At 30.2% G+C, this 264,756-nt stretch overlaps 38 protein-coding genes across 48 annotated transcripts; 10 read left to right on the forward strand and 28 right to left on the reverse strand.

Annotated features, from left to right (window-relative positions):
- Positions 1 to 2,686: 2,686 nt before the first annotated feature.
- LOC123263515 lies at positions 2,687 to 6,181 on the reverse strand. 3 transcript variants are annotated; one of them, XM_044726356.1, is made up of 4 exons: positions 6,019 to 6,181; positions 4,080 to 5,925; positions 2,911 to 3,051; positions 2,687 to 2,718 (listed from the first exon to the last, which is right to left on the reverse strand). In XM_044726356.1, exons 1-4 carry the CDS (start codon positions 6,117 to 6,119, stop codon positions 2,716 to 2,718), a joined length of 2,091 nt encoding a protein of 696 aa, XP_044582291.1. In that variant the 5' UTR covers positions 6,120 to 6,181; the 3' UTR covers positions 2,687 to 2,715. The 3 variants fall into 3 exon arrangements, with proteins under 3 accessions (XP_044582291.1, XP_044582292.1, XP_044582293.1); XM_044726357.1 differs by having other exon boundaries at positions 2,687 to 2,715; positions 2,909 to 3,051; XM_044726358.1 differs by lacking the exon at positions 2,687 to 2,718 and having other exon boundaries at positions 2,908 to 3,051; positions 4,080 to 5,151; positions 5,347 to 5,925.
- A 1,159-nt stretch (positions 6,182 to 7,340) lies between these two features.
- On the reverse strand, positions 7,341 to 8,437 carry LOC123263594. Of its 2 annotated transcripts, none has more exons than XM_044726489.1 (2): positions 7,712 to 8,437; positions 7,341 to 7,515 (listed from the first exon to the last, which is right to left on the reverse strand). In XM_044726489.1, the coding sequence occupies exons 1-2, from the start codon at positions 8,299 to 8,301 to the stop codon at positions 7,356 to 7,358; spliced, it is 750 nt and encodes a 249-aa protein (XP_044582424.1). In that variant the 5' UTR covers positions 8,302 to 8,437; the 3' UTR covers positions 7,341 to 7,355. The 2 variants fall into 2 exon arrangements, with proteins under 2 accessions (XP_044582424.1, XP_044582423.1); XM_044726488.1 differs by having other exon boundaries at positions 7,341 to 7,507; positions 7,704 to 8,437.
- Positions 8,438 to 13,100: 4,663 nt separating this feature from the next.
- Positions 13,101 to 15,049, reverse strand: LOC123263098 (PRKR-interacting protein 1 homolog). Its single transcript, XM_044725635.1, has 4 exons — positions 14,999 to 15,049; positions 14,661 to 14,750; positions 13,491 to 13,670; positions 13,101 to 13,402 (listed from the first exon to the last, which is right to left on the reverse strand). Exons 1-4 carry the CDS (start codon positions 15,047 to 15,049, stop codon positions 13,169 to 13,171), a joined length of 555 nt encoding a protein of 184 aa, XP_044581570.1. The 3' UTR covers positions 13,101 to 13,168.
- Positions 15,050 to 17,429: 2,380 nt separating this feature from the next.
- On the forward strand, positions 17,430 to 27,041 carry LOC123263506 (squamous cell carcinoma antigen recognized by T-cells 3-like). 2 transcript variants are annotated; one of them, XM_044726341.1, is made up of 6 exons: positions 17,430 to 17,617; positions 18,759 to 19,682; positions 21,560 to 22,252; positions 23,587 to 23,898; positions 23,978 to 24,125; positions 26,567 to 27,041. In XM_044726341.1, exons 2-6 carry the CDS (start codon positions 18,771 to 18,773, stop codon positions 26,995 to 26,997), a joined length of 2,496 nt encoding a protein of 831 aa, XP_044582276.1. In that variant the 5' UTR covers positions 17,430 to 17,617; positions 18,759 to 18,770; the 3' UTR covers positions 26,998 to 27,041. The 2 variants fall into 2 exon arrangements, with proteins under 2 accessions (XP_044582276.1, XP_044582275.1); XM_044726340.1 differs by having other exon boundaries at positions 17,431 to 17,624; positions 18,761 to 19,682.
- Positions 27,042 to 28,158: 1,117 nt separating this feature from the next.
- LOC123263577 lies at positions 28,159 to 34,048 on the reverse strand. The gene is made up of 3 exons (XM_044726465.1): positions 33,568 to 34,048; positions 30,790 to 31,135; positions 28,159 to 28,569 (listed from the first exon to the last, which is right to left on the reverse strand). The coding sequence occupies exons 1-3, from the start codon at positions 33,778 to 33,780 to the stop codon at positions 28,220 to 28,222; spliced, it is 909 nt and encodes a 302-aa protein (XP_044582400.1). The 5' UTR covers positions 33,781 to 34,048; the 3' UTR covers positions 28,159 to 28,219.
- A 7,857-nt stretch (positions 34,049 to 41,905) lies between these two features.
- On the reverse strand, positions 41,906 to 45,556 carry LOC123263626. The gene is made up of 3 exons (XM_044726533.1): positions 45,312 to 45,556; positions 45,136 to 45,219; positions 41,906 to 42,290 (listed from the first exon to the last, which is right to left on the reverse strand). Exons 1-3 carry the CDS (start codon positions 45,342 to 45,344, stop codon positions 42,081 to 42,083), a joined length of 327 nt encoding a protein of 108 aa, XP_044582468.1. The 5' UTR covers positions 45,345 to 45,556; the 3' UTR covers positions 41,906 to 42,080.
- On the forward strand, positions 45,168 to 54,674 carry LOC123263584 (zinc metalloproteinase nas-13-like). Its single transcript, XM_044726477.1, has 5 exons — positions 45,168 to 45,184; positions 50,043 to 50,342; positions 52,876 to 53,181; positions 54,239 to 54,372; positions 54,464 to 54,674. Exons 2-5 carry the CDS (start codon positions 50,138 to 50,140, stop codon positions 54,650 to 54,652), a joined length of 834 nt encoding a protein of 277 aa, XP_044582412.1. The 5' UTR covers positions 45,168 to 45,184; positions 50,043 to 50,137; the 3' UTR covers positions 54,653 to 54,674.
- On the reverse strand, positions 54,431 to 58,486 carry LOC123263623. 2 transcript variants are annotated; one of them, XM_044726528.1, is made up of 6 exons: positions 58,352 to 58,486; positions 56,478 to 56,609; positions 56,375 to 56,410; positions 56,197 to 56,305; positions 54,799 to 54,860; positions 54,431 to 54,735 (listed from the first exon to the last, which is right to left on the reverse strand). In XM_044726528.1, exons 1-6 carry the CDS (start codon positions 58,409 to 58,411, stop codon positions 54,682 to 54,684), a joined length of 453 nt encoding a protein of 150 aa, XP_044582463.1. In that variant the 5' UTR covers positions 58,412 to 58,486; the 3' UTR covers positions 54,431 to 54,681. The 2 variants fall into 2 exon arrangements, with proteins under 2 accessions (XP_044582463.1, XP_044582465.1); XM_044726530.1 differs by having other exon boundaries at positions 56,478 to 56,640; positions 58,352 to 58,429.
- Positions 58,487 to 58,610: 124 nt separating this feature from the next.
- On the reverse strand, positions 58,611 to 65,720 carry LOC123263529 (glucose dehydrogenase [FAD, quinone]). The gene is made up of 7 exons (XM_044726381.1): positions 65,514 to 65,720; positions 64,365 to 64,534; positions 63,938 to 64,178; positions 62,831 to 63,089; positions 62,474 to 62,734; positions 60,930 to 61,160; positions 58,611 to 59,257 (listed from the first exon to the last, which is right to left on the reverse strand). The coding sequence occupies exons 2-7, from the start codon at positions 64,532 to 64,534 to the stop codon at positions 58,617 to 58,619; spliced, it is 1,803 nt and encodes a 600-aa protein (XP_044582316.1). The 5' UTR covers positions 65,514 to 65,720; the 3' UTR covers positions 58,611 to 58,616.
- A 3,743-nt stretch (positions 65,721 to 69,463) lies between these two features.
- On the reverse strand, positions 69,464 to 70,090 carry LOC123263618. Its single transcript, XM_044726523.1, has 2 exons — positions 69,723 to 70,090; positions 69,464 to 69,667 (listed from the first exon to the last, which is right to left on the reverse strand). The coding sequence occupies exons 1-2, from the start codon at positions 70,081 to 70,083 to the stop codon at positions 69,534 to 69,536; spliced, it is 495 nt and encodes a 164-aa protein (XP_044582458.1). The 5' UTR covers positions 70,084 to 70,090; the 3' UTR covers positions 69,464 to 69,533.
- Positions 70,091 to 72,626: 2,536 nt separating this feature from the next.
- LOC123263099 lies at positions 72,627 to 74,337 on the reverse strand. Its single transcript, XM_044725636.1, has one exon. The coding sequence runs from the start codon at positions 74,335 to 74,337 to the stop codon at positions 72,655 to 72,657; it is 1,683 nt and encodes a 560-aa protein (XP_044581571.1). The 3' UTR covers positions 72,627 to 72,654.
- Positions 74,338 to 74,774: 437 nt separating this feature from the next.
- LOC123263528 lies at positions 74,775 to 76,769 on the reverse strand. 2 transcript variants are annotated; one of them, XM_044726380.1, is made up of 2 exons: positions 76,108 to 76,769; positions 74,775 to 76,017 (listed from the first exon to the last, which is right to left on the reverse strand). In XM_044726380.1, exons 1-2 carry the CDS (start codon positions 76,733 to 76,735, stop codon positions 74,930 to 74,932), a joined length of 1,716 nt encoding a protein of 571 aa, XP_044582315.1. In that variant the 5' UTR covers positions 76,736 to 76,769; the 3' UTR covers positions 74,775 to 74,929. The 2 variants fall into 2 exon arrangements, with proteins under 2 accessions (XP_044582315.1, XP_044582314.1); XM_044726379.1 differs by having other exon boundaries at positions 74,775 to 76,769.
- A 1,595-nt stretch (positions 76,770 to 78,364) lies between these two features.
- LOC123263100 lies at positions 78,365 to 81,306 on the reverse strand. The gene is made up of 2 exons (XM_044725637.1): positions 79,871 to 81,306; positions 78,365 to 79,018 (listed from the first exon to the last, which is right to left on the reverse strand). The coding sequence occupies exons 1-2, from the start codon at positions 81,260 to 81,262 to the stop codon at positions 78,365 to 78,367; spliced, it is 2,046 nt and encodes a 681-aa protein (XP_044581572.1). The 5' UTR covers positions 81,263 to 81,306.
- A 4-nt stretch (positions 81,307 to 81,310) lies between these two features.
- On the reverse strand, positions 81,311 to 82,961 carry LOC123263540. 2 transcript variants are annotated; one of them, XM_044726397.1, is made up of 2 exons: positions 81,661 to 82,961; positions 81,311 to 81,429 (listed from the first exon to the last, which is right to left on the reverse strand). In XM_044726397.1, the coding sequence occupies exons 1-2, from the start codon at positions 82,910 to 82,912 to the stop codon at positions 81,326 to 81,328; spliced, it is 1,356 nt and encodes a 451-aa protein (XP_044582332.1). In that variant the 5' UTR covers positions 82,913 to 82,961; the 3' UTR covers positions 81,311 to 81,325. The 2 variants fall into 2 exon arrangements, with proteins under 2 accessions (XP_044582332.1, XP_044582330.1); XM_044726395.1 differs by having other exon boundaries at positions 81,511 to 82,961.
- Positions 82,962 to 84,217: 1,256 nt separating this feature from the next.
- LOC123263573 (alpha-tocopherol transfer protein-like) lies at positions 84,218 to 90,366 on the reverse strand. The gene is made up of 4 exons (XM_044726461.1): positions 90,241 to 90,366; positions 87,623 to 87,761; positions 87,374 to 87,533; positions 84,218 to 84,899 (listed from the first exon to the last, which is right to left on the reverse strand). The coding sequence occupies exons 1-4, from the start codon at positions 90,256 to 90,258 to the stop codon at positions 84,278 to 84,280; spliced, it is 939 nt and encodes a 312-aa protein (XP_044582396.1). The 5' UTR covers positions 90,259 to 90,366; the 3' UTR covers positions 84,218 to 84,277.
- Positions 90,367 to 90,520: 154 nt separating this feature from the next.
- LOC123263582 lies at positions 90,521 to 96,301 on the reverse strand. Of its 2 annotated transcripts, XM_044726474.1 has the most exons (7): positions 96,210 to 96,301; positions 95,941 to 96,145; positions 95,522 to 95,756; positions 95,024 to 95,280; positions 91,919 to 92,140; positions 91,813 to 91,854; positions 90,521 to 90,706 (listed from the first exon to the last, which is right to left on the reverse strand). In XM_044726474.1, the coding sequence occupies exons 3-7, from the start codon at positions 95,754 to 95,756 to the stop codon at positions 90,578 to 90,580; spliced, it is 885 nt and encodes a 294-aa protein (XP_044582409.1). In that variant the 5' UTR covers positions 95,941 to 96,145; positions 96,210 to 96,301; the 3' UTR covers positions 90,521 to 90,577. The 2 variants fall into 2 exon arrangements, with proteins under 2 accessions (XP_044582409.1, XP_044582410.1); XM_044726475.1 differs by having other exon boundaries at positions 95,941 to 96,294.
- A 152-nt stretch (positions 96,302 to 96,453) lies between these two features.
- On the forward strand, positions 96,454 to 101,293 carry LOC123263543 (odorant receptor coreceptor). Its single transcript, XM_044726402.1, has 8 exons — positions 96,454 to 96,597; positions 96,781 to 97,296; positions 97,593 to 97,847; positions 97,915 to 98,165; positions 98,678 to 98,777; positions 98,843 to 98,947; positions 100,534 to 100,689; positions 100,774 to 101,293. Exons 2-8 carry the CDS (start codon positions 96,781 to 96,783, stop codon positions 100,822 to 100,824), a joined length of 1,434 nt encoding a protein of 477 aa, XP_044582337.1. The 5' UTR covers positions 96,454 to 96,597; the 3' UTR covers positions 100,825 to 101,293.
- A 2,106-nt stretch (positions 101,294 to 103,399) lies between these two features.
- LOC123263520 (apoptosis-inducing factor 3-like) lies at positions 103,400 to 109,539 on the forward strand. The gene is made up of 4 exons (XM_044726363.1): positions 103,400 to 103,595; positions 105,305 to 106,791; positions 108,908 to 109,172; positions 109,241 to 109,539. Exons 2-4 carry the CDS (start codon positions 105,315 to 105,317, stop codon positions 109,395 to 109,397), a joined length of 1,899 nt encoding a protein of 632 aa, XP_044582298.1. The 5' UTR covers positions 103,400 to 103,595; positions 105,305 to 105,314; the 3' UTR covers positions 109,398 to 109,539.
- A 1,003-nt stretch (positions 109,540 to 110,542) lies between these two features.
- Positions 110,543 to 118,086, reverse strand: LOC123263535 (CXXC-type zinc finger protein 1-like). The gene is made up of 5 exons (XM_044726389.1): positions 117,948 to 118,086; positions 117,756 to 117,877; positions 115,823 to 115,913; positions 113,953 to 114,798; positions 110,543 to 111,088 (listed from the first exon to the last, which is right to left on the reverse strand). The coding sequence occupies exons 1-5, from the start codon at positions 117,972 to 117,974 to the stop codon at positions 110,579 to 110,581; spliced, it is 1,596 nt and encodes a 531-aa protein (XP_044582324.1). The 5' UTR covers positions 117,975 to 118,086; the 3' UTR covers positions 110,543 to 110,578.
- Positions 118,087 to 119,492: 1,406 nt separating this feature from the next.
- Positions 119,493 to 134,400, reverse strand: LOC123263513 (neurotactin). The gene is made up of 6 exons (XM_044726348.1): positions 134,280 to 134,400; positions 130,954 to 131,172; positions 126,050 to 126,217; positions 122,598 to 122,799; positions 121,516 to 122,525; positions 119,493 to 120,396 (listed from the first exon to the last, which is right to left on the reverse strand). The coding sequence occupies exons 2-6, from the start codon at positions 131,161 to 131,163 to the stop codon at positions 119,824 to 119,826; spliced, it is 2,163 nt and encodes a 720-aa protein (XP_044582283.1). The 5' UTR covers positions 131,164 to 131,172; positions 134,280 to 134,400; the 3' UTR covers positions 119,493 to 119,823.
- A 1,689-nt stretch (positions 134,401 to 136,089) lies between these two features.
- On the reverse strand, positions 136,090 to 139,128 carry LOC123263622 (ADP-ribosylation factor-like protein 6-interacting protein 4). Of its 2 annotated transcripts, XM_044726526.1 has the most exons (4): positions 139,036 to 139,128; positions 138,911 to 138,953; positions 136,777 to 137,117; positions 136,090 to 136,253 (listed from the first exon to the last, which is right to left on the reverse strand). In XM_044726526.1, the coding sequence occupies exons 3-4, from the start codon at positions 137,115 to 137,117 to the stop codon at positions 136,133 to 136,135; spliced, it is 462 nt and encodes a 153-aa protein (XP_044582461.1). In that variant the 5' UTR covers positions 138,911 to 138,953; positions 139,036 to 139,128; the 3' UTR covers positions 136,090 to 136,132. The 2 variants fall into 2 exon arrangements, with proteins under 2 accessions (XP_044582461.1, XP_044582462.1); XM_044726527.1 differs by lacking the exon at positions 139,036 to 139,128 and having other exon boundaries at positions 138,911 to 138,955.
- A 294-nt stretch (positions 139,129 to 139,422) lies between these two features.
- On the forward strand, positions 139,423 to 153,226 carry LOC123263499 (poly [ADP-ribose] polymerase tankyrase). The gene is made up of 6 exons (XM_044726314.1): positions 139,423 to 139,746; positions 140,935 to 141,137; positions 143,084 to 144,735; positions 145,195 to 145,933; positions 150,969 to 151,576; positions 152,858 to 153,226. Exons 1-6 carry the CDS (start codon positions 139,479 to 139,481, stop codon positions 153,111 to 153,113), a joined length of 3,726 nt encoding a protein of 1,241 aa, XP_044582249.1. The 5' UTR covers positions 139,423 to 139,478; the 3' UTR covers positions 153,114 to 153,226.
- A 6,995-nt stretch (positions 153,227 to 160,221) lies between these two features.
- LOC123263571 (protein phosphatase 1 regulatory subunit 3C) lies at positions 160,222 to 170,348 on the forward strand. The gene is made up of 5 exons (XM_044726456.1): positions 160,222 to 160,378; positions 164,979 to 165,258; positions 166,769 to 167,269; positions 168,242 to 168,609; positions 170,296 to 170,348. Exons 2-4 carry the CDS (start codon positions 164,983 to 164,985, stop codon positions 168,431 to 168,433), a joined length of 969 nt encoding a protein of 322 aa, XP_044582391.1. The 5' UTR covers positions 160,222 to 160,378; positions 164,979 to 164,982; the 3' UTR covers positions 168,434 to 168,609; positions 170,296 to 170,348.
- Positions 170,349 to 170,506: 158 nt separating this feature from the next.
- LOC123263575 (serine protease snake-like) lies at positions 170,507 to 172,628 on the reverse strand. Its single transcript, XM_044726463.1, has 6 exons — positions 172,448 to 172,628; positions 172,210 to 172,364; positions 171,694 to 171,800; positions 171,362 to 171,615; positions 171,134 to 171,303; positions 170,507 to 170,750 (listed from the first exon to the last, which is right to left on the reverse strand). Exons 1-6 carry the CDS (start codon positions 172,518 to 172,520, stop codon positions 170,583 to 170,585), a joined length of 927 nt encoding a protein of 308 aa, XP_044582398.1. The 5' UTR covers positions 172,521 to 172,628; the 3' UTR covers positions 170,507 to 170,582.
- Positions 172,629 to 172,735: 107 nt separating this feature from the next.
- Positions 172,736 to 177,568, reverse strand: LOC123263524. Its single transcript, XM_044726370.1, has 2 exons — positions 176,793 to 177,568; positions 172,736 to 174,165 (listed from the first exon to the last, which is right to left on the reverse strand). The coding sequence occupies exons 1-2, from the start codon at positions 177,301 to 177,303 to the stop codon at positions 172,832 to 172,834; spliced, it is 1,845 nt and encodes a 614-aa protein (XP_044582305.1). The 5' UTR covers positions 177,304 to 177,568; the 3' UTR covers positions 172,736 to 172,831.
- A 2,758-nt stretch (positions 177,569 to 180,326) lies between these two features.
- LOC123263579 lies at positions 180,327 to 181,611 on the reverse strand. Its single transcript, XM_044726470.1, has 2 exons — positions 181,474 to 181,611; positions 180,327 to 181,387 (listed from the first exon to the last, which is right to left on the reverse strand). The coding sequence occupies exon 2, from the start codon at positions 181,379 to 181,381 to the stop codon at positions 180,473 to 180,475; it is 909 nt and encodes a 302-aa protein (XP_044582405.1). The 5' UTR covers positions 181,382 to 181,387; positions 181,474 to 181,611; the 3' UTR covers positions 180,327 to 180,472.
- Positions 181,612 to 182,656: 1,045 nt separating this feature from the next.
- Positions 182,657 to 185,377, reverse strand: LOC123263598. The gene is made up of 4 exons (XM_044726495.1): positions 184,923 to 185,377; positions 184,532 to 184,854; positions 183,010 to 183,228; positions 182,657 to 182,890 (listed from the first exon to the last, which is right to left on the reverse strand). Exons 1-4 carry the CDS (start codon positions 184,975 to 184,977, stop codon positions 182,759 to 182,761), a joined length of 729 nt encoding a protein of 242 aa, XP_044582430.1. The 5' UTR covers positions 184,978 to 185,377; the 3' UTR covers positions 182,657 to 182,758.
- A 1,540-nt stretch (positions 185,378 to 186,917) lies between these two features.
- Positions 186,918 to 195,570, forward strand: LOC123263508 (TBC domain-containing protein kinase-like protein). Its single transcript, XM_044726343.1, has 6 exons — positions 186,918 to 187,335; positions 190,436 to 191,123; positions 191,946 to 192,687; positions 193,706 to 194,093; positions 194,165 to 194,333; positions 195,334 to 195,570. The coding sequence occupies exons 1-6, from the start codon at positions 186,983 to 186,985 to the stop codon at positions 195,454 to 195,456; spliced, it is 2,463 nt and encodes an 820-aa protein (XP_044582278.1). The 5' UTR covers positions 186,918 to 186,982; the 3' UTR covers positions 195,457 to 195,570.
- A 90-nt stretch (positions 195,571 to 195,660) lies between these two features.
- LOC123263590 lies at positions 195,661 to 198,285 on the forward strand. The gene is made up of 4 exons (XM_044726484.1): positions 195,661 to 195,816; positions 195,888 to 196,228; positions 196,853 to 197,095; positions 198,096 to 198,285. Exons 1-4 carry the CDS (start codon positions 195,759 to 195,761, stop codon positions 198,231 to 198,233), a joined length of 780 nt encoding a protein of 259 aa, XP_044582419.1. The 5' UTR covers positions 195,661 to 195,758; the 3' UTR covers positions 198,234 to 198,285.
- A 1,341-nt stretch (positions 198,286 to 199,626) lies between these two features.
- Positions 199,627 to 201,357, reverse strand: LOC123263101. The gene is made up of 4 exons (XM_044725638.1): positions 201,186 to 201,357; positions 200,317 to 200,503; positions 199,922 to 200,059; positions 199,627 to 199,829 (listed from the first exon to the last, which is right to left on the reverse strand). The coding sequence occupies exons 1-4, from the start codon at positions 201,327 to 201,329 to the stop codon at positions 199,627 to 199,629; spliced, it is 672 nt and encodes a 223-aa protein (XP_044581573.1). The 5' UTR covers positions 201,330 to 201,357.
- Positions 201,358 to 206,906: 5,549 nt separating this feature from the next.
- LOC123263102 lies at positions 206,907 to 210,329 on the reverse strand. Its single transcript, XM_044725639.1, has 4 exons — positions 210,014 to 210,329; positions 209,776 to 209,946; positions 207,168 to 207,315; positions 206,907 to 207,096 (listed from the first exon to the last, which is right to left on the reverse strand). Exons 1-4 carry the CDS (start codon positions 210,327 to 210,329, stop codon positions 206,907 to 206,909), a joined length of 825 nt encoding a protein of 274 aa, XP_044581574.1.
- Positions 210,330 to 211,551: 1,222 nt separating this feature from the next.
- Positions 211,552 to 218,963, forward strand: LOC123263502 (protein O-GlcNAcase). Of its 2 annotated transcripts, XM_044726319.1 has the most exons (11): positions 211,552 to 211,710; positions 213,068 to 213,119; positions 213,188 to 213,829; positions 214,248 to 215,343; positions 216,066 to 216,240; positions 216,403 to 216,456; positions 216,693 to 216,778; positions 217,330 to 217,499; positions 217,567 to 217,762; positions 218,398 to 218,557; positions 218,632 to 218,963. In XM_044726319.1, the coding sequence occupies exons 1-11, from the start codon at positions 211,641 to 211,643 to the stop codon at positions 218,766 to 218,768; spliced, it is 2,838 nt and encodes a 945-aa protein (XP_044582254.1). In that variant the 5' UTR covers positions 211,552 to 211,640; the 3' UTR covers positions 218,769 to 218,963. The 2 variants fall into 2 exon arrangements, with proteins under 2 accessions (XP_044582254.1, XP_044582255.1); XM_044726320.1 differs by lacking the exon at positions 216,403 to 216,456.
- A 276-nt stretch (positions 218,964 to 219,239) lies between these two features.
- Positions 219,240 to 223,998, reverse strand: LOC123263108. Its single transcript, XM_044725644.1, has 4 exons — positions 223,828 to 223,998; positions 222,795 to 223,025; positions 221,508 to 221,793; positions 219,240 to 220,905 (listed from the first exon to the last, which is right to left on the reverse strand). Exons 1-4 carry the CDS (start codon positions 223,996 to 223,998, stop codon positions 220,289 to 220,291), a joined length of 1,305 nt encoding a protein of 434 aa, XP_044581579.1. The 3' UTR covers positions 219,240 to 220,288.
- Positions 223,999 to 224,401: 403 nt separating this feature from the next.
- Positions 224,402 to 229,383, reverse strand: LOC123263568 (corticotropin-releasing factor-binding protein). The gene is made up of 5 exons (XM_044726452.1): positions 229,026 to 229,383; positions 226,630 to 226,705; positions 225,886 to 226,046; positions 225,494 to 225,701; positions 224,402 to 224,932 (listed from the first exon to the last, which is right to left on the reverse strand). Exons 1-5 carry the CDS (start codon positions 229,125 to 229,127, stop codon positions 224,496 to 224,498), a joined length of 984 nt encoding a protein of 327 aa, XP_044582387.1. The 5' UTR covers positions 229,128 to 229,383; the 3' UTR covers positions 224,402 to 224,495.
- Positions 229,384 to 232,664: 3,281 nt separating this feature from the next.
- Positions 232,665 to 235,517, reverse strand: LOC123263588. The gene is made up of 4 exons (XM_044726482.1): positions 235,383 to 235,517; positions 234,308 to 234,630; positions 233,091 to 233,248; positions 232,665 to 233,032 (listed from the first exon to the last, which is right to left on the reverse strand). Exons 2-4 carry the CDS (start codon positions 234,628 to 234,630, stop codon positions 232,719 to 232,721), a joined length of 795 nt encoding a protein of 264 aa, XP_044582417.1. The 5' UTR covers positions 235,383 to 235,517; the 3' UTR covers positions 232,665 to 232,718.
- A 2,930-nt stretch (positions 235,518 to 238,447) lies between these two features.
- On the reverse strand, positions 238,448 to 244,902 carry LOC123263501 (adenomatous polyposis coli protein). Its single transcript, XM_044726318.1, has 5 exons — positions 244,866 to 244,902; positions 244,359 to 244,779; positions 241,543 to 242,740; positions 239,923 to 241,312; positions 238,448 to 238,705 (listed from the first exon to the last, which is right to left on the reverse strand). Exons 2-5 carry the CDS (start codon positions 244,765 to 244,767, stop codon positions 238,499 to 238,501), a joined length of 3,204 nt encoding a protein of 1,067 aa, XP_044582253.1. The 5' UTR covers positions 244,768 to 244,779; positions 244,866 to 244,902; the 3' UTR covers positions 238,448 to 238,498.
- Positions 244,903 to 246,561: 1,659 nt separating this feature from the next.
- On the forward strand, positions 246,562 to 250,975 carry LOC123263608 (ras-like protein 2). The gene is made up of 5 exons (XM_044726506.1): positions 246,562 to 246,580; positions 246,660 to 246,790; positions 248,542 to 248,629; positions 248,713 to 248,924; positions 250,751 to 250,975. The coding sequence occupies exons 2-5, from the start codon at positions 246,689 to 246,691 to the stop codon at positions 250,943 to 250,945; spliced, it is 597 nt and encodes a 198-aa protein (XP_044582441.1). The 5' UTR covers positions 246,562 to 246,580; positions 246,660 to 246,688; the 3' UTR covers positions 250,946 to 250,975.
- A 642-nt stretch (positions 250,976 to 251,617) lies between these two features.
- Positions 251,618 to 253,626, reverse strand: LOC123263556 (golgin IMH1-like). Its single transcript, XM_044726420.1, has 2 exons — positions 252,992 to 253,626; positions 251,618 to 252,367 (listed from the first exon to the last, which is right to left on the reverse strand). The coding sequence occupies exons 1-2, from the start codon at positions 253,601 to 253,603 to the stop codon at positions 251,843 to 251,845; spliced, it is 1,137 nt and encodes a 378-aa protein (XP_044582355.1). The 5' UTR covers positions 253,604 to 253,626; the 3' UTR covers positions 251,618 to 251,842.
- Between the last annotated feature and the right edge of the window lie 11,130 nt (positions 253,627 to 264,756).

The following is a 264,756-nucleotide window of genomic DNA, read 5'->3' on the forward strand; positions in this document are numbered from 1 at the left end:
TTATATATGATTATATATGACCTCATATACAATTCCATATATAATCATGTATGATTATATGTAACTATATATAATTATATATGGAACTATATATAATCTTGCTTGGCTGTATATTGCTCCATATATAGTCATATATTATTATATATGACCTCATATACAATTCCATATATAATCATGCATGGTTATATATAATTACTAGCTGATACCCACCCGCTTCGCTGGGCATACAATAAAATTTTATGTTGTAACCTAGATGAAAAATATAAACAAAATGATTAATTTCAAAAAGATAATTAATATAAATTTTGAATTAGAGAAAAGTGATTGTTTATGATAACCGGTGTTAGCGAGTATTAAATATATGAGAAAAGTATTTTATTATTAATAATCAATCAATCAATGGGTCAGTTAGTCAGTAAATCTGTCATTAGACAGATTTCCGCATCACCCATGACGTACTGTGTAGTGAGATGCGTTCCCATTATAATAATGTTATCCTAAACATTTAGTCTAGACCGGATAGGTCAAATGGTAGAGTAGCCGACATGTCACCGGAAGGTTCTGGGTTCGAATCCCTGTCCGAGCTATCTGAATTTTTTCTCGCATATTCTGTAAACTCTTATTAAGAAGGTCCTTCCTATTTCTTTCTCAATCTCTTCCTCCTCCAATTATTCTGTTACGTGAATGTTGGAACGATTCACGTAATAATTATCCGTAACTCCTATTCTTTTCCGCTTCATAGTATTATTTAATTTTAAAAATGTCAATAATTTTTAATTTTAAAAATGTTAATAATAAAATACTTTTCTCATATATTTAATACTCGCTAACACCGGTCATCACAAACAATCACTTTTCTCTAATTCAAAATTTATATTCATTATCTTTTTGAAATTAACCATTTTGTTTATATTTTTCATCTAGGTTACACCATAAAAATTTATTGTATTCCTATCGAAGCGGGCGGGTATCAGCTAGTTATTAATAAATTCATAACAAATTAAGTGGTATTAAAAATATATTTATTATTACTCATTTTATTAGAAATTATCTTAAATCGACCGTTTTTTATAATAATTTAACGATATCGTTGTAAAATTTTAGAGAAGACGCATCAGACACTAATTTACCATTTTAATTTTAATCATTAAAATCAGTATAATCATTTAACAATATCAACTTGATAATATTTATGTTTAATTTATCTGTGTTATGATATAATCGAGTTCATCCTTCATGATTATTCCAATACATATAAGTTATTTCAGTTATTAATGATTTAGCTATTCTTTCTTAAAAACGTATGATTATGAATTCCTACTGTCCCAACAGTCAATCGATAAAATTTAAAATCAATCATTTTGACAGTTATTATAGCAACGGTAACCATGATAACGGTAACCATGGTAACGGCAACCATGGTAACGGTAACCATGGCAACTGTAAATCACGGCAACGGTAACCATGGCAACGATAACCATGACAATGGTAACCATGGCAAAGGTTGATTAGCGTGGGTGGTTGTAGGGGGTTGAGTTCGATAATTTACGGGTGCCACTGATGGTTTCTTAGATTAGAGGGTCAAAATGATATTTCGCTCCCAAAAAAAGAGAGAGATATAGGGAAGGGGAAAGATTATAGGGCACGGGAGGGGAGGAGAAGAATGAGAGGGAGGGGAGGGGAGGGCATATGTGATGGTAGACGAAAAATTCATTTTGGCTAGGAATTGCGTAAAATCCGTTCTTAGTGAGCGTCTACATCACGAATGGAGTAACTATGCTAAATTTCAAGTCAATCGGGCGAATAGTTTCGGAGATCTCGTGATGAGTGAGTGGTATTTCGCTTATATATATATAGATATATGGAACTATATAATCTTGCTTGGTTTTATATTGCTCCATATATAGCCATACATAATTATATACAATTCGGTATATAATCATGTATGATTATATATAATTATATATACTTATATATAATTGTATATGGAACTATATATAATCCTGCATGGCTGTATACTGCTCCATATATAGTCATATATAATTATATATAATCTTATATACAATTCCATATATAATCATGTATGATTATATATAATTATATATGATTTAATGTAACTATATATTATTATACATAATTGTATATAATTATATATTATTATATATAATTGTATATAATTATATATGATTATATATAATTGTATATAATTATATATGTGATTCCATATATAATCATATATAGTCATGTATGATTATATACAATTATATATGATTATATAGAAACATTTTTCTCGGGAAACTTTTGAAGAATAACCGATTAGACCGGAAATTAAACGTTATTTCAAAAAAACCACCATAGGCGCCATAAAAATAGTCATAACTCCTAAAATATTGATTTTAGGAAAAAATCATAGGAATTAAAAATTGTAGTTAAAATTTCTTATTAGAAACGTTTTGAAATCTAAATTTAGAGTTAACTCTAAATTTATTTCATAGATTTATATGTTTGAACATATTAAAAATCATTTCCTACTTTTTAAATTATTTTTTTTTATTAAAGCGCATTTTTTACTTCTACTAGAATTCAAATTTGCGCGCGCAAGCGCGCGCCTTGACTATAAAGTTTGCATATATTTTCATGCATACGATATATTTGACCAATCACATCACGAATAGATTGTTTTCACATACATTTCATCTCAATTTTATTTTTTTTTTATTTTTATTAAAGCGCATTTTTTACTTGTATTTTAAAGATATAGGGTAGTTAAAAAAATTAATTTAGTTTTTTAATTAATAATTTCTTTAAATGGCTCAAACAATTATTACTTCAAATTTACGTTAAAATGATGCAATATTTATAGAGATCCACTTTTTTCCAATAATTAATAATAGAGAAAATAATTTATTAAATTGCCGGTACATAATCCAAATGACGAATATTTAATTCCCTCATTTCTTGCAATAAAAGTTTTTTTCCTGGACAATTGATGCGATGGAAATTCAAGTCGTAGCACACTCTGATTTCTTTCAAGTAACATTCATTAGTTTTCTAAAAAAAAAAAACAAAATTATTATAAGCGACATTACTTCAGACTATAATACTCTGAACTAGCAAAATCTACTAAATTCACCTATTTTTCTCTCAGTCCCTCACGGTTTTGGAAATGCCGTAAAGATTCGGTATTTATACGAAATGAATGCTGTATTTTTACCGTAATACTTCAGTTATTTTAGCCAGTTTTTTTGTCGAATTATTACGAAATAAATTCAGAATATTTACGGCAATACAATAATAGAAAAATTACGGTATATAAACAGCATTTAAACCGTAAATGTACCGCATATTTACTGTATATCTGCGGCACTATTGCAGCAAAAAACCGGAAAAGAAGATCCCTACTTTCTTATTACCGGCAAAATACCAAAAATATGCTGCTTTACTATTATTTTTTAATAGCTTAAAATTTTTTTTTATAATATTATAAATTATCACGAATAATTTTTAAGAGGTTGATAAATTAATTTCTCTAATATTATTATTATTATCATTTTTTTTAGTCCAGACCGGGATTCGAACCCGGATCATTTAGTTACGCGCCGAAGGCTCTACCAGTTGAGCTATCAGAGACACTATCCGTATCTATTTACTCATTCACCTAATAAGACTCACCGAGTAATAAACACAACCGTCCATCTTACGGTACAAAGCATTATATCTTTAATTATATCAGTATAAACGCGGCGAAATTGCAGTATATCTTTGGTATTTTTACCGTAGAAATACCATTTTATTATTGTAAAATTATAGTAATATTATAGTTAATACATAGATTTTTTACGGTAAAAGTTCTAGAGTTTTACGGTAATTTTATTGTATTATTTCAGAACTTTGCAGCAAAAATACGGTAGAAAGGCTGTATAACTATAGTAACAAAAACTGGCCAATATAACCACAGAAATACCGTATTATTTCAGAATTATAACGGTAAATTTATGGTAAACGCATTAATACCGAAAATTTATGGTATTTCAAAAACCGCGAGTGGTGTAATTGATAAAAAACAAAAAAAAAGTTACCCTATTTTTAACAATCTCAACTCGAACAGTCGTTCCGATTTTATCGCTGATTTTATCCACAAGGTCACCGTAGGTCATGATTTTCCCAGGATTCAGACCTAAATTTGATAGCAGATGGTCCATGTCGAGACTAGTCGACAAACTGACCGCCATTTTGAAGTAACCAATATCAGAACCAATCAACGGCGATCTTGCAGCGCAAGCGCCATGGGTCGTGAATTCGCGGTCCCAAAATCTAACCAAAGAACATTCTTTCTGTTTATAAGGACAAATATTGATCCACTTGTTCTCTAAGCTGGCTCTTAGTCCTTTTTCACGCTCTAATCGATACTGGTTGAAGGTAACAGAAGTCCGCTTGTGGCAGTTTTCTGGCGTCATGCCGCCATAAGAAGAAGGCCACAATCCATGAACTGACCATCTGGCAATATTGACGTTGTCATTGATTGCTTTGTTATTGGACTTGTACTCGTATCCCAAAGCCGGGGGCCAGAAGAGGCTGAAAGTGAAGTAATTGAAGCACTGTTCTGCTGGAGAGGTGTCGTCTTTGCAGGTTTTATCACTGACGGCAACTGAGAACTGTGGTACCAAAGAAGCATCGCTGAATTTTCTACCTCTGCCCAATCCCGGGCTGTTTCGACCAACGCTTAGTGAGCTGAATGATCCACTAGACGTGCTGTGATAACTAGCTCCAAGACCTGAAGTGCTCGCCAATGAAGACGATGAGCTTCCGAAGAAGTTTTTGTTCTTTTGCAATGGACTATTCATCGAACCATCGAATTGGCTGGAAAAGCGCAAATCTTTGGTAGAGTCAACACTGCTACCACGCACAAATGCTGGGTGATGAGCGGAAGATTGAGAGTTTAGGATTAAACTGTTTGATCGCTCGACTGGATACAAACTAGACTTCAGGTAGCGTGGAGCACCCAAGGCGGGATATTCTTCCAAAGATGTCTTCTTTTCGGGATTAGGTGATTGATTTCCTGCTGGAGGGTTCTTGGGGATACGAAGACTACTACTGCTACCGCGCAAAGCAGGGAACTGATCAAGGGACAATTTTTTCTGAGAATTCGCCCATGATTCCAAGCTAGGGCGACTGCTAGGATTTGTGGAATGACTTGAGCCAGGCAAAGCGGGATATTCTTGAAGAGAAAGCTTTCTATGTGCTTCAGATGATCCCAAAGTCTTTTTACTCAAGGCTTCGCCATGATTGCTGCTTCCAGGTAAGGTAGGAATTTGATTAAGGGACGATTTTCCCTGAGAATTCGCCAACGATTCCAAGCTAGGGCGACTGCTAGGATTCTTGGAATGACTGGAGCCAGGCAAAGCGGGATAATCTTGAAGAGGAAACTTCCTTTGAGCTTCAGGTGATCTCAAAGACTTTTTATTGAAAGCTTCGGCATGACTGCTACTTCCAGGCAATGCGGGATTCCGATTAGCGTTGAGACGCTCGTCACTGCCGCCTAACGGAGGAAACTCTTCAGGTTGTTTAGGTTGGTTCACATGGTCGCTTGATTTCCGTGCGCCTGGGAGTCGTGCGAAAGGATTTTTTGATAAAATTAACTCGGTTTGAGGTGGAAGCGGTGACTTTCGTTGAGGAGGCGGTGAAAGTCTAGCATGTTGATCAACCTTTCTAGCGTGATTCCCGTCTAACGCTGGGAAGTCATCGTGTTTGCGATGTTCAACTGATTTGTGAGTTTCAGAAGTTCCGGGTAAACGAAAGGACTTTTTTAGGGTAACCAATCTCGCTTCAGTGACTCCTGAGGATCCTGGATTGGGATTAGTAGGTGAAGGCGGTCGGCTTGTAGTTGATTGCGGGACTGAATTAATAGGTGATGCTGATGAATATCTGGACGGAGAATCAGAAGTAAATCGGTTAATGCGTTACCGGACGATTTGATGGAGTTAAGCTTTAAAATTACTGGTAAACAATGCAACTTACACTTTTTTGAACAGATTCTTCTTTTTTCCAGCATCGGATGGGGGCAGCAAGATGACGATGACAATTGCTGCAAACAATGGGAGACACTTATTGAGCTTCATTCTCGAAAGATTTTTGCCTTGTCTCCGAGAAGACACGTGAAACAATAATTAAAATCTTGATGATAGACTATTTATATTCAATTGCGATGACATACAGAGGTTTAATGTTACTAACTCCTCATTGGTTAATAAGTATTATATATATTCTGACGCACTTAATTTTTTTTGATGACTTCTTATCGTATACTACTTTTGAGTGGTTTAATTAACAACTTGATTCAGTTTTTTAATTGGATTTATCATCGTAATTTATCGTAAGCATTGATTAGCTGAAAAATTTCAAGCTACTAATGATGATACGTGGCATTAAATCATTGGCTGGGGTGATTAAATGTTGGAAAAAAATTTATTTTTATTTAAAAATATCTTTTTTTTATTGATTTATTGCTTTTTAAGCGTAATTACAAAGATCAAAAAAAGAAATCGGTTGATGAATTAAGTGAGTTTTAGTTTATAATTAGATTGAAAAAATTTATTGAAGTGTAGGTATGTGATCTAAGTAAGTAATTTGTTTGGACCTCGCATCTGTTGATATAGGTCCAGTTCCTGGACAATTGATGCGACGGAATTGCAAATCGTAGCAAACTCTAATTTCTTTGAGATAATTCTTATTGTTAATCTAAAAAAGAAGAAAATTCATGAATCAATGTCTTCGACGCTACCCATATAGCAATCTTTAAGGCTTAAGGAAGTCTGGTCTCAATTTCGATAGTTGTTAGTGTCTTTTTCTACCTATGGGTCTTGCTCCAGATACTTGTAGCAAATTCAATTGACAAGTCTTGAATAAGCCTTATACAAGAACTTTCGGCCAGATTATAGCTCAACAATTGTGTAAGAAAATTGAGAAAATCTGAAGATGCTTATCGATAAACTAACTATATCAATTCTTGAGAAAGACACACCAGAAGCATGCTGAATATATTTGTGCAAGACTTGCTCAAGATCAAATGTTTTCAAATGACCGTTCTATATTTACTATAGGATCAGTGGATCTCATTCAGCTTTACCTTTTAGAGTATAGGCCTACTGTTTTATCGATCAAGACAAAATTATTTTAAAATGAGCACCACTGAATCAATACATCTTCAAGTAGTGGAGGGGAAAAAGTGCTATAAAATATATAATGTATGATGCATCTTGAGCAAGTCACGCTTCAACATTTGCTGTTAATTTTTGGTTGATAAATGCTTTAAAAATGAACAAATTACTGAGAATTACGGATCTCTAGAGATCCTCTTAGAGACCTCTTGAAGCGCCCAATGCAGGAAACTCGTCCAAGGACATTTTCCGGAGTGAATTAGCTGATGGATCTAACCTGTCTGGAGAGTTTTTTGGGATATGGAAACTACTACCGCGATCGCGCAAGGGAGGGAACTGATCAAGGGACAATTTGTTCCGAGAATTCGCTAATGTTTCCAAGCTAGGGCGACTGCTACGATTCTTGGAATGACTGGAGTCAGGCAAAGCGGGATAAATCTTGAAGAGAAAACTTTCTATGTGCTTCAAGTGATTCTAAAGACTTTTTACTCAAGGCTTCGCAATGATTGCTACTTCCAGGAAAGGTAGGAATTTGATTAAGGGATGATTTGCCCTGAGAATTCGCCAATGATTCCAAGCTAGGGCGACTGCTGGGATTCTTGGAATGACTGGAGCCAGGCAAAGCGGGATAATCTTGAAGAGGAAACTTCCTTTGTGCTTCAGGTGATCTCAAAGACTTTTTATTGAAAGCTTCGGCATAACTGCTGCTTCCAGGCAATGCGGGATTCCGATTAGCGTTGAGACGCTCGTCACTGCCGCCTAACAGAGGAAACTCTTCAGGTTGTTTAGGTTGGTTCACATGGTCGCTTGATTTCCGTGCGCCTGGGAGTCGTGCGAAAGGATTTTTTGATAAAATTGACTCGGTTTGAGGTGGAAGAGGTGACTTTCGTTGAGGAGGCGGTGAAAGTCTGGCATATTGATCAACATTTCTAGCGTGATTCCCGTCTAACGCTGGGAAGTCATCGGGTTTGCGATGTTCAACTGATTTGTGAGTTCCAGAAGTTCCTGGTAAACGAAAGGACTCTTTTGAGGTAACCAATCTCGCTTCAGTGACTCCTGAGGATCCTGGATTGGGATTAGTAGGTGAAGGCGGTCGGCTTATAGTTGGTTGCGGGACTGAATTAATAGGTAATTGCGATGACATACAATGATTCAACTTTCCCAGCTGGCCATTCGTTGATAAGAGCTATATTTTATATAATTTGATATACTGGGTTTTTTTTTGCGATGAAGCGAGAATTAACAGCAGAAGATTCAGTTTATCGTTTGTTCAACAATACGTTTAATGTTTTATTAATTTTGTTAAATTGATCAATATAAGAAATTAAGATAATTAGTACCTAAGAATTAAAGCTTGGTTTATATTGAGTCATTTAGTATATTATTTAATATTGTTAATACTCTGTCTATATCTTCAACTATGTATCATTTAAGTAACCCTGTCATTGGCCCTATGGGCTGTTGGGTTTTAATAAAGGAAATAAATAAATAAATAAATAAATAAATTAATAACGACTAATTTTTATCGCTGGATTGTCATTGGAAAGACTAATGTCAGATATTATTCACAATTTTGTAAACTTGAGCTTCAAGCGTTAGAACTTAGATAAGATCGGCTATTAGGAACAATAGAATTTATACTTTATTTTTTAATCGAATTAACGACTTCTTACAACAGAAGCACGAGCTACAGTGATTCTATTTAAATATTCACTATGTGTGAAGTTATAGTAGGGAGAACCGAATTAAGTACACTAGTGTACGCAGAAAGTAATTTAGATATTACAGTGCGGTGTTTTTAATTTTTACGAATTAGGAAAATACTCGTTACAAAACTAAAATCTCATAAATTTTTTTTTCTTGGGTTAATCTTACTGCAATCACGCTCGAAGCGAAGTTCGCCGACTATAGATACGGCTATTAACGATTGACGTCAATTCTATTCTCAACTACGCAGTTTTTTTACGAGCAACTCATCATTTCGATGACATATTAAAAAAAATAATTAAGAAATTGATTCTCAAAAATTCTAACGATATTGCTCAAGCAATTTGTTATGTTCGTTATTCAACAATTTTAAATTTTCCCGACGATTCTCAATCTTATTTATAATTTCATTTTTCTTTCCAGCCTGTTCAAATTCAGCCGCTTCAAGTTTATCCACAAAGATTAAGTACTCTTCATAATTGATCTTTTCAAAAGATTCACACAATTTTTTCCGTATTTCAGATTTAGTATCAGCAGTCATATTATCTGCATATTTGAAAAGTTTTCGAATCTGCTTTAACATCCTTCCGTTAATATTTTCCGCTATAAATTCTTCCATTGCAACCGCTTCTGTGAATCCATGAACCCGTTTGAAGTAACCTCTATAATGCCTCAAGAATTCATCACTCAAATTTCTATCAAGCATATTTTTAATCCATAATCCGCGTTTGTAAATAACAAAGTAGTACTGCAATCTCAAAATAACTCCTTTATTTTCATAGTACAACAATACTTCATTACCTTCCGGAGTAGTAAAGTCAAAAAGATCATTTACAGTAATTTTTTCAATTGCAAAATCATCAGGGCTGGTTTTCAAGCATTCAATAGCTTTTTCCTCCAATTTCCGTGTTTCTTCAATTAGACCAAAAGGTCCGTTGTGTAATCTCAAATTTGGCAGTAAAAACGGATGTAGCTTCAACATTTCTTGCAATTCCGTCCAAAGATTTAAATTTGGCGGCAAAGATATTAATTCGCAATCCATAAAAACTTTTAGCGCAGTATCTTTAATTTCACTATCAAACGCATCTACGTTTCTTCCAAAATCTATTAAAGTTTTTGATTTAGTTATTAATTTTGCTTTTTGCATTATCTTTTCTTCAGCTTTAACCATTTTCAAATTCTCATCGTAGTTCTGGCTTTCAAATTTGGCGTCATCTGTTGGAGACGGCGGGAACCAACTTTGTGGGTTAGCAGTCCAATTTCCACCCAGAAGATTAATAGGAGTCAAATTCACGCTACCTATCACATTATTGTAATTTTTTAAGAAATCTGAAGCGACATTAGCGCTCATTAAACCCATAGCAGTAAAGCTTTCGTCAACCAGTCGAGTAAACTCGCTTAGCTTGTCGCTTATAGACAGGGTCATTAATTTCCGTTTTTTTGAATGTTCGTAAACTAGAGTTTGACTCTTGAGGTTATCTAACAGAGCATTAAAGCGGTGAATTCGCCCGTTGTACAAAATAGCGAGCTTGTTGTGGCGCTCTGTAATGGCGGTTAACCTTTTAGACCGTTGGTACAATTCATTGGGGCCCATTCCGTCGATTACTGACCTGGGGAATCTATTGTTAAAAGAGTTAAACTCTACAGCTAGGGAATTTATTTCGACGGCAAGTGATAGAGTTTCGGAATATTCTTTGCTGAAGTCGTTCATATAATTGTTTAGGAATTTCATTATTTTTTCGTACAACTTTTGGATCTTCCGGAGTGATCCGTAGTTTTTTTTACGCCCAGAGGCATTTAGTTTTGTGAATTGTAATAAGTAGGCGTCGTAAACGAATTTGAATGATGCACGGAAGATGTTTATGGATTCTTTTAATTTACGGATGAATTCGATGAAGGAGTTTATACTTTCGGTGATAGTTATTGATTGTGATTCGGGCATTTTTTGTTTTTTTTTTTCTTATCTAATAAATAAGATTAAAAAAAAAAATTGTTTTTTTTTTCGTACCATTAGTCACATCGCATGTATGATATGATAGTAATGGCTTTGTAAATAGTCAAAATAAAGATAATTTTAAAAAACCGGGTTCGAATCCCGGGAGCGTCGGAAAAAGAAAAAAAAAATTTTTAATTTTTTTAAATTCGTTTTTTATTTTTGCGATTTGAGGTCAATGAGGTAAAAGCACCAATTATTGACACTATATACAAGGATTTCAATTTTTTTTTTTAATTTTAAATTAAGATATGTGAAATATTGAAATTTTTAAAGATATAAGCTCATCGCGATGTTACACTCATCGAGACCTTTCATTTGAATACCCACATCAATTTTTCATATATTTTATATATTTATATATATTATATATTTGTATACATGAAAAATATATAAAAATGCATGTGGGTACTCAAATGAAAGCTCTTGATGAGTGTAACATCGAGATGAGCTTATATTTTCAAAATATATGTTATATATATATTTCATAATTAATAAATGCCCTTGTATCTTGTGAACTATTGACATTTTTAAAGATATAAGCTCACCCTGACATAACACTCATCGAGACCTTTCATTTGAGTACTCACATCAATTTTTCATATATTTTATACATTTATATATATATATATATATATATATATATATATATTTTATATATTTATATATATGTATATATGAAAAATATCTCTAAATTGCATGTGGGTACTCAAATGAAAGCTCTTGATGAGTATAATACCGGGATGAGCTTATATCTTTGAAATATGTATTATATATATTGCATAATTAAGAAATGACCTTGTATCTTGAGAACTATTGACATTTTTAAAGATATAAGCTCACCCTGACATAACACTCATCGAGACTTTTCATTTGAGTACCCACATCAATTTTTCATATATTTATATATATTATACAGAGTGTCCCAAAACGGACGCCATTGTAGCATTTGATAAAAAATAATTTGAGTTTAGCCATTTTTTAATCAGACGCATAGATAATTAATTATTAATTAAAATAATGTCCTTTTATGCGTTAGAAAGAGAGCACCAGTGTCCAGTCAAGTGTGTTCCAAACGAAGACACTTGCACGTGTGAATGTGTGTGACTACGTTAGCTATCTAGTTAGTCATACAGTTAGTTGTGTCTTTGTTTGTCACATACTTTACTGGACACTGACGTTCTCTCTCTAACACATAAAGCGACGTTACTTTAATTAATAATTAATTATCTATGCGTCCAATTAAAAAATGGCTAAGGACTTTTCGTCTCAGAATTATTTTTTTCATCAGATGGTACAATGGCGTCCGTTGCTTCTGGGACACCCTGTATATATATCTATATGTATATATGAAAAATATATCAAAAATGCATGTAGGTACTCAAATGAAAGCTCTTGATGAATGTAACATCAAAATGAGCTTATATCTTTAAAAACGTTAATAGTTAAGAAAGTACAGTGCAATTTAACAAAAGTTAGGATTTCATTTTTTTAAACATATTTTAAATTAATATTGTCCAATTTTTTGTTTTACATTATATTAATTAATCTTTTGAGAAACAAAATTAATGCTTTTTAATAATATTTTCTCAAGTTTAATAATTAATTTCAATCGACAAAGTCAATCATCCAGATACACCAATTATTGACAGGCTGATAAATCGATTGATCCAACTAGTGACATACCATTGGACCAATTATTGACACCCTTAATGCTTACTTGTCACCATTAATCTGATCTAAATACAATAAGTAAAGTCTGATTGGAGAGGTTACAGCTTGGTATAAACTCACCTGTCAATATCAGATCCATACATTTTGTGTACCAATTATTGACACCAATTATTTTATAATTAATAACCATTCAGTTGAATGTAAATATCCGATATTGTTAATTTTTAATAATTTATTTATTAAAAAAAAATGTTTAAATCGATTAGTTTAAAAAATAATTAAAAATCTGGAAATTTTAGTGCTTACTTCTAGTTTATTTTACGAGTTTAAGAATACTGAACTTTATTATTTTAATTAATGAATCTTTCTCATTAATTTTTTTTAATTCTTGTATAAAAAAATTGTTATTAATATTGTAGATAAATAAGATTTAAAATAAAATAGGTGTCAATAATTGTATCCCTGTCACTAATTGGTACCTTTACCTTAAAAAATTTTTTTAATACAAAAAAATGTATTTGTATATTTTTCAAAATATCACTTATTGTCTCTGCGTATTTTCTTTTTACTAAATATTCAACAGTAAACATTTAACCTAAGAAAATATATCTTCTAATATTAAAAATTAAATTATGATCTAATCAGTCTCTTTATCTTTTTCTTCCGCTTCATTATCACTACCCCCACCACTCGCATCATCACTATCATCATTGTCCTTTTTTTGTTCCTCCTCGACATGAAACTTCTTTGATTTTGTATCCTTGGCTTTCTTTTTTCGCTTCAATCTTTTCTCCCTTTTTTTTGCAGTCGCTTCTTCCGCTTTTAATTTATTTTCTTCAAGCTTCTGTTGGTATTTCAAATCAAGGAGCTCCTGTTAATAAATTATTAAATATTAAATATTAATATTGTAATTGATTTAAATAATTTTGAAAGAAAATATAAAATTTTCTAGAACATACCTGACCACTTTTTTCTTGAATAAATTTTTGTCGAGCATATTCTTTTCTTCTAAGGTGTCTGTAAACATGAAATTCACCACTGCCAGCTCCTGCGCTACTTCCCATTACATTACGCACAAATTCTGGGACCGTTGGGACATTTTTGGACTTTGGTTTTTCTGGTAATTGAATTTCTTTATCCTGTAATAAATTAATCTATTAATTTATTTTAATATTAAAAATTATCTAAAAGAAAAAAAAATTTTTTTTTTAAATTTTAAAAATACAATTTTTAAAAATTGTAATATTAAAATTAAAATATCTAATAATTTTTATAATTTTTTATATACAATAAATTATAGAAAAAAAATTTTTTTTAATTTAAAAAATACAATTTTTAAAAATTATAATTCTAAAATTAAGACATTTAATAATTTTTACAATTTTTTAATTAAATAAATTAAAAAAAAAAAAATTTATTTTCAATTTAAAATACAATTTTTTAACAAAATAATTATGAAAAAAAAAATTTTTTTTAATTTAAAAATACAATTTTTAAAAATTATGATACTAGAATTAAAATATCTAATAATTTTTAGAAGTTTTTAATAAAATAAATTATAGAAAAAAATTTTTTTTTTAATTTAAAAAATACAAGACTTAAACATTATAATTGACTAGAATTGAGACATTTAATCATTTTTACAATTTTTTAATTAAATAAATTATAGAAAAAAATTTTTTTTAATTTAAAAATTATAATACTAGAATTTTTATATTTATTTTTTTATACAAATAAATTAAGGCAAAAAAAACTAAAAAAAAAAAAAATTGACATTGAGAAATTTAAAAAAATAAAATTTTTTTCAATGAAAATTAAATTAGCCGACATCTGAAAACTTTTAGAATTGTTTTTTATTGAAAAAATTATTACAAAAAAAATTTCATTCGTAAAAAAATTGAAAAACTATAAATGCAATTTTTAAAAAGTATTTTTTTGTTTCAATTTGATTAATGAAAAAAAATTAAAAACGTCGGCTTACTTTAGTATTAAATATATTATTTTTTAACAAATATTATTAAATTAAATTATTATTATTTTTTTCTAACAAATGTTTATCTAAAAAATAAAAAAATTTTTAATATGTTATAAAAAATAATAAAATAAATTATAATTAATAATTAACTTACCGGATTACTCATTAATTTATTTAATTTTAATCTTTGAAGATCTAAAGCACTTTTAACAATAATTGGTTGTTGTTCATTTTGTTTTTTGTCCTCGTTTTTTTTAGTTTTTAACATTTTTATAGGTTAATTTTTTTACAAATGTATTTTTAGTTAAAAAATTTTTTTTAATATTTTTTAAAGTAATAATTATTATTTATTAAATTTTCAATCACTTAACTTTAAATTTATTAATTAAAAGTTTATAATTTGTTAGTTTTTTTTTAGAAAATAACAAAAAAAGGTTTGTTTACAAGTGATACTTAACTAGTCTCTGTTTACGTTGGGACGGCCTCTTTTACCCAGATTCCGATTACACAGATGGCGCTATTACCCAGATCCCTTTGACACATATCCCGATTACGCAGATTGTGATTAAACAGATTTTCTATTACACAGATTACTTATTACTCAGATAACCGATTACATAGAAAATCTTTAACGCAGATCCCGATGACGCAGATAATTTAAATTTTTAAATGATAAATGCCATAATAAAGCCAAGCACTAAAAGTGCCTGAAATTTTTAAATTGCCGCCATCAAAACATGCCGGATGAGCATGTAATCTAGCTATTGGTTGAATTTAAGGTTCAAGGTGTGCACGGAGCGCTTTATTGAAGTATCTACAGTGTATATGTGTAAAATCCCGCATTGGTTGAATTTTTTATTAGATACTTGATATAATGAATCAACAAATGAATCAACAAAATTACAGGTTAAAGATTAGAGCTATATAGGTAAGTAAACATATTTATTATTTACATTAAAAGTTCGGGTTTGAAGTTTAAATATAATTAGTTCAATTACCCCCAAGCGGGGATGAATCGAACCATTTGACGCGTTTGCATAAATTAATCATTTAAGAATCAATGTTGTTTATTGACTAATTTATGGATCGATAATTAGAGAAGACATAATAAATTACCATTCCAAGAAAAAAAAAAAATTAGACAAACGGTTGACCCTGAAGGCCATCCCTGCAACTTCCCGCCACTTACATACCTAGGCGCTTAAAATTGCACTAATAATTGCTCTTCGAGCTCAAAAAAAACAACTTATGTCTTATTTTGAGCTCTCCAAGCTCAAAGAGATAGTCTTTCTATACTTTTGACATAGAATTTAATTTCACATAACTTCACACTAATAGATTTGTTTATAGTTGAAAAGATTTGTTAATATTTAACAAATCATTTATTAGAAGCCATTTGTTAGGCCTTAACAAATATTTCTTAGTATTTAAAAAGATTTATTAATACTTAATAAATGAATATCAGATTTATTGAATACAAACAAATCATTTTGAATACTAAGAAATATTTATTTAACATTAAAAAATGGTCTCTAATAAATGATTTGTTAACTATTAACAAATATTATTTAATACAAATAAATCCTTCTATCAGTGCAGTCAATTCGTTCAAGAGATATCATTAACGAAAGAAAACCGAAAAGTGTTTTCTGCACATAATTTCACATAATTTCACATAATTTCACATAATTTCAGTCGATTCGTTCAAGAGAAATCATGAACGAAAGAAAACCGAAAAGTGTTTCCTGCACATAATTTCACATAATTTCACATAATTTCACATAATTTCAGCCAGTTCGTTCAAGTGTTTTTTCCACATAACTTTACATAATTTTGCATAAGTTCACATAACATTTCTTTTCGGATCGTTTTTGATGAGATAGTATAATTTTTAGACTTTTGAGCTCGAAGAAGCATAAAAAATATAAACCTTATTAAATCTTATATAAACTTTTTAGCACTGGTGAACCTAGTTTCCTCAGAAACTTGTTCATCGATGAACCATCTGACATTAGACGTTCTGAGCGTTTGGCGGCTAAACATAATAATGTTGCATTTATAATCCCGAATTTTTCAACTGTCTCCTATGAGCATTCATTTTTAATCTCATCAATTCGTCTTTGGCAAGAATTACCAACTGATGTCATCAATGCACTTAGCATTGATACTTTCAAGATAAAAGCATATGAATTTTTCCGTGGTCTTGAGCTAAAGGAGAACTGGATACCTGGCATAACTGAAGATGATTCAAATCACTAAACTAGTGCTATTGGCTGTGTTTTAAATTCTAACTTTAAATCCCAAATTTTAAATTCAAATCCAAGTCCGAGATTTATCATTTATCATTTATCGTTCATCAACTATTATCCAAATTAAAAATTTTTATTCTCCTTTATTTACTTCACTCTTATTTATTTTTAAGCGATATTAGTTGATTTCATTATTCTTATCTTCAAATTGTATGTTATGTTTAAATAGTTATAATTCTAAACTTGTCAATTTATTTATATAGATCTGTTTATATTGCTACATGTACTTTTTATCTGCTATTTTTGTACCATTTGCCATTCGGCTAGTGCCTTGGCATTTAAATTAAATAAATAAATAAATAAATAAAAAGCTATCTCTCCAAGCTCGGAGAGCTCAAAATAATACATAAATCGATCCAAAAAAAATTAGGAAAACGGTTGACCCTGAAGGCCATCCCTGCAACTTCCCGCTAATTTCATACTTAGGCGCTTAAAATTGCACCAATGATAAGTAATCTGTGTAATAAAAAATCTGTTTAATCACAATCTGCGTAATCGGGATATGTGTCAAAGGGATCTGGGTAATAGCGCCATCTGTGTAATCGGAATCTGGGTAAAAGAGGCCGTCCCATTATTATCATGATTATATTTGATGATTATTACAAAAATTTACCCACAGTTCCATATTAGTGAATACCTCCTGTACCTCCTAGCTTTTTATGTTCTCCTGATACAATTTAAGATTTTCTGGCTCGAAATATGGCCGTACGGCGCAAGTTTCTCATTGAATCTCATAGAATCCAATAGAAAACAACTCTCAGTAAGTGTAACCTAACTTTTATGTAAACTGAAAAGTGTCAACAATCCAGGTATGTATGTATTTATTTATTTATTTATTTATTTATTTATATATGACCAAATTAATCTATTTTAATATTTTAAATATTGAAAATTAGTAAAATATAAGAGCTAACTTAACAGACATTTGATAATTTTAATAATTTTTGTAACAAATAAATTATGGCAAAAAAAATGACATGTAAATTAAAAAAAACATTAAAAATGCAATTTTTTTAAAATAATTTTTGGAATAAATTTGCTTATTAAAAAATTGTTAAGTGATTGCCAAATTTAATGTCATTTATTAATAAAAATTAATTTAGCAGATATTTATTAAATTTTAAGAATTTTTATGACAAATTGTGTCCAAAAAAAATGAGATAAAAATTAACATGAAAATTAAGTTAGCCGATATCTAAAAATTTTTTTTTTATCAAAAATATTATTACAAAAAAAATAAAAAAATTTTCACTCGTAAAAAAACTTGAAAAACTATAAATGCAATTTTTAAAAAATATTTTTTAGCTCTAATTTAATAAATGAACAAAAATTAAAAATGTCGGCTAACTTTAGTATTATAAAATTAACATGTAAACTGAGATAGAAAATTTCTTTTTAAAAAAATAAACATTTTCATGGCAAAAAATCAATTTGTTCAAAATTTTTAATAAATTTTTCTTTTGATAAAAAATTTTTTTAGATTTCCCGTGTAAAAAAAATGTTTAATTTATTCATTTTGGGATAAGTCAATCAGCTGTACAAAAATAAATGATATTTTTTTAAATTGTTTTGAAAACGTTCCAAAATATTTTCTCGAATTTTTGAAAAAAATCTTAAGATTATTCAAAAAATATTCCACATAAGAATTTTAAGGACGAAATTTTAATTAAATTGTTTAAAATAAAATTCGTTCATTTTTAAATTGTCTAAAAAGTATTCCAAAAATGTTAAAAAAATATTTAAAATTCACAAAAAAAGGCGCGAAAGATTTAAAAATAATTGTATATTATTTTAATCAATTATATTATAAAAAAGTGAGATTATGAGGCGTGCACTTTTAGATTTTCCAAACTTTTTAAATTATTTCTAAATAACTAATGTTAAGATGATGTATAGTGCCGATTGGTGCTATAAATAATTAAATAGATTAAAAAATAATCTCTAGATAAAAAAAAATGGAGGAAACAGAAAACATGGACGTAGACTTGAAAGATTCCATGGAGGTAGACTCAAAAGATTCCGATTCTGAATCATCAGCTTCGTCGGACGACGAAGAGTCAAAAACAGAGTTACAAAATTTAAAATCCAAGCTGGCAGAGAACCCTTATGATTACTCTAGCCATATATCCCTGATAGGAAAGCTTCAAAGCTTAGGAGAGCTAGATGAGCTGAGAAAAGCAAGAGAAGAGATGAGCAAGATCTATCCCTTGTCTCCAGACTTGTGGCTATCTTGGTTAAGAGATGAAATGAGGATAGCTATCAGCGCTGAGGAAAAGAAAGCAGTGAAGGAATTATTCGAGCGCGCTGTTGAAGACTACCTCTCTCCAGAAGTCTGGCTAGAGTATGTCCAGTTCGCGATTGGAGTTTCCAGCTCTGAAGAAGTCAGAGAGTTATTTGAAAGAGCGTTGACCGCCACTGGACTCCACGTGACCTTTGGAGCCGTCATTTGGGAGGCTTTTCGGGAATACGAAAGAATCCTGGGCTCCTCGATGGAAGGAGCTGCTAAGGAAGAGCAGGTTAATAGGGTTGGAGCTCTCTTTCGAAGACAGCTGGCCTGTCCGCTGCAAGACATGGACAAGACTTTTGAGGAATATCAGCAATGGCGCCTAGGTGAAGGCAAGGAGGCTAATGTCAGTGATGAGGTCGTTAAAGGAGGGTATCAAAGGGCGGTTAAGGATCTGGAGGATCGCAGGGGATATGAGGATAAGCTTCTTTGCTGCCAGGCTGATGATGAGCGGTTTGATACTTATAAGATGTACTTGGAGTATGAAAAGCTTCATGGAGATCCTGGGAGGGTTTCCGTGCTTTTTGAGAGGGCTATTACTGAGCTTAGTCTTGAAGCTAGGCTTTGGGAGGATTATATTAAGGTAAAATAAATGTTAAGGTAAAGGCACTAATTAGTGACAGATCCAATTATTGACACCCTAAAAAAATTCACATGAGTTTATATAGGAATCTACATAGGAAAGTATGGATTCGTATAAGAAGTGTGGATTCCTAACGGAATCCACACGGGAACCTGTCAATACATGGATTCCTATATGGAAAATCCACATAGGAAATATGAATTTCTATAGGAATCCACATAGGAACCTGTGGGTTCATGAATTCCTGTATGGGAAATCCACATCAGAAGTATGGATTCCTATAGTGAATTTATATAAGTGGAATAAACATAGATCTTATAAGAACGTGAGTTAGGCCAGTGAGTAGCGTAGAAGACTGTCACCCATGAGGTACCGGGTTCAAGTCCATCAGACGCCAGCACTTTTTTCATTAGATAAAATTACAAAATCCCGTTTTCAGAATTTATTTCAATTAATAATTAATTAATAGCAATTACTTCATAATTATTTTTAATTTTTTAAATAAATTTTTTTTTCACCTGATTAATATGAGAATCTATGTAGGATCCTACCCTGGATTCCTATATAGGAAACCATATGGGAATCTATCCGAAAACGCCATGTAAAAATCCAGGCTGGTTTCCCATATGGATTTTTTGGATAGGGAAGTCACTTGCGGTTTTGGAAATCCCGCAGATTCGATATTTATACGATATTAATGCTTTATGTTTACCTACTTCAGTTATTTTAGCCAGATTTTGCGGAATTATTACAGAAAAATTACGAAATAAATTCAGAATATTCACGGCAATACAATAGGAATATTACAGAATATTAACAGCATTCAGTAAATGTACCGCATATTTACTGTATACTTATTTACTCATCTTTGAACTTTGAAAACGCCATATAAGAATCCAGGCTGGTTTCCCATATGGATTTTTTTGACAGGGAAATCTTATTTATCTACAATATTCATAACAATTTTTTTATACACTTTAAGAATTAAAAAAAAATTAATGAGAAAGATTCATTGATTAAAATAATGAAGTTTAGTATTCTGAAACTTGTAAAATAAACTATTTTGAAGTAAGCAGTAAAATTTCCAGATTTTTAATTATTTTTTAAACTAATCAAATTAAGCATTTTTTTTAAATAAATAAATTAAGTATTAAAAATTAACAATATCGGATATTTACATTCAACTGAATGGTTATTAATTATAAAATAATTGGTGTCAATAATTGGTACACAAAATATATGGATCTGATATTGACAAGTGAGTTTATACCAAGCTTATTGTATTTAGATCAGATTAATGGTGACAAGTAAGCATTAAGGGTGTCAATAATTGGTCCAACGGTATGTCACTAGTTGGATCAATCGATTTATCAGCCTGTCAATAATTGGTGTATCCGGATGATTGACTTTGTCGATTGAAATTAATTATTAAACTTGAGAAAATATTATTAAAAAGCATTCATTTTGTTTTTCAAAAGGTTATTTAATATAATGTAAAACAAAAAATTGGACAATCTTAATTTAAAATATGTTTAAAAAAATGAAATCCTTTTGTTAAATTGCACTGTACTTTCTTAATTATTGACGTTTTCAAAGATATAAGCTCATCCCGATGTTACACTCATCAAGAGCTTTCAATTGAGTACCCACTTGCATTTTTAATATATTTTTCATATATACATATAGCTAATATATATATATATATAAATATATAATATATATGAAATATTGATGTGGGTACTCAAATGAAAGGTCTCAATCAGTGTAATGTCAGGGTGAGCTTTTACCTTTGAAAATATCTCTTATAGTGTCAATAATTGGTGCTTTTACCTAAGTAAAGAAGTTTAAATTGCCAACTAATTAATCAATACTTCCAGTATTCAGTCTCAACAATAAAAATAGAACCCATCATAGAACGCATTTACCACCGAGCAACGCGAAACGTGCCTTGGTGCGCGAACATCTGGCGCCAATGGATGAGATCTTTAGAAAAATGGAACAAGCCTTTAATGGAGATCCAAACAAAGTTAGAGCAAGCTCTAACCGCTGGATTTTCAACAGCAGAGGACTACAGGTCGCTCTGGATGACTTTCCTGGAATATTTACGTCGCCGCCTTGACACAGACAACAGAGCCGAAGAGGAAAAAGCGCTGGAGACCATCAGAGCTGCGTTCAATCGTGCAGCAGAGCACCTCGCTAAATTATTCGGACTTGCTGGAGACCCCCAGTGCACGATTCTCCAGTTCTGGGCCCGTACTGAGGCCATTCATGGCAAAAAGATGGACACAGCCAGACAACTCTGGGCTGATATTATGTCCCAAGGACACTCTGAGACCGCTGGAATGTGGCTGGAGTACGTAGCTCTGGAGAAATGCTGTGGCGACACTAAACCTCTTAGGAAATTATTCACAAAAGCTCTTGCCGCGGTTAAAGATTGGCCGGAGACGATTTGTAATGCCTGGCTTGATTTTGAACGGGATGAAGGTACTTTAGAGCAAGTTGAATTCTGCGAGGCTAAAATTAAGGAAAAAATGGAGAAAGTTTTGGAACAAAGGGCCAAAATTACTGAGGTTAGTTATTAAAATAAAAATACTTTTTTTCCTCTTAAATTTAATATTTAAAACACTTATTTTAATTAAATTAAACATTCAAGTCTTCCCGGGTTAAGAACGTTTCTTGAATTTTCTGTAAGATGGCGTTGCGCACCGGATCCAGAACTACGTCACTCTCCCGCCAAAATTCAAATTTAAAAAATAATTTTTAATTCAAAACTTACTTGGATAAATTATTATTAAAGTCAAGACCTTTTTTATTATACTAAATTTAATTTATCCTAAATACGTTGCAAAATTTTTCTTATTTTCTTAAGGAGATCCACGCGAAATCAAATTTTTAATCCTGAAAATTTGTAAATTCAATCTACGTAGCCTAATAATTAAAAAAATTAAAAAACAGTTTCCGGGGTTTAATCAAATAATTAGCTTTGAAAATTGTAATTTATAGATGGAGATTCCACCAGCCAATTTGGTTAAGAATTTAATGCAATTAACGATTTTAAAAAAATTTTATTTACATTAAATTTGATTGAAAAAATAATAAGCTAAAGATAAAAACAATAAAAAAAGTAGCTTTCCGAACGTATTACGGAGATATTTTAGATTTTTCATGAAAAATCACTCGGAACTTGCGTTCTTTAAAGTCTTGTATTTGACTTGGCAACACCGCTTGCGCAATTACTCAAAGCATAAGTAACCAAGGTTTTTTAAATGCTAGAAGATCTTAGTCATTTTAGTTAAACAGTAAACATAAATAAATTTTAAGGTTAGGGAACTCGAGCGGTGTTGTCAAGTGTATACCGGTAATTCAGAGTGCTATATTTTTTATTAGTCAATTAAATGTTGTTAATTATTTAATGAGTAAATTTATCGGAAATTTCCTCAAAAATGTTATTAATTTTTAAAAATGAATTTTAAGATAACAAAAGTATTTCTACGTATTATTTTTTTGTAGACATTCTTTATACTAGGAGGCTACTTACATCTCCTTAAAGAATTTTTTTGATATTTTTAATGAAATGAAGAGAAAAATATACATATAATTTTTATTTTTAATAAATAGAGACCTTATTTTTCATTTTTTATTTATTTTTACACTTATTTACTCATTTTTAGAAAAATTTAATAATTTTAGTTTTCCCGCGCTCTGTAAGATGGCGCTGCGCGGCGGATAAGGAACTACGTCACTCTCCCGCCAAAATTCAAATTTAAAAAATAATTTTTAATTTAAAACTTACCTGGACGAATTATTAATAATGTTTTTTTCTCTTTTTTATTAATAATTTCTATTAAATTTTAAAAAAATGTTATTAAGAAATAAAAAAAGTATATTTAATTTACTTTTAAAGAAGGTTGAAGAAGAAAAAAATCCAAAGATTCAAAAGCCGGTAAAAAGGAAGCTACCAGAAGGAAAATGGAAGAACCTAGATGCCAAAATCGCTAAAATAGAAGAAAAATCTGACAAAACTTCTTCCGAAAAACAAGACAAAGAAGATGTTGATCCTCAGATCACAGTCTTTGTCAGCAATCTAGACTACGAGTCAACTGAGCAGGATATTCGCGACGCTCTAGTTTCTGTTGGGACTATCACCAAACTCAAATTAGTGAAAGACTTTCGCGGAAGGAATAAAGGATTCGCTTATGTCCAGCTCAGTGATACGGTAAGTTGTTTTTTTTATTTTACTTTAGATCAGGTTAATTTAAGTAGAATGATTGATTTTATCGTTAGTTTTTTTGCAGAAAGCAGTTAGCGATGCGTTGAAACTAGACCGTACGCCTATCAAAGGTCGACCTATGTTTATTTCTAGATGCGATCCGGATAAAACTACTCGTGGTACTGCGTTTAAGTATCAGTGTGCTTTGGAAAAAAATAAATTGTTTGTTAAAGGTAATTTAGTCATAATAAGTAACTGCCCATGTAACATGTGCTTGAGCACGATTTGGGTGCCAGTGTCTTAAGCAAAAATCCTAATTGCTAGTGTCTTTTTTTACATATGGTTCTTGCTCAATTTCATGTAGAAAGAACTAGTTCAAGATTTATATATAACTAGCTCAAGACATCTTGTGCAAGAATATGAGACAAGTCTAATGCAAGGTGCATTGAAAAACTTTCTGACGGATTTTTTGAATCAGAAACTCACAACAGACACTTACCCATTACTTGCTCAACATTTGCTCAAGATCCGTAATTCTCAGTAATTTGTTCATTTTCAAAGCATTTGTCAACCAAAAACTAACAGTAAATGTTGAAGCGTGACTTGCTCAAGATTTGCTCAAGATGCATCATGCATTATATATTTTATAGCACTCTTTCCCCTCCACTACTTGAAGATGTATTGATTCAGTAGTGCTCATTTTAAAATAATTTTGTCTTGATCGATAAAACAGTAGGTCTATACTCTAAAAAGTTAAGCTGAATGAGATCCACTGATCCTATAGTAAATGAAGAAGGGGTAGAATGATAAGAACGGTCATTCGAAAACATTTGATCTTGAGCAGATCTTGAACAAGTCTTGCACAAGTACATTCAACATGCTTCTGGTGTCAGTCTTTCTCAAGAATTGATATAGTAAGTTTATCGATAAGCATCTTCAGATTTTCTCAATTTTCTTACACAATTGTTGAGCTATAATCTGGCCGAAAGTTCTTGCACAAGGCTTGTTCAAGACTTGTCAATTGAATTTGTTACAAGTATCTGGAGCAAATCCCTGAATGCTAGTGTCTTTTTCTACATATGAGTCTTGCTCAATTTCATGTAGAAAGAACTAGTTCAAGATTTATATATAACTAGCTCAAGACATCTTGTGCAAGAATATGAGACAAGTCTAGTGCAAGGTGCATTGAAAAACTTTCTGACGGATTTTTTGAATCAGAAACTCACAACAGACACTTACCCATTACTTGCTCAACATTTGCTCAAGATCTGTAATTCTCAGTAATTTGTTCATTTTCAAAGCATTTGTCAACCAAAAACTAACAGCAAATGTTGAAGCGTGACTTGCTCAAGATTTGCTCAAGATGCATCATGCATTATATATTTTATAGCACTCTTTCCCCTCCACTACTTGAAGATGTATTGATTCAGTGGTGCTCATTTTAAAATAATTTTGTCTTGATCGATAAAACAGTAGGTCTATACTCTAAGAAGTTAAGCTGAATGAGATCCACTGATCCTATAGTAAATATAGGAGGGGTAGAATGATGCGAAGGGTCATTCGAAAACATTTGATCTTGAGCAAGTCTTGCACAAGTATATTGAGCATGCTTCTGGTGTCAGTCTTTCTCAAGAATTGGTATAGTAAGTTTATCGATAAGCATCTTCAGATTTTCTCAATTTTCTTACACAATTGTTGAGCTATAATCTGGCCGAAAGTTCTTGTACAAGGCTTGTTCAAGACTTGTCAATTGAATTTGCTACAAGTATCTGGAGCAAGACCCATAGGTAGAAAAAGACACTAACAACTATCGAAATTGAGACCAGATTTGCTCAAATCTTGAAAAAGATTGCTATATGGGTGGATCTTCTAAAACATTGAATATAGGCTTATAGTATAAGAAAATTTTTTATAGTAAATTTCCTAAGCTACAATTTTAGTCTCATAATATTCTCCTAAAATCAATATTGCACGCCTCATAGCGCGAAGCGCGTGAGGTTTTACTTTATACTCGACTCGTCAAGGTCTAGCAATTTTGTGATCTTTAAATGCCTCTGTCACAACCATATTACACTTATACAATAATATAAGTAGATGTACACCGAGAAAACACTTAAATTAAACCATCTTTTACTTTCTAAAATCATTTTATGTTGCTATTTTGAAAAAAAAAAAAAACGTTTTGAAAAAAATTTTACGTGGACGTCCTGATGTCACTCCATTTTGGATGTAACAACGATTACTCCCGAACAAATTGATATTTCAAGACCGGACCTTTTTTATTAGTTTAAGAATTCGATTAACTGGGTCCGTATTTAATATCAGTAGCCTAGTTTACGTATTTTTTTTTTTTTAATTGAATTTTTATTAAAATTCACTACGATACAACCGTACAAAGACAAACGAACTTTCCTTATTTGTCACGTGAAAACTATGGCACCACTTGATCAAGCTAGATTTTTTTAGACTGCGTGCGCATATGACAAGAGAAAAGGGCGCCGATATTTAAAAAAAAAATTAAAAATATGTAAGAAATTACTTAATTATGTTTTTTTTTTTAATCAATAACACAATTTATTTTTTTCTTAAAAATGAATGAGCGTTATGAGGCGTGCACTTTTGGATTTTCCAAACTTTTTTTGAAATTATAGTCACTTTTAATAAAAAATTTCAGGATTGCCCTTAACAACAACAAAAGAAGACTTGGAAAAAATTTTCCAAGCCTACGGTTCCCTAAAAGAAGTTCGCCTAGTAACTTACCGTAACGGTCACTCAAAAGGACTAGCATACGTAGACTACCAGGACGAAGGAAGCGCTTCAAAAGCGCTGCTAGCTACAGACGGAATGAAGATAGAGGACAAGGAAATTTCCGTGGCTTACAGCCAGCCTCCGGAGCGCAAGAAGCCGGAGTCAAGTTCCGACATTCCTAGTCTCCTTGGCCAGATAAAATCCCTAGGAGGTTCCAGCGTCGCTCGAAGTAACCCCGGCCGGCAGAAGACCATGCTCTCGATGGTCCCCCGCAGTGTTGTCGCTCCGAGCAACGGTGTTAAGGATAATAAGCCGAAAAGCAACGCTGAATTTAGAAACATGTTTTTGAATAAATAAAAATTATTATTATTAATTATATAAAAAATTATTAAATTAAGTAACAAGTGTGTTTTATTAATCAACCCTTGGAGTACACTTTGGTTATTTTGACCCTAGAATTTTTTTTCCTAAAATATTTATCGTTTTTAATCAATTTTTTTTCAATATTAAAAACTATTTAAGGATTCTGAGAAAAGAAATCCTACCTTCTGTTGAATTGCACTGTACTTTTTTAAATATTGACATTTTTAAAGATATAAGCTCATCTTGATGTTATACTCGTCAAGAGCTTTCATTTGAGTACCCACATACATTTTTGATATATTTCTCATATATACATATATATAATATATATTTTAAAGATATAAACTCATCTTGATGTTATACTCATCAAGAGCTTTCATTTGAGTACCCACATGAATTTTATATATATATATATATATATATATATATATATATATATATATATATATATATATATATATATACATATATATAATATATATAAATATATGAAAAATTGATGTGGGTACTCAAATTAAAGGTCTCGATGAGTGTAACATCGGGATGAGCTTATATCTTTAAAAATGTCAATAGTTCACAAGATACAAGGTCGTTTCTTAATTATTGACATTTTTAAAGATACAAGCTAATCTCGATGTTACTCTCATCAAGAGCTTTCATTTGAGTACCCACATGCATTTTTGATATATTTTTCATATATACATATATACAATATATATAAATATATAAAATATATGAAATATATGAAAAATTGATGTGGGTACTCAAGTGAAAGGTCTTAATGAGTGTAACATCAAGATGTGCTTATATCTTCAAAAATATCATAAATTGACAAAATACAATATAATTTCTTAATTATTGACATTTTTAAAGATATAAACTCATCCCGATGTTACACTCATCGAGACTTTTCATTTAAGTACCTACATGCATTTTTAATATATTTTTCATATATATATATATATATATATATATATATATATATATATATATATATATATATATATATATATATATATATGAAAAACTGATGTGGGTACTCAAATTAAAGGTCTCGATGAGTGTAACATCGGGAGGAGCTTATATCTTTAAAAATGTCAATAGTTCACATTTTATAATTAAAAATATGAAATTTTTTTTTATAGTCTCAATAATTGGTGCTTTTACCTTAGTACAGAATAATAATTATTGTGTACTCCGAGGGTTAATATACAAATTATAAATGAAGCGCTGATGATCGTTTCTGCCTCGGAGGCGCTACTGGAGCCGGCTCTGGAGCGCACCGCGACCTCAGCCATTTTTTCGCATGCCCAAAGTGGTAGTAGTACAAGTAGATCAGTCCCAAGGCCGCCAGGACTATCAGGAGAGTCGTTCCGACTATTATGAAGTTCAAGTACCAGTATGGAAGGATTTCTGTGAATTCTGGAGTCTCTGGAGACTCTGTGGAGCTTGAAGGCGTCTTCGTGGACTCTGGAGTCTCCGGTAGGGATAGTGGCGGGTAGTTGTCTCCGATTGTCACATCAGCGCAGCCACGGAACTCTTCCTGCGGGCCGCAACCCACTGCACCTGTAACACGTTCAGTTACTTTCTCCCTTACGACAGACGACGCTTCTGCTTTCTAAATTAGACGCTTGTTGAATGCTAATTATTGATATTTAGTTTTTAAAAAATTTAGAAATTGGAGAAATGATTACATCTTGAGAAATATCAAATTTAAAGAGTTCCCTATCAAAAAAATCCATATGGGAAACCAGCCGGGATTCCCACATGGCGTTTTCGGATAGATTCCCATATGGTTTCTTATATAGAAATCCAGAGTAGGATCCTACATAGATTCCCATATTAATCAGGCGAAAAAAAATGTATTTAAAAAATTAAAAATAATTATGAAATAATTGCTATTAATTAATTATTACATGAAATAAATTCTGAAAAAGGGATTTTGTAATTTTATCTAATGAAAAAACTGCTGGCGTCTGATGGACTTGAACCCGGTACCTCATGGGTGACAGTCTTCTACGCTACTCACTGGCCTAAGTCACGTACTTACAAGGTCTATGTTTATTCCACTTACATAAATTCACTATAGGAATCCATACTTCTGATGTGGATTTCCCATACAGGAATCCATCAACCCACAGGTTCCTATGTGGATTCCTATAGAAATTCATATTTCCTATGTGGATTTTCCATATAGGAATCCATGGATCCACAGGTTCCCGTGTGGATTCCTTTAGGAATCTACACTTCCTATATGAATTCCTATTGGTTCCTATACGAATCCATACTTTCCTATGTGGATTTCCATATAAACTCATGTGGATTCTTTGATAGGATTCCCTACTAAAAAAATCCATATGGGAAATCAGCCTGTGTTTCCACATGGCGTTTTCGGATAGATTCCCATATGGTTTCCTATATAGGAATCCAGGGTAGGATCCTACATAGATTCCCATATTAATCAGGCGAAAAAAAATGTATTTAAAAAATTAAAAATAATTATGAAGTAATTGCTATTAATTAATTATTAATTGAAATAAATTCTGAAAAAGGGATTTTGTAATTTTATCTAATGAAAAAACTGCTGGCGTCTGATGGACTTGAACCCGGTACCTGATGGGTGACAGTCTTCTACGCTACTCACTGGCCTAAGTCACGTTCTTACAAGGTCTATGTTTATTCCACTTATATAAATTCACTATAGGAATCCATACTTCTGATGTGGATTTCCCATACAGGAATCCATCAACCCACAGGTTCCTATGTGGATTCCTATAGAACTTCATATTTCCTATGTGGATTTTCCATATAGGAATCCATGGATCCACAGGTTCCCGTATGGATTCCTTTAGGAATCTACACTTCCCTTATGAATTCCTATTGGTTCCTATACGAATCCATACTTTCCTATGTGGATTTCCATATAAACTCATGTGGATTCTTTGATAGGATTCCCTACTAAAAAAATCCATATGGGAAATCAGCCTGTGTTTCCACATGGCGTTTTCGGATAGATTCCCATATGGTTTCCTATATAGGAATCCAGGGTAGGATCCTACATAGATTCCCATATTAATCAGGCGAAAAAAAATGTATTTAAAAAATTAAAAATAATTATGAAGTAATTGCTATTAATTAATTATTAATTGAAATAAATTCTGAAAAAGGGATTTTGTAATTTTATCTAATGAAAAAACTGCTGGCATCTGATGGACTTGAACCCGGTACCTCATGGGTGACAGTCTTCTACGCTACTCACTGGCCTAAGTCACGTACTTACAAGGTCTATGTTTATTCCACTTACATAAATTCACTATAGGAATCCATACTTCTGATGTGGATTTCCCATACAGGAATCCATCAACCCACAGGTTCCTATGTGGATTCCTATAGAACTTCATATTTCCTATGTGGATTTTCCATATAGGAATCCATGGATCCACAGGTTCCCGTGTGGATTCCTTTAGGAATCCACACTTCCTATGTGAACTCCTATGGGTTCCTATGTTTCCTACATGGATTCCCATATAAACTCATGTGGATTTTTTTGATAGGAAATTTCAAAAAATTTTTTATTAAGGTAAATATTAATGTTCTATATCTTGAAAAATATCAAAGTTAAAGGTTCGGGTCAAAGGACTTTTTTATCAATGATCATATGATAGGATTGATAATTCCAAAGATATAAAGCGTTTTTGTTAATAAAAAGAAGTTTAAAAATATTATACAAAATTAATAATAGGAAGAAAAGAAGAGTAACCTAATAATTATAATTATATTTGTTACCTGTTCCGTTACCACAGTCGCCCCAATTGTTACCGGCGACGTAACGCCACTGTAGGACGCACTGGCCACACGTCATGTCCTCGGGTAATTTGTAGTATGCCTCGAAGATTTTATTACCGGGTCCCGGGTAGTATCGCGCGGTTCCGTTCTTCATTTTGAGGATGTTTTTTGATAGGCATTCTTGAGTGACCTCCCGGCCTCGGGTGGTCATTGGACACACCCCGAACTCAAAGTATCCTCGGTGGTTCGCTGTTATTTGGATTTTTATGGGTATCAATTGGTTCGTTTTGTATTTACGAACTATTATACTGTTTCCATATTTTCCGCCTGTTTCATGAGCTCTAGGCTAGAATTTTTGAAATTATAACTACTTAATTTGAATTAAGGTGACATTAATTAATGATAATTTTTATAAATAGTGATTGAAACACTGGCAAAAAAATTGCATTGATTTTGAGCGTCAACGCAGCCTGAAAACGTTATTAATTCCTTAAAAACTTACTTAATATGAAATTTGAGGTGATATTAATAATTAATATCACTGTTAATAATTGAAATATTGATTTAAGATTATTTTGCGTTGATTTTGAGCATTAATGCAGTGTAAAATTGTCATTATTCCCACAAAGTAATAATCAATTTGAATTTTAACGTGATGTTTATAATAAATATTACTATTAGTAACCATTACATTGACTCAATTTTTTTTTGCATTGATTTTAAGCGTTAATCCAGTCTAAAACATAACAAACATTCTAAAAAATCTCTCAAAATTGAATTTGAAAGCGATATTAATAGCATATATCACTATTTTCCTTCAAAAAACATTGACTAAAATAATTTTACATTGATTTTGAGCGTTAATGCAGCCTAAAACTATAAATAATTCTTCAAAAGCACACTTAGTATGACTTTCAGGTCAATATTAATGACAAATATCACTATTACTCATCAATACTATCAAATTTAATGATTCTGCATTGATTTGGAGCGACAATGCAGTCCTAAAACATTCTTCATCTTATAAAGAGCTAGTTAAATTAAATTTTAAGGTGATATTAATAACAAATATTACTTTTAGCACTTAAAAAATTGACTCAAAATTATTTTACATTAATTTCGAGCGTAAATACAGTCTAAAAACATTCGTGAGCGTATCGAAAGCTACTAAAATTCAATTTTAAGGCGATATTAATGACATATATTACTTTTAGCACTTAAAAAATTGACTCAAAATCATTTTACATTGATTTTGAGAGTCAATGCAGTGTTAAATTGTCATTATTCCCACAAAGTAATAATTAATTTAAATATTAACGTGATATTTTTCATTAATATTATTATTAGTAACTATTACATTGACTCAAGATTATTTTGCATCGATTTTGAGCATTAATGCATTCTAAAAATATCCTTAAGCTCATAAAGAGTCGCTTGAAATTAATTTTAAGGCGATATTAATAATTAATATCACTGTTAATACTCAAAAAATGGACTTAAAATTATTTTACATTGATTTTGAGGGTCAATACAGTTAAAAAAATTATTAGGCGCATTAAGGACTACTTAAATTCAATTTGAAAGTGACATTAATGACAAATATTATTGTAAGTAATTAAAGTATCGACTTAAAATTATTTGACATTGGTTTTGAGCGTCAATGCAGTCTAAAAAGCAGTCTTAAGCCTATAAAAAGCTACTTAAATTCAATTTTAAGGTGATATTAATGACATATATTACTTTTAGCTCTCAAAAAATTGACTTAAAATCATTTTACATTGATTTTGAGCGTCAATGTATTCCAAAAAAATTATCACATGCTTAAAAAGCTACTAAAATTCAATTTTAAAGCGATATTAATGACATATATTACTTTTAGCGCTCAAAAAAATGACTCAAAATTTTCTTACATTGATTTTGAGCGTCAATGTAATCCAAAAAAATTATTGGCCGTATAAAGAGTTGCTTAAATTCAATTTTAAGGTGATATTAATGACATATATTACTTTTAGCGCTCAAAAAATGACTCAAAATTTTCTTACATTGATTTTGTGCGTCAATGTAATCCAAAAAAATATTGACCGTATAAAGAGCTGCTTAATTCAATTAATAAAATTCAATTTTAAGGTGATATTAATGACATATATTACTTTTAGCGCTCAAAAAAATGACTCAAAATTTTCTTACATTGATTTTGAGTGTCAATGTAATCCAAAAAAATATTGACCGTATAAAGAGCTGCTTAAATTCAATTTTAAGGTGATATTAATGACATATATTACTTTTAGCGCTCAAAAAAATGACTCAAAATTTTCTTACATTGATTTTGAGCGTCAATGTAATCCAAAAAAATTATTGGCCGTATAAAGAGCTTCTTAAATTCAATTTTAAGGTGATATTAATGACATATATTACTTTTAGCGCTCAAAAAAATGACTCAAAATTTTCTTACATTGATTTTGAGCGTCAATGTAATCCAAAAAAATTATTGGCCGTATAAAGAGCTGCTTAAATTCAATTTTAAGGTGATATTAATGATAAATATTATTTTTAGTACTAAAAATTATTTTGCATTGATTGTGAGCTTCAATGCAGTGAAAAAATTTTTTTTTCATTCAAAGATTCACTTAATATACATTAACTACAATAAATTTCCGATTTAAGATTGGATAAATTATTTATAAATTCCAAAAAAATTTCCATAAAATATTCCATGAACCACAAACATGAGCCACCTATAAAAGGTGACTAATAATAACAAAAAAAAAAATAATTTACCGGTTTAATATCCCAAGCGTCGCCACAGATTCCACAGTTTCCTTTATTCCGTTGCCATTGTCGCGTGAAACCGCCGCAATAGCACTCATTATCATTGTAATCATGAGGCGAATCAAATCCGTACCTCCACATAGAAGCCCTGGAAGGAGGCTCGATAAGTCTTCCATGTCCTTTAACACTCGCCGCAAAAATTAATACCACCCAGAGCTTCATCCTGGAGCTCTGCTTTAAAACTAACTTAATAGCAAAATATTTCTTTATATATTAATTACAACACACATATTAATTAATTCTATTTAAACAATACAATTTTAAATATTCCAGTCACAAATTTATCTAGGAATTTCTATTGTATTAATTGATTATTGAATTGACATATTAATTATATTAATTCTCCTTGAAGAATAAGAATAATTGTGAGAGGAGCGTTTGAACCGGTTGTTAAAGCCGAACTGAACTTTGTTGCCGACTTTGAGGTAAACTCCGCTGTTGAGAAACTGTACAGTTGGATAAAGTATGCATTGGGATTGGGGAAAGGAACACAGCGGAAATTCAATGCATTACCGTACTACGTCCACTTACACCATATCGCTCATCAGTAGGTCACTATTATACACTCGAATATCGCTTCTATATCGCCTAGAACAACTAACCGGCGGTGACCCTCTTTTATTGTCAATTTTTTTTTGTTTCGGAGCTTGAATATTGCTTATAGGTCAAGAAATCTTAGAATAAAGACATGTTAGGCGACAATTGGTAATAAAGCATTAAAATGGTGATTTAAAAGGCTTTTACGGGATTTTTTAACGTTTTAGACTGCATTGACGCTCAAAATCAATGTAAAATTATTTTAGTTAATGTTCGTAAGGAAAAATAGTGATATTTGCTATTAATATCGATTTAAAATGCAAATTCGGATGATTTTCAAGAGCGTTACTATGCTTTGAGGTTGCATTGACGCTCAAAATCAATGTAAAATCATTCTGGTCAATGTGTTTGACAAAAAATCGTGATTTCGTTATTAATATCGTCCTAAAATTCAAATTCGGGAGATTTTAAGATGTTTTTAAATAGCATTGACGCTCAAAATCAATGTAAAATTATTTAGTTGATGTTTTTCCAAGAAAAATAGCGATATTTGTTATTAATATCACCTTTAAATTCAAATTTGAGAGATTTACGGGGTTTGTGATGTTTTGAGACTGCATTGATGCTCGAAATTAACGTAAAATCATTCAAGTCAATGTTTTTAATAGAAAATCGTGATTTTGTTGTTAATATCGCCTTAAAATTCAAATTTCAATGATTTTGAGGAGCTTTGCAATCTATTGAGACTGCATTGACGCTCAAAACCAGTGCAGAATTATGAATATTAATAATATTGATGAGTAATAATGATATTTGTCTTTACTATCGCCTTGAAATTCAAATTTAGGAGATTTTTAATAAATTTATGATGTTGGTAGACTGTATTGACACTCAAAATCAACGCAGAATTATTAAAATTGATGGTCTTGATAAGTAATTGTGATATTTGTCATTAATATCACCTTGAAATTCAAGTTTGGAAGGTTTTCATGGATTTTTTATGGTTGAAAACTGCATTGGTGCTCGAAATCAATGTAAAATAATTTCAGTCAATGTTGATTAAGAAAAAATAGTGATATTTGTCATTAATATCGCCTTAAAATGCAAATTTGGGAGATTTATGATGTTTTGACACTGTATTAACGCTCAAAATCAATGCAGAATTATTAATATTAATGGTATTAATGAGCAATAGTGGTATTTGTCATTAATATCAAATAAAAATTCAAATTTAAAAAGTTTTTATGGGATTCTTGATCGTTTAAGGCTACATTGACGCTCAAAATCAATGTAAATTTATTTAGTCGATGTTTTTGAGAGAAAAATAGAGAAATTTGTTATTAATATCACTGTAAGATTCAAATTTGGGAGGTTTTTAAGAGGTTTGTAATATTTTGAGATTGCATTGAGGCTCAAAATCAATGCAGAATTATTAAAATTATTAGTTTTGATGAGTAATAGTGATATTTGTCATTAATATTGAATCAAAACTCAAATTTAAAAGGTTTTTATGAAATTTTTGATGATTCAAAACTCCATTCACGCTCAAAGTCAATGCAGAATTATTAAATTTGAGGGTATTCATGAGTAATATTGATATTTGTCATTAATATCAATTTGATAGTCAACTTAAGTGTGCTTTTGATGAATTCTTTAAGCTTTTGGACTGCATTGATAATTAAAATCAATGTCAAATCATATTAGTCAGCGTTTTTAAAAAAAAAAACAGTGATATTTGTTATTAATATCGCCTAAGAATTCAAATTTGAGAGATTTGTAGGAGGTTTATGATATTTTGAGACGCCCTGACGCTCAAAATCAATGTAAAAGCATTTGTTAATATTTTTGATGGAAAATCGTGATTTTGTGATTAATATCGCGCTAAAATTCAAATTTTGGAGATTTTTCAAATGTTTTCTATGCTTTTAGACTGCATTGGCGCTCAAAATCAATGCAGAATCGTTTAAGTTAATTGTGTTTATAAGTAATAGCGATATATGTCAGTAATACCGCTTTATAATTCAAATTTGGGAGATTTTTCAGGGATTTTTGACTGCAATGACGCTCAAAATCTATTCTAATTTCCAAATTCTAAATTTATAAAAAAAATAATAAACTAATAAACTTTTTGGTTAAAAAACTTTGTAAAGGATGTGAAAACAATTAAATTGGTATATCTAATCTATGTATATTATAAAAATTTATGGTATTATTATTTTTTTCTATCATCGTAGAAAATTTTTTGTGCACCTTACCAATAAATTTTTTAATAATAATTAACAGTTAAAAAAAAATTAAGTAAAAGAGAAATGTCATTTAATTTAGTCCCACAATTATAAAATTAAAAAGCCAATTAGAAAATTTCAGAAATCTAAAACAATTTAAAAACACTTTTTTTTTTTTAAATTACTAAATTAAAAAATAATTTTTTTCACACTTTTCTACAAAATTAAATATAATTTTATATAATTTTTTAATAAATAAATAAAAATTTTCTCCAAATTTACTTAGGGTCTTTATTTTTAAAAAATTCTTCTAAATTATCAGGATTTTATCCTTAATACAAATATGCATAGTAATTTAATAATTACCGATAGATTTTTGTGATTTTAAGAACCAATTTCTTAATTTAATAAATTTAAGCTATTATTTCAAAATACTTAACACGCACGCAATATTAAATATTATATTATCAAACATGTAATAAGGTAAAATATTTGTGAATATAGATATACAAATACATGGAGTGATCATATACTGGTACGTGATCATCTATTGGGGCTTTTACCTTATAGTTATCACGATGACTCAGAATATTAGTCAGAGTTAGGTGTAAAAAAATAATATAATAAAATATTGAATAATAATATTAAAAGTATCCAAGGATAAAAGTTAGAAACTACAATTATAAAAATAAAACAAGTGAAACTTATTTATAAATGAAATAGTCCGTGGGGAAAAGAGTGAACTTTTGAAATTAATAGTATAAAAAAGAAGACCGGTCTCTGTCTGGAACTCTGGAGTCGCTATTCATTCTATATAATACAAGAATCAAGGCTAATGTGTGAGGTTTTCGACCTCTCACTCCCACGATCTCACCTTTCGCGGTCTGGATACAATTTTGCCGGAAATAATATTTTTTTATTTGTCTTCTATGACTAATTCTTTTCCTTGAGACACAATCATCTTTTCTGATAAAATTATATTAGATTCTTTAGTATTAAATATTTTATTGTTGCGTGAATAATCAATAGCTTTTGAATTAATGAGACGGTAAGTAATTTATTATTATTAAGTACTAGTTTTAGGTATTTAGAGCGTGAAATTATTCTAATTTTTGTTGAAAAAATTTTTAATAAAATTTTGCTTTATTAAATAACGACTTTTGTTAAATTGCACTGTACTTTCTTAAATATTGACGTTTTTAAAGATATAAGCTCATCCCGATGTTACACTCATCAAGAGCTTTCATTTGAGTACCCACATGCATTTTTGATATATTTTTCATATTTACATATATATATATATATATATATATATATATATATATATATATATATATATATATATATATATATCAAAAATATAAGCTCATCCTGATGTTACACTCAACAAAAGCTTTCATTTGAGTACCCACATGCATTTTTGATATATTTTTCATATATACATATATATAATATATATAAATATATGAAAAATTTATGTGGGTACTCAAATGAAAGGTCTCGATGAGTCTAACATCAAGATGAGCTTATTTCTTTAAAAATGTCAATAGTTCACAAGATATTTGTTAAATTGCACTGTATTTTCTTAAATATTGACGTTTTTAAAGATATAAGCTCATCCCGATGTTACACTCATCAAGAGCTTTCATTTGAGTACCCACATGCATTTTTGATATATTTTTCATATTTACATATATATATCAAAAATATAAGCTCATCCTGATGTTACACTCAACAAAAGCTTTCATTTGAGTACCCACATGCATTTTTGATATATTTTTCATATATACATATATATAATATATATAAATATATGAAAAATTTATGTGGGTACTCAAATGAAAGGTCTCGATGAGTCTAACATCAAGATGAGCTTATATCTTTAAAAATGTCAATAGTTCACAAGATATTTGTTAAATTGCACTGTACTTTCTTAAATATTGACGTTTTTAAAGATATAAGCTCATCCCGATGTTACACTCATCAAGAGCTTTCGTTTGAGTACCCACATGCATTTTTGATATATTTTTCATATATACATATACATAAATATATAAAATATATGAAAAATTGATGTGGGTACTCAAATGAAAGGTCTCGATGAGTCTAACATCGGGATGAGATTATATCTGTGAAAATGTCAATAGTTCACAAGATACAAGGTCATTTCTTAATTATGTATCTAGAGATAGATTATTTTCAAATGCAGCCTAAATACTTATTATAATAAATTATGACTATGGGTGAAAATGATATGAAATCTTAAAAAGCCACAAATTTAAATCAAGACCTTTGCAATTATACTAAATTTTACTTAAAAAACCGATTTTATCATATGACTATCCTGGACACAAAATTTTTCTTATTCTCTTAATAATATAGATAATTATTTACATTTTCAAATAAATTCAATAAATTTAAAGTATCTTTAACGGGTGAATAATAATTTCGATAAAATAGTAAAAATTTGAAATTTTTCTAAAATGAAATTAATGTTTAAAACAGCCACAACTCGTAAACTACCCGACGGATTTAGCTCATATTTAAACTGTATCTCGGTATTGATTTGTAGAATAAGTCTACTGAGTTTCATAAAGATCGGTCAAGAACTTTAGGCGCAATCCTGCTTACATGCCGCGTTCTCTTCCGTAGATGTAAACTTTTCGGCTGATTAAACATATCCAAAAATTTTCTTTAAATTGCGACGTCCCGGCTACAATATCTACATTTCTAAAGAAATCTTCCTAAAAAATGTTTTAATTATTATATCTCGACAACAAAACGATAATGTGCTACTTTTTATGTAGATTTCTTTATAAATCTGTTGCAAAGGTAGTCTTGTAGGAATTAACATAAAATTTTGCTATAATATGTTTTATTTTGTTGAGTTAAACCGAAAAATAGCTCAAAAGTTTATATATGTAATAGAACCGGGGTGTAAGCACGATTACGGTCGGAATTCTTTACGGATCTCGATCAAACTCAATACATTTATTCTATCAACGAAAATCTTGGTCAAGTTTGAAAAAGGGGCAAATCGGTCCATTAGTTCCAAAGTTGTGGGTAAGAGAAAAATTTTTTCATTTTCATTAAAATATTAATTTAACGAGATTTTCCCAAATAAATTAAAAAGCATAATTGATAACTAAATTCTGGCAATTGTTATTTTAAAGTTCATGTAATTAGCTTCAATTTACCTTATTATAATTTCTTTTTAAATAATTTTAAATATTTTTTCTCCAGCTTATACAATCAGCAATATGAAAAATAATTATTTTTATGTGATTATCCTCGACATAACTGCATAACTAATTGTATAAAAATTCCTAGTGCAAGTTATAGCTCATTAAATAAGTAACAATTTTAATTATTAAATGTATAATTTCCCTTAAATTTATAAATTTTACAAACGTTCTAAATGTAGCATCAAATATTGTAACTATTACTATGTGTTCAAATAAACTTTTAGGTCAATGCTATTTTTCAACATAAAACATACCCAAGATTTTCTTTAATTGCGACATAAGATAAGAAAATTTCTTAAATTTGAACAAATATTTACATAATAACATAGTTATTAACTTTGTTAATAACATAATTAAGAATTAAAGTCATATTAGCTTGAAAAATATTCTGTGAAAGTCATTACATTAGTCTTTAAATTATCAGTGTTGTAATTTTATTTAAATAGTAAATTTTAGTTTAATTTTTTATGAAATCATTTTTTTAATTTTTTTAATCTATAATTTATTAATAAAAAAAAAAACTTTTGAAGTTTGTAAATTATTTAATAAACAAATAAATCATTGAATTTTTAAATAATTTTATTATTTAACAAGTAAATATTATTTATAAAGATACACAGAGTAAGTTTTGATTACAAGTTATAAATTGAGCATTTAATATTTATGTTGAGAATGAGTAACAGACCATTATTCTCTCAGTGCATTGTTACTTAAATTAATTTAAATTACCTATAAACAGTTGTGCGTTGAATAATTAAATACTTTTTTTTTTTTTTTTTTTTTTTTTTTTTTTTTAGTCTAGTAAATAGAAGATCTAATTGGTCGGTTTTTTAGGTACTAGCGCCGAATAACTCGCAAGTAATAACTCCGAAAGAAATAACTCCTGTTAATGTAATATTTAATTTTTGTGGCACTAAAATCTGCAGATATCTGACAATTTTAAATTTTTATAAATAAAATTAATTATTTAATAAATATTTTTAGACTACATTGACGCTCAAAATCAATGCAGATTCATTTTTGTTAATATCTCAGGATCTACTCGTCCGATTTTTATGAAATTTTGATATGATCTCAAGAATGACGCGTAATAATAATAATAATAATAATAATAATAATAACTAACAACCTTGTAGTAACTATGTATCTGCCGTAGCTTGTAAATTATAAATAAATAAAATTTTGCTTTATTAAATAATGACTTTTGTTAAATTGCACTGTACTTTCTTAAGTATTGATGATTTTAAAGATATAAGCTCATCCTGATGTTACACTCATGAAGAGCTTTCATTTGAGTACCCACATGCCTTTTTTGATATATCTTTCATATATAGATATATATGATATATATAAATATATAAAATATATGAAAAATTGATGTGGGTACTCAAATGAAAAGTCATGATGAGTGTAATGTCAAGATGAGCTTATATCTATAAAAATGTCAATAGTTTACAAAATACAATGTCATTTCTTAATTATTTACGTTTTTAAAGATGTAAGCTCATCCCGATGATACACTCATCAAGAGCTTTCATTTGAGTACCCACATGCATTTTTGATAAATTTTTCATATATACATATATATATAATATATAAATATATAAAATATATGAAAAATTGATGTGGGTACTCAAATGAAAGGTCTCGATGAGTGTAATGTCAGGATGAGCTTATATCTTTAAAAATGTTAATAGTTCAAAAGATACTAGGTCATTTCTTAATTAATGAAAATTAATTTAGCATTCATTTGATAATTTTAAAAAATTTAGAACAAATCAATGGCAAAAAATATTTTCAAAACTAAGAAATGCAATTTTTTAAAAATAATTTTTTTTTAAATCTAAAAACATATTCAATTTTGATATATTTTTCATATATACATATATATAATAGATAACTTGAAAATATAAGCTCATCTTGATGTTACACTCATCCAGAGCTTTCATTTGAGTACCAACAAGCATTTTTGATATATTTTTCATATATACATATATATAAAATATATAAATATATGAAAAATTGATGTGGGTACTCAAATGAAAGGTCTCGATGAGTATAATGTCAGGATGAGCTTATATCTTTAAAAATGTCAATAGTTCACAAGATACAGGGTCATTTCTTAATTATGTATCTAGAGACAGAGCTTTTTTAAATGCAGTCTAAATACTTATCATCAAAATACACTGGCCACAAAATTTTGCTTATTCTTTTAATAAGATAAATGATAATAATAATAATAATCAAATATCCATTAAAATCAGTCCCATTTTTTTTCTCATAAATTATCAAAATAACATACCAAAAAAGCTAATCTTATCAGAGTTATTAAGGGTATCGGTGAATTAACACTAAATAACAATAAAATAACTTAACTACCTAAAGATCTAAGATCAAATAGAATATTTGGCACATCGAAGTCAGTCCTATTATAACGTACATGTCTTTAAAAGGATTACTTTTGTTCCTTGGAGTCCTTGTACGCTTGAGACTGGATCACCCTCTCTTTTAGCATCATGTACTGCTTTTGAACATGAGACACTTTTGATTTTAAAGAATCAGTCAATTCTTTTTGAATTTGCTGGACTTCCTGCATTTCTTTTCGGAGGTTTAGGTAGTCTTCTGTTATTTCTGATACTGTTTGGATTAATTCCATTACCGAATCCTGTAATAATAATAATAATAATAATAATAATAATAATAATAATAAGTATAATTGAGATTTAATAACTTAGATAGACCTATAATATAAATTATAATATTCACTATAAGATAAATAAGGACCTTAACTATTAGAAAAAAATTAAATTTACTCATAATCTAATATTTTTTATTTTACATTGGCGGCGAAAGGACCTCCTTAAGAAAAAAAATTTTTATTTCTTTACAAAAAGATATAAAATAAAAAATTAAAAAATCCAAGTAACCGATATGGTTGTATATGATTTTTGGACATTAAAAAAAATTTTGTTGTAAATTTAAAAATTAAAAGAAACAATTTTGGAACGTACTTGGTGTTTGTCATTGTGTACTTCAATTTTTTTTAAAAGTCCTAGTAGATAGATTTTAGGAATTTCATAAAAAGTGAAATATTTCGTAACCACGCACACTAAATACGTTCCAAAATTGTTTCTTTTAATTTTTAAATTTACGACAAAATTTTTTAATGCCCAAAAATCATATACAACCATATCGGTTACTTGGATTTTTAATTTTTATTTTATATCTTTTGTAAAGAAATAAAAATTTTTTTCTTAATAGTCTTATGAACGTGGACTTGGCGTGATTTTTTTACAGTGAAACTGTTTTTGTTAGGATTTCAGTATTTTTTGTAATTATAATTAAAATTGACAATTTTAATTTAATACATTTCCGGTGGCAAACTATCCCCTTTAAGCTATCGTTCATGTAAAAGTTATTCTTGCGCCGCCTGGCGTGTGTGATTGCAAGCTGTCAAATATCTTTTTTTCACTGTAGTTTCCCATTTATTATAAGATTAGCATGCATCCTTATATTATTTAGTCTCTGGCCGTCCGCTCTTTACATAAGAAAAAAGTTAAAATCTAAAAATCTGGGTCACTATAGTTTGTGCTGATTATTTTTAATAATTTTAAATAGAAATTATAAAGATAATTGATAATAATCAAGTAATACGCGTAATAAAAAGCATGAACTACTATTATAAAATATCATATAAAAAAAAAATCAAAATAAATTTGAAAAAAAATTTGTAACCTCAAAAAACCGTTCTGCTTACGGTATATACACACTCGGTAGTCTGGCTTGAGAACGGAACTTGGCGCCAGACTCTATCGAGTCTGTTGATTAGTGAAAATTTACTTGAATAAGTTAATATTCACTATTTCCAAGTGCCAATCATACCACTGATTCGAACCAGTGGTACGATTGGCACTTGGAAATAGTGAATATTCACTTATTCAAGTGAATTTTCACTAATTCATGTTTAGAGAGTGTGTACTTCAATTTTTTTTAAAAGTCCTAGTAGATAGATTTTAGGAATTTCATAAAAAGTGAAATATTTCGTAACCACGCACACTAAATACGTTCCAAAATTCTTTCTTTTAATTTTTAAATTTACGACAAAATTTTTTTAAGGGGGGAAATACGTGTACAGGCTTAAAACGATTCAATTTTTTTTTTTTTTATAAATCGCTTGTTAAACTATTCAAAAATATAGATTGAAAATTTAAAGTCAAAATTTCCATTCGTTCAAAAGTTATAAGCGATTTATTAATTACTTTAATACTATTTTACATTAACTTTTTCTGTCACTTTTTTTTCAAACGCGTTTTTCTCGAAACGAGTTTTTTCAAAACTGTGTGCAGTCTAGCTCAAAGAGTTTTAAACCAATCATCTTGCGATATGGCTTATAATTTTCTTTATACAATTACCTTGAATATGAACCTCAATCGAAAGCGATATTTTTATTTAAACTATTTTTTAATAGACAATGTATGAAAAAGTGATAAAAATCACGACTTAATTTTACAGCCCTGTAAAAATGGAAATTTTTACTTTTTTTGTGGAATTGAGGTTCATATGGAAGATACACATATAAATGAAGTAATTTTTCTGTGCCATTGATTTCAAATAAAAATTGTGGCTTCCATACTGCACACAGATTGCTAAATCGGATGACAACCTACGATGTGTATCAGCTGATATCTCCGCTATTTGTTAACTTATATTATTGTTTAATACGAAAAAATACTCATAAATATATGTATAAAATAACCTGATAGTTTCAATAAATAATATTAATTTCTTATACCTTAAAAAAATTAATGAAAATCAGCATGAAAACGGCCTTCTACACGTATTTCCCCCCTTAATGTCCAAAAATCATATACAACCATATCGGTTACTTGGATTTTTTAATTTTTTATTTTATATCTTTTTGTAAAGAAATAAAAATTTTTGCCCTCCGGGCGGAAAGTGGCAACTTTCGTCCCGCTGCGCTAAACAAAGTTGCCGCTTTCCGCCTTCGTCGGACAAAAATAGTATACACTCCACGGGAAGTAAATAAGAAAGCCTCAGATCACATGTCTGTTGACCTCGGCTTCGCCTCGGACAACAATTACATGTGATCTGAGACATTTCTTACTTTACTTCCCTAGGTGTGTAATATACTTTTTCTTAATAGTCTTATGAACGTGGACTTGGCGCGATTTTTTTTACAGTGAAACTGTTTTTGTTCGGATTACAATTTACTTCCTAAGGAAATGAAAATGTTAAATTGCTCTTTGTCAACTCTACGTAAAAAACTTAGGGCCTGGTTAGAATCTAATAATGTTTAGGCATATAAATAATTGGAAAAGCTAAATTATTGAAATTGTTAAAATTTGGTATAATAATGTACTTATTACTTTGTGCTTAAATAATTTATTATTATATACAATAAATAAATAACTTATTATTATTAAAATAAAATTTTAATATTAAAAGGTTATTAAAAAAGAGAAAAACAAATAAATAATTAAAAATAATACCTGATTTTCTCCAGAAGGAAATTCTTTTTCAAAAGACTCCAGTCTCCAAGTAATTGATTCAATTTTATCATCTGTGTTTTTTAACTAAAATATACAAATTAATTATTATAAATAATAAATATAAATATCAATAATATTGGAAATAAAAGGTTTGAAGGTTAGAAAAGAATACTTACACTTTCTTCGAGGTTTGAAAATGCCTTTTCCATTTTTATTAATTTTTTATAAGAATTCTCTGGACAGTAATTTAATAAATCACCAAAAATAATAAGAAATAACAATAAATGTTAAATTTTTTAGTGATTAATTTAAAAAGTTTGTGCTGGTAAATTTATAATTCCCGATGGGTGGTTGACTAAAGACCACAGGGATTCCTGCGTGTTGTTGTGAGCGTTTGCGCATGCGCAAGTAAAGCGCGCGTGGGTTTTAAACAAGCGGGAAAATTTAAATAGTTTTAATAATTATTTTTATTTGAATTTAGTAAGTTACAAATCTAATTTTCGAATTAAATAATAAAATAGATAAGAATGTAATTGTAAAATTCTAAATAGTTAATAAAGAAAAGCCATATATAAAAAGATCTGGTCAGATCTGCCTTAGCAGATCTAGCCAGATCTTTAAATTGTCTCTATCTAACGAGATCTGGCCAGATATAATCAAATCTGACCAGATATAACTCAAAAAAGTGCCATTCGGCAGCCGAAATGGAAGTAGATTTCATTTTTTACTTATTAATTGAAATTACAATTAGATTTTAACGTACGATTTTTTTTTGTAATCATTAGACTCAAAGTTTACACAGTTATTATATAAAATTTATTATAATTTATTATAACTTTATTTTAGACTCAGATAGTTTTTTTCTACTATCAAATTTGCTTTCAGAATGTTTTTATCTCTCAGATTTTACTGTTAAATAAAAAAAAAAGGTAAAAAATTATTGTACTTCAATACTTTTCAATCAGTTTTATATAGATAAAACGACTGCAAGAGTAAAATTTCTTAAAAATGATCATAAGATGGATGTTTTTTGTTTTAAAAAAAAATGAATGCACATTAATCGAAGCTTAATTTCTCAGCTTTCAGATGCATTTTACAGAAATCGAATATCTCGACGCATTCAAAAGTTATTTGAAGAAAAAGTAGTGAAAGTATCAAATTTTCAAAATTTCAGAATTTTGAAATGCTGTAATTTCTAAACTATTTAACCGATTAAGCTCATATTTGAACTTGACCTTCCTAATAGTCTATAGAATAATTATGTTGAGTTTAGTTCAGATCCCTTGAGAATTCTCCACGCTATCGTCGTGACAAGCCGCGTTATATCGTATATACATATATAAACTTTTGAACTACATGTATTTTCTGACTCAGATTATCGAGTTAGGTCGAAATATAGTAAAATTTACGGAAAATTACGTCATAAGGACAAATACAATAGTTAGATTTTTATGAAATCTACTAAAAATAATCTGATTAGATCTGACCAGATTTGGTCAGGTCTTTAAATTGTTTCTATCTGGCAAGACATGGCCAGATATAACTAGATCTGACGAGATATACTAAAAAATTGTTTACATTAAATATCACAAGATCTGAACAGATGTATTGAGATCTGATCAGATATAAAAAATAATAGCTAAATAATCACATCAACAAAAATTACAATTTCATGGAACAATATCTAGTGAATACTATTTTTTTTTCACACTTTGCGTATCTGTCTTGATTAATTACTAAACAAAAAAATTTATTTAATAAAAGCTAGTTCAAGATCCCTACATGTATCAACTAATCTTTAACAAATATGTGATGAATATATTTCTCAATAAATAAATGGTAAGAATTAAAGACCCATTGTTATTAATTCTTTATGATTTACTAAAATATATGTATAACTACATAACCAGATCTGATCGAATCTGATGCTGTTGACAGCTCTGATATAGTTATATCTGGCCAGATATGATAACATCTTTTCATGTCTAATGTATTTTTCAACCCAGATATAGTTATATCTGTTTAGATCTGATCAGATATAACTAGATCTGATCATGTCTGATGTATTTTTCAACTCAGATATAGTTACATCTGTTTAAATCTGATCAGATATCACTAGATCTGATTATGTCTTAAATCCCATATCTGGTTACACTGATAGAATGATTTAGTTCTATTTAATAAGATATTTAGTAACAAACCTTTCATTACCAAATATTTAGTAGTTGGTACTAAATCATTTATTAAAGCCCATTGCCACCAAATAAATATTTAGTATTAACAAACGATTTATTGCTACGCAATAAATCGTTCATTGCTATCAAACAAATTAATTTTTGAACTAATTTTAACGTGTAACCTAACTTTTTAACTTGAAACAAATAAAAATAATTAAAATAAATAATTTTAAGTAAAAATATAAAGTATTATAATGAAAAGAATCTCATTAAATTATATTTTTTTGTTTGAGACATTTATAAAATTTAAAATTAAACAAGTTTTTAACATATTAATAATAGACTAATTGAAAAATGTTAACTAAACTCCACTGAGAAAAGACATAAATAGAAGCAATTTATTGGGAGGATTCCAGGAACAATAGTTCTAGGAAAAGAAATTCTAGGAACAATCGTTCTAAGATCGGCAATTCCAGGGACAATGGTTCTAAGAACAGCAGTTCCAGGAACAATCGTTCTAAGAACAGCAGTTCCAGGAACAATTGTTCTAAGAAGAGCGGTTCCAGGAACAATGATTCTAAGAACAGCAGTTCCAGAAACAATTGTTTTAAGAACAGCAGTTCCAAGAACAGAAATTCTTGGAACAGTCGTTCTACACTGATAGAAGGATTTAATTCTATTTAATAAGATTTAGTAACAGATACTAAATGATAAAGTAACAAACCTTTCATTACCAAATATTTAGTAATAGGTACTAAATCATTTATTAAAGCCCATATAGTTCCACCAAATAAATATTTGGTAGTTCTCAACAAATGATTTATTGGTACTCAATAAATCGTTTATTCGTATCAAAGAAATTAATTTCTTAACTAATTTTAGCGTGTAACCTAACTTTTTAACTTAAAATAAATGAAAATAATTAAAATAAATAATTTTAAGTAAAAATATAAAGTATTATAAAGAAAAGAATCTCATTAAATTATATTTTTTTGTTTGAGACATTTATAAAATTTAAAATTAAACAAGTTTTTAACATATTAATAATAGACTAATTGAAAAATGTTAACTAAACTCCACTGAGAAAAGACATAAATAGAAGCAATTTATTGGGAGGATTCCAGGAACAATAGTTCTAGGAAAAGAAATTCTAGGAACAATCGTTCTAAGATCGGCAATTCCAGGGACAATGGTTCTAAGAACAGCAGTTCCAGGAACAATCGTTCTAAGAACAGCAGTTCCAGGAACAATCGTTCTAAGAAGAGCGGTTCCAGGAACAATGATTCTAAGAACAGCAGTTCCAGAAACAATTGTTTTAAGAACAGCAGTTCCAAGAACAGAAATTCTTGGAACAGTCGTTCTACACTGATAGAAGGATTTAATTCTATTTAATAAGATTTAGTAACAGATACTAAATGATAAAGTAACAAACCTTTCATTACCAAATATTTAGTAATAGGTACTAAATCATTTATTAAAGCCCATTTAGTTCCACTAAATAAATATTTAGTAGTACTCAACAAATGATTTATTGGTACTCAATACATCGTTTATTCGTATCAAAGAAAGTGATTTCTTAACTAATTTTAGCGTGTAACCTAACTTTTTAACTTAAAATAAATGAAAATAATTAAAATAAATAATTTTAAGTAAAAATATAAAGTATTATAAAGAAAAGAATCTCATTAAATTATATTTTTTTGTTTGAGACATTTATAAAATTTAAAATTAAACAAGTTTTTAACATATCAATAATAGACTAATTGAAAAATTTCATCTAAACTCCACTGAGAAAAGACATAAATAGAAGCCATTTATTGGGAGTATGTGTGTTTTCAAAGGGAAGATAAATCTTCCAAAATCGAGCTTAATAAAATAATCTGAGTCAGTGAGTAGATTATGTATCACATAAACATTGGAATTAAAGCACAGCCATCTACCGACAATACTTGTCAAAGAAATATTTAGTACCTGTTACTAAATATTATTTGGTGGAAATAAATATTTATTTCCATGTAATAAGGCTTTGTTCATATAAAAAAATTATTTATTAAACTGTAACAAATAATATTGATACACAAAATATTTGTTTCTCTTAAATAAATTGATAAAAATTTTGTTACTAAATTAATTTAGTACTCCGTACTAAATCCTTCTATCAGTGCAGATATAAATATAGATCTGACTAGATATAATTATATCTGGTTAGATTTAAACTTATTTTCCTGGGATATCTAAAAATTTTCCGGTCAAATTTAATGAAATTTAATATTTGCATTATTTTATATCTAAATAATTTCCTAAAAACTTTACTATCTAAAATAAATTAGCATCTTCTATAAAAACAACTTCCAAGGTCTCGAATTGATCGAGAATGTCAAAGACCCCTGGTAATGATAATAAAAAAAACCCGAAAAAAATTCGCCTCTTGTAATAGAGTGACAAAGTCTATTACACATTACACAACCACTTAATAATCTTTTTAAAACTAAAGAAACAAAGCTAATCAGCCTTTCAATGTCAAGCGCTTCTATTCAGCTAATAAATTCCGAGACTTCCTGCGGCATATGCTTCTAAATTATCACCATGTCCCACATAGACAACATATAAAAGCGGCAAAATAAAAACTTTCATCAGTCAAGCACCCAGAGACCTGGTGGTGCCTCTACCCAATATTCGTGACAATATCCGCCATGTTGTCGTCAATTTTGATCTTTATTATTTTCGCAGTTTCTGCGCCAATTTCTGCCTATTCAATCAACAAACGCGAGTCCAATGATCTTGAGGACCTTGAGGGTGTCATCAGCCTGTCTCACCTGGGGAACATGATGTTTGGAACTCCGAGCAACAGTACCGGCAGCAGAGTCGCGGAATGGAACCAGGAAGCTGGAGTCAATCCAGAGGAACTTGGAGAATACGCTGAAGGCGATATTCTTATTCCTAGGACAGCTTCTGGAAGAAGTGGACTGGCAAACAGCGCCGCCAGGTGGCCAGATGCGACAGTTCCCTACATGATCAGCCCTTGGTTCAGTAAGTTTTTAATTATTAAATTTGAATTAATTGCATAGCGTCACTTCTATTTAATTAAACTTTCTGAAAATTTGTAAATTCATGCTACGTACACTGTTAAAAATTTCTATTGTAATTTTACAAGAAATGTATTGGAAGCTAATAGGCAAAACATTTATTAACTTCCCGCTAAGAAAATTGAAAATTTTCAAAAATCGGGAAGTTATTGTTTTTACCCCATTTTTCGAAAATCGAGTTTTCATCAGATCTTGACGTTTTGAGGTCCCAGGAAGCTTCCCTGACTATTCCCGCGATGGTGTCCGTGCGGCTGTATATATGTATGTATATGTGTGTGTGTGTGTGTGTGTGTGTGTGTGTGTGTGTGTGTGTGTAAACCTCTTATAACTTTTGAACGGCTCGGCCGATCAAATCGAAATAGGTGGTGATCCAAAGATTATCATTGCCATTAAATTTCGTGAAAATTTGAATCGATTCGGTTCGCTAAATTTTGAGAAATCTCAAAAATAAAATTTTCAAAAAATCGTTTTCTTGGAATAACTTCTAAACGGTTTTACCGATCGATTCCAAAAACTAATCAGATCTTAAGCTCAAAAAAGCACGTCGATTGCAACTAGTCCCATCAAAATCGATTGATTCGTTCGAGAGTTATCGAAAACGAAAAATTTCGAAAAAAGTGTTTTTTTCACATAACTTCGAGATTTTTTATTGGATCATTTTTGACGAAATGGAATAATTATTAGAGCCCAAAAAATCACGTCGATCGTCACCAAGAACGTGAAAATTGGTTGATTGGTTCGTGAGTTATCGTTGTCGAAAAAATTCGGAAAAAGTGAATTTTTCAAATTGCTCTAAGATTTTCGGTTCGATCAGTTTGTGTTCAAAAGTATATCATAGATTCTGAAAAAGTGCGTGGAATACTGCCAACCGTGTGAAAATCGATTCATTCATTTAGAAATTATTGCATTTTGAAAATTCAAAAAATACGGTTTTATTAAACTCCTATCAGCCTTTTGAGCTCGAAGAGCTCAAAAACATACAAAAGCTATTTCTTTGAGCTCGGAGAGCTCAAAATAACACAAAAATTGTATTTTTGAGCTCGAAGAGCTCAGAAATGTCATAAGTGCAGTTTCAAGCGTTTAGGTATGGAATTGGCGGGAAGTTGCAGGGATGGCCTTTAGGGTCAACCGTTTTCCAGATTTTAAAAAATTACAATCGGGTATAGTAATATTACAAAACACATATAGATGTGAGGTTACTAATTTTACAAGGTTTTGTAATTTTACAAATATTTTTAGATTAGCTAAGTTTGTAAAATTACAATACTTTCCTTGAATTTTACTTGAATTGAAATAATAAAAAAGAAAGATTTGATTTAATATTTGTTGTCATTTTATTTTTATGAAGCCCTGACTAGATTTTGCATCTCACGTAGACCTAATTTTTACAAATCTGATGATATAAAGTGAAAATAATATTTACCCTAACTAAGAATCGAACGCGAGCCGCGCGCTTGCTAGACTGATACCTAACGCCCTACGCCGTACGACCGATAGGCGATTTAACATCTTATTATTTTTATAAGCTAATGTGGTTATAATCCTATGTGGTGATTGAGCTTTACGGCTTATTATTTATTATTTACATTATTTGTATTTGATGCTGTTTATTGATGGAAAATAACTAACTTTTACATTATTTATAATTCATTGGATATTATAAAAATTAAAGTCTAACATATACTCATTAAAATATATTGATTTCGAAATGATCATTTAAGCGTAATATTAAAATTTATAAAAGATAAATGATGCCTCGAATTTATTATTACAAATAAACAACCATAGACTAAAAATTAGTAAAAATAAATATGAAGGACATTGTTGTTTTTTGATACATCAGTCTCATTTTTGTAAAACTTAAAAGAATTGTTTTTAAAATTGGAAAACAGTGGAGTAGAATTACAATTCGTGTAATATAATTAAAATTGTCTGGTAAGATTACATTGCACTGGATAATTTTACAATGAAAATTGTAAAAATAAAAAAAAAACTTTTTAAATTTTTTATGAGATTATTGTAATATAAATTACAATATTTTTTTGTGATTTTACATACAATTATGCCGAATCAGATGACAAATAATGTTTCCAAAATTAGTTACTTAAACTATTTTTAGTTAAATATGGGCTTAATAGTAATCTTTATTAACTTTAACTGAGAAAACAGAAAAAATAATTGTTACAGCCCGGATCGGGAATCGAACCCGGATCTTTTGGTCAAGCACCAACGGCTTGGACAGTTAAGCTATCTGAGCCATCGTCCGTAACAACCTTTCAGTCACCTAATTATGTTTTGTTTAACACGATAGAAAAATATTTATTTAAATACAGTCCATATAACTATTTATCAATAGTTACTTAAACTAATGCATACTTCGAGTAACTATGAAAAAAAATATTAGAAATATTTTAATAACGTTATAATTCAGCTATCCACTTTTCTCTCAATGTATACATAATTTTTTGGAATTTTAGAGCCGGAGCAGTTGGAAACTATCATGGAGGCAATGGATGACTTCCGAAAGTACACTTGTATGCAATTTGTGCCCTACAATGGCGAAACGGATGATTATATAAGAATCACTGCTGGAAATACCGGCTGTTGGTCCAGTGTAGGTCGTCTTGGAGGCCGTCAGGATGTTAATCTTCAGGTTCCAGGGTGTGTAGTGAAAAAAGGGACTGTTATTCATGAACTGATGCATGCTATTGGGTTTATTCACGAGCAGAGTCGCTATGATCGCGATGAATTTGTCGAAATTCAGTGGCACAATATAAAACCAGGTATTTTTTAGATTAATTTCTTTATAAATCTGTTGCAGAGGTACTTTTGTAGGAATTAACATAAAATTTTGCTATAATATGTTTTATTTTGTTGAGTTATACTAAAAAATAGTTCAAAAGTTTATAAATGTGATAGAACCGGGGTGTAAGCACGATTACGGCGGCAATTCTATACGGATCTCGATCAAACTCAATACATTTATTCTATCAACGAAAATCTCGGTCAAGTTTGAAAAAGGGGCAAATCGGTCCATTAGTTCCAAAGTTGTGGGCAAGAGAAAAATTTTTTCATTTTCATTAAAATATTAATTTAACGAGATTTTCCCAAATAAATTAAAAATCATAATTGATAACCAAATTCTGGCAATTGTTATTTTAAAGTTCATGTAATTAGCTTCAATTTACCTTATTATAATTTCTTTTTAAATAATTTTAAATATTTTTTCTCCAGCTTATAAAATCAGCAATATGAAAAATAATTATTTTTATGTGATTATCCTCGACATAACTGCATAACTAATTGTATAAAAATTCCTAGTGCAAGTTATATCTCATTAAATAAGTAACAATTTTAATTATTAAATGTATAATTTCCCTTAAATTTATAAATTTTACAAACATTCTAAAGGTAGTATCAAATATTTAAATTATTATGTGCTGAAATTGATAAATCTATCTTTCTATATTAAGTGTGGCTTTTTTAAAATTAATTTTTCAATAAAATTAGTCACTTATTTTTTAACATTATAAATTTTGGCTCAATGAAATATTTAAAAATAAAATAATTCCAAGATTGATTAAATGTTCCAATAATAAAATATTTAATAAATAATTATGATAAAATAAATGAAAGATTTAAAATGACAGCATATCAATGGTATTTATTTTTACCAAAGAATAATTAACATTCTGCCCGATTTAACTCCGCATAGTATTTCAATCCCGCGTTAATCAAAAATTTATTTCAAAAAATGTAAATATCATTATTTACTAAACAAATACTCTAGTTTTTAATTACGCACAATACTCAATATTTTTTTTTTTTTTTTTTTTATAGCGAGCACAGTTAATTTTCTGAAAGTGGGAAAAGATACTACCGATCACTTCGGAGTTAAGTACGACTACGGCAGTGTGATGCATTATTCCAAGAATGCTTTCTCCGCTAATGGACAAGCGACAATTATTCTTAAAGTAAGAATCTAACCATACTAATATTAATTTTATGATTAAAATTGAATAAATAGAAGAATTTATAGAACTTAATGAATTTATTGGACCTTAGGAAACAAACGGTGGATTCTTCGGAGCATTCGACGGTTTATTCGGTGAAACAAAGCCTTCGCTTGGTCAGCGAGAGGGCTTTAGTAAACAAGACATCAGAAAAATACGGAGAATGTACAACTGCGACGGGCCAAGAAGGCGGAATGCAAGATCTCGCCCCCAGGTTAGTCTTTTCGATTTCTTCTGGTAGTCAAATGAGGGATCCAACCAAACAGGGAGCTAGTGGACGTCTTTCTTGTGCATGATCGAGTGTAACGATGGCTGCTGGTCGTCCTGTGGAACAGAAAAATTATTATTAATTTATTATTGTTAAGTAATTGCCAAAGCAAGAATTACCTGATGGCTGGTCCAAAAACACTCTGTGAAATGTTGCGCGCGCTCACATGGGTTTGTCAGATCTGAAAAAAATTATTTTAAGGTAAAGGAACCAATTAGTGACAGGGACCCAATTATTGACACCTATTTTATTTTAAATCTTATTTACCTACAATATTAATAACAATTTTTTTATACAAGAATTAAAAAAAATTAATGAGAAAGATTCATTAATTAAAATAATAAAGTTTAGTATTCTTAAACTGGTAAAATAAACTAGAAGTAAGCACTAAAAATTCCAGATTTTTAATTATTTTTTAAACTAATCAAATTGAACATTTTTTTTAAATAAATAAATTAAGTATTAAAAATTAACAATATCGGATATTTACATTCAACTGAATGGTTATTAATTATAAAATAATTGGTGCCAATAATTGGTACACAAAATATATGGATCTGATATTGACAGGTGAGTTTATACCAAGCTGTAACCTCCCCAATCAGACTTTACTTATTGTATTTAGATCAGATTAATGGTGACAAGTAAGCATTAAGGGTGTCAATAATTGGTCCAACGGTATGTCACTAGTTGGATCAATCGATTTATCAGACTGTCAATAATTGGTGTATCCGGATGATTGACTTTGTCGATTGAAATTAATTATTAAACTTGAGAAAATATTATTAAAATGCATTCATTTTGTTTCTCAAAAGATTAATTAATATAATGTAAAACAAAAAATTGGACAATCTTAATTTAAAATATGTTTAAAAAAATGAAATCCTCTTTTGTTAAATTCCACTGTACTTTCTTAACTATTGAAGTTTTTAAAGATATGAGCTCATCCCAATGTTATACTCATCAAGAGCTTTTATTTGAGTACCCACATGCATTTTTGATATATTTTTCATATATACATATATATAATATAAATAAATATATAAAATATATGAAAAATTGATGTGGGTACTCAAATAAAAGGTCTCGATGAGTGTAATGTCAAGATGAGCTTATATGTATGAAAATGTCAATAGTTTACTTATCTCAATTTAAAATTAAAAAAAAATGAAATCCTTGTCTCTTATAGTGTCAATAATTGGTGCTTTTACCTTAAATATGTTTTGTGATTTTTTCCTTTTAAATTTAGTAAAAATAATAAGAAAAATAAAGAAAAAATATTTATATAATTAATTTAATTGATCTTTATATAAAAAATTATTTTTAAATTTGAATTTTGCCGCCAGTGATGACGTAGTTCTGTATCCGGTGCGCAACGCCATCTTACAGAAATTAAAGGAACTAAATTTATTTTTTCTTGTAGAAAACAGTTCATTTGTTTTTTTACATGAAAATTCCACTTATTATAATTAATTTAATTAAAATTAATCAAAAAAAATAATTAAAAATATTCTTACCTAAGTCAATGCACTTTCTCAATAAAATATCGGTGTCATTTTCCGATAATTGAGCTTGGAGCATCCAGGCCTTGATGTTGTGAACTTTGAAGCCTCCATGACGATCCATCTATTAATTCATACTTTTTTTAGCTACATTACACAATTTATTTACTTATATTTGATATTTAATAATTACCCAATCAAATTCACTGTAGACGCACAGTAGAAAGCACTGCAATTCATTTTTCATTAATATTTTTATTGATAATCATAATGAATTATTTTGATTAATTACTCACCGCCAATGGATGGTGAAATTTTACATGCAGCCGGTTAAGATTGTGGTTCATTAAATAATCATTGAGTACTCGTAAATCAACTGGGTCTGTTGTATTACAAACTCTAACTATCGCCATGTCTTGTCTTATTGCCTACAATATTCTATATTTTTAAATTCCTTATCTACAATTTTTAACAAATATAATTTCAAAAAAGAATTATTTTTTTTTTTAATATAATAAAAATATAATCATATCATTCATTAAAAATATTTCTTCATTTATAAATTATATGACCGTTTTTTTACTGATATTGTAAAAAAAATATTAATTCAATTAATTAATTAAATTTATTTTTGTATTAACTGAGTAGATATGTACCTTAGGAATACTCGTGAGTTAGCGCACACTTCCTGATCGTTGAGCTAAGCTCTATTATTATTTTTTAAATAGCAACAGTTATCGTAGCAACGCTCCGCCTTTTTATCACAACGCCCTGCCCCTTTGTAGCAACGCGCTATATTAACATAGTAACAATCCGCCTTTTTATAATAAAGCACCACCCTTTTATAACTTCGCTCTGCCCTTTTGTGACAAAGCTCCGCCCTTCATAGCAACGCATTCTCTACCATGGCAACGCGCCACCTATCCACAATAACAATTACCGTAGCAACGCCCCGCCCATTTACAACAACGCCCCGCCCCTTTGTAGCAACAATCTATATCAACACAGCAACACTCCGCCTTTTTATAACAACGGCCCGCCCTTTTAAATTTACTCCGCCCCTTTATACCAACACAATCTATCACCATGGTAACGCTCCGCCTTTCCATAGCAACAGTTTCATAGCAACGCTCCGCCCTTTTATAATAACGCTTCGCCCCTTTGTAACAATACGCTATATTACCATAGCAACGCTCCCTTTTTTTTGGATTTTAAAAAGGTTATTTATTTTCGAAATATTCTTATTTTACATGGTTAAGTAACAAATACCTTATAAAAATTTTATATTTAAGTTTGTTTATAAATATTCAAGTGGACTCCTTATTAAAGTATCTCTCCTGATAATTATTTATTTAAAAATAGAAAGTGTAAATTAAATTATGATTATCAAGTAACGATCTTTTAAATAAATAATGATGGTAAAAAAAATAAAATTTTAAATATAAAAAAACAATCTCGCAATTTTTTTTTACTATAAGGCTACAACGCCCCGCCTATTTATAGAAACGCCCCGCCTTTCCCTAGCATTGCGCTTTATTACTATAGCAACGATCCACCCCTTTATAACAATACTTCGCTCCTTCATAGCAAAACAGCCTACTACTGTGGAAACGCTCCGCCCTTCGTAGCAAAGCTCCACCCATTATAGCAAAGCTCGGCCCAATCGTATCAACGCACTAAATTACTATAGCAACGCCCCGCCCTTTCCTTAGCAACGCTCTTTATTACCATGGCAACGCCCCGCCCTTTCTTAGAAACTCCTTCCACTTCTAAAATTTCTTTAAAATTTATCTAATTTATCCGTTATAAAATATAGTTCCACATTAAATAGTTAATATTATTAAATATCACATAAATTTTGTATAAAATTTCACTAATTTGCATTTAATTTTAAAAAGATATAGATGGCGCCTTTTCTACTTAAATCTATTAAATAGATGGCGCTGCATTTTTAAATAATTTTTTTCTTTAAATTTGTAATAGTATATAAAATATATATTTAATACTTATTTTATTGTTGTGAATATTTTTTACAATTCAATTCTAATAAAAATTACGATTATATTTTTTATTAAACACTGCATAATATAAATTTTTTTACATTCAATATTTATAAAAGAATTTTATTTGCTTACAATAATTTTTTTTAGTATTAAAAAAAAATACTTACACTAGAATACACAACAGTAAAAACAGTAGACAAAATTGCAAAATAAAAAACAAAACTCATTTTGTTTACAAAATTCCAAGTGTTTACTGATTCGCGTATCAAACACAACTGGCATGTCGGGTATTAGATTACCACTGTTACAATATAATTCCTCAGATAGTGTGAGTAAATAGTTCGTGTCAATGAGTGAATTGATAAGCTGACCCTCTGTTAAATTACAGATAAATACTTTATTACAAAAAAAAAAACATCACAAAGAAATAAATCATCGGATCCAAGTTTTCTTAATAAAATCAGCGGCTTTTTCGCCGATCATTATCGCGGGGGCATTAGTGTTCCCGGAGGTCACTGCAGGCATGACGCTGGTATCAGCAACTCGAACACCACGAACTCCTCTGACCCGAAGCTGGTTGTCGACCACCGCAAGAGGGTCATCGTCAGGTCCCATTTTGCAGGAGCCGGCCTGGTGGTTCTCCGGAGCGGTATCGCGCTTTATCGCGCATTCCCAGTAGGCGTCGCATCCGAACCTCAGATTCTCGCAGCCTTTGACTGGAGTTCTGTCCAATTCGAACCCGTAGCGGGATAACACGCGAGTTTCCGCCAATCTTACGCAGAACTTTATCCCCTCCACCAGCCGCTTGACGTCCTCCGGCTCGGTTAGATACCTAGGGTAGATCATAGGCTTCGACAGAGGGTCGTTATCCTTTAGTTTTAGCTCCCCGCGGGATTTTGGGTGCAACAGCGTTGGAATCATTAAAATACTTCGGCGGTTTCCTTTTTTTTCTCCCACGGTCCCAGTTTCTGCGCAGTCTGCTAAATAGCCGCCGAAAATCAGCTGGATGTCTGGGTGGTCATCTTCCGGGTTTGCGTATTTTGTGTTTATCATTGCAGTTACTTCGGAAATACCTAAAATATTCAAAAATGTGAAATTATTAATGAATAACAAGTTAGTAAGGAAGTTTTTTAAGTTTGTGGGCTAGGATTGGTAAGCAATGGTTGCTAGGGGGCGGTACTTAGCGATGGTTGCTAGGCAACTGTTTCTAAGGGGCGTTACTAAGTTATGGTTGCTATGAAACTGCTTCTAAGGGGAGTTACTAAATAATAGTTGATAAGAAAGTGTTGCTAAGGGGCGGTACTAGGCATAGTTGCTAAAAAAACTGTTGCTAAGGGGCGTGTCTAGGGGGGAGGGGAGAAGTGAATATTAATTAAGGGGAGTTACTAAATCATAATTGTTCAGGAAAACGTTTATATGGGGTGTTACTAAGTTATGGTTGCTATAGAACTGTTTCCAAGAGGCGTGGCTAGGCGATAATTGCTATAAAACTGCTTCTAAGGGGCGTTACTAAATAATAGTTGATAAGGAAGTGTTGCTAAGGGGTGTAACTAGGTTTAGTTGCTAATAAACTGTTGCTAAGAGGCGTGTCTGAGAAAGGAGGGGTGAATTTTTATCCAGGGGCATTACTAAATGGCGTTACTAAGTTACGGTTGCTAAGAAACGGTTGTTTAGGGGCCTTACTAAGTTAAATAACCAAGCAATTTTTGTTAAGGGGCGTTAATAAATCATAATTGCTGAGAAAATGTTCATGAGGGGCGTTACTAAGTTATGGTTACTCTGAAACTGTTGCTAAGGGGCGTGGCTAGGTCATAATTGCTAAGCAACTGTTTCTAAGGGGCGTTACTAGTTTATGTAGTATAAAAACTGATGTTAAGAGGCATTACTAAATCATAATTGCTAAATAACTGTTTCTAAGGGGCGTAACTAAATTATGGTTACTATAAAACTGTTGCTAAGGAGCGTGGCTGGGTAATAATCGCTAGGCAACTTCTTCTGAGGGGCGTTACTAGGTGCGGTTGCTAAGAAACTGTTGCTAAAGGGTGTTACTAAGTTACATACCCAGGTAACTGTTGTCAAGGGACGTTACTAAGTTTTGGTTGCTATCAAAATGTTGTAAAGGGGTGTGGCTTGGGATAAATTCCCAGGCAATTATTGCTAAGGGGCCTTACTATGAATGGTTGCTAAAAAACTGTTGCTAAGGGGCGTGTTTAGAGGGAGGAGTAAATATTAAGTATAATTAAAGCTTAATAATTCCAAAATAAACACCCACTAAATTATCTCTTATCCTTTGAAATATAATTTATAATATAAAAAAAAATGATCTGATAATGTTAATAAATAAAATAATGTTAGGCTTAGAAACATATAATTTAAAAAAACTACTCCCGATAAATAGACCGTAAACTCTTATAATTTTTTTTTTTGCTTTTTATCAATGATTATTGAGTAGTCTCAGTAAGTAGTTATTAAAACTAAAAAAAAAAAGAGTAAATAATATATTTAAATTAACAAAAAAAATGAGAGGTCTTGTTTGATGGTTAAATGGTAAATAGATCAGTTGCATCACGAATAGAGTAGTCACGAAATGAGATCGTATATATTGTGCAACGGACTTTCTCTAGTTCTCCCACGGTAGTAAATGAGAAGAAGAGTGCTCTATAGAATGAGAATTAAAGTAACCATCCGCTTTTTTTATATCCATAAAAGTATAAAATTGTTAATTGTAAATTCTGTATATTTTACCTGTGCCTGACATGAGCCCGTCGCGGAATAACAAGTACTCCATAGCTGTTGCCCAATTAAGTGGCGTAGTGTCTGTATCATTTATCTTGAATACCAACGCGTACGCTACGTGATTGTGGAGATTCTTTCCTACACCTGGCAAGTGGTGGATTATCGGGACTCCTACCGAGGAAAGTTCTTCTCGCGGGCCGATTCCGGAGTTTAGTAAAATTTGCGGTGAATTAACAGCTCCTATAAAACAATTATACACTGTTAAAAATTTTTGTAAAATTACAATCATATTACAAAACAAATAATAAGTAAAATTACAAGTCAGTGTATAGCAATGCGAAATAAAATAAATTTCATGTAATTTTCCAACACCTGTCAGTAAATCTACTAAGATATATTGTAATTTTACAAACTTCATGTATAAACCTAACATACATTGTAATATTACAGAACCGTTGGTCAGTTTTTAAGAAAAAGCTTTTTAATTTTGCAAACATTATTTGTCATCTGATTCGGCATAATTGTATGTAAAATCACAAAAAAATATTTTAATTTATATTACAATAATCTCATAAAAAATTTAAAAAGCTTTTTTTTTATTTTTACAATTTTCATTGTAAAATTACCCAGTGCAATGTAATGTTACCAGACAATTTTAATTATATTACACGAATTGTAATTCTACTTCACTGTTGTCCAATTTTAAAAACAATACTTTTAAGTTTTACAAAAATGAGACTGATGTATCAAAAAATAACAATGTCCTTGATATTTATTTTTACTAATTTTTAGTCTATGGTTGTTTATTTGTACTAATAAATTCGAGGTATCATTTATCTTTTATAAATTTTAATATTACGCTCAAACGATCATTTCGAAATCAATATATTTTAATGAGTATATGTTAGACTTTAATTTTTATAATATTCAATGAATTATAAATAATGCAAAAGTTAGTTATTTTCCATCAATAAACAGCATAAAATAACACAAATAATGTAAATAATAAATAATAAGTCGTAAAGCTCAATCATCACATAGGATAATCTTATAAAAATAATAAGATGTTAAATCACTTATCGGTCGTACGGCGTAGGGCGTTAGGTATCAGTCTGGCAAGCGCGCGGCTCGCGTTCGATTCTTAGTTAGGGTAAATATTATTTTCACTTTATATCGTCAGAGTTGTAAAAATTAGGTCTACGTGAGATGCAAAATTTAGTCAGCGTTTCATAAAATAAAATGACAACAAATAATCAATCAAATTTTTCTTTTTTATTATTTCAATTAAAGTAAAATTCAAGGAAAGTATTGTAAATTTGCAAACTTAGCTAATCTAAAAATATTTGTAAAATTACAAAACGGTTTTGTAAAATTAGTTACTTCACAGAGCTATGTATGTTTTGTGATATTACTATACCCGATTGTAATTTTAAATAAATGTTTTGCCTATTAGCTTCCAATACATTTCTTGTAAAATTACAATAGAAATTTTTAACGGTGTATAATTAGCCAAAAAAATTGTAATTAATTTGAATTAATTTGAATTAACTTACCTCCGCTGACAATAACTTCTTTGCGCACGCTAACGCGTCTTAATTGCTGGTCCTTAGAGTACTCGACCCCAATAGCCTGACGGTTGTTATTAAAAATAATCCGTGTTACTGTCGCGTTTAAGAGGATATGCAAATTGGACCTGTTCTTCACAGGACGTATGAATGCACGTGCTGTTGACAATCGTGATCCGTTGCGTGATGTCGTTTGCGCTATTGCAAAACCGGTGTGTGTTCTACCGTTCAAATCGACGTTGTCGTAACCTAAATGTTAATAGTAATGCAAACATCATTAATTAATCACTTATAAGTCAAGTATATTATAATTATTCTTAAGTACTATACTACACTTATACGAACCTAATTCCTTGCCAGCTTCGATCAGAGCCCGGCTCAATGGCGGGTGGTACGGAAACTGGGTCACTGTTAATGGTCCGCCGGAACCGTGGTACCCGTAATCCATTTGATTTATCTGTTGATTATCTTCACTGTAGATAAAGTAAGGCAGTACTTCCTGGTAACTCCAACCAGAGTTTCCTAGACGCGCCCAGTTGTCGTAATCTTTCTTTGAACCTCTCATATAGGTCATTCCGTTCATTACACTTGTTCCGCCTAATACCTAAAAAATTATTAATAGTATTTTTATTTAATTTTTAATGAATTAGTTACAAATATATTTATTTTTCAGCTTTTTATCAAAGCCCCGCCCCTTTATAGCAACACTCTGCCCCTTCATAGCAACGTGACCTATTTCCATAGCAACGCTCCTCCCCTTATTATCAAAACCCCTGCCCATCCATATCAAAATATTTATTTTCCAGTCTTTTCAGCAACATTTACTTACGTCCCTCTCTTTTCTTAGCAACGCCCCGCCCCTTCATAGCAACACTCCGCCTTCTCATAGCAACGCAGTCTGTTTCCATGGCAACGCCCCGCCTGTTCATAACAACGCTCCTCCCTTTATTAGAAATTCTGCCTTTTATAGCAACATAGTATATTTTTATAGCAACGCAATTTTGTCTTAGCAACGCCCCGCCCTCTTACAATAACACTCCTCCCTTTATTGAAAAACCCCGCCCTTTCATAGCAACACAATATGTTGCCATAGTAATATTCCGCCCCTATTAGCATTGTCCATTATCTGTTCTTAACCCCGCCCCTTTTTAAAATTTACAGAAAAAATGTCACTAACTTTTTTATAGTAAATTGCTATGTTAACGTTCTGCCTTCTTCCAGCATTGCTCTGCCCCTTTCTTAGCAACGCTCCTCCTTCTATAGCAACGCGGTCTATTACCATGGCAACGCCCCGCCCTCTCATAGCAACGTTCTCCCCTTATTAGTAAAACCCCGCCTCTTCATAGCAACACAGTAGATTCTAGTGCTAAGGCCCCGCCTTTACATAGCAACGCCTCGCCCCTTTCTTAGCCCCTCCCCTTTTAAGATTTCCCAGAAAAAAATGTCACTAACCTTTCCACGAGGCCAATAACATCTCCCTTCTTTATTCAAACAAGCTTCAGGCTCAGGTTCAGTGGAATACTGCCAGTCAATACTACTCCCAAGAAAATTAAAGAAAAAAGAAGGAATTTGCGTGGTTGTAGGCTCGTCCAATCCGGCTTCAATCAGTAAAACCGAAAATTTGTCATTCTCGGCAAGCCGACCAGCAACCGTAGCGCCAGCACTTCCTCCTCCGATCACGATAAAATCATAACTGCAATTAGCAAATAAAAAAAGACATTAGACATGACATTAATGACAGTAATTACCATTTATCATTTGTGACGGGATGACAATGGAAATCCTTCAAGGGTCTCGAATAAAAAGTGAAAGTAACTATTGATTAAATAACTATTTTATTTATTCTATAATTTATTTGTAATTTTAGAGTAAAATTTACCTTGAATTTATTTGCTCACGTGACTTGGGCCGGTTGCAAGGATCTTCGAGGTCGCATTGGCTGCGTAAAAAAACCTCCAGGAGGCCCATAAACAGCATAAATGATGGCCCCCCGCATGCCGATGCTAATGATGGGCCTGTTGGAGCTCCCAGTGGGCAATCGCAACTCATCTGATTATAAATTTATTTATTTCAGTGTTTTACATTTATTGTGACCTTGAATTTATAAAGCTATATATATTTTACGCCGTTACGTTCACTGACCGCGAACTTTTGGTATTTAAATTAAATGCAATTTACTTCTGCATTATAATAATCTAAACACGGAAGAAATCTAAGAGAATATCTTTTAATCTCTTAAATTTTCTCCGATAATTTAAAATTGATTTTTTTTTTTTATTAATACTAGCAAAATTTCGCTTTATTGAATAAAGACTTTTGTTCAATTGCACTGTATTTTTTTAACTATTGACATTTTTAAAAATATAAGCTCATCCCGATGTTACACTCGTCAAGAGCTTTCATTTGAGTACCCACATGCATTTTTGATATATTTTTCATATATACATATATATAATATATATAAATATATAAAATATATGAAAAATTGATGTGGGTATTCAAATGAAAGGTCTTGATGAGTGTAATGTCAGGATGAGCTTATATCTTTAAAAATGTCAATATTTTACGAGATGCAAGGTCATTTGTTAATAGATGAAAATTAGTATATATTTAATAAATTTATAATAAATAAATTATGGCAAAAAAAATTTTTAATAATGAAAAAATGCAATTTTTTAAAAATAATATTTTTTAATTTAAAAACATCAAATTTTGATATATTTTTCATAAATACATATATAAAATACCTATTTTAAAGATATAAGCTCATCCCGATGTTACACTCATCAAGAGCTTTCATTTGAGTAACCACATGCATTTTTGATATATTTTTCATATATACGTATATATAATATATATAAATATATAAAATATATGAAAAATTGATGTGGGTACTCAAATGAAAGGTCTTAATGAGTGTAACATCGGGATGAGCTTATATCTTCAAAAATGTCAATAGTTCACGAGATACCGGGTCATTTCTTAATTTTGTAGAGATAGAGCATTTTTAAATGGAAAAAAAACTTACCGTAAGAGAGTATCAAGTCCGTAGTTGATTGCCGAGCGTCCAGAAAGCGACTAGATCCTCGAAGGCATCACATTCTCCATCGGAAGTCCCACCGGCGAAATTCCACCTCCTATATGGATAGTATTCATCCTCTTTATACTACTTACTATTACTTACCATTACCTGTAACCCGTAACTTGCCACACTCTTACAATAGACCAAACTTTCATTCTCTAATAATTATCTCAAAGCAGCCTAATTAATTTTTACAACTCATAAGCTTTATTTAGTCGTTAATTATATTGCCCATTTTTTTTTTTTTAAATTAAGTAATAATTTATTATTCATTTTTTTTACGTCATTAGTCATTTATCTAATTAGTAAACTTTATAAAAAATCAGGTATAGAATTGATTAATTATTTTATGTGACCCTGGAGCTTCTTCAGGACCATCAGCAATGCATATAATTAATCATCTAGTAAATTAGTAATGATTAGTATTATAAATAGTAATCATAGTCACATTGCAAGAAAGAATAAAAGCAAGCATTACGGAGCTCTTCGAAATTATCAATTACTCGTGACCTCGGTCAGGTATGAATGCCATGAGCTAGAAATTATTTTCCATATATAGTGTAATTAGATCTTGGTAAAAATTATAGTTTTGATCCAAATTTTCGATAATTTAGCCGAATTTTAGTAAAAAAATAACCAATTTCAAAAAAAAATGGATAGCTGAATTATAAACGTTTTTTTTTAGTTATCACTGATAGAAGGATTTAATTCTATTTAATAAGATTTAGTAACAGATACTAAATGATTTAATAACAAACCTTTCATTACCAAATATTTAGTAATAGGTACTAAATCATTTATTAAAGCCCATTGCCACCAAATAAATATTTTGTATTAACGAATGATTTATTGCTACGCAATAAATCGTTTATTGGTATCAAAGAAATTAATTTTTGAACTAATTTTAGCGTGTTACCCAACTTTTTAACTTAAAATAAATAAAAATAATTAAAATAAATAATTTTAAGTAAAAATATAAGGTATTATAAAGAAAAGAATCTTATTAAATTATATTTTTTTGTTTGAGACATTTATAAAATTTAAAATTAAACAAGTTTTTAACATATCAATAATAGACTAATTGAAAAATGTTAACTAAACTCCACTGAAAAAAGACATAAATAGAAGCCATTTATTGGGAGTATGTGTATTTTAAAAAGGGAAGATAAATTAGAATTAAAGCATAGCCATATTAAAGCAAATTTTAAGGGAGTTGGGAAAGAACGGATAGGGGAAAGGGGGGGACCTACTCAGTGGGAATTTTTCCGTAATTGAAAAAATAATCAGACAGCCCAGACTGGGAATCGAACCCAGATCTCTCGGTTACGCGCCAAGGGCTCTACCAGTTAAGCTATCCGAGACAAGTACTGACTACTTTATTCAGTCACGTATATAAGACCCACCGAGCAAACAACGCCACCGTCCATCTTACGGTAAAGAGCCATATTAAAGCAAATTTTAAGGGAGTTGGGAAAGAACGGATAGGGGAAAGGGGGGGACCTACTCAATTTATAGTAATTAGTTTGATTAGCCATCTATCGATAATACTTACCAAAGAAATATTTTTCATATAACCTGCATTGAAAATGTGAGTTTCAATGCCTGTTGAGCCAACCGAAACTAGACAATTTCAGACCAATGCGACTGTGCCGGGCAGGTATCAATTATTTCTTCCCGGCGGACAGAAAATGACGATTTTCTGTCCGCGAGGTGAAGTTGCAGCTTTATTTTCAATCCTATCAATTGTTTGTTTATTTTATACCTTTATAATTGTCATTCTAACCGTTAACTGTACTGACATATTATAATTCTGTTATTAAGCATAAATAAGAATGATAAAAGAAAACTTGTCAACTTACGAATAATGTTTAGTAAAAAATAAACTATTACTTTCTATTTTATTATAAGTTTCATAATAAAATGGTATTTTTGCTGTTCGTCTGAAACTATCTAGTTCTGGTTGGCTCCAGACATTGAAACTAGCATTTTTAATGCAACTTATATGAAATAGTATATTATACACCTAGGGGAGTAAAGTAAGAAATGTCTCAGATCACATGTAATTGTTGGCCGAGGCGAAGCCGAGGTCAACAAACATGTGATCTGAGGCTTTCTTATTTACTTCCCGAGGAGTGTATACTAATTTTTTGTCCGACGAAGGCGGAAAGCGGCAACTTAGTTTAGCGCAGCGGGACGAAAGTTGCCACTTTCCGCCCGGAGGGCAAAAAAAAATATAATGTGTGACGCGGGATGAAACACGATTTCAGACCGAGTGATGCCAGCCCTCGCTTCGCTCGGGCAGGCAACTTCACTGGTCTGAAATCGTTTTGTTTCATCCCTAGTCACACAATATACTATAGTCCCTGTTACTAAATATTATTTGGTGGAAATAAATATTTACTTCCATGTAATAAGACTTTGTTCATATAAAGAAATTATTTATTAAACTAGAACAAATAATATCGATGGGTACAAAATATTTGTTTCTCCCAAATAAATGAATAAAAATTTTGTTACTAAATCAATTTAGTACTCCGTACTAAATCCTTCTATCAGTGTACTCGAACTATGCATTAGTTTAAGTAACTATTGACAAACAGTTATATGGACTGTATTTAAATAAATATTTGTTCTATCGTGTTGAACAAAAAATAATTAGGCAACTGAAAGGTTGTTACGGACGATGGCTCAGATAGCTTAACTGTCCGAGCCCTTGGTGCGTAACCAAAAGATCCGGGTTCGATTACCGGTCCGGGCTGTAACAATTATTTTTTCTGTTTTCTCGGTTAAAATTGATAAAGATTACTATTAAGCCGATATTTAACTAAAAATAGTTTAAGTAACTATCTATTGGTGTTCAATATAATTTATTATTTTAGGTATAAGAACTTCTATTAAATAGTAGTGATGCTATTTAACTAGATTTAGCTAGTTCAGAGAACCAGATTTTTCTCTCAGTGTAGCCTAAAAATCAAGATTCCAATGATTAGTTACATTAAATCGTTAGTTTTGATATCACAAGTTTTAAATGATCTGGCAATTTTATAATTTTAACAAATTTATAAAAACTCGGTGGAATTTTTTTTTTAAGGTTGTTGAAAATAATCCTAAAATTTAGTTGGTGATTTTTAAAAGTAATTATAAGAAAACTATAAATGCATTAAAAATAATTCCATGACTTAAAGCTTTCCATTTATAAATTAAGATTTTAATTGTCACATTAAGGAGATCCAAAGTACCCTCCTAGTGTAAAGAATGTCTATAAAAAACTAATACGTAGAAATACTTTTGTTATGCATCTTAAAATTAATTTTTAAATTAATTAATAACATTTTTGAGGAAATTTCCGATAAATTTACTCATTAAATAATTATTAACATTTAATTGACTAATAAAAAATGTAGCACTCTGAATTACCGGTATACACTTGACAACACCGCTCGAGTTCCCTGACCTCAAAATTTATTTATATTTACTGTCTAACTAAACTGACTAAGATCTTCTAGCGATTAAAAAACCTTGGTTACTTATGCTTTGAGTAACTGCGCAAGCGGTGTTGCCAAGTCAAATACAAGACTTTAAAGAACGCAAGTTCCGAGTGATTTTTCATAAAAAATATAAAATATCTCCGTAAGCCGTTCGGAAAGCTACTTTTTTATTGTTTTAATCTTTAGCTTATTATTTTTTCAATAAAATTCAATGAAAATAAAATTTTTTTTAAATCGTTAATTGCATTAAATTCTTAACAAAATATCCAGCTGGTAGAATCTTTATGCAAAAATTACAATTTCCAAACCTAATTATTTAATTAAACCCCGGAAACTGTTTTTTAATTTTATTATTCATTATTAGGCTACGTAAATTGAATTTACAAATTTCAATTACGAGCTTATTAGTTAAAAATCAAGATTCCGTCACATTAAATCGTATTATAGGTACAAGAATTTATTCATATATTTACAAGATTCAGACCGAATTCGTTTTATTTCTACCCCGATTCGCCGTATCATAAACACCATCCTCAGTGTAATAATCATCCTTGAGTTTCAAAAACCCTGAAGAATTTCCAGATCCATAGTCAACCTTGACCGTCCCAATTCCTGCAAAAAAAACCTTATTGAGCACCCAAAAATCCCCAAATTATTCAAAACTTACTTGGCTTGGGTTCAAGATTGTTTTCAATCCTCACCACAATTCTCGGTACAGATTGGTTGACCTTGATGTCCGAAATAGGCTCTCCGTAATCCACCAAAAAGAATTCCGTTTCATTATCAGGATAATCTGCAGGCACGGCAATAATTTCCACGGTCGAATTATCAGACCCCGAAAATTGTCTCCTGGAGCTGATATTCTCCGCCAATTTATCAATCAATTCATCAATTAGCACGGAAGGAACAGCTGGCTGAGCTTTTCCGATCAACTCTCTTGTTTTGTTGATTATATTAACGTAACTTTGCCGTTCGTCTCTTAACCTCTGCAAAACAGTGATCACGGAAATTTTTTTCCGGTCGTCCATAACCGCAGACTCGTTAACTAGCTGCTGTATCACGCTCTGTTGATTGTACTCTATTACCGGCGCAATTGCTTCCAGGAGTTTCTCGATTAGTTTCATTACTGACAAGTAGTAGTCATTTGAAGCCGTCTTGATATCCGAATTCGAAACCTTATCATCAAGCTTCCTTCTAAAGGACTCTTCCTTTGGGTAAAACAGCGTCAGGTTCTTGTCAGGATTCTTCAAGGCACTGGAATTGCCAGAATCAACAGTGGTGTTCAAAAAACTGCGCATGTGGAATTCAGGATTGATTAAGTTTTCAGTTTTGTAAGAAAGTCCTTGAGTTTGATGAGATGAATTCCAAAACCCGCCTTTGGAATCCTCCGTTGGAAGCCACCGATGAAATTGTTCCTCAGTGCTGTTTCTAATTTGCGACAGCCAAATACTAAAAGCGTCATCACCTAGAAGGAATCTTACCGTTTGCAACCACTGTTTGAATTCTGAAAAGTTTTTGTCCAGTCGAGATTGTTCCACCCAGAAGTTTATTACGTCCGATTTGTTGTTTAAGTTTTCTAATAATGCAAATAGCAAACTGCTTTTTGGTTTTTCTGGTGGAAGTTCTTGAGAGTCATTTTTAAAACTTGCTCCGCAAGTTTTAAAAGATCCTTGAAGGTGACATTTTTGACCTCGAGGGCAGATCCATCCTCTGCATTGCTCGTAGGACTCTAAGCCGGACTCTGAAAGCAAGTGCCAGTGTCTTGAGCAAATCCCCTAGTTGCTAGTGTCTTTTTCTACATGTCTTGCTCAAGTTCATATAGAATAACTGGTTCAAGATTTATATAACTAGCTCAAGACATCTAGTGAAAGAATATGAGACAAGTCTAATGCAAGGTGCATTTAAAAACTTTCTGACGGATTTTTTGAATCAGAAACTCACAACAAACACTTAAATGACTTGCTCAAGATTCGCTCAAGATCCGTAATTCTCAGTAATTAGTTCATTTCTTAAGCAATTGTCAACCAAAAACTGACAGAAAATGTGGAAGCGTGACTTGCTCAAGATTTGCTCAAGATGCATCATGCATTATATATTTTATAGCACTTTTCCCCGTCCACTACTTGAAGATGTATTGATTCAGTGGTGCTTATTTTAAAATAATTTTGTCTTGATCGATAAAACAGTAGGTCTATGCACTAAAAGGTTAAGCTGAATGAGATCCACTGATCCTATAGTAAATATAGGAGGGGTAGAATGATGCGAACGGTCATTCGAAAACATTTGATCTTGAGCAGATCTTGAGCAAGTCTTGCACAAGTATATTCAGCATGCTTCTGGTGTTAGTCTTTCTCAAGAATTGATATAATTAGTTTATCGATAAGCATCTTCAGATTTTCGCAATTTTCTTACACGATTCTTGAGCTATAATCTGGCCGAAAGTTCTTGTACAAGGCTTGTTCAAGATTTGACAATTGAATTTGCTACATGTATCTGGAGCAAGACCCATAGGTAGAAAAAGACACTAACAACTATTGAAATTAAGACCAGATTCACTCAAATCTTGAAACAGATTGCTGTATGGGTATAAATAATACACTTACTTAATAAAATTAATTTTTTTATTAATTATAATTTTTTAAAATTTGAATTTTGGCGGGAGTGTGACGTAGTACTATATCCGGTGCGCAACGCCATCTTACAGAAAATTTATGAACTAAATTTCCAAATTTTGTCTTTTTAAGAGTTTATCGACTATATTATCAATATATTTTATATTTTTCATTGTTAATAAGTTAATGAAATATTGTTTTAGAACACTTACCTGTTTGAGCCAAACAATCTGGCGAGTGACTGCATTTTGAAAAACCGCAAAGTTTTTCCGGTTTTCGGAGAAAACATTCGTGAGGTGACAAACAGCCAATTGATTTGCATTTCTCAAGCCAAGTTTTGATCTCTAAAAACAAAAAATATCAGTACTTTCTTATATTTTCGGTCTAATTCCAATTCTGTAATCACCTCTTTTGTGAAAGCAAGCCTTGAATAGTTTGCACGGCGGGTTGCTGCAAATTGACTCTCTGAGAATGCATTCCTCGCCCAAGGGACACTTGTACCCAGTACAAGAAGCCGGTCCGTCGTGGAACTCCATTTCCGTAATACATCTCGCGACCTTTTCTCTGCAACCTGACAGAATAAATAAAATAAATATCTATCATAAATCAACTTAGAATCACTTACTTTCCCAGTTGCATTGCCGAAGTCTCACGGTGCAGATGAATCCATTGCTGCACTTGACACTATCGCAAGAAGTTGGTCCTTCTAGAGACTCTTTGCGATTTTTAGCACAATAACGCATTTGCGGGCAAGAAGGTGTCTCACATGAAAATTTCCTGCTAACACATCTTTCATTGCTTTTGCACTTGGGCAAACACACTTTATCGCAGGAAACTTTGGCCACTAATACTAATAATATCACAGACGCTAAGACTACCTTCATGTCGTTTCTGTTTGACACTATATGTAGAACTGAAATCGATAAGCGTAATTGGACGCCGTCGATATCCGGACGATGAAAAAAAATATCATTGTTAATTCTTCAATTATTCTCTGATGTAAACAACAGCTTCAGGAGCGATAACATTAAATGCAAAACATTCAGTCACTTTTTCTTTCAAATCGTCGTACAATTCCCAGTCACCGTTAATTCGCCGAACGTAGGCTTTGAAATGTTCGGAATCTCCCTCTATGACTCCCGCGAGTCTGAATTTTGTTTTCAAGAAGTTCAATTTTTCGGGGAACATGTTCAACTTGCACTTGTATTTTTCATTTCCCACAGAAATGGTTAAAGCTATGAACAAATAATTCTGCAGTTCAAAGTACGTTTTAGAGATATTTTTGCACAAACGACACCGTAATTTATCGTTTGTGAATCTATTGAGTTCTTCTTCGATCGAAATCTTTCTAGTCGGACCAAGTTTCACTATTTCAAATGCTGATTTTTTCGTGCGGTTTTCCGGATGACAGGTGAAGTGTCTGTAAGCGCTGGGCAGTTCGTCAAAGTACTTCCCCCAGACTCCGAAAATCGACCCGAAAAGGTCGATAGTAAGCGAGGGAGCGATCCCGCCTAATTTTGCAAGAGCTATGTTCTTCGACACTAGATAATCATCCCGAAGAGAAGCTGCCTTTGAGCAAGGACTCGCGCGAAGTATCAGGATCAAATCTATGATTTGTGAGTTTTGTTGCGACGCGTTTTCAAAATTCGGATAGTCAGTAACGTTCGCTAGGAGGATCTGGGCTATTGAATCGAATCCGCAGGAGTTTTTAAGTATGAACATCTTTCCTTCCGAGGGATAAGTTGGATTTTTGTTCGCGTTGGGCAGAAGACAGCATTCTTGCAATGGTGGTTTTGATAGATGTTGTGCAAATTGTTTATCAATTAATTTGTCTATATGCTTCAATTCTGACCGTGAGTCCTTAAAAGTAGGATTAGTTTCCATTTTATTAGCTGAAGGGTATCTTAAATCAGATTTGTGAGTATCCGACTGTGATAAGTCTGATTCTTGGGTTTCCAAGGGTAGTTTTGCAAAATGTGGAAAATTTTCATTTATAGCTTCGTATATATGCTGCGATTTTGACAATGAGTCTTTAAAAGTAGGATTTGTTTCCATTTTATTGGAAGAGTCATCAAGATCATATTCTGAATTCGTTCTTGTTGAATAGTTAGAATAGCCGTAAAAGTCAGATCCCCAATCGTTTTCTATATAATCAGGTTCAAATATCTGCGATTTTTTTATTTGAATCTCCGGTATTCCATCATTCCGGCAAACATATTCAAAATTCCTTCTCTTTTTTCGATTTTTCAATAGAATACTATTTGGTTCAGCTGAATCAAACGCCGACCAATTAATAACCTTCATCTCACCTATTGACTCAGATTTCTTGCCAACAATCTTTGTAACCAGCAGCAAAGACGCGTTTTTTGCAACCATCTTCAATTTACTCGTTGTAGAATTCAAAGCTTCGGATAAACGATTACTTTCGCCACTTACTAAACCCAGCATTGCTTTAAATTCTCTATTAAACACATCAATCACCAGAGTCTTATCATCCGAAGTAATCAATTCACCATTCTCTAACTTGTTCCTTATCAAATCGAATCTAACGATCGAATTGTTGTAAGCTTCGACTTGTTCATTGTAAGTTTTTTCGGAGAGATTATTGTATAGGTCACTTTCTTCGATTTGACTTGTGTCGAACAACTTTATTATCAAACCGGTCTTCATTGTGCTCGCATATTTTTCCGTTAGTTCCAATAAAAAGACATTTAAAAACTTAGTAACCTTTTCGAAGGTCGAAAGTACTTTTTCAACATCCTTTGTATTCAAATTAGATAGATATATCTCGATAACTCTCAATAGTCGGCGATAATCTATAATTTTAGATTTTAATCCATTGACAAAAGTCTTTAATAATAATACGCTTGCGTTTATTTCACTCATTTTTTAAATTTCTTTACTAATAAATAGCATAAAAAACAAAATTATATTTAATAGAAAAGTTACATGTTTTTTTTAATTAACCGGTGCGCAGCGCCATCTTACAGAAAAATTAAGAACTAAAATTTCCAATTTTGTCTCATAATTCTCTTATTTTTATAAAAATTCTTTAGAATAAAAAATTAATACTAGTTCCTTATTAAAAATAGTTTTTTTTTAATTTTAATTTTGGCGGGAAAGTGACGTATCATCATATCCGGTGCGCAGCGCCATCTTACAGAAAAATTAAGAACTAATTTTTCAAATTTTACCTTTTTAACGCTTTATCGACTAAATTATTAATTTGTTTAATTTTTTGCAATCGTAAAATTGTTGATAATCATTCTCTGACATATATCGCAGTTTCGGGACGGATTTTAAAGTCAATATTGACTAGTTTGGCTACCGTTTTTTTCATATCATCATAAATTTGCCAACTTCCGTCAATTCGTCTGACATAAGCTATAAAATGCTTTGGCTTATGATCAATAACACCCGCAAGCCTGAAATTTTTTTCCAAGAAATTAAGACTACTTTGAAAGAATTTAAGAGTGCAATTTGAATTCAAGCTAATAATTTCAATGTACAATTGATCTTCCAACTCCAGTCCGTAATTTTTTGACCGACAATTTGGACATGTAGTTTTATCAGTCCGCATCAATTCGTTCAATTGATCACTTATAAAATTATTAATTTTTCTTTGTCTTATTTCTGGATCCGTTTCGTTAATACCTTTGTCAACAATTGAAAAGAAATGTTTAGGTTTTGTTTTCATCGGGACACAAGAACAATTGAAGTGATAGTGACCGACTTGCATCGAATCGTAGTAAGTATCCCAAATTCTGGATAAAGCTCCGAATAAGTTCAATTCCCAAACTCCTAATTCATTTTTCTTTAAATTTGAATCTTCTTTATGAACCAAGTAGAAATCGCGATATTGGACAGCTTCTGTTAGATCAGTTTTTTTTTGTAAATTCAGTAAGAATTGGGCTACATTATTTTTAGATAGTTTCAGTATGGCCTCATAGCAAGGATCATCAGTTATAGCAGCCAGGAAAATTTGGGCTATCGAATCAAACCCACAGGTGTTGCTTATCTTAACTAAGTCATTGCCCACCCAATAAAGTGTACTATTGAAGCCGTTTGGTAGCAGAAAAATACTTTTTAGTGAAACAGATCGGGCTCGTTTAAATCGGCAGCTTTCTTCAATTTGTGGCGACAAAGTTTTCCGTCTTCTTGAAGACGGACCTGGTTCTCTTGAATCTTCATTCTCAAATATACGTGAAATAATTTCATCGAAAGACACAGTTGGAGTTAGAATTTGCATTTGTTCAACAGCTTCAGTCCGAATTGGTCTATTTTGTACGCTTTGAAATAATAATTGTTCATTAGATTGGTTACTTTCTACAGAACTTCCATTTTCCGAACGCGAATCCCGTTCAGCAGATTCAGTTTGAATTGAACTAGTTTGTACGCTTTGAAATAATAATTGTTCACTTTCTGCAGAAATTTCTGAACGCAAATCCCGTTCAGCAGATTCAGTCTGAATTGAACTAGTTTGTTCGCTTCGAGCCAATAATTGTTCACTTGATGAGTCACTTCCTGCAGAACTTTGACTTTCCGAACTCGAATCACTTTTCGAATTTTCATCATAAATCTGCAAATCATCAATAAATGAATCCAACCTATTTTTCCCCTGGTCATCCGTTTTAAACGACTTTTCCAAACTACTTTTTATATTATTAAGCTTCCTAACATAATTATCATACTTAGCAACTTTTTTATGGAAATTCTTGATGTATTTTTTTAAGCCTTTCTTTCCATAATTTTTATTCGCTGCTATCTTTTCAAATGTCTTTATCATAAATTTTATTTCCACAGCAGCTGCTACTGCCTTTTCGTACCACAAATTTGCGTATTTCCGAAAATTGTTAATATCTTTATCAAAATCTTCATACTTGGCTTTTACTAGTTGATATTCAGGATGCGAAGAAATAGGTAAATTAAAATTTCTTGTCAAGCTTAACTGATAATTATCTAAAGAAGTATCTAATTGATTTCGATGGTAATTTAATCTTTCGACAATTTCAAACTTTAAATTTCTCAATGATGACAAATCAAAATCTCGACACTCATTAGACGACATTTTTGATAGTTTCAAAATTCTCTTACTATAAAAAGCATAAATAAAAAAAAATAATTTTAAAACAATTTAATTATTCTTTGATATAAATCACAGCTACCGGACTGATTTGCAAGCTACGATCAGCTAGTATATACATTGTTCCTTCTGAATCATCATAAATTTGCCAATCGCCGTTAATTCGCCTTACGTAAGCCAAGAAATGTTTTGACGTTTCTTGAACGTTTTCGATCACCCCAGCAAGCCGGAATTTTTGGTTTCCAAAATTCAATTCAGTTTCAAAGTAATCTATAGTGAAACGCAGTGTCTCGTTGTATGCAATGTCAATAAACAATTGGTCTTCTAATTGTAAATATTTAACGCAATTTTCATCGCAATTTTCAGATATCACAAAATTATCCTTAAACTCCATTAATTTACCAGCAATATTACTGGTTGAATTATTCAATACTTGATCGTAACCGACGACAAATGTTTTTTTAAATTCTCCGTTTTGATTATGCGGACACTTAAGAGTCCCGGAATTTATCGATGGGTAGTAAGTATTCCATATTAAGACTATGTCTGTCATCAAATCTAGGGTATTTTCAGTCAGTTTAAATCCTGGAGTATCAACCAAGTATCTCTTGACCAATCCAACAGAGTTTTTTGGATTACCTTTCAATTTGAACAGTAATTTAACTTCTCTACTCTGATTCTTCACAAGTTTGAATTCATAGCAGGAATCATCGATGATACTGGCTAGCAAAATATGCGTGATAGAACCGAACCCACATGAATTCTTCACATAAATAGTTTTTCCGTCTTTTTCTAAGCCAATGTTATCTCGATTTGCATTTGGTATAAAAGGACATTCTTCAAGTCGTATTTCTTCATTTAATACCCTAGGACATGGGTTAGTTATTTTTTCACATTTTTCCAAAGGGAAGTCCACATAACTTCTAAACATTTCAATGATACTATTCAAATATCTCATCAAAATATTGCTATTGTCTCTACTCCCCATTTTACTCGGCCCGACTAAACTTTTAAAATATTTTATATACGCAAGTATATTCAACGTAAATTCAATATTATTAAATTTATAAACTAAAGGTTTATTTTCCATGCTCAATAAATCATTTTTTAAATTTACAAACTCCTTGATTTGATGGTTTAAATAATCAATTGTTTCATTGTATCTTTCAAGAGGTGAATTCAAAGTTATCATTTCGATTGCTTTCGATACTTCATTAGATTTCTGATCTAATAAACCAAGAAAGCTATTGATGAACTTGGTTAATTTCTTGCACACTAAATCGAGTCTGCTGAATTCGATGTAGAGATCAAAACGCTTTTCTTCGCTACTGCCCATTAGAATTGAAAGGTAATTTTTGAAGAAAACATCTACATGGTCACCAAATTCTATAAAATCCTTGCCAAATTTTGATATTAACTTCAAAAATTGGTCTAGTTTCTGGACATTGCTTGCATGCGTATTAACTATCGACATGATAGGTTTTTATATTTTCAGCATAGTATGCTACTATATAAAGCGTTGTAAAAAAAAATAATAAATTTTTAATTGTTCAATAGTTTTCTCAATTATAGTGATTATTTTCGGACATTCCTAGGCTGTTGAGAACCGGAAGCTTAATCAGAATCACTACTTTTTGAATCATAATCACCACTCGCTGAATCAAAATCACTACTTTCTGAATCAGAAGCAGAAACGTCTGATTTGAGTCTTCTTCTTGAAACCAACTTTTTTTTAGAAATTGGTGCGAAATTTTCCAGCACATCATAATCTGGATCATCGTTTTTCTCCCGATGTCTTTTTTGAGCAAGTCTTCCTGAATCATTAGTTAAATCAGAACTTCCATCAGAATCACTGCTTCCTTTATCATCAGATTGCAATCCTTGTAACTCAGAAGCAGTAACGTCTGACTCGAGTCTTTTTTCTGGTGCTCTCTTCTTATTGTCAGGCTCAGAATTATCCGAAGAACTGGAGTTTTCACTAAGGCTATCATTAACTACATCACTATCTGATTCTTTACGAAATTCTTCTTCAACCCCTCTACGTTTTATGACTAAGTTTTGTGATTTATCCTTTGAATTCTTCTTTCGTTCTTCTCGAATATTTTCTCGAATATCCTCATGAGTCTTCGATCTATTACCTTTGTATTTATTTTTCGTAGATCTCTCTGAACTAGATCCATCATTAGGGTCCATATGAGTAGTTAATCCTCTACTTCTCAGGTGTTCGACTGGACCATCAATTTTTCGCGCGGCATGACTATCATCTATCCCTTTTCCATCAGTTTCTGGATTTTTCGTGTTCTGCTGTGAGTTGATCATTCCTGTTTCACCTATTTCTTCAGATTCTGACGCTGAGCTTGCTGATTCTGATTCTGAACCATCCTCTGAATCAGAATTACTACTTTCTGAATCAGAAGCAACAATATCAGACTTGAGTTTACTTATTGGTGCTATCTTGCTTTCAGAAATTGATGCGGAATTTTTCTCTTGATGTCTCTCTCGATCAAGTTTCACTGGGTCCTTAGTTACAGAACCAGAACTTATGAGTTCCTTTTTAATTTTTTTCTGACGTTCTAATTCTAATAACCTATCAAATATCGTTGGTTTATAAACTGTTAAACCTTTATTAACCATATCATCAACTTGTGGTCTTGAAATTTGTGGATATTCAGGGTTAATTTTTCTTTTCTTCCTTAAATTTTTCCTCATCTCATCAATTTTACTTTGCAATCTATCTTTATCGTCTAAATCTTTCTTTTTCAAATCAAATTTAACCTTTGTTCTTTTAGACGGTTCAAATTTATCGTCAGATTCAGAATTATCCGAAGAACTGGAGTTTTTATTTTGGCTATCAATAACTGCATCACTATCTGATTCTTCACCAAATTCTTCTTCAACCCCTCGACGTTTTATGACTAAGTCTTGTAATTTATCTTTTGAATTCTTCTTTCGTTCTTCTCGAATATCTTTATGAGTCTTCGATCTATTACCTTTGTATCTATTTTCCGTAAAACTCTTCGGACTAGATTCATCATTAGGGTCCAAGTCAGTAGTTAATTCTTCATTTCTTAAGTGTTCAAGTGTACTATCATTTTCTAACTTATCATCACTTTCATCTATTTCTTCTTCATCAGTTTCTGGATAGTCCATGATCTGCTGCGAGTTTATTATTCCTGTTTCTCCAATATTTTCAAATTCTGACGCTAAACTTGCTGGTTCCGATTCTGAACTACCCTCTAAATAAGAATAACTACTTTCTGAATTAGAAGCAGTAACGTCTGATTTGAGGCTACTTGTTGGTGCTATATTCTGATTACCAGGCTCAGAATTTTCCGAAGAACTAGAGTTTTCATTTTGGTTATAATTAACTGCATCACTATCTGTTTCTTCACCAAGGTCCTGGGGAACCCCTCGACGTGACATAACTAAGTTTTGTGATTTACTTTTTAATCTGTTACTTTGTTCTTTTCTTTTATCTTCTCGAATATCCTCGGCAGTTTTTGATTTAGTCGACCTGTATATACTTTTCGTAAGTGTCTCTGGTCTAGATCTATCATTAGGATCCAATTTTGATGCTAAACTTGCTGAACCTGATCCTAAACCGTCTGAATGTTTCATTTTCTCTTGAGAAGCATTTGATGATCTTTGGACGTTTGGTTGATCATTATATTGATTTCCAGCACTTGATCTCGGAATTTGAGTTCCATTCGACGAAGGCTTATCACTTCTTGCTGCCTTACTTTTTTTCGCTTCATCTGATTCAGAACCTTCACTTTTCCGCTTACGTTCATCCTTAGCGTTATGATCAAAATTAACATCTTCCAATTTAGAAATCCTAATTAACGGCGATCCATCTCCATTTCCACTCATCCTCTTCAACATGTCGTTCAAATGATCAGAAATAATCTCACCTTTCTTTTTAGTAGTCTCATCACTTTTAATACTTCTAAACTCTGCGATATAATCTTTCACCGGGATTACAAACTTACGGCCATAATTCGTCGTGTAAATAATCAACTGTTTTTCCAAATGCTTATGAAAAGTATCCAACTTGTCAATCTGAGTGTTATAAACCACAGCAAGCTTGTCGTGTTTTTTGATAATCCTCTCGATCTTTCTCGCCAAATTCGTCGCTTTTTTAACAAACTTCTTATCCTCTAATTCAAATCTATCGTATTCTTTCATAGCAGATCCGTGTTCTACTCTTAAATTGTACAATTCTAACGCCACTGTCAGTATGTCTAAATAATCTTGAGTAAAAGCCTTTGAAAACCTCTTCAATTGCGTTCGGAACTTATCGCACAACTGTTCAATCCTTGTATAGTCATCATGAAAAACGCTTGATGTCTTTTTCTGCAGTTCCGACTTACAATCATTATATTCATCTTCCAATATTTTACGATACTTATCAGCGTCGTTTAGTACATCACACATAAATGTTATTAGTGCTTCTATACTTTCGTCTACGCTTACATTGGTTGCTAAATTTCCAACTTTTTTATTGAAATTCATCGTGTTAAGAAAGTTTTTCTTTACTATAATAATCACTAAAAAAAAAAAAAATTTTTTTTTAAATCAATTGTATAACTTCTCAATTTTTTCTAAATCACAATTTTCATCTATTTTTACAGTTTCCAAATTTTCATCAATTTTTTGTTCCAAATCATCACAATTTGCATGTTGATGCACCAATTCACATATTTCGGCTTTTACTTCAATTTCAGGTTCTTTTTTAGGTTCCAAATCATCAATATTAGCATTTTGATGCACCAATTCACAAATTTCAGCTTTTACTTCAATTTCAGGTTCTTTTTTAGGTTCCAAATCATCAATATTATCATTTTGGTGCCCCAATTCACAAATTTCAGCTTTAACTTTAATTTCAGGTTCCAAATCATCAAAATTTTCATTTTGGTGCACCAATTCACAATTTTCACTTTTTACTTCAATTTCATCTTCTTTTTCAAGTTCCAAATCATCAATATTAGCATTTTGGCGCACCAATTCACTCGCATCTTCAATTTTCCTACGTTTTCTAACAACTTCATCATCATCATCACCCGAACAAACCTCTTCATTATCTTCTTTAGCTTCTTCACCTTTCTCTTCACCAATTTCAATCTTACCAACCTTATCATCATTAATCCCCTCCATCTTCAAACATTCCAAATTTCCTTCTTCATTTTCCAACGCATAACCCTCCAATCTTCCACCATCATCTTCATTCAACTCCTCAATAGTCAAAGGATCTCTGCCATCATCAGACTCCCTTCCTCCCGAAAGTCGCACATTAACCCCGACAAATTGAAGCCGTCTGAAGTTATCATTATTGCAGAAACTGTAACTATACATCATATTCCCTTCAACAGAATCTAGATCCAAATTTCCGTTCTGGATTTTGACGCTCTTATCACATTCTTGCGGAAATTGGCTCACACCCTTGTCACCAACCGAAACCTCTGAAGAGGAAGAATACGTCGAAGCTGAAGAGCGTGTGTACGTCGAGACGGTTTGCAAAGAGCTGATATTAGTCGAAGAATCATCATCAGCATCATAATCATTCAAAACGGTAATTGGCAAGACACTTGAATTGTCGTAAAAGCCTCTGGGTAGGAATTTCGTCAAATCGGTTTTGTACCGCGTTAATATTTCCCTGCCGTAGGTATTGCACTCGTCGGCTTGGATCAGTACGTTCAATTGTTCAATCAATTTGTCTATCGACACAGTGTGCTTAACGTTGCTCTTAGAAACGTAAACTATCGAATTGGTAGATTCGTTAACAAAGTCGTTTAATTTCTTCACATATTCGTTGTAAACAGTCGCCATGTCGTTGTAATGAACCGGAGTGTGCTTTAGCTTAGGATTTAAATTAGTAAGCGATTTGACGTTTCTGCCGATAACATACGCGTTGAAGCAATCGTTTTCGACGACTGTTGATAACTTTTTGACGTTATCATAATTGGTCTTGCGCTCACCGTTGAACCTTTGGAACAGCGAGGTTATCACTAAATCCGGATTTTTCTTTACAAGGTACACTGATACGCTATCATTATCATAGTCCAGGTGCTTCTGGAACAGTCCGCGCCATAATATGAACTTACCGACGAAATTTTCGAGGGTGTTTAAGCTTTGGTTGATATTAGAGCCCGCTAAGTTGACCATTTTTTAGTTAATCAGTTGTATGATTTGCTTCTTGTCTACCTTATTTGTTAGAAGGTGATAAGGCTTTGTGTTATCGCTGGTACGTGATTTGTTTTGGCTTTTGATAAGTCAGTGATAAGATTGATCGATTGATGAGGTTTTTATGGACGAAGGAATTGAGACATTAGGAAGGAAATGTTTTAGTAAAATAAGATTGTATTAAAGAAGACTTTTATTTAAATTTTTATTACGAAGAAAATATTGAGTTTAGGGAAGTTGTAAAAAACTTAAATTGTAGCTTAGGAAATTTCCTATAAAAACGTTTGTTGTATATAGGTCTATTTTCAATATTCTAGGAGATATAGCCACTTAGTGTTAATATAGTTAAAAATGAAAATTCATAATCTGGTTATTATAAAAGTAATTGTAACTCCTAAAATAGTGATTTTAGGAAAAAATTATGAGATTAAAATTGTAGCTTAGGAAATTTCCTATGGAAAATGTTTTTATATTATGTCTATTTTCAATATTTTAGGAGATATGGTAACTTAAATAGTATTAAGAAAGTAAAAAGTGAAAAGTCATTATCTAGTTGTTGAAAAAATGACCATAACTCCTAAAATATTGATTTTAGGAAAAGTTTATGAGACTAAAATTGTAGCTTAGGAAATTTTATATAAAAAATGTTTTTTTACTATAGGGATATTTTCAATATTTTAGGAGATATAGGAACTTTAGGAGTTACTAGGAAGTGGAAAATTTGAAATTATTTATTAGGAACTTTATAAGTGGCTATAACTTTATTTTTTCCTAAAATTAATACTTTAGAAAAAAATCAAAAGACACCAAAATTGTAGCTTAGGAAATCTCCTATTAATAACGTATTCATACTATAGGTCTATCTTCAATATTTTAGGAGATATAGGAACTTTAATTGTATTTTCATAGTGAAAAATGAACTGTTTAATCTAGTTAATAGAAAAGTGGCTATAACTCCTAAAATATTGATTTTAGAAAAAAATCATAAGAGACCAAAATTGTAGCTTATAAAATTTCCTATAAAAAACATCCCTATACTATATGTCTATTTTCAATATTTTAGGAGATATAGGAACTTTAGGAGTGTATAAATAATTAGGAATAAAAAATTACGATCTAGTTACTATAAAAGTGGTGATAACTCCTAAAATAATGATTTTAGGAAAAATTTACAAGAGACAAAAATTGTAGCTTATAAAATTTCCTATAAAAAATATTTTTATTATATAGGTCTATTTTTAATATTTTAGGAGATAAAATGACATTAAATAATAAAATAAATAAATAACCCACGAAAGAATATATTTTACTTAAAAACAATCTTACAAAAATAAAGCCTTAAAATAACTAATCAAAAGATAATTGCCGGAATGACCCATCAATCCCAAAAAGTTCATCAGAAGTTTTAGGTCTTCCAATTCGGTACGCCTCGTTGGATTTAACAGCCTCCTGTTCCTTGAACCAGGGCCCATAATCTTCTAGCTTCTTGATCCAGGTGTCGTTGATGGCCTTTATGGGCCCAGCTTTGCCGCCATATTCTTCCGGAAGGATTTCTCTGGGGATAAACTCGTAGAGCGTCTCCATATTGCTGTGCATGTGAATGCGGTTACGTATTTTCTCCTTGAGGAACGGCTTAACGAATTGCACTATTTTGTCGACGAGGGCGCTGACGTTCACCACGTGGATCTCCTTGAGCTTAACCGGGTAGGCTTCTTGGACGCAGGTTAGGAATTTTTTTACCAAGTCGGGCGTGAATTTAGAAAAGTGAGCCGGTGAGACGACTGACGCGTCGAGGATGTAAACGTCGCCAGCGACACCTACTAGCTCTTCTAATAATCTTACGTCGCCGATCATCATCACTAGTTTCATTGCTTCTGCGACATTTGGCGTTGGAATGTCTTTGTTTGTTCCGCGCATTATTATCACGCGGCGGCCATTTTTTGTCAGGCCTGGCAGTGGCGGGATTTGCCTGCAATTTTAAATAATTTTATTATTGTTGTTATTTTTATTATTGTTAATTACGTAATGTGGGATTATTAAGAACGTATTTAAATTTCATCAAAATCGGACTAGAAGATCCTGAGATATTAACTAAAATGTAATTATATTGATTTTGAGCGTCAATGCAGTAAAAAAATGTCATTTGTTGAATTAAAAACCCGCTTAATTTAAATTTTGAAGGGATATTGATGATAATGTTACTAAAAATAAGTCAATTATTTAGAAGTAATTGAAATATTGGATGAAAATTATTTTTTGCATTGATTTTGATCATCAATGCAGTCGAAAAATGTCATTTCTTATATAAAAACCCGCTTAATTTGAAGTTTAAAGTGGTAATGATTATAAATATCACTATTGTAGTTAAAATATTGGACAAAAGTAATTATGCATTAATTTTGAGCGTCAATGCAGATAAAAATGTCATATTTATAGAAAGATCTATTTTATTTAAATTTTGAAGGGATTATGATGATCAATATTACTAAATAGAATTTAATTTTATATGTTAATAATTATGCATTGATTTTGACCGTCAATGCAGCCGAAAAATGTCATTTATAATACAATGACCTGCTTAATTTAAATCCTAAAGTGATAATGATAACAAATATGACTACAGTAGTTAAAATATTGGATGAAATAATTGTACATTGATTTTGAGCATCAATGCAGTCTAAAAATATTATTTGCCGTATAAAAGACTTTCTAACATTCTATTTCAGAGTGATAATTATAATAAATATTGAATTTATCATTGAAAATTGATGAAAATAATTATGCATCGATTTAGAGTGTCAATGTAGTTCAAAAATATTATTTATTGCATAAAGACATTTTTAATTTGAATTTTGACGTAAAATTGATAGCAAATGTCGATAGTAGTAATTAAAATATTGGATAAAAATATAATTGCATTAATTTCAAGCGTCAATACAGTCTTAGAAACATCATAATATCTATAAAATCTTATTTAATTTCAATTTTACGTGATATTGATGATAAATGCTGCTTTTGAAAATGAATCGCGTGACTAATGCAAAAAGGGCGCATAGCTACAGGTTAGTAGGGATCCATGCTAAAAGGGCGCATTAAAAAAATTTTTTTTGTCATTCTTCTTGAAATCACTCGAAACACAAAGATTTGTAAAAAAAAAAAATTCGAGTATACTGAAGCTAAAAGGGCGTAACTCAAGACATGCGCCCTTTTAGCTTTTAGAAAATTAGTGCCTAAAGCTAAAAGGGCACATAAAAAAAATTTAAGTTTTCACAAAAAATTTTGATAAATAGCTTCACAAGACATAAAATAAAAAAGTTTTATGAATAAAAAAAAAATTTCTTAACAGCCGGTCCCTACACGGAAAGAAAAAGATGACACTGGGTATCATCCCAGATTATACTCAGTATTATCTGTGGTGAAAAAAAATTTCAAATAGTAGCTAGAAAAATCTAGATTATACTGCGTGATATCTGGATTATAATCATTGTAATCTGGATTATACTAACTACTATCTGAAATTTTTTTTTACTCAGTATAATCCGGGATGATATCCAGTGTCATCTTGTTCTTTTTGCGTACGATTGCAGCTTTATATTTCTCTTCTAGACAAAGAAGAATTTTGAAAAAAACGCTCTGCTACGTAATAGATTTTTTAATTATCTATTTCGTATAGCAGGGTGTTTTTTTCAAAATTCTCATTTGTTTAAAAGAAAAACATAAAATTTCAATAGCTTTATAATCATGAATGCACCGAGGATAGTACCGTTTCTTGCAATGAGTGCGACGCGAGAAAAAGAGGGGATCGGCTGTTTTTAAGTACTTAAACAATATTGAAAAAATAATAATTTTTAACTATTTTTATACAAGCAATGGATAGTTAAATTAATCGAAAACTAATGAGATTGAAATAATTTTCAAATAAAAAATAAATTAATACAATCACGCATATTTTGCAATTTTTTAAAAATATTTTTAATTGTAATTGTAAAAGAATGTATGTTGAGTTAGAATACGCCTCTTTCGTGTGAATCTACCCCTTTTTTTTTTTTTTTAATTTTTAGGCTAAAAATGAGCATTTTAATGAATTATTTAGAAAAAAAATTTATAAGCCTTTTTAGCTTTAGGTCATAAAATTTTCAAATTCCTAAAGCTAAAAGGGCGCATAATTAGAGACATACGCCCTTTTAGCTTTAGGAAATCAATGCTTGATTTTTTGACAAAGAATATGTCAACTAGTCGATTGGTGATAAAAAAAAAAATTATGCGCCCTTTTAGCTTTGCAAAGCTAAAAGGGCGCATACTTTGCCATGCGCCCTTTTTGCATTAGTCACGCGAAATGTTACTATTAATTTAAAAAAATTATTCTAAATTGATTTTGAGTGTCAACGCAATCTAAAAATTTTTAAAAAATTTCAAAAAATAATTAAAACAATAAATACTCACACATGCTTTAATGTTTCTTGCATTTCAGGTCTCGTTACGTCACGGTTTGCAAAAAATTCCGGAGCAGCTCCTCGCATTGTAAAGTACATATCGAGTTTTGTTTTACATTTTTCTAATGAAAATTTACTGCCTCGTAAAAAAGTCATCAATCGTTGATCATCTGTGAAATAAAAATAAATAATTATTATTAAGTCGTAAAAATAATATTACTCGCCGTACAATATTTCTAAAGATAGTATATTAACTTACCGAAAGTGTCAGGTAAATGAGACTGTTTTTTCAACCACTCTTTGATGTGCTCCAAATCCTGGTCTCGAGTTGCGACATTCTCGTTCAGCTCAGCTCGAATGAGCTTCGACATCTCTTCGGTTGGTTGTATAAGCAACATCTGTGAAAGATTTTATAAAAAACATTAGTAAATAGAAAGTAATTTTATCTAAGTACTATAAAAGTGGTTATAACTCCTAAAATATTGAGTTTAGGAAAAAATTGTAAGAAACTAAAATTGTAGCTCATAAAATTTCCTACAAAAAACACTTATGTTATATAGGTCTATAATCAATGTTTTAGGAGATATAGCAATTTAATTAGCATTAACATAATTAAAAATTAAAATTAATGATCTAGTCATTATAAAAATGACCATAACTCCTAAAATATTGATTTTAGGGAAAAATCATATAAGACCTAAATTGTAGCTTAGGAAATTTCCTACAAAAAATGTTTATGTTATGTAGGTCTATTTTTAATATTCTAAGAAATATACTAACTTAAATATTATTTATAATCGAGAGAATGAAAAATCATGATCTAGTCATAAAAAAATGACCATAACTCCTAAAATATTGATTTTAGGAAAAAATCATAAGAGACCTAAATTTTAGCTTATGAAATTTCTTATGAAAAACGTTCTTATACTATAGGTCTATCTTCAATATCTTAGGAGATATTGGAACTTTAATCGTATTTTCATAGTGAAAAATCAGCTACTATAATAAAAGTAATAAAAAACTGGCCATAACTCCTAAAATATTGATTTTAGGAGAAATTTATAGGAGACAAGAATTGTAGCTTAGGAAATTTTCTATGAATAATGTTTTGTGTTATAGGGTTATTTTTAATATTTTAGGAGATATAGAAATTTCAGGAAGTTAAAAATTAAAAATTATTGTTTAGAAACTTTAAAAGTGGCAATAACTCCTAAAATATTGATTTTAGGGAAAAATCATAAGAGACCTAAATTGTAGCTCATAAAATTTTCTACAAAAAACATCTGTGTTATATAGGTCCATAATCAATATTTTAGGAGATATAGCCACTTAATTGGTGTTAACACAGTAAAAAATTAAAATTAATGATCTAGTCATTATAAAAATGACCATAACTCCTAAAATATTGATTTTAGGAAAAAATTATGAGAGACCTAAATTGTAACTTAGAAAATTTCCTACAAAAAATGGTGTTATTATATAAGCCTATTTTCAATATTTTAGGAGATATAGGAACTTTAGAAGTAACTAGGAAGTAAAAAACTAAAAGTTATTGTTTAGGAATTTTATGAGTGGCTATAACTCCTAAAATATTGAGTTTAGGAAAAAATCATAAGAATCCAAAATTGTAGCTTAAGTGATTTCCTATCTAAAATATATTTATACTATAGGTCTATCTCCAATATTTTAGGAGATACAGGAACTTTAATTGTATTTTCCTAGTAAAAAATCAACTTTTACAATCTAGCTAATAAAAAAGTGGCTATAACTCCTAAAATATTCATTTTAGGAAAGAATCATAAGAAATCTAAATTGTAGTTTAAGAAATTTCCTATCAAAAATTTCTACACTATAAACCTATCTTCAATATTTTAGGAGATATAGGAACTTTAATTGTATTTTCCTAGTAAAAAATCAACTTTTACAATCTAGGTAATAAAGAAGTGGTCATAACTCCTAAAATATTTATTTTAAGAAAAAATCATAAGAAACTAAAAATGTAGCTTAGAAAATTTTCTACGAAAAACGTTAATATTATATAGGCCTATCTTCAATATTTTAAGAAGTATAGTAACTTAAATAGGTCCTATATAATTAAATTTGACAAATTAATTCCTAATAATCATTTAGGTTATAAAAAGGACTATAACTCCTAAAATATTGATTTTAGGAGAAATTTATAAGAGACCTAAATAGTAGCTCAGAAAATTTCCTATCAAGAACACTCCCATACTTAAGGTCTATCTTCAATATTTTAGGAGATAAAGAAACTTTAGGAGCAACTAAACAATAAATATTATATTCTCATGAATTATTCACTGAAAAAATGGCCATAACTCCTAAAATATTGATTTTAGGGAAAAATTATAGGAGACTCAAATTGTAGCTAATAAAATTTCCTACCAGAAACGTTTATGTTATATAAGCCTATTTTCAATATTTTAGGAGATATAGCCACTTAATTAGTATTAGCACAGTTAAAAATAAAAATTCATGATCTAGTCATTATAAAAATGACCATAACTCCTAAAATATTTATTTTAGGAAAAAATTATAAGAGACCTAAATTGTAGCTTAGAAAATTTTCTACAAAAAACGTTCCTATACTATAGGCCTATTTTCTTTATTTCAGTCACTACACTCCTATTAAACAATTCCTTTATTAAAAAGTTTAAAAAATTCACTAAAAAATAAAAAAATCCTTCAGATCCTGAACCTTGAACTCAACTGATTGCGCAATATCATTAAAATTACCTGCGGTTGAGCACAAATTAAGAAATCGCGATTAACGTGTCCGTACACGATTGCTTAACCATCGCTTTCTCTTCTTATTCGTCGAGTAAAAGTTATTTAATATTTTCTATTCAATGTACGTACCTTGGTCATTATTGTCATTTTAAAATAATAATAATCCCACTTGGAAAAATTAATAATAATAAAAATAACCACCAACAAATCTTAAGCCGCGAATTCGAAAGACTGAACGCGAATTCTGGGACCGGTTCTTATATATATTAGCAGAGTCCCCTCCAGAGTTTCAATTCTTGCTTAATTTTGTTGCCCAAACGGTTTAAATTATTAGTTAAAAAGTAGAAGGCTGCAAAAAAAAATGTTCGCTCATCCGTAGAACAATTTTCTTAAAAACAGTAAACAATAATTAATGTGTAATAGTCCAGCATTAAAGCCGAACAATTTTTTATTTCAATTTTAAAGTTTAAATGACCGCAAGAGTTATTGACAAAATAAACTCGATTATTATGATCAAATTTTTCGTCATATTCGATGACGAATTTCGAGGCTCACGATTTTCCTCTTCAGGGCCTTCTTCAGGGACTTCTTCGGGCTGGAAGAGAATTAAAGGACAGTTAATATATATTTTAAAGATATAAGCTCATCCTGATGTTATACTCATCAAGAGCTTTCATTTGAGTACCCACATCAATTTTTGATATATTTTTTATATATTCATATATATAATATATATATCAAAGATATAAGCTCATTTTGATGTTATACTCATCAAGAGCTTTCATTTGAGTACCCACATGCATTTTTGATATATTTTTCATATATACATATATATGATATATATATAAATATATGAAATATATGAAAAATTGATGTGGGTACTCAAATGAAAGGTTTTAATGAGTGTAATGTCAGGGTGAGCTTATATTTTTAAAAATGTCAATATTTCCCAAGATACAAGGTCATTTTGCTTTATTGAATAATGAATTTTGTTAAATTGAACTGTACTTTTATAACTTTCGACGTTTTTAAAGATATAAGCTCATCCAGATGTTAGACTCATCAAAAGCTTTCATTTGAATACCCACATGCATTTTTCATATATTTTTCATATATACATATATATGATATATATAAATATATGAAATATATGAAAAATTGATGTGGGTACTCAAATGAAAGGTCTTAATGACTGTAATGTCGGAGTGAGCTTATATCATTAAAAATGTCAATAGTTCACGAGATACAAGGTAATTTCTTAATTATTGACATTTTTAAAAATTTAAGCTCATCTTGATGTTACACTCATCGAGACCTTTCATTTGAATACCCACATGCATTTTTGATATATTTTTCATATATACACATATATGATATATATATATATATATATATATATATATATATATATATATATATATATATATATATATATATATATATAGATATATATGAAATATATGATAGATTGATGTGGGTACTCAAATGAAAGGTCTCGATGAGTGTAACATTAGGATGATCTTATATCATTAAAAATGTCAATAATTCTCAAGATACAAGGTCATTTTTTAATTATCTAGAGATATTTTCTAATGCAGCCTGTTAACTTTTAACAATTATTTATTAACTACTAATAAAGCTTATTAAATATAAGAAAATCTTTTTATCAATGAAATTAATTTAATTTCAATTAATACTTACTTGCACTTCAGGTTCTTCATCGAGTTTATCGTATTGTATAATCTGAAATAAAATAAAAAATCTAATAATTCAAAATCTAATAATAAAAATTATTGCGGGAAATTACCTCGTCGTCATTAGAGCGTATGACGCGTTTTTTAACTCTTGAGAGTGTATTATTACAAAGTCCGGTACAATTATCTAAAATTGATCTAACCACATGAGGAATTTCGTAAATGAACTTTATACTTTCGAATAACTTTTGATTTTCTGTTGAGAAATACGGGCTCTTTGTTTTGCATGCTCCGGTTATTATTATTGTTTCGTCCTTCACTTGTTCCAGTAATTTCTAGGAAAAAATTATTTTATTGTTAATTTTAGAAGTGAGATTTGTTGGAGAGGATGACCTTAACAACATATTTTAATTTCAAGGAAATCGGATGAATAGATCCTGAGATAATGACTAAATTATTCTGCATTGACTTTGAATGACAATGCAGCGTTGAAAATTTATTTAGCTTGTAAAAATTTAACTAATTTAATAATTAATTTAATATTGATGACATAAATCACTATAAAAAATTAACAGATTAATTTTCAAAAAATTCGGCATTAATTTTGAGTGTAAATGCAGCATCAAAAATTATTCAACTAATTTAATGATTAATTTAATTTTAATAATTATAATAAATATCAATGCTTAAAAAATTAATTCGAAATAATTCAGCATTGATTTTGAGTGTCAATGCAGTTTTAAAAGTTGTTAAAAGAATAAAAATTTAGATAATTTTGGTATCTAAAAAAATATTCACGATAAATAGTGAGATTAGTGTTTTAATATTAATTAAAAACCACTTTGCATTGATTTTAAGCGTCAATGCAGTGTCAAAAAATGTTTACCATATAGATTTTTATATATTTTAACGTGATATTAATAATATTATTGCAATTAATATTCAAAAAATTATTATCAATAATGACAAAATAAATTTACATTGATTTTGAGCGTCAATGTAGTGTTATAAATTATTTAATAAATAAAAAATCTACCTAATTTTTGGTTTTTAAAAATATTACTGAAGGTAACTTATGCATTAGTAATTTATTATTGATTAAAAAAAGTTTTTGCATTGATTTTAAGCATCAACCCGTGAAAAAATATTCTGATCAGGCTTGATATGAGCTGATAAGGCCATATAAAATTTTTTGATATGTTCATATCTGGCCTGATATGATCTGATATGTCCATATTTAATTTTTGATATGTCCTGATATGGCCTGATATGAAAATTGGCCATATCAGGCCTGATCAAGCCTTATCAATTTGATATGTCTATATCAGACTTGATATAGCTTGATATGCTCATATCTAATTTTACATTATTTTTTTAATAGGTCCTGATATGCCCTGATATAACCTTATAAAGTTATATATACTTTGATAACCTTGAAAAAAAAATCCCTGATCAGGGTTGATATAACTTGATATGGATTCATATGGTCTGATATACTCATACCCTTACCAGCACATAAGCAGTCTTATGTACTCATATAAAGGCATACCCGAATAAAAAAAACTATTTATCATTATATATGATTCATATCTAATTATATAGAAGCATATGTAATTCATTTATAATTATATAGATGTATATATAATTCATATAAAATTATATATGAATCATATAGAATTCTATATAATTTTTTTACCCAGTGAGTATTTTGTGATTACCATAAAACATTCTCTTTTTCTATCTAAGAGTCTGTTACTCCAATGATTAATAATCTTTTAATATATAGTATTTTTCGGATGAAATCATAGGAATTAAAAAAAAATTTAATTTCACAAAAATTATTAGTTTTGTCAAGTTCAAAAATTGTTAGCCAGGCCCTCCAGCAATATATAGTTCCATATACTAAACAAATAATTCCATTAAAATTTAAGCTTTCAATTCTCATTTTACCTCGATTATTTTTTTAATTTCAAAGAAATTATAAATTTTAAAGCAACGAAGTACCTGAACAATATATCGTAGAATCATTTTTGCGATTTCATGTATACATAGATAATTTTATAAATCTACATATAGATACCATTATTATTTATAAATATTGACAGTTAATAATTAATAAATTAGATAAAAAATTTTGTTCACTACGAATCATGTATACGATTCGCATTACTTGTAGTTATAATAAACTCTGTTCTCCAAGTAAGTCTCTTAGGTAAACGGGTAGTGAATTAATCTTTCAAGCGGTAGGTCCCCGGTTCGATTCCCACTCGCGCCGATTTTTTTTTTCCTATGGAAATAATTATATATAATTATACCTAATTATACATAATTATATAGGGCCATTTTTCATTTATAGTTATGTAATATAATGATATATAATTTTTTTTACCGGGGCGGGTACATAGTCAGATATACTTATATCAAGGCATATATAGTCTGATATGGCCAATTTCCATATCAGGCCTGATATGGACGATTTATATCAGGCCTGATATAGTCTGATCAGAAAATTTTTTCACGGGAATGTAGTTTAAAAAGAAGCTATCTAAATAATACAGATTTATTTCAATTGAATTCTGCGTAATATCAATAATAATGATTGAAAAATAGACCAAAAATCATCATGCATTGATTTTGAGCGTCAATGCAGTCAAAAATCGCTATTAATCCTGAAAAATCTATTGATTTTGAATTTTAACATGATATTTATAATAATTATTACTCTAAATAATGAAAAAATAATTTTGCATTAATTTTGAGCGTCAATGCAGTTTAAAAAATGTTTTTCATATAAATTCCTGTTTATTTCAAATTTTAATGCAATATTAATCATTACTAAAAATATTCAAAATATTGCCTAAATATGACTACATTAATATAGTCTAAAAATACTATTAATCCTAAAAAAATCTAATAATTTTAAATTTTAACATGATATTAATAATAATTATTATTAAGAATAATACCAAAATAATTTTTCATTGATTTTGATCGTCAATGCAGTCAAAAAACTGCCATTAATCCTAAAAAATCTATTAATTTTGAATATTCACACGATATTAATAATAATTATTACTATAAATAATACCAAAATAATTTTACATCGATTTTGAGCGTTAATATAGTCAAAAAAAATAATTAAGCTTATTAAATCGCGATATTATCAATTTCCTTTAAAAAAAGCTCCAAATAATAATTAAAATAAACAAAAACCTTACATTCAACTCGGTTAAATCCGTCATAACAGCAATCATTAAAAATCTTCGGTTTAGTGCCTCTAAATCACGTAAAGTCTTAATAAAAATATCCTTCTTTCCTCTGACATCATCACCAGAGTTCACTCTATCAAAGGAAAGAAATTTCTTCATAAAAAAGTCAATCATATCCCAAAGTCCGTTCTCGAGTTCATCGCCTCTGATAATCCTACTGTTACTTTTAATTCCCGCTTGCTGAAAGTATCCTTTCGACACCGTGCCTGTAAATTATCCAATAACCAATTCCTCTAAATTAATTCCAATTTCTGTAAATTAATTCCAATTTCTCTAAATTAATCCCAATTTCTCTAAATTAATCCCAATTTCTCTAAATTAATTCCAATTTCTCTAAATTAATTCCAATTTCTCTAAATTAATCCTAATTTCTCTAAATTAATCCCAATTTCTCTAAATTAATCCCAATTTCTCTAAATTAATCCCAATTTAAATTAAATTAATTACCAATATTAATCTTCTTAAGTTCCGCCCAATTAAGCAAATCATTGACATTGTCCCTGAAAAATTTATCGCAGGTGCAATTTTCGCAATTTTCATAAAATCCTTTAACAGAAAACGACTCATTATCAAATTTGTCAATTTCATCAGAATCAAGGACGACCCATAAGACATTTTTAGTTAAATTTTGGGCTTGAACGGAAAATACAAGCAAGCAGACAACCCCAAGGGTAATTTCCATCTAAAAAAGATAAATAAGGTTAGAAGCTAATAATTGGGTCAAAAATATTAGCAAAGTTTATGAAAATAAATAATTCAAAAATGACAAATCAATATATTTATGTTAACTACCGCCTGAGTAGTATAATGCTCGTAATAAATAAATTATTTTGACATTGAAACATGATTTTAGTGTACATTTGTACCTTTGTAAATAATAAATAATAAAAACGTCAAAGCCAATGTCTTTCACTATATGATCAGCTAATTTCCAAATCGATCCACCGCTCCACTTATTATTTCATCCACCTGTTATTATTTAACAGTTTAAACTACTCCTCCTATTTGTCCCTTTTAATGTTTAATAGTTGTCAATGCTCAAGGCTCTAACCAAAATCCGTTCCCTAGCGACTGAAAAAACAAAAGCGCATCAAATGTAAAATAAAACAGCATTAAAATTCCAAATTTGAATTACCTAAGCATATTAACCATCTCTAAACATTACAACATAATAATGATAATAATAATAATAATAACAATGATATTGTCGATAGTATTGACGGTGAATAATAAATTAAGCTTATAGTCTCAATGGTTCCCCTTGATAAGTATAGCACGCATGCGCGGTACTTGTTTCTCCGCTGATTCGTCCACGTTGGGACGATTTAAAGTAGTGGGGAGCCCTCGGCAGTACTCGTCCAAGTTTCGTCGAAGGAATCGGCTTAAGGGGTAGCCTAGAGTAAGAAAATTGACGAGCATTAACGAAGAGAAACTCATGGTGAAGACATCGCAAAGTGGTCGAGCTAACTCGCTCGGTTTTTATTAATCTTACCTGTTTCTGAAGAATATACAAACCTTTCAAGGTAAGTTCCAATGGTTCCTGGCCCTAGAACTGAATTCTGTTCCTAGAACTGGTTCCTGTTCCTAGAACTGGTTCCTGTTCTTAGAACTGTGATCCTGTTCCTAGAACTGGATCCTGTTCCTGGAACTGGTTTTTTGATCCTAAAACTGGATAATTAATTTATAATTAATTCCTTATATTGCAGATGATGAAAACAAAGCACCAAGGGCTGGTTGCGGACCTGCTGCCCAACATCAGGTTGATGCAAATCAGCGGGCACTTTATGTTCAATTACTACAGCGAGGGCAAAAAGCTGATGCACAAAGTCTACTGCAGTGTCCACTTGTTCCTAATACTGCTCCAGTTTGCGTTTGTTGCGATTAATTTAGTCGCGGAAAAAGAAGACGTGGACGATCTTACCGCGAACACGATAACAATATTATTCTTTCTTCACACGGTGATTAAAGTTATTTACTTTGCCGCGAGGAGCAAATTGTTCTATCGCACTCTTGCGATCTGGAACAATCCGAACAGCCATCCGTTGTTTGCTGAGAGCAATGCAAGGTACCATGCAATTGCGATTACCAAGATGAGGAGGCTGCTGTTTTGTGTTGGAGCTGCTACTATCCTTACAGTCGTCAGCTGGACCACTCTTACGTTCTTTGAAGATCCTCATGTTGAACGGCTGGATAAAGAGACCAATGAAACTTATACTGTTGAGGTTAGTTTGGGTTTTTATTTTGTTTTTATTACCATTTTCTGGATGTGGTTGGAATTGTGCGAATTATTGATTCGAGCTTATAGTGCATGTTCTGTGGGAATGGACGAGCTAATATTGATGTTTATAGTCCAACAGTGTTTTTTTATACCATTTTTTGAGAATTCAAGGATTAATTGTGCGGGATTTTTTAATTATCATTGGAAATGTTTAATTAATTTTGGTTTTACGATTTTTTCCCTAAAACCAATATTTTACAAGTTATCGCCATTTTTCCAACAATAATCCTAATTTTCCAGATTCCAAGATTACTGGTGCGATCTTGGTACCCATTCGACGCGCGTCATGGAGTAGCGCACATCGGAATGCTAATTTACCAAATCTACTGGCTGCTGGTGTGCACAGTAGACGCAAATTCAATCGACGTGCTCTTCTGCTCATGGCTATTGTTTGCTTGTGAGCAGCTTCAACATCTCAAGGCAATAATGAAGCCACTTATGGAATTAAGTGCGACCTTAGATACCGTGGTGCCTAACAGCGGCGAGTTATTCAAGGTAAGACCAAAAATTATCTAATAATACTAACTTATACTTTTTAATATCCACAAAATAATTAATTTAGGCGGGAAGCGCTGATCATCTTCGAGATAATGATGGTGTACCAGTAGAACCAGCGATGAACGGCGACAACATGCTGGATATGGATCTTCGGGGGATTTACAGCAATCGGCAAGATTTCACAGCTACTTTCAGGGGTACTGGTGGTACCCAATACACCGGTGGGGTTGGTCCTAATCAACTTACTAAGAAGCAAGAGATGCTAGTTCGCAGCGCCATTAAATATTGGGTGGAACGTCATAAGCACATTGTTAGGTAATATTTTCTTCAGTACCTTAAAATAAAAAATAATTATTTTTTTTTAATAAAAGTAACATATCGCATAGCAACTGTTTATATTCACACGGTTATAAAAAATAGATTTGCTAGAGCGCGATATTGACCGTAACGGGGGACGTGCCCTCCGACCAGAACAATTCTCTGGGTTGTACAATATACAATTACTATCACTATCATAAACAATGTATAGACACCTGCATATACACGCGATATAGTTTGTAACATAACAGTGGTTGTGAAGCTATAGACTCTAGAAGCTATATAACACACTGGTCTCGGGTCAGGGGTTGATTGCAACCACCTGCTCTCGAGTTTTCTCTACTTAAATATTTAACAGCAACATTCAACATTTAACATGGAACTTTTTTAAAAAACTAAATTATTTTCGTGAACAATTTAAAAAGTTTTCAAGTTTCTTGTCAAGGCTAATAAAATATTTCAAGTAGAATCCTTGATTTATTATTAATATTTTTTATTTTTTTTTTCAGACTTGTTACTGCGATTGGAGACGCTTATGGTGTGGCTTTGCTGTTCCACATGTTGATTACCACCATCACCCTTACGCTGCTCGCTTATCAGGCCACTAAGGTAAGTAATTTTTTTAGTATTTATTATAAAGCTTTCTTTATTAATGCTGGCTTTTTTTCTTGCAGGTCAATGGTATCAATGTTTATGCCGCGTCGACTATTGGGTACTTACTGTACTCTCTTGGTCAAGTATTCTTGTTCTGTATATTTGGGAATCGATTAATTGAAGAAGTAAGCTTAGAAATTATTTTTTTTAGTAATCATGCCCAGAAAAATTATTGAAATGACAAACTTTGTAAGACACATAATTAATTTTTTGATTAGAAATTATGATTTATCAGGTAAATTCTAAAAAATGACAAACTTTGTAAGACACATAAATTAATTTCTTGATTAGAAATTATAATTTATCAGGTAAATTCTAAAAAATGACAAACTTTATAAGACACATAATTAATTTCTTGATTAGAAATTATAATTTATCGGGTAAATTCTAAAAAATGACAAATTTTGTAAGACACATAATTAATTTCTTGATTACAAATTATAATTTATCAGGTAAATTCTAAAAAATGACAAACTTTGTAAGACACATAAATTAATTTCTTGATTACAAATTATAATTTATCAGGTAAATTCTAAAAAATGACAAGCTTTATAAGACACATAATTAATTTCTTAATTAGAAATTATAATTTATCAGGTAAATTCTAAAAAATGACAAACTTCGTAAGACACAATTAATTTCTTAATAAGAAATTAAAATTTATCATCAGATAAATTTAAAAAATGACAAACTTTGTAAGATACATAATTAATTCCTTGATTAGGAATTATAATTAATCAGAAGATAAATTCTAAGAAATGACAAACTTTGTAAGACACATAATTAATTCCTTGATTAGGAATTATAATTTATCATCAGATACCTAGGTAACATATGCTTGAGCAAGATTTAGGTAGTGTCTTGAGCAAAACCCCTAATTGCTAGTGTCTTTTTCTACATATCTTGCTCAAGTTCATGGAGAAGAACTGGTTCAAGATTTATATATAACTAGCTCAAGACATCTTGTGCAAGAATATGTGACCAGTCTAATGCAAGGTGCATTGAAAAACTTTCTGACGGATTTTTTGAATCAGAAACTCACAACAGACACTTACCCATCACTTGCTCAACATTTGCTCAAGATCCGTAATTCTCAGTAATTTGTTCATTTCTAAAGCATTTGTCAACCAAAAACTAACAGCAAATGTTGAAGCGTGACTTGCTCAAGATTTGCTCAAGATGCATCATGCATTATATATTTTATAGCACTTTTTCCCCTCCATTACTTGAAGATGTATTGATTCAGTGGTGCTCATTTTAAAATAATTTTGTCTTGATCGATAAAACAGCAGGTCTATACTCTAAAAGGTTAAGCTGAATGAGATCCACTGATCCTATAGTAAATATAGGAGGGGTAGAATGATAAGAACGGTCATTCGAAAACATTTGATCTTGAGCAGATCTTGAGCAAGTCTTGCACAAGTATATTTAGCATACTTCTGGTGTCAGTCTTTCTCAAGAATTGATATAGTTAGTTTATCGATAAGCATCTTCAGATTTTCTCAATTTTCTTACACAATTTTTGAGCTATAATTTGGCCCAAAGTTCTTGTGCAAGGCTTATTCAAGACTTGTCAATTTAATTTGCTACAAGTATCTGAAGCAAGACCCATAGGTAGAAAAAGACACTAACAACTATCGAAATTGCGACTCTAACTTCTGAATCAAGAATTTTGCCCCAATTTTATGGATAAAAACTATTCTTTTTTTAGAGCTCATCTGTGATGGAAGCTGCATATTCATGTCATTGGTACGACGGTTCAGAGGAAGCTAAAACGTTTGTACAAATAGTGTGTCAGCAATGTCAAAAAGCTATGTCTATATCAGGAGCTAAGTTCTTCACCGTGTCGCTGGATCTATTCGCTTCGGTAATAAATTAAAAATTAAAAATTTTAAATAATTAATAAAGAACCTAAAAAATTAACTAACTAATTAAATATTTATAATTACAGGTACTCGGAGCGGTAGTGACGTACTTCATGGTGTTAGTACAGCTTAAATAAACAAAAAGTTATAAAATTTATTTTAAAATTAATTTGTATAATTTTACATATTATTTTATATTATTTAAGATTAATTGTTTATTTACCGTTTTTTTTACGTTGACTGTTAAATTATCGAAAAAAAAAAACAAAGAAGAAAATAAGAAAAAAAAAAATTGGAGGTGTTTTAGTGTTTAATAATTTAAGAATAATAATATTTATTGTATCTGCACGGTCATCTAGTTAGGGGAAATTTATACGCTAATTGTGATTAAGCATTAATTTAATTTAAAATTAAAATTAAAATAATTTTGTTTTAATATATATATATATAAATATAAATTTAGATTTTTGTTAATGTAAATATTGATAAGTTAAATCAACCACATTTGTTTTTCTTGTTACTATTGTAATTAATCAATCCACTCTTTTATTCTTATTTTAAAATAATATTTTATGGAATAATAAAAATTTTTTATACAAAAATTAATTATATTGTGTTTTATTTATTGCCTAAAAATCAAGATTCCAAGATCAGAAAGAAAAATGATTGTTTAATTTATTAAAATTTTTTTGATATTTTAACATAAAAAATTGCGTTTAATATCTTATATTGTTGATTTATCAAGTCCTTATGGAGGGGCAAACACGATAACTTTATTAAAATATATATTTTTAAACTGAATCTATTTTTAATCTCCTAATTTATCTTGTAGGAAGTGACGGATTAAAAAATGTAGCTTAGTATTGTTTTGTTTAGTTATAATTAATTTTTTTTCGGCGGGTAGTTCAATAAATTTTCAGTCTTTTGACCAGCCGTATGTAATTTATTTATAAATAGAATTTTAAGACAGGTAATACTATACTGAATAGTTAGGTGGCTTGTCGACCGCCGGTAATACAGTTACAGAGTTCTCTACTGCAAATTTAAATGATTTACTTGAAACTTAAAAGAGTGTTTAATTTGTATAAAGATAAATACTACACCGATAAAATTTTTAACGAATTTTTAAATAGAATTATACAATTAATTTCTTATAATTTATTCTTCTGTTCCTAGAACATTGGTTCCTGGAACTTCTGCTCTTAGAACTCCTGTTACTAAAAACATTGTTCCTGGAACTGCTATTCTTGCAACTATTAAGAAAGTTTAATTCGTATAAGAATAAATATGACTTGGAAAAAATGTATACGAACTTTTAAATAGAAATATAAGATTAATTTTTTATAATTTATTCTTTTGTTCCTAGAACATCAGTTCCTGGAACTTCTGTTCCTAAAATTAATGTTCCTGGAACTTCTGTTCCTAGAACTGCCGTTCTTAGAACTATTGGGAGAGTTTAATTCGTATAAAACTAAATATTACTCCGATAAAATGTATACGAACTTTTAAATAGAAACATAAAGTTAATTTTTTATAGTTTATTTTTTTGTTCCCAGAACATCGGTTCCTGGAACTTCTATTTCTAGAACTATTGAGAAGGTTCAATTTGTATAAAACTAAATATTACTCCTAAAAAATTTATGCGAACTTTTAAATATAAATATAAAATTAATTTCTTATAATTTATTCTTTTGTTCTAAGAACATCGGTTCCTGGAACTTCTGTTCCTAGAACTATTGTTCCCGGAACTCTTGTTCCTAGAACTATTGAGAGAATTTAATTCGTATAAAAATAAATATTACTCCAAAAAAATTCGTACGAATTTTAGAATAAAATTACAAAATTAATTTCTTACAATTTATCATTCTATTCCTAGAACTATTGTTCCTGGAACTGCTGTTCTTAGAATTATTGTTCCTGAAACTGCTGTTCCTAGAACTATAGAGAAAATTAAATTCGCATAAAAAAAAAATATTACTCCAAAAAAATTCATCCGAACTTTTTAAATAAAAATTTAAAAATTAATTTCTTAAAATTCATTTTTAGTCACTTCATAATTATATTTTTTAAATTAATTCATAATGTCTAGTGAACTATTTTTATTTCTACTAACAAAAAATTATTAAAAAATTGAAAGTATACTAGTTCATTTAAAATTTCTTAATTTAAAATTTTAATCCAAATCTCCTGTCACTATTTCTTAATCTCCTTACTTCAGTTATCTCTAAAATATTGAAATGATGACGCATTCCTACTTAAAGCTACAGTTTACTTGTTATGTCTACTAACGCACATAGCATATGCTCAGTCCTCAGTATTATGGTACAATGTATAAAATCTACAACTCAACAATTATAAATAACATTCATAATTCTAATAATTCCCAGATACAGCTAACAATATATATATATATATATATATATATATATATATATATATATATATATATATATATATATATATATATATATATATATATATATATATATATATATATATATATATATATATATATATATATATATATATATATATATATATATATATATATATATAATATATATATATATATATATATATATATATATATATATATATATATATATATATATATATATATAATATATATATATATATATATATATATATATATATATATATATATATATAATATATATATATATATATATATATATATAATATATATATATATAACTATATAAGTGAGTGAACGTATAATATACTTATATATATATTATGACTTATTGCACAAGGCTGAATACTTGAGCTAAATACTTTCACTTGGTAAATAGTAAATATTGTAGACGCCTGCAACTAGTCTAACCTAACTACGCTCAAGGTGCATATACTATAAAGTACATTTTTGTTTTTAACAATTGCATTTAAGGTGAGTTTCTTTTTAATTATTGGTTTAATTATTAAAAAATAATATTTACTATTATTAAATATTAAATATTAATTTTATTAGTATGAAATATAAAATAAATGTAATTCCTAATATTGATTTTTTTAATTAAGAGAAAAATTGTAAAAAAGCAAAATTTAAGATTAAAAAGGTTAGAATAAAAATTGGGTTTATACTATAGAGATATTTTTGGTTTTTTAAGAGGTATAGTTAGTTTAAATTGTGAAAAATAAAAAATTTTTTTTGAGTTATTAGAAAAATTGCGATAACTCCTAAAATATTAATTTTAGGAAAAATTTATAAAACTTAAATTGTATGTTAGGAAATTTCCTATGAAAAATATTTTTATACTATAAGGCTATTTTTGATATTTTAGGAGATATAGTAATTTAAATAGTTCCTATATAATTAAAAATAAAAATTCCTAATAATTATTTAGGTATAAAAGCGACTATAACTCCTAAAATATTGATTTTTAGGAAAAATTATTAGAAGAAAATTGTAGTTTAGGAAATTTCCTATTAAAAATGTTTTTATATGACAGGTCTATTTTCAATATTTTAGGAGATATAATAATTTAAATAGTTCCTATATAATTAAATATGAAAAATTAATTTCTAAAAATTATTTAGGTTATAACTCCTAAAATATTGATTTTTAGGAAAAATTATTAGAAGAAAATTGTAGTTTAGGAAATTTCCTATTAAAAATGTTTTTATATGACAGGTCTATTTTCAATATTTTAGGAGATATAGGAACTTTAGGAGTAACTAAGAAGTGGAAAATTAAAAATCATGATCTTGTCACTAGAAAACTGATCATAACTCCTAAAATAATGATTTTAGGAAAAAATTATAAGACCGAAATTGTAGCTTAGGGATGTTCCTACAAAAAACGTTTTTATGCTCTATGTCAATAATTAATATTTTAGGAGATATAGTAACTTAAATAGTTCCTATATAATTATATGAAAAAATAGTTCCTAATAATTATTTAGGTTATAAAAGCGGCTATAACTACTAAAATAATGATTTTAGGAGAAAATTATAAGAAACAAAATTGTAACTTATAAAATTTCCTATCAATAACATTTTCATACTATAGGTCTATCTGCAATATTTTAGAAGATATAGGACTTTTAGAAGTGACTAGATAATTACAAATAAAAAATTATGATCTTGTTACTAGAAAATTGATCATGACTCCTAAAATAATAATTTTAGGAAAAAATCATAAGAATCTAAAATTGTAGCTTAGTAAATTTCCTACAAAAAATATTTCTATACTATATACTATACTATCTTCAATACTATCTTTATACTATCTTCAATACTATCTTTATACTATCTTCAATATTTAAAAAGAAACAGTGACCTAAATATTATCTAGATAACAGTAATTAAAAATTCATAATAATCTAAGATAAAATACCCAGTTATTGACACTGGCCTAGTTATTTGACACTTGCAATTTTATTCTAATTAAAAAAATTAAATGATTTTAAAAAACCAATTTTCTTAAAATTTATAATTCAAAAATTATATTTATTAATTTATAGTTTGTTTTTTTTTTTTTTTTTTAATTAATAGTTAAGTGTCAATAACTAGGCCAGTGTCAGTAACTGGGTCTTTTACCTTAACTCTTAACCAATAAATTCTTATTCATCACTAATAAGTAAACTTACCTTTCAGATCCTCCAAAATGGGCGGCAAAAGCTGCAAATCCTACTCCATAACCCGTAGATCCGCCTCGCAGAAGTTGCCATCTACCGGCGGTTCCCCAGACCAAGACTACATAACCAGCGTCGTATGCCAGGAATCGGAAATTTCCGAGAACCAGATGAAGTTACTCGAGTTAAAAGACGGAACGGAAACGGAAGTAGGAAAAATACTGTTGATAAAGCAGAAAGGTCAGTTGCACGCAATAGGAACAAAGTGCACGCACTATGGCGCCCTCTTGCACACGGGAGCTCTTGGCGACGGAAGAATTCGCTGTCCTTGGCACGGAGCTTGCTTTAATATCAAAACCGGCGATATAGAAGACTATCCAGGGTTAGATTCGCTTCCTTGCTACAAGGTGACCTTGGAACAAGGTCAAGTGATCGTCCAAGCTCGCCGAAAGGACCTTGACGCGAACAGAAGACTCAGAACTACCAATATCAACAGCTGTTCCGCGTCAAGGTCAGTTGTGATCATCGGAGGGGGTCCAGCTGGCGCCACCTGTGCTGATACTCTTCGCCAGGAAGGATTCGCTGGGCGAATCCTGATGATTTGTAAGGAACCAGTGCTTCCTTATGATAGAATTAAGGTCTCCAAGATGATGGACTTTGATGTGTCCAAATCGCTGCTGAGGAACCAGAATTATTACGACGAACATAATATTGAAACAAAGCTAGATGTTGAAGCCGTGGAACTGGACACTGATAACAAAACAGTGACCTTAAGTTCCGGAGAACGAATTAGTTACAGTTCCGTGTTCCTGGCAACTGGCAGCAAGCCCAGAATGCCGTCTGTTCCAGGAACCGAATTGAGCAACGTGTTCCTGGTTAGAACTCAAGCAGACGCTGCTAGGATCAACAGCCAGTTATCTCAGGACAAACATGTCATCGTTCTGGGCCAGAGCTTCATTGGAATGGAAGCTGCGGCTTATTGCCAGAACAAGGTGGCTTCTGTGACGGTGGTTGGTAGAGACACTGTTCCACTTCGTGCTGTCTTTGGTGAGGAGATTGGAACCAGGATACTCAAGGAACATCAAGCCAAGGGGGTTAAGTTTGTGTTTAATAACAATATTGCCAAGTTTTTGCCGAAGGAACAAAGCAATGACCTTGGAACAGTGGAACTTACAGATGGAACCAAGTTACAAGCTGATGTTGCTATTGTGGGCATTGGTTCCAGTCCGTATACTGATTGGCTGAAAGGTTCCAAGGTTCTGATGCAAGATGGCGCTGTGGTTGTTGATGAGTTCTTGAAGAGCAGTGTTGATGATGTCTATGCTGGAGGCGACATTGCTTATGCACCTGTTTTTGTTTCGGGAGGTGCTATGGCTGCTATTGGGCATTATCCGCTTGCCCATTATCATGGAAGAATTGCTGCTTTGAATATTTGCCAGAAGGTGACGCCTCTGAAGGCTGTTCCGTACTTCTGGACTAATTTGTTTGGAAAGAATTATCGATATGCAGGTTAGTTTTTTTTTTGGTCAAAATTTTATATTTTAATAGATAGAGAACTTGTTTTTCATTTTTTACACTTATTTCTTCATTTTGCAGAAAATTAAAAAAATTTAGTTTTCCCGCGCTCTGTAAGATGGCGTTGCACGCCGAATTAGGAACTACGTCACACGCCCGCGAAAATTTAAATTCAAAAAATAATTTACTACCTAAAAATCACTCTGACAAATAAATTAAATAATTTTTTTTTATTTTCTTGACAATTTCAATTAAATCCAAAAGAGAAATATGCAATTTATTAATAAATTTTGTAAATAAGGTAAAAGCCCCAATTATTGACACTAAGAGACAAAGTAATTTGATTTTTTTCAAGCAATCAAATATCAATATTGAATTTTATTTATGGTAATGTCTCAAATAATGTTTTAACTAATTTCTTTTTTTTAAATGATAATCACTGATATTTACTAATTAATTTTAAATAATTAAATAGAGTATTCGGATACACCGATTGACAGGTTAAAAAACTGATTGATCTAATTATTGACATACCTTAGCCCCAATTATTGACACCTATACTAAGCATGCCTACAATTATCAGCTTATTTTTATTTATCCAAAATTATTATTAAGTAATCAATATTATTAAAGTTTATTAATAATAATTTCCATAAATGGTTAATTACTATTATAAATATAAAAATTAATTTAAAAATAATTTATTGAATCAAGAGTTCAGACTCTTACAAATAATTTTTTAGGTTAAAGTAAAAAAAATGGCGTGATAGCGCTGTCGACTGGCTGTCAATATGAGATTCAACTTAAAAATTATCAACTATTTATTGACACCCATTATTTAAATATTATAAAGCATACAATCAATTTCGATTATTCAATTTTATAAATTTTTCATATATTGTTAATTAATTAAAAAAAAAAGATAATATAATTAGATGAAGAAATTAATTTAAACTCGGCATTTAAAAAGATTGCTTTTCTAACCAAAGTTGTTAACAAAGACGCTCGTAAGCTGGTTTGATCAACTGGTGCTCTTTTTTTTAATAATTAACATTTAATATTTTGAACTGAGTAATTTTTTTCAATTTTTTAATTAATTAGAATTTAATAAAAATTTATATGATAGTTATTTTTATTGCAGATAATTAAATATATTTAAAAATAATTTAGGGTGTCAATATTTAGACCCCTGTCCATGATTGGCGCTTTTACCTTATTTTATTTTAAATTTTATTTATCTACAATATTAATAACAATTTTTTTATTCAAGAATTAAAAAAAATTAATGAGAAAGATTTATTAATTAAAATAATAAAGTTTAGTATTTTTAAACTCGTAAAATAAACTAGAAGTAAGCACTAAAATTTCCAGATTTTTAATTATTTTTTAAACTAATCAAATTAAACATTTTTTTTTAATAAATAAATTAAGTATTAAAAATTAACAATATCGGATATTTACATTCAACTAAATGGTTATTAATTATAAAATAATCGGTGCCAATAATTGGTACACAAAATATATGGATCTGATATTGACAGGTGAGTTCATACCAAGCTGTAACCTCTCCAATCAGACTTTACTTATTGTATTTGGATCAGATTAATGGTGACAAGTAAGCATTAAGGGTGTCAATAATTGGTCCAACGGTATGTCATTAGTTGGATCAATCGATTTATAAGCCTGTAAATAATTGGTGTATCCGGATGATTGACTTTGTCGATTGAAATTAATTATTAAACTTGAGAAAATATTATTAAAAAGCATCAATTTTGTTTCTCAAAAGATTAATTAATATAATGTAAAACGAAAAATTGGACAATCTTAATTCAAAATATGTTTAAAAAAATAAAATCTTTGTCTAATATAGTGTCAATAACAAGTGCTTTTACTTTATTAAAAAAAAAAAAATTTTTTTAATTTAAATTTTCGCGGGTTAATGACGTAGTTCCTAATCCGGCGTGCAACGCCATCTTACAGAAAATTTAGAAACTAAATTTTTAAATTTTGTCTTTTTAAGCCTTTACTAACTAACTTTTCAATTTATTTGAGATTTTAAATTAATTTAATGATATTTTAGAGTCATTAATAATTTTTAATTAATTTTCAGGTCACGGACGTGCTTCAAGCGTCAAAATTTTCGGATCTCTGGAAGACTTTAAATTCTTTGCTTACTATTTAAACGACGGAAAAGTAATAGCAATGAGCAGCGCCGGAAGTGACCCGATTGTTTCCGACTTTGCTGAATATATCTACGAAGGGAATGTACTTACCGAGCAGCAGATCGAGGATAACCCTATCGGGTGGATGCGAAACAAGCCTGTTGAACTTTTGCGAAATATATTTAAAGATAAATTTGATTCGCTGAACAAGTCGTAAGATGTCAGAAATAATTTTGTGTGCTTAAAACAGTATTATTTGGGATTAAATATTGATATTTTAGGTTTTGTAAGGGTATTGGGTTACAAAAGGAGCCAATGCAGAAAATATTTAAAAAAGAGTTCCATACGTTAACCCATAAGCACATTAACAGTCACAAAAGTTGTACAATGAAATTTCTACACAAGTTTATTAAATTGAGACTTTTCCGTCCTATTTAATTTTTCTATTTTATTATAGTTATATATAAATATATTTGTTATAATTTACAAGATTAATAAAAATTTACAATCTTGCAGTCATTGTGTGACTGCAGTGAATTGTGAAATATATAAATAAATAAAATTTTGGTTTATTTTTCAATGAATTTTGTTAAATTGCACCCTACTGTCTTAAATATTGACGTTTTTAAAGATATAAGCTTATCTTGATGTTACACTCGTCAAGAGCTTTCATTTGAGTACCCACATGCATTTTTGATATATTTGTCATATTTACATATATATAATATATATATCGAAGATATAAGCTCATCCTGATGTTATATTTATTAAGAGCTTTCATTTGAGTATCCACATGCATTTTTGATATATTTTTCATGCATACATATATATAATATACATAAATATATAAAATATATGAAAAATTGATGTGGGTACTCAAATTAAAGGTCTCGATGAGTGTAATGTCGGGAAGAGCTTATATTTTAAAAAATGTCAATAGTTTCTGAGATACAAGGTCATTTCTTAATTTTATATGTAGAAATAGAGTATTTTAAAATGCCGCCTAAATACATCATAATAAATTGATTATCAGGGAGAATGATATGAAACCTTGAAAAGGCACAAATTCTAGTGAAGATCTTTGCAACGGCACTAAATTTCGCTAAAAAAATCGATTTTATCATATGACTATCCTGGACACAAAGTTTTTCTCATTCTCTTAATATAAAAATTATTTAAGACAAAATTGTAACATTTATTGTAGCAAAGCTCCGCTTCTTAGCAACGCTCCGCCCATTTATAGCACCGCTTTCTAATATCTTGACAACGCCCCGCCCATTTGTAGTAAAGCTCTGTCTTTTCATAGCAACGTTTTCGATTACTATAACAACGCCCCGCCCTTTCCTTAGCAACGTGTTTTTATTACCTTTACAACGCCCCGCCTCTTAATATAAAAGCTCCTCCCCTTAGCAACGCTCCGCCTATTTATAGCAACGCACTCTATTACCATGGCAACGCCCCTCCCTTTCTTAGCAACGCCTCCCACTACTAAAAAAACCATTCAAAAATTATTAAAAAAAACTATTATTTATCATACGAAAGGTTATACAAGGTAATGCAATTATTATTAATATTAAAATAAATATTTTTATAAATAATATATTTATTAACCATCTATTTCAATTAACTTTCCGTTGATTAAATTGACTGTATCTCCTCTCAAGTTCCTCCTCCATGGCTTGTAACTGTTCCCGGTTCTGTTCTTGAGTCATTTGTTCCATCAACTCGTGATTATACGTCGAGTGGAGCATCAGCGCGAGAACCCCTGCTCTAGTCGCCATATTGGAACGAATCTGGCGTTCCTGTTCCACCAGTTCGTCGATCTTCAACCATTGTCTGACGCGTTCCATGTCTATTTCCGCCCTACGCAGCTTTTCCCACACGTAGTGCTTAACGCAGCTCTTCTTTGGCGCTCGGCAGAATTCTCCGGTAGTGTCGAAGACGTTCGTCACCAGAGGGCAACCGCAGACCTCCGTGTCGCTCACTTTTGGGTCCTTGCAGTGCTCGGGACAGAGGACGCGCAGGCGCTTGCAGTATGTTCGGTTTATCGGGTTGAAGAAGTCGCAGAACATCACTTGACCTTCAATTCGGGTTTTGAAGATTGAACCGAATGATGCTTGAGATTCGTACTGTAATTAATAATGAATAATAATAATGATAATTATTATAATAATAATAATTAATTATTAATTACTGACCGTCTGTCTGTTTGTCTGTATGTTTATATGTTAAGGTCAGAAAGTTGGCGTTTTTTCTTTGTTCAAATTTGAGGTTAAACATATGAATGCTTATTTAAACAACTGCGAAAGTTCTGGTCAAATATATCAGAAGTTATGATATATTATTTGACCAATTACATTACGAATAAATTGGCTTAAAATATACCATGATAGCTACGCTTTTTTTAAAAGTAGTTGAATTTCAGCAGTTACAGTTAATGTAAGGTTGTTCGGAGACTAATGCACTTTTTAAGATCAAAAGCTAATTTTTTTATGTTAACCATATAGCAATCTTTTTCAAAGCTTGAGCAAGTTTGGTCTCAATTTCGATAGTTGTTAGTGTCTTTTTCTACCTATGGGTCTTGCTCTAGATACTTGTAGCTTGTAGCAAATTCAATTGACAAGTCTTGAACAAGCCTTGTACAAGAACTTTCGGCCAGATTAAAGCTCAAAGATTGTGTGAGAAAATTAAGAAAATCTGAAGATGCTTATCGATAAACTAACTATATCAATTCTTGAAAAAAACTGACACCAGAAGCATGCTGAATATACTTGTGCAAGACTTGCTCAAGATCTGCTCAAGATCAAATGTTTTTGAATGACCGTTCTTATCATTCTACCCCTCCTATATTTACTATAGGATCAGTGGATCTCATTCAGCTTAACCTTTTAGAGTATAGACCTACTGTTTTATCGATCAAGACAAAATCATTTTAAAATGAGCACCACTGAATCAATACATCTTCAAGTAGTGGAGGGGAAAAAGTGCTATAAAATATATAATGCATGATGCATCTTGAGCAAATCTTGAGCGAGTCACGCTTCAACATTTGCTGTTAGTTTTTGGTTGACAAATGCTTTAGAAATGAACAAATTACTGAGAATTACGGATCTTGAGCAAATGTTGAGCAAGTCATGGGTAAGTGTCTGTTGTGAGTTTCTGATTTAAAAAATCCGTCAGAAAGTTTTTCAATGCACCTTGCATTAGACTTGTCTCATATTCTTGCACACGATGTCTTGGGCTAGTTATGTATAAATCCTGAAGCAGTTCTTTCTACATGGACTTGAGCAAGACCTATATGTAGAGAAAGACACTAGCAACTAGAGATTTTGCTCCAGATATTTGTAGCAAATTCAATTGACAAGTCTTGAACAACCCTTGTACAAGAACTTTCGGCCAGATTATAGCTCAAGGATTGTGTGAGAAAATTAAGAAAATCTGAAGATGCTTAACGATAAACTAACTATATCAATTATTGAGAAAGACTGACACCAGAAGCATGCTCAATCTACTTGTGCAAGACTTGCTCAAGATCAAATGTTTTCGAATGACCGTTCGCATCATTCTACTCCTCCTATATTTACTATAGGATCAGTGGATCTCATTCAGCTTAACCTTTTAGAATATAAGGTAAAAGCCCCAATAGATGATCATGTACCAGTATATGATCACTCCATGTATTTGTATACCTATATTTGTGAATATAGATATGCAAATACATGGAGTGATCATATACTGGCACGTGATCATCTATTGGGGCTTTTACCTTAGACCTACTGTTTTATCGATTAAGACAAAATTATTTTAAAATGAGCACCACTGAATCAATACATCTTCAAGTAGTGGAGGGGAAAAAGTGCTATAAAATATATAATGCATGATGCATCTTGAGCAAATCTTGAGCAAGTCACGCTTCCACATTTGCTGTTAGTTTTTGGTTGACAAATGCTTTAGAAATGAACAAATTACTGAGAATTACGGATCTTGAGCAAATGCTGAGCAAGTCATTTAAGTGTCTGTTGTGAGTTTCTGATTTAAAAAATCCGTCAGAAAGTTTTTCAATGCACCTTGCATTAGACTTGTCTCATATTCTAGCACAAGATGTCTTGGGCTAGTTATGTATAAATCCTAAAGCAGTTCTTTCTACATGGACTTGAGCAAGACCTATATGTAAAGAAAGACACTAGCAACTAGGGATTTTGCTCCAGATATTTGTAGCAAATTCAATTGACAAGTCTTGAACAACCCTTGTACAAGAACTTTCGGCCAGATTATAGCTCAAGGATTGTGTGAGAAACTTAAGAAAATCTGAAGATGCTTAACGATAAACTAACTATATCAATTATTGAGAAAGACTGACACCAGAAGCATGCTCAATCTACTTGTGCAAGACTTGGTCAAGATCAAATGTTTTCGAATGACCGTTCGCATCATTCTACTCCTCCTATATTTACTATAGGATCAGTGGATCTCATTCAGCTTAACCTTTTAGAGTATAGACCTACTGTTTTATCGATCAAGACAAAATCATTTTAAAATGAGCACCACTGAATCAATACATCTTCAAGTAGTGGAGGGGAAAAAGTGCTATAAAATATATAATGCATGATGCATCTTGAGCAAATCTTGAGCAAGTCACGCTTCCACATTTGCTGTTAGTTTTTGGTTGACAAATGCTTTAGAAATGAACAAATTACTGAGAATTACGGATCTTGAGCAAATATTGAGCAAGTCATGGGTAAGTGTCTGTTGTGAGTTTCTGATTCAAAAAATCCGTCAGAAAGTTTTTCAATGCACTTTGCATTAGACTTGTCTCATATTCTTGCACAAGATGTCTTGGGCTAGTTATGTATAAATCTTGAAGCAGTTCTTTCTACATAAACTTGAGCAAGACCCATATGTAGAAAAAGACACTAGCACCTAAATCTTGCTCAAGCACATATTACCCGGGTATGTAGTTAAAAAATGTATTTATTAAAAAAAAATCAATTACCTTATTAAAACACTTCTCCATATGTTTAATAGCAGTCCTGGAATGAATCTCATGCCCACAAGTGATACAATACATGCTCATCTCCGTGTCATCATTATCATCAATCTCAAAATTGGGATCAATTGTAGCATTTTTAGCCCTCTCTACAATCCTATCCAATTCTGCATGTCTCTTATCCAACTCCTGAAGAATAACCCTAACATCCTGCTGCTGCTTCCTAATGGACTCAAGAGAGTGCTGATTGTTCTGTTCAGCGACGCAAGATGTCAGCGACCACTCCTGGATCCTCTGTGGCAGCACCTGATAAATCCTATTGGTGGCTAATTTAATCCCACACTCATCCGAGCAGTATTTGCTCCCCACTCTAGATTGTCTAGTGCAAGCTGGGCCGTAGCATTGCCTAGGAGTTTCGTACAAATTATAAAGCTGCTCTCTTTCGTTACTAGAATCGCGCTTGCGCTTCTTGCTAGGTTTTTCCGAGCGGTTCAGGCTTTTAGAAGGTTTTAGCGGGATCGCGCCAATGGAACGGCAAGTTCGCTGGATGCAGCGGAGCTTAAGCCGAACTGAGAGCCCGAATTTTTTTAAATGCCGGCAGGGGTCGCACTTGCCGCAGTTCTCGGTTCTTAAGCAACCGCTGCACTCCCCGCAGCGCTTTGATTGAGGTTTTTTTACTATCAGAGCTTCTTCTGCCCACGGCTCGTCGTACTCGTACCCCCGACCGGTTCCGGTTCCGGTTCCGGGGGTTCTGCCGTCTTTGTGGCGGTACTTTTTGAACCTTCGGTCTTCTTGTTCGGTTTTACGAGGCTTGTAGCGGGTTATTAATGTCGAGTCTTCTTCTCTGCACCGCTTTTTTTTTAAGAATTTTTATTAATTTTTTGTAGGCTGATTTTTTTTTATTTTAGTTTTTTTTCTTAAGAAAATTTCAAAGGAAAGTTTTGAACCATTATTTTAAATTTTAGTGCAAAAAATACGTCTTAAAATTTAACAAAAAAATATCTTAGTTTTTTTTTTCTGAAGAAAATTTCAGTTTTAAAAAAAAATTTAGGCCTTTTTTTGGATTATTTTCAAAATTTTAGTGCAAAAAATACGTCTCAAATTTTAACAAAAAAATATAAAAAATTGAATTTTGATAAATTAATATGCTTTTTAACAATTTATTATTTTCTTTCAAGAAAAGTTTTGAAAAAATTTTTGAACCATTTTTGAGAATTTTAGTGCGAAAAATACATCTCAAAATTTAACAATAAAATCTAAAAAATTGAATCTTGATATATTAACATGCTTTTTTACATTTTATTTTTTTTTTTCTTAAGAAAATTTCAAAGGAAAGTTTTGAAAAAAATTTTTGGTCTTTTTTTGGACTGTTTTGAAAATTTTAGTGCGAATAATACGTCTCAAAATTTAACAAAAAAATAAAAAAATTGGATTTTGATCAATTAACATTTAAGTTGCTAGCTCAAATAAATTTTTTACATTTCATTTTTTTCTTTTAAGAAAATTTGAAAAGTTTAAAATTTAATTTGGGCCTTTATTTGGACTATTTTTTAAATTTTAATGCAAAAAATACGGTTGAAAATTATTTTTCTTCAATAAATTGTTAAAAAAAAAATTCTTTTCGGTAAAAGAAAATAAAAAATGTCAATTTTAATGTAATTAAAAAATGACAAAAATTAGCAGGCTCTAAAATTTTATTTATTAAATAAATTAAAACTAAAAAATTATTTTTTGAATTTTTTAAGTAAAATTCTGATTTTAATTTAATAATTTTATAAAAATTGACAATTTTTAATTTGTATTTTTCCTAATTAAAAAAATTTAAAAAAAAAAAAAAAATCAAAAATATAAATATTAATAAAAATTTAATACATACCACACAGAAAAATTGTTTAATATATTTAGCATCTTTTTCAGTAATATTAATGCAATCTCCATGGTACCATTCTTCACAAGCATCGCACCCGCTGAAAATAAATTACATTATTAATTTTTAGAATTTTTATAATTAATTAATTATAATAAAAAATATTTCTTTAAAATTTCATTAATTATTTTTTTTATTTTCTAAATAAAAAATTTTTTTGCTAAATTTTTAGTAGATTTCATAGAAATCTAACTATTGCATTGGTCCTCATGACGGAACTTTTGAAAAATTTTGCTATATTTCGACTCAGCTCGTCAAGCGAATTCAGAAAATGCATATGATTCAAAAGTTTATATATGTATGTATTTATATATATATATATATATATATATATATATATATATATATATATAGCATATATATATATATATATATATATATATATATATATATATATATATATGTATGTATGTATATATATATATATATATATATATATATATATATATATATATATATATATATATATATATATATATATATATATATATAAATATTTATATATATATGGGATATAACGCGGCTTGTCAGGACGATAGCGTCGCCAATTTACAACGGATCTCTACCAAACTCAACATACTTATTCTACAAATAAATACCAAAGTCCAGTTCGAAGATGAGTTTAATCGGTCAAGTAATTTAGAAATACGAGGATTTCAAAATTTTGAAAATCATAAAAATTCATATTTCTTCACTTTCTTACTCGAATAACTTTCGAATGGGATAACTTATTGAAATTCTGTAAAATGCATCCGAAAGCTTTTTAAATAAGCTTTAATTTTAGTACCATATCATATGTGTAGTCGTGAAATTTCTTAGAAATACCAGAATTTAGAAATTTTTAAAATTATAAAAATTCATATTTTTTCACTTTTTAACCCGAATAACTTCGGAATAGGATAACTTATTGAATCTCTGTAAATTGCATTTGAAAGCTCTTTAAATAAGCTGCAATTTTAGTACCATATCATATGTGTAGTCGTGAAATTTCTTAGAAATACCAGGATTTAGAAATTTTTAAAATTATAAAAATTCATATTTTTTCACTTTTTAACCCGAATAACTTCGGAATAGGATAACTTATTGAATCTCTGTAAATTTCATTTGAAAGCTCTTTAAATAAGCTGCAATTTTAGTACCATATCATATGTGTAGTCGTGAAATTTCTTAGAAATACCAGAATTTAGAAATTTTTAAAATTATAAAAATTCATATTTTTTCACTTTTTAACCCGAATAACTTCGGAATAGGATAACTTATTGAATCTCTGTAAATTTCATTTGAAAGCTCTTTAAATAAGCTTCAATTTGAGTACCAAATCATATATGTTTTCTCAAAATTATGTCCTATTCTGCTATGCCAATTATGAAATTTGCTATTGCACTGGTTAATTAGTAGATTTCATAGAAATCAGTTCATCAAACTGATTTAGAAAATCTATATGGTTCAAAAGTTTATTTATATATATATATATATATATATATATATATATATATATATATATATATATATATATATATATATATATATATATATATATATATATATATATATATATATATATGGGATATACCTCATGGGTGATGCGGAAATCTGTGTAATGATAGATTTTTTTTTTTTTTGTATATCCTAGTAGTTTTTTTTTTTATTGTTATAAAATCTACTTCCACTTCGGCTGCCGAATGGCCTTTTTTTCATTACAATTATTAGTTTTAAAAATGTTTTTAATTGTTGGTCTGTTATTATTATTATTATTATTATTATTATTATTATTATTATTATTATTAACCTAAAAAAAATTATACTGAAAAAAAATGACATTTTATAAATGTTAAAAAAATTTTAATACTAATAAATAAATAAAAAATAAATAAATACTCACATCATAAAACGAGAACTGTCAGAACTGCGACAAATACAATAAGCTTGCCCATCTTGTTTTAATAAAGTTGCTATTTTACTTTTTCTCTCTGGCAGCATAAACTGCTTAGCAATTTCCTCTTTCTAAAAAAACAAATCACTTTATTAATTAAATTATTTAATATAATTTACAATATTTAAAATTTAAACTTACTGATAATCCATGTCTTTTTTTACTCATAATTATTTATTGTCTTGCAAATAATAAATAAAAAATTTTCATCAGTGTAAAGTATGACTCAATACTCTCAATGTTTACTTTATTTACTTTTGCTTGTCATTCGCCATCTTGAAAAATTTCCTGATGGTAAAATCTATTTATTATTATTATTCTTACCATCACAGTTTATAGTTCAAAATTATCCAACAGATGGCGCCACAATAATATTTTAATTTTAAGCGGGTTTATTTAAAATGTTTTTAATTTTTTAATTTATTAAATTAGAACTAAAAAATATTTTTTTTAAAAAAAATTGAAAAAAAATTTTTTCATTTTTAGATCTAATTTAATTTTCATTAAAAAATTGTTTTAAAATAAATTAAAAATGATGAAAAAATAATTAAATTACTTTAAAAATTTAAAACTTCCCAGATTTAGTAAAATTTTTTTAATTCTGAACCTAAAAAAAATTATAATCAATAAAAAAAAACTAATTTTATAAATTATAAATAATAAAAAATATAATTTATTGAATTGTTATAATTTTTATTATTTATGATGAAAAATATAAAATAAATTAATAATTATTTTATTTAAATTAATAATTAATTTTATTTAGTAATTTTCATTATTTATAATGAAAAATATTGTTAATATAGTCATTAAAGCCTCAAAAAGACAAAATTAAAAAATTTACTTCTTAAATTTTCTATAAGATGGCGTTGCGGACCGGAAAAAGAACTACGTCACGCTCCCGCCAAAATTCAAATTCCAAAAAAAATTTTTTTAATTTAAAACTTACCTGTATAAAATTATTAAGGTCTGGTTCATGTTTATAGTAAATTAAATATTAAAATGTCTTTATTAATTAAAATTCTAGTACAACACAATAAGGTTACAAAGTGTTTATTCACTATTCACACCAATTTGCAATAAAAAAAATAAAAAGTACAGAATAAATGCACTCTTTGGTTCCGACATTTACATCAGTAAAATATTAACTAATAATAATAATAATAAAATAATATTACTTTACAATTAAATTAAATGAGTTTCCGAAATCCTCAACAATAAAAAATTACAATTACAACACTTATAGCTTTTATAATTATAATTCTCATATTTATTTATCGGGACATACATTATCTATATGCACCTACGATATGATATATTTAGACAACATATATATGTAGATATATATTATCAATATAAACTAATTGGTAATTATAATTATTAATAATTAATAATGATAAATACATCCTAAAGTATCACATCAGTGAATAAATTGTAGTAATAAATTAATAATCATTTTCGTTTAATTGTTAAGTAATGCGATAAGTATGCAGATGGCGTTTAACGGATCGAGAAAATTCGTACAAAATTTCCGTATAAATTTATAAAAATTACTAGTATCAGTCTTTGAATACTATTGAGTTGTAAAAATTTCGATACAAAAGTGAGCGTTGAAAAATATTCTCCATTTTTTTATAGAGATTTTAAGCCTTGCCTTGAAACTACACAAAAAAATGTTAACTTGGACCTTAAAAAAAAAAAAATTTACCCAAGACCGGACTCGAACCCTGTCCAGCTTAGTCTGTTAAAACAGAGTGATACTACTTCGCCAATTTAAAATTTTCAACTACGAGCAAACGTAATTTTTTAACGAAATTTATTAACTACTCAATTAAATAAAACAAATTTCTTGGTAGTATATTAAAATTTATTCCAAGATAACTTTTTTCTGCGCATGCCGAATAATTTCTCCCTTAAGATCCGCATCGATTATCAATATACAATTATACACAAACACACGTAAATCGTGCATCAGCTTCAAATGCGTGTAGCGGTGAACAAGCACAAACAAAGCTTATTAATCCAGCCTCGCGTACCGCGGAACAATGTTCTTTTTAATCCAGAACTCGCAATTGTCCAAATTATTCTGAGGCAAGATATCTTGGCCGACAACAATTACAGTGCGTGAGCGCGGAACATTAGCTGCTTCGATCATTTTTTCGTTCCAAACAAACTGGTTGAACAATTGCTGAATTGCCGAGACGTGGCGCTTCTGTTCCGGCGTTCTGGCGGTGTAGGAACCCAAGATGGAGGCCACGTCGCTGTCTACGTCAGCAAGATGGCCGCGAGGTTGCGTAGAGAGGTAGAAGGGGACATCGCGGTCCTCGTTGCTTAAAGAACGGGTCAAGTTCCAGAGAGGGCAGACCACGCGGATGTCAGAAATCATGCTCACGAATCCTTTTAAAGATGTGTTGTAACGCGAAATGGCTTCCTCTGCGATTCCTGTGGTTCCTAGAAGAGATTCACGGACTATTCCGGTGACTTGGGATGATTCTATCGTCGCGTTAGGGTTACGGAATCTTTGAGGCGTTGCAGAGTGCGCTGTTGTTCCGAACATTGTTGGAACTGGTGGGCCATCTCGTTGCAGAACCTGGAATTAATGTAAGTTTTAATAAATATTTAATTTTTTAATTTTTTATACTAAATTAATGTTTAGAATCAATGGAAAATTTTTTATGTTAAAATTTATTATACTGCATTGACTCTAAAAATCAATGTAATATTATTTTTGATTTATAAATAACTTTAAAAAATTACTAAAAAACTTTTTAATAAATAATAATAAAAATTTTTAATAAAAAATAATAATAAAAACAGAGAAAAAATATTGTTTAAGTTAGTTTCAAATTAAAAAGTATTTTTTTAAAATTGAATTTTGGCGGGAGTGTGACGTAGTACCTTTTCCGGTGAACCACGCCATCTTACAGAAATTTAAGGAACTAAATTTTTTAAATTTGTTTATTTAAGGCTTTATCAACCATATGGTTAATTTATCTGAGATTCTACCTCTAGTTGAGCAAAACCTCTAGTTGCTAGTGTCTTTTTCTACATGTCTTGCTCAAGTTCATGTAGAAGAACTGGTTCAAGATTTTTATATAACTAGCTCAAGACATTTTGTGCAAGAATATGAGACAAGTCTAATGCAAGGTGCATTGAAAAACTTTCTCACGGATTTTTTGAATCAGAAACTCACAATAGACACTTAAATGACTTGCTCAAAATCCGTAATTCTCAGTAATTTGTTCATTTCTAAAGCATTTGCCAACCAAAAACTAACAGCAAATGTTGAAGCGTGACTTGCTCAAGATTTGCTCAAGATGCATCATTCATTATATATTTTATAGCACTTTTTCCCCTCTACTACTTGAAGATGTATTGATTCAGTGGTGCTCATTTTAAAATAATTTTGTCTTGATCGATAAAACAGTAGGTCTGTACTCTAAAAGGTTAAGCTGAATGAGATCCACTGATCCTATAGTAAATATAGGAGGGGTAGAATGATGCGAACGGTCATTCGAAAACATTTGCAGATCTTGAGCAAGTCTTGCACAAGTAGATTGAGCATGCTTCTGGTGTCAGTCTTTCTCAATAATTGATATAGTTAGTTTATCGTTAAGCATCTTCAGATTTTCTTAATTTTCGATTTTCGTCTTTTTAAGGTCTATCGACTATATTATATATTTTACATAGCAATATTGCAAAATCTTACCTGCAAAATATCTTCCTGAACAATAACCCCATCATTAACAATCCATTCGTGCCTCCACTCAGCAGAAGAAGCTTCCCTAGGTTCAGGCAGTCCAATATCATGTTGGTACCAATTCTGGGGCACCGCTTCAATAATACTCTCCGCAGTCTTAGTCCTCAGACAAGAGATATCCCTGCACTGGATATTATTCAAAAAGGACTCGGCCATCCTCTCTGAAGCATTAAGGGGCTTAGTGGGGAACATGACACTCCCTGAGGAGATCCAAGCCCTGGAGAACAATTTCTTCTCCTTATCCGTCTCCTTTCCAGGCCTGGAGGCTAATAAAGCAGCGACTAAGGTTCCTCCAGCTCTATGGCCCCAAACTGTGACTTTATCCTTGTCTCCTCCAAAGTGCTGGATGTTAAGCTGGACCCATTTGAGCACCGCGATGATATCCGACAGTCCGTAGTTCCCAGAAGTTTGGGGGTAGCTGGAGCGAGTCAGCGGTTCCGCAGCCAGGAACCCGAAGATACCTAGCCTGAAGTTTGGACGTACGAAGACCATATCACGGACTCGGGCGAGTTTTGCCGAAGGCTGCATCACTCCTGGGGAGCCTCCGGACAAAGAGTCGGCGCCGATCATCACCACGACTGGAAGGGGATTGTAGTACCTTACTTGCGGCGTGAAGATGTCTAAATAGAGGCAATCTTCAGAGCCTGAGACTTTTCCCGAAGGGTCGCGCTGCCAACAGAATTCTGAAGAATTGTGCGCCAAGTAAGTTCCGTTCCAGCAAGACTCTATCTTGTGGATTGACTCCGCGGGCTTCCAGCGGCTGGCGTTAACTGGCGGCAGCGCGTAAGGGATTCCCCGGAACGCGAACCCGCCATCTTCTAACACTCCTTGGACCGGACCGCAAGATGTTGACGCTTCCACTTTCCCGTCCTTCACAGGCGCCTTGATCAGCTGTTGAGGACCCGCACAGGCTACGCTTATTATTATTATCGTGATCAGCAGGATTAGAATCACCGCAGCTGTAAGTATTATTTATTATTTACTGTCATATTTTATTAATTGGTTATATTGAATATGAGTTATGATGTTACCAGTGACGAGGCGGTTTCGCCGAGCGACGGCGATCCAGATGGCCAATGGGGAGCTCTTAGACGGCGGCTCGTCGGTGGCATCCCCACCACCGTCTAACCTCACCGTCTCCATCCCATCCTCCGGGTCGGGTTTCTCCCCACCTTCGCCTAGGGTTTCCACGCTCGCCAACCCCGCGGTTGCTCCTAACTCCGCGTCGGTTTCCTGGAATTGGTTGCAGGTGAGGTGAGTTTTTAAATTGAATATTTTGTTATTGATTTCAAGGTTTTGGTATTAAAAATAGACCCATAGTATAAAAACGTTTTTTATAGGAAATTTTCTAAGCTATAATTTTAGACTCTGAGTTTTTCCGTAAAATTAATATTTTAGGAGTTAGAGCTGTTTATTAGTTCCTAAATAATAGATTTTCATTTTTTAGTATCTAGTCACTCCTAAAGTAGCTATATCTTCTAAAATATTGAAAATAGAGATAAATAACAAAAAAGTTTTTGATAGGAAATTTTCTAAGCTACAATTTTGGTCTTATAATTTTCTCCTAAACACATTATTTTAGGAGTTATGAATACTTTTTTAATAAATGAATCATAATCTTTTATTTTTATTATGTAGTTACTATTGAAGTTGCTATAACTCCTAAAATATTGAAAATAGACCTATATTATAGGAACATTCTCTATAGGAAATTTTTTTAGTTACAATTTTTTCCTAAAATTATTATTTTAGGAGTTATGACCACTAGGGTGGCGCAAAAAAACCGACTATTTTTTTTTTTAGTCTCGAGTGAAAAAATGTTAGTTTTTGATGTTTCAAGACCTCTCTCTAAAGGACAGCTTAAAAAAAAATTTTTAAAATGTCGCTCCAAATTTTTTTAAAATTCAAAAATCGAATTTTTTTTTTTATATTTTTTTTCTCGTTACGGTATAATTTTATAGACTAAAAAAAAAAAAGTTTCTGAAAATTTCAGTTCAAAATTTGAATTTTGAAAGGTGGCTCATGATTTTTTTCAATTTATTAGTGCATTAGTTTAGATTTTTTCGAGCGACCTTTTACTATTAAAATTAAAATTCCATGCATTTTTTTTCTTTTTTTAGTAAGTACAATAATCGATAAAAATACATCACGAGATGAACTAAAAATCAAGCACAACATAGAAAATATAATTTTTTTTTAATTTAATAATTTTATTCAATCAACTGCCAGGCGTGGGTTCGAATCCCAAGCTGGTCTTAGAAACCAGCTTGGTTGAGATTTGACCTTGCCGCGTAGGTTAAGATTTTTTCAAACCAAAAAGACCCTAACGTACCACTCCCAACACTTAAAGTCGGCGATATGACTAATTAAAGAAAAAAAAAAAAATTATGAGCGACCTTTCAAAATTTAAATTTTGAACTGAAACTTTCAGAAACTTATTTTTTTTTTGGTCTATAAAATTATACTGTAACGAGAAAAAAAATTTTTTTGCGCCACCCTAATGACCACTGTTATACTAACTAAATCATGATTTTTTATTTTTATTTATCTAGTCACTCCTAAAGTTCCTATATCTTCTAAAATATTGAAAAGAGGCCTATAAAATATGAAGGTTTTTTTTAGAAAATTTCCTAAGCTACTGTTTGTTTCTTACAATTTTCTCCTAAACTCATTATTTTAGGAGTTACAGCCAATTTTATAGTTCCTAAATAACAATTTTTAATTTTCCACTTCCTCAAGTTCTTATATCTCCTAAAATATTAAAAATAGGCCTATAGTATAGAAAAATATTCCATAATGAATTTCCTAAGCTACAATTTTGTTCTTACAATTTTTTCCTAAAATCATTATTTTAGGAGTTACAGCCACTTTTATAGTTCCTAAATCATAATTTTTCACTTTCCATCATATAGTCACTTCCTAAAATTCCTATATCTCCTAAAATATTAAAAGTAGACCTATAGTATAAAAACATTTTCCATAGGAAATCTCCTAAGCTACAATATTGTTCTTACAATTTTCTCCTAAATTCAATATCTTAGGAGTTATATCCACTTTTATAATTCCTAAAAAAAAAATTTAATTTTTCACTTCCTCAAGTTCCTATATCTCCTAAAATATCAAAAATAGACCCCGTATACAAAAACATATTTTATACCAAATTTCGTAAGCTAAAATTTAAGTACAATTTTCTCCTAAAATAAATATTTTAGGAGTTATAGCCACTTTTATAGTTCTTAAAAAATAATTTTAAATTTCCCACTTCCTAAAATTCCTATATCTCCTAAAATATCAAAAATAGACCCCTGACACAAGAACATTTTTAATATAAAATTTTCTAAATTGCAATTTTCTCCTAAAATCATTATTTTAGGAGTTACAGCTACTTTTATAGTTCCTAAACAATGATTTTTAATTTTTCACTTCCTAAAATTCCTATATCTCCTAAAACATCAAAAATAACCCTATAGAATAACATTTTCCATAGGAAATTAAGCTCCAATTATCTAAGCTACAATTTTGAATTCCTACAAATTTTTCCTAAAATTAATATTTTTAGGAGGTGTAGCTACTGATGTTCTTTTATCCTTTTCTCCTAAAATCATTATTTTAGGAGTTATAGCCACTTTTCTTGTTCCTAAATAATAATTTAAAATTTTCCACTTCCTAAAGTTCCTATATCTCCTAAAATATTAAAAATAGACCCATAATATAAAAACATTTTTAATAGGAAATTTTTTAAGCTACAATTTTGGTTTCTTATGATTTTCTCCTAAGATCAATATTTTAGGACTTATGATTAGTTTTTTAATAAATTAATCATAATTTTTGATTTTTAATTAGTAAGTCACTCCTAAAGTTCCTATATTTCCTAAAATATTGAAGATAGATCTGAATATTTTTGATAGGAAATTTCCTAAACTCCAATTTTTGTCTTCTAAGATCAATATTTTAGGAGTTACGACTACTTTTTTAATAAATAAATTATAATCTTTAATTTTTAATTAGATAGTCACTCCAAAAGTTCCTATATCTCCTTAAATATTAAAAATAACCCCACAATACAAATAAATTTTTCATAGAAAATTTTCTAAGCTAAAATTTTCTCCTAAAATCAATATTTTAGTAGTTAAATCCACTTTTCTCTAGACCATAAATTTCTCTAAAAAATTTTCTCTTTTAACTACCAATTATAAACAAAAAAATCTAATTTCTTCCATATCATAATCTCTCTAATTACTTCCTCTGCCCCTCCCCCACCCACTCAGTAGACCTATCATTAAAAAATTCCTCAAAATTTTCCCTGAACTCAACCGGAAGCTAAAAATACCCTTCACATCAAAGTACAAGTCATGTCCGTTGGATCAATACCTCAGAAGTTCTCAATCCTTCTTTCTTCCCTCGATCCGTACCAACCCACTCTTTAGGTCTTCGAACTCTAACTCAAGATGAAGATAAATAGTTAAAAAAAAAGCCGACTCACCTTTTTTTTCTTCGGAAAAACCGAAACGAGGGGCAACCTGATAGCGTTTAAAATTCCCCTGCGCTCCTTTTCTTTCTCTTTAGCGGGCGTTGTCTTCTCCGGGGGGTTATCTTCTTTAGCTCCGTCTGCTCCGGCTTCTTCAGGAGCTCCCTCTGGCTTTCCTTCCTCCTGTTAATTATATAATTTCATTGTACTTTACAACTCTGTCTAGCATTCCGTCCATTATTTAAAACAATCGTAACCCCTCATTATCATCCCGAGGTTGTCATTCCGGAAACATTCCCGACAGTGATGTAGGAAAAAGGTTATTTTCCGCTCCGGTGAGCTCACACAAAAAAATTTTCAAATTTTAACAAATTTATTATTATAGCTTCTGGTCAATATTTTATCGTTTATTGTCAAAACGCAGGACTAATTTTGCTAAATGGTCACAATGACTATAAAGGTGTTTAGTGTGTAGTTGACGTTCAATAAGCTCCCGCTGGGTCTTTCATAACACTCTTTTGTAGAAAATAGACCCCTACTTTCATGAAATATGATGACTTTCTTTGCCATATGGTTCAATTATTTTTTTTAGAGAAATTCTGCTATTTTCTGACAAATGACCTTGTATCTTGTAAACTAATGATATTTTTAAAGATATAAGCTCATCTTGAGATTACACTCATCGAGACCTTTCATTTGAGTACCCACTTGCAATTTTGATATATTTTTCATATATACATATATATATAATATATCTAAATATATAAAATATATTAAAAATTGATGTGAGTACTCAAATGAAAGATCTTGATGAGTGTAACATCAGTATGAGCTTATATCTTTAAAAATGTCAATAGATCATTAGATACAAGGTCATTTCTTAATTATTGACATTTTTAAAGATATAAGCTCATCCTGATGTTACGCTCATCGAGACCTTTCATTTGAATACCCACTTGCAATTTTGATATATTTTTCATACATACATATATATAATATATATAAATATATAAAATATGTGAAAAATTTATGTGGGTACTCAAATGAAAGGTCTCGATGAGTGTAACATCAGGATGAGCTTATATTTTTAAAATATATATTATAGAAGTATGTATAAAAAATATGTCAAAATTTAATTAAATATAACATTAATGTTATTAAATTTAAAAAAAAAAATTATTTTCAAAAATTGCATTTTTTAGTTTTAATTATTTTTTTTCCATCATTTTTTTGGGATAAATTTTTTAAAATTATTAAATATATGCTAAATTAATTTTCATTTGATGAAATTTAACTTTTGCATTAATTTTTTTATTTTATTAATGCAATTTTATTTAAATAAGAAGTCTTCTTTCAATTTGCTTACCAAATTTTACAATAATTAAAATATTCAATTAACAGCTTAAAATACTTTTTTTAAATTCAAATTTTATTCGCGCGCTTTTCTGCCATTTTGCAAACTCCCGCCATTTTGTCGTGCAATTAGCCCCAACATGTTTTTTGCTTTTTTAAATCTCTTTTTACATTAAATCGAAATTTTTTTTTACAAAAATAATTTAATATAAAATAGTAATATATTTTTTTACTAAAAAAAAAAAAAAAAAAAAAAAAAAAAAAAAATTTTTTTCGTTCAAGTAATTTTTTTTTCAAGTTCAAGTACCCTAAAAAATTATTTATATTAAAAACGATGACTCAGTAATTTCAAAATAACGGAATTTTTTTCAAGTGAACCCCCCTTGAATATTTTTATATTTTCACAGAAAACAACTTAGGTATTATTTATTATTATTATTATTATTATTATTATTATAATGATTTATTATTGATAAAAAATTGTAAAATATGATTCTTATACGGTGTTTAATTTATAAACAAAATAAGGTACAAGTAAAACAAGTCCTTCCTGTTACAAGTATCCAAGCAATGTGATACTGCAAACGGACGCAACCCGATATTTTTATAAAGTAAAGAGTAAACCGAAGAATATTAAATAAAACCCTGCTACATACTAACTAGTCTTACTGCATGTAGGATGCTTTGTATGCTACAAGAATAGCCATATATTTTTATTGTGGTTGTTTTTATAGTGACTAAATCATAAATTTTCGTTTTTTAATAACTACCCGGGAAAAAAGGATTAGATCTGGCCATTCATAAATAGATCTGGTCAGATCTGCCTTAGCAGATCTAGCCAGATTTTTAAATTGTCTCTATCTGACGAGATCTGGCCAGATATAATCAGATCTGACCAGATATAACTCAAAAAATAATCTGATTAGATCTGACCAGATTTGGTAAGATCTTTAAATTGTCTCTATCTGGCAAGAAATGGCCAGATATAACTAGATCTGACGAGATATACTAAAAAATTGTTTACATTAAATATCACAAGATCTGAATAGATGTATTGAGATCTGATCAGATATAAAAAATAATAGCTAAATAATCACATCATCAAAAATTACAATTTCATGGAACAATATCCAGTGAATACTATTTTCTTTTCACACTTTGCGTATCTGTCTTTATTAATTACTAAAAAAAAATTTTATTTAATAAAAGCTAGTTGAAAATACCTACATATATCAATTAATCTTTAACAAATATGTGATGAATATATTTCTCAATAAATAAATGGTAAGAATTAAAGACCTATTGTTAATAATTATTTATGATTTACTACAATATATGTATAACTACATAATCAGATCTGATTGAATCTGATGCTGTTGACAGCTGATATAATTATATCTGGCCAGATATGATAACATCTTTTCATGTCTAATGTATTTTTCAACCCAGATATAGTTATATCTGTTTAGATCTGATCAGATATGACTAGATCTGATCATGTCTGATGTATTTTAACTCAGATATAGTTACATCTGTTTAGATCTGATCAGATATCATTAGATCTGATTATGTCTCAAATCCCATATCTGGTTAGATATAAATAGATCTGACCAGATATAATTAGATCTGACTCGATATAATTATATCTGGTTAGATCTAAACCTTTTTTCCTGAATAGTCAGTTTTAAAGTTATTATATCTTCTGAAATATTGAAGATAGACCTATAGTATAAAAACATTTTTGATAGGAAATTTTTTAAGCTACAATTTAAGTTTCTTATAATTTTTTTCTAAACAATATTTTAGGAGTTACAACGATTTTTTTACAAAATTCAGCTACAAAAATTTTATTTCTGATCCAATTTTTTTCTTCAAAGATATTAATGACACATACCGTTTTTTTATATTATATTAACATTAATACAATGTATTTATATTTATGATAACAGTAAGGCTTTTATATAACTGTATAAGTAACTGTAGCGAATACGATTAACGTAATCGTCACCACTTTCTTCGTCAATTAAGCTTATAATAAGACGGATCAAGCCAATTAACTGCCGACTCATTTCTAAATTAAAAATTCTTCCTATTTTTAATTTAAAATATTTTTCTTGGCGCAAAAGATTATTTTTTTTATTTAAAAAAAAATTTTTAATTCCCAAAAATAATTACATTGAAAAAATCATGTTTTATAAACAAAAAAAAAAAAAATAATTGCCCGATAACAAAGATAAAAATAATTTAGTGTTCCCACGGGTGATTTGCCACAAAATAAAACCCTACAACCTACAACGTCCCTTCAATCGGTCCCCCCAGGTTCTCGAAAGGGGGCAAAAAAAGATCCGTAATGTGACGTCAGATCGCACCTGGCGATCGATCCGGTTTTTCATAAAATAACACGCACGTCCTTTGTATCAACTGGTATGCCATTATTTAAACATTATATTTATTATGTAGTACATCCTTGTACTCTTATATTTGGTACTACCTTTTATTATTATTATTATTATTATTATTATTATTATTATTATTATTATTAAGAAAAATTAAGTTTTTTAATAATTACAATCTTGACTCAAAATTTAATTATTATTATCATTATTATTTTTATTTTAATTATTATTATTAGTTTAAAATAAATTTTTTAATTTTTAATAATAATCTTAGATCAAAATTTTATTATTATTATTATTAGAAAAAAAATTAAGTTTTTAATAATTACAATTTTGACTCAAAACTTCATTATTATTTTTATTTTAATTATTATTATTAGCTTAGAACGAATTAAAAAATTTTTTAATAATAATCTTAGGTCAAAATTTTATTATTATTATCATTATTGTTATTATTATTTTTTTTTCCATTATTATTGCCTAGAAAAAATGATTAAAGTTTTAATAATAACAATCTTGAGTCAAAACTTTATTATTATTATTATTATTATTATTATTTAAAAAAATTATTAAATTTTTAATAATAATAATCTTGAGTCAAAAGTTTAATATTATTATTATTATTAAAGAAAAAAAATTATTAAATTTTTAATAATAATAATCTAGAGTCAAAATTTTATTATTATTATTATTATTATCATTATAATTATTGTCATTGTTATTTTTTTTACCATTATTAACATTTGGTAAAAATTATTAAAACTTTAATAACAATATTGAGCCGAAATTTTATTGTTATTATTATTATTATTATTGAAAAATGATTAAATTTTCGATAATAATAATCTTGAGTCAAAATTTTATTATTATTATAATTATAATTATTGTCATTATTATTTTTTTTTACCATTATTATTATTTTGGAAAAATTATTAAAACTTGAATAATAATCTTGAGCCGAAATTTTATTATTATTATTATTATTAAAGAAAAAATCATTAAATTTTTAATAACAATAATTCTGAATCTAAATTTATTATTATTATTATTGTTTTATTATTATTATAAAAAAAAAAAAATTATTAAATTTTTAATAATAATAATCTTGAGTCAGAATTTTGTTATCATTATTATTTTTATTATTACTGTTGTTATTATTATTGTAATTACCTTGCAAGTCTCCTTGCTCTTAGATCGACAGAACCCAGGCATCTTTATCCCTCCAATTGGGATCTTTTTCTTAGGTTTCTCTTCAGATTCAAGATCGGGAGCTGGAGCCGATCCCGTATGCTTTGTGTTCTCTTCATTCAGCATTTTCTCTCGCTCCTCCTCGGCAATTTCTTTCTTATCCATACTTGCGTCTTTTTCTTCTTGACTCATTACTTTTTTCTGTAATTATAATAATTTTTATTATTATTATTATTATATTTCATTATTATCTTTTGTTATTATTAAAGAAAAATTCTTAAATTTTTAACAATAATCTTGAGCTAGAATTTTATTATTATTATTATTATCATTAATGAAAAAATTATTAAATTTTTAATAATAATAATCTTGAGTCAAAATTTTATTATTATTATTATTATTGATTTTATTATTATTAATAATAAATGTCTATTTTCATAACATATCAAAGTTTTATTAAAATTGGATAAATAATTCTTAAAATATTTATAAAAATTACTTTACATTACTTTTGAATGTCAAAATAGTCAAAAAATTATTTTTCCTAAAAAAGTTTCTCAAATTTAAATTTTAATATATAATAATAATAATGATTTTTGTTATAAATAATGAAAGTAATTATTAAAAGTTGAGAGTCATAGGCCTAAATTTCTCACGATGACTCCCTCATGACTATTACGATGACAAGCTACCAAATTTAAAAGTCGACGCGTGCGACAGATGCTTGGCACGTGTGATACTCGCGGATGCTATTAAAATTTTTATTCCATATTTTTACTTAAATTATTAACCTTTAGAAAATATTTCCTTTTAATACATCCATTTAAACTCTTAAAATCTTTTCATTTAGTTTCTAAAAAATCAGTAATTTTTTACTCAACTAGTGAAATTACATGTAAAAAATAAATTAATCAAAATTTGATTTGATAACAAAAAAAAATTTTATTAGTTATCATTAATGGTAATTATATGGAAAAATTAAAAATAAAAACAAAAAAATTAAATTAACATTTTTTGACTTAATTAACAAGTTATAAAAAAATCATTTAAAAAAATTTTTTTTTTATTTAAAATAGACCAAAAAATAAAATAAAATAAAAATTATCAAAACAAAGAATTTAAAATTGACTAAAAAAATTTTTTTTTAATTTTAAATTCACAAAAATTGTCTTAACAAAGAATCAAAAATTAACTTGAAAAAAAAAAAAAAAAAAAAAAAAAAATTACAAAAATTAAAAATCGACCAAAAAAATCATCCAATCAAGAAATCTAAAATTTTACATAAAATTCACTAAAACAATCAAATATTTTTGAAAAATTTTGAAATTTCCAAAAACAGACTAAATAAAAAATAATCCAAAGATCTAAAATTGACTAGAAATTTTTTTTTTAATTTAAAATTCACAAAAATTGCCTAAAAAAATTATCCAGACAAGAAATCTAAAATTTTAACATAAAATTCACTGAAAAAAAAAATATTTTCTTTTAACCAAATTTAATAAGATTGACAAAAAAAAAAAAAAACAATCTAAAATATAAAAAAATAAAATTTTTTTCCCTAAAGTTCAAAGCTTAAAAAAAATAAAACAAAAACACTGTCACTAACAAAGCCAAGAAATAAAATCTAAAAAAAAAATTCCCGAATAAATTTACCAAAATTGCAGCGCCTAAACTGACAATTTTTTTTTATTAAAATCAATAGTTAAAAAAAGATTAATATCCTGAAATTGACTTAAAAAAATGAAACGAATATTTTTGTAAAATAATTTAAAATTTACAAAAATAGAATTAAAAAAAAAATAATCCAAAGATTTAAAATTGACTAAAAAAATTTTATTTTAATTTTAAACTCACGAAATTTGTCTAAAAAAAATTATCCAAGTGAAGAATCAAAAATTAACTTTAAAAAAATGGAATTAAAAATTTTTTTAACAATATTTTAAAAAATGACAAAAAAATAAAATAAAGAATTTATAATTAACTTGAAAAAAATTAAATAATATTTTTTTTCAACACAATTTTAAAAATTGACAAAAAAATAAAACAAATATTATTTTTAATATTTTAAAATTTACAAAAATACTGAAAAAAAAAAAAATCCAAACAAAGATCTAAAAATAATTAAAAAATAATTTTTTTTTTTTCAAATTCAAAATTTACAAAAATTATCCAAATAAAGAATCTAAAATTAACTTTAAAAAAATGAAATAATATTTTTTTTAACAAAATTTAATAAGATAGACAAAAAAAAATAATTTAAAATTGCCAAAAAAAAATTATTAAAAATTTTTTTTTCCAAAATTTCAAGACTTAAAAAAAATAAAACAAAAACACTCTCACTATAACAAAGCCAAGAACTAAAATCTAAAAAAAAATCTCCCGAATAAAATTAACTAAAATTACTACCAAAATTGCAGCGGCTAAACTGACAATTTTTTGTTAGTAAAATCAATAGTTAAAATATTAAGATAAATATTCTAAAACTGACTTAAAAAAATGAAACAAGTACTTTTGTAAAATAATTAAAAATTTTAAAAAAATATAATTAAACAAAAATGAAGAAAAAATAAAAACAAAGATAAAAAAAAAATTTGTTTTAATTTTAAATTCACAAAAACTGTCTAAAAAAATTATCGAATTAAAGAATCATAAATTAACTTTAAAAAAATGAAATTTTTTTATAAAAATTATAAAAAAAAAATAATATTTTATTTAATAGAATTGATAAAAAAAAATGTTAAAAAATTTTTTATCCAAAAATTCAAGACTTAAAAAAAATAAAACAAAAACACTCTCACTTATAACAAAGCCAAGAAATAAAATCTCGGAATAAAATTATTGAAATTACTACCAAAATTGCAGCGCCTAAACTGACAATTTTTTTTTATTAAAATCAATAGTTAAAATAAGATAAATATCCTATTATTCCCCTGGAGAAAACATAATAGCAAAGGAGACTAGAGAGTCGGTTTGCACGAAGGGTGACGGCCTGACGGGCTGACGGGCGATGGCGCCAAGGGGATCGCATCGCGTTCGGCGTCGCGACGCCAAAGTTTAGTTGTTATCCACCACAACGGCAACACTGCTTAACATATCCACCCCAGGGAATATTTTTATCCGTAAAAATAAACACTAAAATACTCCTTTGGTTGTCATGACTATCGATTACACAAAAGCGGAAATTTTAACTTAAATAATTAAAAATAAATTTATTTAAATTTATTCTAGACTCCAGAACCTTAAGTAATTTTTCGAAATCAAGAAAATTAATTAATGATTAATAATTATTAAATAAAACAAAAACTTACCAGAAATTGCGCACTAAAAAACTTTTTAAGTTAAAACCGGTACCACAAAGCTCGAGCGACTGAAGAAGACTGAGAAGCCTGCTGGAAATTGGAGAAAGCTAACCACCGGAAGAGACTATGGGGGGATGCTTTTTTTATATCAAAGGGATTAGTAATTGAAGCGCGCTGCGCGCGCTTCTACGTCACGCATGCGTTTATAATTTTTATAAATATAAACACAAAAAGTATAATTACTTTTTTTTTTTTTAATTTTTATTATTCTAGAAGACCGTTAGAGTATTTAAGCTAACGGTCCGGATTGCCCACTCAACAGCTGGTTTAATTATTTAGAACACTCATTTGTTCGGACAATGGAGTTTAGGAGCGACATCACACCCTATTGGTTCTTTGTTTTAGCCAGTCCATTGTTTTTTAGAGAAATGACCTTGTATCTTGGGAAATATTGAGATTTTTAAAGATATAAACTCGTCCTGAGGTTATGCTCGTCGAGACCTTTCATTTGAGTATCCACTTCAATTTTTCATATATTTTATATATTTATATATTTATATATATGTATATGTGAAAAATATGTAAAAAGTGCATGTGAGTACTCAAATGCAAGGTCTTGATGAGTATAACATCAGGATGAGCTTATATCTTTGAAAAGGTCAGTAGTTGAGAATGTACAGGGCAATTTAACAAATATCTTCGGAACTATAGACATTTTTAAAGATATTAGCTCATTTTGATGTTATACTCGTCGAGACCTTTCATTTGAGTACCCACATCAATTTTTCATATATTTTGTATATTTATGTATATTACATATATGTATATATGAAAAATATATCAAAAATGCATGTGGGTACTCAAATGAAAGGTCTTGATGAGTGTAACATCAGGATGAGCTTATATCTTTAAAAATGTCAATAATTAAGAAATTACTTTGAATCTTGTGAACTATTGATATTTTTAAAGATATAAGCTCATTTTAATGTTACATTCATCGAGACCTTTCATTTGAGTACCCACATCAATTTTTTATATATTTTATATATTTATATATATTATATATATGTATATATGAAAAATATGTAAAAAGTGCATGTGGGTACTCAAATTAAAGGTCTTGATGAGTATAACATCAGGATGAGCTTATATCTTTGAAAAGGTCAGTAGTTGAGAATGTACAGGGCAATTTAACAAATATCTTCGGAACTATTGACATTTTTAAAGATATTAGCTCATTTTGATGTTATACTCGTCGAGACCTTTCATTTGAGTACCCACATCAATTTTTCATATATTTTGTATATTTATGTATATTACATATATGTATATATGAAAAATATATCAAAAATGCATGTGGGTACTCAAATGAAAGGTCTTGATGAGTGTAACATCAGGATGAGCTTATATCTTTAAAAATGTCAATAATTAAGAAATTACTTTGTATCTTGTGAACTATTGATATTTTTAAAGATATAAGCTCATTTTAATGTTACATTCATCGAGACCTTTCATTTGAGTACCCACATCAATTTTTTATATATTTTATATATTTATATATATTATATGTATGTATATATGAAAAATATATAAAAAATGCATGTGGGTACTCAAATGAAAGCTCTTGATGAGTGTAAGATCAAGATGAGCTTATATCTTTAAATTATATATTATATATATGCATAAATAAAAAATATATCAAAAATGCAAGTGGGTACTCAAATGAAAGCTCTTGATGAGTGTAGCATCGGGATGAGCTTATATCTTTAAATTCGCCAATAGTTAAGAAAGTACAGTGAATTGAAACTCAAAAAACATATAAAATATAAATAAATTTATTAATCAAAATACATTTAAGAAAGTTACTTTTTAAAGAAACTCTGAAAATAATTTCCGTCTCCTTTAGTAGCTTGTTTGTTAATTTCCTTGTGGCGGTCTCTGGATACTATTTCTTCAATAACTTCACCGTCTCCTTTAATTAACCTGCAACAATTATTATTATTATTTTTTTTTTATTTTTATTATCATTATTTAAAAAAATTTCTTAATTATTAATAACAATAATTCGGAACCAAAATTTCATTATTATTATTATTATTATTAATTTTATTATTATTATTTTGAAAAAAGAAATTGATTAAATTTCTAATAATAATCCTGAGCCAAAATTTTATTATTATTATTATTATTATTAACTTTTATTATCATTATTTAAAAAAAATTTTTTAATTTATAATAATAATAATTTTAGGTCAAAATTTTATTCTTGTTATCATTATTATTATTTTTAATATTATTAATTTTATTATTATTATTTTGAAAAAAAAAAAATTGATTAAATTTATAATAATAATAATTCTGAGCCAAAATTTTATGATTATTATTATTATTATTATTATTATTATTATTATTATTATTCATCTGAAATAAAATTCATGTAATTTAGATGTTCTTAATATTAACACAATGATAATAATAATAATAATAATAATAATATTGAAGATACCTGTATCTTCCAGTAGATTCGTCAAGAACCCTCCTAACAACACTCTGCCTTTTCTCCCATTCTTCCTTTGTCATAGGCGCCATAGATCTCACCTCAGTCTTGTCCTCTTGATCGGACTTGTTGTCCTCAATCACCTCCAACTGCTCCTCGGCGTCTTTAATTACTTCTTTTTCCTTTCTTTTCAGTTTTTTCTTAAGCTTTTTCATCTTTTTCTTTATCTTCCTCTTGTCCTTCTTATACTGCTTCTTTCTCTTTCGCTTTTCTTTCTCGGAATCTGAACCTGAACTTGAACTAGAACTCCGTTTTCTCTTTTTCGGCTTTTCTTCGGGTGATTTATCCATCTACAATTGTGAGTTTTACTTTAAGTGTTTAATAAATCACTTGGAAGAGAAATTTTATAGTTTTATTCAAGGTACAATTTCTATTTTATTTTTTAATTTTTTTTAGTAAGTTTTTAAAATTAGTTAATTTATTTTTTATTTTTTTATTAAAAATAATTATCATAATTTTGGTAATTGTTCTTTAGTCTACTAAAGTAAACATATCTCCTAAAATATTTTAAATAATCCTTTTATAAGCTATGATTTTGGATTCATATAAATTTTACATAAAATCAATATTTTAGGAGTTAAGACCACTTTTATAGTAACTAGATCATAATTTTTCATTTTTTAGGATCTGATTACTCCTAAAGTTCCTATATCACCTAAAATATTAAAGATAGACATATAATATAAGTACGTTATCTATAGGAAATTTTCTAATCTATAGTTTTGGTTTCTTATGATTTTTTCTTAAAATCAATATTTTAGGAGTTATTGCCACTTTTTTAGCTCCTAAACAATAATTTTCAATTTTCTACTTCCTAATATCTCCTAAAATATTGGAAATAAGCCTATAATATTATAATATTTTTTATAGGAAATTTTATAAGCTATAATTTTGGATGATTATAAATTTTTCCTAAAATCAATATTTTAGGAGTTATCGCCACTCTTATAGTTCCTAAATAATAATTTTTAATATTTCACTTCCTAGTTACTCCTAAAGTTACTATATCTCCTAAAATATTAAAAATAACCCCAAAGCATAAAAACATTTTTTCATAGGAAATTATCTAAGCTTTAATTTTTCTCCTAAACTCAATATTTTAGGAGTTATTGCCACTTTTTTAGCTCCTAAACAATAATTTTCAATTTTCTACTTCCTAATATCTCCTAAAATATTGGAAATAAGCCTATAATATTATAATATTTTTTATAGGAAATTTTATAAGCTATAATTTTGGATGATTATAAATTTTTCCTAAAATCAATATTTTAGGAGTTATCGCCACTCTTATAGTTCCCAAATAATAATTTTTAATATTCCATTTCCTAGTTACTCCTAAAGTTACTATATCTCCTAAAATATTAAAAATAACCCCAAAGCATAAAAACATTTTTTCATAGGAAATTATCTAAGCTTTAATTTTTCTCCTAAACTCAATATTTTAGGAGTTATAGCAACTTTTCTATTACCTAAATTATAATAATTTATTTTTTACTCTTAAAATACAATTAAAGTTCCTATATCTCCTAAAATATTGAAGATAGACCTATACTATGAATATGTTTTTCTTAGAAAATTTCCGAAGCTACAATTTTGGATTCTTATGATTTTTTCCTAAACTCAATATTTTAGGAGTTACAGCCACTTTTAAAATTCCTAAATAATAATTTTTAATTTTCTACTTCTTAGTTACTCCTAAAGTTCCTATATCTCCTAAAATATTGAAAATAACCGCATAGTATAAAAACATTTTTTATAGTAAATTTTCTAAGCTACAATTTTCCTCTTGAAATTTTCTCCTAAAATCAATATTTTAGAAGTTATAGCCCCTTTTTTAATAATCAAATATTATTTTTCCAATTAAAAAATTTTCTTTATTATAATAACAATAACACCAATAATAATAATAATAATAATAATAATAAATAAGTATATTATCATTATTAAAACAAAAAAAAAATTACTTAAATTTCCAAAAATATTTTCCTATTATATTTATAAATATCCCAAAAAAAATATTTTCATCCAAATACACACAAAATTGACAACAAAAAAAAAACACTTATTATTCTGACATACTTACATTGCAGTAGCTTAATAAACTCCTCTCCAAAAAATTCCAGCACCTAAAAAAAACCAAACCAAAAATTCAAAAATTAAATTCCAAAATTCCAAAAAAATAAAATAATTAAAAAAAAAAATTCTAACCTTTTTTTTTTATTTATTTTCAGCAATTATAGAACCTTCAATACCTTGGCTGTCGGAAAGAACACTAAGAATTTTCCTGCAGCGCCTCTAGTGTCAAAAAATGGAACTAAGTTTCTAGAATATTAATTATTATTATTAATGACACTGAAGTTAACAGATCTTAAGAATATTTTTTAGAAAATATTTTATAATAATGAAATAATAATAAAAAAAATTTAATTAAAAAATTCTAAATTTAAAAATTAATAAAAATTAAAATTGAAAATTTTTAGAAGCATTTTTTTATTGTAATTAATTTATTTAAAAAAATTTTTAAAATTTTTGAAACAGCTGACGGCTAACTTCAGTGTTATTGTTGTTATTATTGTAGTTTAGTATTATTATGATTATTGTTGTTACTCGGGTCGGATTTGACAAGAGTATAAAAATGGCGGTGATGTGAAATGGCAGGACGACGGTCTGTTCTAGCGAGCGTTGAATCCTTATCAGGATCTCTCGGGAATCAGCACAACAGCACGCCGATTACCAGCAGCTTGACGAGCAGCAGCCCCGTTGGCGGCAATGCCATTGTCAGCTCCGATCCGCTACAAGAGTTGTTTGACGCCTGCAAGAATGGAGATTTACCACGTATCAAGAAACTGGTAACCCAAAAAACTGTCAACGCTAGAGATACTTCGGGGAGAAAATCAACGCCTTTGCATTTTGCTGCTGGTGAGTTTTTGTTTTTTTATTTTTATTTATTTTTAATATTATTATTTATATTATTTTTGTTAGCAGTCAGCTGATCATTTTTTTTTATTTTATTTATCAACAAATTAATTTAATAAAAAATTATTTAGCATATATTTCATAATTTTATGAAAAATAAATTTTTGTAAAAAAAATTGACATTTAGAAATTAAAAAATTCTATTTTTTAAAAATATAATTTTTAAAAATATTTTTTATCGACTTGCTAATTTTAATATGAAAATTAATTTAACAGATATTTAATAATTTTTTTAACATATAAATTATGACAAAAATAATTAGAAAAAAAATTGAAATTTTAAAAAATAAAAAATGCAATTTTTTGAAAATAATTTTTTAATATAAATTTATTTGTTAAAAAAACTTAAAAATTTTTAAGTGACTTTTAATTTTAATGTCATATTAATTTATAAAATTTTTAATAATACTAAAGAATATTTTTAATAAATAAATTTTTAAAAAAATTGAAAAATTCAATTTTTTTTAAATTAATTTTTGGAAACAGTTTTTTTATTAAAAAAAATTAAAAAATTGTCTACTAACTTGCTAATTTTAATTCCGTATTAATTTATGAGATATTTAATAATTCTAAGGACTTTTTTTTAATAAATAAATTAAAAAAAAAAATTAATGTTTAGAAATTAAAAAAAAATTGAAAAATTCAATTTTTTTTAAATTTATTTTTGAAAAAATTTTTTTTTGTTAAAAAAAATTAAAAAATTGTCTATTAACTTGCTAATTTTAATGTCATATTAATTTATGAGATATTTAATAAGACTAAGGAATTTTTTTAAATAAATAAATTAAAAAAAAAAATTGAAATTCTGAAATTAAAAAAAATTAAAATTTTTTAAAAGTAAATTTTGGAAAAAAATTGAAACAAAAAATTGAAAATTTTTAAGTTATAGCTAAATTTAATAATGTCATTAAATTTATCAGTTATTCAACAATTTTTTAATTAAAAAAAATTTTTTTATTATTGTATTTTTATTTTAAAAAACTTTTAACTCTCAATTTTTTTGCCATAATTTATTTGATATACAAGTTTAAAAATTATTAAATTTATACTAAATTAATTTTCATACTTAAATGTCATACTAATTTAACAGATATTTAATAATAATTGTAAATAAATTTTTATTCACTTCAGGGTACGGTAGGAGAGAAATCGTCGAGTTTTTGCTGTCAGCTGGTGCTTCAATCCAGGCGAGGGATGACGGTGGCCTGCATCCTCTTCATAATGCCTGCTCCTTCGGGCACTGCGATGTTGTGAGACTTCTTCTGGAGGCGGGGGCTAATCCTAATACTCGGGACAATTGGAATTATACTCCGTTGCATGAAGCTGCGATCAAGGTATATTTTTTTATTCAGAATTTTTATTTCAAAAAATTTTCTCTAGAAATAATTCCAATAGTCTAAGACTTAATTAAAGACCCCAATATTTTTTTTTTTAAATCCTAGAATTTGATTCTTTAATTAAACACCTTCAAACTAAACCTCTGGTAATTACTTAAATTGTGGGTAAATTTATCTTATGCGGTTAATACAGTGGGCATTTCAATCATGGGGAATTTTAGGGTAAAAATTCAAAAATTCACAACCAAACAATAGCAAAAAAGTATGGTTTAAAAACAAAAATCTCAGAAGAATTACTATAACACTAATAAATAGAATGAGATCTAGACACATATGCACTAACGAATACCTACACAGGTTAAAAATTAAAAACGACCCTACATGCGATTGCGAACATGAAACACAAGACTTGAACCATATTTTCTTCAATTATAACTTAACAAAAACAGAATCGGAAAATCTATGCCAAGTACTAAAACAAGAAAAAATACAGATTTCCTACGACATCTGAAACCTAGTCTTCAGAGAAAACATAAAAATCCTCAATTGCATTACACAATTTGTCATCGACATCAGAAAAATAATCAACCTTTTAATATAATACTCACACAATAATATAACGACGACAACACATAATTTAAAATATTTGCCTACCACATCACAAACATTAGCTGTAAGGGACTTCCCCGTACAGCCAATATTAATTTATTTTTCAAATTTGAATTTGGCGCTTTTTTTTATTCATTTAAATAAATTCGAGTCTTTCATCTAACTCCAAGGGGTGATAGAAAAATAAATTATTGGCAACACTGATCCAAACCCGTTTAGATCTCCCAGAACCTCCCCTTATTAAAAAAAAAAAAAACAAGATTTAAAACGATTCGAAATGGCTCGAAGCGATTAAAAATGATTCAACTTGACAAATATATGGGTGATTCTCTGTAAGGATGTTTTTTGCTGTCCCAGGCATTTTTTTATTAGAAAAATTGTTATTTTGTTACTAAAAAAAATTTATTACGAAAGTAAAAAAACATTTCTATTTGGAGCATTGAAAACTAAAATGAAATAAATTTTTGTTTTTTTGCTATAAATTGGTAAACCATCGAAATAACAGTCCCCTGGGCTGTCCCATTCTCAAAATTAAAACTTTAAGATTAAATTTTAAGTTATTCGTCCATAATATATAATTTGGTCCATAATGTTTATTAACTTAATTAGTTAACTAACAATCTTCTTCAATAAAAAGTACCGAAAATTAATTTGTTTCGTTAAATTCATTAAACCAAAGTTTGTCCCAGGGATTTTAAGAACAGTCCCCTGCCATAAGTTCAAAGCCAAAAAAAAAATCCAGCGTGTTATTTTACCTTTTGTAAGGTTTATAAGGATCTAACTAGCCTTGAGTTAATAACCATAGGGCTGTTAGCGCTTTATCGGCATTTTATTTAGTGTCAAAGCACCGTTTGTGCTGGAAATATGTGTCTGGGCCACTTGAAAACTCAGTCCCCTGGCAATTATTTTTATTTATAATTTATTTATAAAATTCGATCCATAAGTCTTAATATTATTCTAATTAATGTAAACATTCATTTGAGAACTTTAAAAGTTGAATGCATTGAAATAGTTTGCTTGATTTTTCTCAATTTGATAAAAAAAAAAATAGTCCCCTGTGCTGTTATATGGTAAAAGACACACAAATATCGAAAAAGCAAAAATTAAATCGGCTGTTTATTTATTATGATTAAGCAGATAGTTTTGTAGCCCTTGTTAATTTTTTTTCTAATAAAATCAAAAATAATTTAGTCGGACAATTTTGTACAGATTTAAGACATCCTTACAGAGAATCACCTATGTAGATATACATTTTGCATGGGTTGAATCGTTTTAAATCTTTTTTTTTTTAGTAAGGGTCTCAATAAAAATCTCAAATCCCGTGAAACTTTCAGGGAAAAATCGACGTGTGCATCGCGTTACTCCAACACGGAGCAGACCCGAACATCCGTAACACAGAAGGCAAAACAGCCTTGGAACTCGCGGACCCTTCCACCACAAAGCCCGTCCTCACAGGAGAGTACCGCAAAGACGAGTTACTCGAAGCAGCTCGTTCGGGTAACGAAGAGAAGTTGCTCCAGCTCCTAAACCCCCTTAACGTGAACTGCCACGCAAGTGACGGTCGTCGTTCGACGCCTTTGCACCTAGCAGCGGGTTACAACCGCGCACGAGTGGTGCAAATCCTGCTGCAAAATGGCGCAGACGTCCACGCAAAAGACAAAGGCGGCCTGGTTCCTTTGCACAACGCTTGCAGTTACGGGCACTTCGAAGTAACCGAAGCCCTTCTGAAGCACGGCGCAGCGGTGAACGCCAGCGACCTCTGGGCGTTCACGCCTCTGCACGAAGCAGCTAGCAAATCCCGAGCAGAAGTTTGTTCTTTGTTGCTAAGCGAGGGCGCTGACCCGACTCAATTAAACTGCCACGGCAAGAGCGCGATAGACGTCGCGCCTACTCTAGACCTCCAGGAGAGGCTCGCCTACGAATACAAAGGCCACTGCCTCCTCGACGCCTGTCGGCAAGCAGACCCTGCTAAATTTAAAAAATACCTCACCCCTGATTTGGTTAACTTCAAACACCCCTTCACCGGCGACACTGCCCTCCACATCGCCGTGTCAGTGTCCTCTCCAGGGAACGCTTCTCCCTCGGCATTTAACCCCAAGCGCAAGCAAATCATCGAAACTTTAATCAGAAAAAACGCGGCTGTTAACGAAAAGAACAAAGATTTCCTCACGCCGCTTCACGTAGCAGCAGATAGATCTTACTTCGAAGCGATGGAGATCTTGCTGAGGAACAACGCGAGGGTCAACGCGTTAGATAACCTAGGCCAGACCGCTCTGCACCGCGTTGCAAGAGAAAATAACCTCCAGGCGGCGAAAATCCTCCTGGCTTACAACGCAGACACGACCATCATCAGCCTTCATGGCTACACTGCGGCGCAGCTTGCTTCCGACAACGTCGCACAGCTCCTGGAGAATCCTCCAAGCAACAGCTGTTTGTCTGACGTTCAACTCCTGGAAGCTTCCAAGGCTGGAGACCTTGCTGCGGTTGAACGAATTTTGAACGCCAATCCCCTGGCTGTTAACTGCAGAGACCTGGATGGAAGACACTCAACCCCTTTGCATTTTGCTGCGGGGTACAATAGAGTCCCTGTGGTTGAGTTTCTGCTCGCTCATGGCGCTGATGTTCATGCTAAAGACAAGGGAGGGTTAGTGCCACTTCATAATGCTTGCAGTTATGGACACTATGAGGTCACGGAATTGTTGGTCAAGCATGGAGCTTCGGTTAATGTTGCGGATTTGTGGAAGTTTACTCCGCTTCATGAAGCTGCGGCGAAGGGGAAGTATGAGATTGTTAGGCTGCTTCTGAGGCATGGAGCGGATGCTGGGAAGAAGAATAGGGATAATGCTACGCCACTGGATTTGGTTAGAGAGGGAGATCAGGATGTGGCGGATTTGCTGAGGGGGAACAGTGCGTTATTGGATGCTGCGAAGAAAGGAAATTTGGGGAGGGTTCAGAAGTTACTTACTGCGGAGAATATTAATTGCAGGTATGGATTATTTTTATTTTTTTTTAATTTATTTACATACTATACGAACCATACGAACCAAAATTCCAATTAAAAAAAAATTATAATTGATGAAAAAATTAATATTATTAAGTAATTTTTATTATTTATGATAAAAAATATAGAATTAATTATTAATATAGTCGATTAAGCCTTAAAAAGGCAAAATTTGGAAATTTAGTTCTTAAATTTTCTTTAAGATGGCGTTGCGTGCCGAATATAGTACTACGTCACAGCCGCGCGAAAATTCAAATTAACAAAATAAAAATTATGTAGACGATTTTAATAAATATTTTTTAATAATTTGCACTAAATTTTTAAAGAACAAATTAATAAATTAACTTCTTTTTTTGTTAATTTTTAATTTTTTAATATTTCTAATTTATCTAAAAAAAAAATTCTAAGTAAATTAAAAATCAACCTATTAAAATAAAATTCTAGGGACGCTCAAGGACGGAACAGTACCCCACTGCACCTAGCGGCGGGTTACAACAACCTAGAAGTAGCAGAATACTTATTAGAACGTGGCGCAGACGTAAACGCCCAAGACAAAGGCGGACTAATTCCTCTGCACAACGCGAGCAGCTACGGCCACCTGGACATCGCAGCGTTGCTGATAAAATACAACACTGTGGTCAACGCAACAGACAAATGGGGTTTCACACCTCTTCACGAAGCTGCGCAGAAGGGAAGAACACAACTATGCGCACTGCTGCTGGCGCATGGTGCGGATCCGTTCCTAAAGAACCAAGAAGGTCAGAGCCCAATAGACTTATCCAGTGCGGAGGACGTAAGATGTCTGCTCCAAGATGCAATGGCCTCGCAGCAGATTGTTCCAGGAACCGTGATGAACCTGACCGGTTCCTTGATCAGACAATCGGGTTCCTCTATCACCTCCACGCCGAGTTCTCCCACTCCATCTGCGTTGCATGAGACTGTGATCATGCCCTCTGGAGCGGCGATGACGCTCTGTGTTCCACTGCCCAGTTCCAGGAACATAAACACAGAACTGACTCCGGTTCCGCTGTTGGAGACCTGGCTGGACAAGGAAGACCGAGGGGTTACTAATATTGGCGGGTTCCTCAAGAGCTTGGGGCTGGAACATCTTCTGGAACTGTTCGACCGGGAACAGATCACGTTGGACATCCTTGCGGAGATGGGACATGAAGATCTTAAGCAGGTGAGTGAAAATTGTAGTTTACCGTTAACTGATCCCAGTAATCTTATACCACAACTAATACCTGTTAAAATTTTTTGTAAAATTACAATCATATTACAAAACAAATAATTAGTAAAATTACAAATCAGTGTATAGCGTTGCGAAATAAAATACAATTCATGTAATTTTCCAACACCTGTCAGGAAATCTACTAAGATTGTAATTTTACAATCTTTATGTATAAACCTAACACGCATTGTAATATTACAGAACCGTTGGTCAATTTTTAAGAAAAAGCTTTTTAATTTTGCAAACATTATTTGTCATCTGATTAGGCATAATTGTATGTAAAATCACAAAAAAATATTGTAATTTATATTACAATAATCTCAAAAAATTTAAAAAGCTTTTTTTTATTTTTACAATTTTCATTGTAAAATTATACAGTGCAATGTAATGTTACCATACAATTTTAATTATATTACACGAATTGTAATTCTACTTCACTGTTTTCCAATTTTAAAAACAATACTTTTCAGTTTTACAATAATGAGACTGATGTATCAAAAAACAACAGTGTCCTTCATATTTATTTTTACTAATTTTTAATCTATGGTTGTCTATTTGTAATGATAAATTCGAGGCATCATTTATCTTTTATAAATTTTAATATCACGCTCAAACGATCATTTCGAAATCAATATATTTTAATGAGTATATGTTAGACTTTATTTTTTATAATATTCAATGAATTATAAAAAATGTAAAAGTTAGTTATTTTCCATCAATAAACAGCATAAAATAACACAAATAATGTAAATAATAAATAATAAGCCGTAAAGCTCAATCACCACATAGGATTAGCTTATAAGATTAATAAGATGTTATATCACCTATCGGTCGTACGGCGTAGGGCGTTAGGTATCGGTCTGGCAATCGCGCGGCTCGTGTTCGATTCTTAGTTAGGGTAGATATTATTTTCACTTTATATTATCAGAGTTGTAAAAATTAGGTCTACGTAAGATGCAAAATCTAGTCAGCGTTTCATAAAAATAAAATGACAACAACTATTAAATCAAATCTTTCTTTTTTATTATTTAAATTAAAGTAAAATTCAAGGAAAGTATTGTAATTTTACAAACTTAGCTAATCTAAAAATATTTGTAAAATTACAAAACCTTGTAAAATTAGTAACCTCACATCTATATATGTTTTGTAATATTACTATACCCGATTGTAATTTTAAATAAATGTTTTGCCTATTAGCTTCCAATACATTTCTTGTAGAATTACAATAGAAATTTTTAACAGTGCTGTAATTTGATCCCAGCGAAAAAAAATATCATTGTTAATTCTTCAATTATTCTCTAATGTAAACAACAGCTTCGGGCGCTATAACATCAAATGCAAAAGATTTAGTCACTTTTTCTTTCAAATCGTCGTACAATTCCCAGTCGCCGTTAATTCGCCGAACGTAGGCTTTGAAATGTTCGGAATCTCCCTCTATGACTCCCGCGAGTCTGAGTTTTGTTCTCAAGAAGGTCAATTTTTCGGGGAACATGTTCAACCTGCACTTGTATTTTTTACTACCCGCATGAATGGTTAAATCGATGAACAAATAATTCTGCAGTTCAAAGTACGTTTCAGACATATTATTGCACAAATGACACCGTAATTTATCCTTTGTAAAACTATCGAGTTCTTCTTCAATCGAAATCTTTCTAGTCGGACCAAGTTTCACTATTTCAAATGCTGATTTTTTCGAGCGGTTTTCCGGATGACAGGTGAAGCGTCTGTAAGCACTGGGCAGTTCGTCAAAGTACTTCTCCCAGACTCCGAAAATCGTCCCGAAAAGGTCGATAGTAAGCGAGGGAGCGTTCCCGTCTGATTTTGCAAGAGCTATGTTCTTCGACACTAGATAATCATCCCGAAGAGAAGCTGCCTTTGAGCAAGGACTCGCGCGAAGTTTCAGGATCAAATCTATGATTTGTGAGTTTTGTTGCGACGCGTTTTCAAAATTCGGGTAGTCAGTAACGTTCGCTAGGAGGATCTGGGCTATTGAATCAAATCCGCAGGAGTTTTTAAGTATGAACATCTTTCCTTCCGAGGGATAAGTTGGATTTTTGTTCGCGTTCGGCAGAAGACAGCATTCTTGCAATGGTGGTTTTGATAGATGTTGTGCAAATTGTTTATCAATAAATTTGTCTGTATGCTGCAGTTTTGACAGTGAGTCTTTAAAAGTAGGATTAGTTTTCATTTGATTTAACGAAATGTATCCTGGATTAGGTTTGTGAGTATCAGACTGGGATAAGTTTGATTCCTTAGTTTTCAATTGCAATTTTGTTAAATTTTGAGGAGACCTTTTGTTGATCCATCCATCAATGGATTGATATTCAGGCTGCGAACCTTCATAAATAAGATTTGTTTTTTGGTTATGATAAGAGTTGTCTAAATCAGATTTTATAACATTTTCCAATGGCAATCTTGACAAATCTTCCGCAGAACGTTTTTTGACCAATTCATCGATAGAATGATTTTCATTTTCCAAATTAGATGTCTTCAAATCACCATAAATAAGATTCCCTTCCATTGGATGAAGTAAAGAACCATCTAAACCAGATTTTTGAAGTTTCTTCAATGGAAATCTTGCTAAATTTTCCGAGAAAGGTTTTTTGACAAATTCATCGATAGATTGATATCCGTGCTTCGAATTAGAAGTCTGCGAATCCAGACGAATAGAATTCTCTTCCATTTGATGAAGAAGAGAATTTTCTGGACCAGATTTTTGAACGCTTTTTAATGGAAATCTTGCTAAATTTTCCGAGAAAGGTTTTTTGACAAATTCATCGATAGATTGATATCCGTGCTTCGAATTAGAAGTCTGCGAATCCAGACGAATAGGATTCTCTTCCATTTGATGAAGAAGAGAATTTTCTGGACCAGATTTTTGAACGCTTTTTAATGGAAATCTTGCTAAATTTTCCGAGAAAGGTTTTTTGACGAATTCGTCGATAGATTGATATCCGTGCTTCGAATTAGAAGTCTGCGAATCCAGACGAATAGGATTCTCTTCCATTTGATGAAGAAGAGAATTTTCTGGACCAGATTTTTGAACGCTTTTTAATGGAAATCTTGCTAAATTTTCAGCAGAATTTTCATCAACTAATTCTTTTGGAGATTCTTGTTGCAATGCCAATTGCAACGAATCTTCCTTTATTTCTACCCGCTGAATCGGTGGTATAGCATCAGGTTTGCAAATGTATTCAAAAGTCCTTCTATTTTCTCGATTCTTCAATCGGCGAATCGATTTAGGTTTCATCGAATCAAAGGCAGACAAAGTAACAACTCTTCGCAATTTTTTCGGTGCAATTTCTGATTTTGGATCGCTGCTAGCTTTTTCAATCGGCAGTAAAGTCGTATCGCTACCAATTTGCTTTAGTTCGCGGGTTTTAGAGCTTAAAGCTTCCCACAAACTATAACCTTCGTCTCTTCTGGAACCCACCAGTGTTCTGAGTTCTTCATTAAACACTTCGAGTAATAGAACCTGACCATTCGAAGTAATCAATTCACCTTTCTTCAAATAGCTTTTCATCGAATCGAACTCGGAGATTAACTTGTTGTAAGCGTCGACTTGTTCGTTGCAAGTTTTTAAGGATATGCTTGTGTATAGGTCACTTTCTTCGACTTGGCCGGTGTTAAATGAATTTATTATTGAAGTCGCCTTCATTATTTTAGAATAATTTCTTGTCAGTTCCAAGATGAAGACATCTAGAACCTTTCTCATCTGTTCTTCACGGGTCGAAAGGAATCTTCGAACATACTTTTTATTAAAATTAGATAAATATTTCTGGACGAGTTTTAACAGTCGTCGATATTTAACGACGTTTGAATCTAATACGGTGATCAAATTCTCTAAGAATAACACGCTTGTATTTATGTCACTCATTTTGATAATTTCTTTACTAATAAATAACAAAAAAAAAAAGTTTTGAAAATCCAAAAGTGCACGCCTGATAACGCTCATTTATTTTTTAAGAAAAAAATTAATTGTGTAATTGATTAAAAAAAAAAAAAAATTATTATTAAGTCATTTCTTACAGAGTATTTTTTATTTTTTTTTTTTTTTAATATCGGCGCGCTTTTTTCTTATTATATGCGCACGCAGTCTAAAGAAATCTAGCTTAATCAAGTAGCGCCATAGTTTTCACGTGACAAATAAGAAAAGTTCGTTTGGCTTTGTACGGTTGTATCGTAGTGAATTTTAATAAAAATTCAATTTAAAAAAAAAATACGTAAACTAGGCCACTGATATGAAATACGGACTCAGTTCATCGAATTCTGAAACTAGTAAAAAAGGTCCGGTCTTGAAATATCAATTTTTTCGGGAGTAATCGTTGGTACATCCAAAATGGAGTGACATCCGGACGTCCACGTAAAATTTTTTTCAAAACGTTTTCTTTTTTAAAATAGCAACATGAAATGATTTTAGAAAGTAAAAGATGGTTTAATTTAAATGTTTTTTCGGTGTACATCTACTTATATCATTGTATAAGTGTAATATGGTTGTGATAGAGGCATTTAAAGATCACAAAATTGCTTGACCTTGACGAGTCGAGTATAAAGCACAACCTCACGCGCTTCGCGCTATGAGGCGTGCAATAATTTTTTTAAATTTAAATTTTGGCGGGAGTGCGACGTAGTATCTTTTCCAGTGCGCAACGCCATCTTACAGAAAATTTAGGAACTAAATTTTCAAAGTTTGTCTTTTTAAGGTTTTACTGACTACATTAATAATTAATTTTATATTTTTAATCATAAATAATAAAAATTACTTAATCAAATTCATTTTTTTTATTAATTATAATTTTTTTTTAATTTGAATTTTGGCGGGAGCGTGACGTAGTACCTTTTCCGGTGTGTGGCGCCATCTTACAGAAAATTTAGGAACTAAATTTTTCAAATTTGTCTTTTTAAGGCTTTATCGACTATATTATCAATTTATTTTATATTTTTAATAATTATTAATGAAAATTAATTAAAAAAATTAATTTTTCAGGTCGGAGTGACTGCATACGGGTACAGACACAAATTAATAAAAGGAATGGACAAACTTTTAAACTCAGCGACAACTCTGTGGCAACCTTCGCTGAGTTCAACTCCAGGAACATTATTAGTTGACCTTTTAGTGGACGACAAAGAATTCCTGGCCGTGGAGGAGGAAATGCAGAGCGGAATTCGCGAGCACCGAGATAATGGTCACTCTGGAGGGATCTTCTCCAGGTATAACATCGTGAGGATCCAGAAGGTCCAGAACCGGAAGCTCTGGGAGCGATACGCTCACAGGAGACAGGAAGTCGCTGAGGAAGTCATCGCAGCGGGTCCTTGTGGCTCTCCTCCGTCGGGTTCCGGCGCTAGTAGAGCGACCCCCACTCCTGCGACGACGATTCCTCAGGCTAATGAGAGGATGCTATTCCACGGGAGTTCCTTTATCAATGCTATTGTCCAGAAAGGGTTTGACGAGAGGCATGCCTACATTGGGGGCATGTTTGGCGCCGGGATTTACTTCGCGGAACACAGCAGTAAGAGCAATCAGTATGTCTATGGGATTTGTGGAGGCACCGGATGTCCTGCTCATAAGGATCGCTCTTGTTATATTTGTCATAGGTGAGTTTTGGTTAATTTTTGTAATTTTATGACTTTTAATTTAATGATTCAATTTGTATATTTTTCACAACTTCAATTTTGAATTTTATTAATGAATTTTTTTTTTATTTTATGACTTAATATTCTATATTTTTATGACTTAATTTTCTAATTTTTTATGACTAAATTTTCATTGATTTTATGGCTAATATTTATTAACTTTATGATCTACTATTTTTTTAACTTTTTGACTTAATTTCTTATTTTTTATGACTTGAATTTGTAAAATTTTATGACATGAATTTATATAAGTTTATGATTTAATTTTTTATATTTTCATGACTAATTTTTTATTGATTTTATGACATAAATTTCCACATTTTTATGATTTAATTTTTATTATTTTTATGATTTAAATGTCTATTATTTTATGACTTAATTTTCAATAATTTTGTGACCTAATTTCCGTATGATTTTATGACTTAATTTTTATCAATATTATGACTTAATTTTTATCAATATTATGACTTAATTTTTATCAATATTATGACTTAATTTTCACTGATTTTATGACTTAAAATTATATTTTTATGACTAAATACTAAATTTTTATGATTTTATGATTTGATAACATAATTTTATGACAATTTTTACTGATTTAATGATTTAATACTAAAATTTTATGATTTAATAACATAATTTCATAAACTAATTTTTAATGATTTTATGATCTAATTTTCACTGATTTTATGACTTAATACTAAATTTTTATGATTTTATGATTTAATAACATGATTTTATGATCTAATTTTTATTGATTTTATGATCTAATTTTTATTGATTTTATGATCTAATTTTCACTGATTTTATGACTTAATACTAAATTTTTATGATTTTATGATTTAATAACATGATTTTATGATCTAATTTTTATTGATTTTATGACTTAATTTTTATCAATTTTATGACTTAATTTTCACTGATTTTATGATTTAATAATATAATTTTATCACTTAATATTTTATTTTTATGACTTAATTTTCATTGATTTTATGATTTAATAGAATAATTTTATGACTTAATTCATATTATGATCTAATTTTATGATTGACTTTTTTATATTTTTTGTAACTGAATTTTTATTGATTTTATGATTAAATTTTTTTTATGGCTTTATTTATTTTATGATCTAATATTATGACTTCATTTTTACTGATTTTATGACTTAATTTATTTTGTGACTTAATTTTCACTAATTTTATGACTTAATTTACAATATTCCTAAAAAAAATTTTTTTTTAGACACTTGTTGCTCTGCCGAGTGACCCTAGGAAAATCATTCCTTCAATTTTCCGCGATGAAGATGGCGCACGCACCACCGGGTCACCACAGCGTGATGGGCAAGCCGTCTCAAGGCGGCCTGGCCTTCCCGGAGTACGTGGTCTACCGAGGCGAGCAAGCGTACCCCGAGTATCTTATCACCTACCAGATAGTCCGTCCGCAGGAGTCTAGCAGCCTCGCAGGCGCCCCGGATAGCGAGCCCGACGCCTCCAGGTGAGAGCAGACCCTGGCCCGGCTCAGGCGTCTCTGCTGCTGCCAGAAGCCCCAGGAGCCGGCACCGAGCCAACGCAAGCCGCAAGCCAGCTACGCTTTTAAACTATAATTAATAAAAATAATTAAATTAATTAATTACTTATGTAATTAATTAATTTTTATGTAACATATGTAATTTTAGGTGGCGGTATTAATAACAATTAATTATAATTAATTAATTAATTAATTAATTGTAAGTACGTGTGATAAATTATTTTTGACTTTATACATTTTTTTCACTTTATTATTTTTTTTTAGTTAATTAATTATTATAATAATAATTATTATTAATTGTTAATTTATTGTTATGTCACACTATTATGTCACTATTTGTATAATAAAAAAAAACTTCTATTTAATATGGCTGTTTTTTTTTTATTATTACTTATTATAGCGACAATCCTTGAAAAAAATGTAGTTTCAGAAAAAATGGCGAAAACTTCTAAAATATTGACATTTTTCAATATATAAGCTCATCTTGATGTTACACTAATTAAGAGCTTTTATTTGAGTACCCACATGCATTTTTGATATATTTTTCATATATACATTTATATAGTATACATAAATATATGAAAAATTGATGTGGGTACTCAAATGAAAGGTCTTGATGAGTGTAATGTCAAGATGAGCTTATATCTTTAAAAATTTCAATAATTAAAAAATGACCTTGTATCTCGTGAACTATTGACATTTTTTAAGATATAAGCTCACCTTGATGTTACACTAATCAAGAGCTTTCATTTGAGTACCCACATGCATTTTTGATATATTTTTCATATATACATTTATATAATATACATAAATATATGAAAAATTGATGTGGGTACTCAAATGAAAGGTCTTGATGAGTGTAATGTCAAGATGAGCTTATATCTTTAAAAATTTCAATAATTAAAAAATGACCTTGTATCTCGTGAACTATTGACATTTTTTAAGATATAAGCTCACCTTGATGTTACACTAATCAAGAGCTTTCATTTGAGTACCCATATGCATTTTTGATATATTTTTCATATATACATTTATATAATATACATAAATATTTGAAATATATGAAAAATTGATGTGGGTACTCAAATGAAAGGTCTCGATGAGTGTAATGTCGGGATGAGCTTATATCTTTAAAAATGTCAATGGTTCATAAGATGAAAGGTCATTTCTTAATTAATGAAAATTAATTTAGCATATATTTAATAATTTTAAAAAATTTATTACAAAATAATGATGGCAAAAAAAATTTTCTAAACTAAGAAATGGAATTTAAGAAAAAATTTTTTTTTTTTAATTTAATAACATATTGAATTTTGATATATATTTCATATATACATACATATATATATATATATATATATACATATATATATACTCATATATATATATATATATATATTTTTGTTTATATATATATATATATATATATATATATTTATATATATATATATATAAATATATATATATATATATATATATATATTTTAAAGATATAAGCTCATCCCGATGTTATACTCATCAAAAGCTTTCATTTGAGTACCCACTTGCAATTTTGATATATTTTTCATATATTCATATAGATTATATATATAAATATATGAAAAATTGATGTGGGTACTCAAATGAAAGGTCTCGATGAGTGTTATGTTAAGATGAGCTTATATCTTTAAAAATGTCAATGGTTCACAAGATACAAGGTCATTTTTTGATTAATGAATATTAATTTATAACAAAAAATTTTTTTTAAATAATTTTTTTTTTTTGTAGCTTAGAAAATTTCCTATAAAAAACCTTTTTATACTATAAGTTTATCTTCAATATTTTAGGAGATATCATCGACTAAGTAATAATAATAAACATAATAAAAAATAAAAAATTCATAACTCGAATCTTAAAAATTTAATTTAATTTAATTTAATCATTATTGTCATTGTTATAATTATCAGTGGAAAATTTCGTAAGATTATTATATGGATGAGGCGATAAATCGTCTAATTAGCGCGTTATAATTTCATAGATCATTATTTATCTTGTTGTATATTTTTAGAAAGAGATATCGGATATTTATGTGACACTTGAATGTATTTAATAACTTAGATTGGCTAATCACAGATTTAATTTACATATATGTATTATAATTATAATTATAAAATAAGAATGTTGACAGTACACCTCGATAACCCGAAGACCGGCGCCAAAGGCACTCAAAAGACACGTGCCACTAAATTATTATTTATTTTCATTTTTTTTAGCCCATTCAATTATTTTTAAATTTTTATTATGGTAAATTTTTGGGCTTTTTTTATCTTTATGGATTTTGATTATTGCCATCTGCACTACTGATATAAACATGACCTATTTTTGTGACAATCTCATAGTAACTATGATTTATTTTAATTTTTTTATTTAAACAAATTTTTTAAAAATTTAACCTTTTTTTTTTAGATCAGAAGTTGGAAAAAGTCTTCAAGTTCAGAAAATTTGGTTAGTACTTACTAATATTAATTTAAAATAAACTCATAAATTCTTTAGGTATAATGAACTTTTAAGGAATTTTCATCATTGTTTTTTTTTTTATTAAGAAAATTTTTTTTAAGTTTTTTAAAGAGCAACTTATTATTTTTAATTAACTTTTTTTTATCGAAATTTACGACTTTATTTTTATCAATCGTATGATTTTAATTTCTATAGGTATATGACTTAATTTTCATTGATTTTATGAGTAAATTATAATTAACTTCATGACTTAATTGTATAGTTTTATAATTTATGACCTAATTTTATGATTTAATTTTTATTATTTCATGACTAAATTTTAGAGCTTTATTTATTTTATGACTTAGTTTTCATTTTTTATCAGTTAATTTTCATTAAATTTATGACTTAATTTTTAATGATTTTATGACTTATTATTATATTTTTGAAACTTAATTTCCACCGTTTTCATGACTTGAAATTATATTTTGATGACTTAATTTTATGATTAAATTTTCATTGATTTTATAATTGAATTTTCATTAATTTTATGACTTAATTTATTTTATGATCTAATTTTATGACTAAATTTTAATTAATTTCATGATTTTATTTTGACATATTTTTCTATAATTTTATGACTTAATGAATTTTATGATCTAATTTTATGATTTACTTTTTTGAACTTTATATGACTGAATTTTCATTGATTTTATGACTTTATTCATTTTATGACCTAATTTTATGACTTAATTGATTTTATGACCTAATTTTAAGATTTACTTTATTTTTTATGACTTAATTTTCATTGATTTTATGGAAAATTAAGTTATGACCTAATTGATTTTATGATCTAATTTCAGATTTACTTTTTTGTATATTTTATGACTTAATTTTCATTGATTTTATGGCAAATTATTTTATGACCTAATTCTATGGCTTAATTAATTTTATGATCTAATTTCATAATTTACTTTTTTGTATATTTTATGGCTGAATTTTTATTAATTTTATGACTTTATTCACTTTATAACCTAATTTTATGACTTAATTTTTTTATGATCTAATTTTATGACCTAATTTTTAATTGATTTCATGATTTTTTTTGTGACATTTTTTATGATTTTATGACTTAATTTATTTCATGATCTAATATTATGACTTTTTTCCCATATTTTATGACTGAATTTCCATTGATTTTATGACTTAATTTCATTTATGATCTTTTTTTATGACTTAATTTATTTTTATGATCTAATTTTATGACTTAATTTTTTATGATCTAATTTTATGACCTAATTTTATAATTTAATTTATTATGACTTAATTTTAATTAATTTCATAATTTTATTTTGTGACATATTTTTCTTTGATTCAATAACTTAATTAATTTTATGATTTAATTTTTTACTTAAATTTCATAAATAAAAAAAAACTCCCAAAATATTCTCCAAAAAAATGAAAAACGCAAAAAATTTTCCCTTCATAATAATAATAATAATATTTATAATTATAAATTACAGAAAAAAAAATTACTCAGAATAAAAATAATTTCCCTAAAAAATTTCTTAAACAAAATAAATTTTTTTTTTTTTTTTTTTTTTTAGCGAACATTAAGCGCCTTAAAAAAAAATAAATAAAAATAAAAACAAACTTACATTAAATCAGAATCTTCTTAAATAAAAATAATCAATAACAACAGATAAAATGTCTTACGACATGTTCACTCAAATGTTAAATTAAAAATAACAATAAATGCTGTTACGTGCGCTCAGTTATTTTCGAACAAAAATATTTACGTATTGATATAATAATTCTAATTATAATAAATAATCACCGATAAAGTAAAAGTTATTAATTTAACTTAAATTTATCGATCAGTAAAAAATTATTTTAAAATTTAGTAAACAAAATGATCAATGATTTATAATAAATATTAAATATAGCCGTCGAAATCAGGGCTTGAATAACTTTAAGATAAACAATCAATTAAAGTGATATTAAATTGCATACGGATCAGTGACCCCTCTTCGCTTCATACTTCTTATAATATGTAATATAAATAACAATTAACTCATTTTATTTTTTATCTTTTCATTCAATTTTTCTATTTATTTTTATTATTTTTTTAGCGCCTAAATTTTAAGGGGACTTTTTTTAAAGTTATGCAATTTTTATCGATTTAGATAACTGACGGTATATCTTCAGATTTATTGAATAATAATGATTATTTTGTTGAGTAACGAGGATGTGTAAATAAGTAGACTTTTTAGTTTTTTTTAATTGTGGGCCGGTCCTCAAGATAAATTTGTTTAGATATTTTTTTTTAAATTTAATTTAAAATAATATTTATATTTAGAGAATTTATTAAGCTTTATTTTTTAGTTTTTAAGTTTGAGTTTTTATTTCTGGGAAAATTATTGAAAATTTGGAAAAATTATAAGAAACTTTTTTTATAGAGAATTTTATTTTTTATTTAATTTGTCTGAAACTTTTTTTTGTAATTTTTATATTTTAAAAGATATTTAAGTTTTTTAATTTTGGAAATTTGTGATAGAAAATTTTTGAATTTTATTATTAATGTTTAAATTTAATTTCTGGGGAAATTATTGAAAATTTATTAAGATTAATATTAAAAATAAAAATTTTGGAAAATTAATTGAAAATAGGGAAAAATTATGAAAGACTTATTCGTAGAGGAGAAAATTTCTGACAATTTTTGTTTGAAAAATTTTTTTTTTAATTTTTATAGTTTTTTATATATTTAAGTTTCTAAATTTTTGAATCTTAAATAATTATTTAAATTTCTTCTTTCCAAATATTAAAATCAAAATTATGGCTCAAAAAAAAATTCAAAATCAAAAGACACCTTTTTTATAGAAAATAAAATTTTTCAAAAATTTTTCCAAAAATTCAATATTTTCCAAGGAATTTAATTTTAAAAATTAAAAAATTCAAAATATCTTTCCAAACCTTTTATCCAATATTCCAGCTCCAAAATGAAAATTTTAAAAAATAATAAGAGACCTTATTTGTAGATTCAAAAATTCCCTCCAACTTTCATCCCAAAAACTCAATGTTTTCCAAGAAAATTTAATTTTTTCCCAAAAAACTGTAATTTTAATAATTATTAAAATTTCTTCTTTTTAAAATATTAAATTCAAAATTCCCGCTCAAAAATCCAAAATTTCAAAAAATCACAAGTGACCTTTTTTGTAACCCAAAAAATCCTCTCGAACTTTAATCCAAAAATTTTTTTCCAAAAATCTAATATTTTCAATAATATTTAATTTTAAAAATTAAAAAATTAAAAATTTCTTCTTTTTAAACTTTTTATCAAAAGTTCCGGCTCATAATAAAAAATCCAAAAAAATCATAAGATACCTTTTTCTGTACAAAATAAAATTCCCTCCAACTTTCGTTCAAAAATTTTCCAAAAGCTCAATATTTTCTAAGAAATTAAATTATAAACTTCAAAAACTGCTAATTCCCAAAATTTCTTCTTTTATTTTTAAAAAATTCAAAATTCCCGCTTAAAAAATTCAATTATAAAAATAAAAAAATTTTAAACTTTTTATCCAAAATTTCAGCTCAAAAATAAAAAAGTCCAAAAAAATCATACTTTTTTTTTGTAGATCATAAAATTCCCTTTAACTTTTATTCCAAAAATTCATTATTTTCCAGGAAATTTAATTTTCAAAATTAAAAAATTTTTTATTTCTTCTTTTTAAACTTTTTATCCAAAATTTCAGCTCAAAAATAAAAAACCCAAAAAAATGATACTTTTTTTTTGTAAATTATAAAATCTCCAACTTTCCTCCTAAAAATTTTCCAAAAATTCAATAATCCTCAAAAAAATTTTTAAATTTTAATAATTATAAAAATTTCTTTCCATTTTTAAAAAATTCAAAATCCCAAAATTCAAAAAATCCCAAAAAAACTTTTTTATATCTCACAAAATCCTATCCAATTTTCCTCCCAAAAATTCAATATTTCCCCGAAAATTAACTTTTAAACTTCAAAAACTCCTAATTCGTAAAATTTCTTCTTTCAATTTTAAAAAATTCAAAATTCCCGCTCAAAATTTCAAAATTTCAAAAAATCCCAAAAAACCTTTTTAGTACCCCTCAAAATCCGCTCCAACTTTCCTCCCAAAAATTTACCTCTAAACCCGATAATTTCCTCAAAAACTCCCCAAAAAAAAATCTCTTTCTTCCCAACAATTCTTCCGCTATCACAAAAGTTTATTATGTCAACGGAAAATTATATTACTTAATAAAAAATAGTATTAATTAAACCGCGTAGACTGTCAACAATTGGTAATCGATAATTACGCCCTTGCACTCTGACTCTTCACCAGTAATTGTTAACTAGACAAAACAGGGATAAAAAAAAAAAATAAAAAGGCAGATATAAGTAAAATAAAAAATAAAATTAAATAATTAAATTGCCAGCAAGGTGGCACTTGAATTAGGTTTATTTTTTACCTCACGTGGAACAGGAACAGTTCTATTGGTTAACTTTCTTGTATCACGTGTCAAGCATGCATTAAAGCCGGCCATTAGTAACGAGTAAGAATTACCAAACAAGTGGGTAGTGGGGTTGTTAATATCTCAAGACCTTTTATATTTTGTCTCTTGTCAAGCCGGTCAGTTGTTGAGAATCTCGCGAGCTCTACGGATTGTTCTTAATAAGCTAAGCTAAGTTTTAAGTGAGGTGACTTGTGCCAGTTTTTAAATAAACAGATCATTTTTACTCAAGGTTGGTATTTTTAAATCTTAAAACAAGATGCTAAACCACTTTTACGCTTGGAAAATTCTCTTCAATGGGTGCAACATCCGTTAAGTTTACTTACTACTGCTCAAGAAAACTTTTTTTTTTTTTAGTTTAAACGTCAGAATTTTTTTTAATCTAAAATAGAACGCAAAAGAGCGGGGGGATTATTTAAATTTTAGGTGGAAAATATTTTTACTTTCTCCTTATGTAACGTCTTTCTAGTGGATAACGGAAAAACTATCGCTCTTATAGGGTTTTTTTTAGGGTTTTAAATTTTTTATAAAGGTTTTTTCTTGTAATATTGATTTTAAAGGTGTGAATTTGAAAATTGTAAATTTGGGAGTGAAAATTCCTTTTTTAGGAAATTTTTTTTTTTTTAGGAGAAATATCGCCTAGGTAATTTTTATTAATACTTTTTTGTAAGGTGTTGAATTTTTTTATAAAAAAGGTCGCTAGTTTTTTTTTTTTGTAAAATTAATTTAACAGCTGTGATTTTGAAAAATTATAAATTTGGGAGTAAAAATTGTTTTTTTTTAGTAAAATTTTGATTTTTTTAAGAAAAATATCGGCCCTAGGTAATTTCAATCTTAAAAAAGGTTTCTTTAATTTTTTTTGTAAAATTAATTTTAAAGGTGTTATTTTTAAAAATTACAAAATTTATAAATTTAGAATTGTATTAGGAGTTTTTTTTTATTTAAATTTTGTTTTTTTAGGAAAAATATCGGTCCTAGGATATTTTTATTCTAGTACTTGTAGAGCGTCAAATTTTCTGTAAAAAAGGTTTTTTTTTGTAAAATTTATCTTAAAAAATTACAAAATTTGGAAATTTAAAATTGTATTAGGAGTTTTTTTAGGGAAAATATCGCTCCAAGGTAATTTTTATCAGTACTTTTTTAACTTCCCGCTAAGAAAATCGAAGATTTTCAAAAATCGGGTAGTTATTGTTTTCACCACGTTTTGCAAAAATCGAGTTTTCATCAGATCTCGACGTTTGAAGGTCACAGAAAGCTTCCCTGACTATCCCCGCGAGGTTGTCACTATGTCTGTCTGTATGTGTGTGTGTTTGTTTTTTTTTTTTTTTTTTAAGGGGGGGGGGAATCCTTTTTACGGATTCTAGGCATAGTTGTTTGGCCTGGATATGTGGCGACTCGACGCAGTGTCATACTAAAACTCGACGCTAGCGCCCCTACCCACTAAACCCTAAACCCCTTTTCCTCTTTCCCCTAATCCCTCATGGAAACCGCCGTTAGGCATTACTTCGTGAGGGGAGGATCTAGTTACTGCTCTTTCTTCTGGTAGCTAAGGTGTTATTTTACCTTTCTTCTAGTTGTTGTCATTTGCTCTTCTTCTTTCGATGGAACGCAAGTCTATAAGGACTTCTGTTGCAAATGTGCTGATGGCGTTCCAGGAGGCTCTTGATGACAACATTGCTTTTACTATTGTCTCTGATTGGATTTTCTTCTTTAGGATCATCTCCAGCTCATCTCGCTGTGGGTAAAATCGTGGGCACTCAAAGAAAACGTGCTCCGCGTCTTCATTGATTCCTGGGCAGGACGGGCACTCCGGTGAATCATCATGCTTGAAGCGGTGAAGATACGTCCGAAAACATCCATGTCCTGACTGTGTGTGTGTGTGTGTGTGTGTGTGTGTGTGTGTGTGTGTGTGTGTGTGTGTGTGTGTGTGTGTGTGTGTGTGTGTGACTGTGTGACTCGCTTATAACTTTTGAACGATTGAACCGATCGGAACGTACTAAACGGCGTTCTAAAGAGTTCCCTCAAACTTAGATTTCCTGAGAATTTGAACCGATTCGGATCGATAGATTTTAAGAAATTTTGAAAAATCTCAAAAAAAATAAAAAAAAAATCATTTTTGAAAGTGGTTTTTTTGGAATAACTTTTAAACGGCTCGATCGATCAACTTCAAAAACTAATCCGGCCTTAAGCTTGAAAAACCACGCCGATCGTCGCTAATCCGGTCAAAATCGGTTGATTCGTTCGAAAGATATCGTGAACGAAAGAAAACCGAAAAAAGTGTTTTTTTGACATAACTTCGTCATTTCTTCTCGGATCGTTTTTGATGATATAAAATAATTTTAGAGCTTAAAAAAACCGCGTCGATCGCCGTCAAAAACGTGGAAATCGGTTGATTGGTTCGAGAGATATCCTCGGTAAAATATTTGGAAACAAGTGTTTTTTTAACATAACTCCGACATTTTTTGGAATAACTTTTAAACGGCTGCACTGATCAATTTCAATAACTAATCAGCTATTAGCATGAAAAAATTTCGTCGATCGCGGTCAAGCCGGTCAAAATTGGTCAATTCGTTCAAGAAATATCATGAACGAAAGAAAACCAAACAAAGTGTTTTTTTGGAATTACTCCAATTTTCCTAGTTTTATCAATTCAAACTTGAAGATTCTTCATGAAACTAAAAAAATTGCGTCAAATACTGCCAACCGCGTGAAAATCGGTTGATTCATTTAAAAGTTAGTGCGGTTTGAAAATTTAAAAAATATTGTTCTATGATACTTCTATCAGACTTTTGAGCTCGAAGAGCTCAAAATAACACATAAATTGTATTTTTGAGCTCGAAGAGCTCAAAAACGTCATTAGTGCAGTTTTATGCACTTAGGTATGGAATTAGCGGGAAGTTGCACGGATGGCCTTCAGGGTCTACCGTTTTTCTAATTTTTTTAAAGCGTTATTCTTTCCCGCTTCACAGCATTATTTATATTTGTAAAAATTCTTGCTGTAAGATGGACGGTGTGGCTTAATGTATATAGAATAAGCGAAAGGAAATTTAATATAGACCGGATAGCTCAAATGGTAGAGTAGCCGACATGTCTTCGGAAGGTTCTGGGTTCGAATCCTAGTCCGAGCTATCTAATAATTTTTTCTCGCATATTCTATAAACTCACATTAAGATGATCCTCTCCACATTCCTTTCTCAATCCTTTCCTACTAATATCCTGTTACGTGAATGTGGAATGCTTCTATAAAAAAGGATTTTTTTATTTTTTTTTTGTAAAATTGATTTTAAAGGTGTTATTTTGAAAAATTACAAAATTTGGTGATTTAAAATTGTTGTATTAGGAGTTTTTTTTTGTTAAATGTTTGTTTTTCAAGAGAAATATCAGTTTTATGATATTTTTATTTCAGTACTTTTTTTTTAGTGTTAAATTTTCTATAAAAAAAAGTATTTATAGTTTTTTTTTATCAAATTAATTTAAAGGCTGTAATTAAAAATTGTTGTGTTGATATTTTTTTTGTAATTAATCGTTTTTTTAGTAAAATTTTAATTTCTTAAGAGAAATATCGCTCCTATGATATTTTTATCCCAGTACTTTTTTAGGGCTTTAAATTTTCTATAAAAAAGGTTTTTTTTTCATTTTTTTTTTGTAAAATTTATTTAACAGCTATTATTTTAGAAAATTGTAAATTTAGGAGTGAAAAATATTTTGTTAGTAGGTTTTTTTTATAAAACATTCATTTTTTTCGGAAAAATATCGGTCCTAAGTAATTTTGAACTTCAAAAAAGTTCCTTTAGTTTTTTTATTGTAAAATTAATTTTAAGGGTGTTATTTTTCAAAATTACAAAATTTGGAAATTCAAAATTCTTAAATTACTATTTTTTTTTACTAAAATTTCATCTTTTTAGAAAAATATCGCTCCTACGATATTTTCACTCCAATCCATTTTATAGAGCATTAAATTTCCCCCAAAAAATTTCTCTTTCCATTTTTCCCAAAAAATCACTCCCAATTCCAAAATTTCAAAAATTCAGACCTCCAAAAAATTTCCCTCTTCATCATTATCCTCCAAAAAAATTATTTTCACTATTTTCCAGGTAAAATATCCCTCCTAAAAAATTTTCACCCCAAAATACTTCTTTATAAATCTCAAAATTTCCTAAAAAAAAATTTCTCTTACAATTTTCCCCTAAACTCATTCCCAAATTCACAATTTCCAAAATTTCAAGTGAAAACTTCAAAAAATCATAACAAAATTCAAATTTCCCTCCAAAAATTGAATTTTCCCGCTCAAATATCCTTTTTATATAATTTTAAACAGAAAACTTTTCAAAAACCGCCAAAAAGTTCTCTAACAAATTTGTCCAAAATTCCTCAGCTGAAAGCTAAAAAACTTGGTTTAAAATTAAAAAAAAAACGTCAGAGCTGAAAATAACTTTAATCTGTATAAACATGTGTCGAGATATAAAATTTTTCCCCGATTCGTCGACTCATTCATAATTCTGATAGCAATAACACGCGGATCTTTGCTCAGTAAAATTCCATCTTGTAAATAATAAACCATAAAACATAAATAATAAACGTAAGCTCTTGTTTATTGAATAATTACCCACTTAAAATAAAATCGGACCTAATAATAGGTTAAAAAAAAAAATTGGCCGCCTTCCAAGGGCAGACAGACTATTTAATAATAGAAATATATTTACGGGCCAAAATAAAAATTAAAATTTAGTAAAAAGAAACATCCGACTGCGTCCTTAATCGTAAGATAAGATACCAATTTAATTTATTGATTAAACATAATTTATTACTGAATAAATAATTTAATTTTACAGACGAATGTGCTCGATAGCGATGCCAGCGGAGCTGATATTGGGTCACAGTCCTCCAGTTTACGGACACCATCACTTTCTGTACAATCCACTGATGGTAACAGCGTCCCCTGGAAATGGAATTAGGCCCTGTATTACCTCGACAATAGACCAGCTATCCGGGCTCACTATCAATCACTTCAATAAACAGCCCAAGAATGACAGTGAGGACATCAGGAAGGGGAACGATAAACAAAAGAAGCGCGTGGTCTTCGCTGATGACCGTGGGAGACCTTTAACTCAAGTTAGTTTATGATTTTATTTTTAGACACTGCTTTTTACGTTTCTATTCATTGTTATGAAGGTTATTAGTGACGTTGCTTTGTTTATTGGGCTTATAAAAGACGTTGCTATGGTAGATTTACTAATTTTATGGGTATTGTTGCTATGGTAACTGTTTTTGTACTAACAGTTGCTATGTTTAATATTTGCATGTTAATTTTTGCTATGTTACTGTTTCCATGGTAATTTTTGCTATTTTAACCGTTGCTATGGTCTTTTTTTAATGATTATTGTTGCTATGGTGACAATTGCTACGTTATCCGTTGCCATGTTCATTATTTTCATGATAATTGTTACCATGTAAACCGTTTCTATGTTATCGGTTGCTATATTGACTATATGCATGGTAATTTTTGCTATGTTACTGCTTCCATGGTAACTTTTGCTATGTTATTCGTTGCTACGTAAACTATTTCCATGATAATTGTTGGTATGCTAAGTACATTCACGGTAATTTTTGCTATGTTAAAAGTTTCTATGTTGTCCGTTGCTATATTCGCTATTTCTATGGAAATTTTTACTATTTTAAACGTTGCTACGGTCTTTTTCAATAATTATTGTTAGTATGTTAACTATTTCAATGTTCTTCGTTGCTATGTTCGAAATTTCCATGGTAATTTTTGCTATGTTACTGTTTCCATGGTAACTTTTGCTATGTGATTCATCGCTACGTTAACTATTTCTATGACAATTGTTACTATGCTAAGTATACTCACTGAAATTGTTGCTATGTTAACAGTTTTTACGCTATCCGTTGCTATGTTAACCATTTGCATGGTAAATTTTGCTATGTTATTATTTCCATGGTAACTTTTGCTATGTTAACTTGTTTTATAGTAACTATTGCTATGTAATTCGTTGTTATATTTACTATTTGAATGGTAATATTTGCTATGTTACTGTTTTTATGGTAACTGTAGCTATATTCACTATTTCCATGGTAATTTTTGCTATGTTACTGTTTCCATGGTAATTGTTGCTATTTTAATCATTGCTATAGTCTTTTCCAATGATTATTGTTGCTATGCTAAGTATATTCACGGAAATTATTACTATTTTAACAATTTTTATTTTGTCCGTCGCTATATTCGTTATTTGCATGGTAATTTTTGCTATGTTATTGTTTCCATGGTAACTTTTGCTATGTTAACTTGTTTCATAGTAACTAATGTAATTCGTTGTTATATTTACTATTTGCATGGTAATATTTTCTGTTACTGTTTTTGTAGTAGCTGTTGTCATATTCACTATTTCTATGGTAACTTGAACTATTTTAACCGTTGCTATGTTACTGTTACCATGATAATTTTTACTATGTTAACTATCCTTAAGATCTGTTTTAATAGTTATTATTGCTATGGCAATTTACTTCATAGCAACTATTGCTATATTAACTATTTCTACAGTTTCTCTCTTACTATATAAAATATTGTTCCGTTACAATAAAATTCTAACTAAATCATAACCTTCAGGTTCGTGTGATGTCAGAACCAAGCAACATGCCTCCATCATTCTACCCAACCGGCTACTTATCAAAAGCAATCCGAGACCAAGCAGAAGCAACGACAAACCCCTGGATAGCCCACTTTCAGCAGCCGGCTAGCGACTACCTGGCTTTTAGACAGAAACTCGACCAAAATTCAGTCTGTCTGGAGAACGTGATAATCCGCGAAGCGGAAGAGTGTCTCGACGGGACTATCAAGGTCAAGAACGTCGCCTATGATAAAGAGGTCCTGGTGAGAACTAGTGGAGACAACTGGAAGTCCCACGAGGACGTCTACTGCACCTTCGTACAACAAATGGGCGTCAATGCCATTCAGCCCAAGTTTATTTTATATGACACCTTTAAGTTCCGCGTGAACTTGCCTGCTAAGGCTGATAAGATAGAGTTCTGCGTCTGCTATCGCGTTAATGGTCAGGAATTTTGGGATAATAATGAGGAGAAGAATTATGTTGTCAAAAAACGTCCTGAGGTAAGAAGAATTTAATATAAAATTTTTAAAATAAATTTAATAAGGTGAAATCTATTAAAAATTATTTTTAGACAGCTAGATATTTGTTTAATTAATTTAAAATCTCAAATAAATTGAAAAGTTGGTTGATAAAGGCTTAAAAAGACAAAATTAAAAATTTTAGTTCTTAAATTATCTGTAAGATGGCGTTGCGCGCCGGATTAGGAACTACGTCACTAACCCGCGAAAATTTAAATTCAAAAAAATTTTTTTTTTAATAAAATAAAAGCACTGATTATTGACACTATAAAAGACAAGGATTTAATTTTTTTAAATATATTTTAAATTAAGATTGTCCAATTTTTTGCTTTACATTATATTAATAAATCTTTAGAGAAACAAAATTAATGCTTTTTAATAATATTTTCTCAAGTTTAATAATTAATTTCAATCGACAAAGTCAATCATCCGGATACACCAATTATTGACCGGCTGATAAATCGATTGATCCAACTAGTGACATACCGTTGCACCAATTATTGACACCCTCAATGCTTATTTGTCACCATTAATCTGATCTAAATACAATAAGTAAAGTCTGATTGGAGAGGTTACAGCTTGGTATAAACTCACCTGTCAATATCAGATCCATATATTTTGTGTACCAATTATTGACACCAATTATTTTATAATTAATAACCATTCAGTTGAATGTAAATATCCGATATTGATAATTTTTAATACTTAATTTATTTATTAAAAAAAATATTTAATTTGATTAATTTAAAAAATAATTAAAAATCTGGAAATTTTAGTGCTTACTTCTAGTTTATTTTACGAGTTTAAGAATACTAAACTTTATTATTTTAATTAATTAATTTTTCTCATTAATTTTTTTTAATTCTTGTATAAAAAAATTGTTATTAATATTGTAGATAAAACTTAAAATAAAATAGGTGTCAATAATTAATTAATTTATTTATTTATTTTCAGTGCCGACGTTACTCATTGTTTTCACAAATGGACGCTAAAATTCCAAGCAACGTTTTGAATTCAGTAGAGGTGAACAACGGAGATAATACCATCGGATCTGAAAAACCCAGCGAGGCAGTTAGAGCTAACATTCTTACCTGGAGCGAGTTTGCTTCGTGGCAGCATTTGAATAACGACGCACCTTATTGGTGATTCTGTTAACTGTAATGATAATCTATCACAATTTCAAGAAGTCAAGCAAGAGCAGACTGATGAACATGACATTCACTTCCGGGTCCGCGGAGCTGGCTTCTTTTTTATTAGGATTAAGTTATTTTAGCAATATCTACTTGCCTTAAGGACAAATGCCGCTATTTTAGATTTTTTTGGTGAGTTTTTAATTTTATTTATGATTTTCTAGCTTAAGGATATCCAAATACCCAAACCGATTTTATCATATAACTATCCTGGACATAAAATTTTTCTTATTCTCTTAATAATATAGATTTTTACACGTTTTTTTTTTTGTATTCACTCGAAGTATGCATTAGTTTAAGTAACTACTGATAAATAGTTATATGGATTGTATTTAAATAAATATTTTTCTATCGTGTTAAACAAAAAATAATTAGGTGACTGAAAGGTTGTTACGGACGATGGCTCAGATAGCTTAACTGTCCGAGCCGTTGGTGCTTGACCAAAAGATCCGGGTTCGATTCCCGGTCCGGGCTGTAACAATTATTTTTTCTGTTTTCTCTGTTAAAGTTAATAAAGATTACTATTAAGCCGATATTTAACTAAAAATAGTTTAAGTAACTATCTATTGGGGTTCAATATAATTTATTATTTTAGGTATAAGAACTTCTATTAAATAGTGTTGATGCTATTTAAGAAGATTCAACTACTTCAGAGAACCAGATTTTTCTCTCAGTGTAGCCTAAAAATCAAGATTCCAACGATTAGTTACATTAAATCGTTAGTTTTGATATCGCAAGTTTTAAATGATCTGGCAATTTTATAATTTTAAAAAATTCATAAAAACTCGGTGGAATTTTTTTTTAAAGGTTGTTGAAAATAATCCTAAAATTGAATTGGTGATTTTTAAAAGTAATTATAAGAAAACTATAAATGCATTAAAATTAATTCCATGACTTGAAGCTTTCTATTTAAAAATAAAGATTTCAATTGCCACATTAAGGAGATCCAAAGTACCCTCCTAGTGTAAAGAATGTCTATAAAAAAATAATACGTAGGAATACTTTTAGTATCTTAAAATTAATTTTTAAAAATTAATAACATTTTTGAGGAAATTTCCGATAAATTTACTCATTAAATAATTATTAACATTTAATTGACTAATAAAAAATATAGCGCTCTGAATTACCGGTAAACAATTGACAACACCGCTCGAGTTCCCTAACCTTAAAATTTATTTATGTTTACTGTCTAACTAAAATGACTTAGATCTTCTAGCGTTTAAAAAACCTTGGTTACTTATGCTTTGAGTAACTGCGCAAGCGGTGTTGCCAAGTCAAATACAAGACTTTAAAGAACGCAAGTTTCGAATGATTTTTCATAAAAAATATAAAATATCTCCGTAAGCCGTTCGGAAAGCTACTTTTTTTATTGTTTTAATCTTTAGCTTATTATTTTTTCAATCAAATTCCATGAAAATAAAATTTTTTCAAAATCGTTAATTGCATTAAATTCTTAACCAAATACACGGCTGGTGGAATCTCCATCATGTAAAAATTACAATTTTAAAACCTAATTATTTGATTAAACCCCAGAAACTGTTTTTTAATTTTTTTATTAATTATTAGGCTACGTAGATTGAATTTACAAATTTTACTTCGCGTGGATCTCCTTAAAGTCTTACAAAATTCCTCCAACATTAAAAAAAGCAGTACTTGCTCTCATAAATATACTGGAAGTAATAAATCGTCCGGATCTTGTTCACCCACGTGTGCTATTACGACCCAGACATCCTTGTATATTTTTACCGGCGCACCTCGATAAAATTTTCTCTGGAGAATTTATCACTCTAATATAAACATTTTTCTTCTTTTTTTCAGACTGGTAATATTTACGATAATATAAGACTGACTCAAAAGGCATCACACGATTACTCAAAAGATATATAAATAATAAACTAGAGAGATCAACCGCGAGAGTGGAAGACTGATATATATTTACAACCTTATTAATTAATTATTTTAATTATAGTCATAATTATACTCTGTTATTATTTTTTTAGATATATCTAAATATATATGTATAAATCTATGTTTTTCTAATTAAATTTTAATTAGATACTTGTTACGATTAATTGTAAAATTGTAAATAAATTTTTGTTAAATAATCAAGGCCACACTGTTTTTTCTATCCAGTCCAGGTATGAAGATACTTTGGTGTAAATCGCAGGTGAGTTTTTAAATGCGCAGAATTTTCCGAAGCTTGTTATTCCTAAGACGCTGTAAGTGCAGTAAGGTTCACGTAGTACGCGTTGTAATGGTCCTCCGCTATCGCCCTAAAAAATATTTAAAATTAATTTTATTTAGTAATTTTTATTATTTATAATGAAAAATATGAAATATATTGATGATATAGTCGATAAAGCCAAAAATTGAAAATTTAGTTCCTAAATTTTCTGTAAGATGGCGTTGCGCACCGGAAAAGGTACTACGTCACACTCCCGCCAAAATTCAAATTTAAAAAAATTATAATTAATAAAAAAAATGAATTTTATTAAGTAATTTTTATTATTTGATTAAAAATATAAAATATAATGATAATATAGTCGATAAAGCATTAGAAAGACAAAATTTGAAAATTTAGTTCCTAAATTTTCTGTAAGATGGCGTTGCGCACCGGAAAAGGTACTACGTCACTAAATAACTCTAAATAACTCACCTGACAAGTGTCCTTTCCTCCTTCCATAACTCCAGCACAAATCATCGTGTCTCTCAATCCATCCGGCATAGCCTTACTCCCAACTTCACCTTTAAACTTCTCCCTACATTCTTCCGTTTGAATCCTATCTAGCGTAACTTTCATCAAATCTTCACTCCCCGCCTCCGCTTCTACAACAAGCCATCAACTTAACCTCCATTATTTTAAAAAATCCTCCTTAAAACTCACCATAAGCAGTTTTTCCAAATCCGCTAGCAATAAACTTCTTATCTAAAAGATTCTCCTCCACTTCTAAGCACGCCGGCCTAACTTCCGCTGTCAACTCTATAGATTTCTCTAATTTTAGCAACGCAATATCATTGTACCTCAACGGAACCTTGTAATCAGGATGCGTTAGTCTTTCCTTGATATTCCTTTCCTGCATAAATGGCCCCGGAGACTTTAAATTAATCAGACCAACTTGAACTTTCGTTGCTGGACCCCTAAACAAATCAACCAATTAAAAAATCATCTAATTTCTTCAAATAATTAACAAAAAGTTGAAAAAAAAAAATACTTACTTATCCCTTGAATCCATACAGTGAGCCGCAGTAAGCACAAAATTATCTGAAATTAACGTCCCACCACATTGCCAAGCAATTTCATCCTTTCCGTATCCAATAACTACCTAAAAATGTAAATTTTATGAAAAAAAAAACGCCCTTTTTGCGCTGAAGCCCCGCCCACTAGATTATTACTATAGCAACATCCCTGGCAACCGCCTTAAGTCTCGTCTATTGGCCAGTTACCTATCAACCAATCTAGCAACGACGATAAACCACGCCCCTGTTACCAAAATCACACCCTTTCCCCCAAAAAACCACACCCCCTTACCAAAAATCACGCCCCTTGGTCAAAAAACTACGCCTTTTTTTTTTTTAATTGTCTTTTTTTTAACAATATAAAGCTTTGGTTTGTATTTTTTTAATTATTTTGTAATTTATATTGATTTTTTTGAATCTAATATTAAATATATGAATTTTCTTGTCACTTATATGGATATTAATATTAATTATAAAAATTAATTATTTAATTACCATGTGAGGAAATTCCATAGGCTTAGCTTTAATTCCTCCGACGATTAAAGGTGTCTCAATGATCCCACACTTGGAAACAGTGTTTGTTCCAGCATCAAGCCGAAGAACTGGAACGTCTTCGTCGGCGTACACTAATTTTGCATACTCCTTACACTCTGAAAAAATAATATTAAAATTTGTTAGTATCAATTGACTATATAATGATAATAATAATAAAAAATGTAAAATTTGAAAATACTTTGCTGAGAAATGCGTTCTGAAGAAGAAAGTGGTAAAAAATTGATCAACCAAATAAATCCAAGTGTCTTCATGTTGGCTAGCAAAGCTTGTATTGCCACACTAACTGTTTTTACTTCAAGGATTCATTTAATAGTTATTGACTGATAAAAGTTATTGAGTTGTTATTACGAGTCATTAATTTTAGGAATATAAGAATTGAATATAACAAGCCTGCTCTAATAGATTGACGTTGTTTTAAGTAACTACTTTTACATAACATCGATTGATAAAATCACACGCTGAAGACAAAAATATACTCACAGATCAATCACAATAATCGGTGTTAAAATTGCAAAACGAAACTTATCTACTAATTCAATGGTTGACTGTTTCTTTATTTAAATCACACGCGAGAAGTTGACGGAACTATTAGACCTGGGGATAAAATATTCCGTGGTTGTGCTCTCAATCTCTCAATGAACTTCCGTCGCTCCTTTTCTCCTCTTAGATATTTAGAGTAATTGTGGGAGACAAGAAGTTCAATTCCAAAAATGACCAAGCTCCACAGCAAAGTAGCCGCAAACACAATTACATAAAACACCAAGATCTCAAAATCGATCCGTTCATAGTTTTCAGCTTCTTTGATTTTCTCCATCTTCTCAATTTTTTTCCATAGGTTGTTTGTTATCTCTTCATTGTAATGGTAAATCAATCCTGTTTCCACCGGTATTGAACGGACTTTATTAATTTTGTCCTTCAGCGCCCAGTTCTTCTTTGTCCAATACACAAAATATTTCTTGAACGTGATTTCCTTTGATACATAAAGATTTTGAAACCTTAAGTAGTGACGGAGTTGGACTTCAGTCAAGTCAATACAAGCGATGGTCGAATTTTGCTGGGCTTCTTTTGCACATTTGTACCGATCATGAAAACCCGATGGATGCAAGTATTTCTGGTCCGCTTCGGTCAACCACAATTTTGCGTTAAACATGTCTCTTGTCAGTATCGGATGGTAAAACACGTGGTATTTTTTGTTAAATAAGTCCTTTAGGGTTTCGACATTGCGTCTTGCAGGTTGGGATAGAATGGCCGAGATTTGTCCTTGGAATTCGGGCATCACTACAAAAATGAATAAAAATCCGAAGAAATAAATGATCTTCATCGAGAGACGTCCCATTGGAGATATTATCCCCATGTTCAGTGACATGCTCACAATGTCCATGATTCCTCTGCTTACGTTGAATTTATTGTTCATGATTATCAATACTGCAATCAAGAACAAAACCAAGAGTGTCATGAGGATGAACTGAAGATTTATGTCGATTTCGGTGACTACCATCAAATAATTTGTTTTCTTTGTCAGAATTGAATAGTGCATTTCACGATACTGCGTCAAAAAATCAGTCAATCTAGGATTTGTATCAGCTAATTGCCTCATTCTGTCTATCGCATCATATTGATTATTAAAAAGTTTCTCGTCAAAACCGGCATCTACATTTACAAAATCAGAATTTATTTCAGAGATTTTAAAAGATGCTGTTACTTTCATATAATCAGATAATGAATTCAATGTGTCGTCTTTGAACTTTTCAACAGATTTCATGTACGCAATAATATGTCTCTGCTTGTACTGTTCGGGTACATTTTTTTGAATAATATAGGCCATTAATTTTATTTCATGGCCATCTAAGTGCTCAGTTTTGTCAAAATAAATATTTTTATAGTTGTTCTTTAAATCTGAAAATCAATTGAGAGAAATAATTTAGCTTACACACAAACTGATAAAAGGATTTAGTACGAAGGACTAAAATAATTTAGTAACACAATTTTTATTCATTTATTTAGGAGAAACAAATATTTTGTACTTATCAATATTATTTGTTGCAGTTTAATAAATGATTTCTTTATATGAACAAAGCCTTATTACATGGAAATAAATATTTAATTTCCACCAAATAATATTTACCCGAGAAAAAATGTTTCTAAATAATCATATATAATTGTATATAATCATATATGACTATATATGATTATATATGGAATCACATATATAATTATATACAATTATATATAATCATACATGATTATATATGGAATTGTATATGAGGTTATATATAATTACATATGACTATATATGGAGCAATATACAGCCAAGCAAGATTATATAGTTCCATATATAATTATATATAGTTATATATAATCATCCATGATTATAAATGGAATTGTATATGAGGTCATATATAATCATATATAATTATATATGACTATATATGGAGCAATATACAGCCAAGCAAGATTATATATAGTTCCATATATAATTATATATAGTTATATATAATCATCCATGATTATATACGGAATTGTATATGAGGTCATATATAATCATATATAATTATATATGACTATATATGGAGCAATATACAGCCAAGCAAGATTATATATAGTTCCATATATAATTATATATAGTTATATATAATCATCCATGATTATATATGGAATTGTATATGAGGTCATATATAATCATATATGACTATATATGGAGCAATATATAGCCATCCAAGATTATATATAGTTTCATATATAATTATATATAAGTATATATGATTATATATGCTTATATATAATTAACATATATAAAAATTTTTTCTTTGAAAAAAAAATTTTTTTTGGTAATCACAAAAAGTGTAAAAGGATGTTTATAATTACGTTTAATTATTTCTGAAATACAAAATTCGTTACATTTCCTATGAGATGTTTTGGTCTGCTCTGCTACTACCTAATAGTAAAATCATTATTTATTTTATTATTTAAATAAGTGTTATATTATAATGAGATTCGGTAAAATAAATAAATTATGAATTATGACTACCCAAATATATTATAAAATCAATTTTTATATTATATTTATGATAAACCCATATGATACTTTATGTAGATCATAGAATCATTGTCATCTAAGACAGCAGCACAGCAGATAGAAACTTCAAGACGCACGGAGATCACCAAAGTTAAGCAGCATTGAGCAGGGTTAATAGTTGGATAGGTGACCGCTGGTGTTATAACCATAAAATTATAGCTAGATTTTTTTTTTGCATTTTAATTGGTTACAGAGAATTGCGTAGGACCATATTAAATACTCTATCCATAAAATTAACCCAATAATTAATTAGATGTAATAAATATATAATTAAATATTGTTATATATAATTATATATGATTATATTTCACCATTTTTCATATATAATCATATATAACCAATTTATATATAAATATATATAATTATATATAAATATTTTTTCTCGGGTAGTTTACAGGTACTAAATATTTCTTTGGTAAGTATTGTCGGTAGATGGATATGCTTTAATTCCAATGTAATACATAACATATTCACTGACTTAGATTATTTTATAAAGCTCGATTTTGGGAGATTTATCTTCCCTTTGAAAACACACATACTCCCAATAAATGGCTTCTACTTATGTCTTTTCTCAAAAACTTTTTAAATTTAAAATTTTATAAATGTCTCAAACAAAAAAATATAATTTATGAGATTCTTTTCTTTATAATACCTTATATTTTTACTTAAAATTATTTATATGAGGATGGTTTTACTTGTATCACTGTAGAGTGTTTTACAAGGGAGGGTGGGGAATTATTGTCTCTCTACTTTTTTCTCCGCAATATAGTCTCTCAACCCCGTCATATCATTATAACTCTCAACCACTTTTTCGTCCCCACCCCCCTGCATGTCGGGATTTTTTCTTTCATGCCCGACACACATGTGCTGCGACTGTGGCCGACTTACGCGTTATAATCAGTACCTGCATTTGCATTATGGTCTTAAATAGTATGGAGGTACTTCTATAATGACATTTTACCTCCATAACTATATGGGAAAACCACAGAAAACCCGACCGGTACAGAGGCTGGCAATGAAACGCACATATTCTTAGTTTATAATCATTGAAAAATATTGGTGCGCGCCGGAATCGAACCCTGGTCCCACTCTTTCGAAATGCAGGTACCGAGCCGATTAGGCTATTGCCAACCTTTAAAATTATTTATATTTATTTTAAGTTAAAAAGTTAGGTTACACGCTAAAATTTGGTAAAAAATTATTTTCTTTGATACCAATAAACGATTTATTGAGTAGCAATAAATAATTTATTAAATACTGCTAAATATTTATTTGGTGGAACTAAATAGGCTTTAATAAATGATTTAGTACCTATTACTAAATATTTGGTAATGAAAGGTTTGTTACTAAATCATTTAGTATCTGTTACTAAATATTATTAAATAGAACTAAATACTTCTATCAGTGCAATTGCATCGTAAATGATATTATTAAACTTGAAGATTACCTCCTGAATACTGCAGACTGTATAGTGTCGACTTTATTTTTCTACTACTGTTGGCGTTTGCAAATTTAACTTGATTCCAAGGTGGCGGAGCGTATTGTGTGTAAGGGTTCAGAGTGTAGACCACGGTTGAATCTTTTTTCTCATCATAACACACATAGTATGATACCAATATATCGAGTCTTCCAAGGAAAGCAAGAACCATAGAAGCGTTTCTATCATGCGTCCCTCCAGAAATGTCGAGAATGAAAATTGGCGACTTTATGTTCCAGATTGTTGAGCCCATCAACCCAAAAATGAGTGGTACCAGTTTCTGCATAGATTCAAACCTGAGGATGTACGTAGGATAGCTCGGAAGAAACCCTACAATTTGCTTCCGTCTCAGATCATCATTTATGACAATCAGCGGACTTCCATTATCAATACTCCCGCTTGCCACTTGGCCATCAACGAAGTCAGAAGATATTATCAGTGGGTTAGAATTATTTGCAAAACCTCTATCAATCATTTCCATCTGCAAGAACAATAAGTGATATTAAAAACAATTAACAATTATTTAAATTAAAAAAAAAAGTTTGGTCATACGCTTGAGCTCAAGGCGTGCAAAATAATCAACTCACCGTGTGATTGATGAGACGCGATTTGATTTCTGAACTGTGAATGCTGCTTCCATTTAAAAAGTGACCAGTAAATACGCAGCAGCAGAATAAAATAATTCTAATCAGCTGCATTATTAATTTGTTGATGATTAATTTAGAAAATGAATCCTGCAGAATTAAAAATCAAAAATGTTTTGAAACGCTCAAAGTCTTTGATGTATTTAATAAAGCGACGATTCGTCTGATGAGCTAGCGACTGAGCAGTTTGAAGTAAAGTTGCCGACTGAATGTTTTGCAATATGTGTAACTCTGTTTTTAATTGTTGCTAATGACAACGACAGCTCACGATGTGGCAAAACATCGTAAAAACTAGCGATGAGCTTTGTGTAAAATACACGTCAACTAGGTCAGCTAATTACTTGGTTCTGAAAAAGGAATTTTTATTGCTTCCATAAAACTGGCTGAGGCCTCCACAAAAACTACTACTGGTGCCGTAGAAACTATATCGACCAAAAGTTCTTTGGGAGCGGTGCTCTAGCGCTTTTGTTTTACTAATCTTCCATCGGTCAGCAAATAATAACATACATTACAAACCGTTAAGTATTTTTATTTGGTGCAACCTACGTGTCGATTTATTTAATAATTACATTGTGCAAGAATATGAGACAAATCTAATGCAAGGTGCATTGAAAAACTTTCTGACGGATTTTTTGCTCAATCACTTGCTCAACATTTCCTCAAGATCCGTAATTCTCAGTAATTTGTTCATTTCTAAAGCATTTGTCAACCAAAAACTAACAGCAAATGTTGAAGCGTGACTTGCTCAAGATTTGCTCAAGATGCATCATGCATTATATATTTTACTAGAATTCAAATTTGCGCGCGCAAGCGCGCGCCTCATATTTATGGTCATGATATATTTATGTGTAGTTTATGTATATTATATTCACTTTCAACCAATCAGAATGAGAATAAATATTTTCAACCAATCACATCACGAATAAATTGGTTTCACATACATTTCATCTTAATTTTATTATGGGACTAGAATTGAATTTTGCGCGCGCCTGACTATAGGGTTTGCATATATTTTCATGCTTATGATATATTCGACCAATCACGTTACGAATAGTTTGATGCCACATACATTTCATCTCAATTTTATATTAAGACCAGAATTTGAATTTGCGCGCGCAAGCGCGCGCCTGACTGTAGCATTTGCATATATTTTCATGCTTATGATATATTCGACCAATCACGTTACGAATAGTTTGATGCCACATACATTTCATCTCAATTTTATATTAGGATAGCACTTTTTCCCCTCCACTACTTTAAGATGTATTGATTCAGTGGTGCTCATTTTAAAATAATTTTGTCTCGATCGATAAAACAGTAGGTCTATACTCTAAAAGGTTAAGCTGAATGAGATCCACTGATCCTATAGTAAATATAGGAGGGGTAGAATGATGCGAACGGTCATTCGAAAACATTTGCAGATCTTGAGCAGATCTTGAGCAAGTCTTGCACAAGTATATTTAGCATGCTTCTGGTGTCACCCGAGTCAAAATTAAAACACTAATTCGAGCCTCAAAAGCCTACTTTCTTTTGATGTTGTGCTTACCGTTGAATGTGAAATACTATTTTGACCTTCAATGTACTCAAAATAGGGTATGGAGTCTAAAATTAGTGTTTTAGAATAATATTTTCAACCTCCAAAACCTAGGATCGCTTTTAACACCTTTTTTGCGATACTTCAGCCTACTACGAGCATAAGTAGGTTAATTTTACGATTTTATGGAACTTGGAATTTCGTCAGTTGAAAACATTAATTTCGATTATTTAATTTTATAAATTTTGCATATATTGTTAATTAAAAAAAAAAGATCATTATAATTAAGAAATTAATTTAAACTCGGCATTAAAAAAAAAAAGAGCCATTCGGCAGCCGAAATGGAAGTAGATTTCATAATTTATTACTAAATGCCTAGCAATTGAATAAGAAAAAATTATATATATATTGTGTAAGGATGTACAACAATTTTTGAAAATTCCGACATAGAGTACTAACGATATAGTTCGATTTCTATGAAATTGTTCCCATTTTTAAACTAATTGACCGATTTCGCTCATCTTCGAACTTAACCTCGGAAATAGTCCTAAGAATGAGTATGTTACGTTTTATTAAGATCCGTACAGAATTGCGGGAGTTAGAGTAGAGACAAGGCCGGTTATATCGTATATATATATATATATATATATATATATATATATATAGCTATATATATATATATATATATATATATATATATATATACAGGGTGTCCCAGGAGTAACGGACGCCATTGTACCATCTGATGAAAAAAATAATTCTGAGACGAAAAGTCCTTAGCCATTTTTTAATTAGACGCATAGAAAATTAATTATTAATTAAAGTAACGTCGCTTTATGTGTTAGAGAGAGAGCGTCAGTGTCCAGTGAAGTATGTGGCAAACAAAGACACAACTAACTGTATGACTAACTAGCTAACGTAGTCACACACATTTACATTCTCTCTCTAATGCATGAAAGGACATTATTTTAATTAATAATTAATTATCTATGCGTCTGATTAAAAAATGGCTAAGGACTTTTCGTCTCAGAATTATTTTTTTTATCAAATGCTACAATGGCGTCCGTTACTTCTGGGACACTCTGTATATATATATATATATATATATATATATATATATATATATATATATATATATATAATTGAATAATTGAATAACTTGAATAACTTCATCTGCAATCTTTAGTGGTACTTATCTATTTTTAGACTACGCGCGCTTGTCACAAGAAAAATTGGTGCCAATAATTTAAAAAAATAATAGAAAATACTTTATGGAAATTGCTTTATTTTTTTTTTTTTAAATCAATTACACAATTTATTTTTTTAAATGAATTAACATTATGAGGCGTGCACTGATGGATTTTCCAAACTTTTTCAATTTGCTATTGTATTAATATGATACATATTTGTCAATTGTTAATTCATATGAATAAACAAAAAATTAAATGAATTAATCTTGATATTGCCATATATTATATCATTAGAATAGCCAGCATGGCAGATATATTCAATGTAATAAAAGCACTTGCTTGTTGCTGTAATATAACCGATTCCATAATCTTACCTGCAGCGAGAATAGCAGGTGCATTTTCAATAGTCAAGCTTCTTATTAAAATATATTCACACGTTATTTTTAATTGATCGATTTGATACATATGCGCAAAGTTGCATAATTTTAAAGCGAGTTCAGCGTCTGTTTCAGCTTTGTCCATTTTTCCCTTGTAGATGAACAGAAGCAGTTCTTTTATGACATCAGTGTCAGTATCCGGAAATGTAATACTATTTTCTTTGGACTCTTTCATACCAGAAGTTAACATTTTGTAGAATACAGGACTTTGTGCTGAAATGATACTTCTATGAGCTGGAAATTCGCCGTCTTCAATTTTAATTAACATGTCCGTAAGTTCTTTATCGTCATATAAAATTTTCATCTGAGTGCTCACATCTGAATAATACAAATCTTCAACGAATCCATTCCAAATTATTTCACAAGTTATTGGCACTGTATATTCGTGACCGATGTCTTTTTGGCAACAAAAATTTGGTAAATTAATATATTTATCGCATACGTCAAAATCAAAAGGAATATTCAATGTCTCAAAACATAATCTATCTTTCCAATTAACAACGCGCCTAGTTGAATTTGATCCACCAAAGTATATTTTTATAATTGAAACAGCTTTTCTAATATCGTTCTTTTTTACTTCTACGTCCACCGTATTGTGATAAAGTATACAAGCGGTAATTGAAAATTTAACACCTGGAATTTTTGGTGTTTCAAATTCAGGTGACTTCATCTTGCCTGTCGAATTTGCAATTTTTGTAAAAACATGTTCAAATGTAAATAATACATTCTTTTCGTCTTTATTTTCCTCACTCATCTTAAACTAAAAAATAAATTATTAAATTATAATTATTTTTACCTAAATAGAAAAATGTAGCTTTTCTAAAGCGGACAAAATTTTTAACTTACCGATAGTGTTACTGTACAGAAAAATCACAACTTATTTGTACATAAGTTGTACATATATAAGTACTAAATTAATATGGCTCTTTACCGTAAGATGGACGGTGGCGTTGTTTGCTCGGTGGCTCTTATATACGTGACTGAATAAAGTAGTCAGTACTTGTCTCGGATAGCTTAACTGGTAGAGCCCTTGGCGCGTAACCGAGAGATCTGGGTTCGATTCCCAGTCTGGGCTGTCTGATTATTTTTTCAATTACGGAAAAATTCCCACTGAGTAGGTCCCCCCCTTTCCCTATCCGTTCTTTCCCAACTCCCTTAAAAAAAAAAAAAAAAAAATTTGCTTTAATATGGCTTTAATAAGTACAACTTATTTGTACATAAAACACTACAATTTTATAAAGTTTCTAAGCCAACTTAACAGTTCTTCTATGCAGATTACTTTGATACTGACGATAGAATCAATGTTATCGCCGGACTTATCAATAATCTTGCTTACATCACTTCCAAACGATAACTGAAACTTGAAAAATCCAAACGAAACCTTGAATTTCATGCCTTTTTTGTAGATTTCATAAAAATCTTACTACTGCAGTCGTCCTGATGGCGCAGCTTTTAAAAAATTCAGCCATTTTCTGACAGCTCAATAAACTGAGTCAGAAAATATCGTTCTTTCAAAAGTTTATAAATATATATACATATCTATGATATAACGCGGCTTGTCAGCACGATAGCGCTTACAATTTTTAATCGATTTTTCTCAAACTTAACATGCTTTATCTATCGATAAAGACCAAGGTTAAGTTCGAAGCTAAGCTAAGTGTGTGACATTTTGCAGAATTGGATATGAGATTCCGTAAATTGCATCGTAAAGCTTTATTATTAATAAATTTTCACTCCTTACAAGTGGATATAGCCTCAATATTACTCATTTTTAGAGTTTATTTAAAGAAAAAGTTTTACTGTTGCAGCCGATTTAGAATTATTGGCTATTATAGTATAAACATGATGTAGAGTTAATAATCATGATATTGATCAGTCTTCCTGACGTCGAAAGATTTTTTTACTTGATCCAAAAAAAGTTATGAATTTTTCAAAAAAATGGCTTTCTTATAACTTTATACACACTCTTATAAAATTAAATAAAGTTTCACGAAACCACATAAAATTCCAAAAAACTATCATCAATCATTGGTTAATAAATGCAATTTATTTCATTAGATCCACAAAAGATAATCATAAAATACTGTTACAAATTAATTACAAAAAAAATGAAAATTGAACAATATATGCCTTAGTTTGCAATAAGACTCCTAATAGAATCAACAAATGGAAACACTTCATCAATGGATCCCTTCTTGGAGCATTCGAAATCAGTGAATCCATAAACAGTGAACCCTCTAATAACGGGAGATCCAGCACCGACCTGTCGAATAAAAATAAAATCATTATTATTAACATCAACCCAAATCTAATTTAGCGCTTAGCTGACCAAATTGAAGGCTAGAATTTTTTTGGATCAAAAGTTACAAACTACAAACTCACCTTGCGTGAAACTTCTTCCCCACAAGCGTGATTATCATCACTAATCTTACAATTTTCATCATCAACGATCAAAATCTCCTTCTTGAAGGTTTGCTTAGCAATCTTAGCAATTGGAGTGCACAAAGGAGTCCATCCAAAGGAAAGATAAGAAGCTCCTCGCCGAAGTTTCTCTGCTGGCAGGCTGTAGACCATGATACCCTCCTCGATTTCATTTTGCAACTGCAAAAAATGCAAAAGATTACCAAAAGTCCAACATTAGATTCCTATGATTGTTAATCATTGTTGATGATAACCCTATTAAAAAAATTCATATGGGAAACCAGCCTGGATTCCCACATGGCGTTTTCGGATAGATTCCCATATGGTTTCCTATATAGGAATCCAGGGTAGGATCCTATATAGATTTCCATATTAATCAGGCGAAAAAAAATTTATTTAAAAAATTAAAAATAATTATGAAGTAATTGCTATTAATTAATTATTAATTGAAATAAATTCTGAAAAAGGGATTTTGTAATTTTATCTAATGAAAAAACTGCTGGCGTCTGATGGACTTGAACCCGGTACCTCATGGGTGACAGTCTTCTACGCTACTCACTGGCCTAAGTCACGAACTTACAAGGTCTATGTTTATTCCACTTATATAAATTCACTATAGGAATCCATACTTCTGATGTGGATTTCCCATACAGGAATCCATCAACCCACAGGTTCCTATGTGGATTCCTATAGAAATTCATATTTCCTATGTGGATTTTCCATATAGGAATTCATGCATCCACAGGTTCCCGTATGGATTCCTTTAGGAATCTACACTTCCCTTATGAATTCCTATTGGTTCCTATACGAATCCATACTTTCCTATGTGGATTTCCATATAAACTCATGTGGATTCTTTGATAGGATTCCCTACTAAAAAAATCCATATGGGAAATCAGCCTGTGTTTCCACATGGCGTTTTCGGATAGATTCCCATATGGTTTCCTATATAGGAATCCAGGGTAGGATCCTACATAGATTCCCATATTAATCAGGCGAAAAAAAATGTATTTAAAAAATTAAAAATAATTATGAAGTAATTGCTATTAATTAATTATTAATTGAAATAAATTCTGAAAAAGGGATTTTGTAATTTTATCTAATGAAAAAACTGCTGGCATCTGATGGACTTGAACCCGGTACCTCATGGGTGACAGTCTTCTACGCTACTCACTGGCCTAAGTCACGAACTTACAAGGTCTATGTTTATTCCACTTATATGAATTCACTATAGGAATCCATACTTCCGATGTGGATTTCCCATACAGGAATCCATCAACCCACAGGTTCCTATGTGGATTTCTATAGAAATTCATATTTCCTATGTGGATTTTCCATATAGGAATCCATGTATCCACAGGTTTTCGTGTGGATTCCTTTAGGAATCCACACTTCCTATGTGGATTCCTATACGAATCCATACTTTCCTATGTGGATTCTTACATAAACTCATATAAATTTTTTTGATAGGCTAACGACTTACAGTAACAACAAGAATATTCTCTCCTAAGGAGTCAACTTTCCTAACATGACGGAAAGAATTCTCCTGTTCCCAATTGACGGCTCCAGCAGCTACGGCGACAAGCTTCTTGTTCAGATTGAGATTACAGGCTCTTGAGATCAGAACATGCTGTTTGCTGACGGGAACTCCAACGCACCCGTGATAATTAGAAGTCTTTTCTTCTGTGACAATTACGGAAGTACGAAACGCAGTTCCCACTCTTTGGAGGGTCCCCCAGCGATAGTTTGTAGATCTTGATCCCATGTTGGGCTCCTCTACATGTTGCTCCAAATGATCATCGAAATCTAGAACAGAACAAGGTCTTGATTATAACTGCAGCTGTTATAGACAAAAAAGTATCAAAAATAGTTACCTTTTGCTGCCACTAGGGCAAGCAGAGCGCTAATTATCAAGACTTTAACAGTCATTGTGTTTAAAAGACTAATATTCGATTTGAGGTTCGATCAAAACTGCCGAGAATTTATATACAAGCTTGTGTTTACGTTTAACCACTTGTATTTTGTTAGGTTGTGTTTCATCAGCTGGATTTAAATCAAATGGTTTGGGTGTCAAGGTTAGCGATGAGGTGTTTGTTGTTAACTGTACAGGTTTTGAAAGAATACGATACGATTATCTATTGGGCTAGATAAATATAGTTTTGATAAAGTGCGTGATTAATTGGATTGATAGTATATTTGTTGTTACGACTGATAAGAAAATTGATGCGTTGGAAATGACATTGAATTTTTTGGTGTTTTTATAATGAGCTACAAACTTTGTTGTAATTGATATTTTGGAATTTTAAAATTATTTTGATAGCGGTTGTGGAAATGCCGTAAAAATTCGATATTTATACTTCTATTAAAAAAATCCACAGTTTATGTGGGAATCTACATAGGAAAGTATGAATCCGTATAGGAAGTGTGGATTCCTTTAGGAATCCACACGTGAACCTGTGGATACATGGATTCCTATATGGAAAATCCACATAGGAAATATAAATTTTTATAGGAATCCACATAGGTACCTGTGGGTTGATGGATTCCTGTATGGGAAATCCACATCGGAAGTATGGATTCCTATAGTGAATTTATGTGGAATAAACATAGACCTTGTAAGAACGTGACTTAGGCCAGTGAGTAGCGTAGAATCCAGGCTGGTTTCCCATATGGAATTTTTTGATAGGCAAGTCACTTGCGGTTTTGGAAATGCCGCAGATTCGATATTTATACGATATTAATGCTGTATGTTTACCTACTTCAGTTATTTTAGCCAGATTTTGCGGAATTATTACAGAATAATTACGAAATAAATTCAGAATATTTACGGCAATACAATAGGAATATTACGGAATATTAACAGCATTTAGTAAATGTACCGCATATTTACTGTATACTTATTTACTCATCTTTGAACTTTAAGAATCCTACAATCCCTACGCTTTACTTCCAATGATTCTTTGATTAGAATAAAAAACGTAAGAATTAATGGAATAAAAATGAAAATTTTATAATCTGCACAGTTTTTATGGTATGACTTTAAATGCAGCAATTAACAAAAAATACTAAATTTTTGCTATTTTTTAATTATACTAGAATTAAAATTTGCGCGCGCAAGCGCGCGCATTGACTATAGAGTTTGCATATATTTTCGTGCATATGATATATTCGACCAATCACATCACGAATAGATTGGTTTCACATACATTTCATCTCAATTTTATTATGGGACTCAATTTTATTATGGGACTAGAATTTAATTTGTGCGTGTAAGCGCGCGCCTCATATGTGTTGTCATGATATATTTATGTGTCGTTTATGTATATTATATTCACTTTTAACCAATCAGAATGAGAATAAATATTTTCAACCAATTACATTACGAATAAATTGGTTTCACATACATTTCATCTCAATTTTATTATGGGATCATAAGCGGAAAAATTGCAGTATAACTTCGGTATTATTACCGTAGAAATACCAATTTATTATTGTAAAATTATAGGAATATTATAGTTAATGCATTGATTTTTTAGATTTTTTACGGTAAAAATTCTGAAATACGATAATTTAATTGTATTATTCTAGTAAATTTGCAGCAAGAGTACAGTAGAAATGCTGCGTAACTATCTTAAAAAAAACTCGCGAGTAACCACAGAAATATCGTATTATTTCAGAATTACAACGCTAAATTTATGGTAAGCGCATTAATATGATGTTTTTCTATTCTCCAGGTCTATAGTCGGCAAGCCAACCTCTGCTCCTACCAACAGCGAAGTGAATCTTCAATCCACAAGCCCAAAGCTTGAAACTCCCGCCACCTAGCGTTGAAAATCCAAAGCTCGTTTGAAAAACAAACGCCTACTAGCATCCACACGATAACTAAAGAAAAAAAAAACAGTATCTAACCTGGTTTTCAAAACAAACCTTGAAAATGTGTCCGGCGATCCTGGACAGCGAAGAGCGATGCCTAGGAGGCATGACATTTTTCGCTCAAAGCCACCCAACGGAGCTCTGCGGAAGCAACGGACTGCCATTAACGCCAAACTCGATCACGATCTACGGAAAGGCGCAGTTCCTCAAGACGGTCCGGCACAGGAACTTGGCTCCGTACCTAGACATAATCAGGAGCAAGCACGAGCGGACAATTGTTGTTGCTGAGTACACTGGGTCTCCGCTCTCGGGACACATTGGTGATGAAAGCTTCTCCTGGGAGACGATCAAGTACATAGCTTACCAGTGCCTATCGGCGCTGAGTTACATTCATGATCTAGGACTGACTCACAGGTAAGTTTAAGAATTTTATTCACCTGCTCTATCAATTGTTCATAATTGTTTATCCTTAATAAATAATAATCCTTAATTTATTAATTTTAAACGGGGGTTTTTAGTAGATTTCATAAAAATCTAACTATTACAGCCGTCCTCATGGCGCAACTTTTAAAAAATTTAGTCATTTTCTGACTTAGTTTGTCGAGCTGAGTCAGAAAATGTATATAGTTCAAAAGTTTATATATGTATGTATTTATATATATTGTAACGGGTACTTTTTGACGTATTTTTACCCCCGGCTCGATTTAAACTCGCCGGTGTCCAGGATTCTAACGAGGGTAAGTCTAAATTAATTAAACTCGAAAATTTAATTATATTTATCAAAAACAGAACCTCTTTATTCTAATAAACAAAACATTAAATTTATACATTTTACAATAACGGCGATTAATTAAACAAAACACATACATACACGGCGTTTACTAATATCATTACCGACTTCGGTAATATCATACTCCCGTTGTTTACAAAAACGCGTCGCTAATTCCCTTCCGTCGGTCCTCTGGTGCCCGCTTCCTGACGGGTGGCTAGTGCCGCCCCGCAGGTCCTACTTTGCGATTCCCAAGGGGAGAGTGAATAAAATCCACCTCGCCCCACCTAATCGGCTGTGGTTGCCACCTTTTGGCTGAAGGCCTCCAGGTGGAGAGTCGCCTTTTCTCGTAGGAGATCAAGTTCACTTACCTGTGGTAGTCCGCACCAGGTAGAGTGGACCCTCTTCTAATTCCTCGGCCAGAAGTCTCTAGACGAGAAATTAACCCCAGAGAAAGGTTTCTCAACGGCGGATAATTTTCGGGCTTTATCAACCCGAAAATTATTACTAACAGCGAAAATTATTGGCGAATTATCGCCACCTATCGCTCGCCGTCGAACTTCGGGAATTCCCCGAAAGTTTCTAAGTTTTTTTATTTAAATTTCCGAAATTAAATATTAGATTCATTCAATCAATTTAACAGATTTCATTAATTTCATTCAAATTACATTTTCATACTAATTCATCCACGACACTTAAAAAATAATTTTTATAAGAAATAAATAATTTTCGTAAAATTATTTTCCCATACTAAATAGTCGCTGGGACCTAGAAATTAATTATTAATTGGATATTTCGAATTTATTCGAAATATTTTAATCAATTATTAATTTCAGATAAAATCAATTTTTGTTCTTTGAAAGAACTAAAATTATCACGACGCGGTTTCGCTTATATTAGCTCGGCGATTTTTACTGCGAGCGAACAAGCGACGCCATCTATCGCGACGATGGCGAACTAACAAAATCCTTTTTTACTTTTCAACGTCGTTTCCAATGATTATTAATAATTAATTAATAACAAATAAAAATAATAATAACCAATAATATTTAATAATTAACAAAATAATTCAACTCATAAACAAAACTAAAACTAAATACATAAATGCCGTAGCACGGGCAGTCGACGCGGTCGCGGTAGCGGTAGCTTGCTCGGTCCGTCGATGAGGCCCGCGGTGCCGTCGCTCGTCACACCCCTCCGCCTCCCCGCTTATAATACCTTCTTCACAATATATATATGTCGGAAAAGCATTGTTAGGGGCGTTAGTACAGTCCATTTGGTTCGTTTATTCAATTATTTATTAATTTAGAATAATTAAAATATAACACTGATCTAAATTTTGAAATATAATGTACGCTAACTTGTATAAACAATACTACGATTAATTATCCAAATATAATTAATATACAAGGTAAAAGCGCTGGAGAATGAGACCGAGAACGAATCCGGGGTCAGCAGGATATATTCGATGTCTTTACTTGATCAATGCTCAACGAGCACTACTCGTCTCAGTACCCTAAGTACTTCTTCTCTCAAAAAATATTTCGACAGCCCTCATTGTCTGTCGATATCTTTAACTGTATACTTATTACTTCTATCCCGTGACCTCGGCTACGTTTGGTGACCATTGTCATTCCGGACTCAAGCCCATCGCCATAACCATAAAAATTATAATCGGCTTAAGTTATAAATAATTATTAAATATTCTATGCTTTACAATTTTGCTTAAAACTAACAGACAAACTAAAATATTAGGAATTTCCCTATCTCTAGGAAAACCCAGCTCGATATTATCTCCGACATATATATATATATATATATATATATATATATATATATATATATATATATATATATATATATATATATATATATATATATATTTATACGATATAACGCGGCTTGTCAGCACGATAACGTTTTCAATTTATAACCGATTCTTCTCAAACTCAACATGCTTCATTTATCGATCAAGACCAAGGTTAAGTTCAAAGATGAGCTTAATCGAGCGAGTAATTTGGAAATGACATGATTTTGAAATTTTGAAAATCGTAAAAATTGATGTTTTTACTACTTCAACTTGGTATAACAACTGAATTAGACAAGATATTAAAATTTGGTAAAATGCATCGTAAAGATCTTCTAATAAGCTTCCATTTTCACTACTTAGAAGTGTTAATCCAGTGTTAAAACCAGCCTGGATTCCCATATGGCGTTTTCGGATAGATTCCCATATGGTTTCTTATATAGAAATCCAGGGTAGGATCCTACATAGATTCCCATATTAATCAGGCGAAAAAAAATTTATTTGAAAAATTAAAAATAATTATGAAGTAATTGCTATTAATTAATTATTAATTGAAATAAATTCTGAAAAAGGAATTTCGTAATTTTATCCAATGAAAAAACTGCTTGCGTCTGATGGACTTGAACCCGGTACCTCATGGTTGACAGTCTTCTACGTTACTCACTGGCCTAAGTCACGTTGTTACAAGGTCTATGTTTATTCCACATATAAATTCACTATAGGAATCCATACTTCCGATGTGGATTTCCCATACAGGAATCCATCAACCCACAGGTTCCTATGTGGATTTCTATAGAAATTCATATTTCCTATGTGGATTTTCCATATAGGAATCCATGTATCCACAGGTTTTCGTGTGGATTCCTTTAGAAATCCACACTTTCTATGTGGATTTTTCGATAGGGTGGAGCTTGATAATCCAAAAATCTATATTTCAGGCACTTGAGTCCGGAGACGATCCTGATCTCCAGGAGCCAGGAGATTAAGCTTTACAACTTCGGACTCTACTACATGACCGACATGGGCCGGAACGTCTCCTTTCCTATCGGAAGCCCTAAGTACACCGCCCCCGAGGTGTTTTTGAACGAGCAGAGCACTCCTAGCTCTTGTAAAGTAGACTCCTGGTCCCTGGGGATGATAATCGCGGAGCTTCTGCTGAAGAGGTCACTCTGGGCGGAGCTGAAGCTGGGCCAATGTCTGTGGAAGCTCCTGAGTCTGCTGCATTCTGAGAACGGGATCTTTGAACGGCTGGCCCTTGAATGCGACCGGCATGACACTTACAAAAAGATTCCGCAGGAATTGAAGGAGTTTGTGGCCATGGCGCTGGAGGTTGATCCTTCGAAGCGGCTCAGCGCTTCAGAGCTGCTGGATCTTCCGATCTTTAAGGAGTTCAGGGCTGGGGAGTTCAAGGATCAGGACGAGTTCCTGGATGTTGTAACCAGGAAAATGGATGACTTGTATTACTTGTGGCAGCTTGCTGGCGGCGACATGACTGGGGAGTTGAAGAAACAGGGACTGATCAGGTCCAGGCCTCCGATTTTGTCAATTCCTAATTTGATTATTTTGCTGGGGCAGATGTTTGGAAGGAGGGACACTGCTGGGTTGCTGGATCTTAGGGTTATTAAGGTATGTATGAATACCAATTTTTTTCAAGGCTTGAGCAAGTCTGCTCTCAATTTCGATAGTTGTTAGTGTCTTTTTCTACCTATGGGTCTTGCTCCAGATACTTGTAGCAAATTCAATTGACAAGTCTTGAACAAACCTTGTACAAGAACTTTCGGCCAAATTATAGCTCAACAATTGTGTAAGAAAATTGAGAAAATCTGAAGATGCTTATCGATAAACTAACTATATCAATTTTTGAGAAAAACTGACAACAGAAGCATGCTGAATATACTTGTGCAAGACTTGCTCAAGATCAAATGTTTTCGAATGACCGTTCTTATTATTGTACCTCTCCTATATTTACTATAGGATCAGTGGATCTCATTCAGCATAACCTTTTAGAGTAAAGACCTACTGTTTTATCGATCAAGATAAAATTATTTTAAAATGAGCACTACTGAATCAATACATCTTCAAGTAGTGGAGGGGAAAAAGTGCTATAAAATATATAATGCATGATGCATCGTGAGCAAGTCACGCTTCAACATTTGCTGTTAGTTTTTGGTTGACAAATGCTTTAGAAATGAACAAATTACTGAGAATTACGGATCTTGAGCAAATGTTGAGCAAGTCATGGGTAAGTGTCTGTTGTGAGTTTCTGATTCAAAAAATCCGTCAGAAAGTTTTTCAATGCACCATGCATTAGACTTGTCTCACATTCTTGCACAAGATGTCTTGAGCTAGTTATATAAATCTTGAACCAGTTCTTCTACATGAACTTGAGCAAGACGTAGAAAAAGATACTAGCAACTAAGTTTTGCTCAATATTTATTATCAATTCAGGTACTTCTAGAAACTCTGAAACAACGTCTAAGCCACGTACCCTACATAGCCAACAGCCCAAAGCTCTCCACAGAAGCAGACTTTCACCTCCAAGACGAGTTAACCAACGCAACCACTAAACTTCCTCTAATAATCCGCGAAAGAGACACCGAGTACCAGTTCTACCGACTGGTCCTATTCGAGCGGCTGCTCCAAGCCTACCCAGTGTCTCGCTCAGCAATCCTGCGAGAAGCTCACAAGGATATTCCTCCGCCATTTCGCGGCCAGATTTGGGCAGCCATTTTGGGAGTAGTCGGGAACATCCAGAGAAAATACGAGCAGATTGACAAAGAGACTCCAACGCACACCGACCGGCAGATTGAAGTGGACATTCCTAGATGTCACCAGTACAGTGAGTTGCTGTCTTCTGGAGCAGGACACGAACGACTCCAGAGACTCCTCAAGGCCTGGGTGAGGAACAACCCTCAGTATGTCTACTGGCAGGGTCTAGACTCGCTCACAGCGCCATTTTTGTACCTTAACTTCAACAACGAAGCGCTGGCGTTCGCCTGCTTGGAAGCTTTTGTCCCAAAATACCTGCACCAGTTCTTCCTGAAGGACAATAGCGCTGTAATTCAAGAGTATCTTGGAAAATTCTCGCAGATCATCGGGTTCCATGATCCCAAGCTAGCGAACCACTTAAGAGGGATCAACTTTGTTCCGGAACTCTTTGCGATTCCCTGGTTCCTCACCATGTTCTCACGTAAGTTCTTGTTCCACTAAACACCCTCGCGGTTTTAAGAATGCCGTAAAAATACCGTAATTTTTTTGCATTTATGCTCATGCCGTATATTTACCGTTATAATTCGGTAATAATGCGGTTAAACTATAGTTGTTTTGGCCAGTTTTTATATTGTAATTATCCAGTATATATTCTTTACTTATGATGTACGGTTACCAAAAATATACTATACGATTACCGCATTAATGCTCAAATTTTACCCAAAAAATTCCAAATTATTACCGTAATAATACAGCAATTTTGCCGAATATTTTCTGATATAATGGACAAATATTAAAGATTTGGTTTTATTTTTAGTTCACTTCTATGTTAGAAATGAATAAAATGAAAAATTTCCAATTTTGCTTTTTATCCTCCATTGCTATTTTGCAAAAACAAATACTGTTTTTGAATAAATACTATGTAGAATATTATTTTTTAATTAGGTATTTAGCGGTAATGAATACAAAGGAATACATATGTTAAGTAAATATATTCTAATTTTAATTTCAATCTTTAATTTCTCACTTAGAAAATTGCAAATTTTCTAAAATCGAAAAGTTATTCTGTTTCACATATATAATTATATTATTTAATTTCAAGAAGCAAAAAGGAAATTTGGTATAGACCGGGTAGCTCAAATGGTAGAGTAGCCGACATGTCTTCGGGAGGTTCTGGGTTCGAATCCCAGTCCGAGCATTATTTAATTTTACACCATTCTTTAAATATGGTTTTAATACAGTCATTTTACCAGCTTATTGCCATCAGTAAGTATGCCACATTTTCAGCGTAAATATTCCGCATCTTTAACGTAAATATTTCGCATTTTTACGGTAAACGTTTCGTAATGTTTCGATGAAAAAACTGACTCAAACAACCGAAAAAATGCTGAAAAAATACCGCATTGATACTGTATAACTGCGACATTTTTTCGGCATCTACAAAACCGCTAGGGCAGCCTACCAAGTTTATCATTCTAACCATAAAATTACTGTTCCAGACGTGTTCCCGCTGCACAAGATACTCCATCTGTGGGACAAGCTTCTTCTAGGCGACTCCTCATTTCCCTTGATGGTCGGCCTCGCGATCTTGAAGCAGCTTAGAGACGCACTGCTAACTTCAGGCTTCAACGAGTGTATCCTTTTATTTTCCGATCTTCCTGAAGTGGATATCGAGCTCTGCGTCAAAGACTCCATGGACATATACACGAACACTCCGACGAGTATTACTTATAGGAAGTACCAATTTGACCAATCCAAAGCCAGCCACTGGAAGGAACCTGAACCTGGAACTGAAAAGATGCCAAGGATTAGTAATGATGATTTCGTTAATTATTACGGAAACAAACGGGATAAGATGATTGTTGTGGATATTAGGAATAATATACAGTAAGTTTGGATTTTCTGTGTTTAGATCTGGGATAATAAGTTGGATGATAAGTTACTTTTGGAATTTTTAGGTACGAGCGCGGTGCTGTGAAAGGAAGTATCAACATACCGTTTACTAGTGTCCAATTGTCGCATACTAGCATTGAGTCGTTGGGGAATCAAGCTAAGGTGTTGGCTGATCCAGATAATAATGAGTGTATTGTTGTTGTTATTGGACCCCATGATCAGAATAATGCTCTGGTAAGTATGGTTTATTATTTAAAGGGGGGACTGACTACTATACTATCGAAGAAATTATGATGATGTTGATGATCAGCATTATCAGGTAACGGGTGCTTGAGCAAGATTTAGGTAGTGTCTTGAGCAAAACACCTAGCTGCTAGTGTCTTTTTCTACGTCTTGCTCAAGTTCATAGAGAAGAACTGGTTCAAGATCTATATAACTAGCTCAAGATATCTTGTCAAGAATATGAGACAAGTCTAATGCAAGGTGCATTGAAAAACTTTCTGACGGATTTTTTGAATCAGAAACTCACAACGGACACTTAAATGACTTGCTCAAGATTTGCTCAAGATCCGTAATTCTCAGTAATTTGTTCATTTCTAAAGCATTTGTCAACCAAAAACTAACAGCAAATGTTGAAGCGTGACTTGCTCAAGATGCACCAAGCGTTATATATTTTATAGCACTTTTTTCCCTCCACTACTTTAAGATGTATTGATTCAGTGGTGCTCGTTTTAAAATAATTTTGTCTTAATCGATAAAACAGTAGGTCTATACTCTAAAAGGTTAAGCTGAATGAGATCCACTGATCCTATAGTAAATATAGGAGGGGTAGAATGATGCGAACGGTCATTCGAAAACATTTGATCTTGAGTAGATCTTGAGCAAGTCTTGCACAAGTATACTCAGCATGCTTCTGGTGTCAGTCTTTCTCAAGAATTGATATAGTTAGTTTATCGATAAGCATCTTCAAATTTTCTCAATTTTCTTATACAATTGTTGAGCTATAATCTGGCCGAAAGTTCTTGTACAAGGCTTGTTCAAGACTTGTCAATTGAATTTGCTACAAGTATCTGGAGCAAGACCCAAAGGTCGAAAAAGACACTTACAACTATTGAAATTGAGACCAGACTTGCTCAACCCTTGAAAAAGATTGTATCCTCATAACAAAGGATACTATTTCCCAAACTACCAAAAAAATGGTAATAAATTCAGAAACTTATTTTTTTCTTTCTAGTTCACTGAATTTCTGATGAAATGCAACATATCAGGAGTATGCTCCCTCCAAGACGGTATTTACGGCCTGAGATCCAAGTGTCCGAATCTCTTGGTCCCAATTCGTGACCAGATATTCCTATAAATTAATAAATTATATACAACTTCTATTGATGTATAATATATATAAAATTGTAAATATATTTTTGTAAGAATAACTGTTATCATTTGAATTTAATAATCATGTTTATATAACCTCGACGCTCGCAATTTACAATTTTTTAAAACCTCCGGCAATTTCCATGACTTATTCACTTTATTGCAGCAATTATTGATTATATCATTGCATTATGATAATAATATAATTAAATAATGAGCATCGATCAACTATAAATAGGATAAGTTTGTCAATTGCGAAAATTGTAATTGATAATCTTTTAGCAAACAATGATGCGTTTTATTATTGTTGGCTTTTTAGTTTTTCATGGAGCTATTGCTCATCATGGTAAGTATCATTTTTATTATTCTAGTTGTTGTTGTAATTGTTGTTGTTACAATTAAATTTCTTTATTTTAGAAATGGGCTCAAGTGAATGCCGAGATGAAGAAAAAAAAATAGAAATTCCAACAGAAAACGCGAAAAAAGATTTCGCGCGAATTAATGCTGCAAACGGTATTGAAAATGCAACTGAGCTTGTCTTTATGTCTAAGAGCAACGGGAAAATAGAATACTTTCCTTGTCCAGGAGTTATGTTATCAAAAACCCACGTTTTGATATCCAGCCACTGTGATACTGAAGCTAACGCGAAAGTTGCTGTTGGTTACAAGGCAGATTTGGTTAAAAAAACGGAAGAATTTATCAACAGGACTGTCAGTGAGATCATTACTATGGAAAACGCGCACATGGTCATTCTTAAGGTAATTTCAAATTTAATTAAATAAAAAATTTGTAAATTCAATCTACCTAGCCTAATGATTAATAAAAAATTAAAACTAGAAGTTAAAATTTAACACTAGAAGAGTACTTGGATCTCTTTAAAGAAATTTTTTGATATTTTTAATCAAATAAAAAGAAAAATATGCATATCATTTTTATTTTTAATAAGTAGAGAACTTGTTTTTCATTTTTTATTGTTTTTTAGACTTATTTACTCATTTTTAGAAAAATTAAAAATTTTTAGTTTTCCCGCGCTCTGTAAGATGGCGTTGCGTGCCGGATAAGGAACTACGTCACTCGCCCGCGAAAATTCAAATTTAATAATTTAAAATTAAAAAATCACTCTAATAAATTCATTAAAAATTTTTTTTTTATTTTTTTGATAATTGTAATTAAGAGTTCTGTATTTTTTATTAGACAATGAAATGTTAATAATTATTTAATGAGTTAATTTATCGGAAATTTCCTCAATAATGTTATTAATGAATTTAAAAATTAATTTTAAGATAAAAAAGTATTTCTACGTATTTTTTTATAGACATTCTTTACATTAGGGTACTTATATCTTCTTAATTAATTTTTAATTTTTATTTAAATTTCTGAAGTTAGCTGAAGCACTCCCGGAAGATCACAACAGAAAAATAATGCAACTTCCGATAAAAAGCTGCGGAATGGGAGACGTTTACAAGATCAAAGGCTGGAGTTTTACTCCAGATAGAGTTAAGGAAGACGATATTTTCTACGACACCTTTTTAATGCACGAAGAAGATGTCTCGATTATTGATAAGAAGGATTGTCCGTTCGCGGCCGATAATGATTGTTGCATTCAAATGAAACAAACAGAAAAGGTAAAAAATTAAATTTTTTTGATTAATTAATTTTGATCTGATATAAAAATCGGCACTTTTTTTTTGATAAATCGGTTCTATTAACCGTCTTAAATCTATATGTACCAAAAGATCGGCAGTTTTTGAAAATATCGGTAAGAGACTTAAGAAAAATTAGAGAGGGGGAAGCGCCAATTTGAAAATATCAAAAACCAAAGTTTTTAAATTAATTTTCATTAGGGTTTCTTTTGGGAAAATTTAAGGTTATTATAGATCATTTCACGCAGAATAAAAAAATCTGGAAAATCCAAAAGTGCACGCCTCATAACGCTCATTCATTTTTTAAGAAAAAAATAAATTGTGCAATTGATTAAAAAAAACATTATTAAGTAATTTCTTACAGAGTATTTTTTATTTTTTTTTTAAATATCGGCGCCCTTTTTTCTTGTCACATGCGCACGCAGTCTAAAAAAATCTAGCTTGATCAAGTGGCACCATAGTTTTCACGTGACAAATAAGAAAAGTTCGTTTGTCTTTGTACGGTAGTATCGTAGTGAATTTTAATAAAAATTTAATTAAAAAAAAAAATTACGTAAACTAGGCTACTGATATTAAATACGGACCCAGTTGATCGAATTCTTAAACTAATAAAAAAGGTCCGGTCTTGAAATATCAATTTGTTCGGGAGTAATCGTTGTTACATCCAAAATGGAGTGACATCAGGACGTCCACGTAAAATTTTTTTCAAAATGTTTTTTTTTTTTTTTTTTTTTTTTTTCAAAATAGCAACATGAAATGATTTTAGAAAGTAAAAGACGGTTTAATTTAAGTGTTTTGTCGGTGTACATCTACTTATATTATTGTATAAGTATAATATGGTTGTGATAGAGGCATTTAAAGATCACAAAATTGCTTGACCTTGACGAGTCGAGTATAAAGCACAACCTCACGCGCTTCGCGCTATGAGGCGTGCAAAATAAGATTCTAAGTCCAAAAAACTTGAATTTGCGTATTTTTTCAGGAATTCAAGATGATGGTCGGCTCACCGGTAATTCACGAGGACCATATCATCGGGTTTGCTCACTTTGACTGCAATACCCAAGGAGCAATGTCACTTGTGTTCCCCTGGGTCGAAGAAATTAAAAAAATAATATCTTGAAATAATAAAAGCTGATTTATTGTTCTGAATAGTAAAGGTTTATTTGATCTGATATTTTTTGGATTTTTAATTATTGAAATGGTATTATATGTATTGGTCCGCGTCTTTCGTAACATATTAGACAAAATTTGTCATTTTTTAATGCGATTTTAACAAATTTCAAGTTGCCAAAATTTATATCAGTTTCAAGGATTAACTTTAAATTTGGAGGATTGTCAAAATTGAGATGAAGTAAATGCGTTGGATTTTTAAGCCTGTAAACTCTTATAATGCCTAAAAAAAAAAATTATTTTTATTAATATTCAACAATAAATATAATTTTGCAATTGTAAACAATCAATAATGTTAATTATACTGACCTTGTATGGTAAAAATGAACAGATTATTAATAAAGATTTTAACGAATGCAACACGGTCGTTTTCATTAAGTGGCAATCGGTACGATTTTTTTCTTATCAGTCCATTTTCGAACTTCAGCGCAATTCTTAGTTTCTTTCCTTGAAAAAAGTATTTTTGTTGGTATTAATATTTTAAATTCAAAATTTATGTACGGATATACGGATTATCATTATTTCAGTAACTAACCGACCGATTTACAAAATTCAAAATCTATAACAATCTGTAGGTACCTAAGATACAACCTACCAATTTTTAAACAATTCGGCCGATTAGTTTCTAAGTTATTGCAGAAAATAATATACGTGACTGAATAAAGTAGTCAGTACTTGTCTCGGATAGCTTAACTGGTAGAGCCCTTGGCGCGTAACCGAGAGATCTGGGTTCGATTCCCAGTCTGGGCTGTCTGATTATTTTTTCAATTACGGAAAAATTCCCACTGAGTAGGTCCCCCCCTTTCTCCTATCCGTTCTTTCCCAACTCCCTTGAAAAATTTGCTTTAATATGGCAATATTAATTAATTATTATGGCAATATTATTAATTAATATGAGTTATACTCATCAAGAGCTTTTATTTGAATACCCACATGCATTTTTGATATATTTTTGATACATACATATATATAATATATACAAATATATGAAATATATAAAAATTGATGTGGGTACTCAAATGAAAGCTCTTAATGAGTGTAACATCAAGATGAGCTTATATCTTTAAAAATGTCAATAGTTCACAAAATACAAGGTCACTTCTTAATTATGCATCCCGAGATAGAGCATTTTCGAATGCAGCCTAAATACTTATCATAATAAATTGACTATTGGTGAGAATGATATAAAACTTTAAAAAGACACAACTCCAAATCAAGGAGCAATGTCTCTTGTGTTCCACTGAGTCGAAGAAATTAGAAAAATAATATTTTGAAAGAAAAAAGTCGATTTATTGTTCTACTGATAATAAAAGTTTATTTGATGTGACATTTTTGAATTTTAATTATTGAAATGGTATTATACATATTTCTTCGTGTGATCCGTAACATACTAGACATAATTTGTCATTTTTTAATTTGATTATAATATGTCTAAAAATTCCAAAATTTATATCAGTTTTAAGCGTTAACTTTAAATTTGGAGGGTCCACAAAGGTGAGATGAAGTAAATGCAATGGATTTTTAAGTCTGTAAACTTTTACAATGCCTAAAAAAAAACAAAAAATTTATTTTTATTTATATTCAACAATAAATATAATTTTGCAATTGTAAACAATCAATAATGTTAATTATACTGACCTTCTATGGTAAAAATGAACAGATTATTAATAAAGATTTTAACAAATGCAACACGATCGTTTTGAATGATTGGGAATCGGTACGATTTTTCTTTTATTAGTCCATTTTTTAACTTCAGTGCAATTGTCAGTTTATTTTCTTGAAAAAAAGTATTTTCATTAGTATTAATATCTTGAATTTTAATTTTATGTACGGATGTACGAATTATTATTATCTCAGTAACTAACCGACCGATTTACAAAATTCAAAATTTATAACAAATTGTAGACATGTAAGATAGTGCCTACAATATTTAAAATAAATTCGCTTGATAGTTTTCGAGTAATAGAAAAAAAAAGAATCCGTACAGTTAAAGTTAGAACTCTCTTGGAAAATTAAAATACATCAATACTTACTTGGTCGATCTATAACTGTAAAAATTTGAGAATTGTGGACATCAATATAAAAATTTCTGCTATCGTTATTCGTTACAAATATGTCGATCCTGGAACTCTCACTAATTTGTATGGGGCTTATTATTGTTTCCGGAACCTTAGCTTGGTATAATACTTTCTTGTTTGGGTAGATGTAAATAAGCGTAATCTGAAAAATATAAGGAATAAATACCCTATCAAAAAAATCCACATGAGTTTATATAGGAATCCACATGAGAAAGTATGGATTCGTATAGGAACCCATAGGACTCTACATTGGAAGTGTGGATTCCTTTAGGAACCTGTGGATACATGGATTCCTTTATGGGAAATCCACATAGGAAATATGAATTTCTATAGGAATCCACATAGGTACCTATGGGTTGATGGATTCCTGTATGGGAAATCCACATCGAAAGTATGGATTCCTATAGTGAATTTATATAAGTGGAATAAACATAGACCTTGTAAGAACGTGACTTAGGCCAGTGAGTAGCGTAGAAGACTGTCAACCATGAGGTACCGGGTTCAAGTCCATCGGACGCAAGCAGTTTTTTCATTAGATAAAATTACAAAATCCCTTTTTCAGAATTTATTTCAATTAATAATTAATTAATAGCAATTACTTCATAATTATTTTTAATTTTTCAAATAAATTTTTTTTCGCCTGATTAATATGGGAATCTATGTAGGATCGTACCCTGGATTCCTATATAGTAAACTATATGGGAATCTATCCAAAAACGCCATGTGGGAATCTAGGCTGGTTTTCCATATGGATATTTTTAATAGGGCATTAAGAAAATAAATCGAGGGTTAATGAATACTAATTAAAATATTTAAACACTCACCGTTGAATTATTGACATTAGTTATGGGTGTTGTGCCTAAATAGAAGAAGGGAGATTCGAATAAAAAAACATGTTCGGCGACTAAATTTTGAGATTCTGTTGCCCATCTTAACCTCACTATGTGAAGTGAACCTTGAATATGCATTTGTGCGTAGATATCATCACCGCTCGAATTATTCCTTTAATTCGAAATTGATTAGCCTTAAAATGAATAATAATAAGCCTTAAAGTAAATAAAAATTTTACTTACACGAGTTCAAAGGAAGTATAATATCCATCCGGACGCGTAATTGGCATTTCAGAAATAAGGGTCGGCGTCCTTATACGAAGTCGTTGCTTAACGTCTATTATCACTAAGCCCTCTCTTACATGTACGAATATGCAAAATAATCTATTTTCTGGTAAAATAAAAATTTTGTGTATGAAAAAACAATATATGGTACCATATAGCAATCTTTTGCAAGGCTTGAGCAAGTCTGGTCTCAATTTCAATAGTTGTTAGTGTCTGTTTCTACCTATGGGTCTTGCTCCAGATACTTGTAGCAAATTCAATTGACAAGTCTTGAACAAGCCTTGTACAAGAACTTTCAGCCAGATTATAGCTCAAGAATTGTGTAAGAAAATTAAGAATATCTGAAGATGCTTATCGATAAACTAACTATATAATATCTTGAGAAAGACTGAAACCAGAAGTCATATCAAAGAAAATTTTTAAGGGAGTTGGGAAAGAACGGATAGGGGAAACGGAGGACCTACTCAGTGGGAATTTTTCCGTAATTGAAAAAATAATCAGACAGCCCAGACTGGGAATCGAACCCAGATCTCTCGGTTACGCGTCAAGGGCTCTACCAGTTAAGCTATCCGAGACAAGTACTGACTACTTTATTCAGTCACGTATATAAGACCCACCGAGTAAACAACGCCACCGTCCATCTTACGGTAAAGAGCCATATCAAAGTCTATACTTGTGCAAGACTAGCTCAAGATCTGCAAATGTTTTCGAATGACCGTTCTTATCATTCTACCCCTCCTAAATTTCCTATAGGATCAGTGGATCTCATTCAGCTTAACCTTTTAGAGTATAGACCTACTGTTTTATCGATCAAGACAAAATTATTTTAAAATGAGCACCACTGAATCAATACATCTTCAAGTAGTGGAGGGGAAAAAGTGCTATAAAATATATAACGCATGATGCATCTTGAGCAAATCTTGAGCAAGTCACGCTTCAACATTTGCTGTTAGTTTTTGGTCGACAAATGCTTTAGAAATTAACAAATTACTGAGAATTACGGATCTTGAGCAAGTGATAGGTAAGTGTCTGTTCTGAGTTTCTGATTCATAAAATCCGTCAGAAAGTTTTTCAATGCACCTTGCATTAGACTTGTCTCATATTCTTGCACAAAAATGTCTTGAGCTAGCTATATACAGAGTGTCCCAGAAGTAACGGACGCCATTGTAGTATCTGATAAACAAAATAATTCTGAGACGAAAAATTCTTAGCCATTTTTTAATCAGACGCATAGATAATTAATTATTAATTAAAATAACGTCCTTTTATGCGTTAGAGAGAGAGAGCGCTAGTGTCAAGTCAAGTGCGTTCCAACGAAGACGCTTGCACGTGTGAATGTGTAAGTAAATATGTGTGACTACGTTAGCTATAGAAACTAGTTAGTCATACAGTTAGTTGTGTCTTTGTTTGGCACATACTGTACTGGACACTGGAGCTCTCTCTCTAACAAATAAAGAGACGTTATTTTTAATTAATAATTAATTATCTATGCGGTTAATTGAAAAATGGCTGAGGACTTTTCGTCTCAGAATTATTTTTTTCATCAGATGCTACAATGGCGTCCGTGACTTTTGGGACACCCTGTATAAATCTTAAAGCAGTTCTTTCTACATGAACTTGAGCAAGACCCATATGTAAAAAAAGACACTAGCAATTAGTAGTTTTTCTCAAGACACTGGCACCTAAATCTTGCTCAAGCAAATATACTATTTACATTCCAATTGTTCAATTTCTATATGACAATTTGCTTCCTTAGTTTATATTTTTATTTTTATACTAACCATCTGGACACCACATCATGAATTGTTGCACGAGCAACCTTCCATGAGGATTTGCAATTGAAGCGTTCGCGTATTCGAAAATATTAACGGGGTCTATTAACATTTCCCCGGTATCCAAACGAAAGAGAGCTAAATAATTACTTTCTCTACTAAAATACCCGAAATAATTTCCTGAAAGGTAAATTAATAAATGATTAATTACTATATTCAATTTCAATAATTTATCTTTATTTCTTACCACATATGTCAAAGTGTATCTCGTGATCATTTTTAATTGATGGATGAATTACCGATAATTTATTTACACAAAAGATATTTTTAGCCCGGGACAATTTTATAAATTCGAAAAATAACTCTCGATATTCTTCGCTAGTCAAACGATTGTAATTTTCTCTTTTTATGTAAGGATAGCGAAGATTTATCAGTTGTTCCTTCCAGGGTGTTATTTCCGAAGTTTTTAAAATCAATCGACGCCAAATACCGAAATCCTGTTCGATCAAATCTTTCATGTACTTATGGACGTAACGGTGTTTAAGGAGTGTAATTGGGTCCATGTGTTTAAAGATGCGGAACAATACGTGCTCCGGAATTATAATTGCGCTCATATTCAATAAAACTTTTTATTGACGCTGATATTAAGTGTGAATTATACTTTTGTCAGGATAAAAGTGACAATTTTAAATATAAATCATGTTATATAGTCGAGACAATAATTTATCCAATTTAATAATTGTCTTAGAGAGCAATTAAACGACAATTTATTAATTGCTTTTTGAATATTGTTAATTTTTCTGGAAAAATTTTATTTTCTGGAAAAATTTTATTTTCTAATTTTTTATCACGAAATTTCGAGTTTTTTCTTTACAATTCTTAAAAACTTTGAATTTAAATTGCAATTAACTTAATAAAGTTTTTACATTTGAAAATTAAATTTTAATAATTTTTTTTATTAAAAAAATTATTGCAAAAAAAATAATAATTTTTTACATAAAATTTGAAGAATTATGTGTAATTTAGAAAAATTTTTGTTTTTAATTTTAATTTAATTAATAAAAAAAATTTTTAATTTTAATACTTTTTAATAAGTCAAGCCAAAATTTTTACCTTAATTTAAAAATAAATAGCTTAATTATTTATTATTACGACAAAAATATTGATTTTACAAAAAAAATTTTAGAAAATTTAATTTATTAAAAAAAATTGTCTTATGATTTTTTTATACGATTAATTTTAAAATAAAAATAAAAATTTTAGCAATAGAAAAAAAAAATATTTATATTTTATTTTTTAACTCATTTATTAAATTTATTCATTTATCAATCAAATAATCAATTAATTTAATTATTAATTAATTAATTGATTAAATTTAATAATTTTTATAATTTAAAATTTAAAAAGAATTTTTAAATTTAAAATTTCCCGCCAATTTTTGTTGCGCTGGCCGCGCATGCGCAAAAGCCTTTTTTATCTACAATCACAACAATAACCCCAAAAAAACATCAAAACTTGGCAGTCCATGATGTCGAATGTCTGATTACTTGCTACTAAGTAAACTAAGTACACAAGTGCACTTTTTATAACAGTATTTACCCACTATCTATATATATATAAATATATATTTTAAAGATATAAACTCATCCCAATGTTATACTCATCAAGATCTTTCATTTGAATACCCACATGCATTTTTGATATATTTTTGATATATACATATATATAATATATACAAATATATGAAATATATAAAAATTGATGTGGGTACTCAAATGAAAGCTCTTAATGAGTGTAACATCAAGATGAGCTTATATCTTTAAAAATGTCAATAGTTCACAAAATACAAGGTCACTTCTTAATTATGCATCCAGAGATAGAGCATTTTCGAATGCAGCCTAAATACTTATCATAATAAATTGACTATTGGTGAGAATGATATGAAACTTTAAAAAGACACAACTCCAAATCAAGGAGCAATGTCTCTTGTGTTCCACTGAGTCGAAGAAATTAGAAAAATAATATTTTGAAAGAAAAAAGTCGATTTATTGTTCTACTGATAATAAAAGTTTATTTGATGTGACATTGTTGAATTTTAATTATTGAAATGGTAGTATACATATTTCTTCGTGTGATCCGTAACATACTAGACATAATTTGTCATTTTTTAATTTGATTTTAATATGTCTAAAATATGCAAAATTTATATCAGTTTTAAGCGTTAACTTTAAATTTGGAGGGTCCACAAAGGTGAGATGAAGTAAATGCAATGGATTTTTAAGTCTGTAAACTTTTACAATGCCTAAAAAAAAACAAAAAATTTATTTTTATTTATATTCAACAATAAATATAATTTTGCAATTGTAAACAATCAATAATGTTAATTATACTGACCTTCTATGGTAAAAATGAACAGATTATTAATAAAGATTTTAACAAATCCAACACGATCGTTTTTAATGATTGGGATTTGGTACAATTTTTCTTTTATTAGTCCATTTTTTAACTTCAGTGCAATTGTCAGTGTATTTTCTTGAAAAAAAGTATTTTCATTAGTATTAATATCTTGAATTTTAATTTTATGTACGGATGTACGAATTATTATTATCTCAGTAACTAACCGACCGATTTACAAAATTCAAAATTTATAACAAATTGTAGACATGTAAGATAGTGCCTTCAATATTCAAAATAAATTCGCTTGATAGTTTTCGAGTAATAGAAAAAAAAAGAATCCGTACAGTTAAAGTTAGAACTCTCTTGGAAAATTAAAATACATCAATACTTACTTGGTCGATCTACAACTGTAAAAATTTGAGAATTGTGGACATTAATATAAAAATCTGTGCTATCCTTATTCATTACAAATATGTCGATCCTGGAATTCTCACTAATTTGTACGGGGCTTATTATTGTTTCCGGAACCTTAGCTTGGAATAATACTTTCTTGTTTGAGAAGATGTAAATAAGCGTAATCTGAAAAATATAAGGAATAAATACTCTATCAAAAAAATCCACATGAGTTTATATAGGAATCCACATGAGAAAGTATGGATTCGTATAGGAACCCATAGGAATCTACATTGGAAGTGTGGATTCCTAAAGGAATCCACACGTAAACCTGTGGATACATGGATTCCTTTATGGGAAATCCACATAGGAAATATGAATTTCTATAGGAATCCACATAGGAACCTGTGGGTTGATGGATTTCTGTATGGGAAATCCACATCGGAAGTATGGATTCCTATAGTGAATTTATGTAAGTGGAATAAACATAGACCTTGTAACAACGTGACTTAGGCCAGTGAGTAGCGTAGAAGACTGTCAACCATGAGGTACCGGGTTCAAGTCCATCAGACGCAAGCAGTTTTTTCATTAGATAAAATTACAAAATCCCTTTTTCAGAATTTATTTCAATTAATAATTAATTAATAGCAATTACTTCATAATTGTTTTTAATTTTTCAAATAAATTTTTTTTCGCCTGATTAATATGGGAATCTATGTAGGATCGTACCCTGGATTCCTATATAGTAAACCATATGGGAATCTATCCAAAAACGCCATGTGGGAATCTAGGCTGGTTTTCCATATGGATAATTTTGATAGGGCATTAAGATAATAAATCGAGGGTTAATGAATACTAATTAAAATATCTAAACACTCACCGTTGAATTATTGACATTAATTATGGGTGTTATGCCTAAATAGAGGAAGGGAGGTTCGATTAAAAAAACATGTTCGGCGACTAAATTTTGAGATTCTGTCGCCCATCTTAACCTCACTATGTGAAATGAATCTTGAATATGCATTTGTGCGTAGATATCATCACCGCTCGAATTATTCCTTTAATTCGAAATTAATTAGCTTTAAAATGAATAATAATAAGCCTTAAAATAAATAAAAATTTTACTTACACGAGTTTAAAGGAAGTATAATTTCCATCCCGACGCATAATTGGCATTTCAGAAATAAGGGTCGGCGTCCTTATACGAAGTCGTTGTTTAACGTCTATTATCACTAAGCCCTCTCTTTCATGTACGAATATGCAAAATAATCTATTTTCTGGTAAAATAAAAATTTTGTGTATGAAAAAACAATATATGGTACCATATAGCAATCTTTTGCAAGGCTTGAGCAAGTCTGGTCTCAATTTCAATAGTTGTTAGTGTCTTTTTCTACCTATGGGTCTTGCTCCAGATACTTGTAGCAAATTCAATTGACAAGTCTTGAACAAGCCTTGTACAAGAACTTTCAGCCAGATTATAGCTCAAGAATTGTGTAAGAAAATTGAGAATATCTGAAGATGCTTATCGATAAACTAACTATATAAATTCTAGAGAAAGACTGAAACCAGAAGCCATATCAAAGAAAATTTTTAAGGGAGTTGGGAAAGAACGGATAGGGGAAAGGGAGGACCTACTCAGTGGGAATTTTTCCGTAATTGAAAAAATAATCAGACAGCCCAGACTGGGAATCGAACCCAGATCTCTCGGTTACGCACCAAGGGCTCTACCAGTTAAGCTATCCAAGACAAGTACTGACTACTTTATTCAGTCACGTATATAAGACCCACCGAGTAAACAACGCCACCGTCCATCTTACGGTAAAGAGCCATATCAAAGTCTATACTTGTGCATGACTAGCTCAAGATCTGCTCAAGATCTGCAAATGTTTTCGAATGACCGTTCTTATCATTCTACCCCTCCTAAATTTCCTATAGGATCAGTGGATCTCATTCAGCTTAACCTTTTAGAGTATAGACCTACTGTTTTATCGATCAAGACAAAATTATTTTAAAATGAGCACCACTTAATCAATACATCTTCAAGTAGTGGAGGGGAAAAAGTGCTATAAAATATATAATGCATGATGCATCTTGAGCAAATCTTGAGCAAGTCACGCTTCAACATTTGCTGTTAGTTTTTGGTCGACAAATGCTTTAGAAATTAACAAATTACTGAGAATTACGGATCTTGAGCAAATCTTGAGCAAGTGATAGGTAAGTGTCTGTTCTGAGTTTCTGATTCATAAAATCCGTCAGAAAGTTTTTCAATGCACCTTGCATTAGACTTGTCTCATATTCTTGCACAAAAATGTCTTGAGCTAGTTATATACAGAGTGTCCCAGAAGTAACGGACGCCATTGTAGTATCTGATAAACAAAATAATTCTGAGACGAAAAATCCTTAGCCATTTTTTAATCAGACGCATAGATAATTAATTATTAATTAAAATAACGTCCTTTTATGCGTTAGAGAGAGAGAGAGAGAGCGCTAGTGTCAAGTCAAGTGCGTTCCAACGAAGACGCTTGCAAGTGTGAATGTGTAAGTAAATATGTGTGACTACGTTAGCTATAGAAACTAGTTAGTCATACAGTTAGTTGTGTCTTTGTTTGGCACATACTTTACTGGACACGGGCGCTCTCTCTCTAAGAAATAAAGAGACGTTATTTTTAATTAATAATTAATTATCTATGCGGTTAATTGAAAAATGGCTGAGGACTTTTCGTCTCAGAATTATTTTTTTCATCAGATGCTACAATGGCGTCCGTGACTTTTGGGACACCCTGTATAAATCTTGAAGCAGTTCTTTCTACATGAACTTGAGCAAGACCCATATGTAATTAAATAATAGTTTGAAAAAACTAAAAACACGCTTTTTATAGAAAACCAAACTAAAAAATAGAAAATAAATTTAAATTAAGAATAGTGTTAAAAATTTCATTAAATATAAATTAATAATAGTGTAAATAAAAAAAATGTATTTTATTTTAAAAAAAGCGTGAGGTGCATGGTGTCAATAGTTATAAATATTTTATTGACAGATATGAGTAGAGTGATTATCATTTTGATAATATCTTAAAAAGCACCCCACGCTTTTTTTAAAATAAAATACATTTTTTTTATTTACACTATTATTAATTTATATTTGTTGAAATTTTTAACACTATTCTTAATTAAAATTTATTTTCTATTTTTTAGTTTGGTTTTCTATAAAAAGCGTGTTTTTAGTTTTTTTAAACTATTATTTATTTTTTACTTTTTAGTTTGGTTTATTTATAAAAGCGTGATTTTTTAGTTTTTTTAAACTATTATTTGTTGATTATCAAAAATATTCAGGTGCGCAAATTACCCACGGAGAGTTACATACTGACATACTGACATACTGACATACAAGTGAAGCTAATAAAAAATAATTATTTATAAATATTATAAATACGGGGAATCAGAGTTCGATTTCGGAGAGCGAGCCTGAGAAACGGCTACCAGAACCAAGGAAGGCCGCAGGCGCGCAGATTACCCACGGAGAGTTACTAACATACTGACAAACTGACAAACAAACAAACTGACATACAAGTGAAGCTAATATAAAGCGTGTAAAAAAAGACACTAGCAATTTGTAGTTTTTCTCAAGACACTGGCACCTAAATCTTGCTCAAGCAAATATACAATTTACATTCCAATTGTTCAATTTCTATATGACAATTTGCTTCCTTAGTTTATATTTTTATTTTTATACTAACCATCTGGACACCACATCATGAATTGTTGCACACGCAACCTTCTATGAGGATTTTCAATTGAAGCGTTCGCGTATTCGAAAATATTAACGGGGTCTATTAACATTTCCCCGGTATCCAAACGAAAGAGAGCTAAATAATTACTTCCTCTACTAAAACACCCGAAATAATTTCCTGAAAGGTAAATTAATAAATGATTAATTACTATATTCAATTTCAATAATTTATCTTTATTTCTTACCACATGTGTCAAAGTGTATATCGTGATCATTTTGAATTGGTGGATGAGTTACCGATAATTTATTTACACAAAAGATATTTTTAGCCCGGGACAATTTTATAAATTCGAAAAATAACTCTCGATATTCTTCGCTAGTCAAACGATTGTAATTTTCTCTTTTTATGTAAGGATAGCGAAGATTTATCAGTTGTTCCTTCCAGGGTGTTATTTCCGAAGTTTTTAAAATCAATCGACGCCAAATACCGAAATCCTGTTCGATCAAATCTTTCATGTACTTATGGACGTAACGGTGTTTAAGGAGTGTAATTGGGTCCATGTGTTTAAAGATGCGGAACAATACGTGCTCCGGAATTATAATTGCGCTCATATTCAATAAAACTTTTTATTGACGCTGATATTAAGTGTGAATTATACTTTTGTCAGGATAAAAGTGACAATTTTAAATATAAATCATGTTATATAGTCGAGACAATAATTTATCCAATTTAATAATTGTCTTAGAGAGCAATTAAACGACAATTTATTAATTGCTTTTTGAATATTGTTAATTTTTCTGGAAAAATTTTATTTTCTGGAAAAATTTTATTTTCTAATTTTTTATCACGAAATTTCGAGTTTTTTCTTTAGAATTCTTAAAAACTTTGAATTTAAATTGCAATTAACTTAATAAAGTTTTTACATTTGAAAATTAAATTTTAATAATTTTTTTTATTAAAAAAATTATTGCAAAAAAAATAATAATTTTTTACATAAAATTTGAAGAATTATGTGTAATTTAAAAAAAAAATTTTTGTTTTTAATTTTAATTTAATTAATAAAAAAAATTTTTAATTTTAATACTTTTTAATAAGTCAAGCCAAAATTTTTACCTTAATTTAAAAATAAATAGCTTAATTATTTATTATTACGACAAAAATATTGATTTTACAAAAAAAATTTTAGAAAATTTAATTTATTAAAAAAAAATGTCTTATGATTTTTTTATACGATTAATTTTAAAATAAAAATAAAAATTTTAGCAATAGAAAAAAAAAATATTTATATTTTATTTTTTAACTCATTTATTAAATTTATTCATTTATCAATCAAATAATCAATCAATTCAATTATTAATTAATTAATTGATTAAATTAAATAATAATTTTTATAATTTAAAATTTAAAAAGAATTTTTAAATTTAAAATTTCCCGCCAATTTTTGTTGCGCTGGTTGCGCATGCGCAAAAGCCATTTTTATCTACAATCATAACAATAACCCCAAAAAAACATCAAAACTTGGCAGTCCATGATGTCGAATGTCTGATTACTTGCTACTAAGTAAACTAAGTACACAAGTGCACTTTTTATAACAATATTTACCCACTAAATATATATTAAATATATAAAAATAATATAATCAAGGCAATAAATAAAATAAATTAACATTTGAGGTGTTAAAATTATTTCTGTAACATTTTTAATATTTTTAATCCTTGAAAAAATAGCAAGTAAAAAATTTTAATTTTTTAATAAATAAATTAATGTGTAATTAATAATATTATTAAAAAAAATTAAAAAGTGTTTTAAACAAAAAAAAAAAAATTTTTTTTTACTAAAAAAAAAAAAAAAATTTGGAGTGTTGAGTGAAAATGACAGAAACTAATGGAACGAATAATTCTAATACCAAAAATGGAAATTTTATCTGCGGAGTTGTCGAGGGTAAGAATAAAAATTTAATTATTTATTTATTAATATTTATTTTAATTTTTGGAAGGTTAATTTTAGGAGTTTTATGAGCATAATCTTGTAGAGGATTGAAAATCCTGAGGATTGAGTATAAGCAAGCCTGGGTGTTCCTAGAGGAGAGGGTAGGAAGGCGTCTAGGGATTCTGGATAATTTTTTTAGGAGAAATTTTATGACACTGAAGTTGGCAGATATTAAAAATTTTTTTAGAAACATCTAAAAATAGCAATTAAATAATTATAATAAAAATTTAATTAAAAAATTCCACTTTTGAAAATTAATAAAAATTACCAGTGAAAATTTTTAGAAGCATTTTTTTATTGTTATTAATTTGTTAAAAAAATTTTTAAAATTCACAGCTGACGGCTAACTTCAGTATTATAAAATTTTGGGTGGAAATTTAGAAATTAGCACTCTAGGAACTTAAAAGTGGCTATAACTCCTAAAATATTGCGTTTAGGAGAAAATTGTAAAGGTAAAATTGTAGCTTAGAAAATTTCCTATTAATAATGTTTTTGTACTATAGGGTTATTTTTAATATTTTAGGAGATATAGGAACTTTAGGAGTGATAAGGAAGTGGAAAATTGAAAATATATTATTTAGGAACTATAAAAGTGGCTATAACTCCTAAAATATTGATTTTAGGAGAAAATTGTAAGAAACCAAAATTCTAGCTTAAAAAATTTCCTACAAAAAACGTATTCATACTCCAGGTCTATCTTTAATATTTTAGGAGATATAGGAATTTAAATATTGATTAGGAAGTAGAAAATGAAAAATTGTAATTTAGGAGTTACAAAAATAGCTATAACTCTTAAAATATTGATTTTAAACAAAATTTATAAGAGACCAAAATTGTAGCTTAGAAAATTTCCTACAAAAAACGTTGGTATACTATAGGTCTATCTTCAATATTTTAGGAAATATAGGAACTTTAGGAGTGACTAGGAAGTTGAAAATTGAAAATTATTATTTAGGAACTATAAATTTAGCTATAACTATACTACATACTATAGCTCTATAATTTGAGCTATCCGGTCTATCTTCAATATTTTAGGAGATGTAGGAATTTAAATAGTGATTAGAAAAATTGTAATTTAGGAATTACAAAAATGACCATAACTCCTAAAATATTGATTTTAGGAAAAATTTATAAGAAATCGAAATTGTAGCTTAGGAAATTTCCTATAAAAAACGTTCCTATGCTATAGGTCTATCTCTAATATTTTAGGAGATATAAGCTAATATATAACAAATAAAGATATAACCTTAGGAGATATCAACCTGCTCAATATTAAAATTACTTCTAAATATTATTTTAAATCTTCCAGGATTCTACGGGCGGCCATGGACCTCCGAGCAGCGAAAGGACCTCTTCCAAAAGTAAGTCACCCCTTAATTATCTCCCTTTTCCATACTCCTCATAAATAACATACATTTTTATTTTTCAGAATGAAAAAATGGGGCATGGATTCATATTTGTACGCCCCAAAGGACGACTACAAGCACCGCGCGTTCTGGCGCGACCTCTACACAGTCGAAGAAGCGGAGCACTTAACAGGACTGATAACTTCCGCTCGGGACTCTGGAATTACCTTTTACTACGCTCTGTCTCCAGGTCTGGACATAACTTACTCCAGCGTGAAGGAAGTAACAGCTCTGAAGCGGAAACTGGAGCAAGTTTCTCAATTTGGGTGCACGGCTTTCGCCCTGCTCTTTGACGATATTGAGCCGGAAATGTCCGAAGCTGACAAGGAAGTCTTCCAGTCGTTCGCCCACGCCCAGGTTTCGGTGACCAATGACATTTTCCAGCACCTGGGACAGCCGAAGTTCCTACTCTGTCCCACTCAGTATTGCGCCACTAGAGCCATGCCTAATGTTCCCAGTTCCGAGTACTTGAATACCCTAGGAAGCAAGCTTGCTCAGGAGATTGATATCATGTGGACCGGACCTAAGGTTATTTCCAGGCTCCTTACTCCAGAGAGCATTGAAGAGATCACTGAGGTACTCAGAAGGCCGCCGGTTATTTGGGATAATCTTCATGCTAATGATTATGATCAAAAAAGAGTCTTTTTGGGACCTTATTCTGGAAGGTAAGTATTATTATTATTATTATTGATATTTTTAAAGATATAAGCTCATCCTGATGTTAGACTCATCAATAGCTTTCATTTGAGTACCCACATCAATTTTTCATATATTTTTTATATATACATATATATCAAAGATATAAGCTCATCTTGATGTTATACTCATCAAGAGCTTTCATTTGAGTACCCACATGCATTTTTGATATATTTTTCATATATACATATATATGATATATATATAAATATATAAAATATATGAAAAATTGATGTGGGTACTCAAATGAAAGGTCTCGATGAGTGCATTATCAGGATGAGCTTATATCTTAAAAAATGTCAATAGTTCTCAAGATACAAGGTCATTTCTTAATTACGTACCTAGAAATAAAGCAACTTAAATAAAAATATCAATTTTTTTTTTCAGATCACCAGATTTGATCCCAAAATTACGAGGTGTCTTAACAAACCCGAACTGTGAATATGGCGCCAATTTTATCGCAATCCACACTTTAGCCCAATGGAGCCGCTGCAACGTTGACGGAAAACGTGACCTGAGTCTCAACGACACAGTATCAGCGGACATAAAATTAGAAACTGAAACTGAAGATGGCGTAGTGGGGGAGGATGTTCCGAGTACCTTATCGCCGAACATGTACCACCCACGACACGCCCTAAAAGCAGCTATCAAAGACTGGCTTATAGAATTTTCCAAAAAAAAAGTCGCCTGGGGTGTGATTGCAAAACCGCAGCCTGCAGTGGCGCCCTCTGTTCCAATTCCGATAATTCCCTCAGTGAACACTTGTATGAGTTTAACAGCGACCTCTACAGTGTCGACAGTATCCACCGCGTCAATTACCGCCTCAGGGAACACGAACCACCTAGCGGCGCTTGCAGAAGTTTGTTCCAGCGTCACGAGCGACTTTCCAGGGCCGACTGGTCCAGCTATGAACAGCCTGGTGTCGGATAATAAAGTGGAACCGGTAGATGTTAGCACTGGAACTTCAAATTCCGTTCTTGGAACCGCCTGTTCCGAGAACGGACCTGGAACAGGTGGAATTGTTGGAACAGCTGGAACGGTTGGAACAGGTGGAACAGAGGCTCAGAAACTTGGAACTGAAGATGGAACCGGTTCCAGGAACCAACAAGAGAACCTGGAGTCTCCGGAAGTAACGGAACCGATGGATTGCAACACGACTCCGAGCAATTCACCCAGTCAGACGGTCAAGGATGACGAGGCTATGGTCGAGAACACCTCCACCTGCAGTGGAACATCCGGAAGTATGCAAGTTGAGGAGGTCAATGGAACTCAGATGATTGTTGAGACAGATGGCGTTGATGGAGAAGGGGGGAAGGATAAGGACAAAATGCTTACGATAGAAGACCTTGGATTGCTCTGTGACCTGTTTTATTTGCCGTTTGAACATGGTGGACAGGGGATTCAGGTTCTTCAGGAATTTAATTGGTTGAAGAGTAATGCGCATGTTATGTTGAAGAAGAAGGATGAGAATTGCAAGGCTGATGTAAGATTAATTTTTGATTTTTCTGGAGGTAGAATTTTTTAAGGTTCTAAGAACAATTTATTGTTCTAAGAACATTATTAGGTTCCAAGAACAATAATGGGTTCCAAGAACAGTATTAAGTTCCAAGAACATTATTAGGTTCTAGGAACAATAATAAGTTCTTGGAACAATATTTCGTTCTAGGAACAATACTTAAATTCTAAGAACAGCAATAAGTTCCAGGAAAGATATTGAGTTCTAGGAACAATATTAAGTTCTAGGAACAATAATAGATTCTTAGAATAATATTAGGTTCTTTGAACAATATTAAATTCTAGAAATATTGTCCTAGGAACAGCAATAGGTTCCAGAAACGATATTGAGTTCTAGGAACATTATCAAGTTCTAGAAACAGTTATCAATTGTAAGGACAATATTAAGTTCTAAGAAAATTATTAGGTTCTAGTAACAATAATAGATTCTTGGAACAATATTAAGTTCTAATAAAAATATCAAGTTCTTGGAACAATATTAAATTCTAGAAACAATACTGTTCTAGGAACAGCAATAGGTTCCAGGAACAATAATAAGGTCTAGAAACAATATCAAGTTCTAAGAACAATATTAAGTTCTAGGAACAGTAGTAGGTTCTTAGAACAATATTAAGTTCTAGGATCAGTAGTTGGTTCTTGGAACAATATTAAGTTCTAGGAACACTAATAAGTTAAATTTAAATTTTCCAGTACGAAGAATGGTTATCAAGAGCTGCAAAATTCAACGACATGTGTGAAGCAGTGAACCGCCTGTTCCAGCGAATGACTTACTGTGACAACCGAGAACTTCTCTACGACCTGTACTCCTATATCTGGGACATGAGAGGCGTAATCTCCCTTCTTAATTCGTATGTCAAATGGCTGGGTAAGCACTCTTTGCCACCACTGATTACTGAATTATCAACTATTATTAATTAATCAATTTATCCTACAAAAACCTAATCAATCCGCTTTGTAATTAACATTAGTGACTAATTGTCAATCATTAATCATTAATTAATAACTATTTTTCGTGTACTGTTCATAGCATTTGGAAAATTCCAGTCATCGATGACGACGTTTACTCAAGGCAGCTACACATGTACGGGAACTTTTTTTTTTATTAATTATATTAATTAATTATTAATTGTTTAGATAGTTTATGATTAACGTAATTAAATTAATAAGCATTACAAATATTATCATGATATTAGTTTATATTTATACTGAATTACGTTAATTATTAAGAAGCAGAGGCCTGAAGATCTTATCGAATTATTAATTCTAAATTAATTATTATTTAAGAGATTAATCAATTAATTAATATTTTATGTTCAGGGTTCTCTAATGGGTGGAAAGAAACTTTCATGAGTGGTGATCAGGAGCCATGGGTTTTTCGGGGTGGATTAACTGCAGATTTACAGGTATTTAATTTATAGTACAATAGGGAACAATATAAGGTTCTTAGAACAATGCGAAGTTCCAAGAACAATGCGTGGTTCCAAGAACAGCAGTAGGTTCCATAAGAAATAATACCAGGTCCTAAGACCCATAGTAGGACCAATAGTAGGTACTTAGAACAATATTAGGTTCCAAGAACAATAACTGATTCTTAGAACAATGATAGGTTCTAAGAACAAAAGTATGTTCTAGGAACCATTGTAGATTCCAAGAAAAATAACTGGTTCTTAGAACAATGAAAGGTCCTAAGATCAATAGTAGGTTCCAGCAACAGTAGTAGGTTCTATGAACAATATAAGGTTCCAAGATCATTAATAGGTTCCAAGAATAATAACTGGTTCTTAGAAGATTTATACGTTCAAAGAACAATAATAGAATCTAGGAACAATAAAAGGTTCCAAAAACAATAATAGGTTCGAAGAACATTACAAAATTCCAAGAACAAAATACAGTTCCATAGGAACATAACTCGGTTCCAAGAACCAAATTTCTAATTATCAAAATTTTTTTGCAGAGATTAATACCAGTAGACAGTGGAAACGATTTGTTTGTCTACAAAGCTCCAGAAGTTCCAACCAGTATCATCTACACCGTCAGACCTTACTTACCTTCTGATGAGGATGCAGTTTACGCCCTTTGTAACCGGATTACTGGAGTTACGGGAACTTCTGCGGTGGCTGACAGGTAAGACAAAATGGTAGTCATTAAATCGAATATATTCAAGATATATACTGATTTCTTTTCCTTTTAGGTTGGTCGGCGGGTTCTTGACAATAAGCCCCGAGTTCTGTATGGTGGTTGAAGATGACTCTGGCCTCGTAGGCTACGCACTGACGGCGCTTAATATTAAAACTCACTACAAGAAAATGGCCGTTGCTTGGATCCCGGAATTAAAGGTTAAATATCCTTTGGAAGATATTACCAACGATCTTCCTGAAAGTGTTCAGGTATGTTTTGTTAATTACTTAAAAAATAGCCACAAGAAACGTTTTTATACTAAGGGTCATTATTAAATTTCAAGAACAATATAAGGTTTATAGAACAGTACTAGGTTCCTAGAACAACAATAGGTTCTAGGAACAACAAGTTTCTAGAACAATGATTGATTCTAGGAACAATATCAGATTCCAAAAACAATAGTAGATTCCAAGAACAGTACTATGTTCTAGGAACAATCATAAGTTCTAGGAACAATAACATTTTTCCGGAACAATGATGGGTTCTAGGAACAATACCTTGTTCGAAAAACAATAGTAGGTTCCTAGAACAGTATTAGGTTCTAGGAATAATAACAAGTTTCTAGAACATTAATAGGTTCTAAGAATAATAACGAGTTTCTAGAGCAACGATAGGTTCTAGGAACAATAACGAGTTCCTAGAACAATGATAGGTTCTAGGAACAATAATATGTTCCAGGAACAATAACAGGTCCCAGGAACAATCACAGGTTCCAGGAACAATAACATGTTCCTAGAACAATGTAAGGTTCTAGGAACAATAATAGGTTTCAGGAAAAAAATTTTAGAGGATATATTGACTTAAATATAATTACCCACAAAAAAAATCATAAATTAATTTTTAGGAGGCTATAAGATACTTTCACTCGTTTTCTCCGGAGGTTCCAGAGCAATTATCACAGCAGTTCCCATCTTTAGTGATGTGTTCCTTACTACCAACAGTAACGGACCAATCAATAGCCAAGAGACTGATAACCTGCTCACTGGCGGCGCTGCGAGCAAACGGTGAGTTTTTAACCTCAAAAAATAAATAATTGAATTAATAATTGCAATAATGACAATGAAAATATTGTTGTCAGGATCTTTTGGGATCCACACGACCATAAGCGCAATGGACAAAGAATCCCATGAGTTTTATGGGAAGCTAGGGTTCGTAGACTACAACCAGGGTCAGGAGGAGCTTCCAGGCGTGGTCACAATGTCACGGAGCTTCTAACACAAGGCTAACTCCGCGGTTGTTTTTATAAACAAACTATATTTGCTTAATTCACTGCCCGGTATTAATCACCCCAAGCTCCTCCTCGATCCCACTAACCTCTAACCCCCCCACCACTTTTTGATGGTCTGGGCCCATAACCTGGTTCATATCCGTAATCAGCATTTTTTACCCGGTAACCTTTTTTTTACTGATTAACGATCGATAAAGAAACAAAAATAATTAATAATTATTAATAATTGATAATAACAATAATATTAATGATAAATATTACTAGAAATTGAGCACTAGACACGAGGATCTAGGGATAATGATGCACATATTTATAGTAATTATAATAATTAATATCATGTAATATTTCAAAACAATGTGATCATTTATTAATAAAAACAAAATCGATTTATTAATGAGTAGGGTACTTAAAATTATTTTTATTGTATTTTTTTATTCAGGTTTAATTTTTAGGTTCAATTTAAAAATAATCTTTTTTAGGGCTTATTTAGAGAGTAATTCTTAATAATCAATTATTTTTAGGTTACAATGATATTAAGTTATAATTTAGGTTCCATAAGGAACAATTTAAGATTCTGTAAGGAAGAAAATTGAGTTATATCTGAAGTTACATTGGGATCAATACTAGGTTCCAGGAACAGCACTTGGTCTTAGGAACAGTGATAAATTTTATGAATAATACTAAGTTCTAGGAATTATACTAGGTTCTAGGAACAGTAAGAAATTCCAAGAACGATTTAGAGTTGTAAGAACAATAATATGTTCTAAGAACAATGTGAGGTTCTAAGAACAACATAAGATTTTATAAAAAACAGAATGAGCTTCTACAAAGTACCAAGTGAAAATTATTTTTAGGTTTCTTAAAGAACAGTGTTATGTCCTATGTTAGGTTCCAGGAACAGTGATAAACTCTAGGAACAATCATAAGTTCTAGAAACGATACAAGGTTCTAGGAACATTAGTAAATTCTAAGAAAAATGTTGAGTTCTAGAAATAGAAATAAGTTCTACGAACAATGTGAAGTTCTAGGAACAAAATTATGTTCTAAGAACTGCAATTAATTCTAGGAACAATACTTGGTTCTAGGAACATTTTTATATTGTTGGAACTACTAAGTTCTAAGAACAGTGATAAATTCTAGGAACAACAATAGGTTTCAGGAACATTTTTAGGTTCTAGGAACAATATTTTGTACCCAGAAAATTGTTAGGTTCTTGGAACAATATTAGGTTCTAAGAACAGTAATAAATTCTAGGAACAACAATAAGTACCAGGAACATTGTTAGGTTCTAGGAACAATACTTGCTGCTAGGAAAATTGCTAGGTTATTGGAACATTGTTATTTTCTAGGAACAATACTAGGTTCCAGGAACATTACTCGGTTCCAGGAACAATCTTAAGTTCCTTAAACCTAACTTTTAGGTCTCAAAATAAAATAACAATTCCTACCTATTTTTTCACTTATTTATTTCATGTTCTTTTCAGATTTTTTTTTGAGTCCATTACAATTAAATTCTTTTGAACCCAGTGTATGGAGCCATAACCTGTTTATGAAACCCAAGATAATTCTCCACAAAACCTAGGACCCAATCAGGATCCCCCAGCCTCATAGGCCTCAATTTAGTAACCACCCCGTCATTAGTGACAACATTGTACACCCGTTCCTTAACCTGAATGTCCTCAATTCGCTTCATCTCTTCCGCTAAACTAATCTTCTCCCTCCTAACCTTCCCCTTCTCCAAATTTTCTCTCTCTTCTTCCTCCAGTTTCACCAACAGTCCCAAATCTCGCTTATTAGGCCCCCAGTTCTTGGAACCCAAGTAAGTTTCTTCATTTTCCAAATATTCTTTGTTCCTCTTTGTTTTATTTTTAACCATATGGACTTTCAATTGGTACCCTTCTTCAGAATCTTCTTCTCCAAAATCTAGGGCCTTATTTTGAGAATTTTCCAGAGAAGTTACACAATTTGGGCATAATAATTTGCGAATTTGCGGACATTTATTCGACGGTTTGTAATTTAACCTCCGTAATCTTGAATTTTTGGAAAATTTGGGACTTCTAGGCCTAAATTTGGGCCTTTTAGAACTTCCAAAGATGTTTTGAGATAAAATTGGAAGCTTTTCTTCTGAAATAAAAACAAAAATTACCATTTTTAAGCGGCTCAACTAAAAAATTGGATATTTTTGAAACTCAAAAATTTCTTTTTTCTAAATTTTGATACCCAAAAAAAATTTTTAAAAATAATCTAATTAACTTATTTAATGCGAAATTTAATCCCCTACAAAAAAAGTCTAAGTGACTTTTAATAAAATCAACCCTTAAAAAATTGAAGCCCTTAAAAGATCAAAAATACTGAAATTTGGAGAAAAAAATATGTTTTTTTAAGTTTTTTTGGGACTAATTACAAAAAATTTTGAAATATGGTTCTAAATATTAGTTCTAGGTACTGAATAAAAGCCCCAAAATTTTATCCGGTTAAAAAAGAACCACTAGAACCCTTTGAACCAGCAATTTTGAAACTGTTACATTTATGTCGCTAAAAAATTACATTTTTATAATTTTGACCCCTAAAAAATTTTTTTAAAAATATTCTAATTAACTTATTTGATAGAAAATTAAATTCCCTACAAAAAAGGTATCATTGGTTTTTTAAATAAAATCAACCCTTAAAGAGTTACAGTCCTTTAAAGTTAAATTTTTACGGAATTTTTTGTAAATTTTACCAACCTTTGCGAGGTAAATACTTTTCCGGGTGATTTTTGTTCCACTCTTTTCTCAAAACTTCCATTACCTCTCTAAACCCCTTCATCCAAACCTCTGGGGGTGGAAATACACACCCTCCCCCAATATTAACAGCCTTTAGATTTTCTAAAGTACAAAGTTCCTCCGGAAGCTTCTCAATTTCATTTCCTTGGAGTAAAATTGTTTCTAAAGAATTGTGATTTTTTATTCCCTTCGGCAAAGTCTTCAATTTATTATTCCTCAGATCCAACCACTCTAAAAATTTTAATTTCTCGAATAATTCATCAGGTAAATTTTTTAAATTATTGTTTCCTAGGTACAGCATCTAAAATTCAAAAAATTACAATTTTAATGCAAAATTTCTAAGCAGCATTTTTTCAAAAAAATTCTTCAAACTTGCGGAAGAAATTCGCTACAATGCGCCACATAGCGGTGAAATTAAAAACTAAAATTTTTATAATTTGAAATTAATATATCTCTTTAACTATTAAAGTTACAAAAAAAAGTTTTAAACAAAATTGATAGAAAATTTTTTTATTTACAAATAAGTCTTATAAATTTTCCTCTAAACCCAATTATTTTCCCAAAATTTCCCTTTTAAAATCCCTGAGCCTCAAAACTTCAAAATTTCGTCCATTTTTTTCCAAAAACATGAAAAAAATTAGCAACTTTCCGCTAATTTCATACCTAAGAGCTCAAGATGTCACTTATTTTGTTTTTGAGCTATTCGAGCTCAAAAAAACATTTTTTTTTCAATTTTTTGCGAAAACGATATCTCACGAACGAATCAGCCGATTTTGACCGGATTGGTGGCGATCGACGTGGTTTTTCAAGGTTAAGAACCGAATAATTTTGTTAATCGATCGGAAAAGCCGTTTTGAAGTTATTTCAAAAAAACAGTTTTTCAAATTTTTTATTTTTGAGATTTCTCAAAATCTACTGGTCCGAATTGGTTCAAATGTTCAGGAAATCTAAATTTGGTGGAACTCAATCGAATCCCGCTTAGCTCATTCCAATTGGTCAAGCCGTTCAACCAATAACTTCCCGATTTTTGAAAATTTTCAATTTTCTTAATGGTAAGTTAAAAATTCATACCTTGACATTTTTAATCCTCTCTATTAAATCCAAAGGAAAGTCTTCTAAATCATTGTTCGAAAGGTCGCAAAAATTATCATTAAAAACGGGAATTTTCTTTAGAACTTCCGTATCAATTCTTGACCGCCTAAAATTTTCCTTTTCAAATTTTCCCGCTCTATTTTTATTATTTCTAACCTTTGACTTCACACTTGAAACTTCAGAATAAGTATCTAACATATCCTCCTTCTCAATTCCAATTTGTTGCTTCTCATTATTATTATCATTATTAACTTCATCCAAAATTTGAGTGCTTTCTTCTCCAAAATTCAAATTTTTAAATTCAAAATCAATTTCCTTGTCAAATTCGTCGATTATTGAAACCTTCAACAGGTTATGGGCTGTGATTTCTTCGGAAGAAGTGTTTACCTGTATAATTAATTATTAATTAGCAATCTTGCAGTAAACAGAACAAATGAATTATTTAAATATAGCAAAAAAATTTTTAAAAATAAAAAAATGCAATTTTTTTAAAATAATTTTTTTTTTAATAACATCAAATTTTGATACATTTTTCATAGATATAATACATATTTTAAAGATATAAGCTCATCCTGATGTTATACTCATCAAGAGCTTTCATTTGAGTACCCACATGCATTTTTGATATATTTTTTATATATACATTTATATAACATATATATCAAAGATATAAGCTCATCTTGATGGTAAACTCATCAAGAGCTTTCATTTGAGTACCCACATGCATTTTTGATATATTTTTCATATATACATATATCTTATATATATATAAATATATGAAATATATGAAAAATTGATGTGGGTACTCAAATGAAAGGTCTTGATGAGTAGAATGTCGAGATGAGCTTATATATTTGAAAATGTCAATAGTTGACAAGATACAAGGTCATTTCTTAATTATTGACGTTTTTAAAGATATAAGCTCATCCTGATGTTATACTCGTCAAGAGCTTTCATTTGAATACCCACATGCATTTTTGATATATTTTTCATATATACATATATATAATATATATATAACATATATAAATATATGAAATATATGAAAAATTGATGTGGGTATTCAAATGAAAGGTCTCGATCAGTGTAACGTCGGAGTGAGCTTATATCTTTAAAAATGTCAATAGTTCACGAGATACGAGGTCATTTCTTAATTTAGCAATTAAAATTCATTTTTCGAATTTCTTACCTCGCTGTTGAAATTTTGAGAGCTTTCATCGACGGAAGAAGAAGAAGAAATCGATAATTGAGGCTCTTTGGTACTATTTCCAATGTAGCTGGTCAATTTAGAAATTTTGGGTCCGTTTTTTGGATAATTAACCCCGTAAAAATTTGACAGAAGGTTTGTCGCGGTTTCCATTTTATTGATTTGATTTGCAGCTGTTTACGTTGCTAGGTTCATATTGATCAGTTAATACTCTATTTAAAATTAATATTCTGGCTAATTTCATTCTCTACAAAAAAATTCCTTATAATTATTTTAATTTTTTGATTTTGATTTAAAAATTTAAAAATTTTGGCTCAAAATTTGACTTTAAAATTTTTTAACACTTAAAAATAAAATTGTGATTAAAATATTAATCCTAAAAAAAAAAACGTTTGAAACAAAAATTGTAGAAAATTAAATTTTCTATCTTATGATACCTAAATTTTTTTAATAGGTCCCATAAAAATTTAAAAACAATTAATGATTACTCTAAAAAAAAACAAAAATGATTACTCTAAATGCTTTATTTTTGAATACATAACCAAAATTCTACAATAAAAATAAATAAAAATTACACAGAGATTCATATTTAAATAAATAAATTATCTATTACACAATAATAATTTATCTAAAATCATCTAATAATCCAATTAGAGTCCGCATACTAAATTAGAATTCATAATTTCCTCATCAATTGCCGGACGTACAAAAACGCTGACTGAGTTGTCGAAAATTCCGCTAGAGGTCAGCCTGATCGCGGTAACTCCGCAGCCAATAAGCTTGAAGCTCCGCTCAGGCTTGGAAGTGAATCCGCAGACGGACTCTAGAAGCTCGAATTTGGAAGTATCAAGGCCATTGGATCCGCCAATTAGAACCTGGTCCATCAATCGGTGCTTGTCGCAGTGGTGGATTATTCCTGGGTCGAGTTGCCGGAGGTAGCTGGGGCCCTCTAGTTTCTTCATTCCGACGTTCAGCGCCACGATCTGGACTGCGGAAGGGTAGATTGTAGCTAGAGAGCAATTTTTTCGCTCTCCAAAGTTCCGTAGGGTAAAGGTGTCCATTGTGCTGTTTACTAGGATGTTACACGCTGAAAAAGGAAATTTTTTTGAATAAAAATTATTTTTTAGCCGCAGTGATCCGCACGGAAAATTTTTGATCCGCACAAAATCTCCAAAATACAATTTTAAGAGTAAAAAATAATTTTTGTATCAAATGGCAAAAAACGATCCGCATAAAATCGGCACGACAAAAGATTGATCCGCAAAAATTCTACTTAATACAATTTGTAGATTAAAATAATAATTTTGGTAGCAAATGATGAAAATGATCCGCAGAAATCCGCATGGATCCGCACAATAAAGATTTGATCCTAAGTGTGCCTCTAAGATACAATGTTAAGTTTAAATAATTTTTTTATACTGAATGAAAAATTAATCCGCATAACTCCGCAAGACAAAACTGATCCGCATAGATCCGCACAATTAATATTAAATCCGCACAAATACTTCCGGGTATAATCTTGATAAATAAAAAATAATTTTCAGAACAAACAACAATATTAATCCGCACAGATCCGCACAAAAAATTCTAATCCGCACAGATTTGATAGAACTCAAATTTTTATTAAAAATTGTTTTTTCAAACTTACGAAATGGGTTTTTCCGGTAGCGAACAAACATAGTGAAGCCCTTGCCCTTGAATGGAACTCTATACTGCACCAGAGCGCTGTTCTGAGAACTCAAAAACGTGTGGCTAACTCTCGATCCGCAGAACTCAGTGACTCTTTTCTCGAACGGCAACTCGTGGTCATTCTCGGGCGGGAAAAATTCTCCATTTAACTCCCAGCCGTCAACAAACTGAAAAAAATAATTTTTTCCTAGAAATTTCTTTGAGCTTGCGAAAAAGTTATAATGCCATGCGCCGCCTAGCGGCGAGTTTTGTAACTGAAATTTTTTTTCTTTCCATAGTATCAAAATGTTTCAAAACTTTTATATTTTTCATTAATTTAAAAAATTACTAAGTAGTTTTGTAAATACTCACCGATACAAGGCCGTCTTGCTCACAAGGAACGTCAAAGGATAGAAAATTAACTTCTATTCGTTTATCTGGATCAGTTATCAAATAAACTCCGCAGACTGTAGGTTCGTCACTTTGCGATTCGTAGGTAAATTTTCCAGGCTCTGATGTCACAAATATGCAGTCTAAAAATAATAATAATAATAACAATAATAATGATTTGATAAAAAATTTTTGAGTAGCCATCAAATAGATCAAACTCTAGAGGCTCGACAATATCAAAAATAATTTTTCCGGATTTTTAAATCAATTATTTTTAGAAATTTGTTAAAGCTTGCGAGAAAATGCAACGCCCATGCGCCGCCTAGCGGCGCATTTTGGAACTAAAACTTTTTTTTTGTCCAATCAATTCAGAATGTTATAAGTAATTGTTATTTATGATTAATTTCAAAAATTACTTATTTATTTTTGATAATAATAATAATAATAATTTTGATGTCAAATTTTTAAGTAGCCATAAATTAATTCAAGCTCTAGAATCTTGACAATGTCAAAAATAATTTTTCTGAATTTTAAAATAATTTTTTTTTAGAAATTTCTTAGAGCTTGCGAGAAAATTCAGCGCCAATGCGTCGCCCAGTGGTGAATTTTTCAACTAAATTTTTTTTTCGGTCTAATCGATGCAGAATGTAATAAGTAGTTGTTATTTATAATTAATTTCATAAATTACTAATTTATTTATGGTAAAAATTGTAATCAAAATTTTACCTGAGATAATTATAGACGGTAGTACAATTTTTCCTATTCCTTTGAAGATGTAATTAGTTATTGACTCCGGAGGTATCTGTAACGATATATTTTTAATTAAATTTTTAATTGAAAAAAAAAAAAATTGTCACGTGTGTGACATTGATTAAAGTATATTTCAGGATTCAATGAGTTGATAATTTTTCCTGTCTTTCGTCCCACTAATCGATAAAACTCATATATATATATATCTGTAAGATAAAGTAAATATAGAAAATCCTTATTAAAAATTGATACTCGTAATAACGAGAGCAGATATCACTTCTAGGGGATGGATGAAATACCATTTATTTTTTTCCGGAAATTTAATATTTATATCACAGTGGGATACTCGATATTTTTATATCAAAGAAATTGGATTAAAATAATACCGTTGATTTTAATTTCAGAATTTTCATTTTAAAATTTATTATGATTATTATTATTATTATTATTATTATTTTCTAGAAGCCCAACAATGGTGAAAATAATTTTTTTCTAATTTTTAACCCATTTTTTTAAATTGATTTTTACTTGCGAGAAAAATTCGCGACAATGCGCCACATAGCGGTGAAAATAAAAACTAAAAATTTGTTAAACTTTAAATTGAATTATCTTTTAAACTATTGAAGTTATAAAAAAAATTTTCAAACAAAATTTATAGGAAATTTTTTAATCTACAAAAAAAGTCTTATAATTTTTCTCGAAATTCAAAATTTCTCTTAAAAAAAGCTCACAAAGAAAATTACATAAAAAAAGGTAGTTTTAATAAATTTATTTGAATTGCGATTGCACTTAGCGTCAACTTCACCCAATATTGATTTTTGATTACCTATCTATCTAACAAAAGTGATATTGTATATTAGAGCTTGATAAGATCAACAAATTTTCATTATCAGTATCAATATCAATTTCAGAATGATATACAAACAAAGTAATTTAAATTATTTCGATGAAATCGAAATAAAAAAGAGAAGGGGAGATAAAATTATATTAAATTACTAAAATTAATAAAATGAACCTCCGGTGACCGAGTTAGAGAAAGTTATTGAATTTATTTGATAACTGTCAAACTTAGTCACCAAAAAATTTTTTATTCAGCCGCATAAATTGATCGCTGGGGTATCTTATGATCAAACTTTTTACATGTATGATTTCACCATAAGAACCGCTAAGTATTATTATTATCTTTTATTCCGGATTTTATTGACATGATTTCTGGTGATGACGTCCGAGACTCGAATGTTAATCCCGGCGCGTTTTTTTAAAAGGATTCTTGGAAGGGTATGACCAATAATTTACAGTTAATAATATTAATATTATTAGTGAAAGTGAAATTGGGTTTTTTTGGATTTCAATCTTGATTTCTGGAGAAATGGAAAAATTATGAGACATTTTTTGTAGAGAATTTAATTTTCTATAAATTTTGTTCCAAAATTTTTTTTTAATTTTAATATTTTGGAGAATATTGCAATTTTAAAGAAAAAAGTTACGGAAATTAATAAACAAAAACATGTTAAAAAGAAATATTAATTGTGTATATATTTTATAATATTGTTTATTTTACGCGTTGTAGCATACTATAAAATTATATTTATAGCAGACAATAATTTGTATTTTATAAAATATTAAGTTTGTTTGATTTTGATCGTTTCATAAATATTTTTCGTGATATTTTGTTTATTAATATTTGATTGTAATGATATTTTGTCCGTAACCGACCTTGTAATCAGGATATCTGCACAAGTTTTCAGCCGATCTTGATGAAACTCAGTACACATATTTTTTGGGTAATTACCTTGAACGAGTTTGAAGATGAGCAAAATCGGCCAATTAGTTTAGAAATGGTAGCCATTTAAAATTTTCAAAATAGATAAAAATCACGTTTTTGGTCATTTTATTGATGTATAACTTTTAATTGAAAAAAGATAGCTAATTTTTGAAAAATTCCTTTTTTTTTTATGTTTTTTAGGAGATATTTTAATTTAAAAGAGAAAAAGTCGGGAAAATTATTAAAATTTTTTTTTGGAAATTTAAAATGAACATTCTGGGAAAATTATTAAATTTAGAGTAAAATTGTAGGAAAAAGAAATTTTCCTACTTTTATTTGAAACATTTGTCCATATTTTCAATATTTCATTTTTTTCCTTCAAAAATTCACAAATAAAAAAAATAATTTATTTTTTAATTTTAAAATAAAAATTCTAGGAAAATTATTGAAAATTTTGAAAAATTATAAAAAACTTTTTTTTTAATTCAATAGTTCACTCACAAATTTAAATTCAAAGCTTTGAATTAATATTTTAGTAGTTTAAATAATTTTCCAAAATTTTCCAAGATTTTCCAGAAATTAAAAAAAAAATAAATCAATTACTCACCTTGCCAGCAGGTGCATGACGCTCATGCAAAATAATACTCGCATAGCTGAGCGTAATCTTAAAAAATACGAAGATAAGAATGAAAACTTCGCGCCTCGGCATTGCAAGCTTAAACAATTATTTATTTACTCAAAAATTACGCGCACTATTTATAATTATAATTATAGTTTGTTATTAATAACACGTAATATATCAAGATTTTTTTTCCCCGTCAATTTTATTTTATTTAATTTATTATTTTATTTACTAAAGAATTTTATTCCTGACAATTTAATCACACACTTGTTAATTTGAAGATTCAAGTGTGTCTGGAGACTCACGACCCTTCACGCTTCTTTTTATACCGAGGATACCCGAGAGGACACTAGCGCGCATACCCCAACTGTCATTATTTCTTTTTACATTTTTTTTAGCACTAAAAAACTATAAAAAAAAATTTTTTTTTTTCAAATTTTTAAATGTCTCTGGCCGGAAAACTAATTGAAATAATTAGACACTTAGTGAGTGAATTGAATAGAAAATTTTCTGGGCTACAAAAAACTCCTTAGTACTTCATTCGTAAATTCAATATTTTGGCTGCAATTAGCCCTTTTTTAGAAAACTATCAATTTTTATAAAAAAATGACAATTTTCTTTTAATTTTGTTTAATTAGGAAAATTATCGAAAAAATTAAAAATCTAATTAATGTTTTAGATAGGAAATTTTTCGAACTATAAAAAAGTATTGATTTAATTTTTCCGTAAAATTAATAATTATGCTGTAATTAATTAATTTGTAATTAATTTTTCAATTTCTGATTTTTTTTTATTTTAATTGGAAATTACCAGGGAAATAATTGGAATAATTAGACACCTGAAGAGTGTACTGGATAAGAAATTTTCTGAGCTACAAAAAACCCCTTAGTACTTCATTCGTAAATTCAATACTTTGGCTGCAATTAACGATTTTCTGAAGTACTAACAATTTTACAGTTCTTTTTTGTTTAAACCACTAAAACTTCTTGGAAAATTAAAAAAATCACAATTTTAATTAAAAAAATATTAGAACCGATACTCAGGTAATTAATAATGTTTATAAAATATTTCTATCAACAGTTACTTGACCCCACTTAACTCAATAATCGATATTTAATTATTAAAAAATTCGCACAATTAAACTTTTATTGTTTATTACATTAACGCTCACGTCAACGATTAAAGTGAAGATGAATGAACAAACGTCACATTTCGAGGTAAACATTTAAATGTTGATAATATTATCAGATACTAAATTACAAGCGTGGTACAGATAGTTGAGTTTACTTGGGATTAATTAATTAGTCAATTAATGAAAGAATTTGTTTCTTTGATTGTTGACAAATGACTCTGTTTACTGTTTACTCCTTTAATCCTGTTTGCTGGGACGAGAATAGAAGCGAGACAGATTGCGAAAGAAATCAAGCAGTCCGAGTATGGAATTAATGGTTCCCTAGCGGTTTCGGTGCCACCGATAAAACTCTGTAGAAACTCGTCCGAAACTCAGCGTAACGACGGAGTATAGTCAGCGCATATGGGAAGTAAACTCGGAGTATTGTGTGCAGTTGTGACACATAAAGACGATAGTGGTTAATAGGTGTTTAATTGAGATCGTTACGGAGTTTGGTTGGAATTTTGTTGGTGTTCTCATGAAGTTTTCCCCGGGTTTTATCAGTGTTTTTACGGGTTTTCTGTCGAGTTTAGTCAGCGTCTTTACCGAGCTATTGTGGAGCTTTCCAAGAGTATTTTACGAGTTTCATCGGAGTATTTGATGAATAATGAATTAAAAACCGAAAAAAATAATTCGTACAGACCGGGACTCGAACCCGGACTATTTGATTTCTAGCCAAGGGCTCAATCGGTCAAGCTATCTTAGACATTATCAGTATTAACTATTTAGTCACATAATAAGACCCACCAAGTAATAAACAACACTGTCTATCTTACGGAAACCGAAAAAGTTTTGAATCGCTTTATGTATTGATAAAATTCTAATTTTAGTTATGATAATATTGATTCAGTGTAACAACTGTAAACTTTTGACAATTTCATTATGATGTCATTTTTTTTATATATCATATATTTTACTTATAAACTTCATAATATATTTATTAAATAACATATTCTATGTAGATAAATATATTTCAACTTGTAAATAAATAAATTAATTAATAAAAAGTACACCGTAATTGAAAAATGATTTATTTATAGTCATCTTTGTGAAATTAAAATTAATTTTCATGCCGTGAAGTATTATTAATTGCGAGTAAACTCCACAATAACACTACCAAAACTCCGAAAAAACACCAGCGAAACGCTTATAAAGCTCCGCAAAACATTGAAAAAAACTCGACAAAAACTCCCTAGCAACTCCGAAAATACTCAACAAAAACTCGACGAAAACGCCAAAAAAAACTCCACTGTAACTCCGAAAATATTCAACAAAAACGCGAGGAAAACTCCATAGCGACTCCGAAAAAACTCGTCAAAAACTTCTCGAAAACTCCAATAATACACTTTTGTGACTCCGTGTCGTAACTGCACACAATACTCCTTGCATACACCTCTAAAACTCCGCGTAAACTCCGCTTATACCCCGATTAAACTCCAAGAGGGAGTATACTCCATAGTAACTCCGCGTAAACTCCGAGTTTACTCTGAGTCGTCGATACCGCTAGGGTTGGAAAAAAAAATTTTGTAATTTTTTAAAATTGTTAGCACCGCGACCTAGGGTTCAAAATCGCGAGTAAAATGAATATACACAACCCATAGTTATTAATATTGATTCATAAAAAAAATCGCGTTAGTAATTTATCAAATGATCTATAGATCATTAATCAAAAATTGACCTGCGGCTGATTGAGCCGTAACACGGGTCATTTTACTCGGAAGTTATAGGAGATTAAAAGTGGCCTATTAGTTTTTCTGTAAAAAAATTCCTAGATCCATTGATCACCTAATTAATCATTAATGAAAAAAGAAAGTTTTGAATTTTTGAAAATAATTATCACCGCGACCTAGAGTTCTAAACCCCGAGTAAAATGAGCCTAAACAGCCGCTAGATATTAAAATTCCTTCTCTAAAAAAATCGCGTTAATAATTTATCAAATGATCTATAGATCATTAATCAAAAATTCACCTGCAGCGGATTGAGTCGTAAGACGTGTCATTTTACTCGGGAGTTATAGGAGATTAAAAGTGGCCTATTAGTTTTTCTGTAAAAATATTCCTAGATCCATTAATCACCTCATTAATCATTAATTCAAAAAAAAGTTTTTAGTTTTTAGAAGTGATTAGTACCGTGACCTAGGGTTCTAAATCTCGAGTAAAATGAGCCTAAACAACCTCTATAAATTAAAATTCCTTCTTTAAAAAAATCGTGTTAATAATTTATCAAATGATCTATAGATCATTAATCAAAAATTGACCTGCGGCCAATCGGGTCTCGCGACGGCTCATTTTTTTCAGAATTTAAAGGAGATCAAAAGTGGTCTATTAATTTTTAAGTAAAATTATTCCCTGGCCCAAAAATCGCACATTAATCACCAAAAATTCGTCAAATTAAAATTTTTTTATATAAAATACATTTGTTAAGTCTTCTGTGTCTTAAAAAAATATAAATAAATTAAATAAATAAATAAATAGACAGTCATAGGGTATAATTAAATTAATTAATAATTAATGACGAGCTAGGGCAGCATAGGGCACTTCATACTGTGCCAAAGGATCTACCAGACGGCTGCTTCTTTCGTGCCACCCATCACTAACTGGAGCGTGGTAGAGTCCGTAATTGACTCCGTTGGTCGCGATTTTCTTCAATCCTTGGATAGAGGACAGCATTAGCGCCAATTTAGCAAGCAAAAGTGCTTTTCCTCCCAAGACAGCTAGGAACTGGAAACCCATTGGGATCAAAACTGACCCCATTACTAAAACTCCCATCATTAACATTGGCATCAACTGGTTCCCTCGTTTTCTATGGTGGCGCCTTCGTCCTAAAAAATATTACTTAATTTAATATTGAAATAAAAATTATTTTATTTATTTTTTTACCTTCTACGATTTTGTTTGACTCGTCATTAAAAGCTTCAGGATTGACAATTCTATCGATGTCAATTTTAAGAACGTGGGTCTTGAATAATCTTGCGAATCTTCCGAAGACAATTTCAGGCCAAGTTTTACCGTTAGCGCGCGCTGTGTTAAATGATTCACTGAAATAATTGAAAATAAAAAAAATTTGTTATTTTTGAAAATTATTACTACCGTGACCTAGGGTTTGAAATCCCGAGTAAAATGAATATACACAACCCATAGTTATTAATATTGCTTCATAGAAAAAATCGCGTTAATAATTTATCAGATTATCTATAGATCATTAATCAAATTTGACCTGCGGCTGATTGAGTCGTGACACGGGTCATTTTACTCGAGAGTTATAGGAGATTAAAAGTTACCTACTAGTTTTTCTGTAAAAAAAATTCCTAGATCCATTAATCACCTTATTAATCATAAATGAAAAAAAAAGTTTTGAATTTTTAAAAATAATTAGTACTACGACCTAGGGTTCTAAATCCCGAGTAAAATAAGCCTAAACAATCGCTAGAGATTAAAATTCTTTCTTTAAAAAAATCTCGTTAATAATTTATCAAATGATCTATAGATCATTAATCAAATTTGACCTGCGGCTGATTGAGTCGTAACACGGGTCATTTTACTCGGGAGTTAAAGGAGATTAAAAGTAGTCTATTAGTTTTTCTGTAAAAAAATTTCTAGATCCATTAATCACCTCATTAATCATTAATTCAAAAAAAAAGTTTTGAATTTTAAAAATGATTATTACCGCGACCTAGGGTTCTAAATCCCGAGTAAAATGAGCCTAAATAACCCCTAAGTATTAAAATTCCTTCTTTAAAAAAATCGTGTTACTAATTTATCAAATGATCTATAGATCATTCATCAAAAATTAACCTGCGGCTGATTGGGTCGTGCGGCGGCTCATTTTTTTCAGAATTTGAAGTCGATTAAAAGTGACCTATTAATTTTTCTCTAAAATTAATAGTTGGTTTCTAAATCACTAAAATAATATTTTTTACTAAAATAATAAAAATCTCAGAATCAATCGTGCAAAAATAATTGATCTGACTTAACGGGTGTTAGCGTGCGAGTAATTACATCTCTCGCGACAAACTTCTAGGCCATATCTGACAGAATAAGTTCTCATCATTTTCCGCTTAACCAGTAATATCATCACAAACATTTAATTAACTTACTTGTAATCCGTAGCATTAGTATCGTTGAATTTCATCAAATCAACGCCGTTTATCAGAGGAATAAGTTCTTCGGAGAAAAATGCGTCCATTGCTATAACCGCTCGTTTTTGTAAGCAAAATTTAAGACTCTCCAAAAAATCACTTTTTGCACTTTCTTTGTTATTATTAATTTTATTATTAAAACTGTTGTAATTACTAGCGCAAATTTTTAACAGCCTCGTTAGACTCTCCGTCCAGCCTCCAGAATCTTCCGCAGTCGTCTGAGTAGCTATTAAATTAATTACCACAAAAATCGCTAAGGAAAACTTGAAAACTGCGAACATCTGAAATAAAAAGCGAAAAAGTGTGATTTTCTTGGTCGGAAAATTAAAAAAAAATTTTCCAGGGTGTGGGGGTGGTAAAGAAGGTCGTGAGGAGTAGTTTGAGTACAAAAACGATATGGTTAGTGTTAAATTTTGCCCAGAGGGGGGGGGGTCCGCGAAAAACCGCGAATTACAAAAAAAATTTTGTTATTTTTTAAAATTATTGCAACTGCGACCTAGGGTTTGAAATCCCGAGTAAAATGAATATACACAACCCATAGTTATTAATATTGATTCATAGAAAAAATCGCGTTAATAATTTATCAAATGATCTATAGATCATTAATTAAAAATTCACCTGCGGCTGATTGAGCCGTAACACGGGTCATTTTACTCGAGAGTTATAGGAGATTAAAAGTGGCCTATTAGTTTTTCTGAAAAAAAATTCCTAGATCCATTAATCACCTCATTAATCATTAATGAAAAGAAAAAGTTTTGAATTTTTAAAAATAATTATTACCGCGACCTAGGGTTCTAAATCCCGAGTAAAATGAGCCCATACAACCCCTAGATATTAAAATTACTTCTTTAAAAAAATCGCGTTAATAATTTATCAAATGATCTATAAATCATTAATCAAAAATTCACCTGTGGCCAATCGGGTCGTGCGACGGCTTATTTTTTTCAGAATTTAAAGGAGATTAAAAATAACGGCTTTTTGTAGCTCACTTACGGAGAAGGCCCAAAAAAATAAAAAAATAAAATTTATTTACCTTTTATCGATTAATAACACTGGTATAAATATTTATTTATTGGTTAATAAATAAAAGAAAACTAAATTAGATGTTCACGATAAGAACTCCGGCGACTCACTGGCAAAAAAGAGACTGAGTCGGTTATTTATGTCCGCAAATAGGCTAATATGTCACCGTAATATGTAATGTCTATTATACTTAACTGTATGAGAAATATGTGTATTGAGTATTTATTGATATAGAAAAAAATAAAATAAAACGGGGTAGCGGTCTGAACTTTATGTCCGGCCAAGCTAACATGTAATTTAAATGGAATTAAATTATTACGTTGACGGCATTGTTATCGGTAGTAATTTAATGATCTACCCACCCGTATTAATTTTTTTTAGAAAAAAATTGATATTTACCGATCTGATATAGAAATCGGCACTTTTTTTTCGATAGATCGGGTCTACAGAGCACCTCGGAGCTGAGGATACCAAAAGATCGGCACTTTTTAGAAATATCGGTATGGAACTTCCAGGACTTAACATCAAGCATTTATTAATTTTTGTTAAGGTTCTAAACTTTTATTGGGTTTTTCTCAGCTTTGTTCTGATGAAATTCGGGGTTATATACGTCATTTCACGCAGAATTTTATGGAAAATAAGGTAAGAGGATTACTTTTTCAATAAAAAATTTTTCTGACCCCCTAAACCGGGTTAAAACGGCTCCAAGAGTTGTTAATAGTATCTGACATAAATGTAACTAATTTTTTTTTAGTTATTTTCAAATTTCCGGGTTAAATATCGAGTTTAGGAAAAACCAATGAGACATTTTTTATAGAGGACTAAATTTCCTACAAAAAATCTCTAAAAATGACTAAAATTAAAAAATTTCTCGAATTCATTATAATTTAATCCTAATTTATTATTAAAAGTTTATATTTAACTAATTTGTAAAGAAAAGTTTTTTTAATCAATAAGAAAATCGATTTTTCTCTCCTAGTAACTTTTCAGCCGTACTAACTTGTATCCGGGTCAAATGTTGTTTTAACAGTTTTAACAACAAATTCATTTAATGTTTGTTATTAACTAACATATTTATTATTATAGTTTTAAGAAGAAATTTTGTTTATGTTCGTTATTAATTAACACCTAAGTTTATCAAGATCGTGTTGTCAGCAAGCTAAATCCTTTATTTGTCTTTTTTAATTAGTTTTTTTTTAATTATCCTAAATAATTAATAGTTAAATATATAAACAATAATGTTTGTAAGGTTGAAATAATATAAAAGTCTTTTTAATAAACAACTTGATGTAGACGATTTAGTACTTGTCCCACCAGTGACAAATGCCTGTGCCACCAGTCGCAATAAAAACAAATTTTTAACTTCCCGCTACGAAAATCGAAGATTTTCAAAAATCGGGAAGTTATTGTTTTCACCCCGTTTTGCAAAAATCGAGTTTTCATCAGATCTCGACGTTTGAAGGTCACAGGAAGCTTCCCTGACTATCCCCGCGAGGTTGTCACGGCGTCTGTATGTGTGTGTGTGTGTGTGTGTGTGTGTGTGTGTGTGTGTGTGTGTGTGTGTGTGTGTGTGTGTGTGTGTGTGTGTGAAAGTATGTGAACCGCTTATAACTTTTGAACGGCTTGACCGATTTCATCGCGGTTGGTGCCATTCGAAAGGGCTTGACCAAACTTAGATTTTGAAAACTATTTGGACCGATTCAAATCAATAGATTTTGAGAAATCTTCAAAAAACTGAAAAAAAAATTTTTTCAAATGTGGTTTTTTTGGAATAACTTTTAAACAGCTTAATAGTTCAATTCCAAAAACTTATCAGCTCTTAACCTCAAAAAACCACGTCGATCGCCACCAGTCCGGTCAAAATCGGTTGATTCATTCGAGAGATATCGTGAACGAAAGAAAACCGAAAAAAGTGTTTTTTCGGAATAACTCCAAAATTCCTAGCGCGATCAATTCAAAATTTGAGATTCTTTGTGAGGCTTAAAAACTGCGTCGAATGCTTCTAACCGCGTAAAAATCGGTTTATTCATTCAAAAGTTATTGTGGTTTAAAAATTCAAAAAATAGTGTCTTATCAAATCTCTATCAGACTTTTGAGCTCGAAGAGCTTTAAAGGATAGGAAAGCAATCTCTTTGAGCTCGGAGAGCTCAAAATAACCCATAAATTGTATTTTTGAGCTCGAAGAGCTCAAAAACGTCATTGGTGCAATTTTAAGCGCCTAAGTATGAAATTAGCGGGAAGTTGCAGGGATAGCCTTCAGGGTCAACCGTTTTTCTAATTTTTTTAATTGTTTCTACGTAGGCAATCAGTCTAATTCTTCATAATATTCAATGTGTTGTAGGATTAATTTTCGAGGGAAGTATTTTTTAAAAGTTTAGTGCTCGAACTGACAATTGGACTTTAAGTATACCTGTGGTAAGAGAGAAGGATTTATTTTTAGTCCCACTAGTCACACTCAGTCAAATTATAATTACGAGAAACTTAAAAAGTAATGGAGGTTTGTTGACATAGGGATCTTGTTAATTAGTTATTCTTCTATATTATAAGATAAATTTTACTATAGTATAAATTTCCCGTTCTTTTTATTTTAAATCCTTTATTACTCCGCTTAATTCCATCAAAAGTATATTAGACTTATATACATCATTTCACGCGGAATTAAATACTTTACAACCCTTCAGCTGCAATTTTCCAAAAAAAAATTTTTTTGACCCCCAAAATTAGGAAAAACTTAAAATTAAAAAAATAATTTTTTTTTAGTGTATAAAAATTTTTATTGATCCAAAAAAAAATTATTAACATTAACTAGCAATCACAGTAATTGAACGTCATATATTTTCTACTAGGGGTGTGCAAAAAAAATAATCAATAAAAATTTGACCCTGAAATTTTGTTTGTTTATTTATTTTGTGAAATTATTATCAATTAATCTATTTTCGTACCTACAAATTACACTAACCAAAAAAATTGTTCGTAATTTATTTGACATTTACTGTAACTTAAATATAGCTTAACAGTTAGCGCCAATTATCTTTAATAACCAAAACAAACAAAAAAATTATAATTATTGTTACCCTTTAATGCCTAACAATGCACACCCCTTAATAAATAAATTCTAATTTAACTCTATTCCGAATTCGAATTGAAGGACAGATTACTTATCCCGGAAATAACAGAAAAATTACACGGAGTGTCTTCCGTTGCAAAGTTTGCCATTTCGTCGGTGAGTACGATCGGCTCGTAGCTTTTCATCCTGGGGGAAAACGTCCTTAAAGTTCCGTTGAGCGGGTACCTCGGTCCTCGCTCCTCATTCAGAAAATTCACGTTAGGAACCTGAAATCCAAAAAAGTTTCCTTATTCCAAATCTCTGCCCAAAATTAAAACTTCAATTTTCCGCCTTCAGAAAGCTTGGAGGTAATTTTTAACCAGCTTGTCATGATCCTGAGAAAATTCCCTTTAATTTGAGTACCCACTCGATTTTTTTGAAAATCCGAAATTTTGGAAAATCCCAAAAATTTTCCGAATTTTCGGATTTTCCGAAAAATCGACTGGGTACTCAATGTAAAGCTATTTTTCTCAGGATTATTATGCACTGCTTAGAATTTTCCTCCGAGCCTCCGTAGGGAGTAAATCCGCCTAATCTCCCAAAATTTTGTAAAATTTTCAAAATTTACGGATTTTTGGAAAAATTGATTGGGTACTCAAATTCAAGCTATTTTCCTCAAGATTATCATGCACTGCTTAGAATCCCTTTTTCCAGCCTTCGGGAGGCTCGGAGGGAATTTTTAACCAGCTTATCATAATCTTGAGAAAATTCCCTTTAATTGGAGTACCCACTCGATTTTTTCAAAAATTCCAAAAATTGGGAAAATTTGGAAAATTCCAAAATTTCTGCCCAAAATTAAAACTTTAATTTTCTACCTCCAGGAGGCTCGGAGGATATTTTTAACCAGCTTATCATAATCGTAAAAAAATACCCTTTAATTTGAGTACCCACTCGATTTTTCCAAAAATCCAAAAATTCCAAAAATTTTCTAAGTTTTCCGAATTTTTGGAATTTCTAAAAAATCGACTGGGTACTCAAACAAAAGCTCTTTTCCTCAAGATTGCCATACCCATGTTAAGAATTATTGAAAATTCAAAAAATTTGTAAATTTTTTGGAATTTTCCAAATTTTCCAAAAAATCGACTAGGTACTCAAACAAAAGCTCTTTCCCTCCAAATTACCATACCCCGCTTATAATCCCCCTCTGAATCTCCTGAACCTCTTAAATTCTCCTAACCTCCCAAACCTTCCAAAATTTTCCAAAAAATCGACTAGGTACTCAAACAAAAGCTCTCTCCTTCCAGATCACTATATTCTGCTTATAATCCCCCTCCAAGCCTCCTGAAACTCTTAAATCCTCCTAACCTCCCAAACCTCCCAAAAAACCGACTAGGTACTCCAACAAAAGCTCTTTCCCCCACTATCATCCCCCACTTCTTAAAATCCCCCTCCGAGCCTCCTGAACCTTATAACCCTCCCTTTTAACCTCCACTATCAAACTTACCTTCGGAACAGCGGACCTAATACACTCCGCCAGAATATTCTCCTCTTCATCCTCGGAAAGACTTAAACTATCCACCGAAGGCGACTTTTGTTCCTGCCTCGAAGTTGTCGGCTTGTCATTCAGAACTCTGCCTTTAGGCATCGCGGACTCTATACACTCCGCCAGAATCGCGTCATCATCTTCCTCCGAATCAAAGGAATTATTTCCTTCCTCCTCTTCTTCTTCTTCCTCCTCCTCCTCCTCCTCTTCTTCTTCTTCTTCTTCTTCCTCTTCATTAAACTCCCTCCGCTTCAAAAAAGCCTCAGCGGTGGGACTAATACACTTAGACATCCCGGAAGCGATGCACTGTCCTAGAATTTCTTCATCCCCACTCTCCTCAGATCCCCCTAAGCTTCCATCTCCGCCATTTTCTTCCTCCTCCACTCCGCCATTTTCTTCTTCCACTCTATCTTCAAGAATACTCGGCATGGACAAAGCGGACAAGTTTGACTGAGATCCAACCGGAGAAATATCCGCTGGAGTGTCTTCGGTGCAATAAACATGAATTGAGTCCATAGAAACATTCCCTTTCTTAGGAGACTCATCGCTAAGCCTATCCAAGGTCGTGCTAGTTTGGTACCTGATCAAATTACTACCTTCAACCCTTTGATGCTGCATTCCAATATTAATACACGCCTTAAGAATCTCTTCATCTTCATCAGAGCCCTCTTCTTTTTTAATCAACCCAGCTTTGACCTTAACCACTTCCTCCCCCTCTTTACCACCCTTATCATCATCAATTGTCAAAGAACTGAGACTGGTCGCGTTGCTGAACTCCAGGGGTGTGTTTTCCTCCTTAAAATTCTCCAGCCGGTCCTCAAACATCCCCAAATTCTCCCTAAGCTTCTTTCTAGGACTGGGAGGGACAGTTTGGGTGGGAGAATCTGGAAGCTCACTTGGAGAAATCATCCCGCTGGTCATCCGACTTAAATCGCTGATAACGGAGCTGTGGTCGTCGATAGAGTTCGCTTCGAATCCGCTGAGACTTCCTAAGGAGCTGCTCCTGGAGAACATCAGCGGGGTTTCCTTGTCGTCGAAATCTTCCGCGAAAGTTACCATTTTCTGGGTCTCCTTGTCCTTTTCCGGGTCTTGGAGGTCCTGGAGGTCCTGGTCCTGGAGGTCGGGTTCTAAAGGGTCCTCCTTGGTGAGTGAATTTAAGGAGTTTACTCTAGATAGGTACAATTCTTCCTTAACCTCCTTGACCTCCTTTTTGACCTGCGGTTCCCGCAGGTCAGACATTGAGGTCGCCGTTGAGAAATTCCGGGGAGTTCCTTCATAAGGGGTACCTTCGGTGCAGTAGGTCTTAGTTACGTCAGGCTGGAGGTCGTCTTCAGGCTCCTGGTCTGCGTACCTGCGACAAAAAAAAAATATTAGTATTTTTGAAAATTAGTCCCACTAAGACCTAGGGTTTGAAATCCCGAGTAAAATGAGTATACACAACCTATAGTTATTAATATTGATTCATAGAAAAAATCGCGTTAATAATTTAGCAAATGATCTATAGATCATTAATCAAAAAAGTGGCCTACTACTTTTCCTCTAAAATCATCCCTTGGCCCCAAAAAATCTCTAAAAACTCACCTCAAACTATAATCCGTAGGTTGATCCAAGTCAGTCTCAGCATAGTCCCCGCGCTTCTGCTCCAAATACTTCTTAGAATAATCAATAGGCTGGTCCTCAAAGTTCTCACTCAAAAAAGTCCTCTGCCTAGCCGACAAAAGATTCCTCAACGTCGCACTAGCTCCCATGGAGATCATTTTATGCTGCGAATGAACCAAGCTCCTTAAAATCTGCGCAGTCCCCAAATCCCACAAAGTTTTCTGATCAACTGCGTTCCTAGCGGACAAGTTCCACAAAGTTCCGCAGACATTACTCACAACTGTCAAGCTTGGAGATCTCAAAAGCTGAACCAGAACTTGAAGGGTTCCTTTTTTCCTTAAAATTTGTCGGTACTTTTCCTCAACTGCGACATGGCTTGACACATTCCTTAAAATTCCTCCAGCGTTTTCCACAATTGCTAAGGAAGATTTCTCCAGAGGATCTAGAAGTTCTACTAAGAAGGTCAAGGCACCTTGAACTCCGCAGATTTCAGCCTTGTTCCTGGCACAATGCGCGGATAAGTTCCAAAGCGCGGAAAGGATTGCTCTAAGAATTGATTCCCTCTTGCTCCTTATCGCAGCTTCCATTAGCACTCGGACTGTTCCAGACTCCTTTAAGTGTCTTTTAGAAACATTATCCGCCCTCCAGGACAAGTTCCGGAGGACTGAAGCAGTAACCTGGTGCGCGTCGTCCTGCGGACTCCTTAACTGAGACACCCAAGCTCTAAGGAACCCCGGGAAGGAACACAGCAAGCTCTTGTTCTTGGAGTCTCCGAAGGTTAAATTGGTTAAAATCTTCCCGCAGTACTTCCTCACGGCTAGGCAACTTGGGTTCGTTGTTTCTGGGGTGTACAATTTGTAATCCGTTTCTATAAGCTCTGCTATTGCGAATAAGCCTCCCATTAGACAGATAGTGTGTCTGTATACGTCCACGTAGGATAGCTTTGTTAGGTCAGAAAGCGCTGATAGAGGGTGCTGGTCTCGCGCCTGGTTAGGTTCTAGGAAACTGCTGGAGTAATCTCGTAATTGGTCTACTAGAGTTAGGATGTGGAGTTCTTGCCGGTTCTGCTTTTTGTTCTCCGTGGAACGGATTATGTTGTACAGGGCGCGACCTGCGCTTCTGCGCACTGATTGTTCCGGGTTCGGGGAGTGGATTAGACGGACCAATAGGGAGATGCAGCCTGAAAAAGAAAGAATTTATTAAGTAATAAGTGGAATCTTATGATAAAATTAACATGCAAAGTATTTGTTGCAAAATATTTATAATGTGATTGGTCAAATTTACCATAAACATGAAAATATATGCAAATTCTAGAGTCAGGAGCATGCTTACGCGCCCAAATTGAATTTTAGTTTTAAAATAGGGATTTTAGGTAGAAAGTAGGGGGTTTAAAGATTTAGGAGAAGTGGGGGTAAGGAAATTTGTTTTAGGACTTTAAAAAGGATTTTGATAAGTAAGATAAAGATTTGGGGAAAATATAGATGGAAACTTGTGGACTCTAGAGGGTTTAAAGGTTTTTTTGAAGAAATTTGGGAGAGAACCTAGAGAAAAAAGGAAGTTAGGTTTGGAAGAGGGGGAAAAATGGTAGGGGTATAGTGAATTCCTAGGAATTTCCTAGGAAAAATGGTTTTGTGCTATGGGGTTATTTTTAATATTTTAGATCTAGGAACTTTGGGAGTGAGTAAGTGGAAAATTGAAAGTTATTGTTTAGGAATTATAAAAATGGCGATAATTCCTAAAATATATTGATTTTAGGAGAAAATTGTAAGAATCCTAAATTATAGCTTAGAAAATTTTTTATAAAAAATGTTTTTGTATTATAGGCTTATTTTTAATATTTTAGGAGATATAGGAATTTAAATAGAGATTAGGAAGGAGAAAATGGTAAATTGTAATTTAGGAGCTAAAAAAATGGCCATAACTCCTAAAATATTGATTTTAGGAGAAAATTATGAGACCTTAAATGTAGCTTAGGAAATTTCCTATTAGGAATATTTTTGTTCTACAGTCTTATTTTCAATATTTTAGGAGATTAAGAAATTTTAGGAGTGATAAAATATTAAAAAATATAAATTTGTTATTCAGATACTGCAAAAGCGGCCATAATTCCTAAAATATTGATTTTAAGAGGAATTTGTAAGAATCCTAAATTATAGTTTAGGAAATTTCGTATAAATCGTTGGTGTTCTATAGGCCTATTTTCAATATTTTAGGAGATATAGCAATTTAAAAAGTAACTAGATAATTAAAAATAAAAAATTGTAATCTAGTCACTACAAAAATTAGTTACAACTCCTAAAATATTGATTTTAAGAAAAATTTATAAGCATACAAAATTGTAGCTTAGGAAATTTCCTATCAAAAACATTTTTATACTATAGGACTCTCGTAAATATTTTAGGAGATATAGAAACTTTAGGAGTAACTAGGAAGTTAAAAGTTATTATTTAGAAACTTAAAAATTAGCGATAACTCCTAAAATATTGAGTTTAGAAAAAAATTGTAAAAAACCTAAATTATAGCTTAGAAAATTTCCTATAAAGAACGTCTTTATACTATAGTCCTATTTTCAATATTTTAGGAGATATATAAACTTAAATAATGATTAGGAAGTGAAAAATTAAAAATTATTATTTAGGAACTATTAAAGTAATCATAACTAAAATATTAATTTTAGGAAAAATTTATATGACTAAAATTGTAGCCTAGAAAATTTCCTACCAAAAACGTTTTTGTATATCATAGGTCTATCTCCAATATTTTAGGAGCTACGGAATTTTTTTTACAAAAAAACTTACCAGACTGTCTCATGAGCACACAATTATCCACTGAAGTACTTAAAGACAACAAAGTGTTGCTCGTATCCTTTGGCCCTGAATTGTCGTTCATCAGCATCCCCAACAAGCTAACAATCATATCCTTCTTGACGTCATACTTCTCCGCGACGTCGTTGTCGTCGCCCTGAGCCTCCTCCTGCTCAGCTTCCTCAGACTGCAATCCGTTGAAGCTTATCACGCTTCCCGTGAGATTTTCAACTTCACCTTCACTTATTTCTCGCTGGCGGTTCCCGCCAGCGGGAACCGCACTCCAGGAGTCCCGCTCCAGTGGCCAAGTTCCGTGGTACAACGACGACCGCTGCCTCGACATTCTTGATGAAGATGCTTCTAATGCCGACGAACAAGGTGAGCCTTTTTCACTCCAAGACATTATTTTTTTTATCTTAAATTTTCAATAAATAAATAAATAAATATAATTTATAAATTAGTAAAATATTAATTTTTATTTAAAAAAAAAATTATTTTTACCTTTTTAATAAACTTGCATTTTTTATTTTTTATTTTATTTTTCTTTACAGTACTAATTTTATTTATTTTAATTATTTATTTATATTATTGTAATTTATTATTTTTAATTCTTAAATTGAGTCAATATTGACATTTTAATATTCTAATGTTATTATTGTTTTTTTTTTTAGGTTATAGATGCTGACAAGTTTACGAGTGTATACACTATATATATATATATATATATATATATATATATATATATATATATATATATATATATATATATATATATATATATATATATATATACATAGTGTATATATGTTTGTATTTATTCTCCTGACAGGGTCGGTAAGAGTTGCTGACTTTGCGCGGGAAAATTTAAAAATTTTAATTTTTAAAATTCTAGGCTGATGCCTTAACCACTCATACGACTGATTTTTTAGTTAATTAAGAAAATTAGGGAGACTATTGATTTTGGGAGAAAATTGTAAGAGGAAAATTGTAGCTTAGGAAATTTCCTAGGAAAAATGTTTTTATACTATGGGGTTATTTTTAATATTTTAGGAGATATAGGAACTTTAGGAGTTATTAAAAAGTGGAAAATTATAAATTATTATTTAGGAACTATAAAAATGGGCATAACTCCTAAAATATTGAGTTTAGGAGAAAATTATGAGAAGAAAATTGTAGTTTAGAAAATTTTCTAATTAATTAAATTTAAAAAAATTAATTTAAATAGTATATTACACACCTGTGGCAAGAAAATGAGAAATGTCTCAGAACACATATATGTTGCCCGAGGCGAAGCCGAGGTCGACATATATGTGATCTGAGATATTTATTATTTTCCTGCCATAGGTTTGTATACTATTTTTCTGTCCGACAGAGGCGGAAAGCGGCAATTTCGTTTAGCGCAGTGGGCCGAAAGTTGCCACTTTCCGCCTGGAGGGCAGAAAAAAAATTTAATTTAAAAAAATTAAAAAAAAATTCTAGGCTGATGCCTTAACCACTCACACGACTGATTAAAAATATTTTCAGAGCAACTTTTGCCGACAACTTGGTGACAACTTGGTGAACAAGTTGACACCAACCGAGTTACTTTCCAAGAGTTGCCGCCAAGTTGGTGACAAGTTGCGGCAGTAGATTGACAGAAAGTTGCGGCCAACTTGGCTATCAGGGTATGTTTAAAATCAACCTAAAAAAATTCTACGTTACCAACAGCCAGTAAGATCCCGGCTGTTGCTAATCGCCCGGCTTTCCACTTACGCGCCGTTCTCAATATAAATACAATTTATAATAAAATTCTCTAATAAAAACAATTTAAAAAAAATTTATTTACTTATAAAAATATTTATCAAACTCAAAAACAATAATAATTTTCTTTTTTTTTCTTAAATTAAATTTTCATTTTTTTTTTTAAATTAATGAATGATTTAAGTTGTATGCACTGCGTCCAACCTTGAGTAGCTGTACAATTTTAACACACAAGATATATTATGTATGTTTTGTATATATATATAATATATATAAAATATATATAATCCACACATTTAGAGTTGTAGTATGTGAAGCATCAAGATAAAGCCATGTTAATATAACGTCATAAAATATTTATATATTTTACATAATAATTAATAACTTCACATACTTTGTTGTTCCATTCAAATTAAAAATTTTTATTCATTTATTTTTTTTATTTTTTCATTCAATTTAACTATTTATTAAATATTGTGAGTTTATAATTTTTTTCTAAAGTTTATTTTTTGTGTTTACAGCGTTAAATTTTTTTTATTATTATTTTTTTTTAAGTGCCTTAAAATAAATTAAAAAATAAAATAATGTCTCGAAATGGTGAAAGAAGTTACGCACAAACTTATAAATTAGTTGTTGTTGGTGGTGGGGGTGTTGGTAAATCTGCTATAACAATACAATTTATACAAGTAAGTAAAATTTATTTTTTTTGTTTAAAAAAAAAAAATTTTTTTTTTGAAAAAAATTTTTTTTTTTTTTTTAAAAAATTTTTTTATAATAATAAAAATTATTGTAGGAGTAGTGTTGTAAGAATTAATAAAAGCTTGCGTAGGTACTTTATTTTAATTTTTTTATTACATATTTACATTATTAATTCAAATATTTGTTCTATTATAAAAAAAAATAAATAATACTATATAGCTAAAAAAAAAAAAAAAAAAAAAAAAAAAAAAAAAAATTAATTAATTTGGATTAATAAAAAAAAAAAAAAAATTGACTAAAATTCTATTTATAAACTTGAAAACAATTTTCACGGACATAACGTAATTCCTGGCACTCTTCCACCAGATGTATCCTTATCACAGCTTTTAAATGTCTTTTATCTCCTCTAGAATCATTTATTACCCATAAATCGTGATTATACTTAAAAAAAACTATTTTTTCATCTTCAATACTAACTCCAGACATTTAAACATTTTTCTTCTCAAAAAACTATTAAAAAAAAAAAAGTTATTTATTTTCTGACGAAATATTCTTATTGTCCATTAAATTCCCTATAAGTTGATTTTTTTATTTTTTAAATCCGAAGTAGCTCACCAAAATTGTATTGGCGAGTTGCGAAATTCGCTAAAGTATCACTGAGAAAGTCTAGGGTTCGATTCTCGGTCAGATTTTTTTTTTTTTTTATTAATATTCTAAATGATTTTTTATCATTTATTTTATTTAAAATAATTTTACATATAAAAAAATAATCCAACCTATTAAAAAGTTTTTAAGATTGTTTATTTATTTTAGATAAAATATTTACTGAAAATATAAATATAAAAAGAATTGTTTATACAGACGTATAAAAGCCGGGCTTTAATCTATTTTAGCACTACGGGCGTGCAACCGTTATATTAAATGGTACACTATATTTATGATTATGAGTCATACTTTAAAAAAAATTTTTTTTTTAATTATTTAATATTAAAAGAAAGTTTTTAATTTTCTGTTTCATTGAATATGAATGAAATTATTTAATAACGTGGGTGAGATAAGCCCACACTTATTTCATCAATAGTTTTACTTTTTATTTTTTTTTCTCATTAAAAAAAAATAAATTGTATAATATACAAGATGAAATGAAGAAATTACCATTTCAATGACTCATTCAATTTTTTATCTATTTATAAGATCTTATATTAATGCTAGGTCACAATAAATTTAAATTTATAAGAATTATTATTTTTTTTTTTTATTATTAAAAAAAAATTATTTAATAAAAAAAAAATTACCCTGACCGAGAATCGAACCCTAGACTTTCGCAGTGAAACTTTAGCGACTTTAGCAACTCGCCAATGCAATTTTGGTGACCTACCTCGGATTTAAAAAATAAAAAAAGGTACTTATAGGGAATTTAATGGACAATAAGAATATTTCGTCAGAAAATAAATAACTTTTTTTTTTTAATAGTTTTTTGGGAAGAAAAATGTTTAAATGTCTGGAGTTAGTATCAAAGATGAAAAAAAATTTTTTTTCTTTAGTATACTCACGATTTATGGGTAATAAATGATTCTAGAGGAGATAAAAGACATTTAAAAGCTGTGATAAGGATACATCTGGTGTAAGAGTGCCAGGAATCACGTTATGTCCATAAAAATTGTTTTGAAGTTTATAAATAGAATTTTAGTCATTTTTATTACAATTATTTATTTCTACAATCTTAATATTTTTTTAGAGTTATTTTGTCACGGATTATGATCCAACTATTGAAGACTCTTATACAAAACAGTGCGTAATAGATGATGTACCAGCCAAGCTCGATAGTAAGTTCTTCAATTGTTTCAAGATAGTTTTTATGATTAGATAATTATTATCGAAATTAATTGTAATTAATATTTTTTTTTAGTTTTGGACACGGCGGGACAAGAAGAATTTAGTGCAATGCGGGAACAATATATGAGAAGTGGTGAAGGATTTTTGTTGGTATTTTCCGTAACAGATCATTCTTCTTTTGAAGAAATTGCTAAATTTCATAAGCAAATTTTGAGAGTTAAAGATCGGGATGAATTTCCGATGCTTATGGTTGGTAATAAATCGGATTTGGATCATCAAAGATATGTAAGTTCATATTTTAGAAAAAATTTATAAGAAACCAAAGTTGTAGCTTGGAAAATTTCCTATTAAAAATGTTTTTTTACTATGGGGTTATTATTAATATTTAAGGAGACATATGAAGTTTAGGAGTGACTATGAAGTGGAAAATTAAAAATTGTTATTTAGGAACTATAAAAGTAGTCATAACTCTTAAAATATTGAATTTAGGAGAAAATTGCAAGAACTAAATTGTAGCTTAGAAAATTTCCTATTAAAAACGTTTTTATACTATAGGGCTGTTTTTAATATTTTAGGAGATATAGGAACTTTAGGAGTGACTAGTAACTGAGAAATTAAAAGTTATTGTTTAGAAACTGAAAAAATATCGATAACTCCTAAAATATTGATTTTAGGAAAAATAAAAAGGAAACCTAAATTGTAGCTTCGAAAATTTCCTATTAAAAATCTCCGTATACTATGAGGTTATTTTGAATATTTTAGGAGATCTAGGAACTTTAGGAGTGATTAGGAAGTGGAAAATTAAAAATTATTAATTAGGAATTTTAAAAGTGGCCATAAATCCTAAAATATTTATTTTAGGAGAAAATTTTAAGAAAAAAATTGAAGCTTAGCAAATTTCCTATCAAAAACGTTTTTATACTAAGGGTCTATCTTTAATATTTTAGGAGATACAGGACTTCAAATAGTTATTAGGAAGTAGAAAATGGAAAATTGTAATTTAGGAGTCACAAAAATAGCCATAACTCCTAAAATATGGATTTTAGGAGAAAATTGTAAGAAATTAAATTGTAACTTAGAAAATTTTCTATTAAAAACATTCTCACACTATAGGTTTAGCTTGGATATTTTAGGAGATATAGGAACTTTAGAAATGACTAGAAAGTTAATAATTAAACATTATTGTTTAGGGACTATAACGATGGCGATAACTCCTAAAATATTGATTTTAGAAAAAATTCATAAGAGACCAAAATTGTAGCTTAGGAAATTTCCTATTGATAATGTATTTTATAGGTCATTTTATAGGTCTATTTTTGATATTCTAGGAGATATAGGAATTTTAGGAAGTGTACAATTAAAACTTAATATTTAAGAATTATAAAAATGGCTATAACTCGTAAAATATTGATTTTAGGAAAAAATCATCAGATCAATTTTGTAGCTTAGAAAATTTCCTAAAAAAAATGTATTCATATTACAGGTCTATCTGTAATATTTTAGGAGATATAGGAGTTTTAGGAAGTGAAAAATTGAAAATTATTATTTAGGAGCTATAGAAATGGTTATAATTCCTAAAATATTGATTTTAGGAAAAAATCATGAGGTCAATTTTAAAGCTTAGGAAATTTCCTAAAAAAATATATTCATATTATAGGTCTATCTTTAATATTTTAGGAGATATAGGAATTTTAGAAAGTGGAAAATTAAAAATTATTATTTAGGAACTATAAAAGTACCCATAACTCCTAAAATATTGATTTTAGGGAAAAATCATGAGGTCAACTTTGTAGCTTAGGGAATTTCCTATTAAAAATGTTTGTATACTATAGGTCTATCTTTAATATTTTAGGAGATATAGGAAATTTAGGAGTGACTAAGAAGTCAAAAATTAAAAATGATCTTTTAGGAACTAAAAAAGTGGCTATAACTCCTAAAATATTGATTTTAGGAAAAATTCATAAGAAACCAAAATTTTAGCTTAAGAAATTTTCTCATATTATAGGTTTATCTTTAATATTTTAGGAGATATAACAATTTTATACTCATACAATAAAAATTAGAAAATTATTTAGTTTTAATATTATTATTATTCTAATTATTTTTTTTAGGTACCAATGGACGAAGCACAAAACATGGCTCGCGTATTGAAAATTCCGTACATCGAATGCTCGGCAAAATTGCGCATGAATGTCGACCAAGCGTTTCACGAGCTCGTAAGAATCGTCAGAAAATTTCAGCTGTCCGAGCGGCCGCCTCTCAAGCCTAATTATAAGAAAAATAAAAAGAAATGTTGTATGTTATAATTTATAATTACAATTATTTTTATTAATTAATTACATTACATTTCACATTACATAATATTCAAATTAATTACTAATTTTTTAATTATATTTTATTAACATAATATTTTATCAAATCAAAAGTTTACAAATTTTTATAAACAAAATATATAGATATATATTTACAAATTAAAATAATATTTTTGATACTTTTAATTAAAAAAAATTTAATTAGATCGTTTTTTTTTAAAAATATTTTCTAGCCTTAAAAATTCACTGCCTGAATTATTTTTAATAAAAATATACAAGTTAGATTTAATAATTAGATTATTAAAATGGGTTTTATTAATTTAATTTAGATAGTAATTAATAATAATATTAATTATAAAAAAAAGGATTTTTAATTTAATAAATGAAAAAAAAAAAAAAAAAAATTAATTACTCTGACCGAGAATCGAACCCTAGACTTTCACAATAAAACTTGAGCGACTTTCGCAATTCGCTAATGCAATTTTGGTGACCTACCTCTAATTAAAAAAATAAAATAATGTGCTTATAGGAAATTTAATGGCCAATTAGAATACTTTATCGGAAAATAAATAATTTTTTTATTTTAAAGAAGAAAAAATTAAATATTTTTTTCATGCAAAATAAAATAAGTGAATATTTTTAAAATTATATTAAAAAAGAAAAGTTTATAATATTAATAAAAAAAAATAAAAAAAAAAAATTTACCTTGACCGAGAATCGAACCCTAAACTTTTGTAGTAAAACTTTAGCAACTTTAACACCTCGCTAATGCAATTTTGGTGACATACCTCTAATTTAAAAAATAAAAAAATGCACTTACAGGAAATTTAATGGCCAATAAGGTTCCTTCCTCAGAAAATAAATAACTATTTTTTTTTAAAAAGAAAAAAATTAAATATTTTTTTCATGCAAAATAAAATAAGTTTTAACTGCACTCATTTTTTGTCTCAAAATTTTGAGCTGTTTAAGCTGCCTAGAAATTTTCTTAATCCATTTTTGATGTTCCTGCCTCACAATTTTTTGGTACTCCTTTAATCCTCTATTTTTTTTAACCAAAACCTGGCAATTAATTTTATTTTTCACAATTTTCCTTCCCAGGAATTTTTCTCTTAATTTAGATTTTCTTAATTCAAGCTCCAGAATTTTTTTCTTCAATTCTGGTTTTAAAATTTCACTTTTTTGAATTTGAGATTTAATTTCCCGATTTTTGGACTTTAATTTTCCAATTTTAAACTCTAGACTTCTCTTTTTTAATTTAAAAAATTTAATCTGCTGGATTTTCTGTTCCAATTGCTGAGTATAGAATAATTTCTCGGCTTCTAGACGCTCGTAGTCTGTTTTAGTTAAATTAGAATTTTTCCTGATTATTTCGCTCAGACTATTGTGAAGATTAAAGAGCTCATTCCTGAGTTTTATCTGCAGAATTTAAAAAATAAATTATATTTATAAGGTAGATTTCTGAGCTGCAGGAATTTTTTAGAGCAAAATGAATGATATTTTTGAAATCCTGAGAAAATTTCCAAAAAAATGACGTATCGCACGACTCAATCGGCCGTAGGTCGATTTTTGATTAATGATCTATAAATCATTTGATAAATTATTAATGCGATTTTTTTAATGAAAGCTTGGGAATTTATATAGCGTCCAAGGAGTCATTTTACTCAGGATTTCATGATCTAGGTCGCAAAAGCATTTATAAAAAAAATTTTTTTTTGTTATTAATGATTAATGACCTGATTAAAATATCAAGGAAGGATTTATATAAAAAATTAATTGGATATTTTTAATGTCTATTATATCCCGAGTAACATAAGCCGTCTCACGACTAGATTAGCGTTAGGTGAATTTTTGATTAATCGATTAATAAAATATTAATCAATTAATTTGGTATTAATTATTAACCAACCATACAAGTGTTTAGATTCATTTTACTCGCGCTGACGATCTCTAGGTCGCAGCCTGCGTAGATTTTCAAATTTCTTCCAAAAAATTTTCCTCAAATTTTCTTTTTAAAAAAAAAAAATAAAAAATCTTACTTACATATTTAAGCCGGTATTCTGACACAATGTTCAACTTATCCAATTGCCGATTAATTAATTTAAAAATTTTCCTTTTTTCTTTTACTTCCTCCAAATTTTCCCGAATTTTCCTCTGATTTTCCACAATTTCCGCAATTAACTCTTCAATTTTTCCTTTTTTCTTCTCAATTTCTTCTTTTAACCCTTCAAGCTCTTCCCCTGAATTTTTTCGTAAATTTTCCAGCTTTTCTTTATAAATTTTCAATTTTTTCAAAATTTTATAATAATTTTCCACTTGCTCTTCATCATCTACTTCACACATCACGTAGCTCATCTGTTTTCTTTCAAAAAATTCAATCAAGCGCTCTGTTAATTGAAAATTCCTCACCCGAATTTCCTCCTCTTTTTTCCTAAACTCCCTTAAATTTTCCATCGCTTCCTCCCGGTTTAAATCTTCCGAAATTGAAGATAAAAAACTAGCGTCTTCATATTCGGAATCTGTGAGGAATTTTTGGGAACTCAAGGAAGATTCTAAAGATTCTAAAGGAGAATTTTCCGGAGGGGAAATTCCTAATTCTTCAAGAAGGTTTGTTAATTCTGATAAAGTAGGACGCCAGTCTTTGTCGTCGGACATTTTTACTGGTTACTAAGGACGATTGATCAATACTATAAGTACGAAGTGCAATAAAAAAATTTAATTTTAGAATTAATGAATTCTAAAAAAATTATTGGAGACATTTTGTGGAGAAAATTAAATTTTCTATAAATTTTATTAAAAATTTTTTTTTTAAATTAATATTTAAATTATAAATTTAATTTTTTTAATAAAACTTCTTAATTTTTAGTCGTTAGAAAATTGTTTTTTTTTCTGTTAATTATTCCGAGCGTACTTAAAAGTAATGACCTTATCTGAGTAACTTAAATCATTCATAAAGCGATAGTCTTCAAATTAATTAATTAATTGGAAATTTCCAAAATTTGAATCCGAGGTGGGTGCCAGGAGCCATAAGAGCGTATAAAAAAATTTTTTTTCGGGAATCAACGCATTTTTCTATGAAACGTGCAGAATTGAAAAAAAAAATTTTTTTCTTTAAACTAAAAATTTTGTTTAGACTTAGAAAAAATAATAGAATTTTTATTATACGGCCTTATGGTTCTCCAGTGACTTAAGGGCGTATAATTTTTATACACCCTTATGGCATCTGTAACGCGATATATTACATAAGCATTACTAGCATCAACATCAATGAATGCTTTGATGTTGAATCATAATTTTACGTAAAATTTTTGTATTTATTTAGGCATATATTAATGGTCAAAAAAATGGAGCAGAAAAATTTATTCGAAACAAGTTTATGTGATAACAGATGGACTAATCATTATTACTATGAAACCCAGAGAGTGTTTTCTTTCAGTAATGTCCAAATTGATATACCTGAAGCTGTCATCTGTTCCAGAGAATATAAACAGAAGGTTTGTAACAGAAAATGAAATATATTGTAAAGCAAACGAAGTTACAAAGCAATTAGCAGGTTTAGTAGCCGAAATGGGAACAAAATCATATTTAAAGAGAATGAAAGTATTGGCAGATTTAGTGGAATCTTGGCAAAATAACGAACAAGTTAAAATTATAAAAGTAAGAGACATCAACCAAGATACCAGTAGATCGTCAAAAATTGATAAACGTAGAATTTCCTGAAGAATTAATAAAAGTAATGAGAATAAGGGTGACAGTGATGATGATGACGGAGATAGTGGTAGTGATATTGATACTTACAATGACAAGGAAAATAATGATAATAATGATTATTATCGTCAGATTGGTAATAACGGTGAAAGCGACAATGCTGATGATGATGATGGTAGCAATGGTGACGATGTAGCAATGATGACGACGATGACAAGTTAAATGAAAAAATTAGGAAAACGGTTGACCCAGAAGGCTATCCCTGCAACTTCCCGCTAATTCCATACTTAGGCGCTTAAAATTGTACCAATGACGTTTTTGAGCTCTTCGAGCTCAAAAATACCATTTATGGGTTATTTTGAGCTCTCCGAGCTCAAAGAGATTGCTTTCCTATGCTTTAAAACTCTTCGAGCTCAAAAGTCTGATAGAGATTTGATAAGACACTATTTTTTGAATTTTTAAACCGCAATAACTTTTGAATGAATGAACCGATTTTTACGCGGTTAGAAGCATTCGACGCAGTTTTTCAAGCCTCACAAAGAATCTCAAATTTTGAATTGATCGCGCTAGGAATTTTGGAGTTATTCCGAAAAAACACTTTTTTCAGTTTTCTTTCGTTCACGATATCTCTCGAACGAATCAACCGATTTTGACCGGACTGGTGGCGATCGACGTGGTTTTTTGAGGTTAAGAGCTGATTAGTTTTTGGAATTGAACCTTTAAGCCGTTTAAAAGTTATTCCAAAAAAACCACATTTGAAAAAATTTTTTTTTCAGTTTTTTTACGATTTCTCAAAATCTATTGATCTGAATCGGTCCAAATAGTTTTCAAAATCTAAGTTTGGTCAAGTCCTTTCGAATGGACCAACCGCGATGAAATCGGTCAAGCCGTTCAAAAGTTATAAGCGGTTCACATACTTTCACACACACACACACACACACACACACACACACACACACACACATACACATACATAGACACCGTGACAACCTCGCGGGGATAGTCAGGGAAGCTTCCTGTGACCTTCAAACGTCGAGATCTGATGAAAACTCGATTTTTGCAAAACGGGGTGAAAACAATAACTTCCCGATTTTTGAAAATCTTCGATTTTCTTAGCGGGAAGTTAATAATAAAATACGTAGAGTCCACATCGCCAAGTATGCAGGATAATTTAATTATAATTGACAATCAGGAAATTGATATTGATGAATAACCTCCCCAGTTTAGATCAATAACGCCAAAAGTTGATAGAAATAATACTATAAATGAAGATTATAGTAGTGATGAAAACGAAAAAGAAACAAAATCATTGAAAATAGATGTTTGTAGTAAAGAATTACAGCTACCAAATCGTCAAACTACTTCCATACACGAAAATTTTCAATCGCCGAAAATAATTTTACACACTGCCCCACATTGAAATTAAATTTTTAGCCATGAGTGAAACCACAGTAAATCCACCACCAAATCACGATGGATCCACGACAAAACCACAAATTAACTTACGGTTGAATCACAGTAAAACCACTGTGGAACCACGGCAGAGTCACGACAATTCCACTATAAACCGTAGGTGGAACCATGATGGAACCACAATCGAACCACAATAGATTCACAGTTAATCAACTGTAAGACCGCTGTTGAACCACGGTGGAATCGCAATAGCAAAATGGCACAAAATTGGCTCCACAGTAAGCCCACTACAACCGTGGCTCCATTGTGAATCCACCGTGGTTGCTAAACTGCGAGGGAATTTTCAGATGACTTTTAATTATTTAATTAAGGTAAGTAAATTTTGTATGTTCTTCATAGCATTTTATTTTATTTTTCTTAAGCTACTAAATTTTATTAATTAAAGATAAATAATTATCAACAAGGAAAGAATTATTTGGACAAGTATTTATTGTATTTCATGTATACAATACATCATTTTTATGGTTGAGGTATTTAGTCATAGAAATCGTAATTACTATAATATGAAGCGTATGCTTGGCATCTTCTACCCGTTGCCGCTGAACCTCCGCAATGGTCCTCTATGCAATCTTCATTTTTTTCGCACTAGTTTAAAAAGAATTATTTATTGTAAAAGGACTGAAGTCAATTTTCCTACAATTTTTTTCTCAGTTTATATTTTAGTTATATACTTACGGGCGCGCCAATTTTTAATTTGATTCCTCCAACCGAATTCCTCTCTATAAACTTATTTCTCTGATAGCACGCAACAAATCCACAGATTCGGTAGAATCTGGCGCCAAGTTCCGTTCAAATCCATTGTAAACGGAGCGCCAGACTACCGACTGTGTTTACTGTAAGCAGAACGGTTTTTTGAGGCTGCGAAATTTTATTTAATTCTACGGTACTTTTTTATCCAATTTGTTTATCATAACAGTAATTCATAATTTACTTCACCGTATTAATTAATTATATTCACTTATAACAATTTATTTACTTGAAATTATTAAATTTTATCAGCACATACTATAGCTCGCTCACAAATTTCGATCCTGACTTTTTTTTTATGGAGAAAGGTCAGCGCCACAGACTAGATAAAATAAAAATGTGTAGTAATCCTCCTATAGATAAGCAACTACAGTTAAAAAGTAATTCACAGCTTACATTTACGGCCGCCAGAGTGCACTGGAATTACATCTACATAAACTGTAGCTTCAAGGGGATAGTTTGCAGTAAAAATGCAGTCAACACGAGATTTAAGTTGGTACCGATTGTAAATTTTAATAATAATTACAAAAAATACTAAAATCCGAAAAAAAACAGTTTCACTGTAAAAAAGTCGCGCCAAGTCCACGTTCATAAGACAATTAGGAAAAAAATTTTTTTTCTTTAAAAGATACAAAATAAAAAAATAAAAAAATCCAAGTAACCGATATGATTGTTTTTGATTTTCGGAAATTAAAAAAATTTTATTGTAAATTTAAAAATTAAAAAAAAAATTTTAGAACGTACTTGGTGTGCGTCATTGTCTATTTCAATTTTTTTAAAGTCCTAGTAAATAGATTTTACGAATTTCATTAAAAGTAAAATATTTTGCAACCACGCACACTAAATACGTTCTAAAATTTTTTTTTTTAATTTTTAAATTTACAATAAAATTTTTTTTAATTTCCGAAAATCAAAAACAATCATATCGGTTACTTGGATTTTTTAATTTTTTTATTTTGTATCTTTTTTTGAAGAAAAAAAAAAAATTTTTTTTCCTAATAGTCTTATGAACGTGGACTTGGCGCGACTTTTTTACAGTGAAACTGTTTTTGTTCGGATACCATAAGAAGCGTCAATGCTAAAATTGCCAGCAATACTTTTGTCATTTTTTATTTTAAAATAAGCTTTCAATTTATGATACCTGAAAATTTATTTTAAAAATTAATTCCTTTTAAAATTTTTTAAATCTAAATGATATATATATTAGAATTTTTTTTTAAAGAGATTTCAAATAATTAAAATTTGTACTCACCAAATAGTTGAAAAAGTAACTGATGAAGAAGTGGAATTGCGCTTAGTATTTATACGAAATAAATTGAACGCAAAAAATCTCACATTCCACAATGCATTTCGGTTATACGACTACGAACATATGATCTGTTGCTTGCTTCAATTTTTAGGGAATTTCCGATCAATTAATTTAATTTATCAATTGATTAGAAGAGTTCGTCTCTTTTTAAAAGTATTTTTTAATGACTTTCCTGTGAAGATTGATGATATCATTCCTGAGTTTTATTTTAAGAATTTAAAAACTAAATTTTATTTATAAGCTAGATTTCTAGGCTCCAGGAAATTTTTAGAGCAAAATTAATAATATTTTTAAAATCCTGAGAAAATTTTCGAAAAAATGACGTATCGCACGACTCAATCGGCCGTAGGTCGATTTTTGATTAATGATCTATAGATCATTTGATAAATTATTAATGCGATTTTTTTAATGAAAGCTTGGGAATTAATATAGCATCCAAGGTGTCATTTTACTCGGGATTTCATGATCTAGGTCGCAGAGCAAAGCATTTGTAAAAATAACAAACTTTTTTTTTTTTATTAATGATAATTTATTTATTTTTACAAGTCAATGATGAATATTTCTTTTAATAAATCAAGATAATTATGATCATTTTCTGGTTGACATACTTTAACGCGTCCCCATGGAGAATTAGCTGCGCAAATACGGAATTGGCACTGCCAATATTCTTCGCACTAGTGAAGAAAAAAATAAGTATTATTAATTCTGAAAATAGTTCAGTGTCAGCAAAAAAAATTTTTTTATTTTATAATAACTAGGTAACATGTGCTTGAGCAAGATTTAGGTGCCAGTGTCTTAAGCAATACCCCTAGTTGCTAGTATCTTTTTCTACATGTTTTGCTCAAGTTCATGTAGAAAGAACTGCTTCAAGATTTATATATAACTACCTCAAGACATCTTGTGGAAGAATATGAGACAAGTCTAATGCAAGGTGCATTGAAAAACTTTCTGACGGATTTTTTGAATCAGAAACTCACAACAGACACTTAAATGACTTGCTCAACATTTGCTCAACATCCGTAATTCTCAGTAATTTGTTCATTTCTAAAGCATTTGTCAACCAAAAACTAACAGCAAATGTTGAAGCGTGACTTGCTTAAGATTTACTCAAGATGCATCATGCATTGAATATTTTATAACACTTTTTCCCCTCCACTACTTGAAGATGTATTGATTCAGTGGTGCTCATTTTGAAATAATTTTGTCTTGATCGATAAAACAGTAGGTCTATACTCTAAAAGGTTAAGCTGAATGAGATCCACTGATCCTACAGTAAATATAGGAGGAGTAGGATGATAAGAACGGTCACTCAAAAACACTTAATCTTGAGCAGATCATGAGCAAGTCTTGCACAAGTATATTCAGTATGCTTCTGGTGTCAGTCTTTCTCAAGAATTGATATAGTTAGTTTATCGATAAGCATCTTCAGATTTTCTCAATTTTCTACACAATTGTTGAGCTATAATCTAGCCGAAAGTTCTTGTACAAGGTTTCTTCAAGACTTGTCAATTGAATTTGCTACAAGTATCTGGAGCAAGACCCATAGGTAGAAAAAGACACTAACAACTATCGAAGTTGAGACCAGGCTTGCTCAAGCCTTGAAAAAGATTACTATATAATATATATACTTACTTCTCCGCCGACTCTTATGCTCGTTCTTCCAAAATAGTCTCTCACTATGTCACACTGATTCCAACTCGCTACTATTCCTACAAGAAGCGTCAATGCTAGAATTGCCAGCAATACTTTTGCCATTTTTGATTTCAAAGTTCGCTTTCAATGATACCTAAAAATTAATTTAAAATTGACAATTCAAAAGACTATTTAAAATATTTTCAATATATAAATAATACAATTTTATCAAGTTTTTAATAATGAAGATTTGTACTCACTAAATGATTGAAAAAGTAACTGATGAAGAAGTGGAATCAACTCCAGTATTTATACGAAATAAATTGATAGAAAAAAAAACCCACATTTTGAAAAAAGCATTGTGGTTAATACGATGGCGAACAAAGGATCGATTGTTTGCTTAAATTTTTGGAATTTCCGATCAATTAGAAGAATACGTCGCTTTTATAGCGATTTTAATTAACTTAGATAAGACATAAGTGAATTAAGTTTGCTTCTTTAATTTAAAAAATTTAATTCCTGAGTTTTATCTGAAGAATTTAAAAACTAAATTTTATTTATAAGCTTGATTTCTGAGCTCCAGGAATTTTTTAGAGCAAACAAATAATATTTTTGAAATCCTGAGAAAATTTCCAAGAAAATGACGTATTGAACGACTCAATCGGCCGTAGGTCGATCTTTGATTAATGATCTATAGATCATTTGATAAATTATAAATGCGATTTTTTTAATGAGAGCTTGGGAATTAATATAGAGTCCAAGGAGTCATTTTACTCGGGATTTCATGATCTAGGTCGCAGAGCAAAGCATTTATAATAATAACAAATTTTTTTTTTTTGTTAATGATATTTTATTTATTTTTAGGTTTTAGTTAAAAATTTTAATGACATTAAAATTGGCTTATTTTTTTGTTTTCTATTTTTTGATTTTTTTAAGCTACTAAATTTTATTAATTAAAGATAAATAATAATCAACAACTAAATAATTATTCGGACAAGTATTTATTGTATTTCATAAATACGATACATTATTTTAATATCCTCTTAAATCAGATGCTAGCTGGATTCCACCATGTTGACGTTCATAGTAATCAGATGGTTGGCATCTTAAAATTCTACCCGATCCAAATACGCAAATGTTGTCTAGGCACTCTAGATTGTTCTTGCACTAGTTAAGAAATAAATATTTATTTTAATTAATTTTATTAATTATAACAATTTTTCAGTGTCGGCGAAAAAAAATACAGTTGACTCTTCTTGATTAAGAAATCTAATTTGAAATGATTAAAAACCATTTTAAACAATTTAAAATGATGTCTAAAGGTGAGTAATTAAAAATATATTGTAACAAATACCAAAAGGGGGGATAAAAAAATTTATTTTGCCATTCAACTCAAAATCGTTCAAAACGTCAAAATTATTAGAAATAATTTTTGCACGCCTAATAGCGCGAAGCGCGTGAGGTTGTGCTTTATAATCGACTCGTCAAGGTCAAGCAATTTTGTGATCTTTAAATGCCTCTATCACAACCATATTACACTTATACAATAATATAAGTAGATGTACACCGAGAAAACACTTAAATTAAACCATCTTTTACTTTCTAAAATCATTTCATGTTGCTATTTTGTAAAAAAAAAAAAAAACGTTTTGAAAAAAATTTTACGTAGACGTCCTGATGTCACTCCATATTGGATGTACCAACGATTACTCCCGAACAAATTGATATTTCAAGACCGGACCTTTTTTATTAGTTTAAGAATTCGATTAACTGGGTCCGTATTTAATATCAGTAGCCTAGTTTACGTATTTTTTTTTTAAATTGAATTTTTATTAAAATTCACTACGATACAACCGTACAAAGCCAAACGAACTTTTCTTATTTGTCACGTGAAAACTATGGCGCCACTTGATTAAGCTAGATTTCTATAGACTGCGTGCGCATATGACAAGAAAAAAGAGCGCCGATATTAAAAAAAAAAAAATAAAAAATACTCTGTAAGAAATTACTTAATTATAATTTTTTTTTTTTTTTAATCAATTACACAATTTATTTTTTTCTTAAAAAATGAATGAGCGTTATGAGGCGTGCACTTTTGGACTTTCCAAATTTTTTAAAAGTCTTGGACATGAATCTTACGGTCGATCATTCTTCAAAGAATTTTTTTTTGCAAAAGGACTAAAGCCGACTGTACTCGTTTTAAATTAATCACCTTAATTTGTACGGAAAAAAAATCGTAGGAAAAAATTTCAATGTTTACATTTATAATTTTATATTTTAAAATTTAAGATGTTACAACCCTCTCAAAATATTTCACATAAGTTTTTATGGGAATCCACATAGGAATGTATGAATTCGTATAGGAACCCATAGGAATTCACATAGGAAATATGGATTCCTATAGGAATCCACATAGGAATCTGTGGATTCATAGATTCCTGTATGGGAAATCCACATCGGAAATATGTATTCTTATAGTGAATTTATATAAGTAGATTAAACATAGACCTAGACGTATTGCACGACTCAATCGGCCGTAGGTCGATTTTTGATTAATGATCTATAGATCATTTGATAAATTATTAATGCGATTTTTTTAATGAAAGCTTGAAAATTAATATAGCGTCCAAGGAGTTATTTTACTCGGGATTTCATGATCTAGGTCGCAGAGCAAAGCATTTGTAAAAGTAACAAACTTTTTTTTTTTTATTAATGATAATTTATTTATTTTTACGTGTAACTTAAGAATTTTAATAAATATTCAAAGATAAATAATTATCAACAAGTAAATAATTATTTGGACAAATATTTATTGCATTTTATACATACAATACATGAGTTTTGTTTACTCTATTGTTTACTCAAATTTTTGGAATTTCCGATCAATTAGAAGAATACGTCGCTTTGATAACGATTTTAATTAACTTAGATAAGATATTAGTGAATTGAGTTTTCTTCTTTAATGTAAAAAATTTCATGCCTGAGTTTGATCATTATATTTCTGAGTTTTATTATAATATTTTTAAAATCCTGAGAACATTTCGAAAAAAATGACGTATCGCACGACTCAATCGGCCGTAGGTCGATTTTTGATTAATGATCTATAGATCATTTGATAAATTATTAACGCGATTTTATTAATGAAAGCTTGGGAATTAATATAGCATCCAAGGAGTCATTTTACTCGGGATTTCATGATCTAAGTCGCAGAGCAAGGCATTTATAAAAATAACAATTTTTTTTTATTATCAATAATAATTTATTTATTTTTAAGTTTGCTGTTACATTAATATTCATTTTAAAAAATTATCAAATAAAACAAAAAAAAATGATTAAAATCTTGGAATTCTCATTAAAATTATTCAGTTCAATTGATTGTTGAGCTCAGACTATTTTGTAGATTGAAGAGATCATTCCTAAGCTTCATTTTAAGAATTTGAAAACTGAAATTTAATTATAGTTAAATTTCTGGGCTCCAAGAATTTTTTAGAACAAAATGAATAATATTTTTGAAATCCTGAGATAATTTCCGAAAAACTGACGTATCGCACGACTCAATTGGCCGTAGGTCGATTTTTGATTAATGATCTATAGATCATTTGATAAATTATTAATGCGATTTTTTTAATGAAAGCTTGAAAATTAATATAGCGTCCAAGGAGTTATTTTACTCGGGATTTCATGATCTAGGTCGCAGAGGATAGCATTTATAAAAATAACTAACTTTTTTTTTCATTAATGATAATTTTTATTTATTTGTAGGTTTTAGTGAACACTTTTAATGATATTAAAGTAAGCTATCACTTTACCATTTTTTCATTTACAAATTTAATTTTATTACGAAAAGTTATATAAAAATTTTAAGTAACAAATATTGAATAATTTTTTTTTTTCTAAGGAAAAAAATAACTGCAACTGAAAATAAATAATAATCAACAAGTAAATAATTATTCAGACAAGTATTTATTGAATTTCACATATACGATACATCAATATGACCCTGATTAGAAAAAGAGATTTGAAAAGAGTCGAAATGACTCTAAGCGATTTAAAACTATTCATTTTGACAAATATATAGATATAAATTTTGCATGGGTTGAATCGTTTTAAATTTTTTTTATTCGTCAGGGGAGCGTACGTTGAAGAGATCAAGCTTCAATCTATCCCTATAATAAGATACTGGTCGAATGCATTCTAACCTCATATTCTTTCCAGCAGGTACGCAAAATCTATCTTCGCACTGTTGGTTGTTCTGGCACTAGTTAAAAAATCAATATTTATTTTAATTAATTTTATAAAAAATTAATAGAATTAATTTACAAAAAATTGTAGAAAAAATTTCAATCTTTACTTTTAAAATTTAAGATGTTATATACCCATATAGCAATCTTTTTCAAGGCTTGAGCAAGTCTGGTCTCAATTTCGATAGTTGTTAGTGTCTTTTTCTACCTATGGGTTTTGCTCCAGATACTTGTAGCAAATTCAATTGCCAAGCCCTCGCGGTTTTTGAAATACCGTAAATTTTCGGTATTAATGCGTTTACCATAAATTAACCGTTATAATTCTGAAATAATACGGTATTTCTGTGGTTATTTTGGCCAGTTTTTTTACTATAGTTATACAGCATTTCTACCGTACTTTTGCTGCAAAGTTCAGAAATAATACGATAAAATTACCGTAAAACTCTAGAACTTTTACCGTAAAAAATCTATCTATTAACTATAATATTATTATAATTTTACAATAATAAAATCGTATTTCTACGGTAAAAATACCAAAGATATACTGCAATTTTACTGCGTTTATACTGATATAATTAAAGATATAATGCTTTTTACCGTAAGATGGGCGGTTGTGTTTATTACTCGGTGAGTCTTATTAGGTGACTGAGTAAATAGATGCGGATAGTGTCTCTGATAGCTCAACTGGTAGAGCCTTC

This window comes from Cotesia glomerata, linkage group LG4 (genome assembly GCF_020080835.1).
Source record: "Cotesia glomerata isolate CgM1 linkage group LG4, MPM_Cglom_v2.3, whole genome shotgun sequence".
Classification (NCBI taxonomy): Eukaryota; Metazoa; Arthropoda; class Insecta; order Hymenoptera; family Braconidae; genus Cotesia; species Cotesia glomerata.

Bases quoted from the DNA above. Each gene is read 5' to 3' on its own strand.
- LOC123263515 (XM_044726356.1), bottom strand. From the start codon at position 6,119: ATGAAGCTCAATAAGTGTCTCCCATTGTTTGCAGCAATTGTCATCGTC. The intron at 5,926-6,018 runs GTAAGTTGCATT...TTCTCCGTCCAG, and splicing joins AAGAATCTGTTCAAAAAAGT to ATATTCATCAGCATCACCTA. The intron at 3,052-4,079 runs GTAACTTTTTTT...TTTTTTTTTTAG, and splicing joins TTGAGATTGTTAAAAATAGG to AAAACTAATGAATGTTACTT.
- LOC123263594 (XM_044726489.1), bottom strand. From the start codon at position 8,301: ATGTCATCGCAATTACCTATTAATTCAGTCCCGCAACCAACTATAAGC. The intron at 7,516-7,711 runs GGGCAAATCATC...AGCGAATTCTCG, and splicing joins GAATCATTGGCGAATTCTCA to GAACAAATTGTCCCTTGATC.
- LOC123263098 (XM_044725635.1), bottom strand. From the start codon at position 15,049: ATGTGTCAAAGGGATCTGGGTAATAGCGCCATCTGTGTAATCGGAATC. The intron at 14,751-14,998 runs GTAAAAGAGGCC...AAAAAAAACGAG, and splicing joins TCTGTGTAATCGGAATCTGG to GACAAAAAACAAAATGAACA. The intron at 13,403-13,490 runs GTATGTTCTAGA...ATTTATTAACAG, and splicing joins TTCAAGAAAAAAGTGGTCAG to GAGCTCCTTGATTTGAAATA.
- LOC123263506 (XM_044726341.1), top strand. From the start codon at position 18,771: ATGGAGGAAACAGAAAACATGGACGTAGACTTGAAAGATTCCATGGAG. The intron at 22,253-23,586 runs GTTAGTTATTAA...TTACTTTTAAAG, and splicing joins AAAGGGCCAAAATTACTGAG to AAGGTTGAAGAAGAAAAAAA. The intron at 24,126-26,566 runs GTAATTTAGTCA...AAAAAATTTCAG, and splicing joins AAATAAATTGTTTGTTAAAG to GATTGCCCTTAACAACAACA.
- LOC123263577 (XM_044726465.1), bottom strand. From the start codon at position 33,780: ATGAAGCTCTGGGTGGTATTAATTTTTGCGGCGAGTGTTAAAGGACAT. The intron at 31,136-33,567 runs GTAAATTATTTT...CAAAAATTCTAG, and splicing joins ACGCTTGGGATATTAAACCG to CCTAGAGCTCATGAAACAGG. The intron at 28,570-30,789 runs GTAACAAATATA...AACGTGTTACAG, and splicing joins CGACTGTGGTAACGGAACAG to GTGCAGTGGGTTGCGGCCCG.
- LOC123263626 (XM_044726533.1), bottom strand. From the start codon at position 45,344: ATGGAAAAGGCATTTTCAAACCTCGAAGAAAGT. The intron at 45,220-45,311 runs GTAAGTATTCTT...TGTATATTTTAG, and splicing joins TTTCAAACCTCGAAGAAAGT to TTAAAAAACACAGATGATAA. The intron at 42,291-45,135 runs GTATTATTTTTA...TTATTATTACAG, and splicing joins TTCCTTCTGGAGAAAATCAG to GATTCGGTAATGGAATTAAT.
- LOC123263584 (XM_044726477.1), top strand. From the start codon at position 50,138: ATGATGTTTGGAACTCCGAGCAACAGTACCGGCAGCAGAGTCGCGGAA. The intron at 50,343-52,875 runs GTAAGTTTTTAA...TTGGAATTTTAG, and splicing joins CATGATCAGCCCTTGGTTCA to AGCCGGAGCAGTTGGAAACT. The intron at 54,373-54,463 runs GTAAGAATCTAA...ATTGGACCTTAG, and splicing joins AAGCGACAATTATTCTTAAA to GAAACAAACGGTGGATTCTT.
- LOC123263623 (XM_044726528.1), bottom strand. From the start codon at position 58,411: ATGAGTTTTGTTTTTTATTTTGCAATTTTGTCTACTGTTTTTACTGTT. The intron at 54,861-56,196 runs GTAAGAATATTT...AATTTTTTTCAG, and splicing joins GAGAAAGTGCATTGACTTAG to ATCTGACAAACCCATGTGAG. The intron at 54,736-54,798 runs GTAATTCTTGCT...TCTGTTCCACAG, and splicing joins GTTTTTGGACCAGCCATCAG to GACGACCAGCAGCCATCGTT.
- LOC123263529 (XM_044726381.1), bottom strand. From the start codon at position 64,534: ATGAGTTGCGATTGCCCACTGGGAGCTCCAACAGGCCCATCATTAGCA. The intron at 64,179-64,364 runs GTAAATTTTACT...TGCTAATTGCAG, and splicing joins CGTGAGCAAATAAATTCAAG to TTATGATTTTATCGTGATCG. The intron at 59,258-60,929 runs GTAAAATATACA...TGAATATTTTAG, and splicing joins CGGGCTCATGTCAGGCACAG to GTATTTCCGAAGTAACTGCA.
- LOC123263618 (XM_044726523.1), bottom strand. From the start codon at position 70,083: ATGGACGACCGGAAAAAAATTTCCGTGATCACTGTTTTGCAGAGGTTA. The intron at 69,668-69,722 runs GTAAGTTTTGAA...TTTTTTTTGCAG, and splicing joins CAATCTTGAACCCAAGCCAA to GAATTGGGACGGTCAAGGTT.
- LOC123263099 (XM_044725636.1), bottom strand. From the start codon at position 74,337: ATGAAGACCGGTTTGATAATAAAGTTGTTCGACACAAGTCAAATCGAA.
- LOC123263528 (XM_044726379.1), bottom strand. From the start codon at position 76,735: ATGTCGTCTAATGAGTGTCGAGATTTTGATTTGTCATCATTGAGAAAT.
- LOC123263100 (XM_044725637.1), bottom strand. From the start codon at position 81,262: ATGAATTTCAATAAAAAAGTTGGAAATTTAGCAACCAATGTAAGCGTA. The intron at 79,019-79,870 runs ATAGATGAAAGT...GATGGAAAAGGG, and splicing joins CAGAAACTGATGAAGAAGAA to ATAGATGATAGTCATGCCGC.
- LOC123263540 (XM_044726395.1), bottom strand. From the start codon at position 82,912: ATGGTCAACTTAGCGGGCTCTAATATCAACCAAAGCTTAAACACCCTC. The intron at 81,430-81,510 runs ATGCTAATATTG...TGGTGCATCAAC, and splicing joins TTGTGAATTGGTGCATCAAA to ATGCAAATTGTGATGATTTG.
- LOC123263573 (XM_044726461.1), bottom strand. The intron at 87,534-87,622 runs GTAAGTTAATAT...TTTATTTCACAG, and splicing joins TCATTTACCTGACACTTTCG to ATGATCAACGATTGATGACT. The intron at 84,900-87,373 runs GTGAGTATTTAT...TTAAAATTGCAG, and splicing joins CAAGAAACATTAAAGCATGT to GCAAATCCCGCCACTGCCAG.
- LOC123263582 (XM_044726474.1), bottom strand. From the start codon at position 95,756: ATGGAAATTACCCTTGGGGTTGTCTGCTTGCTTGTATTTTCCGTTCAA. The intron at 95,281-95,521 runs GTAATTAATTTA...GATAATTTACAG, and splicing joins ACTTAAGAAGATTAATATTG to GCACGGTGTCGAAAGGATAC. The intron at 91,855-91,918 runs GTAATTTCCCGC...ATTTTATTTCAG, and splicing joins TACGCTCTAATGACGACGAG to ATTATACAATACGATAAACT.
- LOC123263543 (XM_044726402.1), top strand. From the start codon at position 96,781: ATGATGAAAACAAAGCACCAAGGGCTGGTTGCGGACCTGCTGCCCAAC. The intron at 97,848-97,914 runs GTAAGACCAAAA...TAATTAATTTAG, and splicing joins ACAGCGGCGAGTTATTCAAG to GCGGGAAGCGCTGATCATCT. The intron at 98,948-100,533 runs GTAAGCTTAGAA...TTCTTTTTTTAG, and splicing joins GGAATCGATTAATTGAAGAA to AGCTCATCTGTGATGGAAGC.
- LOC123263520 (XM_044726363.1), top strand. From the start codon at position 105,315: ATGGGCGGCAAAAGCTGCAAATCCTACTCCATAACCCGTAGATCCGCC. The intron at 106,792-108,907 runs GTTAGTTTTTTT...ATTAATTTTCAG, and splicing joins AAAGAATTATCGATATGCAG to GTCACGGACGTGCTTCAAGC. The intron at 109,173-109,240 runs GTAAGATGTCAG...TTGATATTTTAG, and splicing joins TTTGATTCGCTGAACAAGTC to GTTTTGTAAGGGTATTGGGT.
- LOC123263535 (XM_044726389.1), bottom strand. From the start codon at position 117,974: ATGAGTAAAAAAAGACATGGATTATCA. The intron at 117,878-117,947 runs GTAAGTTTAAAT...TTGTTTTTTTAG, and splicing joins AAAAAAGACATGGATTATCA to AAAGAGGAAATTGCTAAGCA. The intron at 114,799-115,822 runs GTATGTATTAAA...TTAAAAAAAAAG, and splicing joins TTAAACAATTTTTCTGTGTG to CGGTGCAGAGAAGAAGACTC.
- LOC123263513 (XM_044726348.1), bottom strand. From the start codon at position 131,163: ATGAGTCAAGAAGAAAAAGACGCAAGTATGGATAAGAAAGAAATTGCC. The intron at 126,218-130,953 runs GTAATTACAATA...TATAATTAACAG, and splicing joins AGAGCAAGGAGACTTGCAAG to GAGGAAGGAAAGCCAGAGGG. The intron at 122,800-126,049 runs GTGAGTCGGCTT...AACCAATTCCAG, and splicing joins TTTTTCCGAAGAAAAAAAAG to GAAACCGACGCGGAGTTAGG.
- LOC123263622 (XM_044726526.1), bottom strand. From the start codon at position 137,117: ATGGATAAATCACCCGAAGAAAAGCCGAAAAAGAGAAAACGGAGTTCT. The intron at 136,254-136,776 runs GTATCTTCAATA...TAATTGTTGCAG, and splicing joins GAATCTACTGGAAGATACAG to GTTAATTAAAGGAGACGGTG.
- LOC123263499 (XM_044726314.1), top strand. From the start codon at position 139,479: ATGGCAGGACGACGGTCTGTTCTAGCGAGCGTTGAATCCTTATCAGGA. The intron at 141,138-143,083 runs GTATATTTTTTT...TGAAACTTTCAG, and splicing joins TGCATGAAGCTGCGATCAAG to GGAAAAATCGACGTGTGCAT. The intron at 151,577-152,857 runs GTGAGTTTTGGT...ATTTTTTTTTAG, and splicing joins TCTTGTTATATTTGTCATAG to ACACTTGTTGCTCTGCCGAG.
- LOC123263571 (XM_044726456.1), top strand. From the start codon at position 164,983: ATGTGCTCGATAGCGATGCCAGCGGAGCTGATATTGGGTCACAGTCCT. The intron at 165,259-166,768 runs GTTAGTTTATGA...CATAACCTTCAG, and splicing joins GTGGGAGACCTTTAACTCAA to GTTCGTGTGATGTCAGAACC. The intron at 167,270-168,241 runs GTAAGAAGAATT...ATTTATTTTCAG, and splicing joins TTGTCAAAAAACGTCCTGAG to TGCCGACGTTACTCATTGTT.
- LOC123263575 (XM_044726463.1), bottom strand. From the start codon at position 172,520: ATGAAGACACTTGGATTTATTTGGTTGATCAATTTTTTACCACTTTCT. The intron at 171,304-171,361 runs GTGAGTTTTAAG...GGCTTGTTGTAG, and splicing joins ATTTGGAAAAACTGCTTATG to AAGCGGAGGCGGGGAGTGAA. The intron at 170,751-171,133 runs GTGAGTTATTTA...AATATTTTTTAG, and splicing joins GAGGAAAGGACACTTGTCAG to GGCGATAGCGGAGGACCATT.
- LOC123263524 (XM_044726370.1), bottom strand. From the start codon at position 177,303: ATGGAAATGATTGATAGAGGTTTTGCAAATAATTCTAACCCACTGATA. The intron at 174,166-176,792 runs GTAATCTTCAAG...ATTGATTTTCAG, and splicing joins CAGTCTGCAGTATTCAGGAG to ATTTAAAGAACAACTATAAA.
- LOC123263579 (XM_044726470.1), bottom strand. From the start codon at position 181,381: ATGAGTGAGGAAAATAAAGACGAAAAGAATGTATTATTTACATTTGAA.
- LOC123263598 (XM_044726495.1), bottom strand. From the start codon at position 184,977: ATGACTGTTAAAGTCTTGATAATTAGCGCTCTGCTTGCCCTAGTGGCA. The intron at 183,229-184,531 runs GTAAGTCGTTAG...CATTTTTTGCAG, and splicing joins AGAATATTCTTGTTGTTACT to TTGCAAAATGAAATCGAGGA. The intron at 182,891-183,009 runs GTGAGTTTGTAG...TTTATTCGACAG, and splicing joins GGGAAGAAGTTTCACGCAAG to GTCGGTGCTGGATCTCCCGT.
- LOC123263508 (XM_044726343.1), top strand. From the start codon at position 186,983: ATGTGTCCGGCGATCCTGGACAGCGAAGAGCGATGCCTAGGAGGCATG. The intron at 191,124-191,945 runs GTATGTATGAAT...TTATCAATTCAG, and splicing joins TGGATCTTAGGGTTATTAAG to GTACTTCTAGAAACTCTGAA. The intron at 194,334-195,333 runs GTAAGTATGGTT...TTTTCTTTCTAG, and splicing joins ATGATCAGAATAATGCTCTG to TTCACTGAATTTCTGATGAA.
- LOC123263590 (XM_044726484.1), top strand. From the start codon at position 195,759: ATGATGCGTTTTATTATTGTTGGCTTTTTAGTTTTTCATGGAGCTATT. The intron at 195,817-195,887 runs GTAAGTATCATT...TCTTTATTTTAG, and splicing joins TGGAGCTATTGCTCATCATG to AAATGGGCTCAAGTGAATGC. The intron at 196,229-196,852 runs GTAATTTCAAAT...AAATTTCTGAAG, and splicing joins CGCACATGGTCATTCTTAAG to TTAGCTGAAGCACTCCCGGA.
- LOC123263101 (XM_044725638.1), bottom strand. From the start codon at position 201,329: ATGCATATTCAAGGTTCACTTCACATAGTGAGGTTAAGATGGGCAACA. The intron at 200,504-201,185 runs GTGAGTGTTTAA...TATATTTTTCAG, and splicing joins CTAATGTCAATAATTCAACG to ATTACGCTTATTTACATCTA. The intron at 199,830-199,921 runs GTCAGTATAATT...GTTTTTTTTTAG, and splicing joins GTTCATTTTTACCATAGAAG to GCATTGTAAAAGTTTACAGA.
- LOC123263102 (XM_044725639.1), bottom strand. From the start codon at position 210,329: ATGGACCCAATTACACTCCTTAAACACCGTTACGTCCATAAGTACATG. The intron at 209,947-210,013 runs GTAAGAAATAAA...TTTACCTTTCAG, and splicing joins TATACACTTTGACACATGTG to GAAATTATTTCGGGTGTTTT. The intron at 207,097-207,167 runs GTAAGTAAAATT...TTCGAATTAAAG, and splicing joins TATACTTCCTTTAAACTCGT to GAATAATTCGAGCGGTGATG.
- LOC123263502 (XM_044726319.1), top strand. From the start codon at position 211,641: ATGACAGAAACTAATGGAACGAATAATTCTAATACCAAAAATGGAAAT. The intron at 213,120-213,187 runs GTAAGTCACCCC...TTTATTTTTCAG, and splicing joins CGAAAGGACCTCTTCCAAAA to AATGAAAAAATGGGGCATGG. The intron at 216,241-216,402 runs GTAAGCACTCTT...TACTGTTCATAG, and splicing joins TTCGTATGTCAAATGGCTGG to CATTTGGAAAATTCCAGTCA.
- LOC123263108 (XM_044725644.1), bottom strand. From the start codon at position 223,998: ATGGAAACCGCGACAAACCTTCTGTCAAATTTTTACGGGGTTAATTAT. The intron at 223,026-223,827 runs GTAAGAAATTCG...TTAATTATACAG, and splicing joins CTCAAAATTTCAACAGCGAG to GTAAACACTTCTTCCGAAGA. The intron at 220,906-221,507 runs GTTGGTAAAATT...TTTTTATTTCAG, and splicing joins AAAGTATTTACCTCGCAAAG to AAGAAAAGCTTCCAATTTTA.
- LOC123263568 (XM_044726452.1), bottom strand. From the start codon at position 229,127: ATGCCGAGGCGCGAAGTTTTCATTCTTATCTTCGTATTTTTTAAGATT. The intron at 225,702-225,885 runs GTGAGTATTTAC...TATTTTTTTCAG, and splicing joins AGCAAGACGGCCTTGTATCG to TTTGTTGACGGCTGGGAGTT. The intron at 224,933-225,493 runs GTAAGTTTGAAA...TTCCTTTTTCAG, and splicing joins CTACCGGAAAAACCCATTTC to CGTGTAACATCCTAGTAAAC.
- LOC123263588 (XM_044726482.1), bottom strand. From the start codon at position 234,630: ATGTTCGCAGTTTTCAAGTTTTCCTTAGCGATTTTTGTGGTAATTAAT. The intron at 233,249-234,307 runs GTAAGTTAATTA...CAATTATTTCAG, and splicing joins ACTAATGCTACGGATTACAA to TGAATCATTTAACACAGCGC. The intron at 233,033-233,090 runs GTAAAAAAATAA...AATATTTTTTAG, and splicing joins GTCAAACAAAATCGTAGAAG to GACGAAGGCGCCACCATAGA.
- LOC123263501 (XM_044726318.1), bottom strand. From the start codon at position 244,767: ATGTCTTGGAGTGAAAAAGGCTCACCTTGTTCGTCGGCATTAGAAGCA. The intron at 242,741-244,358 runs GTAAGTTTTTTT...TTTCTTTTTCAG, and splicing joins TGTGCTCATGAGACAGTCTG to GCTGCATCTCCCTATTGGTC. The intron at 241,313-241,542 runs GTGAGTTTTTAG...TTTTTGTCGCAG, and splicing joins CCTACGGATTATAGTTTGAG to GTACGCAGACCAGGAGCCTG.
- LOC123263608 (XM_044726506.1), top strand. From the start codon at position 246,689: ATGTCTCGAAATGGTGAAAGAAGTTACGCACAAACTTATAAATTAGTT. The intron at 246,791-248,541 runs GTAAGTAAAATT...ATATTTTTTTAG, and splicing joins TAACAATACAATTTATACAA to AGTTATTTTGTCACGGATTA. The intron at 248,925-250,750 runs GTAAGTTCATAT...TATTTTTTTTAG, and splicing joins ATTTGGATCATCAAAGATAT to GTACCAATGGACGAAGCACA.
- LOC123263556 (XM_044726420.1), bottom strand. From the start codon at position 253,603: ATGTCCGACGACAAAGACTGGCGTCCTACTTTATCAGAATTAACAAAC. The intron at 252,368-252,991 runs GTAAGTAAGATT...TAAATTCTGCAG, and splicing joins CAGAATACCGGCTTAAATAT to ATAAAACTCAGGAATGAGCT.